The sequence below is a fragment of the Balaenoptera physalus genome (genome assembly GCF_965194825.1).
Source record: "Balaenoptera physalus genome assembly, chromosome: 3".
Taxonomy (NCBI): Eukaryota; Metazoa; Chordata; class Mammalia; order Artiodactyla; family Balaenopteridae; genus Balaenoptera; species Balaenoptera physalus.
Window position 1 is genome coordinate 61,426,852 of NC_138890.1, and position 273,398 is coordinate 61,700,249.

The window sequence follows — 273,398 nt, forward strand, 5'->3', positions numbered from 1 at the left end:
CTGGGGGAGAGTTAGTGTGACAGGTGCCAGAGTGAGGGCATGTGTGCGGAGGCGCCCATGTGCAGGCAGGGGCAGATCCTGAAGAGCCTCCAAGTCCCAGGGAAGGGAGTCAGTCTTTATCATCAGAAATGCCAAGTTGTGAAGGGTTTGGGGCTGTGCCACATTGTCTGCTGTCAGAGGACTGGAGGATGCAGGCTGGGAGCGGGAGGCAGGGGACTGCAAAAGTGCAGTGAGGAGCAGGGCCCATGGGGCAGAGAGCTGGGAGGACTGGGATGTGTTTGGAGGTGGAGCTGGCAGGACTTAGGAGTAGGTTAGGAAAGGACTACTACATCCCCCTCAGCTTTTTCTGTCCCAGGATGCTGACCCCCCTCCTCCCCTGCTTCCTCTGCCAGCTCCAACAGTCGCCAAAGCCATCAGGTGGTCCACTGTGGCCCCTGATCTTTTTCTGGGCTTCCCTCTTGCCTTCCCTGTCATCTGCGTGCCTCATCCTCCCCTGGAGTTAGGGCAGTGATTTCTTCTTTCTCCTTGCAAGCACATTTAGTACAACCAGTATGGGACATCTCTACCCACTGCCGACCCTCCATCTCTGCATAGCCTTCCTCTGACATTTGAAGTAAGTTGGTAGACTCCTGGTGGCTTGCTGTGATGGTATAGTGGTTAGTACTCTGCATTGTGAAATAAGTTGGTAACTTGTCAGGTTTCAGGTGTTTCCTTTCCTGCCTCTGGCAGCCTGGCAGGATCGGTTCCCACCATATTCTGATGGGGCTGGGTTTCTGCACTTACCAGACACAGGCCATGCATGTGACTTCCTGCCCAAACTTTCCTCAACTCCCCAGGCCCTCAGCATAATGGCCAGGGACGCCCAGGGCTCTGAGCATTCTGGGCCCCAGCCTGGCCCTCGTGCCCCATCGACCATAACAGCCTGCTGGTCTTCAAACATGAGGTGGGCCCAGGCCTATTGTCGCAACCCTCCTGTGTGTGTGGACCCTCCACCCTTGTCCCCTTGGGCAACTCCCACAAGCCCCTCAAGACTCAGGGAAATGCCAGCCTCCTCTGTCGCCCATGCCCTAACTCCTCTGAGGGAGTGGATCTGTAGTTGTGGTGATGGCGATGTGATGCTGCTGCTGGTACAGCTAACGTTTGTTGATGGCGAAGCTCACGTTGTGGGTGTGCTCTGTGTGCTGGGCACTGGCTGCATGGTCACTGTCCCACTGAGTCCTCCCAACAGTCCTGAAGGGGTTACGTCCTCTCCTCCACATGAGAGATGATGGCATTGGGTCTTAGGGAGGCAAATGCTAGCCCAAGGTCATTCCGTCATTCAGCTGTCAGTGGTGGAGCAGGAATTTGAATCCAGACTGTCTGCCTTCACACCACCCTGCTGGATGAAATGTATCATGATATTTAGGACTTATTCAGTTAATGTTTAATCTCCTGCTAGATCCTGAGTTCCTTGAGGGCAGGGACCATGTCTCCATCTTGGTTTCTCCAGCACCTGGCACATTACACAGTTGTTTTTGATGAGTGGATGGATGGAGAGATGGGTGGACATATGGATGGGCTGGAGAGCATGTGTGAAGCTATGAGTCCAGTTGGCCTTCTCTCATGAAGGGCCTTTGAGGCCCAAGGGGAAGGAGGAAGAGGGTGCAGACTCATGGGTCAGCCATGTGCCTTCGAGTCTGAAAGGCAGGGCTAACTGCTCTCTGTGTGTTCTCTCCCCTTCCCACACCCCGGCCCCTGGCCATGCGGATGGCAGATGTTTGCTGAGGAGGAGGCCGAGCTGATGCGGGAGACGTCCCCAGAGAAGCTGCAGCAGTACCGCCAGGTGCATCTCCTGCCAGGCCTTCAGGAACAGGGCTGGTGCGAGATCACTGCCCACCTCCTGGCACTGCCAGAGCACGATGCCCGCGAAAAGGTCCTACAGACGCTGGGTGCCCTCCTGGCCACCTGTCGGGACCGCTACCGTCAGGACCCGCAGCTCAATAGGACGCTGGTCACCCTCCAGGCTGAGTACCAGGCACTGGCTGCCCTGGAGCTCCAGGATGGCGAGGATGAGGGCTACTTCTGGGAACTCCTGGGCTCTATCAACAGCTTGCTGAAGGAGCTAAGATGAGGCTGCCCCTGACACTGGGACTGGACTGGGACGCTGCTCGTGAGGCTGAGGGGCACCAGCTGGGGTGGGCTCTTCAGGGGATACCAGCTAGGAGGGAGGACGTCCCCACTGGGGCCTGGGCATCATCTGGGCAGTGCTGGCCTGGCCATTAAATGGTAGCATGAAGGCCATTGTCTGTCTGTTTACTATGTGTCTGTGCAGACTGGGCACAGTGCTTTGGTGGTCTTTGGGTGATAGGGCCCTGAGGTCCCCTGGTGACGTGCTGGGTGGTCAGTCCAGGGCATCCAGTAACAGGCCCCGAGGGGAGGGTCTGGGCCCAGGAGTTGGAAAACCCCAGTTGGGACCCAGCTGTTTACCAGCCAGTGGCTCTGTGACTTTGGGAAGTCATTTAACTTCCCTGAGGCTGTTTCCTCATCTGTAAAAGGGGAATGCTATTAAATGAGAGAAAACATACATAAAGCACTACACCAGTGCCTGGCACTCGTGCTTGTCCCCTCCTCACCCAGCTATGCAGGGAGATCTGGGTAATCATCTCACTGCCCCCTTCATCCTGTGCCTACATATTAGTTTCGAGGCCACTGGCACTGGCAGAAGCCTGAGGGCATCTCCACACGCAGGGATGCTGTGTCAGCCCAGGCAGCTGATGGGCGAGGCTGGAGCTTTTGGCACTGGGGTCTGGGTGGTGGGACTGCGGTGGCTTCGTGCACTCGGGAGGCCTTTGGGTGTAGGCCTAACTCTGGGAGAGGAGTAATCTCGATAAAGCTGGTAGTGGGAGCCCAGGCCTGCCGGGCCCACCTGACGGGGCAGAGGTGCTTCTCTGTGCCCTTGCCCCTCTCCTGTGTCTGTGGTGATCTGCGCTGAGCTGGAGGAGGCGGCCTTGGAGGCAGGGGCAGCCGAGCCTGACAAGTCGCGGCTCCCACCCCAGAGAAGCTGGGAGCCTGCCGCAGGTTGCCACGGCAACCCCTGCTCTGGGCTTTCCTGATTTGGATTCTGGTGCGTTTGTTTTTCTGCCTTTCCCAATGCACCAGAGGCTCACTCCTGCTGCTCAGGCAGCCCCTCCCAGCCTCCATGTAGAAATCTCCCCATCCTGGCCTTGCGTGTAGAAATCTCAGCTTCACTGAGCTGAGGGGAAACTGAGGCCCAGAGAAACCTGGGGCAAGTTGGTGGCTTCCTTCCCTGCAGTCCCTTTGCTCGGCCTCAGACCCTCCCCTGCCCACCTCATGCCACAACACACAGGAAGCCTGGGAGTGCTGCTGGCTGCAGAGAGCTCTCCCAGGAGGGCAGGAGGAAAGCAGGAGTCTGTTGAGCCAGGGTAGGATGCCTCAGGGCTCGGCCGTGTGGGGATCAGACCCAAAGTCTATCAAGTGTTGGATACCTACTGACTCACTGCCTTTAAAACCTCTCAGTAGCCTTCGAAGTACATTTTACATATGAGGAAATCATGGCCAGAGAGGCTAAATGATCTGCCTGAGGTCACACAGGTTGTGAGTGACAGAGCTGGAGTTTGCTGGGCTGACCATGCTGTGGAAAGCTTGAATGTTTGGCTCAGAAAAGGATCATTTTAATTTGACAGGCAGTGGTGGGAGGGCCAGGAGAGATGGCAGAGCAGGGCAGAGTGCAGAAAGGAGGTGCTGGGACCTGGCTAAGGCCAAGGTCAAGAGTCACTTTAAAGAGGGTGTCAGGAAACTCTCAGGTGGGTTTGAGAAAGGGGGAAGGTGAGACATAGGGGAATGGGGCTGCCCTGGCACATGGAGAGAGGGGAGCTTGGACTTGGGAACAAGTCTGGTCTGAGTCTCGGTCCTGGCAGAGGTGAGCACTGAGGCTGTAGGAGCAGGTGCACTATTTGGACGAGGGCTGACAGAAATGTGGGGAGCTGTGGAAGGAGGGCTTGTGAGGCCCCTGTGGTAGTATCAGGCTAGGACTGAGGATCCCCAGAGCCACTGAAGCTTCTGTAACCACCAGGGTCAGATCTGGGATATGGGAAGGGGTTCCCACAGAAGGAGTGACACTAGTAGAGGCCTAATTGAGGACCCCAGTATCTCTTCTGCCCTCAGGTATGCTGCATAAAATAGCATACCTGTAAAGTGGAAAGGAGATTTTGGGCCACGAACTCTTGGGGAGAGGGGACCCTGGGGCCGAGAAAAGAGCATATGGGAAGTGAGAGAGGGGAGCCAGACCAGTGCCAGGCTGCCACAGCCGGGTGATGGGACTGTTTCTCCCTTCTTCTCCACTTCACATACACACAGACAAGGCGTCAGGGAGGGTGCAGCTTGGTCTGCAGTCTGTCTTCTCAGTGGCCTCATCTGGGTTCATCATGGGCCTCTGACTTCTTGGTCCTGGGCCCTGAAGCAGACCCTCCAGGGGACACAGGCAGCAGTGTGACCCAGGGCTCAGGCTCAGGCTGCATGGGTGTGGATTCTGGTTCTGCCACCCAGTTCATCAGTGATTGTTGTCTGCAGGTCTAGGAGGAGCCCTTTTCTGCCTTCCCTTTGGGTGCCATCCTGGGGACTGTGCCCAGGGAGTGTGACCTGGGCTTGAAATTAGGCAGAAAGTGGTAATGGGGGGGGGGGCATAGTGACCAGACTTGGGGTGATTCAGCTTCTTCCTGCCAGGGCCTGGAGGCCGTGTATTTGTTCTCCAGCCCCTGTCATGTGGTGGGGCCCCAAGGCTCTTGGCCTTCTGGCAAGGACTGGACTGAGAGCTGTGACTGGCTGACGCCCTGTAGTCCCTGGGTGATTGCTGGTTCCCTGCTCCTCAGCTGGGCTGAACCAGGCCCTCTGTGTGGGAGGCTGACAGGGGTGGGGAGTAGGGTGGGGGCCCTAAGTCCTCTCCCCATCCCTCAGCAGGCTTGGTCTTTATTAATCCGCTTGTTCATTCATTCTTTCATTCAAATTGTATTTGTTGAGCACTTACTCTGTGTTGGGCCCCCCTGGCCTGAGATTAGTAAATCACAGGCCCTGCCACCAGGGAGCTCACAGTCTGGTGGGGAAGCAGTTGAGCATGACATGTACTGTGGTGGGGGAAGCCTTGGTCAGTTGGAGCTGAGGAGACCCCTCACCTAGTTGAGGAGGTCAAGAAAGGCCTCCCAGAGCCGGTGGTAGCCAAGCTGTAGCCTGAAGGACATTTGAAGAACAAGCCAAGTGGAGTGGGGAAAGGGTTTCCAGCCTGAAGATAGAAGAAGGCCTGAGGTTGAGAGAGAGTGGTCCATTTGAGGAACCCAGAAGTTCACCATAGGTGGAGGAAGTGCCAGGGGTGAAGGGCCAGGTGGCCAAGGTGGAGCTACAGGAGTCAAGGGGACCACATTCTCCAGCACCCTACCAGCCTTGCCAGGGAGCACGCCCTCGTCCCGATACAGCAGGGAGCAAGGGGTGGGTTTTAAGCATTCTCCTGGCTGCTGCTCACCCATTCATTTATTCAGTCCTTCTTTCGCAAACAAATCTGATTTAGTACTACTAGGACCCAGGTGCTGTTCTAGGGCATGAAGTGGTAAGTGGAACAGTGGAGGTGTGTGTGGGGTAGACCCTGACAAATAAGCATGTAATATGATGTCCGGCAGTGAGTGCTAAAAGCTGTGAAGAAAAATAAAGCCTGAAATGGGGTTAAAGAGTGTCAGGGAAGGCCTCTCTGAGGAGGTGCTGTGTGAACAGAAGGAAGCGGGGCAGTGAGCCCTGTGGGGATCTGGGGAAGTGCTTTGTAGACCAAGGGAACAGCAGAGGCAGGAACATGGCTGGGTGTTGGAAGAAAAGCAAGAGTCAGTGGAAGGGAGAATAGTAAGCAACATGGGACGGGCAGATCCTGGCCGCTCTGGTAAGGACTTGAGCTTCTTCTTTGCGATGGGAGCCATTGGAAAGTTGTGAGCAGACAACTGACATTGTGACTGATATTTTAACAGGATCACTCGTGTTGCTGTGGTGAGAATAGATGACATGGGCAAGGACGAAGCAGGGGGCCCGTGCGGGGTCAGATGTAGAATCTAGGTGAGAGCTGATATGGTGTGAACCAGGGTGATGATGGAGAAGGTGGTGTGAAGTGGTCAGACTCCAGATGTGTTTTAAAGGTCAAGCTGAGAGGACTTGCTGACTGACTACATGTGGTGTGTGAGGAAAAAAGAGTCAAGGATGAAGCCCTACCCCGGGACTTGAGCAAACTGGTGTGTGGAGATGCTGTTTACAAAGTGGGAGGATAGAAGAGTAGGGGAAAAAAGATTGGGGCCTTGTGGTGGATGTTGTTTTGACATGTTTGTATTGAGATGTCGATTGGACATTCCAGTGGGGTTGCTGAATAGGCAGCTGGAGAGAGTCTGGAGCTGAGTGAAGAGGCCACCTGTGAAGAGAGAAACTCGGAAGCAGTGTGTGATGGAGCCAGCTCATAGCAGTGTGTGAGGCGTGTGGATATCAGAAACATTGTGAGCTGGTTGTGGAATACAGCCATTATTAAAAATCAAATTGGGGACTTCCCTGGCAGTCCAGTGGTTGAGACTTTGCCTTCCAGTGCAGGGGGTGTGGGTTCGATCCCTGGTTGGGGAGCTAAAATCCCACATGCCTCGCGGCCAAAAAACCAAAACATAAAACAGAGGCAATACTGTAACAAATTCAATAAAGACTTTAAAAATGGTCCACATCAAAAAAATCTTAAAAAAAAAAATCAAATTGTATATACTTAAAATTAAATATTAAAAGAACAAAGGTAATTTTTAAAAACTAGTAAAAGAGCAAATTAAACCCAAAGAAAGCAGAAGAAAATAATAAAGATAAAAGCAGAAACCAATAAAATTGAAGACAGAAAAACTAAAGAAAATCAGTGAAATGAAAAGATGGTTCTTTGAAAAAGAATCCAATCAAAAAATGGGCAGAGGACCTAGACATTTCTCCAAAGAAGACATACAGATGGCCAAGAGGCACATGAAAAGATGTTCAGCATTGCTAATTATTAGAGAAATATAAATCAAAACTACAATGAGATATCACCTCACACCTGTCTGAATGTCTATCATCAAAAAACCCACAAACAGGGACTTCCCTGGTGGTCCAGTGGTTAAGACTCCGCACTCCCAATGCAGGGGGCCCAGGTTCGATCCCCGGTAAGGGAACTAGATCCCACATGCCGCAACTAAGAGCCCGCGTGCTGCAATGAAGATCCCGCATGCCACAACTAAGACCTGGCACAGCCAAATAAATAAATATTTATTTTTTAAAAATCCACAAACTGGATTTTGCTGGAGAGGGTGTGGTGAAAGGGAACCCTCCTACACTGTTGGTGGGAATGTAAATTGATACAACCACTGTGGAGAATAGTATGGAGGTTCCTTAAGAAACTAAAAATAGAACTACCATATGATCCAGCAATCCCACTCCTGGGTGTATATCTGGAGAAAAACATGGTCCAGAAGGATACATGCACTCCAGTGTTCACTGGAGCACTGTTTACAGTAGCCAAGACATGGAAGCAACCTAAATGTCCATTGACAGAGGAATGGATGAAGAAGATGTGGTACATATATACAATGGAATATTACTCAGCCATTTAAAAAAGAATGAAATAATGCCATTTGCAGCAACATGGATGGACCGATGGACCTAGAGATTGTCATACTGAGTGACGTAAGTCAGACAGACAAAGAGGAATATTGTATGATATCGCTTATATGCAGAATCTTAAAAAAAAATGATGCAAATGGACTTACTTACAAAACCCAAACAGACTAACAGACTTAGAGAATGAACTTATGGTTACGGGGGGGAGGGGTTGGGTGGGGAGGGATAGTTGGGGAGGTTGGGATTGACTTGTACACACTGCTATATTTAAAATGGATAACCAACAAGGACCTACTGTATAGCACAGGCTACTCTGCTCAATATTATTTAACAACTTAAATGGGAAAAGAATTATAAATGATGAGGTTGGGTGGCTTGGGGAGGGGAGATCTTGGAGGCTGTGGTAAGTACTTCAGATTTTTCCGCAGTCCCTAGTAAAATCCTCAATGTGAGCTCCTCGACAGAATATTAGCAAATTGAATGTAGCAGTGTATAAAAAGATACATCATCACCAAGTGGCGTTTATCCTGGGAATGCAAGACTAGTTCGACTCAAATCACCACATAAATAGACTAAAGAAGAAAAAGCCACATGATCATCCCAATAGATGCAGAAAGAACATTTGACAAAATTCAATATCCATTCCTAATAAAAACTCTCAGCAAATCAGGAACAGAAGGGAACTTCCTTAACCTGATGAAGGGAAACCACATAAAAACCTACAGCAAACCTCAAACTTAATAGTCAAAGACTGACTTCTTTTTTTCTAAGATTAGGAACAAAGCAAGAATGCCGGCTCTCACCTCTCCTTTTCAATATTGTACAGGAAATCCTGGGCAGTGTGGTAAGGCAAGAAAATGAAATAAAAGGCATACTGAATGAAAAAGAAGAAATAAAACTGTCTCTATTCATAGGTGACACAATTGTCAATGTAAAAAAATCCCATGGAATGTACAAAAAAATCTCCTAGAAATAGCAGTACGTTTAACATGCTCATGAGGCCAACATACAAAAATCAACTGTATTTCTATATACAACTGGGAATTAAATTTAAAAAACAAACATTTACAATAGCAATGAAACAAATGAAATATGTATAAACCTAGCAAAGTAATATGCAGGGTTTTTATGCTGAAAACTACAAAACACTGATGAAAGAAAGTTAAAAAATCTAAATAGAGAGACACACTGTGTTCATGGGTTGGAAGACTCAATATTGTTAAGTCTGCCCCCTAAATTGACCTATAGATTCATTGCAGTCCCAAGTAGGAATTTCTTAGATATCAAGAGTCTGATTTGAATATATGGAAATGCAAAGGAATTGCAATCGCTAAAACAACCTTGAAAAAGAGGAATACAGGACTTCCCTGTTGGCAGAGTGGATAAGAATATGCCTGCCAATGCAGGGGACGTGGGTTCGAGCCCTGGTCTGGGAAGATCCCACATGCCGCGGAGCAGCTAAGCCCATGTGCCACAACTACTGAGCCTGCGCTCTAGAGCCTGCAAGCCACAACTACTGGGCCGACGCGCCACAACTACTGAAGCCCGCATGCCTAGAGCCTGTGCTCCACAACAAGAGAAGCCACTGCAAGGAGGAGCCCACACACCGCAACAGAGAATAGCCCCCACTCACCACGACTAGAGAAAGCCTGTGCACAGCAGTGAAGACCCAATGCAGCCAAAAATAAAATTTTAAATTCAATCTTTAAAAAAAAAAAAGAGGAATACATTCGGAGGACTCACTCATACTAGCTGGTCTTAAGACTTAACTACAAAGCTATAGTAATCAAGACAGTGTGGCATTGGTCAAAGAATAGACACATAAATCAATGAATCACAACAGAGTTCAGAAATAGACCCACACAAATATAGTTAATTGAGTTGACAGAAGTGCAGACACTTCAGTGGAGAAAGATTCGTCTTCAATAAATGGTGTAGCAACAACTGGACAGCCATGTTTTAGAAAATGAACCTTGACCTATACCTGTCATCTTATACAAAATTTAACTCAAAACCAAACATAGACCTAAATGAAAAATTATAAAACTTTTAGAAGAAAACAGGAAATAAATCTTTGTGACCTTGTGTTAGGCAGAGTTCTTAGCTACAACACCAGAAGCACAATTCATAAAGTTAAAAATTGATAAATTGAACATCAAAATTAGAAACTTGATCTGTGGAATTAAGAAAATAAAAAGACAAGCCAAAAACAGGGAGAAAATACTTGCAAATTATATATCTGACAAAGGTCTTGTATCCAGAATATATAAAGAATCCTCAAAACAAGAAAATAGTCAACCCAGTTTTAAAAAATAAAGATTTGAGAAGACATTTCACCAAAGTAGATACACAAATGACAGATAAGCAAATGAAAAGATGCTCAGTGTCATTATTTGTTAGGGAAATGCACATTAAAACCACAACGAGACATGAATAGACACCTATTAAAGTGGCTTAAAAAAAAAAAAAACCTGAACAAACACAACCTGACAATACCACATGCTGGTGAGGATGCAGAGCAACTGGGATGCTCATATGTTATGGTGGGAACACAGATGATGTGTTTCTAAAGAAGAAAAAGCCACATGATCATCCCAGTAGATGCAGAAAGAATATTTGACAAAATTCAATATCCATTCCTAATAAAAACTCTCAGCAAATTAGGAACAGAAGGGAACTTCCTTAACCTGATGAAGGGAAACCACATAAAAACCTACAACAAACCTCAAACTCAATAGTCAAAGACTGACTTCTTTTTTTTTCTAAGATTGGGAACAAAGCAAGAATGCCGGCCACTATGGAAAACAGTTTGGTAGTTTCTTATAAAGTTCAACATGTTCTTATCATTACAGCATCCCAGTCTCACTCCTAGGTATTTACCCAAGATAAATAAAAATCTTTGTTTATACAAAAACTCGTACATGAATATTTATATCAACTTTATTTGTAACAAAACAAAACGAGAAACAATTAAAATGTTCCTCATCTGGGGCTGGATGGACCAATGTGGTTATCCACGCACTGCTTCTGCTCCACAGTGGGAAGGAGTGGACTGCTGATGCCACAGCAAACGCGTGTGTCTCAGGTGCATGCTGCTGATTGAAAGAAGCCAGACTCAAAAGGCTGCAAACCTTTTGCTTTATTTATGTGACATTCTGGAAAATGCAGAACTATAGGGAAAGCATTTTGTCAGGACTTAGGGGACATTTCCACGACCTTGGGGTAGCACAGGGGAATCTTGGGGAGGGCGTTGGAACTGTTCTGTATCTTGGTTGTGGTGGTGGTTACACAACTCTACGCATGTGTCAAAACTCAGAATTGTGAACCAAAAAGAGTGAATCTTAATCCGTGTAAATTTATAGCTAAAAAATTTTAAGGTCATAAATACTCAGAACATACCCTTTCCTAACATTTGACTGTTATCTCTGCTCCTGAGATTACTTCCGTCTATTGCATCTAGTGGTGGAAACCTTCTCTTCCTGCGCTTCTGTGCTTCTCTTCCCAGTTCCACTATCAGGACACTGCGTGGGTGGCTGGAAATCTGATGTGGTGGGAGTATTTACACCATAGAAGTTGGGAAATGCTACAGACCAAGGCTTAATTTATTGTTTTGTTGATTGTCTAGACTTGAGAAAGTGATGACGAAAACGTTAATGCCAATTAAACTTAAAGTGTGTCATCTATACATAGCACAAAAAATTGAGGAAATTGTCTTACAGTATTTGACAACTATTATCTGATTCAGCAAAGAGGTCACTCACTGACAAACAAGTAAAATTCTCACACATATATTTTTGTTGTTTTACTTCCTTACTCCTTAAGGGAAACAAAAATATCAACCAATATTCATGTCAGAACTGGACTCTGTTGGTTGCACCCATAGGTTGGCTATGGATGCAAGAGTTCAGCAAAAATCAAAGAAAGCCTCAGTGGAATTTAGAGTAAAGAATATTGCATATTTTGTTATTTATGAATTGTGTGCTGTAATTCCTTTATAGGAGTAAAATGTATAACAAAATGTATGGTTATATATGCAGTCTCTCCCAACCCCACCCTGAAAAGCTGGTTGTTGCACATTATCCAGCAAACCACTGCTTAGGAATCACCGGAAACAAGGAAGAGAAGAGGATCAAGGTCAGAGGGCTGGACCAGCTCAACATTAGAGATCAAGAGAAGGAGCTGGTAAAGGATACCAGGAGCAGGGTAAGTGAAGGGTGTGGAGGTGGAAATCTAGCGAAAGTGTGACAGGGAAGGAGGGAGTGGCTGCAGGCTGCACTGCTGCTGAGAGGAGGCTGGACCGTGTGGGGATAATGGTGGCGGGCAGTGGAGATGGGGTCTGAACACTCACCTGAGGAGCTCTGTGTAAGGGGAGGGGAGACATGGACTCAGAAAAGCTTTTTGTCTTTTTTTTTAAAACTCTGGGAGCTATCAGAACATGTTTTGTGTGCTGATGAGAACGATCCAGGGGGAAGGAAAACTTGGCGAGGCAGGAAATGGAGGGGAGAATTGAGGGGTAAAATCCTTGAGTGGGCCGGGATCCAGTGACTAGTCAGGGGGTGGCTTTACCCAGGAGCCTGGAGAATTCCTGCATCCTGACAGGCAGAGTCCTGAGGACCGTGCAGGGATGGGGCAGGTGTGGTGGGAGCGTGAGGGCGTTCCCAGCTGCCGGCCTCCTCGAGTCAGCCTCCTGGGAGGAAGACTGGGGGCGCCAGCCCCTTTGCTGCCGTCTAGGGCTCCAGAGAGATGGTCAGAACCTGGGCTTTAGAGGGACTGGATCTTGCGGCTGGGAGGAGGGGCTGGGCGGCTTGTGAGCTGTGTAACTTGGGTGAGGGCTCCGTGCCTGAGTCAGTTCCCACACCTGTGAAGTTTGAGGGGCAATAATAGCAGCAACACCTCCCAGGCTGTAAACAAGCAATGTGGGGATGTGGGTAAAGGCCTGATGGGGCCCTGGGCGTCCCGAGCATGTGGCCGCTCCTCCTTTCTTCTTTCAGTGGAGTGGCGACCCTGGCCTGGGTGGAGAGCGGAAGCTGTGAGGATTAAGGCTGCAGAGGGGAGGTGGGGCCTTTGAAGTGTCCGCCTAGGCGCTGTGGGAGGCGCTGCAGGGCAGGGGGGAGGGCAGCTGGGCTCTGCCCACCCTGTGCACAGGTCGTGGCCAGAGCAGGTGTGTGGGGCGGCCAGGCCCAGAATGCCAGGCTGGCGAGGCGCCATCCGGCAGGGAGCTGGCCAGGCCTCACTGGAGGAGGTGTCACGGAGGGAGGTGACACTGAGGGTCACCGCTGCCCTGGCTGAGAAGCAAGAAGCCTCAGGATGCTGAGGGGAGACAGTTCTTTTGGCAGTAGCCAAGGGGCAGGAGCAAATCCCCCCAAGGACATGGTGAGGTGAGTCTCTCCTGAGCTCAGCCCAGGCCACGCCGCTTCTGATCATGGTCTCTGAGGAGGGCAGAGGAGGATCTCAGGACTTCTGGGCAAGGCCTCTGGTGCCTCCTCAGTGACCTGCTTTCTGCCTTCTAGTATCGTCTGATAGATTGGTTTAAAGCAATGAATCACTCGAATGGTTCAACAGCTATTTGTCAAGCACGTGCCAGGCCCTCTGCTGGGCAATGGGGTGACCAAGACCAATGCCGTTTCCCCAGGGAATGCAGGACAGTCCTGTGAGGGCTGGCGCCATGACACCACATGCCATGGCCAAGAGGGCCAAGCCAAGGCCTGATGAGCAGGGAATGGTTGTGGGCCACTGTTTCCCATTGTGATATTGATACAAGGGATGATTTTAGGTGATGCATGAATGACCAGTTACTAAAATTTTAACGTATTAGAAAAAAATGTAGCACATCAAACATGATTTCATAGATATTGCTTAGGAGGAGGCGAAGCTCAACAAAAGTCAGTCTTTTTAGGTAAATAATGGTATTAAGGTTGGGATGGCAAAGGTGATGACTGGGACATGCAAGTGATGGGCTCACAGGGAGAGCACGGGTGTGTCCCAGGAATCGCTTCCAGGGGGCAGTGTGGGTGCAGAGGGCAGGGTCACAGTGCCAGGCATTCTTGAGGCAGGCATGGGGGGCCCCAGAGGGTTGTATGCAGAGGCTCGACTCTTGAGAAGTTTTTGGAAGCTTCCTTTGCCACCAGGTGGAGAATGGATAATGGATGCTGGGGGCTGAGGGAGGTGGCTGTCCAGACGAGGGGTGGGGCTCGGCCTCTAAGAAGTAGATGGGCTGAGTGGGGAGGTAGACTGGATGGTAACCTGGCACTGGGGTGCAGGGCTGTAGGACATCAGCGGATGGGGTGAAGCAGCTGGGGACAGACGTGTATCTGAAGCCCGGCAGACAGTTTCGGAATGTGAGAAACTGATGGCAACAAAAGCCATGCAAATGTTCCAAGCGTCAGCATGGATTCTGAGTCAGCCAGGAGGAACGTCTGAGTAAAGGGAGGCCAGTGCCTGTGGGCCTGGCCCCGCGAGGGATCCCTAGGGTGGCCATTTACTGTGTCCTGAGCCTTGGAGAGTCAGTGATAACAAAATAAGGATTCCTGTCCCTGTGAAGCTTACAACAGAAACAGATGGATGCGTAAATAGTTCAAAGCTATGAACAAGGAGGGCAGGGTAAGGATTTATCAGAGGAGGTCTTTCTGATAAGGGGACTTTTGACGGGACACCTGAAGGCGATCCTGAGAAGAAATAGTGGTCTCTGGGGAAAGTGGGACCACAAGTGTAAAGGGCAAATGACAAAAATTGGTGAGAGGAAAGGCCAGAGACAACAAGAGGCCAAACCCGTCATTTAGGACTCTTTTAGAACATGGAAGCCACTGAAAGGTTTGAGCTAAGAGAATGACATGCTCTGACTTGTATATAGGGGTTACCGTGACTGCCGTGGGAGCGGGACCATCAGGGAAGCCTGGTGGAGGGTAGGCTACTGCAATGGTCCCCGTACAGACGTGGGAGCCACCTCCTGGCATGTGCCCTCCAACCGTGGACCAGGGGTGGTCTGTGTCACCAATAGAATACTGAAGGGATGACGTATTGCTTTTGAGATCAGGTTTTTATAAAACACTGTAGCTTCCATCTGGTTGCGGTTCTCTCAGATCATTCACTCTGGGGGGAGGCAGCTGCCATGGGAAGGCCCACCTGGCATGAACCGAAGCCTTCTGCTCACCTGCCCCGTGAAAGAGCCTGGAAGTGGACCCTCCAGCTCACAAGCCTCCAGAGACTGCAGCCTCATAAGAGACCCTGAGTCAGAACCTCCCACTAAGCTGCCCCTGGATTCCTGACCTTCAGCAACTGTGAGGTGATATTTGTTGTCTTAGCTGCTAAGTTTTAGGGCAGTTTGTTACACACTAATAGAAATTAATGCAGTGATGAGGGCTTAGACCAGGTGATGGCAAGCGGAACTGGTGAGAAATAGTTGGACCCAGCATATATTTCCAAGGGAAGAATCTGGACGGTCCAGTTTGAGATACTTACGAAGACATCCAAGTGGAGAGTTTAGGAAGCACGCAGTTATAAAAGTCTAGTTCTGGGAGAAGTTGGCATTTGGATGGTATTTAAAGTCAGGAGTCTGGCTAAGATCAGGAGTGAGCAGAACCAGAGAAGAGAAGAGGCCCAGGGGCTGAGCTCCTCACTGGGCAGTACCATCCAGGGAACGAGGGACAGCGGGAGGGCCCAGAGCACTGCAGATGCTGCAGGCAAATCCAGGAGATGTTTAATGTAAAACTCGACTCTACTGGAAGGCAAAGAAAAGGACTTTGGCTCCTTAGACTTGGTTTCATTTTGGACTTTATTGGGAAAAGTTAGTGTAAAAAACATTCAAATTCATAAAATTTAAATAAGAAAGTAAAATTATACCTTGTAGCTATAGTAATCGCTATAGTAATCACAAGTAAGGTAAGTCTAAATTACTGCCTAAGCAAACACTATTTATTTTGTCAGGCTTCTCTCATAAGCCCAAGGCAGGAAACACTGCAATTATTAGAAGTGAGCCCAATGATGAATTTGCATTTGAAGCTGAAGAAAGGGAAAAAAGCATGTTCTGATTACAGCATCACAACATTCTAGCCTGAAAAAAGCAACTTTATTTATTAATGTCCTGCAGCAGAGTACATTAGTTATTGTAACCATGCATTAAAATTCTCATGTCATAAAGAGAGTAATCAGTTTTCTTCATGATACATTTATGTTTGACTCAGTTTCGTGTGGTTTGTCCCTCTGAAGACCTTTCTGGGAATGTTCCTTTTTCCAGGGCCTCCTAAGATGCCCAGGTTGCTTACTCTGGGTCATCTGGACCAGTCAAACTGCCGGAACCAGTGGAAGCCCTCTCCCTGAACCAGGGTGGAGTCAGACCCCCTTCTCTCAAACCCTACAGCTGCCTGCCACCACTAGGAGGACAGGCATCTCAACTTGGTCAACAGTGTTACTAAGAAGTTAATGTGGGATTCTCTTTGGTTATGGAATTTTTACGCTTATAAAAAAATATAGCTAGATATATGCTCCTGAATTCTAAAAGTACTTTTGACTGACTTAAACACAAGTATGTCTTTGCAAAATTCACCAGCTTGGCCAGGTCTGAAATCTATTTTCCTATGGAATCTAACATCAGTGTTCTATTTAGCAAATACACGAGTGAAGAACAGTGACAGATCTTTAGGAGCCCTGAGGGCTGGGGGCAGCCTTAGATGCTGTCCATGGCTTTGAACTCGCTGAGGGCCTGCACAGGGTTCACATGCTTCTTCTGAGATGCCCTCTTAATCTTGGTCTGTGTCTCATCCTGTTTCTCTCTCTTCACCAAGGGCTTTTTCTCAGGCGCCTTCATCTTCCATGACACAGCAGGGAGGTTAAGGGAAGCCATCCCCTGAGACTTCTGGTATTTGGTGGAGGCCACGTAGGACGCCTTCACTGTCTGCACCACAGCGTTCATCAAGTTCTTGGCAGCTTGGATCAGGGACATGGCGCTGTCCACCTAAGAGGCACAGACAGGGAGGTGAGCACGGGCCTGACCTCCAACCCCACATGTACCCAGGGGCCTGCGTCTAGGTACCGGAGGGCCTGAACCCTCCGGTCCAGCTGGAGGCTGTCAGTCCCTGGCAGCGGAGTCCCCTCTCCTCCTGGACCAGGACAGGGTGGGGCAGCAGCCCTGCTCCTGACTGGCTCTCCCAATGACTGGGTGCTCTTATCCAAATACCCTGAAAATGCCTGTGTTTCAGGTCTTTTGAAGAAGGGAGGAGTGATAAAAACCTACGGTACCATTACCTTACCTGCCCCCACCCCTCAACAAGTTTTCATTCACTCACTCAAGTTGGGGGAGGATCTGCCGAAATCTTTTGCGTGATGGCAGAGCTATAACCATAAGCACCGAGAACAGCCACGGACGGCCATGGTGCAGGGGGAGGTGGCAATAAGTTAGCCTCCTAGACAGAGACCCCCCCCCCCCCAGTGCTTTCAGTAATGACCCAGGGAGTCTCCTCTCTCATTTAGAGAATATAGATAATTGCTCCCCAGAGACAGGGGCATTTATGTTGTAGCAGGTAAGCAAATGGTATGAGTATGTCCAACATACCAAGTCTTCTTTGAAAGGATATTCTGTGGGGTTTAGCAGAAGCCACAGGGCTTCGGTGGAGCGAGATGTCCTCTTTCCCCTACCCAAGGTGACAAGGGAAGAGATACTACTTGGGAACTCTGAGCATGGAGGGGGTTTGAGAAAGCCTATATGTCATCTCTGCAATTTCTGAACAGGCTCAGTTCTCTCTGGGGGAAGAAAAGCGATGAAGATAAAAATACTTTTACCTGTGGAGTGGTCAGCAAAGGGGAAGAGGCAAGCACTGTAAGAGCTCCTAGCTGTCACCAAGCATGCTAAGCAGAGCTGCAGTTCTGCAGGAAGTAGCCAATGTGCAGCCCTTGGCCTCTGAGGACCAAGAGGAAACTTCCAGTTTTCCCACAGCACACTTCCTAGCACGTTCCCACTGACCAGCTCTCTTCACAGATGGAACTTACCCCGGAGACGACCAGCTCCCCACCGAGGTTCTGCACCTCAGCCTTGACTTTGCTGCAGATGTTGAGCTGGTGGCAGTAGAGGGCGATGCGCTGCAGGTAGGCCAGCAGGTCCTGCTTGCAGGCTGAGTCTGGGCACTGACAGGAGAGCAGAATTAGCACCAAGCACTCTGAGCCCAGCCCAAACACACCCACCCCCACAGATATTTCTGAAAGGCTCAGTGTGCCACCAGCTTCTTCACTCCTTGCTGGAGCAAAGGGCAAGAGAGAGGAATTACCCAATTACCTGGGGCCATCATAGCCCTAGGCTACTCTCTGCTGCAGCCCCTGCCCCTAAAGGTGAAAAAAAAGCTTCAGCAAGCGAGAGTCTGGTTCTGGAGAAAAGTGAGAGTGCTGTGAGCTAGGTGATAACCATCCAAATAGCTCTTGTGCTCAGAGGGACTTTATCTGCTCAGTTATGATGCATTCTGTAAACACCTGATGAAAGGAGAGTCGTTTTAGGCAGACGGAGAATGGGTGAGTCAACCAAAGCAAGAAGAGCACGTGGGAGCCGTGGGGTCACGACCAGTCACAGGGAAACGCCTGTCTTGCTGCCAAAGCTCAGGGCCAGCTTCGGAGACTTCACCCAAAGAAGGAACAGAGCACCTCACTCAAGTGTTTGTTTATGCAAAAACCTCCCTCCTGTGAGGCTGGGGTGCAGACCATGCTGGAGATTTAGAATTTTATTCTAAGAAGCTACTGAAGCATGGCAGAGCCATTCCTCATTTGCATTTTAAGATGATCATATAAGACGACTGTGTTGGCAACTGTGTGGAGGCTGGAGTGCAGAGGAGAGAGCAGGAAATCAGTGAGGAGAGACCACAGTCGTGCAGGCGTGGGCCATGCATGTCAGGACTCAGCTGGGGGCTGCTAAGAGGGAAGGACCAGATAGATGGTGTTGAGATTCATGTGGCCAGTAGAAGCACGAGGGCCGAGTATCGGTTATTACATGAAAGAGGGGAGTTGAGGATGACTTCCCAATCTTTGGCTTGAGCAATGAGAAACCACTGTCACTTGTCCCGCAACCCCAATGCAGGCTGAGCGTGTGGATACTTAAGGGAAAGGAGTGGGAAGGGTTTGTAACTACAGCTGATAATATCTTGAAGCATCAAGGGGAATATGTTGTAAACTTTCCAGGAGGTAGGAACCACAGTTTTTTGGACATATCAATACAGAGAATGAAGGGATGAAGGCTGGGTGATTGAGGACATAGATGTCTGTCCCCAGTTGGGCACGTCAGCCTTCCAAAGCACTAGCCAAAAAGGCTCCTGATTCTCACATGAAATACTGCAATACTTCCACAAGAAGAGGCTCTTATACACCTGGTTTCAGTGCATTATTAGGGCTTGCAGAATTAGCTCCTGCCCAGAGCTGACATCCTGAAGAGATCTGGGAGATAATAAACAACAGTAAAGGCTGGTTTTAGCTGTCAACCAAGGGAAGATTTCAGGACATACACACCTGCTCCAGAGATGTGCTGTAATGCAAACTGGGCCTGCCTTATAAAACTTGTCAAAGAAGAAACAGGAATACAGAAATCCTTAAAACTCTATGCTGATATTAGTCAAGGGGGTTGACGAGTTAAGAATTTTTGAGATGGGAAAAGTGCTGTGTCTCATGAAAAACACTGTTATCACCGCTGGGCTGCCAGAGTCCCAGGATGAACTTCGAGGCCCATGTGGCAAGTCTGTCACTTACATGGTCTGCGATGGTACGGCCAAGCTTATCCATCCGGGATCCCGCCTCAGCAATTTTCTTGGCGGCACTGATCACATCTGATGTGTTTTTGAGCGGTCCTTTACCTCTGAAAAAAGGGAACAAGAATGATCGTAACTGAAGCCCTCGCAGGTGGAGATGAACAGAAAAGTGTGTACAGAGCAGCACGTCCTGCCTGTGTGAGGTGACCTGCAGGGAGGGGGGCAGCCCTCCGTGTAGCAGGTTGGGGCCGGGCACTGCTCACCGGGTAAAGTCCGTCATCTCCATCATGATCATGCACATCTGCTTGGCCAGCACGATGATGTCATTACCACTGTCGTCCCACTTGGACACTTCGGCATCCAGCTTGCTCTTTTCTTCCTGGAAGCTGGCCACCTGTTCCGCAATCTTTGCTTTTTGCTCCTGGGGAAGCTGAGCCATGATCGCCTAAAATCAGAAGCCCAGGAAGCTCTTACATAAAGAGAATATGAAATTCTCACAGTGCATTAGCCAAGAATATTTCCACCAAGCAATCTATGACACAGGTAGGCTAATGCTTTAATAGGTTTCATTTTGCCTGAAGAGCCATTTTGCACCGAAGTTTACAGCAGCCTGAATACCCGACCCACTTTCAAGAACAAGTTTTAGTGTGGAGAAAAACAGGGTACGAGGGGTTGAAGGCCAGTGCAGAAGCTTCATGATCACGCCTGCACAGGGACAGAATCTGCTTAACTTACTTCATTTCGGAGGATGAAACTTTTAAAGAATTAAGTCAGGCAGAGAAAGACAAATATCATATGCTATCACTCATATGTGGAATCTATTGATAATTTAAAAGAAAAGATACAAATGAACTTATTTACAAAACAGAAACAGACTTACAGATATCGAAAACAAACTTATGGTTACCAAAGGGGAAACGTGTGGGGGGCAGGGGGATAAATCAGGAGCTTGGGATGAACATACACACACTACCACATATATATCTCTTATGAGAGATAACCAACAAGGAACTACTGTATAGCACAGGGAACTCAATATTCTGTGATAACCTATATGAGAAAAGAATCTAAAAAAGAATGTATAACTGAATCACTTTGCTGATACCTGAAACTAATAGAACATTGTAATTCAACTATACTCCAATAAAATTAAAATATTAAAAAAAATAAACTTCATTTGAACCTTAAAAAAAAAAATGTTTCATCCTCTGCCTCCTGCCATGGGGAGAGGAGATGAGGGAGGGGCTCATACACGGAGTCCGTGGCAGGCCCCGTGGCTGTAATACATCTCCAACTTTTCAAGGTGACCCAGAAGTAGTTTTAGAATGTGTATTTTAAAGAAGGCAGGCAGGCAGGCAGAAGAGAACCTGCTGCAGAGTATACTTTTTAGGTACTTGAGACGGCATTTTAAACCTTATCACCGCAGCACCTGGAGGCCTGTTGCCCACCTCAAGTCACAGACTCAGGGCCTTGGGCTCCTCTCCACTCAGCTTCCCAAAATGCTTAGGACCGAGTGGGGCTTAAAGCAGGGATGTACCCGCTGTTCAAAATTTCTTCTAAGGGGTGAAAAAAGACTCCTTAGTAATATTTCTTGGCATCCTCCCAAAAACATAAATGCAGTTGATTGAAGATTTAATGACTTAAATGAATGCAATGGCTCTGATTTTCTTGAATGTACCACTGTTATTTTTTTTAACCCATGAATAATTAAATAGTTCATGCCTATGGTATCATTGAGATAGGCAAAGACAGCAATCTTTTTTGAATTTCACTGTCCTATTAACAAACATTGCATTGACTAGATCCTAGGGCTTTCCTGACTCAGGGCTCTTCACAAACCAAAGCTTCAGGGCACAGCTGAGAAGACGTTTTGGATGAACCTACAATTGACTAGCAGGTGCCACAACTTAGGTCCTATTGCCAGAGAAAACAAGAGGAAAAATGGTGTTCTTAATAATGAGAGTGTTTTCCTGGAAAAGAAAAAGCCAAGAACACAGAGGGACAGGGAGGATCTGCAGGACAAGTTAAACTTGGTCCTTACCCGGGCACTCTGGCCAGCTATCAGCTGATCGTCTTCTGTCTGGACGCTTGTCCTGCTTCTGACATCGAAGTCTTCCGTCTCAAAGTCCGAGTCATCCAGCTCCTCAGGGGTCTGCCACCGAGACAGAAATCACAAGTCAAACACAACCCTGGGCCTCCAGCTGCCCCAGGCCTCTGGGCCCACAGCCTGATGTATAGACATCCAGAATTTTCTGCAGTATTTCAAACAGTCGTGAAGAATAAAGTTAAAATCGCTCAATATTTTTCTGAGACCCTGCTTTAGCTCATGCACGTGCCAGGAGGCCCGTTCAACAAACAGCAAGCAAAGGCACCACACCAGCACTTCCCAAAGGACACAGGTCCTTTATGGGTATAAGGGTTTCAGTTTCTACCAATGAGTCGACACTCTTTGCTTGACAAAGGTTTTCACTTCTTAACGTACTTCTCCAACACCTGCATCTTAAGACAAAGGTGAGAGTTGTCCTGGGTGGAAAAGGTACCGTATTAAAAATAGCAGTTTCATACAACATTAAGCAGATTCTTATAACTTTCCTATTTTATGACAAAAAGAAAATTAAATGAATTAACTAATACTGGGACTTCTCTTAGGGTACCAAAGGCTTATTTGAGAGGTAAAAATTGGCAATGTATTTTTATGTACTTACTTTTATTAAAGAGAGACTATGGCAGATAAGGTCTGAATAAATACGAAAGGGACCGATTACTGGTCCTACCTCTTTGCTTTAATTATAAAATAAAATTCTTATTTTGTACACTCTCCAGCCTCTCATGATTAGCTGCTGACTTGAAACATAATGTCATCTTCTGGAAGTTATCAGCAACAGGGCAGCAGGCAGAACAGCTGGGGTTGGCTCTTAGCCCAGCCGGCTGGCCTGTGACAGGAGGGCAGTGAGGCGAGTCCCTCATCTGCACCAGGACCTAATCCAAGCCCAGCCCAAGGGCTTCCTGTGAGGAAGCATCCAAAACTGCCCAGAGTATGTTGGGTTTGTACAGGTGCAAAGGCCAGGCCTGCCCCTCCATGAGGAGGTGAAGACAGCCAGGGTCACTCGAGGAACCAGTGAGTCACACGGCAATGCAAGATCCTGGAGTCTTGCTGCCATTCGCCATTTTAATCCTGAGGTCACAGACACTTGAGCCTCAGTCTGTGGAGGAGCTTTGTCAAAGGGGTGCCCTCCTAACAGGATCTCCACTTCCCCACCTTCCTCGATAGCCCATCACAGACCCAAGAACTGTTCTTGCCAAGAAAACCAAATATCTCCTATTCGTTCATTCATTCACTGAATATGTGTGTGCCAAGCACTTGTTCTAGGCCCTGAAGGTACAAAATGACACAGACAAAAATCCCTGCTCTCACATATATTCTGATGGGAAAAATGACAAAAGTGAATCACATGACCTATTAGAAAGTGATCAGTGCTATAAGTGCTATAAGTAAGCAGTAGAGGAGGATTGTAATTTTATATCGGTGGTCAGGAAAGGTCTCATGAGAAGGTGATGATATTGGAGCACAGACCTGAAGGCAATGAAGGTGGGAGCACAGGAGGTACCTGGGGGAGGAGTGTTCCGGCAGGACGGAGTCACCAACAGAAAGGCCTGGGGAACTGGATGAATAGCAAGGCCACAGTAGGGGCTCAGCTCACTGCCCTTACGGCACAGTGTCAGCTGAAGCCCTGGGAGCAAAGGCGGGGGAGCAGTAGGAGATGAGGTCAGAGAGGTGACAGGTTCGGCTCCTCGAAGGCCTTGTGGGCCAGTGTAAGGACTGAGTGACATGGCAGCCTTTGGAGAGTACTAAGCAGTAGATAACGTGATCTAACTGAAGCTTAAAAGGATCACCCTGGGTGCTCGGTGGATGAGACTGCAGGCAGGGATGCAAATAGGGAGACTGGCTGGGAAGCAAGCAATTGCATGAATCCAGGTGAGAGATGCTGGTGGCCTGGACCAGGGTAGGAACAGTGTTCAGAGTTTCTATTTATTGTGAAGGTAGATCCAACAGGATTTGCTGATAAATCAGATTCAGGGTTTGAGGCAAAAAGTGGAATCAAAGGTGAATCCAAGGTTCGGGCCTGAGCAAGTGGAAGACAGATTTGCCATCAACTGATAAGAGAAAACAGGGTGGAGAGAGATGAGGAGCTCACTTTGGGGAATAATAAGCTTGAGGTGCCTATTAGACAAGTGAGAGGCAGTAGGCAAGGTGGCTAGATGAGTGTGGACCGCAGGAGAGTCAACCTCTTGCTGGTTTTCTCACGTCTTTATGCACCAGGGGAATGAGTACAGTCAGAAAAGAGAGAGGTGAAAAACTGTGTTACAAGGTGTACCAGTGGTAAGGGGCTGAGAAGATGAGGGATGAGGATAAACCAGCAAAGGAGACTGAGGAGGAGGGGGGCCAGGAGATTTTCTTATAACAGGAGAAATAATGGCATGTTTGTATGCTGGGGGGAAGGTGCTGGAGGAAGAGAGAATGGGACCCAGTGCAGGGGACGGGCTCAGCCAGGAGAAGATGTTCTAACTGCTTCAGGATCCTCAGTGCAACAGACACTGAGGCCAGACACGCAGGATGGGGAGGCAAGCAGGAAGGTATGAAATGCTCCCAGACTCTATGGCTGTGTGGGCGAGGCTGCATGGCATCAAGGGCCCCCTGACGGTCCTGGGTTCGGTGACCCCAGTCAGGGTGGCTGCACTTTTTTACACCATGCTCAGCAGGAGAAAGAATTTCACTAGGATTGTATTTTGCAAGGCAAATAAGAGGACATAAAAGGGGGCAAAGGAGATTATACTGATGGACCAGACTCAAAGCTAGAAAAGGAGTGAGGCAAGGACCTGAAGGGCTGAGTGAGGGTTGCAAGTGGGGAGGGCCAACGGGCTGAAGATCCTGATGGACTCAAAGGACTGTTGGGAGTCACAGCACCAGAGACAGTGAGCGGACGGAAGGGGGAAACTTGACACTGGGATGATGTAGATACTGGTAATGACAAGGACTGGGTAAGACTAGGCAAGTGAGGTTGAGGTTGGGGGAGGATAAGACATCAAGAAACTGAGAGGCCCGGGGGTTGGAAGGATGATTCCTGAATTAAAATCAAGACAATACGGGAGGAGTTAAACCACTGCTGCCGCAGACCTACTTTGCCCTTGCTCTGGGCCCTCCCAGCTGACCACACCCCGGGTTCTATCTCACCGAGCCTGCCAGGGCCTCTGTCATACTTACGCTCCAACACAGCAGTAAGTGCGCAAGAAACAGCTATTACATGCCAGGCCCTGAGCTGAACACGTTACCTCCATTTCATCCCATTAAAACCTTCAACACCATCATTTGAGTCTCAGAAAGATGAGGAAACTTGCTTAGAGTCACAGACGTGAAGAGGAATCCAAGCTGCCTGCCTGTTCCCAGGGTGTGGTTTCCCACAACCCGATCTGCTTCCACAGAACAGGCCCTGGAATGTGCAGGCATCCTGGAGTGTGCGCAGTACCAGCTCACGTAAAACCCTCAAACACCCAGCAACTCCTCATTATCATTAACGTTTCTTCTATTCTCTAAGTGTCTGTCAGTATGCAAAGAACTTTGGAAAAATAGGGCTGTGTTTTACCACCACCGGTACACCTGACCCAGGGATCCCTTCACACCACTGAGATCTGGCTGCTGGGTTTAACCTTGCATTCAACTGGGCCAGGCCCTGCTGAGCATGGCTTGCTCTCTAGTACAGCAGCAGGCGTGAAGAAAGCGAAAAGGTTCCCCCAGCTCTCCCCCCCCACACCCCAGCACGTCCAGGTGACCTGGGCCTGCAGGGACAGCCATCAGCCAACCAGGCCACCCTTGAATAGTTCTCTTTCCTCCTCACCCCAGAGAGAAACGCAGTCTTGCCCAAGCATTTCTACACTGCATACAGAATGGGTCCAGCCTAATGCACCTGCCTCAGAAATGGCCTCTGTTTCCAGCTGAGGGGGTAAAAAGTGGGACAGAACCCCTGCCTACCTTGGGAGGTTTGACTAGCAACCCATGAAGGTGTAACTGAAACTCCCCTGACCCGACTAGATCGTCAGCATAGCAAAGCAGCTGTCTACTCAGCAGGCAGACCCTGCATTCCAACTGCTGGCAGGGATGGCCCGAGCCTGGGGGAGGTCCAGGTGAGCCTGGGGGAGCTTGGCACAGGCTCTGCTCCCAGCTTCCAGAGCTGTTCATGCTCAGAACAGCATGGGAGGGATCAACTGCTATGGAAAGGGCAGCTGTGAGTCCCAGCGCAGCACACTGGGGATGATCACAGAGGAGTCAGTAGTTTCTCAAAACCCTTCTGTGCATGCTAATCCACAGGGGGCCCTAGACATTGTCTCAGATGGTGAGAACTGCTGCTGCCTCAGAGAGGATGGGTCACATGGGGCCCAGAGCAGGTGGCACTTCCATTCAGCTACGGTGAGAGGGCTCAACGCTTGGCCCCAAGCCCGGGAGCTGCCACAGCCCCTCATTCTCACCCTCAAAACCCTGGGGTTCTAGCATCCGGCCTGCCACCTTTGAGGCGAGGGGTGCTCCATGTAAAGAAGAGCTTCAACCTGCATTCAGGAAATACTCCCTTCTCTGAAATTAACTGATGAGCCTTTACTTTCTGTAGTTTCCCTCTAACTCAAACGGAAGCCTCCTATTTGTGGCAATTGTTTAACTTAAAGTAAATCGTCAAGGCCAACTCATACTAGCTCCCCTTCTCAGCCCAAGTTTGGGCTCTAACTTGCAACTAAGTCATTTTAGACAACGTAATTAAATATATCTCATTCTAACAGCTTTTAGATTCATGGTTTTAATATACTGCCACTCATCTGCTGAGTTCCAAAATGATGCATTGCTCAAGGTTAGCAAATGATAAGAAAGAAGCTGTTAAAACATCTGAAATGCAGTTACTCACCCTTATCATCAACACCGCTTTCCTGATGTCCCGGATGCCATCGTACACCAGGCGTGAGGCATCGATAAACTCGTTCTCATCCATGGGCTGGGCGGGGTCCGAGCTGAGGGCTTCCACGGCCGCTTCCACTTGCTCGGTAAAACGTGGCATGACTGCGGAGAAGAGAGCATGGCAGATCCTGCTGGCCCTGCAAACATCATTGCTCTACCAGCCCTCCCTAAATCCCTCAGTTAGACACAAAGAGGCAGGGTGCATGATGAAGAGCCTCTGCTTCTACCTATGTGAGAAGTATTTATGGTTGAAATAAATCAAATGCTGTATTTTACAGACTCTTTAAATCATCTTCTTTGTCTCTGGGCAGATTCTGCAACATAAGATTTACATGGTTGAGAACTGGGATTAACTTGAGGCCTTGCTAGAATGGGACCCTCCTTAATTTACTGTGTTCACTGACAGGAGATATAACTCAGACATTCATCTTACAATAACTCCCATTATTAATCGTGGGACACACATGAAGGAAATGTGTTTGTGAGGCCTTAATGTGGCTGACCAACTTCTCACAAATCTGACATACCTTCCAGAATTCTTGTCCTAAGACCAAACTGAGTCCCAGCGTCCTACTTCCTAACCACAGGGCCTGCACTAACTGGATGGCCTGGCCACCAGGCCATCTGTGTGTGGGGAGCACAGGGAAGGGAGGCAGCCCCCGCACCTGTGTTGGAGAGGAGCTTGGTGGCTTCCAGCACCTTCTCTGTGTAGACCCCTGGCTCATAGTTGTCCATCTCTGAGGTGACCACGTGAATGACCCGAGCAGCTCGGCCTCGAATTGCACCAGCTGTGCGGTCCAGCCCATCCACATCTTTCTCTTGGAGAGCAATGACGCATTTGTTCACGTCTTCCAAAATGTGATTTTCTGAGGAACAAACAAAAAAAGCTGAATGAGGGAGGAGGCCTTCCACTAGAAGGGGACAACTGTAAGTTGGCATCTATCATTCATCGACAGCTCACTCTGTGCCAGCTATGGTGCCAAAAGCTTTACACGTATCATTTCACTCAAGAGACCGGATTAACTGTCCCACAGAAACTCAACCTGCAATCACCTCCAAAAATAACAATCTTTATTCCAGGTTTAAAAGAGAGAGACAGAGATGCCCATCTTTAAGGCACAGTTGTTTTAAGCCAGGCAGAAAATTCAAGATCACAGAATCCTTAATAACTTCTCCTTCCCTTAAATAATTTCACTGGTTTTACATCTCAAACAAAGTCTAAATTAGAAGAAAAGGGTCACTATAAGGTCTTATTCTCCCAGTTCCTTGCCCCTCCCTCCAGTAGATGCCGATGGTATTCAGACAAGCTACCAAGATGCCAGGACAGCTCTGGAACAGGAAAAGGTCCTGGAAGGCAGCTTAAAGCCCCGTCTGGAGGGCACTGAGGGACCGCCCCTGAAGCCAAACATTCAGTAAACCACTCATGGGATGCAGGTGGGCCTGTTGTGATATTTGAGGAAACCCTTGACTCCTGTTAAGCTGTCTAGTCATAGAGCTGGATTTGGAGGACCCACCAAAACTATTTTTTTCCTCAAAGCAAAAAGCTTGGCAGTGGGTATTGGAAAAAACAGAGTGAGGAGTCCGCTTCAACCTCATCTATAATAGCCAAGTGTCCAAGAGCAGAGTGGGTAATAAATCATGGGCACTGTGCAGCCATTAAAATGGATGAGGTTGATATGTAGGGATCGACCCAGAATGGGAAAGGGAATGTTCTCACCACCAGGAACTGCAGAGCCACCAGCAGACAGCCCGAGTGACAGGGACGCCCACAGTCCACGGGGTGGGTGGGTGAGCAACACAAAGCCTCCAGGTCACTGCCTGGCCATTTCCTTCCAGCTTGGAAAGGAGCTTTCAAGACACGTAAGAACTCTTAGAAGCAGTGTCTGTTAAAGACATGCTCACTTCCTTAAACCAAGAAAGTACCTGGCACAATAGGTGAAAGACTAATGGTTCTGGTTTTTCTGGAAGAGACAGGACAATTAGGGCAAACAGTTTAAAAAGAACCCACCACTTATCCCATTAAATCAACATGCTGACCCATCTACATCAACTTCTTAAAAGAAATAAAACACAACTGAAGCCTCCATGTACCCTCCGTGATTCCGTGATTCCATCAGCAACTCCTGTTCTGGGAAGGCAGAGCATGGCTTTCACACCTCATTCTAACACATGATTTTACACTCTTCATATAATTTGAATCCACAGGAAATATATTATTGTATAAAACAGTAACACTGTTTACTATAATAATCTGTTTAAGAAACACATCTGGGGCTTCCCTGGTGGCGCCGTGGTTAAGAATCCGCCTGCCAATGCAGGAGACACGGGTTCGATCCCTTGTCCGGGAAGATCCCACATGCTGCAGAGCAACTAAGCCCGTGCACCACAACTACTGAGCCTGCGCTCTAGAGCCCATGAGCCACAACTACTGATCCCAAGGGCCACAACTACTGAAGCCCGCACGCCTAGAGTCCGTGCTCTGCAACAAGAGAAGCCACTGCAGTGAGAAGCCCGTGCACCGCAACAAAGAGTAGCCCCCGCTTGCCGCAACTAGAGAAAGCCCACATGCAGCAACGAAGATCCAACTCAGCCAAAAAGAAAGAAAGAAGGAAAGAAAGAAAGAAACACACTTGGTCATTTCTTTGCCATCCCTGGTTACCTTATGCTTTGACCTGTCATTATGTAGACTGGTTCCTGATTTAATTCCCTTCCAAAAGTCATTACCCTTCCCTCACAGCCTCTGCTAACATAGTCAAGTTATATATGACAATGTCTAGTGGTCACAATGCTATTTCCTCTTATCTCAAGGGGAGCCAGAGGCAAGTGATACTTAGTGGATTCAGCAAAGAATAGAGCCACCACAATGCCCTGCCTTTGGGCTTCAAGATCCCCTGCAGGCTCTGGGAACAAGGCCCTTCATTTTGTAGTTCCCTAGAGACTGCAGGCAGGGACTTGCACCCACAAAACTAAACATACTCTTACCTATGACCCAGCAATTGCACCCCTTGGTATTTATGCAGTGGAGCTAAAAACTTAAGTCCTCATAAAAACCTGCACACAGATGTTTATAGCAGCTTTATTCATAATTGCCAAAACTGGGAAGCAACCGAGGCATGCTTCAGTAGGTGAACTGAAAAACTGTGGTACATCCAGACAGTGGAATATTATTCAGCACTTTAAAAAAAAAGTGCTATTAAGCTACGAAGAGACATGCAGGAAACTTGGGGGTTGCCAGGGGTTGGAGCAGGGAGGAATGAATAGGTGGAGCACAGAGGATTTTTAAGGCAGTGAAAACACTCAATGATGGATACATTTGTCCAAACCTATGAAGTATATACCACCAAGAGTGAACAGGAATGTATATTATGGACTTTGGGTGATAATGAGGTGTCAACGTAGGTTCATCAATTGTAACAAATGTGCTACTGTCGTGGGAGATGTTGATAATGGGAGAGGCTGTGCGTGTGTGGTGGCCGGAAGTAGATGGAAAGTCTCTGTACCCTCCTCTTAATTTGGCTGTGAACCTAAAACTGCTCTAAAAGTCTTTTTAAAAAATAAAAATTCATCAATTAAAATAAATATCTTTCCAGGGAAAGCCAAAATATAGTAAAAATTTCTACTGCAGAAGGGAAAAGTGAATTACCACAAGATAGCTAAGAAGACCATAATTTAGCATGTGCTAATTCAAAAATTAGGAGACTTGCTAGAATTTACACCATTGCACTACTGAAAGAGATAACATATTAAACTTTTTACATAAACCAATTTTAGGAGGAATATGTGAACCAATTATAAGAATAAATGGATTTACAGCCCATGTTTAGATCAGAAACATCTTTTATATACAAACTCTCTACATATTAAACTAAGCAGACTGGTACTGAGCCTGCCTACCATACTAGGCCTTAGGTTAAAAACTGCTGCTTTTACTGAATCTAACATTTGGGGAAGGGGAAGGAAAATAATAAAAAGGAAAGAAAAGATGTTACTAATGAAACTATGAACCAATGTTTTCTCATATCACTGATTTTTAAGACTCATCCTGGTATTAGGATTGTTAATACCAGGGGAGGGAAAGCACATCTTAGAATCAATGAAGTATAGCATTCTTTGTCATTCATTAAACAAAGTAGCCCAAACTTCCACCAAGGATTTGTTAACCTTCATCTAGGCAAGTGTGTCTTTAAAAATCAATTTAGATTTTCTTGAATTTATACAGGTTTTCTTCCAGCTGAACCCAAACCAGGGAAGAGCTTGCCATTCTTTAGCCACCAAGGAAGGCTTCTATTTCAGGAAGCTGACTAAGGTAACATTTTCCACCTTCACTGGGAAAGCCCCAGCCAGCTGAGGCCACTATATACCCAGGACACAACAACCTGCTCTCTACACTTGAGCCCTAAGGGAGAAGTGAGTTTCCACTGGACATGTGCAAATATGGGAGGGTTGGAGGTACCCACACTAACTTAAACCATAAGTTACCTTAATTGAATTTCCAAGTAAACTCAGCATGGCTCCATTTTGAGCAGACACACCAATCTGTACCTCATTAAAAACTGATTGTTTAATACAGTCTTTACCTGTAGATGCTTCTAAAAGGAAAAAAAACCTACACACACACATACAACAGTCTATCTCCAAGGGGTCACATTATGGACGTTAACATATCTGATTTTCATTTGAAAATCTTTCTAGAACTGCCTCCACAGATCTTCCTCATCCATATTAATGGCTGTACCGTACCCTACTGAATAGATGGAGGGGCCATCATTCACTTATCTAGTCTTCTCTTAGGCATTTTGGCTGAAGTGAACATCCTTGTACAGGTATTTTGGCAAACATCTATGTACACATCCCTGGGGAAAATTTCTAGCAATGGGAATACTAAGTCAAAAGGCATATACGTATAAAGTAGATGTATGATGCCTAACTGCCCACCGGAACCAAGCCAACTGGCATTCTCCAGAAAGCCTGCATGAACTTATACTTCAGCCCACAATGTCTAACAGGGCCCGTTCTGCCCTCCCCTTGCTCTGGATATCTTTATCAGTGTAGCCTTATGCATACACAGGAGATGATAATATTACTACGTTATATAGAGAACCTACTCTAATATTATGGAAAGATTCTGAGTGCTTGACATTCAACTCACTCTACAGTAACCATTTTTTAAAAATCACTATTAATTAATGTGGAAACCAGGCACAGAAGTATTGAGTGACTTGCTCAAGCTAGGGGGCATGGGAGTCAGAAATCAAACTAACTTCACCACTTCCTTACCTTACTTTCAGTTTTGGATTTTTGCGATTAAACACAAAAACAAAAATTAGGTACAAAAACCCTTTTATTTAGACCAATCAGACCAAATAATTTGGGCACACTGACACTGAAGAAGAAAGAGTACAAATTACTACTCTTATGTGTTGCCCCAAAGTATCTAATGCATTATGTTATTTGTTTCCAAGAGCACTTGGTAAAGAAAAGTAATAAACCCAACTAGGACCACTCTAACCAACCACTTGCAACTTTAAAAAAAAGGTGTGTGTGTGGGGGGAGGATCAGAACTTCCACATGAAAGCAGAGTAAACGAATGAGAAAGTAAATTTCATTTCCATGGAAAATGTTTATCAAATACAATTCAAATGAAATTCAAACAGTCTTTATCGCTTTGATAAATTTCAAACCACTGTCCTTAAGGGATCGGTCCATATAAATATATTCACGGTTTGCTGAACGCTCTGTAGCATCCTAAACCACCTCCAATATTTACAAGGCAACCTTCTAAATAGAACAGCTTGGGGAACAAGGGTCCCGCTCCCTCTCCCCCGGAGGTGGCTTGCATGTCCCTCTCTATTTTCAAGTGCCACTGGCATATTTGATACACAGTGACTCAAGTTCCCCCTGCCCTGCAGCCTCATGAAACACTGGCATCAGGGTCTTAGTGGCTTTACCAGGTTATACACAAGATGACCATTAATTTTTGAGCCACAAATTTAGGATATAACTTGTAATAAGCACGAGGGAACTTCTGGAACCAATGGGACAGAATATCCAGGAACAATGGAGATAAAGCAGCAGAGGGTCCTTTCAGTCCTATTCCCTAAGTAACTTCCCCTTGGATGGATTCTCATGAGTGGGCAGGGCTACAGCAAACACACAGGCCCCAGGGATTCCAAGGGGGATTGATGGTGAAAAATCATTACTAGAAATATTCCTCAAAACCTATCACACTGCCATAGGGCCACAGTATCCCAGGACACAGTAAAACACCACCACTCCAAGAAGTCAAGCAGCATTCTTACTTTTCATTAGGTAAAATTTTATGAAGTCCACCAACGTTAAGCCAGACCCTGTGCTGGGCACTTGTCTAGCAGCCCCCTACTCAGAAACATGCCCACCTTGCTGACAGACTACTGAGCCTCTGGGTAATAGGAGTGGGCAGATCTCAGTTCTGGTATAAAGACTGTACACAGTGGTTGCAGATGACGCCTGCTCTCCAATCCGCGGGGTACCTCTAGAGAGGCTGTGAGTTGTACAAGGGCCAAGGACTGGGGACCAGTGGGGGCCTGCCCGGTTGAAAATGGGATTCCTCTCAACGAGAGCCAGTGTATCAGGTGAGATGGAGAGACATTTCTAGTCTGCCACATAAAAAGTGCTAAAGCTGCCATGGGTGAGGTAAGTGCATAAGGGTATAAAGGAGTCTGAATGCTAAAAATTAACTGGTCAATCCAGTAGAACTCTGCACAGGCATCTGCTTGTCTCTTCCCTTCATCCCATGCCCCGAAAAAGCACACCATAAAAATCAAAGGAATTGTGAATAACAATCTTGTCCTGTTAATTATTTAATTACTTGGCACTGCTAAGCAAGCCTGTGACAAAACATTAGAGAAACACACTAAGGTGGATCTTTAAAATTCAGATGCTCTGAAAGCACCACCACTTTCTGACTGAGAGGACTGTTCTGTGTTTTTATTTGCTAAATAGAAACTGTCTAAATTCCTTTCCATCAGGTCAACCCTTCTACTTTCCCACATTTGCATAAAAGTTGAACATACTCACCAGATGAAAGTGTATCTGTTAAAGAATCGGATTTCTCTTTACCGTTCTTCTGTTTTATGTCATATACCCTAAAGATACTGCCTGGATCCCACTAAATGCTACTGCAAAATCCCTTTTGTTCTCTGATTTGAAGAATGTTGCATGAGGGACATTTGATTCTATTACATTTTATTTTGCTATAAGAAGGACCGAAAACCCCTTGAAACCAAGCCTTACTTGGTAAGTAAGTTTAAGAATGTAGTATCTATCTCCGGAGGGGGGCTTTGCATTTAGATTTCAGAATTTGTTGTTTGCTTAAAAGTGTGCTGTGAAGGTGGAATGTTTTTCTCTAAACCTATGAAAAAGAATAATTCAGTACTTCACTGGGAAAAACAACAGAAGGCCAAGATTTCCCAAAAAAGCAATTCCTGCATTTTTGGCACCTGCAAAGATGTGCTTACAAATGGGTTTTCTGTTTTAAACTACCAGCACCTGCAATTTGGCAGTCCTGCAGCAGCATGGTTTACCCCCTTGTTTTGCAGTTTATGGATTGCCTGCTCCCCACTATCTCAAGTAGAGCCAAAGCTCCAATCCCAAGGAGAGCGAACAGACACAGAGGAACATTGGTATGCAGAACACACTGTCACCTTATATAAGTCACTGCTGGAGGACTGTGCTGTGCATGTCCTTAAGCCCCGCTTCTGTTTCAAGCCCCATGGCCACTCACATCTCCCACATTCCAAACTGTGGTTCCCTGGGGTGACAGGTAGTTTCAGCCCTACAAGTACCAGCTGTTGACTCTGCCCACAGCCACTGGCCTCAGGAAGCCTGGCACCTCCAGAGAGCAAGCAGTGCAGTCGAGGGCAGCAGAGGCCTGTTAAATGGAGAATGCATTTATACTTGCTCAACTCTAAGAAGATGGATTGAAATTTATCTGTGTGTGATAAACAGGGAATTGCAGTTGACAGACATTTTCTATATGAATGCAATTTACTATGTCATTACCAGTTTATGTTTATATAATGAAATCAACTGTTTTTGTGAGGTGAATTACCCAGATTTATTTTTTGCAAGTTCATAATTAAATGGTACTTAAATATTTCCTCTCTGTTTTCTATCTGTGCATCATGCAGACAGCGTCTTTCAAAAAGTAGGCAGTTAAACTACGATCTTTTCTGAGGGAGAGAGAAAGAGAAGCTTTCCAAGGGGAACAATTTTTACAAAAGAAACTAAAGCTAATGATGTTGGGAATCCCTCCTCCCAAGTCTCACAGGCTCATAACAAATAACCACAGCCAGGACACAGGTCAATGTTTTTTCTAAACACACCAGCAGCAAGAGGGGTGGATGGCTATGGTGTTGTACAGGTCACAGCTGCAAGATCTTACTCTATATAAACAGAAAAACCTCTGCCAGGCAGATTACTAATTCACACTTCTAAGATCGAGACCAGCCCCATAACAAGGGAAATAACTCCAACCCCACGTCCCACTGTTCAGGAGTCAGTGGTAGCTTTTTTTGTTGTTGTTGTTGTTTTTAATTAAAATAAAAACCAGCACTATATTATTGCTAGAATAATTTACCTGCCCATACTTGGGGGCGTTTTGATTGCCCATTACTGTAACTTAGGTGAAAGTAATTATGCACATCCTCACATACTTCTCTGGGGAATCAGCTCATTACCTGAGACAGCCAAGAAGTCATCAATGGAAGTAATGTCATCGACAGCATCTGTGAGAACTCGGACTTGTTTTTCCCACTGTTCTTTAAAAAGATCCATGTTCTCTTGGGCCAGTTTACTCTGTGGTTTTGCTGCTAAAGCCAATGCAGCATTGATAACCTGCAAAGACATTAAAGTTCATTGTTTACTCTTTCAGAGTCATGAAAATAAAACAAGTGAGACAATTTGGTCAGCAGAGTGGCTATGGCTTTGTCTCCGGTGCATTTCATGAGGACGCATGATACCACATGCTCCACTGTAACAGTTACAAAAATGAAGTAGAGAAGTATTAAACAACAGGCTTTATATGTGAATGGAGAAGTAATACATCTGAAATACAGTAATACACTGGAACGATGGATGATAACAAACAAAAGTATCTCTAATCTCTCCACCCTGTGATAACAACTCTTCACAGTTTTTGACATTATATTCCAGGCTTTTTTTCTCCTCACATACACACGTTATGGTGTGCCAAATCAAAAAATACATAATTAGAATTATATGCTACATAAAACTGACTATTCCTGTTTCTTCTTTTAAATACTTCTCCATATCATTAAATGTATGTTAAAAAACATTAACTGTTTATTATTCCATCTTACAGATGCACATCACTATTCTAATTATACGATACCTAGGTTTGTTCCAGTCACCCACCATTCTTAATCTTGTGATGAACATTTGGCATTTTAGGTTCTTGGTACATTCTCAAAGTACATATGTGAAAAATATTTTTTTCTGAGATATACTGTATTTGACATATAATAACTTCACAGAAAGTGTAACATTTATTAAGTTTAGAAAGTAATTTCTTCTAGAATAATAAAAAGTAACTTCTTTAGAAAAAAAAAAAAAAACAGCTTTACTGAAATATAATTTTATATACCAAACAAGTCGCCCATTTAAATTGTAAGATTCAAAAATTTTTGGTATATTCAGTTTTGTAACCATCACCACAATCATTTTAGAACATGTCCATCACTCCAAAAAGAAACCCCACACCCACTAGCAGTCACTCTCTATTTCCCTGAACCCTGTCTCCTGGCAACCACTAACTTAACTTCTGTCTTTATGGATTTACCTATTCTGGACTTTTCCTTAAAATGGAATCATATTAATATGTGCATTTTTGGAACTAGCTCCTTTCACTTAACATGTTTCCAAGGTTCATACATGCTATAGAATGTATCAGTACTTCATCCTTTTATTGACAAATAATATGTCATTATACGAATTTACCACATTTTCTTCATTCATCAGCTGACAAACATCTGAATTCTTTCTACTTTTTGGTCATTATGAATAATGCTACTATGAACATTCACATATGTGTTTTGTTTGTTATCATTATTCTTGAATATATAACTAGGAATGGAATTGCTGGATCATATGGTTAACTTTCTGAGGAACTGCCTTACTGTCTTCCAAAGCAGTTGAACCGTTTTTCATTCCTACCAGCATGTATGAGGGTTCCCATTTCCCCACATCTTCAACACCTGCTTTTCTTTTTTCCTTTTTTTAAAAAACTTTAGCCATCCTCCTAGTGGATGTGAAGTGATATCTCATTGAGGTTTTGATTTCCATTTCCCTGATGGCTCATGATGTTGCTTATCTTTTAATGTACTTGTTGACCACTAGTGTATATTCTTTGGAGAAATGCCTTTCAGATCCTTTGATGTATTCAGTGAATGAGTGAATAATGAAAGTAAGTATGAAAAGGAGCTGAGAGAATAATTAGTAAGATTTCTATGTACAAGGTGCTTATGGGTTATTGGAAATAAATGTGTTCATAATAATGCAACTCTGAGGGTAAGCAAAGACAAGAGGAAACTGGTGGTGATGGAGTGGACATCTGGAAGAGGCAGAACAATAGCTATCACAGTCATCTGGGCATGCTACCTGAGGGTTGGAGTTTGGGATTATGTTTTCTCGGTGCTATAGAAACCACATGCCTTCAGGTCATATGTATAATTCCTAATATACTGGAGAGGTATTCAAGAAAGAGGTTATCAACTTAGCCCCCCCAACCCCCCAAAGACTGTAATCAACAAACTAAAGAAGAATCAGACCCATTAGACTGGTGCAACTATTCCTCTTTCCTCCTAGATAACTGGAAGGGATAGATGATATCAAGACTATCAATTATAGATTCACAGACTTTGGGGACTAGGCTATCCCAGTTATTATTAATAGCCCACTACTTTCAAAAGTGAATGGGTTTGGACAATAAATTATTTGGAAGAAGAGGTATCCTATCTTTCCCATGTGTTATACTGTGGTCTCCCCTATTTTCATCATTTCCAGGCTTGTTCTTTGACTCTTTTCCCTCTTCCCTTCGTTTCCCACTGGGTGATTCAACATTGTGGACTACTCTTCATTAATTAACTCATTAATTCACTAATGTATCAGTGAATCAGTGTGGAGCTAGACTTTGTAAGAAAATCTGGGTGAAGAAAATGTTTCTTAAGAGAGCCAAGTAAACACAGGTCAGGGAATTAATTATGTCTTAAATATTAAGATAATTTTCCCTTACAAAGAGAAAATTGCTCTCTTTGTTCTGTAATACCTTATATATAATGCAGGAAAAGCACCTTGTCTAAGGTGAATTTTCTCATTCTGATTACAAAACTGTTTACAAAGGACATGATAAATTAAATACTAATTTCTGATGAATTAGGCATAGAAAGATACTTAACATACTACTTTAAATAATCATCCAACATGATACAGAATGGTGAAACTCTAGAATCATTTACCTTAAAAATTAAGATGTTATTGATCAGAATACCTGCTGTCACCATTAGTTAAATAATAATGGTCTTTCTAGCTAATGAAATAAAGTGGGAAATGGAAATAATAAGAAAAAGCTGTTAGAAAGGAGACAAAATTACTTTTCAATGTAGACCATCTTTATCTAGGAAACTGAAGTGAGTTAACTGAAAAAACTCTTAGAATTAATAAGAGTTCGTTAAGGTAGCTAGAGACAATATAAATATACAAAAATGAGTAACGTTTCTATATACCAGAAAACAGGACATAAAATGAGGGGAGTATTAGCTCTTCATGAAAGCAATTAATAGAAAATATGTGGGATTTAATCTGTAAAGAAACCCAGAGGACTGAAGTAACAAAAATGACTAAATTTTTCCGAGGTACATTAAAGAAATGTGAATACATAGAAACACAGTCCATGTTTAGGAGTAGGAAGACTGACTTATTTATTCACAAATTAATCTGGAACAGTAAATAGCCGAGAATAGCAAAAAGATATTAGGGATAGAGAGCAAGAGTAATGAAGAGGGACTTCCCTGGTGGTCCAGTGGCTAAGACTCCATACTCCCAACGCAGGCAGCCTAGGTTCGATCCCTGGTCAGAGAACTAGATCCCACATGCCGCAACTCAGAGCCCGCATGCTGCAACTAAAGGTCTCACATGCCGCAACCAAAAGAGATCCTGCACGCGGCAATGAAGATCCAGTGTGCCGCAACAAAAACCCAGCGCAGCCAAATAAATAAGTAAATATTTTTTTTAAAAGAGTAATGAAAAGAGTTAAAATGTAATACAAAGCTAAAGTAACTGAAAAGAATAGCCTAAAAACAGACCCTATCATAGAGCAGAATTCAGTGTATGATAAAAGTGACATCACAAATCAGTGAGGAATGGCATATTTCTACATTTGATACGGGCTATTTGGAGAAAATAAAGTTATAGCTTCACTTCATACTTATATTTATGTGCTAAATAAGATCATTTCCAGATAGATAATGAGTTAAATTAAAAATGATAAGCCTAAAAGAACGTGTTTATTTATGCATTTACTGAACAAACATTCCTCATGTCTTAGAAAATTCTCTATTTACATCTGTATTTAAGTATACATGACAGATGAAGTATATATAGTCTTAGGTAAATCAGTAAGGAGAACACTAAAATACCAGTAGAAAATGGGGTAAGACATCAACAGCCTACCTAAGGTGACCTACAAATGGCTAGGAAACAACTAGAGGGAAAAGTTTACTCTCACTTATAAATTAATGAGTCACTATTCTTGCTCATTAAATTTGCAAAGAGCCCCAAACTACGCACTACCACCATATATACCATGGCAACTTTTTATTTTTTTATTTTTTAAAATTTATTTATTTATGGCTGTGTTGGGTCTTCATTTCTGTGCGAGGGCTTTCTCTAGTTGTGGCAAGCGGGGGCCACTCTTCATCGCAGTGCGCGGGCCTCTCACTGTCGTGGCCTCTCTTGTTGCGGAGCACAGGCTCCAGATGCGCAGGCTCAGTAGTTGTGGCTCACGGGCCTAGTTGCTCCGCGGCATGTGGGATCTTCCCAGACCAGGGCTCGAACCCGTGCCCCCTGCATTGGCAGGCAGATTCTCTACCACTGCGCCACCAGGGCAGCCCCATGGCAACTTTTTAAATGCTACTGTTGGCTAAGACCTCCAGTACAACATTGAACAGGACATTCTTGTCTGGTTTCTGATCCTAGGAGGAAGTATTCAGCCTTTCATCATTAAGTACGATGTTATGAGGCTGAGGAAATTTTCTTCTATTCCTAGTTTACAAAGTGTTTTTATCAGGTCTGGATGTTAGATTCTGTCAAATACTTTTTCTGTTTCATTTCCACCATTCTGGCTACTTCTTCTGTGTCTCTTTTGCTGTCTTGTCTTCTTCCACTAATGCTGAAGTTCTTCAAGGCTTGATCCTATGCTGCCTTCTCTCCTCATTCTACACTTCTCCCACCTGTGAGCAATTTCATCATATGATTTTACATACCACCCGTCTGCCAACTACTCCCACATCTCCAACCCAGACCATTCGTTTTAGCCCCTAAGTCATTTCCTAGCTACATACCCAACAGCTCTACTCAGATGTCTCAGACATTTCAAAATAAACATGTCTAAAATAAAACTCATGATTTCCTGCTCTCAACTATGTTGAATGGATCTCCTTTAAAATCTTGATCAACTTCAAGTGGACTCATAGTGTTGGGGATAGCAAGAGAACTAGATTTCCTTAGTCTGATCAGTCTCTTCCTCAAGTCTGAACTCTAAAAGAGTAATTGTTCCATACCTTCTCCTCAAACCTGTAACACTTCTGCCAGCATCATCACTCTCAGCTTATAGTTCTGCTTCCTATTTAAATAAGAAGATGAATGCAATCAAAAGAGAATGTCTATAGAATCTTATCACCGCAGCTATCCATTTACCTGCATCCATGCCACATGCTCTATCTTACCTCTTTTTACTTATGAATGTTCCTATCTATGCTCCTACCAACCTTGCCACTTGTCCACTGGATCTCGTTTCTTCTCCTCTACTCCAGGACAATGTCCTAGCAATTCTCTCTGCTCTATTCTTTATTACCAGTTTTTCCCCTCTACTGGATTATTTCCATCAGCTAAACATAGAAAAATGCTCCCGACTAAAGATCAAAAGCAAAAAACATTCTCAACCCCATATCTACCTCATGCTATCACCCCATGTCTCCATAATCCTTACATTTAATTAGAAAGAGCTGTCAACTTGCTGTACTCAATTTGTCTCTTCTCTCTTGAACCCACTCCAGTCAAGCTTATCTCTCCTAAATTTCTACCTAAACTTCTTTGTCCAAGATCACTTGTGATCTCTATATGTTGCTCAATCCAAGGAGCAGTTCTCAGGTCACATTCTACAACCATTTTACATGAATAATCACTCTTCCTAGAAACACTTATCCCACTTGTCTTCCAAGATAGAGCCAGCTTCTGGTGCTCTTCTGGTCAATAACACTTCCTCAATCTCCTTTGCTGGATACTGCTCATCTCCTCAAACTCTAAATGTTAGGGAACCCCAGTTTTATTTCCCAGAACTTTTTACTCTGGGTTTACACATTCCATTGGTGAGCTTATTAAGTCTCATGACTTTAAGCACCATGTATGAATCTCACATTTATACATTTCGTCCAGACCTCTTTCCTGAACTTGACTTTGCTTCTTGCATGTCTAACAGGCACCACAAAATTAACATAAATGACAGCTGCATCCTTCTAGCTACTTAGGATCAAAACCTGGAATTTTTCCTGACTCTTCTCTTTCCCCTCCACTTCACAACTAATCCTTCAGTAAATTCTACCTTCAAAATATATCCAGACTCTATAACCAGTGCTCACCACTTCCACTGTACTCTTGCCTCTGTTCTGGTCTCCTATGCTGCCGTAATATATAACCACAAAACTAGCTGTGCTTAAAACAACACATATGTGTTATCTTACAGTTCTGGAGGTCAGAAGTCTAAAATGGGTCTTAGAGAGCTAAAATCAAAGTGTCAGCAGAACTGTTCATTCCAGAGGCTCTAGGGGAGAATCCAGTCCTTGTCTTTTCCAACCTCTAGAGGCTGCCCACATGCCTTGGCATGTGGCCACATCACTCCAACTCCGGCTTCCATGATCACATCTCCTTCTCTGATGCCAACACCACTGCTTCCCTCATATAAGGACCCTTGTGATTATATTGGGGACCCACCCGGATAATCTAGGATAATTTAACCATTTAAAGATCCTTAGTTTATTTACCTCTACCAAGTCCCTTCTGCTATATAAGGTAACATATTCACAGGTTTCAGGAATTAGAAAATTGGGGGTGGGGGCAGCACATTATTCTGCTAACCACAGCTTCCTAAGGGGTCCCTCTGCTTCTATCCTTCCTCAGAGAAGTCAGAGAGACCCTGTTAAAACCAAAGTTAGATCATGTCAATCCTCTACTCAAAACCCATCAATGGCTTCCCATGTGACTCAGAGTAAAAAGCCAAATGCTTTACCATGCCCCTAAAAGGCTCTATACCACTCACACTCCTGTTAGGTACTTGACCCTCCTTCTTCAAAGCCTCTATATTTGCTGTTCCCTCTTCCTGGAGTGCTCTCCCCTCAGACACCCTCTCTGGCTTGTTCCGTCATCTCCTTTCTTGTCTTTGCTTCTACATCACTTTCTCAGTGAGGTCTTTCTTGACCATCCCAACCACGCTATTTAACACACACACCAACATTACACGTTACATTAGAAGAGAAGGTCTCGAATCAATGATTTAAAAGCTTCTAACTTCAGAAACTAGAAAAAGAAGGGCAAATTAAACCCAAAGCAAGGAGAAGGAAAAAAATAATAGAGTAGCAATTAATAAAATACAAATTACCAAAGCTCACTCAAGAATAAACAGCTAAATGTTTAAATAAATGATCTGAATATCATTATACCTAATAAAGAAACTAAATTAATTGTTGAAAATCTTCACACAAAGAAAACTCCAGGGACTTCCATGGTGGTGCAGTGGTTAAGAATCCGCCTGCCAATGCAGGGGACACAGGTTCAAGCCCAGGTCCGGGAAGATCCCACATGCCGTGGAGCAACTAGGCCTGTGCACCACAACTACTGAGCCTGTGCTCTAGAGTCCACGAGCCACAACTACTGAAGCCCACACACCTAGAGCCCGTGCTCCGCAACGAGAGGCCACCGCAATGAGAAGCCTGCGCATTGCAACTAGAGAAAGCCCACATGCAGCAACGAAGACCCAATGCAGCCAAAAATAAATAAATAAATTTATTTAAAAAAAGAAAAAAAGAAAAGTCCAGGCCAGATGGCTTCATTGATAAATTCCCCCCAAACATTTAAAGAAGAATACTAGTTATATAGACTTCTCAAGAAAATGGAAGAGAGGGAAACACTTTCCAACTTTTATGATATGGAAATCAGACTTTACAAGAAAACAAAACAACAGATCAATATCAATATGCAAGGCTTACAAGGAAACCGGAGTGTCTCTGGAGGCCTGTTACCCGCAGACCTCCATGGGAGCGCGTAAGGGAGGAAAGAGGTACAGAAAATGCTGAGAGAAACTTTTAATCAGAAGCATCTCCTTTTAGCTCTTCTGTGCAATTGCTGTGTAAGAAGATTAGAGAATATCAGAAGTGGAAAAGTGAGGTGATTCAAAGGTAGATGGTCCTATGATTGTGAAATAATACATGAATGAGGACTTGCGGCCACAGGCTTCCCTGGCCCGTATGCCTTGGATGCTCATTTAAGAGCTATATATTTTCTCACGACCTATATAGACCACGCCTGTCTGGGTTTATGCTTATTTGATGCTTGTCAAGCCTGTTAGCCACAAAAATGATCAGCATTCCCATAGAACAATGGGAGAAACAGCAATATGGAAGATAAATCTAAGGAGGCAGAAGAACCAAGAATTTTATAAGTTCTTTCTCAATTTAGTTAGTGAGAAATACCAAAAAAAAAAAAAAGACAAAGAAATGTAGATAAGCAGCAGCTTCAAATACTTAATTCACCCTTGCTTAAATTTCCAAGAAAGGCCATGCATTATACCAGGCCATATGAATTATCAACTGTCAGAAACCTGCTGTTGGCAGGGTTTTTCTATTTTCTTTTGACCAGCATCAGATGAGTTGAAAAACTAAAGTCTTTTAAGCAGCTACCATGGACTAAGACTTGAGCACATCCATGAGCAAGATGATGTGGGGGACATGGGGGTAGAGAATCAGGTTCTTTCCCAAAACAGTTAGATTTTTTTCCTGATAAAAGCATGTGAGGCTGGGCTCTCTCCTCAGATGGAGAGAGGTCCCCTTTCTGATGAACAGTGCGATACTGCAGACACAAAACAGAAGGCAATGCAGGGAAAGAGCTGACCTACTTTCTTTCCTACTCATGATAACAGTAAATCACCAAAAAATGTGGATGCTTTTTTCTCCCCCAAGCAACAAAATAAATCCACTCTCAGGTTACTTTGCCTGAACTCAACTTTAACACTGCAAATATCGGAGTTAAAGTCACTTAACTGCTAAAAAGTCAGTACTTTAGAACAGAATTTCCCATTTCCAAAAATTAATTTGCTATTGGGTGAACTGAAAGATGGAGAAGAAAACTCCTCTACAGGTTCCATCTGTCACCTCTCCTCTCCAGAGAGGAACAATAAGGTCTAGGAACCAACTCCAGACTGTAGGTGGAGCCACAGAAAAGCAGCCCCCAGCAGAGGGGCCAGGGCTGCCTGAATGCAGCAGTGTGAGTGTGAGACCTGAAAAACAAACCGGAAAAACCCAATACATATTCCATACTGTGGACGGATGCTGACAGTAGCCTCAAATGAAGAAACATACACTTTAATATAATAACTTTTTGTCTACATGCTACAGCATATTAAACACCATCTTAAACTGGTGAATTAACTAACTAGCCTAGTCAAGTTGATTAACGTGCCTAGGGTTTGTTTATCAAACAAGCCAGTGACCCTGGAAGGAAACACCTCAGGACTAGGACCCCCGGTGCCTGACATCACTGCCCACATCAGGCTGAAGAATAAGGAGAGGGCTCCACTCCTCCTGAGAGGGACAGCCATCAGCTACCTTAAAGGAGGGGTCCTTTGAGCATGAAACACATGGCCAGGGTAGGTGAGATGCAGCTCCCAGAAATCTGGTTTACGCTCCTCAAAGAATTTCAAAACTTTAAATTAGTTCCCAATCCTTTAAAATTGAGAGTTGTCAAAAAAATCTGAATTGCTGACTTCTCTTTAAAAATAATGAAAGAATCTAGCAATAATGGGTTGGAGTGGAGTCACAGTTACCTCATTTAGAAATGGCACATGCTACATAGTTTGTCATTACCATGCCTGCAAATGTCTACTGTATTTGCCATCACTGAACCTGCCCAGCCTTGTTTGTGAGCAAGGGTAGGAAGGGGCCTAGGAGAGAATCTGCGTGAATAATCACACCTAGAGAAACACCTTTTTATCTAGGACATATACCCAGTTCCAAGCATGGTCTGGACACTGTCTTGAGGTCTGCTCTAGCAGGAGAAATGAAACTACAAAGGAGAGGGAAAAAAGGTGCTTTCTGAGGGCAACCTAAAACCTGGGCAACGTGTCCCAGCCAAACATGACTTATGCACACCATCACTCTCATTAGGATCTACCAGACTCTCCATGTGATTTTTTTTTCTAGGCTTTAAGATCATTTATATAAATACTCTTAGTAGGTGTGATCAGCGTATGTTAACCATCTGTTTCAGCCAATATGTGAAAGCATTGTCGCTTTTCAAGCATTTCAAAATCAAACGGAGAACCAAAGGCATTAAAAATAAAGCGCTGGCACACCATCCTCGGGCTGACCGTGGTGGACGTTTTGAGGGCAACCGATCCGCAGCCTGTGCGCCCCGCACCACCTCCTGTGGAAGCTTGAGCCGGCTGTGTAGCTTTCTTCCTTTGTCTCATAACCATGTCCACCAATGAGAATGCTAATTCACCAGCTGCCCGCCTTAACAGATTCAAGAACAAGGGGAAAGACAGTACAGAAATGAGGCGGCGCCGAACAGAAGTTAATGTGGAGCTCAGGAAAGCTAAGAAGGATGACCAGACGCTGAAAAGGAGAAATGTCAGCTCTTTTCCAGATGCTGCTGCTTCTCCACTGCAGGAAAACCGCAACAACCAGGGCACTGTAAATCGGTCTGTTGATGATACTGTCAAAGGCATAAATAGCAACAACTTGGAAAGCCAGCTCCAAGCTACTCAAGCTGCTAGGAAACTGCTTTCTAGGGAAAAATAGCCCCCCATAGACAGCATAATATGGGCTGGTTTGATTCCAATATTTGTGTCCTTCTTGAGCAGAATGGATTGTAGTCGCATTCAGTCTGAATCTGCTTGGCCCTCACTAACATTGCTTCCGGGACATCAGAACAGACCAAGGCTGTGGTAGATGGAGGTGCTATCCCAGCATTCATTTCTCTGTTGGCATCTCCCCACGCTCACATCAGTGAACAAGCTGTATGGGCTCCAGGAAACATTGCAGGTGATAGCTCGGTTTTGCGAGACTTGGTTATCAAGTATGGTGCAGTTGACCCGCTGTTGGCACTTTTGGCGGTTCCTGATGTGTCATCTTTAGCATGTGGTTACTTACATAATCTTACCTGGACACTTTCAAATCTTTGTCGCAACAAGAATCGTGCACTCCGCTTAGACTCTGTTGAGCAAATTCTTCCTACTTTAGTTCATCTCCTGCATCACGATGATCCAGAAGTTTTAGCTGATACCTGCTGGGCTATTTCCTACCTTACCAATGGTCCAAATGAACGGATTGAAATGGTTGTGAAAACTGGGGTTGTACCCCAACTTGTGAAGCTTTTAGGAGCTACTGAATTGCCAATCGTGATTCCTGTGCAAAGAGCCATAGGGCATATTGTCACTGAGACAGATGAACAGACTCAGGTTGTAATAGATGCAGGAGCACTTGCCATCTTTCCCAGCCTGCTAACGAACTCCAAAACTAATATTCAGAAGGAAGCTACGTGGACAATGTCAAACATCAGGGCTGGCCGCCAGGACCAGATACAACAAGCTGTAAATCATGGATTAGTCCCATTCCTTGTTGGCGTTCTCTCTAAGGCAGACTTTAAGACACAAAAGGAAGCTATATGGGCTGTGACCAACTATACACATGGCGGAACAGTTGAGCAGATGGTATACCTTGTTCATTGTGGCGTAACAGAACCGTTGATGAACCTCCTAACTGCGAAAGACACCAAAATTACTCTAGTTATTCTGGATGCCATTTCAAATATCTTTCACGCTGCTGAGAAACTAGGTGAAACTGAGAAACTTAGTATAATGATTGAAGAATGTGGAGGTTTGGACAAAATTGAAGCTCTACAAAACTATGAAAATGAGCCTGTGTGCAAAGCTTCATTAAACTTGATTGAGACGTATTTCTCTGTGGAGGAAGAGGAAGATCAAAATGTTGTGCCAGAAACTACCTCTGAAGGGTTTACATTCCAAGTTCAGGATGGCACTGCTGGGACCTTCAACTTTTAGACTGTACACCTGAGGCATAAAGTTGTTTGTTGTGTACTATGTTTGGTAGAAGTTTGTCTTACTGTTTCTCTACTAAGAACTCTTTTTACACGTGGTTTGTTATTGTAGCACTTTTTACAAAGAAACTATTCTTTTTTTAAATTTTTTAAAAATTTATTATGTATTTATTTATTTATGGCTGTGTTGGTCTTCGTTTCTGTGCGAGGGCTTTCTCTAGTTGCGGCAAGTGGGGGCCACTCTTCATCGCGGTGCGCGGGCCTCTCATTATCGCGGCCTCTCTTGTTGCGGAGCGCAGGCTCAGCAATTGTGGTTCACGGGCCCAGTTGCTCCACGGCATGTGGGACCTTCCCAGACCATGGCTCGAACCCGTGTCCCCTGCATTGGCAGGCAGATTCTCAACCACTGCGCCACCAGGGAAGCCCAAGAAACTATTCTTGAACAGTTCCAAACTGTACATACTGTATGAAGCTTCTCCTCTCAATGGGTTTCTTATTTCTATGTGCAATTTCGTATCTTGCAGTGTCCTGTAAATAAAGATTAAATTCCACCCTTTTCTTTAAAAAATAAAAAAATAAAAAAGTGCTGATAGGGTAAAATGGCAAGCTTGAGAAAAGAATGCCAAATCTTTAAAATCTACTCTAAATTTATTTCATACAACTTGGTCATCCATGAACTTTCTGTAGGTGATTAAATTCATCGTGCTTATTATCTGTAGCGCTACTGGCCAGTAGCAGACTTCATGACTGGATTAACGCTGGGGAAATGCTGATTAGATAATGTGGACCCACACTGGCTCATCACACTCATACTCAGATGAAGCAGCTCTCACGGGCAAACTAACCCACATGGTTGAGAATGAGAATAAATGCCCTAGCTAACCTGTGTACCAGTTAGGATCCCAGGTTAATAACCAGGCTTTACTTATTTTGGTCACCTACCTTGAGTGTCAGGAATTATACGTATGAAAGAACCAAAGTATTAGTCACGGTATATTTTAAAGTTGGTTGCAGACATAACATAGAAATTTCATTCCTGCGACCTCTATTCTATTACTCCAGTTCCCTTGCTTTATTCCCCTTTATCTGTGGTCAATGCCATCTGACAGGACATTTAGAAAGAGTTTAATGTAAATCTTCAGAGTATGCCCATGACCATTCTCTACCTGGGAAACTGGAGAGGCAACCTCTTCCACCAAAACAGCACTGACACTGCTTAGAAATCCCTGTGAGGGGCAAGGAGTGTCAGGCACACAAACAGGATCAGTTCCCCTCACAGGAGGCAGGCAACTCATCTAACATTTAACAAAGCAACCATTTTTCTGTGTGCTTCAGAGTCTTTCTAGAGCCCCAGATGCTTAACATAGCCTGATCACCAGTCTTCCAATATGCCATTATAAATGGAGAAAAGTTCTTAAGCTTTTACTTCAGTAGCTGGCTGAGTTACATTATTAATATCTGTATCATAAGGCTACTTCAGGACATAGCTGAGTAAGGCTTCTAGCTCTTGAATCTCGTTCCCTCTAACAAGATCCAAATACTGGGCATCACAATGGAGTGTGGGTGGGTAGCAGTTATTCTTTCACGCTTGTGGGTAACCATCCTGATTCCAGGACTACCACATGTTGCAGATGGCCCTCCCTTAGGGAGGGTGTAGAATGGCCACTGCCTACCCTCCATTTGCCAGCAGTGGAGGACACTATACATTTTTTTTTTGGCTTCATTGGGTCTTCACTGCTGCGTGTGGGCTTTTCTCTAGTTGCGGTGAGCGGGGGGCTACTCTTCGTTGCGGTGCACGGGTTTCTCATTGTGGTGGCTTCTCTTGTTGTGGAGCACAGGCTCTAGGCGCACGGACTTCAGTAGTTGTGGCACGCAGGCTCAGTTGTGGCTCACGGGCTCTAGAGTACAGGCTCAGTAGCTCCGCGGCATGTGGGATCTTCCTGGACCAGGGCTCGAACCCGTGTCCCCTGCATTGGCAGGCAGATTCTTAACCACTGTGCCACCAGGGAAGTCCCGACACTATACATTTTTAATGAAGGGCAAGGAGACAGTAACACATGATGCCTTAAGGAAATACCAATTAAAGTCAAACATAAGTTTCTCAAACTATATGGACTGTGGGTCAGCATTCTGTCCTCAAGACTTCTATCTAAAATCCTAAAAACGAAACTAACAAAATAAACCTCATCCCCACTCTAATAACCCAAATCCAATTTGGTGAAACCTTAAACATTGCTGGTTGTACTTTACCTGAGGACAGAGGGCTTCTAGCTGGCTTGCAGACATTCGAACAAGCTTTACACCTTCTTCATTGTTTGAGATGGAACAGGCCAAGTTGGCAACCTAGAAGAAAAGATAAAAAAGACCTTTGAAGATTTTTCTCTTTTAACTGCAAAGAAAAACAAATGTACACCTACCCCATCCCTGACCTTTACAGAACAAATGACAAAAGCACCAAAGGTGTTTTACTTCTCACAGATTGATTACCTGCTTAGGAGGACAAATTTTTTAGCTCTGTGCTAAGGAAATTAAACTCATAACACAGGTCACACTGTAAGCTAGTGGCAGAACCCTGAAAGATCCTAGGGCTTGTAACTCACCGGCTTTACATGGGCTCTAATCTGCCTGAACAGCAACTTTAGAAAGAGGGTCTCCTGGTGTGAGACGTGAGAAAAACTAAGGAACCAAGGGCACCAAAGAATCACTGGTACCCTCAAATAAAAATGTACTTTGCAGCTGTTCTTGAAGGAAGGAAATCGAAATTCTAAGCTGCTGTTCTCATTTGACAGGTGAATGGACGCTTACTTTAAGCCAAGATGAGTTTTATTTGAACGCAAGGCTATTTTTCAAATTAAAAAAACAGCATTAACACATCAAGATGGACCCAAGGCCATCCTCATCAGAAATGGAAGAAGAAACAGAGATGATATCCCATAGTTAAGAGCAAAACTGTCTTTTAACTGGTTTCTCAAAAGCACTGACAGCTGGACTGTTTCCTGAATGACGCTATTTCATTTGAACTAAAATCTTTACCTTGCCATCCAGCTGCCTCAATGACACTACTCATGTAGCCAGAAACAATCCTTCCAAGTTGTATCATACTTCTGCTGAAGCTCTGGCTGTGCTGAGAATGTTGTTCTGTAGCGGCTGCTAGGGCTGTGATCACTTACCAATGTTTCTAAATAAACAGGCTTGCCAATTCCGTTAGCAATACCGAGGACCAACTGAATACACAGTGCTGAGACATATCTTACCCCAGGTGCAAACTGAGTTATGAATGATAGAGGCATAGGCAGTTGAATATCAGAGGCACTTTCTGAGAATTTTAAATGCCAGAGTAAACAAGGGCAATGGCAATTACCTTTGATTTTCACTCCTCCACCCAAGTTAAGCACATAAAGGCACAAGAAAAATTATATACCATTACTGTTGTTCGCAGTGTTACAGTCAGGGATTATTAGCTTTCTGTAAGACTGCGAACTAGCACAATCCTGCAATGTCTAATCACAAGGAGAAACAAAAGAACTAATATGCAACTTAAACATAAAAATGTACGGAAAAAGAAAATTAAGTCAGATCTTTAATGGGTAGGGGCCTTCAAAATCACACAAAAGAAGTAAGATTTATACTCCCTGAACGTTACAATTCCACTTTCCAGTGCCAACTGGACCTGAGCAAAGAGGCACTTCTATTCATGACGACAGTCTATAGAGATGATTGTTGATTTCTATTTGTTTCCTTTAAAAGTGCTACAAAATATGACCTAAGCTAAATTCTGTAGAACATAAAACTTTTACAAACATTATCCCTCAAATGTACGTTTTATGGTGCTCTACTGAAGGAGTAAGCTTAAATTAGACGTGTTCATGAAGCCACAGCTTCTACTGCTTCACTGTCTTTCAACAAGGCATTTTGAAACCAAATATAAAATTTGAGGTTGATGACTGAATTAGCAATTTGGGACTAACAAAGATCCCTAGTCCCACCCCATGCCCACCATTTTCGGAGGCCAGTCAAATGTTAGATTCAGGAAGGTCTGTCACTGTTTCTGCCTTCCACTCTCTAGCCACTACTAGTACAATTTTATATTCTCCCAATTTTATGAATCTGTAAAACTCAGAAAAAAATAATTAAATTAAGAAGCAAAGGATTACAATAAGTATTATCTACTACAGATCAGACACACGAGATGGTGTGTGGCGAAAGGCTGAAATGGCTGACTTCTGTACACCATCTTTCCTGTTTCCTGATACAAATCCTAACAAGACTTAGGAAGACTTCTTCTTTATATTAAAAACATTACTTTAATGTTCTGTAAGAGTACACTGCCTGTTTCAGGAGGCCACCCCGCCTGCCCTGGGAGGAGGAAGCGGGCGCCTGTCACTGACAGTCTTCTCCAGATGAATGAGCTTCAATTCACCCTCCAGGGAAAGCGCCACTCACTTCTAACAATGACAAATGTGCAAATGCAACATCTCGACCACAGCTCTCTGAGAAGCTAACCTCATATACTAGTGCCAGGCTTGACTGCCGTGAAAGCTGGGAATGAGGGAAGGGGCTTCCTAAATACCTCTTTGTGGGGCTCGAGAAATCTGGGATAGCAGCTAAGTAGACTGAAGAAGTTTCTGAAGTTTGAATCAAAAATACTCAGAGCAGCTAACTTCCAGAGAACCTAGCAGAGCTGAGACTTTGAAGAGTGATGAGCAACATCTCTAATTTGCTCTGGGAATAAATTTTTATATCTTTGCTACCACAGTAATTTGTGTATTAACAATTTAAACATCTTAGATTCCCGCTAATCTAAGAGGTGGGCTAAGATTGACACTATGACTACCAGCTTTGGAATCACGAGCCCTCTTTTGCACTACTTCTGCCTATCCCATTTAACTTTGGACCCTGTAGAAGAACACAACATTTCAGAAAACTTTCAACTCCCTGATTTAAAAAAACCAAAAAACAGCCCTGGGCTTTAGCTGGTTTTAGGAGTAGCCCAGTAATAATCTGTGCTGTGCAGGAAAAAATTGTCACAGCCAGGCTGTGTCAAATCAACAAATATGACATCTGTACATGACAGGAAAGACAACTTTTCAGACATTTAGGAAAGCTCTAGAATTTCTTTACTTAAATAAAATGTATGAAACAAGGTTATAAGGGGGAAAAATATACCATTATGACAAATTTTCCTCTGTTATACATGTGTTGATGACTTTAAATAAATTTAAAATTTGTTTAAGTCAAACACTTTAAGTTGTTTCCCACTGCCCCTTACCCTGGAACCTTTGCAGGACGACAAGAAGAGATTTGTTTTTGTTCTTGGTAATAAATTAATGACCTACTCTCATAGTAGCCTATACCTGTTGTGGAGGTGAAACAAGTGACAAGAATTGTGGAACAGGGAGCTTTTAAGTCTAAGTAGTGACACCACGACCTGAGTAGCATGCTGTAAAGTTGAAGCTCAAAATCTACATCACTTGCCATGTGATCTTGGGTCAAGCTACCACCTAAGTTTTCTTCTTTACAATGGTTAAGCTCTCTGTACTCTCAAAAAATCCAAATAATAAATCAACTTTTCCAAACTTGTCATATATGAAGAGAGAAGTCCCAAATGCACATCATATAAATTTCAGAACCACTCAAGAAATTTCTAACAATTACTTCCAAACCCACAGAAGAAATGATGATGGAACAGAGGTCAAGCTTCCAACTTTCCAATTTCCAGGGACGGGTGTTGGCTATCTTATTAGGAGGAACAAGATAGCTAACCAAAAAGTGAAGCACACATGGGTGATAGAAAACTTCCAAACTGGACTGTGATGATGACTGCATAGTTCTGTAAACTTAGTAAAAACCATTGAATTGTACACTTAAAGTGGGTGAGTTTTATGGTATATAAATTATACCTCAATCATGCCGTTAAAAAAAAAAAATGTAGGGTAAGCAGGTGAGTAATTAAGGGAAATTAGCAGAGGCTAGAAATGAGAAAGCAGAAATTCAGAGAGGTAAGCAAGCACTGAAAACTGTTTATGAAGGGGAGTATGTGTGCCATTCTGTGGTCAGAACTTGGGTTTTTAATGGGTCTCATAAGGCAGATGCCTTAGATGAGAGAATCTGCACAGAGCTAGGACGGCCAAAAGGCAACATCCTAAGTGAAAGAGTGAATTAAGAGAAAAGTCAACATGAAGAGCAAAACAGTAGGATACTTGCCAGTGTAAGCCCTAATCACTCCCTCAAGGAGGAGAAAAAAAAAAAGGTCTCTCCTGTAAATTCTAACCAAAGGCTGGCCCTCCTCAGGGGTTTAAGTATAGAAATATTATTTATCTGGCCCCCAAAACTTTTAGGTTTAGGAGGTCATGTATTAGTAGTCTCTGTAAGCAACTGGCAGAAGTAAATATAAATGGAAATTTTCTCTGATGGAAGGTAATCTAAACCCAGGCCTCAAAGAATTCCCAAATACGAAATACCAGGAATGTGAACCCACAATAAAAAATACAGGAAGTACATAAGGAAATAAGGCATCTTGAGCAAAAGGAAGCAAAAGAACTGTATAATCAGATCCATGACTTGCAGATACTTAAATGATCAAAAGTGGAGTATTAAGAAATATGTTTTTTTACATTAACAGAGATAACAGAAAGTATACAAAGTATAGAAAGGGAAAAACACACTCAAAAATAACTAGGCAGATTTGAGAAGGATCAAAATAGAACTTTAAGAGAAAAGTAATAATGTCTACCATTTCTAGAAATTTAAAATAATATCGACTAGACACTGCTGAAAAGAGAATTACTAACCTGGAAAGTCAAACTGAAGAAATTATTCAGGAAAACCAAGACATTTTCATGACATGGAAACCATAAAAGGAATTAAGAGACATGAAAGATAAATTGAGGTCTATTATTCAACTATGAGGATTTCAGAAGGGAAGACAGGGGGAATGCAAAAGAGGCAATACTGAAAGAGGTAACAGCTGAAAATTTTCAGCATGGATGAAACAACTTTCAGATCTGGGAAGATAAATTCTAAGCAGAGTAAATAAAAGGAAATCTACACCCTGAAACACTGAAGTGAAGCTTTAGAACAAAGGTGATTTTAAAAACAGCCAGAAAGTAAATACAAATTATCTACAAAGAAAGCTCAGTGAGACTGACTGCTGATTTCTCAGCAGCAACAATGGAAGCCAGAGATAGGGTAACAATATTTTCAAATCCCTGAAGAGAGGAGTGGGGGGGGGAATCATCCTAGGACTATACATCCAATAAAATTATTTTTTCAAGAATTAAGCCAAAATAAAGACACTAAGACAAAACAAAGCCAAAACCAATCTCAGAGCATTTACTCCAGACAGATCTTTCCTGCCTCAACTAAAGGTGTTTAATAAAGATGCTTCAGAAAAAAGGAAGCAATCCCAGAAGGAAGGTTTAATATACAAGAAGAAATGGAAGCAATGAAAATATGGTATCAGGTAAATTTTATGTAAAAGTTGAAATAAGTGAATAAAGCAATACCAACAGTGTCTAACTCATGGGGCTAAAAATTAAGAGAACCAAAATACTGTACAACAATAATATCTAAGCTAGAGAATAACTAAAGTCAAGGCATTCTAAGATTCTCATATTGTTTCAGAAGGAGGAAAAGATACTACTTAACCTCAACCTCTGAATTAAACATGCATGCTTAAAATATCCAGAGTTGCTACAAATAAAATGGAGTGTATGATTTCCAAATGAGAAGGGGGGGTGGGGAATAGAAGGAAGTGGGAGGACTCAATCAATCCAAAAGAGGGAAGGAGAGTTAGAAATAGAGGAGGAGGAATGGAAGCAGTGGGTTAAGAAGGGGAAAGAGAGAACAAAAATGCAATGGTAAGAATGAATCCACATGTTATAATGATAATAAATGTGTGTGTACAAAACTCCCTAATTAACAGGAAAAAAAACCCTGCTAACCTGAATAACAATAACTAAACATATGCTCTTTACAGGATACATTTAAAACACAAAGAAACAGGAAGGTTGAACATTATTTTAAAAAAGAAAGAAAGCTACACTGGGATGATCAGGAGGAAGCACTGGACTCACAGACTCACAGCCCTCAGTTCTCCTAATATTGTTACTGGGAGGCTGAAGGCCACATGCGGGGTTAGCTCCTCATCACAGCTCTTTGGAACTCAACTCAGCGTCAACTGAATGTTATGACCTTGCCATTTTAGAGGGAATTTACAAGAAAAAAAAATCATGTGGACTTTGTCACTACATTTATTATTAACATGTTGAGGACCCTATGTATTAAATCATTCACTGCCCCTTATGTAAAAGTCCCAAGTAAGGAATTTTTTTAACATTTTACGATAGGCTTATTTCCCATGAAAAAATGGGCATACTTCTTCCATTCTAAAGACAATACACAACTGATTGTGTGTCTTCCTTTCCTCCATGCTACCAGGAAGTGCAGTGCCACAACCAAACTCAAGCATGGCAATTATAGCTCGTAATTGTGTATTATTTCTCTCCTACATCCTGATTTTCTACATCTACCTTATTTTATCTTACATGTTTTTGTTCAAAATAAGCCATGCCAAATCTAATTTTAGGAAGAGGCAGGATATAAGTATCTCTAGTAACAGGATTAGAAATTGTGAATTTACTAAAACATCATAAACTATTTTAAACAGCTTGGCTATTTGATATTTTTAAAAAGGCTTTCATGTGTAGATAACCACCCAGGTGATATTGTCATCACTTCCATTTACATATTATACTGATCACTTAAAAAGTTCCCTATTTCTGTCTAGTCTCCTGAATAATCTGTCAATAAAGCTAGGAAGGGTGCCTGTCTAAACACTAGTCCATCAGCTCTACTGGTGAGGCAATAGGAGGGCCTACACTCTTTTCTGAAGCAGGGCCAGAGATGGGCAGAGTGCTTCCTTAATTGTTCCTGCCAACACTCCAAGAGAAAAGAATCTCAATGCTCCTTGAGAACAAGATACATCCATCGCCTTCACCTGACCATCCCAAAATTTGACTAGGTGGTTAAGTTCAGCCAAAAAAGCTTGGTGTTAGGGTGTTAAAATAGTACAGGGAAGACACTTTGGTCTGACACAACCCCATGCATGGGAAATTACACACCCTTGAAAATGTGAGAAAACCAAGCTCAACATGCTCAGGAAATTCTTCTTGGTTCCAAGGTCAGCATTCTTCCCTAAGAATACCCAACTGCTTTCATGCAAACATCCTACAGTCCTGGAAAACTGAAGCTTCATTTGATGTGCCATTTGCAAGAACTTCAACCTATAGTATTGTACAGAGGTACTGAGAAAATATCCAAGATGTCACAGGCAGATCGTATAAGGTCAGTGTTTAATTCAAATGCCCCTTACAGAGGTTTCTTCAAGGTCACTTTACTGCATATTATAAACACAACACAGAATAAAAGTTATAATGCAGATCATTCAATTTGCAGTTAAAATACGCATTTCAAGCCAATAAAGCCACACCCTATGAAGTCCTGGATAATGGGAAATACTTGGTCCTGGGGTGGTGATGGTGGTGGGGGCATAGCAAGTAATGATAATCCAGCTCAAAATCATACCAGTTACATTTACTTTTTGGTTCTTAATTCACAAGGCAATGAACAAAATACTATCTTATTGTACAGTGTCTCGGGCTGAGGGGAAAGGGATACTAAATGATAGACAGTTTTTACAGGCAAGATTTCATGAATTGTATTTTTCCTATTTCACTTTCAATTCATGAAATTGAAAAAGGAACCACAAGACAGCAAAATTAAAAAGGGAAAACTGATTGCTCTTTAGCTATTAAGCTACTCACAGCAAAGGAGGTAGGCAAAGAATGAAGCAATTAAAAAGGACACATGGGTGTTGCATTATTGACAAAAAGGTTAATATTTCTGACAGAAAATAAATTTTTCACCTCAATACACTAAACTGACAAGCAACATAAAGAAATCATTAACTTGATATGGGAGAAAGAGTCAAGTATAAAAGGTGTTATCGTTACCTTGAAGCATGGCCATGCCCTTTCATAAACATGAAAGAAAAGCCCTCAGTGCTATATTCCAGAACAGAAGAAAATGGTGAACAGAAGGGCCACCAGCTCATCAATACTGACCCTCAGCTCCTGCTCCCCTACTCACTGGCCTTGAGACGCACAACCTCTATGTACCCTTCACATAAGAAAAGGGGATTCAATACCATGTGGGGAGGTAACAGATCCCACTGACAACTGTAGTGTGAGGCAGTCAGAGGTCATAGTCAGACCCTGAGAAAATAAGAGCAGCCACACAGCAAACACTCTGTTATTTGCTTTCCCAAGTAAAATCACAGTCATTTAATAAGGATCCAACAGGCAGCAGGCACCACACAGCCTTCCAAACACTATGCCAACACAGAGGGGCTGGAGAAATTCACTTCTGCTCATAAAACCTCACGAGTCAGTATGTGGTTTTTATTCTTCAAGCTAATCTTGTATTTCCATAATGTGGTATACAGAGAAGGTACCATAAGATTCCCATTTCTCTGCGGATGCTATCCCTAATACTACTCAGAAACTATTAATACATTTGAAGCAACTTTACATGACAACCCAAATTATAGCATAACCTTTTTACACTATTTTATTTGGCCGGGGTGGGCAGGGACAGAGATCAAGACAAAAATTAAGGAATTTGTAACTGGCTGAACGGCTAACTATATACAAAGAACTGTACAATCAACACAATGATTTCTAGTGGCAAGCTGAAAGAAAGGTTCTATCCTATGGGTTGTCTTAGTATTTTATAAACATATTAGATAAAAGGAGAAAAGACATGCTTATTTTTTAAAAAAGAAAGAAATGATACAAGTTTGGAAGGGGCTGTCAATAATATGAAGAGCAATGCCAGCAATAGTCCTGACAGGACAGAACACTAGACTGAATCTAAGAAGTTTATACTGGATGAGTGTCAAAACAGAGAGAGCCAAACAACCAACTGCACCCACACAGACCAGGATGGAGAAGATGGAATTGAGCAGCAGCACCTCTGGAAGCAAAATCCTGGAGCTGACTGACTGTGAGGTCACTGCCCAAAAGCCAATGGAAGCTTTGGCTGCTCTATCTCCATCCGCCCGCTCTTGCAGCAGGTGTTCAATAAGGACTGGCACTTAAGTGGCGAGCATTCAGAGAAGAGGCAAAATGAAGAGAGCCTCTCAAAGGCCTGAGGAAATCAGCTAGACTAGTGCTGTCCAACAGGAATACAATGTGAGCCACATTAAGAGGTGAGATTAGAAAAAATAATATTTAATCTCAAGATAATATATTTCAACATGTAATCAATAAAAAAGATAATGAAATCTTTTACATTCTTTTTCCATGCCACATCTTTGAAATCAGGTGTCTATTTTCACCTATAGCTCCTCTCAATTCATTTGTGTGCAGCAGTAAAAAGATGGACAGGGAGTGTTCCAGAGAAGGAGACTGTGGCTCCCCTTTCCTAACAACCAGAGAATCCACCAGTGGAAGGTGCTGCCTCTGGAAGGAGGGAGTTTCCCACTACAGAATGAGTCTAAGAAAGGTAAGTGTCAATACACGGATATTAAACAGAAGCGGGTTTATACACCAGAGGGAGAACCAACGATTCTATGAGAAAGAACCATTCACTTCGGAGAGAAGAGATGGACTCAATCAGAAAACTGGGCTCCTAACGGGTGACCCTCCAGGGAAAAGTAAAACCAAACAATGCAAGGAACACCAGATAAAACAAGTGGTAAATCACTGGGTAAATGGCCACAAACAGGATCTACATAAAGCTGTAGGAAACAAACCTGCCCTGTCTTACCTCTTCCATGTGGTGTTCATGGCTGGGTAGCAAGCTACCCGAAAACCATGCCCTCCACGTTCCTGCAAGATGGGGAGGTGTTGTATAATAAAAAAATGTCTGGTCTTTGCACTGGATTCCTGGGAGGAAACTTCCAAATCCTTGAGAGATTTCAGGAGTGACAGGAGTGTCTTTCTTATTCATCATTTATGCTAACGAGGTAACTCCAGGTGAGCCCCTATATATGTTAGACTAATGAGATGACTGAGGATGGGGAGGCCACCATGCCAACCATGTGATTAGAGGATGGGGGCTTTCAGGAAAAACCAAGGTCCACGGAAGGAAGGGATTCTATCAGTCATACCTACGTAATGAAATCTCAGTAAAAACTCTGGATGCTGAAACTCAGTGGAGTTTCCTGGCTGAACCATCAATGTGCCAGGAGAGTGACATACCCTGATCCACGGGGACAGGACAGGAAACTCTGTCTTTGAGACCTTCCCACACTTTACCCTATGTGTCTCTTCATTTGGATGGACCTGATTTGTATCCTTTACAATAAAATGCAGTCATAAGGATAGCACTCTCCTGAACTCTATGAGTTGTCCTGTCAAATTACTGAACCTGAAGTGGGCCACGGAAACCCTCCAAATTTGTAGCTAGTTGATCAGAAGAGCAGGTGGACTGGGGACCCTCAAACTTGCAGCTGGCATTTGAAATGAGGGCAGTCTTGTGAAGAAGGGATGAGAGGTCATGGGAACCCTTGAATTTGTAGACAGTTGGGTCAGAAGTACAGGTGGGCTGGGGCCTCCCCTAACTTGCAGCTGGCACCTACAGTGAGGGCAGTCTTACTGGAAATTATGCCCTTTACCTGTGGGGTCTGTGCTAATTCCAGGTGGTTAGTGACAGAATTGTGTTTCAATATTTTAGGAGGACAAACATATCTGGCAGAATTCTCAGTGGCTGCAGAATCTGAGCCCTTCCTTTCCTGCCAGAGGCCTATCACCACCAGCCCTTCCCATCTTTCACATAGCACCCTTACGCCCCCTAAACCCCAGGAAAAATGGCAAATGGCCTCTAAAACCGAAGTTGGCCTGCAGAAATTTACTCCACTTAAGAGGGGGAACTAATAAAAAGAAAGGAAGATGTCAGGAGATTAACAAAATAATCACAATAAAGTATTTTACCTTTGCTTAAAACAAGTCTCTCACTAATTCAGTGTTTCATTATAATACAAAAGTACTAGTGTGGGGAGGAGAAGGCTTGTCATTGAAGAATGAAGTTCTGCCTTGAATCAGGAATTTGAGGCTTCTATAACAAACACTTTAAAAATTCATTTCCTTTCCATGCACACATGCAATTATATACCCTAGGATCTCTATTACCATAAATGTAATTTAAATGTTTGCAGAATGATACTACAAGGCCTTTGGTTATGCCTCGAGCAATGAAAAGCCATGTGTCATTTAATACACATATATTATGTGTGTGGGATGATGGGGGTGGAGGGCATGGAGAGGGGAGAGAGGTGAGAAAGGAGTCAGAAGTGAGTTGTGACAGGGACTATCAAAATCTAAACATTAAGGGGCCCTTGGTTAGTTCAGAATGAAATAAAAAGTATAAGCATGGACAAAGTTCCTGGAGCAAGGTCTCCAAACCCACCAGGTCCATCTAGTGCTTCTTACTGGGCATAAGGCTATCCACTACGCCAGTAGGCTTGAGTGGCACAGCCCTCATTGTGGGAGGAATGCAAGTTACTTAACCTCTCTAAGCCTGTTTCCTTACCTGAGAATGTGGAAAGTACATTGTATTTGCATATACATGGTACACAGCAGGTGCTCAACAAGTGTCAGTTCTGTTGGATGGAGAGGCTGAGGACTGTATGGCAGGTCCTTATAAAGAGCCCTCCAGCTGTAGAACAGAAAAGGGCTGCCCTGTGAGGTTCAGCCTGCCATACTCTTTCAGATGCCCTTTCCCATGCCATTACTGCTACCTGTTACCCAAGGCCATGGGCTGGCAGTGTTCTTGCTTCCTGCCTCACAGGCACGCTTTCTAAGATGTAGGTTACTTACAGGAGGTTGGCTTCCTGAAGACAATCTTTGTGAAGACAATCTTTGTACATTTGGAGGTTACACCTCATGCAGTCATATGACTACTGTGAAAAGATTATGCTTAATGGAGACACAAAATGCAAGTCTTCTAACCAAATGCCAGAATCAGTGACTTGAATAGCAGACTGACCTACGTATTTTGCACATAATTAACTGAGATGACAGTAACGATTAATGTTCAAAGAAAACTAGATTTAAAATTAGTAACACATTTAATGTGATAACTGATGTTTTCCTTAGAATATTTTTATGGTACTAACCTGGCCTAATGTCACTATAAATCCAAATGTACAAGAAACACATTATACATAAAAGGCCCATTTTCTGTTCTTACATAATGACCAACTTACCAAATGGTCTACGGAATATCTCTTCCAAATATCAGATGTTTTACATTAGGGTTACAAAATTAAATAAGTTGGGTATATGCTTACAGTGTGTCAAATTTTTGAAATAAAGTAATAATGAAATCAATTAAACAGTAACATAATTTCAGTAATCAAAAGGTAGGAGGCAAGCCTAACTTATCTGGAAATTAAATAGCAACTCACTCTTTCTTCTTGTCGCCAAAAAAGCCAACCACTAACGTACAGATGTCTACTGTTCAAACATATCTAATTAGCAGCACATTAGGGCTCAGTTTCTTCAATTTTTTTTTTTTTGGCTGTGCCATGTGACCTGGCTTGTGGGACCTTAGTTCCCCAACCAGGGATTGAACCTGCGCCCTCGGCAGTGAAAGCGCAGAGTCTTAACCACTGGACCACCTGGGAATTCCCAATTTCTACAATTTTAAAACAAGATGATGGAGCTAAGTCTGTGTCTCAGGCAAAGGGTTAAGCACTTGACATACATCATCTCTTTGAGATCTCAAAATAATCCCTAGATAGGCATGATTAGTATCTTCATTTTACAGTAAGAAATGGGAATTCAGAGGGGTTCAGTAATTTGCCAGGATGCAAGCCCAGGCAGTATGACTCCTAAGCTCCAGCTTCTAGCCACTACTTTCTACAGTGTCTTCTGAGTTTAAGCATGTCATGATCTATCTTTATTTGCATTAACACTAAGTGGAGATGTTAAGTTTCCAGGATAAAGACTACCTATATTTAATTATGTATGTAATTAATGTAAACTGACCAAAATGGTAGTTTTGGATAGACGTTAATAATGAAAGACTTTCATCTTACACATATTGTACATTAGATGAGCCCCTAAATTTTTCTGCTGATTAAATACTGTGGTTAAAAATCACCACAGTCCACCAAGTTACACATAATTAATAAAACTGCTAATACACTTACCTCAATTAATTTGTTGGCATGTTCACGGAAAACTTGGGCATATTCTTTAACTTCTTTCTCATTTCCATTCTTTGCAGCTTCAATCAATACTAAAAGTGGAACGTTGGTTTCCAGAAATGAATCTGAAACATGGTCCATGACAGCTTTGCGGAGCTAGTAATTAAATTGTAAAAATTTGATTTTATTTCTACCAAGAAGCTAGATTGCTTTTTTCCTCTGGCACTTTTAAATCTAACGGAAGCTTATGACAGTTTGGCTGCACTTATATGAGGTCCCCGCATGTAAGCCATGCAGTTATATAATCTGCAACACAGGAAACACAATTGTGGAGGTAACAGCTTACACTACGGTTATAGCATTTCAGCAACAGAATCTCAGTTTTCAAAATAAAATCCTTTTTTTCTTGGGAATTACAAAACTAAAGCTTGTATCTTAAAGGAATAATAAAAAACTGAACAGAAAACAGCTCTAGACTGAATTGGCACATAGCCTTGAAATATATATATAATTAGCCTAATTGGCTAAATAAAACTGAGAAGGGAGAAAAAAAGCACTTTCTGGTTTATCTGAACAGGGTGAGCACACTATGAGCCTTAAAACGGAAAGGTTATCTTTATAACCATTTGTGATACTACTTTACCAAAAGGAAGATGTATAGACACATTCCATCTTTAATTCTGCTTTATATCAGACATGAACAATAAAATGTTTCTCCACTAAGTCAGGAGATTGTTTGTATTACTATTACAACTTCTTTTTAAGTCTTAATACACTGTTTTACAAATTCAATCCAACTTTTTCTTAAAGACTAAATCTCAATTTAATTCTAAAATGTTAATGGGATTATTTAACATTAAATGAAGAGAAAGACCCTCTGTACTTACTAACTCAGAAAACTGACGGCCCCAAATACCTCTATATCCACCATATTTGTACTAGAAACACATTTCCATCAAGGATCAAAATCAGAATGGGGCAAGTCAAATAAATAACTTCTATTTCTGTCTCTATTGTTTGTAAGTTAACATCACAAGATCCTTCAGGGTATTTTCACAGATCCCCAAGTCATTTTAAATTGATTTTCTTACCTAAACATCCTTTTCACACTAGAGCTAATTTATTCAGTCCATTCCAGTGGGACTGTATTATTCCAGGTCCCCAAGAAATTTTATTAGCCATTTAGAAGCTTATTAGCAAAAAACAAAGTCAGTTTTCTATGAAAATTCATCCGTTAACTCAAGAAAGAATATGTGCCCAGTATTTGTTGGGATTTTAACCAAAACAACAAAATTGAGAACTTGGGAAAGCAATCAACACTTCTTCCAGCTTACCTGCCTACGCAAGTCCCTGGTCTTCTTGGTCATTTTATCTATGGCAGAATTGAGTGCATCACTTCTTTCTTTACGTCCAGCCTGGAAAACAAGGAAAGAGATGCACATTGCAGTAATTTACAAGGAAATGTAATGATAGTCAATAACTAAGTTCAGATCAACATGGAAAAATCAATGTTTTTAGCCCCAAGTTGGGACATACAGGTGGTTGGGGAGAGCACCATGTGGCTTTGTTCATAAAAACCTAATTTTACAACTCTTAGGGGCTCCATATTATTTCATGATGGAAATTGAGGGAGTTCTGCCAAAATAAGAGAAGCCAAGAGGTGAGACTTTTGCTTAAAGTTCTGCTTGAAAAATTAAATTTATACTTTAATTCAAGGTTCAGCATACAACTGTTGGTGGGAATGTAAACTGATACAGCCACTATGGAGAACAGTATGGAGGTTCCTTAAAAAACTACAAATAGAACTACCATATGACCCAGCAACCCCACTACTGGGTATATACCCTGAGAAAACCATAATTCAAAAAGAGTCATGTACCACAATGTTCACTGCAGCTCTATTTACAATAGCCAGGACATGGAAGCAACCTAAGTGTCCATCGACAGATGAACAGATAAAGAAGATGTGGCACATATATACAATGGAATATTACTCAGCCATAAAAAGAAACGAAATTGAGTTATTTGTAGTGAGGTGGATGGACCTAGAGTCTGTCCTACAGAGTGAAGTAAGTCAGAAAGAGAAAAATACCGTATGCTAACACATATACATGGAATCTAAAGGAAAAAAAAATGGTTATGAAGAACCTATGGGCAGGACAGGAATAAAGAAGCAGATGTAGAGAATGGACTTGACACGGGGTGGGGGGAAGGGTAAGCTGGGACGAAGTGAGAGAGTGGCATGGACTAATATATATACTACCAAATGTAAAATAGATAGCTAGTGGGAAGCAGCTGCATAGCACAGGAAGACCAGCTTGGTGGCTTTGTGACCACCTAGAGGGGTGGGATAGGGAGGGTGGGAGGGAGACGCAAGAGGGAGGAGATACAGGGATATATGTGTATGTATAGCTGATTCACTTTGTTATAAAGCAGAAACTAACACACCATTGTAAAGCAATTATACTCCAATAAAGATGTTAAAAAAAAAAAAAGGTTCAGCATACAACAATTTCATTAATGAACCAGCTCTCCAAGAACTGCAAGCAAGAACAGGTTATACTTGATTTTGAAGAACTCTGAGATACGAAGAATGTCAAAATGTGAAAGATGGCACCTGGCACTAAAACAATGTGAAACAACAAGTTTTAAAACTAAGATGTACCATGATGGATAGGAGTTAATAACGTATTTTTATATAGCTCAAATAAGAATGCTTTGTCAGATTACTTCAGTTAACAGTATATATTATAATATATACTGTTAACAGTATATATATACAGTATATATTATATTATACAGGCCAAATAAGTATGCTTTGTAAGATTACTTAAAATTCTAGGCTAAGCTTAACGCAATTGTATTGCACAGAGAAGAACCTATCAGCCACTCTGAGAGAGGTATGTAAATCAGCATTTGTTCAGAGGTCAGGGGACTGAGTGGACATTTGCATTGGGGAACATTCTAAGCAGAATCAAAATGGATGGTATTTGAAAGAAAAGGGACAAAGGTAGTTATCCCAGGTAGAGGTAGCTAGCCATGTGCTTAGAAATACCTAGTAAGACATCAGCTAGGTTAAACTACGAAATACATTAAAAGTTTTTCCTTACAAAATGCCCAGTCAACAAATGTGGCTCTTTCTGTAAAACATATAGTAATTACAGAAGAGATACAAATGGGCAAAGGAATTTACCCACTGTTCCTCTACCCATGGTCGCCCTCAAGACATTCTGGTATGGATATGCCATCAGTACATAAGTCAGCATAGTAGATAAATAGCCGGGGATGGGGAGATGTGGTTACACGCTTTCTGAGTGCCTTTTAATGTACATTTGTTACTCAATCTCTCTCTTATCCCCCATTCTGTTAAATGGAGACAATGACACTTGTCCCTCTGCCTCCATCTCTGGGCTATTAGAAGAAAAGAGAAGGAATATTGATGGATACAGGTTATTTAGCAGAAGACAGAAAGGAGACAAAAAAGGACTTAAAATTAAAAGTTGAAATATAACTGACACATTGATATGGTCCCTATCAAATCTGGTCAGGGTCACATCCCTTACCTTTTCCTCCAACTGTACTGTCAATAAAGTTAAGTAATCCACTAATATTAATGGGTTTAAGGAAAAAAAAAAAAGAATCTCAACAAAAACTGAGAAAATATGAGCATTTCTACCTGTAGGAATAAACTGTGATTTATTCATGGCCATCAGTCAGAAGAGAACTTGACAAGTATAATTAGTTACTGACAATCTCAAAGATCAAAATACCAGGATCTAAGGCAAAGGTGGCTAAAACTGAATTTAAAAAAAAAAATCAAACTGACCTCATAATTAATGCTTAAATCAGGAAGGTCTCAATACATTTCTTAGATACTCAAGCACTCACTTTGAAGTAAACCTAGTAAAATTTGTCATTGTACCTAGCTACATTTTTGGGGGTGTTTCTAATAGATCATTTACTCCAGAAAACATCTGTTATCTGAAATCCAAAGGTTGGGCTCAATAACCTCATGAGAGCCTAATTCCCTGCAACATCCTCAGTTTGGGTAGAAGGATTTATAATACTTAGAAAGTTATATAAAAGCAAATCCTTAAACTCGACTTTTGAGGGAATTACATTCACACAGCAAAATTCACACAACATGAATCTGTTAATTCTTTGTCAAACTACCTTAAAAATCAATTTGTCTTTCTTGTTACTGTAGGAAATAGAGGCTTATGCCTCATTAATCAGTAGGGAGCAGTTCAGAAGCAGTTACTTACTGAAGTTTTCAGGTTATACTAGACAGATCACCTTTTAAATCAAAGCATCCCTTAAAAAAAAAGAAAAAAAAAAAAAAAAAAACCAGTCCAAATAGCAAGTTTACGGTTCCAATAATTTAAAATATAATAGGGGTGAGTACACACACTTACAAACGTAATAATGAGCTTGATGAAAGTAGAAGGCTTGCTGATCTATAAAACAAGATCTTACTTCTCTTTGATATTAAGGCTGTTATGATTTTGTATTTCTAGTTTTGGCTAGGCCAAAGTAAATTTGCCCAATGAATCTTTAAAATAAGTGACTCTCGGTTCCCACCTTATTGAAAGACTCTATTCCACTAAGCAGAGAGACCACCCAGACTCACTCAATGTTGATATGTATGCCCCTGCTACACAGCGACAAAAGGGCTTTCTAAGAAAAAGATATGGCATGTTTGGGGTTTCAACATAAAGCTTCTCCTCAACTAGTAAATATCAGCTGAATTGAGGAGAGGCAAAGGTTATTAGCTGGGACTGCCTCTAAGCAACACAGTTTTGGCTGAGACAATGAAAGGGCTTTTAAAACCAATCTTTAAGAGAAGCATGAAGAAGCCATTCCACCTTCCTCCTGCGTGGACAGACTTCTATCTATTTAGACAATCTTACTGAGCACTCTGCATCCACTGGAGTAGGCAGGATTAGCCATAATCCTTCTCTCAGAGGGTTTCTAATCTGAGATAAAATAATTCAGAGCAACCCCTAATTCAGCAAGACCCTGTATTGTGCCGGGCTTGACAGGAGTTCAGAATGACATAACAGTGGGTCAGAGCAGTAAGTAAAAGTCATACAGGAAATTACATTTAAGTTTGTAATAGATTTTTTTTTTAAAGTATTAAGAACTAGAATTTCCTGGAGGATTTTACCCATTTTGGTGGTGACCTCTGGAAGAACAAACTTTTTTTTTCCTTCCAACGAACTATCTCCTGCCTCAAAAAGAGTAAGCATTCTCCTAAAACAAATCCACAGCTCTCAACCACCGATACCTTTGCCACAAATGACACTAGGTCTCAGTTCTGTGGTTGGTGCATACGTCCACCAATTCCTTGCCCATACCCTACCACCTCTCCATTCTCTAACTCCATTCCAACTCTTCCCAGCTGGGAAGGGATGAAATATGTCTCTCGCATTGCTGGTGGCATCTCAAGACACATTTTAGTCCCTAGACATGATGTGACAAAGGTTCCTACAAAAGACTACTCAACCTGAAAAAGTAACAGCACAAAATAAACACAATGCTTCCAGGGAAAAACACAAAGTGAAAACTTCCACAATACTTCCAGGGGGAAAAGTGCTCTAATTTGAAGGTTCTACATGGTCTCTTCAGGACTCTTCTGCCAGAGGCTTCCTTCTCTTCTAATTTTACACACTCTCCCTGCTATAGCCCAGCCATTGCCATTACTTCACTGACCATGATCACTCTGCTATCTTCCATGCTATGATCCATCCACACACATTTAAATTCTTCAGACATGCCAAGCTCTCTCTCACCTACCTGGAATACTCTACCTGCCCTTCTTCTAACTCCTACCCACCCTTTAGATGAGATATCACACTTCCTTGTAGAAGTTTCCTGTGGCCACCCTCAACCCTAAGTTCCAGTTAGGTGTCCCTCTGGGGTGCTTCCACAGCACCTCATGCTTCCCCTCACAGCCATTCTCAAATCACACCCTGGGATACCTGTTGACATGAAAAAAATGAGAAACCAGTGACTAATTAGAGACGTGTTTAAAAGTCATAGGACTCAGCGTGTCATCTACGTGGCAAGTTATCAGTCTCCTGCTTTCTTGTTATTAGTGAAAATATAAGGCTTTTCAAATAATCTCAAATACTGTCTATCAAATACTTTATTTGTAATCTAGAGTAAGGCTGGAGAGAGTAGCAGAGGAGGGGTAAAATCCAATTTAAGGACTATTTATTTATTTATTTATTTTAAAAAATCTGTTGATTTTTAAAAATAAATTTATTTTTTTTAATTTATTTTTTGGCTGCATTGGGTCTTCATCGTTGCACGTGGGCTTTCTCTAGTTGCGACGAGAGGGGCTACTCTTCGTTGCGGTGTGCAGGCTTCTCACTGCAGTGGCTTCTCTTGTTGCGGAGCACGGGCTCTAGGCAGCGGGCTCCAGTAGTTGTGGCACACAGGCTTCAGTAGTTGCGGCACATGGGCTCAGTAGTTGTGACTTGTGGGCTCTAGAGCGCAGGCTCAGTAGTTGTGGCACACGGGCTTAGTTGCTCCGCGGCACGTGGGATCTTCCCGGACCAGAGCTCGAACCTGTGTCCCCTGCACTGGCAGGCGGATTCTTCATCACTGCGCCACCAGGGAAGTCCCCAAAGGATTCCCCCCACCCGCCCCCCGCCAAGAAGGATTTTTAAATGCTCAGTTAACTGGTAAAATGCGGCTAAGATTTGTGATAAACAAGGAAATGTTTTTGGTTTTTGCACTGATTTAAAAAAAATAATAATAACTTTCTGAAGGCTCTGATCCTCTTTTCCCTGCTAAAGATAATGGGTTAACAGGGAATCTCTGTTTACTAAAGATACTACAAATTTCATGTTCACCAAATGGTACTGGATCTTTAGCATAATATGGCAAGTGTGTGTTTTAATACTAAGAAAGATTCTCATCAGTTTTGCCATTCATTAAAATTAAGTATATATAGCAAAGACCATAAAACCTTTAAAAAACAAATGACTAATTGGAAGAAATCTTTGTAAAATATTTCACAAACAAAATTAATTTCTTTAATAAGCAAAAAAGCCTTACAAATCCTTAGGAAAGATTTGTAATTGGAAATGACCAATTTTAGGAGTGGGAAGTGGGAATGAACAAATGAAATACACAGTCTACAGAAAAGAACAAAAATAACAGTATACCTACACCCAAAATGATGCTAAATCTCACTCACAACACATCAAAGAGAACATTTTTCACCCATCAGATTCACAGATATTTTTAAAGTTTGCTAGCTTCTAATATGGTGTTAAGGTGGGGGGAGGAGGTTAGTGCATACTTACTGACTACTGGGGGAAGTATAAAATGGTTTAAAATTCTTTGGAAGGCAATGTGGCAATGTCTATCAATTTTAAATATAACAACTCCTATAACCCAGCAATTTACTGTTAGGAACCTACCTTTTATATAAACTTGCCTAAGGATGCAAAGATATTAAAAGAATATTCATTTTACACTGTCTGCAAAAGCCAAAAGCCTCAAAAGAAACTACATGTCCATAAATTACAGCATAGCATGCAAGGGTAAAGCTGTGAAGCCATTAGGTACATATGCATACTCACAAACACACACAGGAAAAAAACTATGAAGCCATTGAACAGACAGACCCCCACCCCCCTACCCACTCACATGCAAAAAACAGTGGAACAGAATCAGCTCCCATGGGAGCTCAAGCCTTGGCAAGCCCCTTTCCAGGAACACGGGATCAATACCTCAACAGTAGCTCTAATACTGATAGGCTGCTATAAGCCATTCCTAATAAGAAGTGATCTTGTTCTCTTTGGGCTGAATTTTTGTTATTGATTTTCTCTGCATTGATGATATCACATGTTCAAATATTTTGCTTGCCTTAAGCACATGTTGCCATCCCTCTATCCCAGAGCACACTAAGAGGGTTCTAAAGTAATGACATTTCCAAGCTTCAGCAACCAAGATTGCTAGCATCTAGCCAATATACATGCAAATTCATCCTTTTAAATCTAGCCAATTGGGTCAAAGAGACCACTAAAATTAAGAGATTCTTCAAGTAAATATAATTGGGTATCTTAACTCTTAATCCTATCCTATGCAAATGGCTTTCTATAGCCTGTGGCCATATATGTAGGCAGGAGGAAACATAGAAACTCTCTAAATAAAGAGTTACTCAAATGTAGAAAGGGAGAAACAGGAAGAACAAATCAAAACTTGGCTGTAGGGACTTCCCTGGTGGCGCAGCGGTTAAGAATCTGCCTGCCAATGCTGGGGACATGGGTTCAAGCCCTGGTCCGGGAAGATCCCACATGCCACAGAGCAACTAAGCCCGTGAGCCACAACTACTGAGCCTGCATGCTACAACTACTGAGCCTGCACACCACAACTACTGAAGCCCACGCACCTAGAGCCTGTGCTCTGCAACAAGAGAAGCCACTGCAAGGAGAAGCCCACGCACCACAACGAAGAGTAGCCCCTGCTCACCACAATTAGAGAAAGCCTGTGCGCAGCAACGAAGACCCAACACAGCCAAAAATAAATTTTAAAAACTTAAATCTTTAAAAACAAAACGAAAAAAGGCAAACTCGGCTCTACTTCAGAATAAAAAACGAAGCCTGCCATGCACAGAGGATGGGGGAAACATGAACACGATGAAGCCACTGGCAAGCAAGAATAAGAAAAGGGCTTGGCAATATAAATTTCAGTCTACGCATTTATCAAGACCTCAGGATAGTTCTGTTTGGTTTGGGTTGGTTTCATATCTACAATAGGTGAAATAAAAGATCTTTGTGGTCTAAATGTACCTCTGCCCAAACTTCTATGGAAAATCTTCCCTTACCTAAGGTGCATCACCCCAAGATTTACTGCTGAATTTTCTAGCCCTGGGCACAGAACACAATGCTAGCACAACAGAATTAGGCTGTCACATGATCCTAGTTCTGCCACCCCACCAATACCAACAATTGCCAAAAAGCACATGCCTCCAAAACCAAACTTTGTAAGTAACAGCATCAAAAGGGACACAGCTCATCATCATTGGTGTAACCATCACTCCTTCCTACTGCTTTCTCGGTCATGTTTAATAAAGATAACAAAAGAACTTAAAAATCACAATTAATGGAGGGCAAGGACGAGGTCAAAAATAGGGATTCTGTAGGCTTAACGTGGACAGTCTACTTCTTAAAGGGTTTTTGAAAGGAAAGATCCCAGCAATAGAGATACTTATTTACACTCAACAGTGGTCCCCTGTGATTTCTCCAAAACTCTAACAGCCTAGAATTTTAAATGTTCTCAGATCCTCTGGCTCTACCTGGGATAATCAACTACTCTTTAGCCCATCTCTAACATGACAGATTGGTAAGTCCATCAATCCTTACATATTCTATCTGCCTCTGTCAGATAAGTTCTGGTTCTTGGGAAGATAACAAACGGTTTAGTGCCAAACCCCAGTAGTTTTTAAAGAGCAAATCAAAAATTTAAAAGAATAGTCAGATTTCCCTGGTGGCGCAGTGGTTAAGAATCCGCCTGCCAATGCAGGGGACACGGGTTCAGGCTCTGGTCCGGGAAGATCCCACATGCCGCAGAGCAACTAAGCCCGTGTGCCACAACTACTGAGTCCACAGGCCACAACTACTGAAGCCCACGCGCCTAGAGCCTGTGCTCCGCAACAAGAGAAGCCACCGCAAGGAGAAGCCCGCGCACTGCAACGAAGAGTAGCTCCCGCTCGCCACAACTAGAGAAAGCCCGCACACAGCAATGAAGACACAACACAGCAAATAAATAAATAAATAAATAGTTTAAAAGAACAGTCAATCTTTGTCTCCAAATACACACGTTTGAAAGCAGTGAACAACTCTAGGATTTATCAGAATCTTCTACCATCCTCTTTCTTTCCCGCCTCCAAAAACAGGCTAGTAAAACCCACTCACTCTAATACAGGTATTGATACAATACAGGCCCAAGTATGTGGCTGCCAACTAAGAACCCTAAAAGGTTCTTAGGAGGGGATATACTCAGACCCACAAATCTTGGATCTCCATCCTAAAAATGTCTATCGCTTTTTGATGATCGTAAGGAGATCTCCAAGGAATGATGACCAAGACTGGAAGCAAAAAGGTTTATTTTAACATACTTCTCCAGAGCACCTCTGTGCTTCCCCACCACACCTCTGGGTGCTGGGGTATTAAAATTTTTGGAGTCGGGCATGATTAGTTAAGAAACATTTGACTCTTTAGCATAAAGCAAAATCCAGCTCCCTCTCTACCACAAATTAGAAGATTTCATGTATATACCCATACATCTGCTTCTCCAAGTGGGGAAATATTTGTCCCTAATTAGCAATATATATTCAAAGCAAACTATCAAGTAGAGTAATGCAGGTAACTACAACACCTAAGCCCTGCCACATGACTCATTTAATTTGCTTAAAACCATTTACAGAGAGGACAGGCGGGCTAGATTTTACTTGTCCTTTGCCTTGTCACGAACAACTAAAACAGTGAACATTGAAACAGATGATATGGAGAGTACCTTCCAGAGTTTGTACTGCCACTTTAAGTCAAAGGCATATGTACGCAGAATAAAGCTGTTGTGAAATGAAACCAAGAAAAAGTTTACTTCAGAAAGAACATGGGTTTCTTTTTAGTCCTTTTAGCTAAAGAAAGATAAAGATCAAAAAATGATAAAAAAATTCCATCAATAGGAACTATGGTACTTCAACCAATTTTAAGACAAACACCACATCTTCTCTGATTCCACAGTCTAAACCTTTTGAACCCAAAGAAAGGGCAAGTGGGCAAGATGGCTGGTGACCTAGACGGACTGTGCTCTCTGGGTACTGTGAGACGGCAGGCATTACTGCCCACTTCTCCAGATGCATCAAAAAATAATTACTCTTGATTGCACTGGTGCTTTTCTGCGCAATTTTCCTTGCCCACAAATCTGTTACAGCAGTATTGGGATAATGTAATTTAAGGGTTTTCCATTTGTTGGTATATAAGAAGTAGGCTAAGCAGACTACAGAGCAGAAAGGAACCAAGAGTTTAAGGGGAAGGAAATGCTCTTCCCTCTAAATTTTCACATACAACTCATTCCTAATCATGGTTGCTCTAATCCAATTGGTTCTAATGCTTTTCTCCACATGGAACTAAAGTTGTTACTTCAGGGGAGAATTTAATCCAGCTCCTCCTGCCTTGCAAAGGTTTTTTTTTAATCAGAGAGTGGCTGACTTCAATAAGAGCATTTACAGTATCCCAAGGGCTTCTTTTCCTTAAAAAAAAAAAAAAATTAACACCCTTGTCAGACTCCCCTCGTTGGAAGTTTTGGGAGCAAGTTCCTACAGAACGATCACTCTGAAACCTATGGTCACAGACCCTGTAAGAATTTGATTAAACCTTATCCACAGAAAAATGCACAAGCAACAAAATTCTATAAGCCAACTATGGACCCAGGTTAAGAACTTCTAGCCTATAAGAGAGAAAGACTATGGAAAGGATCAAGGTCAGTTGGGGGAGCGGCATCCTTTTAGTCTAAAACAGGACCTCTCCTTCCCTTCCTTAACCAGCAAGCAGGAATACAGTAGGAGTACTAGTTCCTGAGAAAAAGGGATTCCACTCATGGCTAACTTTGGCTTGGGCACGCTATCTTAGAACTGCACTGCCCACAGAGTCTTTCCTTCAGTCTTCTCCTTTCAGAGGTATCAGACATGCCCCATGGTTGTTAAGACTCTACCAGACCTAAGTGTATTCCTGCTGTCTTCTCTCTCCCTTTACACATCCCAGGCATTTTCCTCAATAAAATTCTTATACTTCTAATCCTACCTTGGGGTCTGCTTCTAGGAGGAGCCAAACTACACACCTGCAGCTGCTGCTGTCTCCACAGAGCCCTGAGGAAGGCACCCTGGAGTCTTCCAGTCCTCACTCTAGCACCACACTCCAACACAGAAACTATACCCCTTGAGACAATAACTTCTTACACATGCCCAGTGTGATAAAGCCCCTGGAAGCCAACAGACTGATGATGTTCTGGTTTCACAGACACAATGGGTAGTTTTCAGATTTCTGCCTTCAGGTCTGAGACAAGACCTACTAAGGATAAGTGCCAATGATATGGGAGAAATGGCCTGGAAGGCCAAATCAATAATGTCAGATGTATAAAAGGCCTTACCTTTGTCAGGCCTGAAAATATGACCCTGACTCACAGTAGAAATATCTTTTACATTTATACAGTAGTAAACATGGAGCTGTACAGTCATAACCAAATTCTGAAAAGTGATACTATTCGACAGGGAGAAGATGGTGTTAGGTCAAGTAAAAACAGCCAAAGCAAAAATCCTATTACAGGGTATGAGTGACCTTTCGTATTCCCTAGAGAGATTTCAACAACAGTTAGTATGAGACTCAAAGTCAGTTCTTAAGTGTGCCAGTAGGCACTACTGAGTGTGCAAATGCTCTATTGTTTGAGGGTCACAAAGCCCCAATGCCAGATCAGTAGAGGCTTTTAGCCGAAGAAGTAGGTGAAATTCTGAGGTAAATACAAGGGACCATGTCAGAATCCAGCCATGCTATACCACTTGTCCTAAATCATTTCTGTTCCACTGTTAACACTTAGGGCATGCAATATTAAATGACTGTATCAACCTACCCTTTTCTCCTACTAAGACATCCAAAGATCAAATCAGCATTATTTTTCAATTAGCACTGTGATAAAACACTATTATATAAAATAAGACAGAGGAGAATCTTTTTAATTAGCTTTCTCCTGAAATTCTCAAAGAGCAAAATAACCAAATGCTTTGTTTTCCAACCTTTTTTTTTTGCCCTTTATTCTTGGTTTATGATGTTAAACTCTTAATGACAAAGAAGCAAAGCCCGCTTAGGTAGTTTACCAACACATTTGAAGCAAATCATAGTCATACTTCTATTTTAACCAATCATGACAGCAAGGTGATTGAGTAGCTTTCCAAACTACCAGAGCAGCAGGCACTGGCAGAGGCTGCTGTTAAATCAGCACTTCATAAATCGTGCAGGCTCCTGCCCATTTAGATGATCTCTCTGTGCAGAATCGGCAGTCTAACACTGGCTCTCCCAAGCATTAAAAAATCATCACTCTGCTAACCCAACTCACTGTTCAGACGGGTCTTCTTGAATGCAGCCTTTATTACAACCTCACTGCTGCTTCCTACACTGAAGCAATACCATGTTTTTAAGTCAGGAGTTCTTCTTTCTCGCTTCATTATAATCAGGGGTCTTACAACGACCCCGATACTGTTACAAAGCACACTGCTTTATAACAGTAAAGCTTCTGGAAAACCCAAACAAAAGACACGTCACCCGGTGACGTCAGCCTATATACAGTTCTGTGTGGTCGCAGCACATAAGCAAATCCATTCTTGTGCCGTTTCTCGGAAAAGCTTTTCAGTAAATGCACTCATGCTGCTCCAGGAGCTCTTCTCTGCAACAAGCCGCCCATCTGCCATCAACAAGTTAAGACCGAGAGAACTAATGGCTGCAAAAAGGAGAGGCTGAAGCTTTGATTAACCAGCTGATGAGCAGTTAGAGGAGGACGAAATTAATAACTTATATTCAAAACTGATTTAGGGGATCAGAGTGGTTACAGAAAATGAAACCAATGCTTTCGAGAGGAATATCCTAAGGAAAAAACAACTCACCCTGGTGGATTCAATTTTACTCGGAAAGCCTGGGACACAGAAAACAGGAAACTGGTCAAAGGCTCCCGCATGTTAGAGCCTTTTACAGACTCACTGCGTTGAGTCTGACAACCGAGACTGAATGCAGCCTCCAATGTGCTCAGAAGAATGGGTAAGTCCATGTATTTATGTGCCTTGTACAGTCAGCAAGGAATCAACGCTTTTAAAATAATAAGCCACTGAATTCACATTTTTATGAGGGAGATCACTGTCACATTTTTGGATTTTGAGGTTTAGGTAAAAACATATATTGCTGATGACAGGATGTGTTTTATCTTCTTTCTTAATGGTTTAAGTTTTGTTCTAGTCATACTAACAAGGTTAGTGTTTCTGCAGCAAATGAAAAATAAGCTATATGTAGTGACATCTTTTGCCATAATGTTATGTTGTTGTTGTTGTTGTTTTAACAGCCCATACGCTCTGCTGAAAAATATCCTATCTTCTTGTCTTCCTTAAATTATATTCTGCAGGCTTACATTTCAAGTGGCCATTAGGGGCCCCTATGCTGGCAGCAATATATGCAATGAGTATGGTTTTAAAAATGCTGCCTGCCCTGGGTATGGCATGTCCACCCAAATGCCGCTGTGAGAAGCTGCTCTTCTACTGCGACTCTCAGGGCTTCCACTCAGTGCCAAACACCACAGACAAGGGCTCTCTGGGCCTGTCCCTGAGGCACAATCACATCACAGAGCTCGAAAGGGATCAATTTGCCAGCTTCAGTCAACTTACCTGGCTCCACTTAGACCATAATCAAATATCAACAGTAAAAGAAGATGCTTTTCAAGGACTATATAAACTTAAGGAATTAATCTTAAGTTCCAACAAAATATTTTATTTACCAAACACAACTTTTACCCAACTGATTAACCTGCAAAATTTGGACCTGTCTTTTAATCAGCTGTCATCTCTGCACCCAGAGCTCTTCTATGGCCTCCGGAAGCTACAGACCTTGCATTTACGGTCCAACTCCCTGCGGACTATCCCAGTACGCCTGTTCTGGGACTGTCGTAGTCTGGAGTTTCTGGATTTGAGCACAAACCGTTTGCGAAGTTTGGCTCGCAATGGATTTGCAGGATTAATCAAACTGAGAGAGCTTCACCTAGAGCACAACCAGCTGACGAAGATTAATTTTGCTCATTTCCTACGGCTAAGCAGTCTGCACACGCTCTTCTTACAATGGAACAAAATTAGCAACTTGACATGTGGGATGGAGTGGACCTGGGGCACTTTAGAAAAGCTAGACCTGACTGGAAATGAAATAAAAGCCATCGACCTGACAGTGTTTGAAACGATGCCTAATCTTAAAATACTCCTCATGGATAACAACAAGTTAAACAGCCTTGATTCCAAGATCTTAAACTCCCTGAGATCCCTCACAACCGTTGGCCTCTCTGGCAATCTGTGGGAATGCAGCCCTCGAATATGTGCTTTGGCCTCCTGGCTGGGCAGTTTCCAAGGTCGGTGGGAGCATTCCATCCTATGCCACAGCCCCGACCACACCCAAGGAGAGGATATACTAGATGCAGTCCACGGATTTCAGCTCTGCTGGAATTTATCAACCACTGTCACCGCCATGGCTACAACTTATAAAGATCCAACCACTGAATATACAAAAAGAATAAGCTCATCAAGTTACCATGTGGGAGACAAAGAAATCCCAACTACTGCGGGCATAGCAGTTACTACTGAGGAACACTTTCCCGAACCAGACAATGCCATCTTCACTCAGCGGGTAATTACAGGAACAATGGCTTTATTGTTTTCTTTCTTTTTTATTATTTTTATAGTGTTCATCTCCAGGAAGTGCTGCCCTCCCACTTTAAGAAGAATTAGGCAGTGCTCAATGATTCAGAACCACAGGCAGCTCCGATCCCAAACACGACTCCATATGTCAAACATGTCAGACCAAGGACCATATAATGAATATGAACCCACCCATGAAGGACCCTTCATCATCATTAATGGTTATGGACAGTGCAAGTGTCAGCAGCTGCCATACAAAGAATGTGAAGTATAATATCTACCCATCATCAAAAATCACATCAGATAAGTAACCTATTTTACATAGTAGGGGCTAAATACATATCTAATTTTTACCAATGGTGACATTAAGGCTAATTTTTCCAAATCAAGTGGAGACTTAGGTTTCTGACGTGTTGAAGTATTTTTAATTTTTTTTTAATGAAACCATATTTTAAGTGTTAAATGAAGCGATGCTCACATTAATGTGCACTCTTGTTGGAAAGTCTAAAAATGCTTACTTCAAAATAAGACATCTCATGTATGTAATTATACACTATCGTGGGTAAACATTTACACTAAGGTCTCCATATGCTATTTTTTTCTACTGAAAACAGTTTGGAAAGAAGCTACTGAGCAGAAAGAGATATGGATCAATACTTGTTTGCTCATTGCTCTCTACCCCAAGTACCACAACTGGCTTGCTGCTTAAAAGGAGACTTAGCAAAGTTCTCTTGTATGATAATTTGGTATTTACTCAAACCTACTATTTACTGCCAGCGTGGGGAGTAGAATTTCACATATGCTGAAGACTGGTCAATATTAAACACTCTTCTTCTAGAGTTTTTGCCTGGGTTAATAGATATTATCAAAGTCCATATCATGAAATCAGAACCCTTTATGTAATTCTAATAAGCTGAGGGACTCTTTAATATATTTAAACAATGAATCCAAGTGATTGTGAAAAGGTCTCATTACAATGAAATCAATACTAAATAATTACACTGACTTCGTTTCGTATCTCTAGTTTGACTTATAATGGACACGTTGATTTTTGTGGCATTTAGATACTTTCTTTAAACTAATGTTAAATTATCACTTTACTAATTAGTTTACTAAATCCTATATATACATTTATATGTGAAAAAAGATTTAGAAATTATTTTGGAGAGAAAAGAGATAAACTGAGTCAATTTAGCAATCCTATGACCAGCTGCTCACTCTAGTTTGAAAGCACATACACAAATACACTCTCTCTCCCAGTCTCTTTCTCCCCCTGTCCTCCACCCCCCACCTCCATCTCTCCCTCAACTGCCATGATCAAAGATGCCTTGACAAAGGGGTTTAAACCTCTTTCTTCTGCCTTTTCCTCATCTTCAAGCCTCAAAGAGCCAAATTAAAAATAACTGGTTAGCAACAGGCATAATACTGATTCTTGTTAGCATATATTTTAAAGGAACCTTGAAAAAAATCACTTTATAAATATTATATGCTAAATTTTGACCTTTTAATGGATACCGATTCTTACTGTAAGAGCAGGTCCTTCTAAGTGAAGGGAACAACACATATCTGAGGCAAACCTTCTCATGGCAGAACACAATATATGCCTATGCAGCCACACAGTGGTAACTCGAAGGAGGTGAGGGGATGAAAGAGAAAGGCAGCATTTTGAAATATGACTCTTGCTGAAACAGGTTAGCAAAGTTAAAAGGCAGCCAAGCAAATGGGCAACTATACCTGATCTGCATCAAACAGGGCAAGGCCCGGGGACCTGCAGCTGGAAAGGAGAGGGGCTGAGGTTCTCTGGTATTAATATAAATGTTCAGTAATTAAAAAATGATAATGATGACACACTTTTCGTGTAGAAAAGAGCCACAAGTACTTTGTTTCTTCCATTATGATTTCTGTGGAGAAACTATGACATATTTAGGATTTAGATGCAAGTTGCCAATTGACACAGAATTTTTCCATAAATGAGGTTCCATGTATGTAGTAGCAAAAACCATGAAATTAGACTACTGACTTGATTTTAGAAGAATGCGCATTTTTACAACTGATATTTGCTGATGAGAAAAAAGGCATAAATCCTTAGAGAAAACCACTACCATAAAAAAAGTTATCTTTTACTTAAAATGATATCCTTCATTCAAGGCATATTTCTTCCCAGGATTGAATTGAAACATGTTAAGATTACAGTTTAATCCGTGAGATTTAATACTAAGAGAGGGATGTCTACCTACATTTCAAAGAAAATGTGTCTCAGTAAAAAGCAGACAAGATCACAAATTATGGTAAGACTGTGCTCTCTACAATTTTTAAGGTGGGTAGATTAGTTTGGCAAAGTCTCAGCCCATCTCAGCTGATCCTGAGCAGTGAGCATTTCACCTCTTGTTAAACCACACACTAGGCCTGCCTGGGCAAGGACAGAAGCTGATTTTACGGCATAGAGCACGTCTCACAGCTTCCTTACAGAAGGGCTGGATCAGAAGGCCCATTACAAATGAGAGCTCCACAAGCTAAAATTTACCAACCCATTTATCAGGGTAACCATGGCCATCTGTCAGAGAACAACTTTATCACAATACAACTGTGTCCTAGACACACAAGATTCCACTAGCCCTGGAGGATAGCAGACAAGTAGTTTCCATCATTTCAACCACAACCCAAAATTAATTGAAACTGTGAGCAGAAGGGTGAGAAATAGCGGCTGGGAGTCCCCACATTAATCCTAAAGATTACAGTTAGTGAAATGGACCGTCAATTGGCAAAATCCTTAATGTATGTAGGAAAGAAAATTGGAAAAGCAAGCCATTTAGTAATTCAGGGGAACAGCATAGCCAAGGCCACCAAGGCATACTTTTCAGTTGAAAATTAACAGATTTTTTTTGGCCCTTCGTTTTTTGGGCAATGCTCTCTGAGAAAAGTGAGTAACGGTGCCAAACAGCATTTTCCTTTTCCATTTAAAGCGCAAACTTCCCTTTTCAATTGCCTATAGAAGGCAGAATTTCTTTTAATTCTGGTCTGTTTGTGTTTTGGTATCAGCACAGGTTTGAAGATGAGGCTGTTAGTCACATGTGCTCTCTTTACCAACCGGCTCGGGTGGAAGAGCATCACAGCTACACTGCAGAGCCTGGTAATATCATCTTAGGCCTTTTGTTTTTTGCTGTCGTTTTATCCTCTTCAACGCCCCCACTCCCTTTCTTCACTTTCAAGATTAGAGGAAAATAACCACTTAAAAAACAGAAAAATAATTAAATCTCTCTGGAAAAAGCAAGCTAACAAAGGCTGTGATACTGTACCCACCTAGTAACCAAGAGCTAGTTTGGAATCATTTATATTCATTTCTGTAGCCTGCCAGGGATTTCAATCACCTTTCTGAAATGAGAGTGAGCTGATAAATTTGCAAATCCATACACAACTCAGAGAATACCCACTGCCAACATCAAATAGCAAAGATACTAATTTTTTAAGCCAAAAATCTGCACTAACACATGTAATTTCTTAATGTGCCTAAGTTAATTTCTGTACCAATTCATTGAATGGAATTGATTGAACTTTCCCACTCCACTAATTATTAAAATCCATCTGCTTATTCTAATGCTAGTCACCAAGAGCTAGACTCTTTCCAATAAAAATGAACCCTATGTAGCACTAGGTCTTAATCCTAAAATTCAAAACAGGCATATTTTCTTAAGGCATACTTCCTACGCAACTATGAGGGGGGAGCTATAAATGTCCCGTTCTCTCCAAAGTGTGGATATCAGTATGAAATTTTGAAATATTATTTTTAGAACATGACTTACATGATCATTTTCCTAATAAAGCAATACAGTGACAGACTGGTCTCAAAAATCTGTTTTGGGACATGCTTTTCATATCTTATTGGTTAAGCTGCTTCAACCAGAAAAAGACAGAAGATAAAAGTGATAAGGCCATCCACAGATAATTAAATATTTCTGTTCCTAACCTAGGGCAAACTCGTAGTACTTACATAATTTAAGGCGAAAAACAAATAGTAAATGATTGTTTAAGCTTTCATACTGCTATTGCAGACATTTGGAAATGTCTGCTACTCCTTCAATTAATCTATTCTTCCTTGGTAATTTTTAAAAAGCCTGATCTATGGAATGTTTGATGAACATTCCTATCAACACTGAAACTGGAAACTGAAAGTACAGTCCAAACCTATTGTGTTCAATCACCCTAAGCCATCTGGGTGGGTGGGGTGGGGGTGGGAGGTGGTCAAGTGGGTTGGGAGGGTGGGAAGAAAATACGATTATACTGGGGCGGGGGGGTAACCAAGTGCAGTGTACAGGGAAGTTTTGTTATTAAAATTGTGTATACTGTAAACAGCCAATGTCTTTCTTTTTTTTCCAAAGCTTTTCCTTGGTAACCTATCAATTTTGACATGTGAAACTTGAAAACTCATTTATGACAGATATAGAAACCTTAAATGAACAGTTGTTTTGTACCATGTTCTCTATAATGCCAAATGTGCCAGTTGGAAAAAGGGCAGCTAATCATCACCTGTCTTCATTCGGAGACAGGCAAAACTAGGCTAGGAAGTAAGGCGGGGAGAGGAGGGCTGCCTAAAAAGCCACCATGCCAGTAAACAGCAGTCATGCAGTAAGAAGCTGCTCTGTCACAAGCCTTAGCAAGTGGGCAAACAGCTGTCTGTGGGGCTCACAGGGCCTAAGGCTGGCCGCCATCCCCCACCCTCCCCTGTGTTCCGCCACAGCCTGGGGAACTTCAAAAAGGTACTCAATTGCCTATACCCAGCAAACAGTAACTTGGCCTCTACCTCAGGGATCTATTGGGGTAGATCCTAGCAGTACCTTGCACACCACTCCTGGGACAGAGGTCCACAGGTGCTGACCATGCTGGGGTCTCTAGGATCCCTACATGACCCACTCTATCCCAGACACCAGCTCAGTAAGTATGGATAGGGGAAAGGGAGGCAAGATTTTTAACTAGTCTCCCTTGTTTGGCATAAACATCCTCAGGACAGGATGCTTTGCCTCGACAGCACTGGGGGCAGAAACTGCCCTGGCCTTGAGAATTGACTGCCACAGGTCGCTGTACTTGCCAGGATGACCTTACTACTTTTCCAGGCCAGGAGCAGTACAACAGGACCAGACAGGTAGGAATAAACACCTAGGGATGAGAGGATCAGAGAGGCTAAGGGAATTCTTACACCAGCAACCTCAGCAGAATTAGGGCAGAGGCAGGAAGCACAATACAGAATTTTACTGTCAAACTAACTCATCCAGTATGCACTAGAGGCACAGGTGACAGTAGTTTCAAGTTGCACAAAGGAATGAGTTCCTATCCTTTACAGAGTTAAAAGCAGAGCTTATTAACATAATTCTCGTACATTTTAATCTTGAAAATCCCGTGTAAAGCTACATCTGATTTCTTTATCAGTTATTTTAATTAGTTTTGCCTGTATGCCACAGCATTCTCAGGTTCCCACTCAGATTTATAATAGAATTCTTCAAGGTCTGTGTGAAGAGATTCTTTTTTTCTTTCTTTAAATATATCTAACCAGCTGGGTACTCGAGTCTCCCTTAGAGAGACAAAATGTACTACAAATTGTCTTTCACAAAGAAAGAAGGGAAAAAGAGGTGAAAATCACAGCTATTCCCACATCTCCCCTTAGCATAAGTTCCTCCTCACTAGCCAATGTTTTGGGAACACTTCTAAGGGACAGATGCTGAGCCTCCCTGAAACTCTATCTGAAGGAGACGTTAAAGAGCAAGACATCTCCAAAGGCAAGTACAATGAAACAGGCTTTCCTGCAAAGCCCACCAAGTGAATATACCCTCCCTTTAAACACGGAGGCCAAGAGCAAAGCTAGCCCATCCTCCATCTTAGGACCTCCAACATGAAGGAGCACCTGTGAACAACAATCCTGAAGGCAGGGGCCAATGGCTCTACCACCACCCAAAGAGAGAAGGCTCTTCCCTCATTTGGGAACCAGATTTTAAAACTGCAGCCCCAGAGACAATTCCCAAAGCCTTTTCACAACTTCCATGAAGAGACTTCACCAAGAACCACAGCGAAGAGATGTAAAAATGTCATAACTTTACTGAATATCCATTCACAATTGTGCTCAGTGCACAAAAACTCCATCTTTAGGCCCTGGTATTTCTACCAAGTGCGCATGCGTGCGCGCGCGCACGCACGCACACACACACACACACACACACACACACACACACACACACACACACACACACACACACAATCTCCAGGTTGCTTTTTCTGGAAAATCGTAAGATAAAAACTCTACAGCCATTTATCTGCTTCATTATCATGAGAACCAAAAAAGTTCCTCCTGTGATAAACAAAAACATTTCCTATGGCCTCACTGCCAAATACATAGAGGGTAAGTGCTCAGCACCTAAAGATCTCTGAAAACAATGTATTTATCATTTACATATAGCCTAAAAGTCAAGGAAACTTAGCAAAATACATTCAGATGTACGGAATGATTGAAATAAGGATGTAAAAAGATCAAAAGCAGGGATTCTTAATTCTAAGGGTCCAGGATATGTTTCATAGGATGCAAGAATCTCTTGAAATTATATTGCAAATACTGTGTTGAGTCTAGCAATTTCACCAGATCCTAAACCATTTTGGTTAACTCACAAAAAAGCCCTAACAGAGCAATGAAACAATTCTAGCATACACTAGTATACACTAATTGGGCCTTGATCTTCCTGGCCAAGGCAAAGAAGAAAATCAACAGCTTTCGTCTGATAAAGGAAGCACATTGGTTTATTTGGGGGGAATGACACAAATGCAAAAGTCTGTGAATTATCTTTAAAATAGAGCCAGCTTTAGGAACAATAAGGAAACATGTCAGACAATATCCCCAAGGAGCTTTTAGAGAACAGGCAGACATGTTTTTCATGTCAACCCTTGAAAAAACAATGGGAAAGGAGGCTACACAAGCATGATGCATGCTTTGTGGTATGATCTAACCTTTGTTGTGACCCAAGGCAAGAGCCTATAAAGTCAGCAAGAATGAATATGCACCTACTTGGAAGAACAGTTCATGTTTCCTCCTTATCACATCCCTGGGACCCAAACTAGAGTGTTCCATCACATAAGGGACACCCAGTAAATTCCTAATCCATTACATTATAAATCTTCTAGGCTAGGAGTACAAGTTAAAATTTAAAACTCTTCCACTACATTACGAATGAAGAGAAGCACATTTCATGCATCAGCTCTAGTTATGCTGATGATAATCATAAATGTTCTCCTTGGGTAAGAATCTATAAGATGATAACTAATTTCCAAAGAAAGAACACATTTAAAAAGATAAAGCGTTCAATGGTCTGAATAGCTGTCAGAAATTTAACAGTCCCTTTAAAATTTAAAACCCATTCTGTATGCCGTTAGCAAAACCTCCTAGGTTTCAACAGGAGCAAATAGAGACCTGTGTTCAGAGACCTGCCCCACACTTGGGCCTGTCACCCTGGACAAGTCCATCAGCCTCACTGTGCCTTAGGTCTCTCACCCTTAAGTTGGAATTAATAGCAGTAACAACCAAAAGGGAATTTAATACATGTAAAGTCCTGAGAAAGTCCTGAACACAGTAAATATTTAACAAATGTTTGCTATTTTTAATAACAATATGTGGAGAACTAGATGAGAGAGATCCATCAAGTAGAGAATATAATCACATTAAAGACATGTTAGGGCCCTGAGTTGCTCCCTGAAACTCTCTACTTTCTAGTATTACTTCTCTCACTAAGTTAATGTATAGTATCTAAAATGAAGATTGACAATTAGTGAGAGCTTTTAATAAGCCAATAGCCTGGATACACTTTTTGTATCTAATATTGATATAGAACTGACCATATTATCTCATAGTCAAGTAAGCTGCTTTATATAAATGTACTATTATATTAGTCATGACATTACTTTGGTTTGGCTTTATGAATCAAGGCTAAATTTCAAAAGATTTAGAATCCATAATTCCAAAATTCCTTCTGGGTAAGACAGTCACTTAAAAATCAAGTAATGTCTTTCCTTGTTCAATAAAATTATATAGGACAACACATACTATCCATTATCACAAACAGATTCTGTTTTTCAAAATAAATATAAAATAATCTCATTGATATCTCGGCCTCTGACAATTTTATTTTAGGACAAAATACATAACTGAGAATTAAGGATCACTATTATGTTCGGATTTTTTTCCTTAGGAAAAAATGTACTTCAAGCCTACCACATCTAATTTAGGAAGCAGCCCATCCAACTGTGGCAGATTTGGTTCCTAGGCAGATTTGTCAGAATTATTGAGGGGTCTGAGCAAGGGAAGTATGAGAATTTTAAAAGACAAAGATAACCCGTCAATCTAGGAGGATATGTTTCATGATTGTTGTACAGTGATCCTCCATATTACCAAAATCTCTATTAAATATAAAGCTTGTGCAGAATTAACCTGTCTGAATGAAGACACACATTTGGTCATATCAGAACCTACAGATCTTATGGCCCAGATTTTTCAACTCAAGAACTTCTTTCTTGACATTGTCTTCCCCAAGATCACGATCCAGTTTATCCAACAAGGCAAATTACTTTATCTGCTCCTTCACCCGCAACTTTTCTGCACTTTCCCCATCTCTTGACCCTAGGCTTGTTCTCCTTCCTCTTTTACCACCACATAAACAAGCTTTTCACATTTCTCCTTCTCTTCATGGTTTCCAAAACTCCAAGGATAAACAGCCTCATTGGGGGGAAACTGTTCAGTTGTAGTATATCCAGTGCTAAGCAGCCCCTTTTTAAGAAATAGCCATAATTTCAAAAATACGCCTCAACTCCACAAAACCAAGTGTCTGTCAGCTGCAAACTAATCCATACAACTTGGGAAATACTGTTAGAAACACAATTACGCATCTGAGTTGTCTTCTCAGTATACCCTTCCCTTTGTATAGATTCAAGTAACAAATAATGTTTATTCACTTTGCTTTTACTTTCAAAAGACAAGAAATACCAGTCATTTAAGGATAGTGCCCTTTTTGCTCTTAATAATTAGCACTAACTCCAGCTCTCTGACTAAATAAAATCCCTAACACTCTTCACATCTTTAATATTAATAGCTATTTTGCTGGTTTCATGTGGAGGGTGGGGAAAATGCCTTGCAGCATAAAGGACACAGGTACACAGGCCATGGTTGTAAAAGTTTCAGAAATATAGAATTCTCGAGATAACAGGTAGTAATCCTTACTTCCCTCATCTGTGCTCTAAAATTTCATACCAGTTTTGTCAGCATTCCAATGAACTGGCCACAAAAACACTGACCTTTCACTTGAAAGTACGTTCTGCCATAGTTTTTGCTCCAAATAGAGAAAAAGACGAGAGCATCAGGCACCCCATGCTACGACTGTCACCCATGGCACACACTAAGAATTGGGTTCAGAAGTGACCCTGACAATGCTACCTTCTCTCTGATCAACCTCCCTAACTCTCCCTTGAAATTCACAAGGGAAAATAATGGCAGTGAGAAAGAAGAGAAAAGAATCTACTACCCTCAGCACACTCCTGTAGGCGTCTTGGGACAGTGCCAGGTCACTGCATCTCCCTCATCTCCTGACAATCCCTTCAGGCCAGTGGGTGCAAAACTGCTCTCTGACACTTGCCATCAACTTCCAACAACTAGAGCCCAATTTATTATTGTGGTAAAACTGCCAGGCTAAGATTTATCTACTACTCTACATGAAAACCTAATAGCAGGTGGTCAAGAATTTTCTTCTTTTTGATGCAGCATTCCTAAAGTGTCAAAAGACATTATAGTGCATAAGCGATATCATCATCTAGACACCCAATTTGTGCTCTCTCAGAATTACACGTGAGATGAATTACAGACAGAATGTGAAGAAACGGTCAAACTGTAAAAGAGTTTATCTGAAGTCTGCTTGACCTTCCCACAAGATACATCACCATAAATTATTACAAAAATTATTAAACAAATATAATTCTGTTAAAAACACAAATCTTCTGGCTCTCCAAAATAATAATCAGTATTTTGAAGATCGTGCCTTCTAAATATTTTATGTCAATTTTCAAACACACACACACAGTCCTCAGTTTAAACTGAAGAGGGGACAGGACGGGACGGGAGGTGGGGCATTCAGGGATTAGATAAAACCTATGAAAGGCTATATTCTTTATTCTGATTTATTAATTAGCATTTAAACTAAGTGAATTCCAAGACCTAATATCAACTGGGATTCAGAACACTATGGATGGCATAGATTGGGAAGGGGAGTAGTAAGAAAGATTAAGATTCAGCTTTTCACATGTTAAAGCTGAAATTTAAGTAGAGATGACAAATCCAGGGTAAAGATCTAGGCTGGAAATATAAATTTTGAAGTCATCATCAGTGAATAGAGGTAATTTAAAGTCATAAAACTGAATGATTTCACCAAGGGATTGAGAGATGAAGAAGAGAATCATAAAACCACACTTTTCTCCTACACCAACCTGAGGAATCTATAAACAATATCTATCAAATGGCAGTCAACCAAAACAGGATGGGTACCCAGCAATCCCACTACTAGGCATATACCCTGAGAAAACCATAATTCAAAAAGAGTCATGTACCACAATGTTCATTGCAGCTCCATTTACAATAGCCAGGACATGGAAGCAACCTAAGTGTCCATCGACAGATGAATGGATAAAGAAGATGTGGCACACATATACAATGGAATATTACTCAGTCATAAAAAGAAATGAAATTGAGTTATTTGTAGTGAGGTGGATGGACTCAGAGTCTGTCATACAGAGTGAAGTTAAGTCAGAAAGAGAAAAATACCGTATGCTAACACATATATATGGAACCTAAAAAAAAATGGTTGTGAAGCACCTAAGGGCAGGACAGGAATAAAGATGCAGATGTAGAGAATGGACTTGAGGACACAGGGAGGGGGAAGGGTAAGCTGGGACGAAGTGAGAGACTGCCATGGACATATACACACTACCAAATGTAAAATAGATGGCTAGTGGGAAGCAGCTGCATGGCACAGGAAGATCAGCTCGGTGCTTTGTGTCCACCTAGAGAGGTAGGATAGGGAGGGTGGGAGGGAGACGCAAGAGGGAGGAGAAATGGGGATATATGTATGTGTATAGCTGATTCACTCTGTTATACAGCAGAAACTAACACAACATTGTAAAGCAATTATACTCCAATAAAGATGTTAAAAAAAAAAAAAAAGGAAATGGTAACTATATAGAGGTGATGGATATTAAAAAAAAAAAAAAGGATGGATATCAAGGGCAGCACCCCCTCAACATCAAAGCCACTTGAGCAAATCACATTCTATCGGAAAACTAATGGGAATAAGGTCAACTTAATTAATGAAAATTATCTGAAACATTACATATCAAAGGAATCGTTACTAGTTAAGGACCTGCATATGCACTGCTTTAGGAATTGAGAATGATTACTACCACAGTAAGTCCCCCATTCACCACACCTCTAAGTATGTTCTCCATGCCGACTAGGTGATGGAGATGGCCCTGCCCTCAATGAGGTCAGTGTACTAAACTAAAGATCCAATAAGAGAACATGGGGCAATCAAAAAAGCAGGTCTGCTGTTTTTTTTTTTTTTGGCCGCACCATGCAGCATGCAGGATCTTAGTTCCCTGACCAGGGATCAAACCCATGCCCCCTGCACTGGGAGCACGGAGTCTTAACCACTGGACTGCCAGGAAAGTCCCAGAAAAGCAGGTTTTAATGTGGGGGGAAATGTACGGCTCATGTACTTGAACTACAAGGTAGCCAAATATTTAATAAAATGATAACCATATAATGTTCTCTATCTTGATAAAGGATTGGGGTACAAAGTGTGTGCATTCATCAAAACCTATCACAGGGCTTCCCTGGTGGCGCAGTGGTTGAGAATCTGCCTGCCAATGCAGGGGACACAGGTTCGAGCCCTGGTTTGGGAGGATCCCACATGCCGCGGAGCAGCTACGCCCGTGAACCACAACTGCTGAGCCTGCGCGTCTGGAGCCTGTGCTCCGCAACAGGAGAGGCCTCGGCAGTGAGAGGCCTGCGCACCGCGATGAGGAGTGGCCCCCGCTTGCCACAGCTGGAGAAAGCCCTCGCACAGAAACGAAGACCCAACGCAGCCAAAAATAAATAAATAAATAAACAAAAACCCAAAGTTTAAAAAAAAAAAAAACCTATCACATAATACACTTAAAATTTGTACATTTCACTATATAAAATTTACGATAATAAAACTGAACTCTAGTTAAATGACATGCATACTGCAATGTTTAGAGGTGAAATACACAAGTACCTGCAACTGACTTTGAAATGCATCAAAACAATAATAAGATGGATACAGGAATGGATAAATATGTGTAAAGCAAATATATCAAAAAGTCAATCACAGAATCTAGGAAATAGGTGCGTGTATATATGGTGTTCACTGAACAGTCTTTCAGCTTCTGTGTATGTATGAAAATTCTCATAATAAAATGTTGGGGGGAAAGGAAAAAAATGTAATTACAATTATAATTTACGGTATTGGCAATCTAACATAGTATTCCTCTCAACTAGACCTACAGCATTGCATGGTGGTTAAGAGCTTGAACTCTGGAGCCAGCCTAGGTTCAAAGTGTAGTACCTCCACTTACTACCCATGAGATCTTAAACAAGTCATTTAATCTCTATGTCTTAACAGTATCAAACTTGTGCTCTGAAGATTAAATGGGAATGTGTGTGAAGTACTTAGAACAATTCCTGGCACACAGCGCTAAAGTGTGACCTGTATTACTACTACTACTACTACTACTACTACTTCTTCTTCTTCTTCACAATATTTTAAAATATGTAATTCAACAAGTACTTCAATTTCCACTATACAAGGTGCTAAGGTGATATAGGCCCTTGCCCTCAGGAGTTTATAGTTTAGTCAGAGGTAAAACTTAAAATATTCAATAAATAACTAATAAAAGAAGATAAGCCCAAAAGAGGTGAATTGGATGGTACCACCTAGATTGCTGATATTTAGAAAACAGGGAGGGCACTGAAGAATGCAGTGGAGAAAACAGCCTAAAGCTAGGTACAAAAGCGCCATCAGGATTTCAATATGGCTGGGTGCAGGAGTGGTCGGAGCCACTAATCTGACAGATATACCAGTAAGTGCAGCGAAGGCAGGGCCAAATGCCAAGGGGCCTCTGGAACCAGGAAAGGTGCTCAGATTTAACATGGTCAGCAAGAACAGCCACTCCGGATTTGTGGAGATGGCTGGGATATGATGGTCAAAGTGGTGATTTAGAAAAATGTATTTTAGCAATTTTTGTTTTGCTGAGAAACACAAAACCTATAATTTTAACTAACAGAAAAGGGCTGCTAAGGAAGATGGATAAAAGAAAAATTTATTGAAGGACAGACAAAGGGTAAGAACCAATGGTCAGTTGAAAAAAAAAACAAATGACTCTTTCTGAGAGCTTTGCTCAAGAGAAATGGGTAGTGTGAGGGGCAGAGATGTAAGAAATCATTCATTCACTAGGATGTACTAAACGGAGCCTCCAAGTTCTCATGTTAAATTTCAAGTTTTCACTATTAACCTCCAATCTGAAACTGTTTTCTGAGAAGATACATAGTTTCTCCATGCTTCCATATTTACAACTTTTTTATCAAGTATCAATAAGGACTTGCTCTCATGAATTAGACATGGAAAAGGCAGAACCAGTTTCTACTTTTTAAAGTATGGGGCAAAGCTCTGGTTTGGGTCCCATTCACTCTAGTGAAATCTACCCTTTTTCCCCATCTTATTCATGTACTCTTAAATTTTCTGGAAGCTAAAGTTTTAAACTTTTAGAACAATAATTTCTGATTCCCTTATATGGTGCCAAATTAAACAGAAATGCAGGAGCACAGTGTAGTGACAACCTGCTAATTTAAGTCTCTCACATACTACAAAAGAATCTTATTACAAGGTTTAATGTGTTACTTTCATACATAAGAGGCTGACTAATGGCTTCACTGTTAGAAACCTCAGTGTAACTGCTGTTTTTGTTAAAAACTATGTGGCATGGCTGCCAATACAATTTTAATAAAAGCCCCAAACGTTACCTAAGTCCTATCTTAATAACAGAAATTGAAGGTGAAAAATGACATCTTAAGGGTTACATTTCACAACAGCAACAAGTTTCAAAATTTCAGAATCCTTTCATTCCCTACTTGAATTTAACACTATCATGTTTTTGGTTTCCTGTCTGTAATCAAATACTTTTTCTTTCTTGAGAAAGACTCAGAAACCATCATACTTATAAGAGTTCTTCAGTGTGTCAAATAAGAAAACACATTTCTTTTCTTTTTCAGATTTTCATTACAATCAAGACTAGCTGAAAAAAAAGAAAAAAGAAAAGAAAAAAAGGGAAAATTTAAAACATATAGGGTAATTTGAGCAATCTTTTAAATACCTGTACAAAAGAAATGGGAAAACTGAGTAAGAAAGCTATGTATTTTTTAGGTTGCATGGAAGAAAGTAGAAAAAAGAATAAGTTAGGTTTTCCCTCCTTAAACAATTAACAATTATAAATATTTATGCACCCAACATAGGAGCACCTCTGCTTACACCAATGGACAGATCATTCAAACAGAAAATAGATAAGGAAACACAAGCTTTAAATGACACAAAGACCAGATAGAATTAATTGGTATTTATAGGACATTCCACCTGAAACTGTCAGAATACACTTTCTTCTCAAGTGCACATGGAACATTCTCCAGGATAGATCACATCTTGGGTCACAAATCAAGCCTCAGAAAATTTAAGAAAATTGAAATCATAACAAGCATCTCTTCGGACCACAACACTACGAGACTGGAAGTCAATTACAGGAAAAAAACTGTAAAAAACACAAATACATGGAGGCTAAACAGTGCGCTACTAAATAACCAAGAGATCACTGAAGAAATCAAATAAAAAAATACTTAGAAACAAACGACAACAAAAACACGACGACCCAAAACCTATGGATGCAGCAAAACCAGTTCTAATAGGGAAGTTTATAGCAATTCGACCTCACCTCAAGAAAACAAGAAAAATCTCAAATAAACAATCTAACCTTACACCTAAAGCAACTAGAGAAAGATGAACAAAGAAAACCCAGTCAGTAGAAGGAAAAAAATCATAAATATCAGAGCAGAAATAAATGAAACAGAAATGAAGAAAACAATAGCAAAGATCAATAAAACTAAAAGTTGGTTATTTGAGAAGATAAACAAAATTGATAAACCCTTAGCCAGACTCATCAAGAAAAAAAGGGAGAGGATGCAAATCAATAAAATTAGAAATGAAAAAGGAGAAATCACAGCTGACACCACAGAAATACAAAGGATTATAACAGACTACTACAAACAACTATATGCCAATAAAATGGACAACCACGAAGAAATGGACAAATTCTTGGAAAGGTACAATTTTCCAAGACTGAGCCAGAAAGAATTAGAAAATACAAACAGTCCTATCACAAGTAATGAAAGTGAAACTGTAATTAAAAATCTTCCAACAGGGCTTCCCTGGTAGCGCAGAGGTTCAGAATCCGCCTGCCAACGCAGGGGACACGGGTTCGAGCCCTGGTCTGGGAAGATCCCACATGCCATGGAGCAACTAAGCCCGTGTGCCACAACTACTGAGCCTGCACTCTAGAGCCCGCTCGCTGCAACTGGAGAGAGCCCGCGTGCAGCAACAAAGACCCAACGCAGCCAAAAATAAATAAAAATAAAATAAATTTAAAAAAAAATCTTCCAACAAACAAAAGTCCAGGACCAGATGGCTTCACAGGCGAATTCTACCAAACATTTAGAGAAGAGCTAACACTGATCCTTCTCAAACTCTTCCAAAAAATTGCAGAGGGAGGACTACTCCCAAATTCGTTCTATGATGCCACCATCACCCTGATACCAAAACTAGACAAAGATATCATACACACAAAAAAATTACAGACCAATATCACTGATGAACAAAGAAGCAAAAATCCTGAACAAAATACTAGCAAACAGAATCCAACAACACATTAAAAGGATCATACACTATGATCAAGTGGGATTTATCCCAGGAATGCAAGGATTCTTCAATATATGCAAATCAATCAATGTGATACATCATATTAACAAATTGAGGAATAAAAACCATATGATCATCTCAACAGATGCAGAAACAGCTTTTGACAAAATTCAACACCCATTAGTATAAAAACTCTCCAGGAAATGGGTACAGAGGGAACCTACCTCAACATAATATGACATATATGACAAACCCACACCAAACATCACGCCCAATGGTGAAAAACTGAAAGCATTTCCACTAAGATCAGGAACAAGGCAAGGATGTCCACTCTCGCCACTATTATTCAACATAGTTTTGGAAGTCCTAGCCACGGCAATCAGAGAAGAAAAGGAAGTAAAAGGAGTACAAATTGAAAAAGAAGAAATAAAACTGTCACTGTTTGCAGATAACATGATACTATACATAGAGAATCCTAAAGATGCCACCAGAAAACTACTAGAACTTATCAATGAATGTGGTAAGGTTGCAGGATACAAAATTAATGCACAGAAATCTCTGGCATTAACAGCAAAAAATCAGAAAGAGAAATTAAGGAAACAATACCATTTACCATCGCAACAAAAAGAATAAAATACCTAGGAATAAACCTACCTAAGGCGGCGAAAGACCTGTATTCAGAAAACTATGAAACAGTGATGAAAGAAATCAAAGATTACATAAACAGATGGAGAAACACACCATGTTCTTGGATTGGAAGAAACAATATTGTGAAAATGACTATACTACCCAAAGCAATCTACACATTCAATGCAATCCCTATCGAACTACCAATGGCATTCTTCACAGAATTAGAAAAAAAACTTTTACAATTTGTATGGAAACACAAAAGACCTCGAATAGCCAAAGCAATCATGAGAAAGAAAAACGGAGCTGGAGGAATCAGGCTCCCTGACTTCAAACTATACTACAAAGCTACAGTACTCAAGACAGTATGGTACTGGCACAAAAACAGAGATATAGATCAACGGTACAGGATAGAAAGCCCAGAGATAAACTCAAGCACATATGGTCACGGCACAAAAACAGAGATATAGATCAACGGTACAGGATAGAAAGCCCAGAGATAAACTCAAGCACATATGGTCACCTAATTTATGACAAAGAAGGCAAGAACATACAATGGAGAAAAGACAGCCTCTTCAATAAGGGGTTCTGGGAAAACTGGACAGCTACATGTAAAAGAATGAAATTAGAATGGTACCTAACACCATACACAAAAATAAACTCCAAATAGATTAAAGACCTAAATGTAAGACTGGACACTATAAAACCCTTAGAGGAAAACATAGGAGAAACACTCTTTGACATAAACCACAGCAAGATCTTTTTTGACCCACCTCCTACAGTAATGAAAATAAAAACAAAAACAAACAAATGGGACCTAATGAAACTTAAAAGCTTTTACACAGTAAAGGAAACCATAAACAAGATGAAAAGACAGCCCTCAGAATGGGAGAAAATATTTGCAAATGAAGCAATGGACAAAGGATTAATCTCAAAAATATACAAACAGCCCACGGAGCTCAATACCAAAAAAACACACAACCCAATTAAAAAATGGGCAGAAGACCTAAATAGACATTTCACCAAAGAAGACATGCAGATGTCCAAGAGGCACATGAAAAGATGCTCAACATCACTAATTATCAGAGAAATGCAAATCAAAACTACAATGAGGTATCACCTCACACCGGTCAAAATGGTCATCATCAAACAATATACAAACAATAAATGCTGGAGAGGGTGTGGAGAAAAGGGAACCCTCTTGCACTGTTGGTGGGAATGTAAATTGATACAGCCACTATGGAGAACAGTATGGAGGGTCCTTAAAAACTAAAAATAGAACTACCATAAGACCCAGCAATCCCACTACTGGGCATACCCTGAGAAAACCATAATTCAAAAAGAGTCATGTACCACAATGTTCACTGCCGCACTATTTACAATAGCCAGGAGATGGAAGCAACCTAAATGTCCATCGACAGATGAATGGATAAAGAAGATGTGGCACATATATACAATGGAATATTACTTAGCCATAAAAAGAAACGAAATTGAGTTATTTGTAGTGAGGTGGATGGACCCAGAGTCTGTCATACAGAGTGAAGTAAGTCAGAAAGAGAAAAACAAATACTGTATGCTAACACATATATATGTGGAATCTAAAAAAAAATGGTTGTGAAGCACCTAGGGGCAGGACAGGAATAAAGACACAGACGTAGAGAATGGACTTGAGGACACAGGGAGGGGGAAGGGTAAGCTGGGACGAAGTGAGAGAGTAGCATTGACATATATACACTACCAAATGTAAGATAGATAGCTAGTGGGAAGCAGCTGCATGGCACAGGGAGGTCAGCTCGGTGCTTTGCGACCACCTAGAGGGGTGAGAAAAGGAGGGTGGGGGGGAGATGCAAGAGGGAGGGGATATGGGGATATACGTATGCATACAGCTGATTCACTTTGTTATACAGCAGAAACTAACACAGCACTGTAAAAGCAGTTATACCCCAATAAAGATGTTAAAAAAAAAAATCTAGAAACAATAAATGCTGGAAAGGGTGTGGTGAAAAGGGAACCCTCCTGCACTGTTGGTGGGAATGTAAACTGATACAACCACTATGGAGAACAGTATGGAGGGTCCTTAAAAAACTAAAAATAGAACTACTATATGACCCAGCAATCCCACTACTGGGCATATACCCTGAGAAAACCATAATTTAAAAAGAGACATGTACCCCAATGTTCATTGCAGGACTATTTACAATAGCCAGGACATGGAACCAACCTAAATGTCCATCAACAGACGAATGGATAAAGAAGATGTGGCACATATAGCCAATGGAATATTACTCAGCCATAAGAAGAAACGAAACTGAATTATTTGTAGTGAGGTGGATGGACCTGGAGTCTGTCATACTGAGTGAAGTAAGTCAGAAAGAGAAAAACAGACACCGTATATTAACGCATGTATGTGGAATCTAGGAAAATGGTACAGATGAACCTATTTGTAGGGCAGGAATAGAGACGTAGACGTAGAGAACGGATATGTGGACACGGTGGTGGGGGGGAAGGGAAGGGTGGAACGAATTGGGAGATTAGGCTCGACATAAATACACTACCACGTATAAAATAGATAGCTAGTGGGAACCTGCTATATAACACAGGGAACTCAGCTCAGTGCTCTGTGATGACCTAGATGGGTGGGATGGGGGAGGTGGGAGGAAGGTCCAGGAGGGAGGGAATATAGGTATAGATATAGCTGATTCACTTCACTGTACAGCAGAAACTAACACAACATTGTAAAGCAATTTTACTCCCCCCCCCAAAAAAGACTAGCTGATAAATTTCTCTACTTAGGCAAACCATGAGAATTATCAGATATCTAGATTTTTCCACAGAGTTAAGAATTCTACATTAATTTTTGATTTAAGGGACTTCCCTGGCAATCCAGTGGTTAAGACTCCGCACTCCCACTGCAGGGAACACGGGTTTGATCCCCAGTCGGGGAACTAAGATCCCACATGCCTCACGGCCAAAAATATGTATATAAATAAAATATTTTTTAATTTAACCAAAGTAGGGGAAAATTAAATGGCAAGACCCAACCAGGTGTCAACTCTTGCTGCTTTTTGCAGCTCTTCTGACAAAAAAAAAAGGGGACATGCTTTCCCCTGTGCTAAGAGAGGGACAAAATGGAGACTCTGTCTCACCCACCAAACACTAGAAGCTCCCAGAACACCTCCAGGCTAGGGTCTGCAACCAGAACCACCGGTAAAATACAGTGTTCTAAGCTTTTAAAAAGAATATTAAAATTCAACAAGGTGCACATTTTCAGGAGGCAGGTAGGGAAAAATGTACCCAGTATGTATTACATTTTCTGTATTGATATTAAAGGGTTTCTAATGGTAAATCTACAATTTCCTGCATCCACAATAACATTGATATATAGAACTGGCTGGTCAGCTTGCTTGGTTAAAAGGCCAGTCATGGGTTTGGTCTCTTGAAGAGATCGGTTTTGCTCTTCACATTCTAAACTCCAATAATTTTGTCTGTGAAACTGAAAGTATCTGTCAATGGTTATAACTGGTACTCAAAACTGTGAGGAGATCAGTGAAAATGTTTTGCCAGTGCTAGGGAGAAATCACTCAGAGTGTACGTCCCACGAAATAAGAAATACCTCTACATACAAGATGACATATTATATAAGCCATCATTATCCCTTTTAATGAATAGTATCCTCATAGGATAAGGAAGAGTAAGATGATATCATAATAAATTAGTCCCCCCAAAAAAAGGGAACTGGGAAAAATGTCTCCAGAAAGGCTTAGAGGGAATTCTTTTCTAATACAGTAAGTCCCCTACATACGAACCTTCAAGTTGCCAACTTTCAAAGATGCGAAAGTGCATTTGTATATCCAGTCACGTAAGTTAGTTCATGTGTCTGGCATACATTGTCACGTGTGTGCATCCTCTACAAGTGGTTGTGCTTTTGTGTTCTTTACTGTACAGTTCTGTTGTTGTGCAACACAAGGAGCTTACTAATGAGGACCTGATGGAACTGGAGGCCCAGAGAAAGGACAAAGAGAGACAAGAGGAGGAAGTAACTGAAGAATCAAACAGATTCACGATGCAGGAAATGGCAAGGGGATTTTCTTTATCTGAGGAGGCACTGCTAGTTTTTGAGGCACAGGACCCAAAGGTAGAATGGCACACAAAAGTTGCAGTAGCCGTTCAGTATGCAATCCAGTGCTACCATGTCATCTACGATGAGAAAAAAAGAGCTACTACCCAGATAACACTGGATCATTTTTTCAAGAGGGTAGATAGAATTGAATCCAGCAAAGAACCAGAACCTGTGCCATCGACATAAGGCATGAGTGAAATTGCAGCTTGCCCTCCGTCTCCTATTGCTGACAATACTTCAGCTCTACCATCTCCCACCTCCTCTCCCTCCTCCAGTCAGTAACTCTTCTTGCCTGTTCACTCGATGCCAGCCCCTGTATGCCAGCTGTTGTACTGTACTACTGTACTTTTCAAGGTACTTTACTGTAAGATTTAAAATGTTTATTTTTTGTGTTCGTTTGTTTTTTACATACTATTTGTGTGAAAAGTATTATAAACTTATTACAGTACTGTACAGCCAATTGTGTTAGTTGCGTACCTAGGCTAACTTTGTTGGACTTATGAACAAATTGGACTTATGAACGTGCTCTTAGAACAGAACTCGTTTGTATGTAGTGGACTTACTGTAGGGGGACGTAGTAGGTCTAATGAATTCTGCCCTTAAAATCCCTTACTCTATTTTCATTGTACCACAAAATGTCTATATTTTACACTACTGCAGCCAGAGAAGTTTGTCGAACTGTTCTTTCTTCACCTCTTCTCTCACTTAAGTTTCTCTCCAGTGATGCTTGGCAGCCTACTCATTCAGCCTTTCGTTCTGTCTTTCCTTACTTGAGAGCTTTCAAGCATTTATACTTTTCACTTAAGTCTATGTAAGAGAATATTTCAATAGGCACAAGTACCTGTGTTCAGCTGAGGGAAAATGGAAGCAAAAAGACCTGGGATCAAGACAAAATAAAATAGCTTCTATTTGTCTCAATGAGAAAGCCATTATTTAGCTCATTTCCTGTCGAAGATTTCTTTTTTTTTTAAACTTTGGCACCTCCCTCTGATTTCAAGTCTTGTACCAGTCATTTTTACTTGATTAAAGAACCTCTCACTTGAATATGTGTAGTTACATTAAATGCTTGCATTCAAGAACTTGTACATCCATAAATAAACTGCAGAAATCCACACAAATTCTGCAGACGTAGGTACAAATAAAAAAAAATATTCTTGAAACTATTTATGAGTATAGAAATCCTGCAGATGCGATGTCAATGAGAATTGTGAAAAGAAAGTTTACCATAGAAGGCTCTGAAAACCTCCACTAAATCAGATCTATGACTGGGCTACTTCCCCTATCCAGCCAGGTCAAATGACTTCTGATCCTAAACATCTGAAACAGCCTGTGTGGAAAAAAAAAAAAAATTATAAAATTTATAAATTTATGAAACCGAAAAGCTCAAAGTTAGGCAATTAATTACTACCTTGTATTCAACCATGAAATTTTTGCAAAGGAATTTGTAATTGGAATATATCTATTTATATGATACTCTCATTTGAAAATTCTTTCCTAGAACCAGAGTTAAACAGTCTTTTCTCTTTGTTGGGTACTACTTCTGCATGTGTTCCATGCACACTCACAGCCATAGCTTATTTAATGAATAGTATAAACGTAAGTCACTATCCAACTAGAAGAAACATTAAGTTGGAGCACTTACCTCACACCAGGCAAATGAAAGATTGTGATGAATTTGTATTGTGTCGATTTAGCCAATCCAGAACTACACTTCCCAGAATTCTCTTCCCTGCGTAGTTCCAGGTTAGCCTGGACCACAAGAGACATCCTGGCATGAGATTTGAAAGGTGGAAATGAAGCAGCACCACCTTTTTATACTGGGAAGGTCAGTGCAGGTACAAGGTGCTACTGCAGGTCACACACATTGTTGCTTTTCTGCTGGCTCCTTTGCTTAGCATGGGGCAACAACCATGACCACAACTCCTACAGGATTTTCTCCTTCAGCTTTTCTGGCTTCTGGGCCAGGTGCATATTTAAATCTGTGATAAAGGTACTCATCTTCTCCTTCAAGAAACCTCTATCATCAGAGTTGGAGGTCTGGATGTAGTGAGAGGCTAACATGAGTTGCAGGCTGTCCTCATGCGGTCCAACTCATATTCCAGAATGATCCTCCTTCATATGTACCATGTTCTCTTACTGACTGCATGCCCTGCTAATTTCTAGCTCAGCACCAGAAACAAAAGCAACAGCCTCATATGAACTGTTTAATCTGCTCCCATAATTATTGGGTTGACCAAAAGGTTTGTTCGTTTTTTTCCGTAAGATGTCTCTAGTAGCATTCAGCTCTCTTTAACTTCATTCAAAACAATTTTGTTAGACTGTATGTGACAGCTGTCATATCAGCGTGCGTTTAAAAAAAGACTTATCAAAATTGGTGAATTTTTGTGTAGCTATTTTAATATTGAAGATGGAAGAAAAAAAGCAATATTTTCGGCATATTATGCTTTATTATTTCAAGAAAGGTAAAAACACAACCGAAACGCAAAAAAAGATTTGTGCAGTGTATGGAGAAGGTGCTGTGTCTGATCGAACGTGTCAAAAGTGGTTTGAGAAGTTTCATGCTGGAGATTTCTCGCTGGACAATGCTCCACGGTCGGGTAGACCAGGTGAAGTTGATGGCGATCAAATCGAGACATTAATTGAGAACAAGCAACGTTATAACATGTGGGAGACAGATGACATACTCAAAATATCCAAATCAAGCACTGAAAAACATTTGCACCAACTTGGTCATGTTAATTGCTTTGATGTTTGGGTTCCAGATAAGTTAAGCAAAAAAAACACTTCTTGACTGCTTTTCCACACGCGATTCTCTACTTAAACGTAATGAAAACGTTCCATTTTTAAAACATATTGTGATGGGTGATGAAAAGTGGATACTGTACAATAATGTGGAACAGAAGAGATCGTGGGACAAGCAAAATGAACCACCATCAACCACACCAAAGGCTGGTCTTCATCCAAAGAAGGTGATGTTGTGTATATGGTGGGATTGGAAGGGAGTCCTCTATTATGAGCTCCTTCAAGAAAACCAAACGATGAATTCCAACAAGTACTACTCCCACTTAGACCAACTGAAAGCAGCACTCGACAAAAAGTGTCCGGAATTAGTCAACAGAAAACACATAATCTTCTATCAGGATAACGCAAGACTGCATGTTCCTTTGATGATCAGGCAAAAACTGTTACAGCTTGGCTGGGAAGTTATGGTTCATCCGTTGTATTCACCAGACATCGTACCTTTGGATTTCCATTTATTTCGATCTTTACAAAATTCTCTTAATGGAAAAAATTTCAATTCCCTGGAAGACTGTAAAAGGCACCTGGAACAGTTCTTTGCTCAAAAAGATAAAAAAGTTTTGGGAAGATGGAATTATGAAGTTGCCTGAAAAATGGCAGAAGGTTGTGGAACAAAAGGGTGAATACGTTGTTCAATAAAGTTCTTGGTGAAAATGAAAAATGTGTCTTTTATTTTTACTTTAAAACCGAAGGCATTTTTTGGCCAACCCAATACATAAAGTCAAATCCCTATAATAAATCCCTTATATATCTTTCATAGTTGCTCTGCTTCTGTGATTAAAACCTTAGTGACACAAAGGGGTGTGTGCGTTTGTGTATGTAAGTAATCTAAAACAGGAAATCCCCTAGCCAAAAAACAAAAGATAAACATACATACATGAAAATAAAAAGAAAATCTGATATGGTGAGGAAAAAAAGCCATATGCAATGTCAAAAGATAAATGACAGATTTAGAAAAAAATATACGCAATGCAGATGGCAGATAATAGGTTAATAGCTATACTACACAAAGAGCTCCAGCAAAGAAAAAGACACACAAGTCATTAGAAAGATGGACACAGGATATAAATAGGCAATTCACAGAAGAGCAAATCCAGTGACCTACAAATATATAAAAAGATTATTTGAATTCAAAAGTGGTCAGAAAATGCAAATTAAAGTAATAATGAGTTATTACTTCCTACCCATCAGATTAGAAAAATTAAATAACACCTACTATACAGAGGAAGTGAAGACAAGGCTATTTTCTTACATTGGTGGTAGAACTGCAACTAGTTTAGCCTTTTTTAGAAAATAATCTGCCAACAGCCATTCAAATAAAAATGTGTATGTACTATTCAACCCAGCAATTCCATAAAAATAAAATATAGAATCTATCTCATAGAAATAAAGTATCAAATGCAAGGTAATGCAACATTGTTCATGATGCTTAAAAAAATTTTTAAAGCAAATGCTCATAAGAAGGGAATTGTCAAATAATTTATGGTATATCCACACTAAGAAATCTTACTCGGCAATTAAAAGAATGAATTAGAGGTAAATCAGGAGACTTGAAAGGATTTCCACTGTTGAACAATAAGACGCAGGTTTGTAAACAATGATCCTACTTTGATCACGGAAACAGATCACGGAAACACCTATGCCAAAAAATCGATATGGGGGTTGGGGGTGTGGAGAGTAGAGATATAAGCAGAGAAAAATATGGAGATATTCATACCAGACTGCTAACACTGTTTCTTTGGCCGAGGAAGATGTGGGATGAGGAGAGATCTGAGTGGAAGGAGGGGAAAGTGAAAAATAAGAGTATGGATATATAGATCTCATTTATGGAAAAGCTATGTGCATGTGTATGTGTGAGAGAGTAAGTATAAATTTTAAAAGAGAATGAATTATCTTTACCTTTATAATTTTTGTATTGTTAGTTGCACTTGTTAAAAGTGATGCCTAATTTCTTATAATTATAATATTTTAAAAGTCAATATAGAGTCTACGAAGCAACTATAATTAAACTATACTAGTCATCAGATTCACTGGATCCTGGAAAAGAAATGACAACCATGTAAAAAAAAAAAAAAAAGCAGAAAACGGAAGAAGAGAAGGAAGGCAGTGAAAAGAGAATGTACAGTGGAGAAGAGGCTGGAATCACTGTCCTGGAACACTGCCAAGAAAGAGGTGAAAGTAGCTCCTTGAACTGAGCCTGGAAGCAGGAAATGTTGATGGGGGCGGAGGGGGGATGGCGGCTATTGGCCCACAGCCTCATAGACAAGGCCCATATTCGTGGGAATACACTGAGGCATTGTTAAAGGTATTGAAATATTACACTTACACACACACACATCCTATTACTTAAAAGGTTAATGCCAGGCCTGATGGAGGCTTCTAGAATCCTGCTCCAGCACAAGAGCAATACTGATTGGGTAGCACTCACATTAACCAGTTGTACCTATAATGAATATCTCCCTTACTTAGAGGCGGAAACCATCCATCCCCACCATAGTCCACCTTTACCCACAGGCAATGTAGCATCACTTCCCAAGATGACCAGTTGCCTTAATCAACTGGAAAATCCCCTGAGGATGTGAAGCTTAGGGCCCCAGAAGCCCTGGGGTCAGAGATCAAGCACAACAGTGCCCAGCAGGATAAGAAGAGAGGCTCAGTGAGATAGGAGCCCATTAAAGGCAACATGGGTTCCCCTCTCTTGATTACCCATGATACGCTCTACACAGAATATTTTCTGGAATTATCCTAAAACTGAACTTCCCAGGCATATATCACTGGTTACATTGCATTGCATGTTTCCTAATGGCACAAGGCAAAGAGTACTTTTTGTTTGTTTATTTATTTATTAACAGTTAGTCTTTCTTCCTAGAGCACAGCACGGCAGTGTTTACCATGGCTATAGGTAATGCACAATATCCCCTAAACTGAATGTAAAAACTCCTTGTGCTTGGTTGAAGTTAAAGGTCCAATATTAGAAAGCAGAAACTACTATCAATCACAAAAAAAAAGACTTATTATACAGGGTTTCCCCCCCACCTCAGTATAATGGTAATAGGCAAAAAAGTTATAGAGGTATCATCTTTTGGGCTCTAAAACCAGAAAGCATCAATGTTTTCCAGGACAAGAGCCAGGGTCAAGAGTTAAAATTGGACTTATGGAATTGTCAGATATGCAAAACTGAAAGAGATGATAGTGAAATGATAAAACTTTGAAAGTTATTATAGTGAATGAAGACTACTATAAACCATCTGTGATGAGAGAAGGTAATAAATTATGAAGTGTAAAGAGATCTGACACTCTGAAATAAACATTTCAAAGAGGACAGTAAATGCCTATTGGCTATATAGATAATACACTAAGATGTGCTGTCATTAATAGTAATTATTTGTTAAAGAGAAGTAACCTCAATATTATAGAGAACAGTCAATAATAGAAAACTTAGCCTAGGGCTACTCAATCTGACTTAGTTGAAAAGCAATTCAGACAGGAAATACAACACAATGAGTGCATTCCAGACATGTGAGGTTTATAGACTTCATTACAATAAGGGACTATAAGCTGATGCCACAGTAGAAAGAACAGAACAGAGGCCTCTGAGATTAAATATCTAAGAAAGAGGCAGGAAAGCAAAGACAAACTGGAAACAGCTTAGTGAAAAAAGAGACCGCAGAAAGTTTTGGCCAAAAAAGGGAGCTGTGGAATGCAGTTTGGTGGGCATAAGAGCAAAGTACATAATACTTAGCATAACACTTTTAAAAGGAAAAAAATAAGCAGAAATCAAGAAATTATCAGAGTAAAGTCTCTTTTACAGTTAAGTAATATAACTCTCAATACAGGCACCTTTAATTACATGTGTGTGTACTTTACTGTATCTACATAAAACATTTCTGGAAGGAAATATAACAAAATGTAAGGAAAGAAAATGGATGGCTAGAGAACAGGAATGAAAGGGGACTCAGGAATGAAAGGGAATGAAAGTATATACTCACTATATGCTCTTTTACACCCTTTTAATTTTGAACCATGTAAATATATTACCTATTTTAAGAATTAAAAAAACAGGGACTTCCCTGGTGGCGCAGTGGTTAAGAATCCGCCTGCCAATGCAGGGGACACGGGTTCAAGCCCTGGTCTGGGAAGATCCCACATGCCGCGGAGCAACTAAGCCCATGTGCCACAACTACTGAGCCCACGTGCTGCAACTACTGAAACCCGCGAGCCTAGAGCCCGTGCTCCACAACAAGAGAAGCCACCGCAGTGAGAAGCCCACGCACCGCAACGAAGGGTAGCCCCCACTCCATAGTATGAGTGTGTTTCATGTTTGATAATTGCAATCATTGTTGCTTCTGTTGTGGTCATCCATGTACAATGCTTGGTGTCAGTCTATTTATCTCTTGTAAAAATAAAATACAGTGTGTGTGTGTGTGTGTGGGTGTGTGTGTGGAAAAAAAAAGTTCACCTAGTTCACGTTTATATCTCACTTAGATATAGCTTCCATAGCACCTACATAGTAAGTGAAATAAAATATTTCTTAAATGATAAAAAAAAAATAGTCCCCACTCACCGCAACCAGAGAAAGCCCACGCGCAGCAACGAAGACGCAAAGCAGTCAAAAAATTAATTAATTTAAAAAAAAGAGAATTAAAAAAACAACTTTTTATTAGGTATAAAGCAATAATGCAGTCACAGGATCTCAGCTCAACAAGAGAGACCTACCTTTTTCAAAACAAGCCTATGAGAGGCAGCAAATGAAGCGCTCCCCATTACTCTTAGCTTTACTATCACTTCTGAAGCAACTAACCATTAATCCAATGAGCAAGTTCACAGGTAACATCTGAAGGCAACTGTTCATATCTCCTAAGTGAAGACTGATGATTCCAGCCAGCCCACGTGCCTCACTTCTAAGTCAGCCCAGCTTAACTACAAAGATTTTTCCTAATAAGATTTTTCTCTTCAGCCATTTTAGAGCTCTAAAAAGAAATAAAGATTATAAACATCAAAGGGAAAAGAAACCTTCTAGACCTCACACTACCTGTTCCAGTGTTCCAGTGTCTTTTAAATACTGGAGCCCCCCCTATGGGGGCTTCCCTGGTGGCGCAGTGGTTGAGAATCTGCCTGCCAAAGCAGGGGACACGGGTTCGAGCCCTGGTCTGGGAAGATCCCACATGCCGCGGAGCAACTAGGCCCGTGAGCCACAACTACTGAGCCTGCGCGTCTGGAGCTTGTGCTCCGCAACAAGAGAGGCCGCGACAGTGAGAGGCCCGCGCACCGCGATGAAGAGTGGCCCCCGCTCGCCGCAACTAGAAAAAGCCCTTGCACGGAAACGAAGACCCAACACAGCCATAAATAAATAAAAATAAATACAACCTATGCAATGCCTAAACTTATTGTTTTGGGTTAATTATTTAACCAGTTCTAGGATGTGTAAATTCTCTTAAACAGTGAATTGAGATCAGAAAAGATCTTATTAATAAGATCAGAAAAAGTTTTATTCATAACACTATTTTCCTCTGGTGCTAGAAAGATGTTTTAATAAGCTAGAGAGGACAAATAAACATGACTTGTAGAAAATGAACAAGAAAAGAAAGTATATGGATATAGTATTGAAATTTTAAAAAATCGATTTCAAATGCAATCATCAAATAAATGCAAAATGGTTGGGAAAGAATAATGGAGAGATTTTAAACAGAGATGCCTATACAAAACTCAATTCAGAGAATGAACACTGACAATCAGAGCCTCGCTTCCCCATGTCAGATAACTCAGAATTAACTATAAAGAAGTATGCCAGACCCAAGCAAAATGTACGTTTTAATAGTAAACAGAACATATTAGGAATCTGGGAATAAGGCCACCAACTTCAGGCAAGACAGTTAAAACAAACAGAAAGCAATAAAATAACCTCTGTGCCACAGTCAGCAGGGACACACTTGCTAAAAATTAATACCATCTTTAGACATTATTACCAGAATGCATATAAAAAAGGGAAAATTCTCCAAATGTATTTGACCATTGCTAAAAGAGAGGAGGGAAGAAGAGGGAGGGTAGGAATTAAACTCTTTCACGCAGCAGGAGGAGAAATGCAACTACTCTAAGAAATCACTGGAAAGCAGGACGGGTAAAAATAAAAAACAGAGGAGTTAAAATTTTAAACCATTCAAAACTCTAAACTTTATTCGTAATAGTAGTGGTAATAGTAGCAGTAGTATGAACAGCAGGGGCTGTTTTACATGCTCTCAACCATGCTATGTGTGTAGGTACAATCATCATGCCCAACTCAGTGTTGAGGCGACTGAGACTGGGAGATTCTGGGTGACTCTTCCTGTTCAGTACAGCTGTCAAGAAATAGAGCAACAGCACTCCACTGAAAATCCCTTCAATAAGAAATTTATCTTAATGCCAACAACTTATACCTATTAGTAAACACAGAGTTCAAACATCTCTGGAGGGAAAACAAAGCTTCAAATTAGGTAGATTTCACCACCCCAGAAGAAGGCCACTAAATCCCAACTAATAAAAGAGAATTTTAAAGATACAGAGGAGCCACCTGATTTCTCTCCAGAAACATAGGTAACATTAAGCATCCCTGACAACTTCACAACTAATGAGAGATACACTAGTTTATACAATGTTTGTCATCTTCAGCTTCTACTTTCAGTCCCAGATAAAGAAATACCAACTTCATTAGTACCAAGCTCCAACAAGCAGCAACAGAACTGAGAGCTGCCCCAACAGTTCCTTTCTGTAATTCACTGAAAATTTACTTGGGGCAGCAAAAATATGCTCTGTCTCCCAGGACATCAATTTAGAGAGAGATTCCCTCCCCAAAATAGGATGCACAAGCACCTGCCCACACTGATCTGAGGGTGACTGTCTCTACCAAAACACATCTTTCTTACTTCCTGTCACTGTGCCTGAAATTCCACCATCAGCCTCCTCTTTGAGAATCTTCTTTAAGATAAAAAAAAGGGGGGTGGGGGGGTGCGGGTGCAAATATCCCCAAACAAAGCAACAATGAAAAGTGGGGGAAAGAGATTATATTTGACTATTTCAACTGACATTTTAACTAAGGAATTATGACAGCTAAAAATGAATGTTCACAGTTTTCCTCCTAATTTCAGAAAAAGCTTAAGTATTTTTAAAAATCCCTTCTCTCATATGAATGTTTTTGGAGCCTGTTACAGTTTGGTCTGGTAGCAAACATCAGTAGATAAAAGGTACTAACTACCTAGCAGGTTAACATAAATGGAAAACCCTGAAATGAGGTCATTATGGTTAATCTGAACCTTTGTTAGTAATTGTAGTTTTATATTATATACACAGAGTGGAGTGAGACTTATTTTATGATTGTATATTTGTTGCTGGTTTCTATGATGTAATTGAACATACTTCTGTGATAAAGCCTTAGGATCACTGAAAGCTGGAAGGAGGTTGCCAACTTTTGCCTACACTTCATAGTAGGTAAGGCCAGGCCCTTGGGTCCACCAAAGTTGATAGATTTGCAGTTTAGCTCTGCAGGGCAGCAGCAAACCCTACAGGATCAGCCATTCTATTCTGGTAGGTGCACCACAAAGACCAGAAACGGCCAGCATAACACAAACTGAAGAGCCATGCTGTTGAGCTACAAATAATAACTCATAGAGACAAAAAAAAAGCAAAAATCTATTATAGGCTAACAAAGTAATTAATGTTGCTTTAAACAAGCCACTTCACCTACAACCTCTGCTACATCTTTTTTGCAATTTCTTCAAGTTCAAGTGGGCCTAGAATATAGCTATGAGATACTAGTATATATTTATGAGCACCATTATTTCTATCAAAATCCCTCTTTGGAATCCATTATATTCCTCTGACAAAAAAAAGTTTTTAATCTAAAAAGACTATAGAATCTAGAAAAATGGTACAGATGAACCTATTTGCAAAACAGAAATAGAGACATAGACGTACAGAACAAACGTATGGACACCAAGGGGGTAAAGAGGGGCTGGGATGAATTGGGAGATTGGGACTGACATATATACACTACTATGTATAAAATAGATAACTAATGAGAACCTGCTGTATAGCACAGGGAACTCTACTCAATGCTCTGTGGTGACCTAAATGGGAAGGAAATCCAAAAAAGAGGGGATTTATGTATTACATACAGCTGATTCACTTCGATGTACAGCAGAAACTAACACAACATTGTAAAGCAACCATACCCCAATTTAAAAAAAAAAAAAAAGACTGTAATTAATATAAAAGCTGATTCCTTTTTATAGTTCTTAGAGTTCTAAGATAATCAAATTTCTAGTGATTATATGCAGAATCTTCAAATAAAAAGTCCAAAGTATTTAAAATGTGATAATTTAAGGGCTAACGACATGCATATTGTACAGATCCGCCACTTTTTCACAAAGACAAAAATAAAAAATAGTCGCTTTGAAATGATACATGTTCAATCTGATTTCTGGGTTTTTTAATTATTTTTGGTTCAACAACCCTTAACTTGACATATTCATAATTTAAATGAAACAGCCACAGAAAATTGCAGGCCATTAGTCTATTTAATACAAAGCCAGGAGATAAAAGAGGCCAACTTTTATGCACTTTTATGTAGGCTTTTTAATTTGGCCAATGTCATTCTGATGGCAAAAACTGACACAGGCCCTGTTTCAAAATGGGGAAAACATTCTTTACTTCATATAAGATAAACAAATTGCATGAATCTATATAAAATACAATTTAAAATGATCATCACATCATTAGGATACATACATGAAAAAGCATGTGAATATTTTTAAACAGCTTTATTAAGATATGTATATTTATTATGATGTATATTAAGACAATGCATACACAATTCACCCAGGTAAATTATACAATTTAATATTTTTTAAGTATATTCACAGATATATGCAACCACTACCATTAGAACATTTTCATCACCTAAAAAGAAGCTCTGTATACCCTTTAGCTATCACTCCTCCAATCCTTGGATGTGAATATTTAAGTACTAAATTTTAAATATCTGGGACATGGTGACCATACTTGGCTTTAAGTTTTAAAGCTCTAAATTTGTTGTCCTTTTCTTAAAAGTAATTTTTAGTATTCAGTCTAAATTTGCTCCTTAAACCTCCAGAATCACAAATTTATCCATTCTTTTCCAAAAGACTCTTCAGATAATTCCTGTTTGTGAAAAAGGGTACCAAGGCAATCAACTCTTAAGTACATTCCCTCACACACATGAATGCACCACTTTTTAGCACCTATAACAAACAAAAATACATAAAAACAAAGCCCACAAACACATTTTAAAATGTGTCTATCCAATACTACCTACATAACAAGTAATTATCCTTATTCTGTGGCACATGCCTTCCTTGGGTTTAGAAAAGTAGAAGTGGGCTCCAAGTCCAACCGTGCCAAACTTAACAGGGCCTTAAAGAATGTTAGACACTCTTTTCTTCCACCCACGTTAAATATACACCCCCAAAAACTGTTGATTCACCGGATTTTCGGCTGCCAAAAAAAGTAGACTAGCTTAGTGTTTGACATTTCCTTTTGGCAGTCATTAGTCCTTAATGTGTAGCTGTCTAGAGGCTAAATGGAATAGTTTCATTCCTTTCTGCTTTAGCAGATCACTTTCTTGGGCCTGAGGAAATGTATCAAAGGCTAAAACCACCCTACAAGAATGCTGTCAATTGAAGATGTTGCAATATAAAAATAATAATGATTAAAAACTCCTCTCTCCACAAGCCCCTTATCACTAGAATCTAAACAATACCTTTCTCCATAGGAGCAAATTAAAGGGGAAAAAGCAAACACTTCCCCACACCTCTGACTGTCAGTGAGCTACCCACTAACAGGGAAAAAGAGGACTGCTTCTAGCTAGTCTTGCTTGTAAAATGGTTCCTTAATGGCTCTTCAGGACTTCTCCGGTGGTCCAGTGGTTAAGACTCCACGCTTCCACTGTAGGCGGCATAGGTTCAATCCCTGGTCAGGGAAGTGCCTTGTGCCATGCTCGGTGCAGCAAAAAAAAAAAAAAAGGCTCTTCGTTCCCACCAAGCCAAGAGGTTTGCCATTCCCTGCACACTAATTAATTCCTGATTCTAAATCTATTATTGTTTCTCCCTTCGCCCACTCTTCAATGCCAATCAATGCCAACCTTGTCTGTCTTTGTATATCCTATTTAATATGTTTTATACTTGCTCCAGTGCTCTATAATAATAAATAATTTTATTTGTGCTTTTCTTTAAAAAACTTCATTGCACCAGCATTATCTCGTATAAACCAGAACTCCTCATTCTGATTTCTGCTGACAAAAAGAGCACTAAAAAAGGAAAAATAATAGAAACAGTACATAGAATGTTTATATTCAAATAAGGTTTTCTCTAGCTAGAGACAATGTATTTTCATAATCAACAGCAGAAGCAAGGAATCTGAAATCATCCTGGCCAAGAAAATACTGTTTAAGCCACCTAAAATTGTGCTGAGGCAACTTCTTAATTAATATGAAATCTACAGAAGTCATACCACCACCCTCCTGAAAAAAAGAAAGCCCTAATTACTGCCATTTATTAAATTCCATTCAATCAAAGTTTAGTGAACAACAAGGAAACATCACTACTAAATTATACGACAGTCAAGCAGGTAAGAAACAGAAAACTTCTTACTATACATGATGGAGCTTTAAAAATATGATTCAGGGGAGGGCAATAGCTCTGATAATGCTTCAGGTAGTAGACTATGGAATGCCTAGATGATTAGGCAATGACCAATTCTGACCTTCTAAAAAAGTGCTTACTAACAATTTAACCAAGAAAACTCTGCATCGTCCAATGACTATACTAGGTACACTCCTTTTTGGAGAATCAAGGAACTCAAATCAAATACAGTGTCAAAGCGTTTACTTCAAGGACACATGCACAAAAACCCAAGCACAGCTGGGCAACCGGCCTCAGGAAGGCCATACAGGAAGAATAGGATCCTCCTCTTAGCTGCTTGCACCCTTCTCCAACCTCAAATACCTGATCCAATGTTACCCTCTATGCTGCCTAACTAATTCATAGCTGCTGCCCACCCACAAATTCACTTTGCCATGACCCCTCACGACCCTGACTCTACTTAATGGCATAATTTCCTACTTCAGTTTCCATTTACTAACTGCATCGTTTTCTCATTATTTTCCCATACAAATTCCCAAGAGAATCTACTTGGCCTAAGAACTGGGGACTGAGAAGGGGGCTGGACAGAATAAAGCAAGCTGTTCGAGAGGTTGCAAGACAGACAAATGCCTTCAGAAGGGCTGTAAACATTGCAAAGACTATGCCCTTAAACATCTAATATGCTGACGTCTACTCAAATAACCATAATGATAAGAGATGTCTTTTTTTAACTTTTTATTATGGGATTTTCCAAACATTCAAAAGGATTAAGAATACTAAAATGAACTTCCTTATGCAACATCACCAAGTTTTCACAGCTATCAACTTTCTGCTTCCTTGTGTCATTTATAACACTTCTGTTAGTTTTTGGGTGGAGTATTTTAAAACAAATCTACAACATCACATCATTTCATAAGGGATTCCCTTTGAACCTATGTTCATCTCTGGATGTTCAAATCTTGTCAAATGTTGAGGGTTAAAAGAACTATCACTTGTCCAAAACCTCAAATTGCAAACATAGTTACTGACGTTTATCATCATAACCCTAAAACTTATGTGACTTTTTTTTTTTTTTTTTTTTTTTTTGCCGCACTGCTTGGCTTGCAGGATCTTAGCTCCCTGACCAGGGATCGAACCTGGGCCCCAGCAATGGAAGGGTGGAGTCCTAACCACTCAGCCAACAGAGAATTCCCAAACTAATGTAATTCTTGATTCGGAATGGTTTTAAGAAAATAGCTAATTTTGCACTAGCTGGGAAAACCCACTCAAAAAAAATAGTTTGATTCTAGCTCTAGAGCTTGCCAAAATGACAGATCTGTAGACAACAAGTAAGAGCTAGTCAATGGAGTCAGTTTTAACAAACACTGTGATTAGAATTCCACTTTTTAAATGGAATTTTTTCCTGAATGCTACAAAGTTTGATATTGCTTTGAAAAAAAAATCCAACAAACATCTTCCTAATGTTTTGAAGTCCATTTCCTGAGTTAATAAATTTTGATAGCCTAAGAAAAACCAGCTTTGAAAAGGTCAAGGGGACAGGGGGTTCCTTTATCACAAAAGAAATCACTAAATAAGGGTATATATAAACAACCAACTTTTAAAAACCAAACAATTTTCCAGTATATAATGGCTTTATCTTTTTTTCACCAACATAGAATCTTAAAAACAACATAGGGACTTCCCTGGTGGTGCAGTGGTTAAGAATCCCCTGCCAATGCAGGAACACGGGATCGATCCCTGGTCCAGGAGGATCCCACATGCCGCGGAGCAACTAAGCCCGTGCACCACAACTACTGAGCCTGCACGCCACAACTACTGAAGCCTGTGTGTCACAACTACTGAGCCCGAGCACCTAGAGCCCGTGCTCTGCAACAAGAGAAGCCCCTTCAATGAGAAGCCCACGCACTGCAACAAAGAGTAGTCCCCACTTGCTGCAACTAGAGAAAGCCCACGTGCAGCAACGAAGACCCAATGCAGCCAAAAAAAAAAAGCAACATAAACAAATAGGTCTACTTCCCAGCAACAAGTGAATTTATTGTTATGAGCTTTAAAGATTACAGTTGGGTATCACTGGTCAAATACTTACAATTTTTCTTATAAAATATTTCAGGTTATTTTACACCAGGGAATAATAAGCAATTTTCATATAGACACAAGAACAAGGCCAAGTCAAAACATAAATCTTTTTATTCCTAGAAGATGAGTTTCTTATTTGAGTCTGCAAAACCAATAATTCTCCCTCAAAGCAGGGAGAATTAATTCAGGACAAGTACGCTCCGGAGTTAAATTTAAAGGACAATTAGCAGGGAAGCCTTGAAATCAGATGCCACACTGCATTCTATACAGTAGACTATTACAAACTGCAAATTACAAAACCCAAAGTTAGAATATCTGCAACTGGAGTAAAACCAGGAGGCCAATCATTCCAACACATCTGAAAATAATCCTTGTAAGACAATTTATTGACTAGATATTATTTTAGCATAAAGCAACTCAAATGAAATGTCTTCCTTATAGTGTATCTCCAAATCATACCATTATGAAAAGGTCCTATGCCATTTTCAGAGAATGACCAAACAAAATCAGTTCTCAGCAGTCTTTGGTTCTAAATATTGAATATTCCACTTTAAAATAAGTAAGTCATTGAGTGACTGTCAAGTACTTATTTAGCAGTCATCAGATGTGAACACAGACTGAACACAAAATAAACAGAAAAAATAAGGGCATTCGCTGAGAGAAGAAAAATACCACATTCCACAGACTTTAACCCTTCTAATTTTATGACTAAGAAATATGAAAACCATAGTAATTTTCAAGAGAGCAGGCCTGAAATCACAGAACAGAAAATTTCCTGGCAGCCAGGGCTATACCTGTCTCTGGCAAGGATAGTTTGGAAACTCAAGGTGTTTTATTAACTATCTTAAGTCCTCTAAAACACCCAATTTAAAAAAAAAATTTTTTTAAGATCAATGGACAGAAAATATTAGGGTAGAAAGTTATGATTGATAAGCTTCTAATTTTACATGTTTGTCACATATGGGCATTCTAGATAAACAGGTTTATTTTATAAACAATAAAATGCCTACTTTGCTACATTTAAACAATGACACTATTTTAAAAGAATCAATTTATTATCAACATATGACAACTTTGCCAAAAGTAAAAATAAATGAGAAAGAAAGAAGTGTATTATTAATTTCCTAAAACAATACCAATTTGCATGTATTTATAGCATTTTCTAGTTTTATGTTCAAGTCAAACATGGTATCCCCTTCCCTTTCCACACTCAAATGAGGGGTGGCGGGGGAGATCCTCTGTCAGCTGTGATGAGATGCTTGAACTACAAGATCATGCAGACTTGTGGGTGGAGACTGCTGCTTTGGCTCTTTGCTATAGACAGAGCAAGGAATGGAGCTATCACACAGAACTGAGAAGAATCTGCTACAAGAGACAGGAGAGCAGCCTCGGTCACTGCCTATCCAGATCCCTGTTCACCTTGTTCTTGGCTACACATCATTTAATGCTCTTTTGTCTCAAGGCATTTTTTGCATTACCACCACCCATTATCCCATTTTCTTCATTTTGCTTGGTCTTGAGTGGTTCTCTGTGCCCTCTAACAAAGTCAGGTAGAAGGGCAGCTATTAATGACCTTGTTTCACAGCTGAGAAAGCAGCTCAGGGGGAGGCTACTTGATCAAGCTTTAACGATGCCTATTCGATGTAAGCATTACTGTCCACCACCCATGGCATCACATATGATGAGGACCATCAGAAGTAGCTCTGGACTGATAATCAGAAGGCTTAATTCTAATCTTAACTGTTCTTACCTGGGTATGATCATAGCCAAGTTACCTCTAGTTTCAGGCTGTTTTGAAAATAGGTGGTTGGTTTTAGGTCTGGTTAAGATGGGGTAAACATTTTCCACCCTGTCTATGCCACTGAATGCAACTAAAAACTCTGGAGAGAATACATAAAGTAGCAATCTAAGAACTGAAATGAAAAAGAGCCAAATCCACAATTATAGTTGGCAGACAGGGCTATAACTGTCTCAGTAACTATTAGAACAAGCAGACCCTAAATAAACAAACAAATAAATAAGCAGTCAAGGTATAGAAGTACTGAACCAATTCAATCAACCAATGCCATCAACCGTCTGGATCTAATTGACATTTATAGAACACTCCATCCAACAACAGCCAAAAAACATAGCCAAGTGCAGACAGAACATCACAAAGATAGCACCACTGGGTCATAAAACAAATCTCAATAAACAATTTAAAAAACTGAAATCATGCAAAGTATGTTCTCTGACCATATTGAATTTGAATTAAACTAGAAATCAATAACAGAAATTTAACAAGAAAATCTCCATATACTTGGAAATTAAACAACATACTGTACTTCCAAATAATCCACCGGTCAAAGAGGAAGACTCAAGGAAAATTTTTAAATATTTTGAACTAAACAAAAATGAAAATACAAAATATTGAAATTTATGGGATGGAGACAAAGCAGGGCTTATATGGAAATCTGCCCTAAATCTTTACATTTAAAAAGAGGAAAGATCTCAAGCCAATAACCTAATTTCCCACCTCAAGAAACCAGAAAAAGAAGAACAAAATAAACCTAAAGGAAACAGAAGAAACAATGAAGAACAGAAATCAGTGAAATTGAAAATAACAGAAAAATCAATGAAACCAAAAAACCTGGCTCTTTCAAAGGATCAACAGAATTGATAAACCTATAGCCAGAGTGGCAAAGAAAATAAAGGGGTCAGATACAAATTACCAACACCAGAAATGAATTAGACAATATGGCTACAGACTCCCCACAAACACTAAAAGGATAATAAGAGAATGCTACAAACAACTTTTGCATATGAAACTTGACTAACTGGATAAAATGGACCAATTCCTTAAAAGCCACAAACTTCCAAAATTTATCTAAGAAGAAATATATAACCTAAATTATCTCACATCTGTTAAGAGAAATTGAGTTTGTATTTTAAAATCTTCAAAAAATTAGTTGAAAAAAAAAATTAGTTGGCTGGACTAGATTAAGGCTTGGCAAACTTCTGTAAAGGGCCAGATATCAAATATTTGGGGCTTTGGGGGCCATTCCATCTCTGTCACAACTATTCAACTACACGACTGCAGTGGAAAAGCAGTCATAGATTGTTAAGTAAACAAATGGGCATGGCTATGTTCCAATTAAATTTACAAAAATAGATGGCAGGCAAGACTTTACCGGAGAAGTTTAATTTGTCAACCCTACACTGTGATAACTAATGTCACTTCCAAATTCTAAAATTTATAATTCTATATTTCCATGGTCAAAAATCACTGACAAGTATTTCAAGAAAAGGATAATGCAAATACTATCACACAGAGATAACTGACTCTGTTTTGACCAAGACTTTCTAGAAGTACATACTGTAGTAAACAAAAAGTCCTCCCAGACAACTCACTACTTCAAACTAGTCCTGAATGAATCATTACCTCAAAAAGACGAATCACCTTATTAACGTGAAAAATCTTCAGTGTTCCCATATTAATAGTACTTTGGAAATAAGCACAGTATATGATTATGAACAAAACCTAAAAATCCATGACACATAAAACTAAGGGTCTAAGTTTATTTCTAAACTTTGTGTCATAATGACCATAAGAAACACTGTCAAAAATGTGGGAGGAACTACAGGAGAAAATTTATATTGCCTATTATCCCACCACTCAGTGATAATTGCTAATATTCTGATATATTTAGAGGTTATTACTACCGTTTAATTTAGACACATTTTTTAGATATAAAAGCTCTTCAAGCCCGCCTGACATCTAAAAAGCATAAATTAATACCAAGGACAGTCTAACAGCAGTCTCCTGTAGGCTAAAACCTGATGCATCTGCAGCCTGACACTGGGCAGGCTTCCGGGTCTGCCCCATCATCCTGATTTCAAGAGACTGCTCTACTATTGTTCCATTAAGCCAGAGCCATTTTATCTAATATACAAACATGCATCTTTCTGCATATAAAAGGTTAGGAACTTGCCTGTTAAATACTGCAATCCATAATGCCAGAGTGGCATATATAGGAAGTACCTCAGGCCTCTAAAAAGCAACATAAAATATAACTAGGGTGAGATGTCCTCTTCAGACTTAAGAAGTTCTCTTAAACCTCTCATCTCACACCACAAGAAAATCACACAATTTTTGACAAAGAAGCTTTCCAAATTAAATAAATACTAATGTCAAGAGGACTAAGTCCTACACATGCTCGAATTCTGCATTCAATGAAACATCTATTTATACCTAAATTCTCCAAATATGCTAGGCAGCTCACCGAAAAGCTTACACTAACAAATCAATAAAATCATATAGTACAAAACTATGGACTAGCAATACAGGCAAGAGTCTACTGCAGGAAACCCAAGGGTTCACACAAAGATGAAAATCATAGCATATCATATAACAAAACTCAGGCCCTGTAGCTGCACATCACAGAGCCAACTGAAACATCTATGACACTCAAGTAACTCCAGAGAGTCTAGCTTGGGAGAATACTCTAAAAAAGCTTTCTTTTCTTCTTCAGCTCACTTCAAGCAGCTATACCAGACCTGGGTTTACCTTATTTAGTGTGAAATATTTAACTTCATTAATAAACTTCAGTAATAAATTTCATTTATAAAGCTATATAGTGAAAAAAAACCATGATTATTAAAGATGATGATGTAAAATCGTATTTGCTGACTTACAAAGATACACTATGATAAAAGTAGTAAGCATTCAGATTTTCAGGTCACAGGGATCTGAGTTCAAATCTTAGCTATATGACTGAGTATTTTTGAGCGAGTAACAATTCAATAGGATTATTATGGAAGTCAAACAGGTAATATAATGTATGTCTCTCAGCACAATGGCTAGTATATGGTAAGCAGTATAATTGTAAAGACAATCTTTATTTCTGTTGTCAAAAAAAGAAGAAACAGTAAGAAAAGAACAGATAAATGTGTACATACACACATAGACAGAATGAACTCTGGAATGCTATATACCGAAAATGGTGATATATAATGAACAGAGAACTTTATAATCAGAAAAAAATTAACCTATTCTAATTTTGAAAATAAGAAAATGCAGCCACAAAATAATGCAGTAACAAGCTCTTCGAAGGAGTCCTTCAAAGGCTTGGAAGCTTTGGCTCCGCTAAAGTGGTTCCAGGAAAGCATTTGCAAAACTGAGAAGAGATTAGCATCTAGATTAAGTGCTTCCCCTCACTGCAATAACAATATATCTTTGAGAGTGAACATTAACTGCACCTTACTCATATATTCCATATCTAACTATTATCCAAATCAGATAAAAATTTTATACCTGATATGCTAACATAATCAAACCCCTCAAATATAGGCCCAGTCCAATACAAAAAATGTCCACTTACTTCATTACTCTTTTAGGATCCTACAACCTCCACCGTTTCTGGGCAAGAACAAAAATAAAATTTAACCTTAAGCAACATCATCCTCACCTGGTCCTAAGCTGTACCAATTTTCTTCTGCCTAAAACTAGTTTAAGGTATAAAAAATACAAGCTACAATAGCTACTATGTACGTTACCATTCTGGACACTGAAGGAAGAAGTTGGGACTTCCCTGGTGGTCCAGTGGCTAAGACTCCGTGCTCCCAATGCAGGGGGCCGGGGTTCGATCCCTGGTCAGGGAACTACATCCCACATACCGCAACTAAAGATCCCACATGCGGCAATGGAGATCCTGCGTGCCACAACTAAGACCCAGCACAGCTAGCTCAATAAATTAATTAATTAATTATTTTAAAAAAAGGAAAAAGTTGATGCTTAACTCTTATCTACTCACCTTAGCTGGTTGGTTACCCAGTAGTCAGAATTATCCAAGAGAAATATAATACAAGCAAGAAACAAAAACTACATATATAATTTAAAATTTTCTAGTAGCCATAAGTAAAAAGAAACACGTAAAAATTAACAACAGATTTTATTTAACCCAATATATCCAAAATATTATCAAAGAGATATTACTGAGATATTTACAGCTTTTTCAGTGCAGTAAGTCTTGGAAATCTGGTATATAGTTTACACTCACAGCACATCTCAAATTGGACTTGTCACCTATTAAGTGCTCAATAGCCACATATGCCTACTGGCTACCACACTGGATGGAACAGAGCTAAAGCTACTCAAGCCCAAGGCATGTATTTCTTCTCACCAATTATAAATTCTAATTCTAGTCAGTCAGCATATGACCATGAACTGCTGGACAAGATTGCTCAGGTCAAAACCAAATGGAATTCATTTCAAAGACTGAGGGTCATTTATGTTTCAGACACTGTGTTAAGAGTTTTCAGATTGGGGTCAGGGGGAGGGGGGTTAGGGTGGAGAGTTTTGTTCATTTGTTTTTTGAGGGGAATGTGAGTGTGATAAAAGAGACAAATAAGTTTGGTCCCAATAAATTCTACTGCAGTACTGGGAAAAACTCAAAGCACACGCCCTAACAAAGGGAGAAAGGACCACATTAAGGATCAGCATATCCCTTAGCAGAATGAAGAGTGTGAAATAAAGAATTCGGCTGTACCAAGTACAGGCCTCTTCAGAAGGACACTTTTCACTGGCATTGAAATACTATCTTCAAAAAACATTATAACACAGAACTGGGCTCCAAAGTCAACTACACATTTAAGAAACAGAAAGTTGAACCCATTAAACCTAATTGTTTGTTTTTAAATTTTGTTTGTTATTTTTTTTTACTATGTTTATCGTATAACATTTACCATCTTAACCAATATTAAGCATATAGCTCATAGGTCTCAAGAACATTCACATTATTGTGCAACCATCAGCACATCCGTCTCCAGAACTTTTCATTTTCTCAAACTGAAATTCTGTCCCCATTAAACAGTAACTCCACATTCCCATCTCCCCCAGTGCCTGGCACCCCCATTCTTCTTTCTGTCTCTATGAATTTGACAACTCTAGGAACCTCATGGAAGTGGATCATACAGGATTTGTCCTCTGTGTCTGGCTTATTTCACTCAGCATAATGTCCTCCAGGTCCACCCATGTTGTTGCACCATTAACCTAATAGTTTGAATGTTATACGAATATTTTGTGTCTATGCGGAGAACATTAAGAGGGTTAAAACTATTTTAAAATTTAAAAACACTCTGCATACAAGAACGGGGACAAACTGGAAATACCTAAATGTTGATAGTAATGGTGGGTCAATAATTTAATGCACATGTATGATCTTCAACTACAAGAAAATAAACAAAGTGGCAATAACTTTTTTCAAATTCAATTACATTTCACTTTAATTTCAATCCATTCACTTTTTTTTTTTTTTTGGCCGCACCCCGCAACATGCAGAACTTCCCCAACCAGGGATTGAACCTGCACCCCCTGAAGTAGAAGCGTGGGGTCTTAACCACTGGACCACCAGGGAAGTCCAATCCATTCATTTTTAAACCCATCCAAGATGTTTTTCTTTCTCTAGAATCCTCATAGGCAGAGTAACCTTAGGCTGATAGAGCAAGAACAAATTAAACATAACCACAATAACTACATTTCATTTCAAGGAAACCTGGAAGTCATTTGTGAAACAAAGATCCACTGAACGGTCAAAAACCCTCTGCTGTAAGGCATCTGAAGCATTTCCATAATGTTTAAGTAAGTAGGGGTCAAATGCATTACCCTTAACATCAGTATCTCTTAGAGCATCATACAGGTAAGTTAGTGATAGATCTAAGACTATCTATCTCTAACTCTTCAAACTACAGTGCAAGTAGAAGCATTAAGGCTGCTGGCCTCCTGGCCCTTGGAGCCTTTAAAAGGGAGTTTGGTCCTCACCCTATGATCTAACATATCACTTCCACTCATTGCTTATTTCAGAGTATTAATTTTTTCAAAAAATGTCATCTGTATACCAAAAGAGCTACAGGAAGTAAGGGTAAATCACCCATGGCCTCCTCCCCCATAACCCTCTAGAATGTAAGGTCAATAAGGGCAAGGATCTTTGTTTTTTCCACTAATATATCCCTAGTACCATGAATAAATATCCCAAACTGTTCACTTTATCCATTCTCCCAAGTCAGCGTGAGTTCATTAAGCAAGCACCTATTGAGTATCTCTACTACCATTATACTAGACCCTGAAAGAATATTTTTTTAAATAGTTCCCATCTTTCAAAAGCTTAAAACCTAGTTGCAGAAATTACATGGATATAGGAAATACAATTGACCAACAATTCAAGGAAGTAAACAATTGAGTGCAAAACTTCAAGCTACAAAGAAATAATGTAGAATGGTGTAGTCTGAAATGGCCTTCAGCAAAGAGATGGGGGGGAAATGGGGGCCTTGAAGGAAGGGCAGGTTAGGTTTAAACAAGTAGGAAAGGAATTTCAATAACACAATGAACAATGTCCTACTGAAGGCATGAGCTCAGACTGGCCTGAGCAGGCAGAACAAACTGGAAGTGGAGAAAGTGAATACAGCCTGGAATAAGACAACAGCAGTGGAGACAGAAAAGGACAAATGCAATAAACCATCATAGCACTTTCTCCACCTTAACTGCACATTGGAATCTCCTGTGGAACTTTTAAAAATACTGATGCCTGGAACTCAATTTGGTAATTCTGACTTAATTTGGGTACAACCTAGACATCAGGATTTCTAAAAGTTTCTTTTTCAGAAAAAGCTTTTTTTTTGGCTGCGTTGGGTCTTCGTTGCTGCACGTGGGCTTTCTCTAGTTGTGGTGAGCAGGCTTTTCATTGCAGTGTGTGGGCTTCTCATTGCAGTGGCTTCTCTTGTTGCGGAGCACTGACTCTAGGCGCGCGGGCTTTGGTAGCTGCAGCACGCGGGCTCTAGAGCACAGGCTCAGTAGTTGGGGCGCACGGGCTTAGTTGCTCCGCGGCATGTGGGATCTTCCCGGACCAGGGCTTGAACCCATGTGCCCTGCATTGGCAGGCGGATTCTTAACCACTGTGCCACCAGGGAAGCCCCCCCAGGGATTCTAATGTGCATCCAAAGTTAAGTAAGAATCATTGCCTTATCCCACCAACTGTACATTCTGGAAAATAAAACTTTATTAAATTAAAAAAAAAAAGAATCATTGCCTTAGAGGAAACACCAATGTAACTTGATAAGTGGCAACACAGGATGAAGAAAGAAGGCTCAAGAAATTACAACAAGATTTTTTTTTAAGTATGTATCTATACAAATCATGACATGACTGAGAGAATCCAGGAAATGAAAAAAAGTAAAAATACGTGAACCTTTCTGGATTTTACCACTCTGTCAACAAAGTTCTAAGTACTGAACCAGTTTTAATTAATCCAGACTGTCTCAATTCTCCACATACCATAATTATTTATCTAATATTTTTCAAAAGAAATAATCAAAACTTAAACTGAATCATTTTTTTAAAATCAAGGTAAAGCTCAATGCAAAGATTATAAAATAAATACTCCACAAATCGCCTCAGGTTTTCCAGCTAGAAATAATCTCATCCTCCTTGCAATCCCCATGGTATTTTAGTAGTACCTATGACGGCACTCCTGATAAATGTTCTGTAGAGATGCTGTATGTTTCAGCAGGGAGGGATCAGTGCTTCATTCCTCCTCTTACACAGTGCCCAGCACACTACTCTGCGGACGACCCATACTCAACATGAACTGAGGGGCAGGAAGACGCTGCCAGTTAAGTTCTGACTGTCCCTGGAGGTTCTAAATGTTCTTGAATGCTTCATAAATAAGCAAAATCTATCCCTAGTTGATTCTGCTTCTTGCAGACCCTTTTACCATTCTAAGTTTTCTTCACATGTGCTTCACTGCCCTCCCCCTTTATCCTCACTCCATCACTTTGTGACAGGACACAGCCTGATCACTGTTATGTGAGTCAATTCAAGGAAACTAAATATTTTTATCTTTAGGAGAAATGTGTTCAGAAATCATCTTCTAAAATATATTTCTGAATATTGAGAGAATTTCTTTCAAAACCCCTACCATAATCCTTAAATTTCAGCCTGACATCAATCACTGTTCTTGTTTTCACTTACATAATAAAACGTTACGTAAGAGTGCTGTTATGGTCTCCATATCTTCCGTATAAGTGAGTATCTCCCACCATTACTTACATCCATGGCACAAAATAGAAAGTACTATTTGTCTGGCATTCTGGGGAGAATCCAGGAGGTACCTCATGATCAGAGATGACTAGTCCAAGATCTGACCAACCCCAAGACTCAAGGAATAGCTTTTAGACTGGTTAGGAAACTCTAGTATGGAGGAACGAGAACAGATTTATCACATACTCTTCCCCACAAAGGCTGTTTTTAAAGTGGTTTCCCAATCATAACTGCATTGGACACTTTCGTACCACTTCAGCACACGATAGTAGATAACTGATTCACATACGTGCCATGAGTCTTTGTTTCCCTGAGCCAGTCTTCAAATTATTCATTTTTTTATATTTTCTGATTTTCAGGCTTATATATGGGTTTTTAAATGTGTCCCACATTTTCACTGTGACTTATCAACCGCTTTTTCCATTTGATTTAACTAAGCCTCTAATCTCATTTTTCTGAGGTAGACTGCATACGATCAAAACATGGCAATGGCTTAAAAAAATTCAATATGCTTCACTAATTTCACAATATGGTAGAAACAAGATAAACACAGGAAAGCATTCATCTTCACCCTAGGAATTCCATCATGACTCACCATTATATGTCCACTTATATAAGAATACAAGTGAACAAACAAGATGTATGGCAAATGAACAAATGAGAAAGTACCAAAGATCTTTTCGTGAAAACTATTAAATAGGGAAAAATCACTAGTGAGGACTAATTTGCACTGTCCTTCTTCCCTTTAAAATGATTTTATATAATTTTTATTTAATTTATTCCTTCTTTGCCACAGTAAAATACTGGGTACAAGGTCTAAACTACACTAACCCTAAAGCAGCATTAAATAACTGGAATGAAAGAAGTATTAGGGAAGGAAAAAAGAAGACATTAACAATACAGAAAATAAATCAACAGATACAGTATTTTCTACGGCAAAAAAGTTGTCAGGTATCCAATTTCACAGTACTGGTTTTTAAACATAAACCTTAAAAATTCAAAAACTCTACTCAGTTCACCTAATACAGCTCTACTTGGCAATTACTTACTCTTATAGCACTGCACATGGCTCATTCAAATAACTTCATCAACTATGAATATTTTCAGCATTCCCTTTTACCCAAAATTAGATGGCCACCTACATGTGATAATGGAATTTTAGGGGTATTGAAGGTTACTATCCCTAGTAGACACATGCTGAAATATTTAGAGGCGAAGCAATACAATGTCTGCAACTTACTTTCAAATGTTTCATAAAAATAAAAAAGGTTGTATATGTGTATATATACATATACACGCATATATTTCTACACACAAACATGCACATGTATTTACATGTTAATTGGTGAATCTAGATAAAGGGTAGATGGGTGTTCATTATATGATTTCTATAAGTTTAAAATTTTTCACACCAACAAGTTGGGCAGAAAGGGGGCACTACAGAAAGCCATTTATCCATTCCTTAAAAAATTTTACTCCACCCAAGAGTCAAGAAGCTAAAAACATATTTGACATATGTAGTTAAAACATATTTGACATGTATAGTTAAAACATGTATAGTTAAAACACCTCTTCACATGTATAGTTAAGACGCAACAATTATGGAAAACTCCTGTTACTTCAAAGAAAAGTTCTGAAAAACACCTCAGATCCAACATCTGCTATAGAAAATTCCTCTTACTCACGTTGCCCATGTACTCCGAGAGCAGGTCCTGCAAGGCCTGGCGGACAGCATTACACTCTGCCACGATTCTCTCACGCCGGTCATCACGTGTGCACGATGAATCAGCCATCAGGGCAGCCCCACTAATGATGCTTTCCAGGCGCTCCTCCAGGGAAGGTCTAAAGCGCTCCTCGCTGAAGCTCAAGGGGTCCACAATGATTTGTTTCTACAAAGGAAGCATTATTGAATGCTAGTGTAATCTCTATTCCCTCCAATATTCAAGAAGGTGAGGAAAGTGGTGATTAGGAACACCAATATATAACATAAAAATTTCAATGCCTGAAACAAAGTTATACTTCTTGGCAGTTGAGGGGCATCCCACACAAGTTGGTTTATGGTGGATTACTTCTCAAAGAAGACACTGGAAGCAATACTATCCAGCGGAATGGGGCCTGAATAAGGTATGATAACCACAAATGCAAACAGAAATATGTTGGCATAAAAATCATGTTCACATTACTTAATCTGAACATCTAAAGGTCAGCCTATGCAGTAATAGTAAGTTACCAAATGAGAATTACAAGGAAAATAAACATTAGCACTCTTGTTCTTTTCTATGTACAGAGAATAAAACTGCTACACGACATTAGCAGAACTGTTTGACCACAAAAAATAAATAAAAACAAAACATTGACTTCTGTCTTCAAAGTTTCAGAAAGGAATGAGTTTATAATCAATTTCAATTTTCTTCATCTTATACATTTCATTAAAGCTTATAAAAATTCAGTCTCAAATTTATCCTGTTAATTCCAAACTAGAGACTTTCTTTGCTGAAAGGCCTCCAGGTATTCTGTAAGAGATGACAGCAATCTGTCCCAACAAAGCCACTCTCTGAGATACGATTGCCCGCAAAAGAATAAATCCTTCCTCTGTTTTCCCTTCACTCCCCTGACTCCACTTAAATCCAGCTTTACCACTGATGAGCGAGGTCAGGTCACAAGTAAGCTACAGGTACTAGGTCAAACATCAACACCCCCAGGACAAGATCTACTGGCCTTCCTCAAACTTCTCCACTTGATACAATTTATCCTTACACCAATAAATGCCTGTACAAATATTTTGCCTTTAATTTTTCTTTATACGAACTATGTTCTTATTGATCTCAGTTTAAATGCCAAGTTTTTTCTCTAGAAAAAGCTTGCCCTTTTCCAATAAGTACACGTCTTCTTTCCCTTCCAAAGAACTGTCAGTTTCAAAACTAAACATACAGTTCCTTCAGTTTATTATTAACCTACATTTTAGCTGATTATTTTTTTTACCAGATTAAGTTACTGCAGTATTTCTCTGGTCAAAACTGAATACACAACATCTTCTTCACAATGACCAACAGGTATGAAGAATGAATGGTCATAGAATTTTAACACAGAGTCACAGAACTTCAACAGACCTGTAAGCATTTAGTCCAACCCTGTCATTTTATGAATGAAGTTTCACTGTAGCCTTAAGAGGTTAAGGGACCTCTGATAGATATTACTCAACTTAGGGCAAAATGTAATCTGTACTGCCTTGAATGAGGCCAGTACCTAATACCGCCAAATTTGAAGGGGAAAAACAATAGTGCCAGTTAATTGTAAGATATATCTTAAGAGTTTGCCATAAAGTCATTTAATGTTTAAGGCTCCAGGGTAAAAATTCAGTTCTAACATCATGGTCTTTAGGCTTAACACTGTCTTTACCCAAGACAAAGTAAAGGGGTGAGACAAAGGAAAGAAAAGTAAAGACCAGAAAAAACTGTTAAAATGCACTCCATTATATTGATTCTATACCTCAAAGCACTCCTGCTAATGAAAGGATGCTGGTCACCTGGAAGGCAATTTTCCCTTATGTTAATTAAAAAAAATAAATAACATAACAATTGGTTTAAAACAACAACAACAACAAAAAAAAAAACCACTTAAAAAAATCTTAAACTGCTGCCATCTACTGGAAGCCATGAGGCATTGTGGGTAGGAATTTAAAACCATAAAACACACCCCAAAAAATTAAGATTAAAGTTGATACATAGGATAGTGTGTACACAGAATATATACACAGAACAGATCTGGGGCATCACCTATAAAAGGTAATTATATGGCATTATGCTAAGGAAGTATTTTAATCCTAAATTTGCTTCCACTTGATTAAATTTTGTCTATTATTTAGTCATTGAGAAGAGAAGTGTTATCTAGTCAGACAAGTCAGATTAAGATGACAGCACTTCTGCTGTAGTCACTTATGATGTGTCTGTATCTCTCACTGACTGTGAGCCCCTGGAGGGCAGAGCCTAAGCGCACTTTGCCTCTGTATCTCCCATAGCTTCATATCTACCAGAAGGTTAAAGTCTTGATTGAAATGAACCAAATTCATATCTTCACTAAAGAATGACCTCATAGGAAACACAAGTTGCATAAAAGAATTCAGAAGCTTAAAACTAAAAAAGAAAAGAGAAGGGAAGGGGAAGGGGAAGGGGAAGAGGAAGAGGAAGGGAGGAGGGAAGGGGACAGGGAAGAAAAGATAAATGTTTTAGGCCAAGTCAAGATCAAGTAGACTGATGGTTTATAAAATTTCTTTCAACTTAGACTACAAATCTAAGTAGAAATTGAGCTTTCATGAGAAACCTTGATCACATTTCCCCAGAAATCTGTTAACTTTGAGGGATGGTCAAGAGCCTGTAGTCTCCTCCCAAGTATAACTTACATCAAAGTTATTGAGGGCGTATGCCAGCTCTCCTCCTCCTCCACCTTGGTGCTGTGAGGCATCATCTGATGCAGTAGCCTGGGCTGCATTAGAAATGCCTGTGACCGCCTGCTGCAGCTGCTTATATATCAGGTCTCTGTTGGCCTTATAGGCTGCGACATCAGGGTGCTGTAGGCATGCCTGGGATGCAGTATAGAGGATTGGAATGTTTTTCTGCAGGATTCCTCTGGCTGCAGCCATCTGATCACGATGGCCCATATCTTTCAGTTCCTACAAGAGTAAAACAAGAATATGGGTTCTACTCAAAAATTTGTCAGTGAATTCTGAAAAGTTAGAATTTCTACTAATTAGACAATATTTTCATTAACAGTCTGGCTTGAAAGTTCATCACAAAGGAGGCAGTATGGCTTAGTAGGTAAGAGTTCAAACTTTTCCAAAACACAGACATGAATTTGAATCTCCAGCTCTAATTTTTACTATTATGATCCTATTTAAACTCTCCACGCTCAGTTTCACCTTCTGTAAAATAGGAGCAATAATATTACCTCTCTTACAATTGAGGATTAAATGGAACAATGCATGTAAAGCATCTAGAACGGCACTATATAAAAAACAAAACATAAAACTGACTAGCATCTTGATTACAACTTTATAAAGATAGATGTACCTATTCCAACCAAAACAGAAAAATCAGAGACACATTTAAACACACTAAAACTTATTAAGAGGATTTCTTTTTTATTAATTTATAAAAGTTCACTGAAAGATTTTTGTGAAATTTGGGATGGGATACCACAAGTGTACACAAACTACGCAAACCAGCCAGGTGAGGATGTGGCAGGCTGTTCTCCCAAGTACAGAACATCTCCCCTCCACCATCCCAAAGACCACCTTAGGACCTGGATTATTAAGGCATAAAGCTGAGGCTCATGGACTCCATGACTTTAATCCAAAAGGTTTGTATTTCACTGTAATACTCTATAGACATGTAGTCTTAGGTGAAACTGTCCTTTTTCAATTTCCTCTACCCCATAATTATAATTCAGAGTTAAAAGGATTTGAGGTTCCTAACATGGTTTCAACTACCAGCATCTACTTGCTAAACTGGGTGAATATGCTAAGTGACAATTAAGTGATACCAATAATAAGCAAGATGGAAAGGGGGTATTTCTGGTTCCCCTATGTTACTGCAATTACTCAGAGAAAACTAAGTCTTCGGTAAATGTGGATTGCCACCACAGAAGAGAAATATAAGTGATAACCATAACTGACCACCAACTGTTCCAACTCTATTTTACGTGTGATCCTAGAATTTCAATGTTAATGTCACCAACTGAATCCTAGAGTACAAATTTAAATGTTTTTAAAATGAGTATTACATGTGCAAACAGTAAGAGAAAACTGACTTAGAAAGGCCAAAGTCAATTACTCAACTTAAAGTCTGACAGCTGTTTAATGGCTCATCTTTCTAAATGAGTTCCTAATTAAGCATTAGAACACCAAACCTCCTCCCTTTTCCTGAAACTTCATCTCACTATATGTTTTAGGTTTGCATCTTTATTCAAACCTTGTATAATATGACAGCTTACTTTTCCTCCTAGAATTCTTTTCTCATTTGGAATCTGAATTTGCAAGCAATAGCGCACAGCACTCCAAATGCCCTGTAGCACCGTACATTAGGCTAAATATTCATAAACAGGACCCTGTGGATTTTGAGAATCAGTGATCATTTCAAGACTCAAGCTATGACACGGGGTTGAGGCTCACCATTATGCTTAAACAGCTGGTGCACGTGTTCTGTATGGCATTTTCTAAATGTCTTGCCCTCACCACAACCTCAGGGACTTTTAAGTTTTCTAAGGAGGCATTTGCCTTTAAGCATTTAATAATGTCCTTTGTTTTTTTTTTGTTTTGTTTTGTTTTTTTAATAAATTTATTTATTTATTTTTGGCTGTGTTGGGTCTTCGTTTCTGTGCGAGGGCTTTCTCCAGTTGCGGCGAGCGGGGGCCACTCTTCATCGCGGTGCGCAGGCCTCTCACTATCGTGGCCTCTCTTGTTGCGGAGCACAGGCTCCAGACGCGCAGGCTCAGTAGTTGCGGCGCACGGGCTTAGTTGCTCTGCGGCATGTGGGATCCTCCCAGGCCAGGGCTCGAACCCGTGTCCCCTGCATTGGCAGGCGGATTCCCAACCACTGCGCCACCAGGGAAGCCCTGTTTTTTTTTTTTTAATTTTATTTATTTATTTATTATTTATGGCTGTGTTGGGTCTTCGTTTCTGTGCGAGGGCTTTCTCTAGTTGTGGCAAGCGGGGGCCACTCTTCATCGCGGTGCGCAGGCCTCTCACTATCGCGGCCTCTCTTGTTGCGGAGCACAGGCTCCAGACACGCAGTCTCAGTAGTTGTGGCTCACGGGCCTAGTTGCTCCGCGGCATCTGGGATCTTCCCAGACCAGGGCTCGAACCCGTGTCCCCTGCATTAGCAGGCAGATTCTCAACCACTGCGCCACCAGGGAAGCCCTGTCCTTTGTTTTATAAAATGTTTTGCAGTCAACTTTGGCATTCTTCCTAAGTATCTATAACCTAGATATCAGTACAGCCTCTTGTAAAGGTTAGCAAAGACACTTGTGGTCACCTAAAGTTATAATAGGTGTCAAAATTACTATTCAACATCTGAGTTTCCTAAAGCCACTGCCTGGCCTGGTATGATAAACTCCTACTTTTCCAAAGACTACATCAGGTTCAATACTCAGAAATAGGACCCCATGGATTTAGAGAGTCGATGATCATTTCAAGACTCAAACTATGACAAAGGTCTAGGGCTCACCATTATGCGTAAGCAGCTAGTATACATGTTCTGTGTGGCATTTTCTAAATGTCTTGCCCTCATCACAATGTATCTTTGATAGACTTCTTTTTACAAGTATGGGGGATATATTTTAATCTATGATGAAAATGACAGCCACCATAGTTTGTCCTAACTGCTAAGGTGTTCTATTTTCTCTCTTTAGAATTGCATTTGCCATAGGACAAAGAAACTAGGTTTTGTTAAGATAGGAAAATAGACACTATCACAAGGCAGCACTACTTACTATAATAATGATCAATCATAAGAATTCTTTTCAAGATATACAGTCCTGATAAGTAACCCAGATTAGTGAAAAAAAGTGAGCTATTAAGCAGTGTAATAAATTACTTAAAAAATTATAGAGTTCCTTGGTCTACTTTAGCCTTCATGATTCACCAATTTGACCAATCCAGTTATATTTCAAACAGACTCAGGAACAAACAGAAAACATAAAGTGGAAATGACCCCTTTCAACATAATCTGAACCAACTATCACATGCAGTGACCAAGAAACAGAAGCTAAATTCTAAGCAATCCATAACACTTTCTAACTAAGACCTGGAAATTCAAGTGAAAGTTTCCTCTCATGTCCCTCTTAACAACATAAAACTGTAGCCATAGATACTTTTTTTTTTTGGCCACACCGCACAGGATACAGAACCTTAGTTCCCCAACCAGGGATCGAACTCCGTGACACCCCCAGAGTCTTAACCACTGGACTGCTAGGGAAGCCCCCATAGATACTTTTGATCAGATGTCTTCTCTTGTGTTCAAATGACTATACTTAAAGAAATGGTCCATGGTCAAACCCATCCAGTATAGGTGATTTACACATAAAACAGTGGCAGTACTATCCATTACCAATTTGTCTGTTCAGGCTTTCAGAAAAATAATCATGAAAGACTTCACAGACTAGGGAAGAAGCACGACATTTTTACCAAACCTATTTCAACAAGCTCATGTACCTGGGTGGGTAGAATGTAAACATCAAAGTACTCCATCCTTAGCATATTAGGGAGGCAGAGTTGACAATGTAAGACAGAGGTAGTCCTCTTCACAGGAACCAGGGTGGATGCTGGCAGATCATTACCTCTGCCATCTATTTCACCCTTACAGTCAAATAAGAGCCTGCAGCCTAATAGAAATTCAAAACTTCTAGTCAGCAAATAATATTCTAGCCCAAGAAAGTAACAGATTATGGCCACACACAGAATCCCATTCCAGGATGGATCTGCAGTACAGCAAAATGGGTTATTCTCTCTTTAGTTAAACAAATATTTATTGAACACTACTGTATCTAGGCCATGTTCTAGGCATTAGGGATTACAGTAGCAGTTTAAACAAAATCCCTGTCCTCTGGAGCCAGACAAGCCTAGGTTCAAAACCTGGCTCCACCACTTACTAGATGAATGTCCATGCCAAATTACTTAACCTCTCTATGCTACATACAGTTCCTTCACCTATAAAAACTAATATCTGATCAATTATAGGATCTAACTTATACTGTTTTTGTAAAAATTAAACAAATTCGTGTTTATCAAGGAACTGTAACAGTGTTTAACACATAGTAAACACCTTTTTAAAGTTATTCATTATTATTTTCAGCAACATCCTCACCCCCACGCCACGTTCCAGAAAAACCTTAGAGACAAATAGGTAAATCCCAGAGTGCCTGTAGATCTCATAAGGTTCAACATTTCCTCACTGGGTGGCTGCTGCTTAAATGGTACAAGGGAGGCTAAAGCATCCAAGTACACACATCACATCCAAATACTGCTCTTGAGGAAACACCCTTTTTCTGGACCAGGGCTGCCTGCAAATATAAAAGGCTTGATGAGGAGGTAAATTATTACATACTACACCTGGGAAGAGAAGGAAAGGTCAAAGGTGAAAACAGTCCAGGATACTAAGCATACAGCAGTAGAGGAATTCTGCCAGAAAACACATGTGGAAAATTGTGACCAGTAACTGAAGGAGGCCAATGGGCAGTATCTAAAAGGGAGAATGAAGTTTCCACCAGGCTGGTACTTTAGGATAAAATGAGTTGAGTTTAATTCCCAAAAAAAGCACTAGTTTATAGAAATATACACCAAGGCCCAGGCCCTATAAAAAGTCATTTTACGATCAGAAGGCACACAGGCACCCACATCCAGCCTATTCAACAAATTCTACTGTAGGAGGCTAAGGCTAAAGGCTAAAGAATTAGGTCCAAGGAAAACTATAAATGACCATGACACACAACAAACCCAAGACAAACTTTAAAATGTATCATTCAAGATAGCAGAGGGACTTCCCTGGTGGTCCAATGGTTAAGAATCCACCTTCCAGTGCAGGGGACACGGGTTCAATCCCTGGTCTGGGAACGAAGATCCCACATGTCGCGGGGCAACTAAGCCTATGCACCACAACTAGAGAGCCCGAGTGCCGCAACGAAGACCCAACACAGGCAAACAAACAAATAAATAAATTAAAAAAATTTTTTTTAAAAAAAGGATACCAGCAGAAAACAGATGGTAAAATCAAACAAACTAGGCAATTCAAAGATGGTTTAGGGACTATGCTACGAAAGGTATGGGCAAAGTACAGGAAAACCACAGGCTATTAGGGTGCTTAGGCCCAAAGAGACAAAACGAGGCAGCAGTTACCAGAACCCAGGAAGTGAGGTGTGGGGAGAATACCACCCAAGAGAGGCTATGACTTTTAGGAACCCAGGGCAACCAGCAGGGAGGGGTAAAACGCTATCCTCCCTGTCCTCTGATCTCCTAATGGCGCTCCCAGTGGCCAACCCAACCAGAAGCCAGAGGGCAAAGAAGCCCCTGGATGAGTCCAGACAGGTCAGGTCCCTGAGGCAGAGAGCAGTGTGACCAAGGGCAGAAAACAGACATGGAGGTGCTAACAGAAGATCATCTGACATGTTAACTAATAATTTCAAGATTTTTATGACATCTTATTTTGGAAATGTTTGAAATTCACTACTTTTTTTTTTTTTTTTAATACATCAGGGATTATGAAGGAACTCTTCATGGATTCATGGCACACAGAATTAAAACTGAGGCAGCATTACTTTCCAGTAAGTTTCTCCAGTAGCATACAAAATTCTGGACTATTATTGTGTTTATCTCAAGAACATCATCAATTTACTTATTCCACCATTTTGCAAAGATATGCAATAGTGTCAGTCTAAATGTTCTCACTTTCCTCAAATAATAGTAAGTCTTCATAAGTCAAAATCAGACTAGGTTTTAAGACAGTAAGACTGTTCACCAAACTTTAATTTTTAAATATAACTAACATTCATTTCACATATCCAAAAGAGAACTTATATCAAGAATGTTAAGTAAAATAAATTGTGAACATAATTAGGCCAGCTTGCCATATTTATAAAATTACCATACTATCATACAACAAGTTCTTCTTAGGATCAATCAGCCCCAGCAAAAAGAAAAAAACTCTCTTGCACTATTGGTGGGAATGTAAATTGATACAGCCACTATGGAGAACAGTATGGACGTTCCTTAAAAAACTAAAAACAGAATTACCATATGACCCAGCAATCCCACTACTGGGCATATACCCAGAGAAAACCATAATTCAAAAAGACACATGCACCCGAATGTTCATTGCAGCACTATTTACAATAGCCAGGTCATGGAAGCAACCTAAATGCCCATCGACAAACGAATGAATAAAGAAGATGTGGTACATATATACAATGGACTATTACTCAGCCATAAAAAGGAACGAAATTGAGTCATTTGTTGAGACGTGGATGGATCTAGAGACTGTCATACAGAGTGAAGTAAGTCAGAAAGTGAAAAACAAATATCGTATATTAACGCATGTATGTGGAACCTAGAAAAATGGTACAGATGAGCCAGTTTGCAGGGCAGAGGTTGAGACACAGATGTAGAGAACGGACATATGAACACCAGGGGGGAAAACTGCGGTGGGGTGGGGATGGTGGTGTGCTGAATTGGGCGATTGGGATTGACATGTATACACTGATGTGTATAAAATTGATGCCTAATAAGAACCTGCAGTATAAAAAAACAAACAAACAAAACAATACTAAACTTTCATTGGGTTATTTGTATGGAAATATGTTAATATAAATGTTTCAGACATTACATGAAATTTCTAAAAATCTTATATGTTCTGGTATAATGTTGTAAGTCATAATCCTAGTTATTACCTTAAAATGTATATCTCAGAAATATCTAATTTTCTTGTCAACTGCATTATTATGAACTTTCATCAAATTTTTAACTGTGGTCATTTTTAAGTTTTTTGTCATTTACAGACAGTTCTGTGTGTACTCTGATGCTTTTGCAAATATGTTCCTATAAAAGGGTTTCATCTTTAAGAAATTCATGGAAAAGACTCTGACAAGTACAGGTTTCTGGTAACTGACTGTACTGCTGAACTGAATGAATAAGCATTTTCAGAACTCTAATGGAAAACTGATGAACTCATAAAAGTGCTAACAAAAGATCAGGATGAAAAAAAAAAATTTAATTACATGGGACTGAGTGAACTGATGAGGATGAGTATAATTTTTGTGACTTTCTGTCTGAATTTAAAAAAAAAAAAAAATCCAACAAGGACTCAGAGGCAAAGAATATACAAATCAATTTTCACTGCAAAGTAAAGGAGCTGTTACAGTGGAGGATTACTGGACTGAATGTCAATATTATGACATAGTATGAGTGTGTTTCATGTTTGGTAATTGCAATCATTGTTGCTTTTGTTGTGGTCATCCATGTACAATGCTTGGTGTCAGTCTATTTATCTCTTGTAAAAATAAAATACAGTGTGTGTGTGTGGAAAAAAAAAAAAGAAGATGTAGTACATATATACAATGGACTATTACTCAGCCGTAAAAAGGAATGAAATTGGGTCGTTTGTAGAGACGTGGGTGGATCTAGAGACTGTCATACAGAGTGAAGTAAGTCAGAAAGAGAAAAACAAATATCATATATTAACGCATGTATGTGGAACCTAGAAAAATGGTACAGATGAACCAGTTTGCAGGGCAGAAATAGAGACACAGATGTAGAGATCAAACGTGTGGACACCAAGGGGGAGAAGTGGCGGGGCGGGGGGTGGTGTGATGAATTGGGAGATTGGGATTGACATATATACACTAATATGTATAAAATGGATACCTAATAAGAACCTGCTGTATAAAAAAATAAATAAAATTCAAAAATTCAAAAAGAAAAAACTACTTGTGATTTATGTGATGGAACATAAGCCAACACAAGGACAAATGATAAAAGCACACTAAGCCTACACTAACTAAATTACTCAGGAAATACAACAAATCTAGCTATATTATCATGTGTAATATTAAGTACTGGAAATGTAAAACCAGGATCTCATATGTACAGATTCAGTCTGATCACATCTTACAGCTTAAAATATGAGCAATAACTACTATTCACCAACTGCCCACCGCTGAGGGCCTATTGAGTGTCTGGCACTATATTAAGTACTTCACACACATTCTTTAATTTAATTCTCTCAACCCTGTGGGGTAGAATTTTATACTAATGTAAATGTAACCAAATGAAAGCTGAAGTCTCCAAAGCTGAGGCCGTCATATATTGGACATTTACAGTATTGACCCCATGTTCCTCATGCCTGTCAGAGTTCTTGCTGCATGTTCCTATTCTCAGGAAGGCTACCCCTGTCACAGACAAGAAGGCAGATCTTCATTACTCTGAGTCAGAGTTAACTGCTTTCCCCTTACCAATGATTAGTAAGGAATGGGTATGTCATACAATCCATATTCAGGGCAAATCTGTTAGAGGCTTCTAGATCATTTGCTTATAACAAGAGACATATGGAAGAAACAGTCCTTTTTTTTCCTCACTGGACATACTGATGCGTGCAAATGTCATACCTAGAGCTTCTACAGCCATCCAGTGCCAGGCACACTGAAGATGACAGTGCTGGAAAACGTCAAGAAACTGAATCCTTGATGATACTGCAAAGCCTTTAAATTTAACAACCCTGAAGTCACTTAACCTAACTTGGGGCTTCTAATTAGTGAGAATATAAACCCCTCAATGTTCAAGCAGTTTTGGAGCTGGGTTTTCTGTAAACTGCAGCATAAAATATTTTAACCAATACAGGTATTGGCTAACAATAATAAGAATTCGGGACTTCCCTGGTGGCGCAGTGGTTAAGAATCCTCCTGCCAATGCAGGGGACATGGGTTCGAGCCCTGGTCCAGGAAGATCCTACATGCTGCGGAGCAACTAAGCCCGTGAGCCACAACTACTGAGCCTGCGCGGCACAACTACTGAAGCCCGTGCGCCTAGAGCCCGTGCTCCGCAACAAAAGAAGCCCGTGCACCACAACGAAGAGTAGCCCCTGCTCACCGCAACTAGAGAAAGCCCACGCACAGCAACGAAGACCCAACGCAGCCAAAAATTAATTAATTAATTTAAAAAAAAAATTCATCTTCTCAGCACTCTTTAAAAATAAGAATAGCACAAGCTTGACCAGGACTATGGAAATTATAAGAGCTGGATGGTGACGCATGCATCCCCCCTAAGGAACACACATCTAACACACAGCATCCAGGGACGGCACAGGGAAGACTTCAAGTACCCCAACAGCAAAATGCCAAAGGGCTAGCAAAGGCTGGAAAAATAAGAACACTGATCCACATACCACACAACACAAATTCCTAACACTATGAAAACTACTAATAATGAATGGTAAGAAACACTTTAAAAGTTACAAAATATGGAGGGGGAGGTACTTTCTGGTATAGAAGTAATTCCAATGTTTTGACTGGTTTAAGGTTTTTAAAAGTTTGAATTCAACTCCACCACCAACTCAAGTTCATCCTTAAACACACAGAACAAAAGCCTATCACTTCTCCAGACACTATCACAAACTGCTAAGCTACCTAAAGTAAAATTTTCACAGGAATCAAAATAGGAGCAAAACATGAATACAACTTAATTCTAACTTTATTAACAATACTGAAAGGACACATCATAAACTTAATATTTTAATGGAACTATATTAGCAGAGGAAGATAATGGTACCTTTTGAAAACTTAAGTAAAATCGATTTTTCCCACTAGGTAATAATACAAACAACTTAAATGTATCCCCAAATCATGGTTGTACCTGTTGTCTTTTGGCTGCCATAATGTTCAGCTTATCCACTTCAGGTTTCAGGGCCTTATATTGTATTCCCAAGTCCTGTTCAGTGCCAGCATTCCTCAGTTTCAAGATACCGTCTTCTACCTATAAAACACACCCCCCCAAAAGAAAAATTCTCAACAATACAAGTCTGTACATAAAGAAGATCTAGAATTTTTTATTCCTTTCGACAGCTACTCACATAGCAATCCAAACTTCCTCTTCAATTTATGTGGCCCTAAAACATTTGAGCAGCTACTACATGGGAGTTTTATGGGAGGTGGGGAAGGACAGCATTATTGTGACTTCCATCTAAAAGGCTACAATTTAACATATCTTGATTTCTCAACTCTGGAACTCTACTGGTACAAGGAAATGTTTAATCACTACCACAAAAAGGGAAGGAGTCAAAACAAAACCTTTTCTGCATATTCTTTATTAGAACAAAGACAACACAGGTTCACAGCAGAGCCAGTATGATGTTCACTTGGAACAGAGGAGTGAGTGGAAATTAAAAACATTCCTGGTCCATTTAGGTAAACCAAGTTCAAAACCAAACCAAACCCTAAGAAATGTTGAACAAAGCATGGCCAGCAGCAGCCTCGCTGTGACAGAACAAATTACAGACGTAGGCCTATACTTACAACTTTCAGCTGAACAAGTAATTTGTAGACATCTGCCATGTCAGCCAAAATAAGCAGCCGGGTAACAGCAGAGAGCAAAGCTCGAGCTGCCCGAACCATGTTGCCACGCTTCACAGAAGAGCAGGGATCATCTGCAAACTCTCCAGCAGCACTCTTCATCAAATCACCTGTTTTACAGAATAGAAAAACAAACTCAGCAGAATGAACCAAATAACTGGTCTACATTTTAAAAAAATGAAAGTAATTCAAACTTTGTATATTTCATGTGCAGAATTTAGTTTAAGGATTTTTATTTTTGTTGTTTTTTCTTTTTTTTGTTTTCTAGCTGTCCCTAAGAAAAGCACCTTCATACATTCCTGGTAAAAGCACAATATCTAGAAAGTGATTTAGCACTATGTATCAAGAGCCTTAAAAATACTTCTTTCCATTGATCTAATAATACTCCTTTCCAAGAAGGACCATTATATGTATCCTAATGGAAAAAAAAAAATTCAAGATTTGAATGGGAGAAAAAAGTGGATCTAATGCAATCTACCCTCACATCCACAGAATGATACAGAAACACAGCAACCATTATGTAGGACCATCATACTTCATTAACCATCACAACTACCTAATGCATACAGCTCAAACAGAAACTCACTGGTATGTTCAGTCACTGACTCATTCATTTTCCTCATAGCAAAACACTTCCAACAGCTCAAATGTTCAACCAAGCATCTAGTTAAGTAAATTATGGTAAAGCCTACAATTGACTATTATGCAAATATTAACACATACATGGAAAAAAATGTTAAAGCTTATGATGAAACCTTAAGCAGAAAAAAAAAGATGAAATGATAAATGTATGTAATCTGTGTTTAAAAAAACACAGAAAAGACTGGAGTCAAAAGACAAATCGGGACTTCCCTGGTGGTCCAGGGGTAAAGACTCTGCCTTCCAATGCAGGGGACGTGGGTTTGATCCCTGGTCGGGGAACTGAGATCCCACATGCCGTGGGGCAACTGAGCCCATGCGCCACAACTATTGAGCTCAAGCGCCTCAACAAGAGAGCCCAAGTGCCACAAACCACAGAGCCCAAGTGCCCTGGAGCCCACACGCCACAACTAGAGAGAGAAAACCCGCACACCACAACTTGAGAGAAGCCCATGGGCCACAACGAAAGATCCGCATGCCTCAACGAAGAACCAGCGTGCAGCAACTAAGACCCGATGCAGCCAAAAAATAAATAAATAAATAAATAAAATAAATAATTTTTTTTAAAAAGACAAATAATAGTTATACTAGGTTACAATCTGACTCTTTACATTATTCTGTACTTATGAAAACATTTTCTATAACAGGTATTATATCCATAATTTTTAAAATTAGGCTAAAAACATACATTTTACTATAGTTATTAGGAATATCCAATTTATACAATCCCAGCTTCAACAATGCTAAGAAGTTACTTATAACATTTCCTAGAAACTTGTAAAATAACTTATACTTTTTTGTTATGTGTTTCTAATAATAATCATTTAAGGTGCCTATCGTTTCTCTTTTCTTATAGCTGAAAGCAACTGTAGGGCCAGGGCTATGTCTGTTCCACCAGTTATACTGACAGTGCCTCTATGGTGACTATCTTTGGATTCCTGGAAAATTACTCCCTCCCTTGGCTGAACATGTCCACTTCATATTAAAGCCTAAAAGCTATTCACTCTCTCATCTCTTCCACAAATGTAAAAAAAGTGCACTATCAAGAAGCCTAGCTACTTCTTTTTTTTTTTAATTTGTTTATTTTGGGCTACGTTGGATCTTCGTTGCTGTGTGCAGGCTTTCTTTAGTTGTGGCAAGCAGGGGGCTACTCTTCATTGCGGTGCGCGGGCTTCTCACTGCAGTGGCTTCTCTTGTTGCAGAGCACTGGTTCTAGGCACACAGGCTTCAGTAGTTGTGGTTCGCGGGCTCTAGAGTGCAGCCTCAGTAGTTGTGGTGCACAGGCTTAGTTGCTCCACGGCATGTGGGATCTTCCCGGACCAGGGATCGAACCCGTGTCCCCTGCATTGGCAGGCAGATTCTTAACCACTGTGCCACCAGGGAAGTCCCAGAAGCCTAGCTACTTCTGAAGAGACCTACCAAATTTCTCCTAGCTATCAAATTTAGCTGCAGAATATGAGATTAGGGGGAAAAAGTTAAATTCACCCTCAGATTCATATATTAATTAGGCTAAGAAGCACAATATAGTACTAACAGCAAAGACAAGCTCTGCGTATTTGTCAGGTCAGAAGTAACTCACAATGAAGAATTTCATAGTTAAAAGTTTTCCTGGATCTAAGATACAGACATATGACAACTATGTGGATACTTAACAAAAATGTTATTTTATGGTACTTAAAAAGACAGAGCTCAGCCATTCATTTATTTATTCAACAAATATTTGAGCACCCACTATACATTAAAGGCCAGCGATATAGTGCTCAAGAAACAGCCCATGTCCTCATGGAGCTCTATGGAGGTGGGAAGACAGACAAGCAAACAATTAAAAGCTGATTAAGACAAGGCGCCTGTACTCAAAGGGCCCACAAATTAGGGAATATTACAATGCAGTCAAAATTACAATAGCACTGTGGACAAGGTGCTATGGGACTATATCAGGAAAAGTTATTTGCTCATGTAAGAAGTTGTCTCTAAAGCCTTGCAAAAAAAGATATTTGCTTAATATTAATTTTAAGCAAGGGATATTAAATAAGAAATATGGGCCTCATACAATAAAAAGAATTCCACCTATTCACTGAGAGCTTATTACACACTAAAACAAATAAATCCAGTGCCAGGGATATGAAGCTGAGCAAGACCTACCTCTGCTTTCAAATGGTTTATAAACCAGAAAAGAAGAAAGTGATCATACAGAAATTATGTGGCATTTTTAACATACGAGCTTTAAGAAAGGCACAAAGTAGCATAGGGTCAAAAAAGGAAGCGCTCACAACCAGTTTGGGGTATAAGTGAAATGCCAGCAACAGTTTTATTGAAGGCATGGTGCTCTGAAATGGACTCTACCCTCAAAGGACAGGAAGAACTTGGGGCAGTAGAGTTAAGGGAGCTGGCACCTCAAGCAAAAGGAACAGCAACATAGTAATATCTAACATTTATTAAATGCCCACTCCATGGCACTACGCATATTTTATTTAATCCTATGAACCAACTAGAAAGTAGGTGGTATTAGCCCTTCTTTACAAAAGAGATAACTAAAGCTTAGACAAGTTAACTAACTTAACAGTAACTAACTTAACTTGATTAAGTTAGTTACTATTTCACCTAATAGTAAATGAGAGAGACAGGATTTGTAATGCTTTTTTTTTTTAAATAGTTTGCCTACTTTTTTTTTTTTTTAAAGGAATGTAGTTTATTTATTTATTTATTTGTTTATTTATGGTTGTGTTGGGTCTTCGTTTCTGTGTGAGGGCTCTCTCCAGCTGTAGCAAGCGGGGGCCACTCCTCATTGCAGTGCGCGGGCCTGTCACCATCGCGGCCTCTCTTGTTGCGGAGCACAGGCTCCAGACGCGCAGGCTCAGTAATTGTGGCTCACGGGCCTAATTGCTCCACGGCATGTGGGATCCTCCCAGACCAGGGCTCGAACCCGTGTGCCCTGCATTGGCAGGCAGATTCTCAACCACTGCGCCACCAGGGAAGCCCGTGGGTTTGTAATGCTTAATGCCTATGTTCTTAGAACCACTTAACAGGCTGGGTATACAATAAAAAGGCGTGTTTGAGGGCTGAGTTCTCTAGTCTAACTTGGAAGTAAAGGATGTAGAAGCATCAGATGATAGGGGGGTGGATATGATGATGGGTAGAAAGGCCATGGACAAACAGAGTACAAAGAAGAATCCCTGAGCCAAAGAGGGAAATCAAGGTCAACCTAACAAAAGCATATATAATAAACCAGGCCAATGATATGGGTCAGAAAGCCACAGTAAGAGCCCAGGAAAGAACAGTAGTAAATTATAAATGCAGGGGTCAAATGATATGATAACCTTTGATTATTAAGAGGGAGGGAGGGAATTCCCTGGCAGTCCAGTGGTTAAGGACTCCACGCTTTCACTGCCAAGGGCCCGGGTTCAATCCCTGGTTGGGGAACTAAGATCCCAAAAGCTGGGTGGCACGGCTAAAAAAATAATAATAATAAGGGAAAAGAAAGCATGGTGGAAGATTACTTAAAGGATTCAAGGTACAGCTGTCCTGAGATGGAGAGGAGGGCCAGAGCATACTATATGTGTGCACGTGAACTGGGGAAGATTTCAAAAAAAAAAAAAAAAAAAAAAGCTGCAGCCCTTGAGACTGGGGCTTTAGGAGTAAGGGAAAGAAGACTCTGTGACAAGAGAAACAAAGAGACCCAAGTTGACAAACTGTCTAAAACAAAAAGATAAGCATTTGCAAAGGAAAGTGGTCATCAAAATCAAATATATACATATAAATCACTGGAATAGAATTGAGAATCCAGAAATACAGTGAATTAATTTTCAAAAAGGCTGCCAAGACCATTCAATAGGGGGAAAACAGTGTTTTTAACAAATAGTGCTGGGACAACTGAATATCCACACAAAAAACAATGAAGTTGGACCACTACCTCATGCCATATACTTTCAAAATAGATCAAAACCAAATGTAAGAGCTACAATTATAAAACACTTAGAAGAAAACATTGATAAAGTCTTCAAGAACTCTGATTAGGCAATGGTTTCTTAGCTATGACACCTAAAGTGTCATATATAAAGAAAAAGAGATAAAAACTGGACATCATCAAAATTTTAAATTTTTGTGCTTCTAAGGACACTATCAAGAAAATGAAAAGACCCACAGAATAGGAGAAAATTTTTGAAAACCATACATCTGATAAGGATCGAATATCCACATTATATAAAGAAGTCTTAAAACCAACAATAAAAAGACAAATAATCCAATTTAAGATAGGCAAAGGAATTATACCACACCTCTCCAAAGAAGATATATAAGCACATGAAAAGATGCTCAACCTCCTTTGCTGTAAGGGCAATGCATATCAAAATCACTAAATATAATCATTTAAGAATGAAGGCAAGGAGATTGGTTCAAGATGGAGGAATAGAAGGACGTGCACTCACTCCCTCTTGTGAGAACACCAGAATCACAACTAACTGCTGAAAAATCAATGACAGGAAGACACTGGAACTCACTAAAAAAGATACCCCACATTCAAAGACAAAGGAGAAGCCACAATGAGACGGTAGGAGGGGCACAATCACAATAAAATCAAATCCCGTAACTGCTGGGTGGGTGACTCACACACTGGAGAACACTTATACCACAGAAGTCCATCCACTGGAGTGAAGGTTCTGAGCCCCATGTCAGGCTTCCCAACCTGGGAGTCCAGCCGCGGGAGGAGGAATTCCTAGAGAATCAGACTTTGAAGGCTACCAGGATTTGATTGCAGGACTTCAACAGGGCTGTGGAAAACAGAGACTGCACTCTTGGAGGGCACACACAAAGTAATGTGCGCATCAGGACCCAGGGGAAGGAGCAGTGACCCCAGGGGAGACTGAACCAGACCTACCTGCTAGTGTGGGACATTCTCCTGCAGAGGTGGGGGGGTGGCTACATCTCACTGTGAGGACAAGGACACTGGCAGCAGAACTTCTGTGGACTACGCCTTGGCATGATCCCTCCCAGAGTCCACCATTAGCCCCAAGAAAGAGCCCAGGTAGGCTCCAGTGTTGGGTTGCCTCAGGCCAAACAACCAACACCAGGGAATCCAGCCCCACCCATCAGCAGTCAAATGGATTAAAGTTTTACTGAGCTCTGCCTGCCAGAGCAACACCCAGCTCTACCCACCACCAGTCCCTCCCATCAGGAAACTTGCACAAGCCTCTTAGATAGCCTCATCCACCAGAGGTCAGAGAGCAGAAGCAAGAAGAACTACAATCTTGCAGCATGTGGAACAAAAACCAAATTCACAGAAAGACAGACAAGATGAAAAGGCAGAGGGCTATGTACCAGATGAAGGAACAAGATAAAACTCCCAAAAATCAACTAAATGAAGTGGAGATAGGCAACCTTCCAGAAAAAGAATTCAGAATAATGATAGTGAAGATGATCCAGGACCTCGGAATAAGAATGGAGGCAAAGATTGAGAAGATGCAAGAAATGTTTAAGAAAGACCTACAAGAATTAAAGAAAAAACAGAGATGAACAATACAATAACTGAAATGAAAACTACACTAGAAGGAATCAATAGTAGAATAACTGAGGCAGAAGTATGGATAACTGACCTGGAAGACAAAATGGTGGAATTCACTGCTGCGGAACAGAAGAAAGAAGAATGAAAAGAAATGAAGACAGCCTAAGAGAACTCTGGGACAACATTAAACACAACAACATTCACATGATAAGGGTCCCAGAAGGAAAAGAGAGAGAGAAAGGACCTGAGAAAATATTTGAAGAGATTATAGTCGAAAACTTCCCTAACACGAGAAAGGAAATAGCCACCAAAGTCCAGGAACCGCAGAGAGTCCCATACAGGATAAACCCAAGGAGAAACACGCCGAGACACACAGTAATCAAATTGGCAAAAATTAAAGACAAAGAAAAATTACAGAAAGCAGCAAGGGAAAAACGACAAATAATTTACAAGGGAACTCCCATAAGGTTAACAGCAGAAACTCTACAAGCCAGAAGGGAGTGGCACGATATACTTAAAGTGATGAAAGGGAAGAACCTACAACAAAGATTACTCTACCCGGCAAGGATCTCATTCAGATTCGATGGAGAAATCAAAAGCTTTACAGACAAGCAAAAGCTAAGAGAACTCAGCACCACCAAACCAGCTCTACAACAAATGCTAAAGGAACTTCTCTAAGTGGGAAACACAAGAGAGGAAAAGGACCTACAAAAACAAACCCAAGGGCTTCCCTGGTGGCGCAGTGGTTGAGAATCTGCCTGCCAATGCAGGGGACACGGGTTCGAGCCCTGGTCTGGGAAGATCCCACATGCCACGGAGCAACTGGGCCCGTGAGCCACAATTACTGAGCCTGCGTGTCTGGAGCCTGCGCTCTGCAACAAGAGAGGCCACGACCGTGAGAGGCCCGCGCACTGCGACGAAGAGTGGTCCCCACTTGCCGCAACTGGGGAAAGCCCTCGCACAGAAACGAAGACTCAACACAGTCATTCATAAATAAATAAATAAATAAATAAATAAATAAATAAATAAACAAATAAATAAATAAATAATAAAGAAAGAAAGAAAGAAAGAAAGAAAGAAAGAAAGAACGTGAATTTCTTTTAAAAAAAAAAAACCCAAAACAATTAAGAAAATGGTCATAGGAATATACATATCTATAATTACCTTAAACGTGAATGGATTAAATGCTCCAACCAAAAGACACAGGCTTGCTGAATAGATACAAAAACAAGACCCATATATATGCTGTCTACAAGAGACCCACTTCAGACCTAGGGACATATACAGAATGAAAGTGAGGGGATGGAAAAAGATATTCCATGCAAATGGAAATCAAAAGAAAGCTGGAGTAACAATACTCGTATCAGATAAAATAGACTTTAAAATAAAGAATGGTACAAGAGACAAGGAAGGACACTACATAATGATCAAGGGACCAATCCAAGAAGAAGATATAACAATTATAAACATATGCACCCAACACAGGAGCACCTCAGTACATAAGGCAACTGCTAACAGCTATAAAAGAGGAAATCGACAGTAACACAATAATAGTGGGGGACTTTAACACCTCACTTACACCAATGGACAGATCATCCAAACAGAAAATTAATAAGGAAGCACAAGCTTTAAACGACACAATAGACCAGATAGATTTAACTGATATTTATAGGACATTCCATCCAAAAACAGCAGATTACACTTTCTTCTCAAGTGCACACAGAACATTCTCCAGGATAGATCACATCTTGGGTCACAAATCAAGCCTCAGTAAATTTAAGAAAACTGAAATCATATCAAGCATCTTTTCTGACCACAACGCTGTCATACTAGAAATCAATTATAGGGAAAAAAACGTTAAAAACACAAACACATGGAGGCTAAACAATACGTTACTAAATAGCCAAGAGATCACTGAAGAAATCAAAGAGGAAATAAAAAAAACCTAGAGACAAATTACAACAAAAACACGATGATCCAAAACCTATTCGATGCAGCAAAAGCAGTTCTAAGAGGGAAGTTTATAGCTATACAAGCCTACCTCAAGAAACATCAAACATCTCAAATAAACAATCTAACCCTACACCTAAAGGAACTAGAGAAAGAAGAACAAACAAAACCCAAGGTTATTAGAAGGAAAGAAATCCTAAAGATCAGAGCAGAAATAAATGAAATAGAAACAAAGAAAACAATAGCAAAGATCAATAAAACCAAAAGCTGGTTCTTTGAGAAGATAAACAAAATTGATAAACCATTAGCCAGACTCATCAAGAAAAACAGGGAGAGGACTCAAATCAGTAAAATCAGAAATGAAAAAGGAGAAGTTACAACAGACACCACAGAAATACAAAGCATCCTAAGAGACTACTACAAGCAACTATATGCCAATAAAATGGACAACCTGGAAGAAATGGACAAATTCTTAGAAAGGTATAACCTTCCAAGACTGAACCAGGAAGAAACAGAAAATATGAACAGACCAATCACAAGTAATGAAATTGAAACTGTGGTTAAAAATCTTCCAACAAACAAAAGTCCAGGACCAGATGGCTTCACAGGTGAATTCTATCAAACATTTAGAGAAGAGCTAACACCCATCCTTCTCAAACTCTTCCAAAAAATTGCAGAGGAAGGAACACTCCCAAACTCATTCTATGAGGCCACCATCACCCTGATACCAAAACCAGGCAAAGATACTACAAAAAAAGAAAATTACAGACCAGTATCACTGATGAATATAGACGCAAAAAACCTCAACAAAATACTAGCAAAACAGAATCCAACAATATATTAAAAGGATCATACACCATGATCAAGTGGGATTTATCCCAGGGATGCAAGGCTTCTTCAATATATGCAAATCAATCAATGAGATACACCATATTAACAAACTGAAGAATAATAATCATATGATCTTCTCAATAGCTGCAGAAAACGCTTTTGACAAAATTCAACACCCATTTATGATAAAAACTCTCCAGAAAGTGGGCATAAGAGGGAACCTACTTCAACATAATAAAGGCCATATATGACAAACCCACAGCAAACATCATTCTCAATGGTGAAAAACTGAAACCATTTCCTCTAAGATCAGGAACAAGACAAGGATGCCCACTCTCGCGACTATTATTCAATACAGTTTTGGAAGTCCTAGCCATGGCAATCAGAGAAGAAAAAGAAATAAAAGGAATACAAATTGGAAAAGAAGAAGTAAAACTGTCACTGTTTGCAGATGACATGATACTATACATAGAGAATCCTAAAGATGCCACCAGAAAACTACTAGAGCTTATCAATGAATTTGGTAAAGTTGCAGGGTACAAAATTAATGCACAGAAATCTCTTGCATTCCTATATACTAATGATGAAAAATCTGAAAGAGAAATTAAGGAAACACTCCCATCTACCATTGCAACAAAAAGAATAAAATACCTAGGAATAAACCTACCTAGGGAGACAAAAGACCTGTATGCAGAAAACTATAAGACACTGATGAAAGAAATTGAAGATGATACAAACAGATGGAGACATATACCATGTTCTTGGATTGGAAGAATCAATATTGTGAAAATGACTATACTACCCAAAGCAATCTACAGATTCAATGCAATCCCTATCAAATTACCAATGGCATTTTTTACGGGAACTAGAACAAAAAATCTTAAAATTTGTATGTAGACACAAAAGACCCCGAACACCCAAAGCAGTCTTGAGGGAAAAAAGCGGAGCTGGAGGAATCAGACTCCCTGACTTCAGACTATACTACAAAGCTACAGTAATCAAGACAATATGGCACTGGCACAAAAACAGAAACACAGATCAATGGAACAAGATAGAAAGCCCAGAGATAAACCCACGCACCTATGGCCAACTAATCTATGACAAAGGAGGCAAGGTTATACAATGGAGAAAAGACAGTCTCTTCAATAAGTGGTGCCGGGAAAACTGGACAGCTACATGTAAAAGGATGAAATTAGAACGCTCCCTAACACCATACACAAAAATAAACTCAAAATGGATTAGAGACCTAAATGTAAGACCAGACACTATAAAACTCTTAGAGGAAAACACAGGAAGAACACTCTTTGACATAAATCACAGCAAGATCTTTTTTGATCCACCTCCTAGAGTAATGGAAATAAAAACAAAAATAAACAAATGGGACCTAATGAAACTTAAAAGCTTTTGCACAGCAAAGGAAACCATAAACAAGACGAAAAGACACCCCTCAGAATGGGAAAAATATTTGCAAACAAATCAACAAAGGATTAATCTCCAAAATATATAAACAGCTCATGCAGCTCAATATTAAAAAAAAAACAACCCAATCCAAAAATGGGCAGAAGACCTAAATAGACATTTCTCTAAAGAAGACATACAGATGGCCAAGAAGCACATGAAAAGCTGGTCAACATCACTAATTATTAGAGAATGAAAATCAAAACTACAATGAGGTATCACCTCACACCAGTTAGAATGGGCATTATCAGAAAATCTACAAACAACAAATGCTGGAGAGGGTGCGGAGAAAAGGGAACCCTCTTGCACTGTTGCTGGGAATGTAAATTGATATAGTCACTATGGAGAACAGTATGCAGGTTCCTTAAAAAACTAAAAATAGAATTACCATATGAGCCAGCAATCCCACTACTGGGCATATACCCAGAGAAAACCATAATTCAAAAAGACACATGCACCCCAATGTTCATTGCAACACTATTTACAATAGCCAGGACATGGAACCAACCTAAATGCCCATCGACAGATGAATGGATAAAGAAGATGTGGTACATATATACAATGGAATATTACTCAGCCATAAAAAGGAACAAAACTGGGTCATTTGTAGAGATGCAGATGGATCTAGAGACTGTCATACAGAGTGAAGTAAGTCAGAAAGAGAAAAACAAATATCGTTTATTAATGCATGTATGTGGAACCTAGAAAAATGGTACAGATGAACCAGTTTGCAGGGCAGAAATTGAGACACAGACGTAGAGAACAAACGTATGGACACCAAGAGGGGAAAGTGGTGGGGGGTGTGGGTGGTGGTGTGATGATTTGGGAGATTGGGATTGACATGTATACACTGATGTGTATAAAATGGATGACTAATAAGAATAAAAAAAAATGAAGGCAATAAAAAGAAAATCACTAAATATTACTTCATACCTAGGATATGTTATAATAAAACTATCCTTATACTAGGATAGTTATAATAAAAAAACAAATAATAACAAATGTTGGTGAGGATATGGGGAAACTGGAACTCTCATAGCCAATTGGTGGGATTATCAAATGGTACAGCCACTTTGGAAAACAGCCTAGCAGTTCCTCAAAAGATTAAATGTAGAGTTACCATATGACCCATCAGTTCTACTCCTAGGTGTATACCCAAGAGAACTGAAAAGAAGTGTCTACACAAAAACGTATACATGAATGTTCACGGAAGCACTATTCATAATAGTTGAAATATGGAAACAATCCAAACATCCATCAATTAATGAATGGATAAATAAAATGTGGTATATCCATACAATGAAATATTTAGCCATAAAAAGGAATAAAGCACATGCTACAACATGGATGAACCCTCAAAGCATTATGCTAAGTGAAAGCGGCCAGCCACAAAAAGCCATATACTGTATTACTCCACTTATATGAAATGTTCACAATAGGTAAATCCAGAGATAGAAACTAGATCAGCAGTTGCCAGGGGCTGGGGCAGAAGGGAAGAGTGAGGACTACTAACTGCTAATAGGTATGAGGTTTCTTTCTAGGGTAATGAAAATGTTCTGGAATTACACAGTGGTGATGGCTGTACAACCTTGTAAATATACTAAAAACCACTGAATTGTATGCCTTAAAAGGGTAAATATTATGGTATGTGAATTATTATGACTCAGAAAATAAAAAGATAAACAAGAGTATCAAATGCAGTGACCTGAAAATGCACACACCTTGGAGTTGGAGGTAAGCTTGAGTTTTGACTTTGCCACTTACTAACTATGTGACTGGACTCCATAGCCTGTTTCCTCTTCTGTAATATGTAGAGAATAACTTGCTGTGAGGGTCAACTAATAAGACATATAAAAGGCCTACTTTATTACCTTGCATTAGGAGACAATACGGGGTTGGTAGAAATTATTACTATCAGGTAAAACAAGATGAGAAGACAGAGAAAAGATCTTCATTGCGTTTCCTGAGTATTCAAATCTGTTCACCAATGACCCTCAAGGGCATCCATGCCTTCTTTCAGCAAGTGTTTACTGAGTGCCTGCAATGAGCCAGGCGCTATTCTAAACACTTGGGATAGAAATTAACCAGACAAAAATTCCTGGCTCCAGGGAGCTTATATTTTAATGAGAGGGAAAGATAATAAACATAATAAATAAATCAATTATGGAGGGGTAGTGACAGAAAGAAGGACAGGGAGAGTGGGGATATAAGATACAATTTAAAATAGGGGGATCAAGGCAGGCCTCATTGAAAAGGTACCACTTGAGGAAAGTCTTGAAAAAGGCAGCACAGGAGCAATGTGGCTAACTCAAGGCAACATTCCAAGCAGAGGGAACACCAAGTCAAAGACCCTAGGGCAGATGCACACTAAAATGATCTTGGAAGACCAAGAAAGCCAGTGTGGCTGGCATGGAGGTAATGAGGAAGAGCGAGTCTGTGATAGGTGCAAAACCAGATTTCAAGGATAACAGAACAAGTTAGAAATAAAACTGCTCTTTCAAGAATTTGGCCTGCTACCAGGAAGAAAAGTCTTTTCTTCTTTTGTTTTTTGTTTTTATTTTTTGTAGGATTAGCAGTATAATGGAAGAGAGTATGATCATGAACTTACAATCAGACAGAAACTGTAGCTTCACCACTACACAGGTCAGTTTCCACAGCTGTACAACAAATAATACAGGTAATCCTTACTTTGCACAGTAGTGCTGGTCTGTAAAAATGATCACACAAACTGAAACAATGCAATGTGATCTTAATCATCAATGGGAAAAATTACAATTGTCTTGTGACCTTTAAAATTTTTTGTGAACAGGTTAAAAGCTCCTTACTATTGATTATAAATATACAGGGAAATTAAATAAAAATAGTACAACTAATATTTAATACATAACTTAAAACATTATGATAACACTGAGAATGAAAATGTTTTATTTCCTTGTAAGAAAACTACTCAAAAGTAGTTTCTGAACAATGCTTACCTCTTTCAACATGATACAGAGTAAGTACCTTTTTTATCCCTTCACAATTATCCTATTTCTTTCTAAGTTTGGATCAGTTTCCAACATTTCCTTTGCACTTTCAATGTTATGAACTATCTCCAAGAGTTTCTTTAATGTGAAGGTTTTGATGACATCACTTTCTCTTGGACATCATTCTCCTTTCCATCACAACTACTTTTCTCATTTATGTCAATAAGTTTGCCTCCACTAAGTTCCTCTGACTGCATATCTAAAGTCTCTTAAACAGCAGCAGTGTCAACATTTCCAGTCAGCTAATTCTTCTGTAACTTGGATTTATCACTTTTTCTTTCTCTGCTGTACTTTCATCTTTGTTAGCAAATTCCCTCTTTCAATGATCTCTTCTTATAAAATGGCTCACGTGGGTTTATCACTGAGAGACAAGGAGGCAACACAACTACACACTTTGCATGAACTGAATAGTTGCAGTGACCAATCAATCACTAACAGACCTTGAAAGAAGAGACATGATTGGTCAGTGATCGTGATGCAGACCTGTTATTTATGTAGTGATTTGTACACTTCAGAGCTAGCAGCAAAGTCTGTACTGTATACAATCACTCAGTTAATATACTAAAATTCGAACCATGTTGTTGGGGAACTGGTATTATGAAACTGTGGTAACAAATTTGTGCATACTGGAACAGTGCAAAGTGAGGACTGCCTCTATGTACCTCCCAGGCTTACTGTGGATATGAAACCCAATGTTTAGGAGAGAGGTTAGAATAGTGCCTGCACTCCCATACTATCTTTTATCACTATGGGAATTAGTTACAGACAGATTGAGGGGGTAAAGGAGGCAAAAAGACACATAACTAAAATGAAGATTCTAGATCACAGACAAGAACACACATAATCAGGACCACAGGAGGAAGTGAGAGCCATGGAGTTCTTATACCCTCAGATGAGAAGTGAAAGCAGAGGTAGCAAGAGGCTTCCAGGCAGTATGAAGTTTAGCGTAGCTAGAGAATCTATTTTCTCAGAGGCAGTAAATGAAGCTCTCCTAAAAACTGAACAGGATGGTAATGGAAATGAAGGTTTGAGGGTGCAAGAAACTCTGAAACAGCTGCTACAGGAAGTGGAAAAGTGAATTAACCTGAGGTAAATGAAAGAACTGTGGGAAGAACTAAAGGCCCAGAGTAAGCCAAACAGGATGAACTTACAGTACATTCTTAAAGCTATAGCCCATCTAAATGAATCAAAACTCAATAATTAGCTTACATTCAAATGGACAAGCATAAAGTCTTATAATTTTAAATTTAATTACTTAACCTCACTGTAATAATCCCCCAATTTATCCCCAACTCTAATCTCTCTTTATACCATAACCCCCTCCTTCCAAATTCTCACTCCCTCCCAAGTTCCTCTTAAACAGTTTCATGCCTCTACGGCTAGCATGATATCATTCCAAATTAGTATCAGGTCAAACGATAAGTGGAACTGGAAGGAAGAAGCACAGTAAATTAAATATATTTACATCCACCCTCATCTCTTTTAGCTCACAACCATAATGGCAAACCCTTAACTTCATGGCTAACATAAAGTATTAGTAATGAAAAATACATCAGAAAACATACTGTGTGATGGAGTAAAACATACAATTTTTTGCACTCAACTATGAATAGTAAATAAGCCATTAGCTTTTTTTTAAATAAATTTATTTATTTTATTTTATTTATTTTATTTTTGGCTGTGTTGGATCTTCGTTGCTGCACACGGGCTTTTCTCTGGCTGCAGCGAGCGGGGGCTACTCTTCATTGTGGTGCGCAGGCTTCTCATTGTGGTGGCTTCTCTTGTTGGGAGCACAGGCTCTAGGCGCGCGGGCTTCAGTAGTTGTGGCACACAGGCTCAGTAGTTGTGGCTTGCGGGCTCTAGAGTGCAGGCTCAGTAGTTGTGGCGCACGGGCTTAGTTGCTCCACAGCATGTGCGATCTTCCCGGACCAGGGCTCAAACCCGTGTCTCCTGCACTGGCAGGCGGATTCTTAACCATTGCACCACCAGGGAAGCCCCAATCCATTAACTTTAAAATAAAAGGGGGGGGTGGACCTCAAATTTCTGCTAAAAGGTCATCTCTATAAAAGGAACATGATATTATAAGATTGACTTGAGATGTTTAATAAGGTAATCAATCAACCTTTAAAAACGATAAATGTAACTGTCAATTAGTTTACAGTGCATACTTGTAAGAGTTATCAAAAGTACTCTTTCTGTACACAAAAAAGGCAAACTAGGAAAACTGAGGCAGACAGGCAGTCTGTCCAAGGTCACATGATCAGCAGTAAAGGTTGAGAATATAACTGGGTCTTCTGGCCTTGTCCTAATTGTCTAGAGTCTACTACATGACATCTCATATTAACTAAGATATAATGGAGATGGAACCTAAGAGAACCCACTACTACTGTTCCATCACCCATGAAATCAGATCTGTCAACATGCTCATCCCCTGGCATTTTCCCCTAACTAAGCTGGGGATAAAAGTTAAGCTCCTCTGGAGTTCAAAACAAGGACAAACGGCAACTGTAAGTAAAGTAAACCAAAAAAACACCGTTCTACATTAGAACAGGACAAGATAAAGGCCTTTCTGAAGCATCAAATACCTTGAGTAAATTCCCTTCAAAGCAATCCAACTTTTTATAAAGTTATGGGTAAAGGACAGGTTTGAAAAGTGTGTGTGGGTGTGTGTGTATGAGAGACACACACACACAAAGTAAAAAAAAGAGAGAGGATTGTTTTTTCTTTTTTAACTTGAGCCTAGGAAACATGAGATATTCTATCATGCCACTCCTTTAAAACAAAGGATGTTGCTAAGTAATATTAATGAATATATACTCTTCTCCCAGAACAATGTCTGGAGTAGATCAAACAAGGTATTAGAACTGGGTCTGAATCCCAATTTTGCTATTTGGTGGCTGCGTGACTTTGGGATGCTTCAGCTCTAAGTCTGTTTTCTCTTCTGTAAAATGAGAATACCATCTCCCACCCCACTGGGCTGTTTTGAAAATTAAATGAGGTAATAAATACGAAGCTCACAAATACTTCTGAGCCCCTTCCACTTTCTCATCTACTTTCTCCAATTCTTAAACCTATTCAGAACATTGTCATTGCTCACACACCAATCATTTCTTATATTTTCAGAAATAAGGTCATGCTAGCAAGTTTCTCAAAGGATGAAGGAAAAATTGGCTTTTAATTTGTAGTGATGAAGTAGTAAAGGAGGCACCTCCTTCACTCCCATCTCCATAGTGCAGTAAGTGGTAAAAACCAGTCCTTTTGTGATAATAGCTACAAACAAAGCTTGACTTAGTTCCCCTTGCTGGGCTTTAGTTTTTCCAGTTGGTTTTTAAAATTAAAAGAGAGAGAGACAGAAATTAAGCCAATCTGAGGTTCCTTCAAGTTTTTAAAAACTGGTCATCTCCCTCGTATATCCTATTTACAACTTCCCATCCCAAAAAGCCCATGCCATACTATAAAAATGGCTCCTAATCACAATGCCATAGCAGAGGGCGCCAAGTCCTCAGAAATTCAGCTATGGAAACATCTCTATAAACCTTCAAAAGTCCTCCAAGGGGACTCAAAATACAGAGCAAAGTTATATTTTCCCTAAAAACAATACTAAGGATACTTCTAATATGCTCCTTGGCCAGAACTTTTTCTATCTCTAGGTCCAGAAAAAGACAAGAACTCTGCCAGCACAGCAGAGGAACATGGTTTATCTTCTGTAAGTTATATAATCTACCAGCTCCAGGTGTCTTTATTAATGAAATAAAAACCTTTTTTTTAATTTCCACCTTAAATAGCAGATATACAATAATCTGTACTGCACAATGAGAATGGAAATCACAAAGTATTTATGTCATGGGGGAGACTACACCAACATATACGAAAATATTAACAGAGGTGGTATAGCATAAGGTTGTATAGCCCGATGGGTGATTATTTTCTGCTCTTTGTGTGGGTTTTCTTTTTTAACTTTCTATAATGAATATCTTTTTAAAGAAAAAAGTCTTCAAATAATTTTAAAATGTAAAATATCCTTAATTCATGTCTGTGATACATAAAACTGAGGTTTTCCTAGAAACGAATAACTTAAAGCACTCCAAAAAAGTCTATATGCAAATTTTCTTTTTTCAAAGGTATAAAAAATCCCATGGCTACTAGTGTCACTGCAAAAAGGAAAAAGGAAAATTAGCATACATTATGAAATAAAAGCTTTGTAAAATCAGCTATCTTGAGAAGCTTATCCAAAATATGGGAAAGCCAACTGGTAAAATAAGGGGCCCATCTGCAGACCCAATCTTATTGTCATTATTTTTTTGTTTAGTTGCTGCAGCAGAAGCTCAACTATTATACAGACCTTAACTAGACATTTCTTAAATAGAACATTTTATAAGACCATATTGTTTGTTATCAACTGCCAGATGCAAAAGAAAAGATATTTTAAGACATCCACCTGAATATGCTTTTGAGGACCAGCAAACACAGCCCTGTGTTAAAATGACACAAGCTTCCAGGAGAAGAGTTAAAAGCCATTCATCATCTTAAACATGTTCCAATTATTTATTCATTTCATGATCAATTTCATGGCCATATGTGTAATTCTGATTCCCCCTCTCCCACTAATTTCCTGGATGACCTTGGTCAAGTCACTTTGATCTCTTTATCTCAAAATGACTTTAACTGTCTAAAATTTTTCATTCACTCAGACATCTCATACTATCCTTGTTAACAATGGCAGGCTTCAGTCTTTAAAATAAAAACTGTCCTATTTACCACACTCCTTTTAAGTTTTTGAAAAGTGAATAAAACTCTGGTCATAAATATACTAAAGAGAAGTCTTTAGTTTTCTGGTTCAAAATAACCTTCTTAAATCATATTACTCTACAGAGGATATTAATTCAGCCATTAAAAATTATGTTGTAGGAAAGTACTTAATGATACTGAAAGATGTTCAGGACCTATTAAGTGAAAAAAATAAATGAGCAAAACATAATTCTACCCATGTGAGTATATCCATAAAAAACCAACTGGAGGGGTCAAGACCAAAATGTTAACCATTGATTTCATCTCTGGGTAACGAAATTATAGCTGATTTTTAGTTCTCTTTTGCTCTTACTATCAAAAACATGTTCACTGCAGAAAATTAACTTTTGTTGAAGGAATGTTTTCAGTTCTACCCAGAGTAGCCAGACGAAGAAGAGGAAAAAAAAAAAAAAGAGCAAGCAACCAACATCACAGGTAAGTCTGTTATAAACCTCCCTGTACTTAACAGCTGGGCATCTTTTTACAGAGTAGAAAGCCAAAAAAAATAAAATCCAGCCCTGAATTTGAATACAGGATTCCTAATTCTTGAAAGTTACTTTTTTATTGCTTTAGCTCCACTGATAAACCTACTTTATACCAAATTCTCTTAAACATACCTGATTAAAAGATCTCACCAAAAAGTGATATACCTGTTCTTACTTCTTTGTTATCATTCCACCAACTTTCTTTTTACAAAATAATATATTGACAGGACCAAGTCTTCACAAAATTATTTGCCAACTTCAAGATAATCAAGGATTAACATGCATTTCCCAACCTGTCCCAATCCCTTCCCTCCAACACCCAAAAATTTTTAATTCATTTTCCATGATCTAGTAACAAAATAAGACATCTTCCACACTTGTCGATGAAGACAAACTGGCAATATAGTTGCAAAGAATAACAGATTTTATAGCATAGTCCTTATGGGAAGGAACCAAATGGTGGAATATATCTGGTATAACTCACCCACCCTGTGACATACAGATGAACGTGAACAAAACACTTAATGCTCTCCACCTTCACCTTTCCATTCATCAATGGGTGATATTTGGCAAAAACCACAGACCCCTAGATGACACCTCCATAACCATAGAAAAACTGACAATGATTCAAAGAATTCCTGACAGATGCTTTAAGAGAACTTTCCTGGGGTGCCATTTTTAATCCACAAAACTGTTTATTTTTTGAAAATCAACCCAAAAAAAAAAAAACATTTAATAGGTTATTCAAATACTGTCAGCCCATCTGAATCAGTTCAGGGAGCACCTAGAAAAACTCTCAATCTACACCCTTCCCCATCCACTCTGGGTAAGAAAAGGAGTTTTGAAATTTCTACTTTTTCTAGTAGACAGAATGGATCTTTTTAAAAAATTAAAATAGAGTACCACACATATTCATGTTCTCATCTTCCTTACTAATTCAAGTGTGCCCTGCTGCTATTCAAAAACACTCCAAAGAGAGGCACTTACTTCCTGATTACACATTCAAATAAATGCATAACATGCATTTCAACTTGGAATCACTTTCTTAAGAAATTAACTAGTAGCAACCACGTTTCTACATCATGGTTGAAGTCATGCCAAAGTCAAAAATTCAATACCTAAGATAACTTCCTTAGCTACACTGTACAAATATATTAAGGCAGCAATATTACCCACTGTATCTTAAAAGTATTATTATCCTGGTCAGTGATATTATTTTTGTGAGTTTAACAAGATAGACTTTTAAAAAAAAAGGAAGCAATTTCAAAATGACAGGAAACATTAGAATTTAATAACTTCATTCTCCTTTCCTCACTTCCAAGCTGGCTACACCAGAACCCAAGTATTTGCAAAGTAGCATATGCTCACACACGGGTAGTGATCCAGAAGCAGACAGCACCCCTGACACATCCCAAGTCAAAGAAAATGTAGCCTCCAGCCTAGAGACTTACAGTTTAAGTCAGACAGGCAACTTCAAGACATAAAACACCCAGATGACAGCCAGTTAATGACTTTTCGGAATTTATATTTTGCTTTTCCTGCTCAAGTTAAATGAAGAACAACAGAAAACGGATTAAATAGTGAGAGTGGAGGAAGAGGAGTCAATAATGAACAAGTTTTAAATTAATCACAGTCCTCAGGAACATATGAAGGGTAGGAATTGGAGTGGGAGCACTTCTAACAACAGATACAGCCATCACGGGATCACACGAAAAGAGACATCCACAAAAATAAGCAGCGAAAACAGGATGAAAAATCTACCAAAATAGCAAGGGGAAAAGGCAGGATAACAAATGAGAAGCCAGAACTTAAAGCAAGAGTATGAGAAAAATCAGCTGATTTCTTGTTAGATTTAATGAAGAAAGTGATTACACTAATCTGAAAACCTAATTAACTTAAACTTAATCGTTTTCAAAACGTTAAATGTTTCTCTGCTATTGCTCTTCCATAGCATAATTAACACTTTTTGAAACCCATACTCAATATTCCAGGGTAGGAATACTTGTCATTTTTTTTCCTGTGAAAAATTAAAGAGCCCATATATAAGATCAAGCTCATGATTCCAACATGAATAAAATCACACTAACAAGACCAGACAAATTAAAATGCAGTCTCACACACCCACACAAAGCTCCTCAAAGCTATGTTTCAAGCCTTCACATCATGAACTTAGCAAACCCAGACTTCGCTGTCTCCTGTCTACCTCTCAAATCCTACTCGAAACACTCACTGACAGCTGCTTTGTCCTGATCACATCTGTCTTCTAACATCTATCTTGCAGGCTCACTATATTAGATGTGGGTATACCAGTCTGAAGCTGTCAACATCTGCACTGGACAGGAGACCAATTTTCACCTCCTTCAATCTGACTCTAGTTAGTTGCCACGGAGAAAATTATGCCTCAAGAGCCTGATAGCTTGTGCTCAATATTCTTTTGTCAGGGATAAAATACATCATTATTTTCCTTAAAACTGCCTTGCCAAGATTTACAATGGAAAAAAAAAATATATATATATATATATATACACACACACATACATACACACATATATACACACCACAAAAACATGTACACACACACACATATATATGCATGCACACACATCTCTCCATATGTATATACTATTTTCTCCCTGTATACAAATCATTCAAACTATAACAAGGAAGAAGGCCTCTACGTCCTCAATTTCACTGCACAATTACTGAGATAAATAAAAGACTGTCTCTTAATAGCAATTTAAAACCCTCACTGCCTATTCCTTCTTTATAACAATGTCCTTAAAAGACCATCAGTTTTATCTGACTATGTAATTCTGTACTTTCAAGATTTAAAAAAAGCTGAGAAGGGCTTCCCTGGTGGCGCAGTGGTTGGGAGTCTGCCTGCCGATGCAGGGGACACGGGTTCGAGCCCTGGTCTGGGAGGATCCCACATGCCGCGGAGCAACTGGGCCCGTGAGCCACAATTACTGAGCTTGTGCGTCTGGAGCCTGTGCTCCGCAAGAAGAGAGGCCGCGATGATGAGAGGCCCGCGCACCGCGATGAAGAGTGGTCCCCACTTGCCGCAACTAGAGAAAGCCCTCGCACAGAAACGAAGACCCAACACAGCCAAAAATAAATAAATAAATAATTCCCATTTTTAAAAAAAAAAAAAAAAAAGCTGAGAAGGTATTTGTGCAACAAGTCCATTAATGAGTATGCTCACCAACGAACTGTAACTGCTAAGATCAGAGAGATCTCAGCAAACTCAATAGTTTTAACTCTATTGTTTTAGAACACCAATATATACTGCTTTCTTGCTCTAAAAGTTACAAGACACTTTCTACAGAAAAGATGGTTCTTATAACAACTGAAACTTAGTACTGAACAACATTGATTGCTCTCAATAAGCTGAAGTCCTACTTCTACTCAAGAACAATGGGCTTGCATTATAATCAAAGTTTACCTGAAATGGATACTGTAATGATCCCAAAGCCAGAACTTGAAAAGAAAAGCCTCCAAAGAAATCTTAAGACAAATACTGCCTGACATAAACAGACATGAAAGGTGGGAAACTATAAGCCAAACATTAAAATGCCTGCTTTCTATTTACTTGTCAAGGATACTTAGTAGAAGGATTTACTCTATTTTTACCTTCTATCCATTTGGGGAGATGGGGTATGTAGGTATTACTATTAACTGTTTTTCCAATATTGGAGAGGAGGCCACAGTGAATTATCCAGATGTTTTCATGTTGTCCACCATGTGAATAACAGCACATACATGAGAGATGACTGGGTGCGGTTAGTAGTATGGCAGTCATGGAACAAAAATCAAACCACATGGTCTGGGAGGCAGTAAAAGTCACTGGATTTAGCTGCAATCTTTGCTCTTTTCAACTGAACTCAACCACCTTTTCCAGGACTACCATAAATCAGGTCCCACCATTAAAATCATTACAGACACACACAATCACGTCTTGATTCTCCAACTCCAAGTTAATACTACCTCTGCATACCAACAGATTAGTGATGAGAAACCTAAAAGATTAGCACCTCTGGTCCAATAAGCCAGGTCACAATTTTTGAAAACCTGACATAATTCCAATCAATAAGAAAAATAACAGGGATTCAACAAATCAACAAAGGAGCACTAATGTTTATAGATACTTATCACTGCCCTAGGGGCTCTCACAAGCACCAACATGTTTCAGATACAGTCATAAACAAACATGAAAAAATGGTCAACATCAATTACTCCAAATAATGCAAATTTTTAAAAAAGAAAGTAGCATTTTACACCTCTAAAGATAGTAAAAAATTTTAATGGACTATCCCATTACTTGTCAAGAAGGATAATTTCCTTCCATTAAACATCATATTATTATATCCCTTGTTCCCTAGGAGAACTCTCCACCATTCTTTGTATCCTGGGGTGAATATGTGATCCACACTGGCTAATCAATCTCTGGAGATAGAAACTGGTTTAGAGCCGAGTGTGACCAAAGCAAAGCTAATCAGTCCCCTCTATGACTAAGATATAAACACTAAGAAAGAAAAGTTTTATCTGCTGGGATGACAAAACTAGGATGACCACCTCAAACTAGAGGTGGGCATCTTGTCCAATATGTATATATGAAAACAGAGGTAAACAAATACATGGAGGCAAGTGATGAAGGAAGCTTCACATCCTTTCAGTCAAGTCACACTGGCCATGCCTGAACTCAGGATCTACTCCTGGAATTCCCAATTACTAAGACCCATTAACTCCCTTTTTGCTTAAACAAGTTTGAGTTGAATTTTTGTAACTTGTAATAGGTGAGGTTATATGAACACTAAGCAAACTAGATAGACAGACAGATAGATAGATAGATAGATAGATATAACCCTACTGGAGAACTATTTAGGACTACATTTTTAAAGTCCTAAAATCTATGTCCCTGAGGAAACTTTCTGAATGGTAGTTACATGAGTATACATATATGTAAAACTTCTTCAATCTGTACACCAATTTGTGTACTTTGCAGTATATAATATAAATTATACTCTAATTTTTTAAAAAAAGATCTGTGCCCCTATATTCCTACTCCAGGAAATATATCTTAAAGATATAATTTTTTTAAAAGGGAAAACATTATATATACATGGTATTCACTCACTACAGCATTATTTATATCAAAAACGTAAAAATAACCTCTAAGTCTAATAATAGGGAAATGATGCAATAGAAAGTACATAGTTTAGTTTTTCTTAAATATATTTATTTATTTATTTTTGGCTGCATTGGGTCTTTGTTGCTGCGCCTGGGCTTTCTCTAGTTGTGGTGAGCAGGGGCTACTCTTTGTTGCAGTGCACAGGCTTCTCATTACGGTGGCTTCTCTTATTGCGGAGCATGGGCTCTAGGTGTGCGGGCTTCAGTAGTTATGGCATGCGGGCTCAGCAGTAGTGGCTCACGGGCTTAGCTGCTCCACAGCATGGGGGATCTTCCTGGGCCAGGGATCAAACCCATGTCCCCTTCATTGGCAGGCAGATTCTTAACCACTGCGCCACCAGGAAGTCCCAGAAAGTACGTAGTTTTAAAGATAATAAATTCCAAGGTTATACTAAATCATAAAAAAATGCCTGTAATTAGTGTTAAATTTTTTTAAAGAAAATAGTAAAATGATATCAAAGCTAGGAATAAAACTAGGGTAAAATGCATATATGTGTAGCCAAGGACTTGAAAAGAAACACAAAACTAAATAAATATAAAATACTATTTATAATAATTCAAAAAATAAAATAATGTAAACTAATAAAACATATAGAGGATATATATATTATATATATATACATGGTGCTAAGCACTAATGAAAGAAATAAAAAAAGATCTAAATTGATGGAAACATATTTTGTTCATAGAAGACTCAATATAGTAAAAATATCAACTCTCCCCAAACTGATTACAAGTTTAATGTAATTCCTACCAAAATCGCAGCTTTTTTGTAGACATAGACAAGATTATCTAAAATTTATATGGAAAAGCAATAAAAACTAGAATAGCTAAAACAATTTAGAAAAAGAATAAAGGGGGAGGAATCACTCTACCCAATTCTAAGACTCATAGCTACAGCAATAAAGACTGTGTGAACATTGGTAGAGGGACAGACACATAGATAATACAACAGAACAGAGAACCCAGAAATAATCCCACACAAGTACAGGTGACTGATTTTTAACAGGGTGCAAAAGCAATTCAATGAAGGAAAGACAGTCTTTTCAACAAACGATACAGGAACAACTGGATGTTCACAAGGGAAAAAAGAACTCAACCTAAACCTCACATTTTATACAAAAACTAACCCAAAATGAGTCTGAGAGTTAAACGTAAAACATACAACTTCATGAGCTAACATAAAGCTTGTTAAAGAATTCTTAGACATGACACCAAAAGCACGATCCAAGGGCTTCCCTGGTGGCGCAGTGGTAAAGAATCCGCCTGCCAATGCAGGGGACACGGGTTCGAGCCCTGGCCCAGGAAGATCCCACATGCCGTGGAGCAACTAAGCCTGTGCGCCACAACTACTGAGCCCACGTGCCACAACTACTGAAGCCCACGCGCCTAGAGCCTGTGCTCCACAACAAGAGAAGCCACCGCAACGTGAAGCCCAAGCACTGCAACAAAGAGTAGCCCCCGCCCACCACAACTACAGAAAGCCCACGTGCAGCAACAAAGACCCAACTCAGCCAAAAATACATTAAAAAAAAAAAAGCACAATCCATAAATGGGGGTGGATATCAATAAATTGGACTTCATCAAAATTAAAAACTTACTATGCAAAAGACCTGTTAAGAGGATGAAAAGACAAGCTACATCCACACCATGGAGTACTCACAGACAAACTACTGATAGACACACCTACTTGGATGGCTCTCAAGGGCAACATGTTGAGTGGAAAAAAAAAAAAAAAAAGCCAATTTCAAAAGGTCATATACTCATATACAGTATATTATACTGTATGATTCCACTTATACAATATTCTGGGAATGACAGAATTAGAGATGGAGACAGATTAGTTGCCAAGGGCTAGGGATGGTGGGGAATATAAGCAACATGGGTATGACTATAAGGGGTAGCATGAGAGAGAGCTTTGTGGTGATGGAATAGTTCTGTATCTTGATTGCAGAGATGGTTACACAAATCTTCACAGGTGATAAAACCAGAGAATTACTGTGCCAGTGTCAGTTTCCTGGAGTTGATACTGTACTATAGTTCCATAAAATGTAACCATTGGGGGAAACTGGGTAAAGGTATACTGCACTGCTCTGTACTATCTTTGCAAATACCTGTGAATCAAAATAAAAAGTTAAAAAAAAAATAATCTGTTAGTTGACTTTTTAGTAGTGTAAATAAACACTGAAGCAAATAATGTAATGGAATTTTTTTCAACTTGATGGAAAACTGCACACCAGAATCTTAGAATGGCTCTAAACTGAGGAGAGTATGCTAATTTTAGGTAATTCACCTGGAGTTTTTAGTAGCACACACTGCCTCAATATATACCCTAAGTGATTCAAGTCTGAGGAAAATATTGTAATTTTTCACATACCAGGTCCCTTAGTTTTATCTATAAAGAAAATTAGCCATTTACCAGAGGCCAAGCTGGCAGTAAACCTGCTTGACAACTGGCCAACTCTCCCTTTCCACGGTCTCTTGCAGCAGTCCTGTCCTTAATAGCACCATCTCACCGCCCACCACCTTGATGGTTTCCTGACTGTTGGTCTGGCCTCCAGGCTCTCCCCCAACCACTTTAAAGCTTCCTGCACACACCTGAGAAACTAATCTCCCCCAAACACCACTTTTTTTCCTATTCTGTGTTGCCCAGATGGCAGAAATTCTTAAAACAGGAACAAAGTTAAGGAGACATATTTCAGTTTAATTTAAGAAGAAAAAAGCTTTAAAAATAAACACAAGGCTGGAAAAAGCTGCTTCCAGAGGTAGCAAGTCCTGAGTCACTACATATATTTAAATATATGGGAACCTGAACCTGGGAGACCTGTTCCAGCCACAGAACCCTCTAATCCTGTATCATTTCCCGGACAGTGCTCCCTTCTTCACCTGGCATTCCAAGCCACCCTCTAAAATCTAGCTTCCAAGCTTTCTTATCCAACCTCTCCTCCCAGCACTCCTCTCCAGTCAGAACCCTCACTGTTCCTCACCCACATCTTGCTCTGTCTGCTGGTTTTCTTACCTGAATGACTTTTTCCCCTCCCTTCTTTCACCTTTCAAGATCCACTACTGCACCTTCAGGAAGCTTTTCTAATCCCATGCTTACCTCCTAGTCCACTCCATTCTTTGCATGACACTCATGCTATTATTAATTTACATTTCCATATGTCCTGATTATAAGCTCCAAGATGAAACAGGAAAAACAGCCTCCTGTCTGTCTGCCTTTTTTTTTTTGGCCGCGCCGCTCTGCATGCAGGATCTTAGTTCCCTGACCAGGGATTGAAACTAGGCCCCCTACAGCAGCGGTCCCCAAACCCCAGGCCACGGACTGGTGCGGCGGACTGTTAGGAACCGGGCCGCACAGCAGGAGGTGCAAAGGAGGTGCGGGCAAGGGAGCGAAGCTTCATCTGCCTGCTCCCCATCGCTCGCATTACCACCTGAACCATCCCCGCCCCCATCTGTGGAAAAACTGTCCTCCACAAAATGGGCCCGTGGTGCCAAAAAGGTTGGGGACCGCTGCAGTGGAAGCACTGAGTCCTAACCACTGGACTGCCAGGGAATTCCTGAAGACAGTATCTCTGCATCAGAGACCACACATGGTCACCCAGCCCCTTCCCCACTCTGGTCTCTCTAAACACAAGCTTCTTCCCAGGAAATCCACTGTTGCGCAGTACACCAATCATTGGCCCCTTTACCAAACAGAGTATCATTAGAAGCCGTGCGGGAATACATAAAGGTGCACCTCAGATTCTGGGGCCTTCTCCTCCCTCCTCCACCCAGAAATGCCCAAGAGCTATAGGGAAGAAGTCACTGATGCAGCAGCAAGTCTCTGTTCTTGGTCTTTGAGATCTAACTGTGAATTGTAACTAATGGATTAAAACACCCTGTTCTAGTAGAAACTATTCCTCATCAGTCAACTTCCAATTTACCATCACTGATCCTCCTTTTTTCATGTCTCCCCCTTTTCAAACAAGTTGCATTTAGGCTTTCCCATCTCTGTCCCTTGGATGTCTCCTAATCAGTTAAGGGCCCTCTTTTGCTCATCAGAGCCCTATTCAAGGACTCATGAATACTCTTTTCCAGGTATCATTAAAATACATCAATATATGGGCTTCCCTGGTGGCGTAGTGGTTAAGAATCCGCCTGCCAATGCAGGGGACATGGGTTCGAGCCCTGGTCCAGGAAGATCCCACATGCCGCAGAGCAACTAAGCCCGCGAGCCACAACTACTGAGCCCACATACCACAACTACTGGAACCCGCGCGCCTAGAGCCCATGCTCTGCAACAACAGAAGCCACTGAAATGAGAAGCACACACACCGCAACGAAGAGTAGCCCCCGCTCACCACAACTAGAGAAAGCCGCATGCAGCAACGAAGACCCAACGTGACCAAAAATAAATAAATTAAGTAAATTTTTAAAAAAAATCAGTATATGTATAAGGAATGAATGCTAATGGGTATGAGATTTCTTTTGGGGGCAATGAAAATGTTCTGGAATTAAATAATGGTGACAGCTGCACAATTCTGTGAATATACTAAAAACCACTGAATCATATACATTTTAAAAGGGTGAATTTTATGTTAAGTGAATTATATCTCAATTTCTTTTTTTTTAAGGTAAGATTCTCCACCAGTATCCCTGCATTTACACTTGGCAGTGGGGAGGAAACTCACCTTAATTTTTGGAAAGAGCCATTGCTCACATAATTCTTGGAGAACATAGTCAATTACCTTCCTCAAACATTTAAGTGCCTATCACAGAACAGGCACCATGATAGCTGCCCAGAGAACAGTCACCAGACCAGCACAGAACCTACCCTACTGGAGCCTAGAGAGGGGAAGACAACCAATTATTTAATTATCATTATGCTAAGAGCTAGGAAGAAAAAGTATAAAGTAAGAATGACCTAATCAGGGAGGGGAACATGGGGGGTGGGCAGGGTCCCAAAAAAGCACATCTCTATGAGGCACATGTATGCCTCAGCCCATATAAGGTAGTTAACAACTAGTTTGGGCTGACTAGCAGTACAATGAAATCCCTAGATCACAGGGGTTTGGAGGCCATGCAATTGATAATTGGCTCCCATCCACGACAGGAGACTCACCTGGTCTTGAGGTAAAGTGACCCTGCATTTACGTATGTGAATGTTTTACCAACTGACAGTGTTATGATAACGTTTTAGTGTACTCACAAATGTTTGTGTTTATTAGTCATGTAATCAGGGGCAAATACAAAAAGAAAATTAAGTTATGCTGAAAAACTGCATGCATTCAAGTCTCTGGTTATTAATTATGACTGCACAGAAAGCACAGGGCTTGTACAAACTCAAAGATATAGAAGGTCCAATTTTTGGCTCAAAAGCATTATAAGTACCTAAATCAATTATTTATTTGAAAACAGTAAGCTCATATCTTTAACCCTAGATCAGAGGTCAGCTAACTACAGCCTGTGGGTCAAATCTGGCCAACTCCCTGTTTTTATAAACAAGTTTTCCTTGGAATACAACCATGCCCATTTGTTTATGTACTGAATAGCTGCTTTCCCAACACAACTGCAGAACTCAATAGTGTCAAGAAAGACCTTATCGCCAATAAGGTCTAAAATACTTACTACTTGAACTTTACCCAAAAAAAAAAAAAAAAAGGCAACTTGTACTAGGCAAAAGTAGCCCACATTAATTTGGAACAAAATAATCTTTTTATACATCCTTTAGGGACTTCCCTGGTGGTGCAGTGGTTAGGAATCCGCCTGCCAGTGCAGGGGACACGGGTTCGAGCCCTGGTCCGGGAGGATCCCACATGCCGCAGATCAACTAAGCCTGTGCGCCGCAACTACTGAGTCTGTGCTCTAGAGCCCGCGTGCCACAACTAATGAAGTGCACGCACCTAGAGCCCACACTCTGCAACAAGAGAAGTCACTGCAATGAGAAGCCCGAGCGCCACAATGAAGAGTAGCCCTGCTCGCCGCAATGAAGAGGAGCCCTGCTCGCTGCAACTAGAGAAAGCCCATGCCCAGCAACAAAGACCCAACGCAGCCAAAAATAAATAAATAAAAATAAATAAATATACATCCTTTATAAGTGTTTCAGTGGGTAAGCAACAGACTTGAAATGCAAAGGATTCTAACTCTGCTTCATTAGTCCATCTGCTATGGAGTGCTAGATAAATCATAATTACTCTACATTTTATATGCCAGTAAAATTCAGAGCAGTTAGGTCAGAGTTTTGCATAAGTGCTCAGGACCACTGAAAGCGGGCCTGGGAAAGGTTTTTGCATTAATTATCTTTCCCTACCCAATAAATTACCCCAAAATTTGGTTGCTTGACGTAAATATTTATTATCTCCCCAAGTTTTCTGTGGGTCAGGAATTCAGGGTTGGTTGGGGCTGCCATCACCTGAAACTTGACTGTAGCTGGGGGATGTGCTTCCAAGGCAGCTTACTTACATGCTTGGCAAATTGGTACAGGAGACATCAGTTCCTCTCCACAAGACCTCCTGAGTGTCCTTGTGTAACATAGCAGCCAGCTTCCCCCAGAGTGAATAACCCATGAGAAAGAGATAAGAGGATACAACACTCTTTTTATGACTTTGCTTCGAAAGTAAATAGTGTAACTTCCTCATCACATTCTATTCTTTATAGAACCAAGAGTCTCTAAGTACAACACACATTCAAGAGAATCAAAGTTAGACGCCACTTTCTAAACAGAGAGGTGTCAAAGAATCTGCAGATATATTAACATCACTTCAGGGTTTCAAATGATGAGTAAACAGCTTCAACAACATAACCAACAAGGTTTGGTTGACTAAAGAATCTGTGCTTAACCATTTTCATACCACGTATTTTCTACTTATGATAGGAGAGAGGCTGCATCACCATTTGTTAACAATCACCAGAGAAAAAAGTAAGCCGACAGAAAAAAGGCAAGGCACTTCAGCTTTTCACATCTGATACAGTAACGATCATGACAGGCAGTTATATATTTGCTTTAGTTTTACTTTTGTTTTGTTTTGTCTTCCTGCAAGGAGAAGGAAAATTATGGTGACTAAATCATGAATAGATCAAAAATAATTGCAAAGCTGGACTGGGACGAACAAGTATTTATGATTCAGAGCCACATAAAAGATTTTCAGATATAAACAAAAAAAACAAAGAAACAGAAATTTAGATATGCATTCATAATGGGGGGGGGGGTGCTTGGGGAGAGTGTATTATACCATGATTGCTACAGATTTGTATCAGAGTAACTTCTGAAATAAGGAACATATACAGTGGAAAAAAAAGTTTCTTGCAATAATTAAGCTTTATTTTGAAAATAAATGTCTTAGTCACTAGACAATGAACACTTGACCAAATTCACCTGTTAAGACTGTGAGTTTCATTAGAGGAGGCAAGAAGGCCTAGGAAACAAAACTTTCTGAGGTCTATGAAGTAACAGCGTCCTGATTTCCTCAACAGGAAGCTCAAAAATTGTCCTGAATTGGAAAATTAAACCACTTTAAAATAAATTCATTAAAAACCCATTCTACCAAGTTGATAGTGTCCCGCCAAAATTCAGGTCCACCCAGAACCTGTGAATGTGGCCTTATTTAGATATAGGGTCTTTGCAGATATAACCAAATTAAGATGAGGTCATACTGGGTGGACCCTAAATCAGTCACTAATGTCCTTATAAGAGGTAACTTTGCAACACAGAGATACATGGGAGAATAAATACCATGTGACAAAAAGAGCCAGATATTGGAGTGATGCGTCTATAAGCCAAGGAATGCCAAGGATTGCCAGCAACAAACAGAAGCCAGGAAAGAACATGGAACAGATTCTTCATCTGAGGCCCCGAGAAAAAATCAACCCTGCTGACGCCTTGATTTCAGATATCGGGCCTCCAGAACTTCAAAAAAAAATTTCTGTTGTTCTAAGCTACCAAGTTTGTAGTAATTTATTATGGCAGCCAGAGAAAACTAACACATTCACCTAGCTAGTATTATGGAACTTAAGTAATCTCATCATTTGCAGTATTAGAAATATTTATTCGCAAACTCAGAACAATGGGAGATAGCATCTCCATTTAATGCACTGCTCTTTTTGGGTACTGTCACAGGGATGAATTTGACTTAAGATTCCAAGGGACTATGTACATTGCTGTCAGCCATCAGAGAGCCACTGAGGTTCTCCCAAAAGCCAGTAAAGCACATGCACAGAGCAGGAGGTCAGTTCACCTTAGATGATATCCAACAGCCGTAAAAAAACCTATGTCTTTGTTGAAGTCCTCCTGCTGGACCAGAAGTTTAACACAAAACTGCAGGTTTCAAGAAGTTAATCGTCCAGATTTAAAGTCCTCTTATCTAGATAACCAATACATGTATATGTATAACTGAATCACTTTACTGTACACCTGAAACTAATACAACATTGTTAATCAACTATATTCCAATATAAAATAAAAAAATTTTTTAAATAAAGTCCTCTTATATCGTGCTTATTACATCATAGTGATGACAGTTTTTCTAATAGTAACTACTGATAAGCTGTGGGTTACAATTTCACTTTTTACTACTTCTGAGTTTCCCAAAAAAATGTTTCCCTTAAGCTCACATTTAAATTATTTTAAACTCAAGCCAGTGCAAATATGTATGGCTGATTTAACATACCAGTCTGACAGAATGAAGCAGTTTCTAGTGTATTTTCAGAATGGCTGGACATTTTTCCATTTTATCACCCTTACATCTTCAGCACAAACTAAGAGCTATTACATAGGATAAAAGATAAACTTCTGCCCCGTTTATTTCCTATCAAATTGTGCTATAACATTTCTAAGACTCAGCTATTATTTGGAACACCCAAGAGAACTGGATTCAGATTCTCCAAAAAAGACGTTCCTTTGTTAATCTCTCCTGATTAAAGCTTAAGCCAGTACAACTTAATACATCTCCACTAAGTGAACATTCATAGTTACTTGAGCAACTGGCAAGCATGTAAGAATGAAAATACTGACCACAAAAAGTCACCTTCAAGGATTATTTTTCTAGAAAGGCCTGCCCCTCTCTATATAAAAAGCAATATTGGCCTACCTTGTTTTCGAACATCTTCTACAGCAGCCACAAGCTCCTCCTTGAGAAACTGACTCTCCTTTGCAATTTTATCCCCCTTCTCCAAGAAATTCTCAGTTGCCTGTTCAACAGATGCAGCCAAAACATGGGCCTTCTTAGAACGACCTCTCTTCTTATTAGAGGGCCCCTTGCTATTGGTGTTTACCAGGGTTGTAACCTAAAAGTTTCATTTTTGAAAATTAAATTGTAGTCAGTTAAAATTAAAAAAAAAAAAAACACAAAGACTAACATCTTTAAAGGTAGCAAGAATAAATTATTCATAATAAAATGAAACATCACACTTATGAGATTCCATTAAGCATTAACAAATAACATACAACTCTCTCCATATTTAAGATATTCAGGAATGATACTCTATTTAGTTTCCAAAATAATTTAGCTATCTCAATGTGTAAGCTAAGAAATATAATGAATATTTTAATTCCTCAAACATGATCATTAGGTTTTTAAGCTTCATTTTACAAATTAAAAACTGGTAACAAACAAGTTACATGTCTCTACTGCATGTCATCAAGAAGGTTAGAAAGAGGTTAACAATGAATTTATTAGATCTGCCTGGAGGTCACATTTTTCCATGTTTTCAACCTGTGCAAAATGTTTTAAGATAACTTGCTTCTGAAATCTTTTCAGTTTATTCACATAAATCGCAATTAATTAGGAAAGGCCCTTAATAAAGAAAGGAACAATTGCCCAAAGCTGCCTACTGTGATGGTGTTTTAAGCCCCAGACATTAACCATCATTAACGCATATAATAATGACGATCTGTATAGGTTGAAGATGACTAAACATTTATTAGTGTAACGCGGTCCACAGAAGACCTAACTGAGAGCTGCAGTAGACGGGCTCCAAGAAGGTAAATATTCTCAAGTATTACCACACACTCTACTTACTTACTTACTTATTTATAATACTAGTTTATATTTATGAGCTAGAATGGAGTTTTTTAAAAAGACAGCACATGCCATTACATCTCAATTTCGTGCTCGCACGGTATCTGTCTGTCTGTCTGTCTCTCTCTCTCTCACACACACACACCCAGGAGTAAAATGTGCCAAAACACTAAAAGTGCATAGCTAGTTGCTAACAGTTAATGAAATGTCATCACACTGTGATATCCGTACTTGTAACAAAACATACCAAACCTACACCCTCAAGTTAAATGACCTGTTAATCAATCCTAGACAACAAAAGGTGTGTTAAGCAGGGTGAAGAGGCTTAACAGTCAAGGATACGAACCCTATCTTTTTTGGAAATACTTTTAAGTATTAGTCACACTACATACCACTAGCCCCTATTACTGCCAATAAGACTGAAAAAATGGCAGCAAATGTGTTTCTAAAGGGCTAAATGAAGCCACACATCAATATTTAACTATTAGTGGAGCCAAACTGTCTCATTACTATCAGTCTAAACTCAACCACTGAAATTAAGGCTTTGAACTAAATAACCTTGCCTTGTGTTTATTACCCGGGCCTATTGCTATGGAACCATGTTACAACAACTATGTATTTGTTTGCAGATTCTTACCTGGGTAACAAGAGGCTCCAACAGTCTTTCAACTGCCAGAGTCCTGATCTCTAGACTTTTGGGGTCCCATTTGAAGTTTATGTTGCCTGCGTGGACAGCAGTCATTTCTGAAAGAGAAAAAGACAAAGTCAGGCAAGTATCAAACACAAACATGAAACATATAACAAATCTTCTCCTACTTAAGGACTTTTATACCAGGAAAGCTACAATCACCACAAGATGAAAAAAATTCTTACCAGCCTGCACGTGAGGGCCCATAATTCTTACAACCTCTTACACTTAAGATTTCGAGTTTACAAACATTAGGGCTACTGTAAGAGGGCATTCCCAAACACACAGAGCTTTTCCCTTTCGGCTTCTCTGGCACCAAAACACTTCTACCTCCAGTTTTTCCACACTGACTTAGAATTAGGATGAAAAGCTAAAGTGACAGAAGACTAATAGAGAAGATTCTGGTTTTTCTTATTCCAAAATATTTATAATACACTATTATCTAAAAGGTAAACCTCACTTCAATGTTTGATGGATTCTTAGAGAATATCTTGTCTTACTGTATTAAAACATAATGCTTAAGCCTACTGCCCTCTGCACCTACAGCTATTATCACTTGTAGCCAGAAGAAATTTCAAGTCACACTTAGTCAAATATCACTGTATCAGTGTCAAGGTAAACCTCCATTAGACAGAGGCTTTAAGACTAAGGGAAAAGACTTCAGCCAAAATACCAAGCAGTTGGTGTTTGTTTCTAAAAGTAGTGCCTCAAAGATTAAAGAAAAACCAGAAAACCAGGTGAGACATGTAGTTGAGGTAAACACTAAAACTTTCCAGACAACAAACTGTTCACAGAACTATAAAACCTTAAAAGGCTGCATTTTTGTGAACAAGAAATTCTACCCCTCAATTTTTATTCTAAAGCAAAAATTAAGGTACATGTAAAAACTTGGATACAATGATGTTCACATCAGCACTGTATACAATCATTAAAAACTGGAAGCTACCTAAATTTCAAACAACAGATCACTGAATAAATCACACAACCAACCACACAAGGGGATACTGTGTTACTCTTAAAAAACTATACTGACAAAATTTAGAAAAAAACAAAAATTAGTGTTCTCACTGCCCAGGTCTTTATTTCTATTAAATATTATTTCCTTTAAAAAAAAAAAAGGTTTATTACAGGTCTGATATATCCTATTGTGCAGAAAGCAAGGAAAGACACAAAGACTAACAAGATCATATCAAAAAGATACAAGAACCAAGGGCTCCATTGGCTAAATTCACAAGTTGAGTATCAAGAAGAATAAATGATGACTGTAACTGCCTATTAGATAGCTATCCTATGACCACAGGGATCCTCAAAAGAAAGGGGGTGGGAAGAGAATTTCTGTACCGTAAATGTAGAATAGAATTAGAAAATGACCATTTTGCAAACCCCAGTGTGATAACTGATTCAAACACGGATTATCAATGAATGTTAACACCATTAGGTGATAGGCTATTGGGGAATAGGGTATTTGTAAGGTGCCAAAGTATCACCTGAACAGGTTACTTACTAATTACAAAGGGGGCAAGATATACCTTTACAATGTTGAGATCTAATAATCATCCCCTTAAATAACTAAACTTAGTATTGCTAATAATGCAACTCTGATAGTATATGCCTAACATAATGAAATATGAAGTGCCCTACGTTTCCTAAAAAGTATTCTTAATGAAAAATAAGTTTTAAATGTTTTTCAAGAGCCTCTGTATTACTATAAACTGAGCAAAGTTAGCTGTGCAACAGCAAAATTAAAACTAAATGTTTAACCTGAGTCTAATGAAGCCTCTGCACAGGGATTCTAAACCTTTTTCAATGTATGGATCCCTTTAGCAGTCTAGTAAAGCCTATAGACTAATGTTGTCCAATAGAAATATGATACAAGTCACCTATGTAATTTAAATTTTTCTAGTAGCCGTGTTAATAAAGTAAAAAGAAACAGATGAAATTAATTTCAATAATATATTTTATTTAAAACAGTATATCTAAAATATTATCGTTTAGTTATGTAATCAGTTTTTTTTAATTAGAGATGTTTACATAAGTACTAAGTGTTGGAAATCTGGGATGTGTTTTACACTTAAGGCACATTTAAATTCAGACAAGCCACACTTCAAGGGCTCAATAGCCATATGTGGCTAGTGGCTTCAGTACTGCACAGGGTAGCTATAGACCCTTTCTCAGAACTTTTTTTAAATGCATGAAATACAATTCAAAGGATTACCAAGGAAACACATATATTGAAATTTAGCTATAAAAATACTTCACAAATGTGTGATGCAGTAATATATATGCTCTTAATTAACATATTAAATAAGATGTCAAGGGACTTCCCTGGCGGTGCAGTGGTTAAGAATCTGCCTGCCAATGCAGGGGACACGGGTTCGAGCCCTGGTCCAGGAAGATCCCACATGCCATGGAGCAACTAAGCCCGTGCACCACAACTACTGAGCCCGCACTCTAGAACCTGCAAGCCACAACTACTGAGCCCGTGTGCCACAACTACTGAAGCCCGCGCGCCTAGAGCCCCTGCTCCGCAACAAGAGAAGCCACCGCAATGAGAAGCCCGTACACTGCAACAAAGAGTAGCCCCCGCTCGCCGCAACTAGAGAAAGCCGGCGCACACCAAGGAAGACCCAACGCAGCTAAAAAAATAAATAATTTTTTTAAAAAAATGTCAAGAAGTCTGATAACTACTTCAAAGTAATAATGAACATGCACTTTTTCAAAATACATTACAATTGCTGCATATATGAAAAGCACTGAGATTCCTACTAGTGGGACAAAGTTAGAGGTTCAGCTGAAAACTGGAGATGGTTTTCTATTGTTAATAATAGAAGGAAATGCTAAATTCCTATTAATAATAACAACAAAGACAAAATTTTTCCAATTCAAATTCAGTGCAGGTTAAGAAACCCTAACCTAGACTGTATTGCAAGTTTGTATGAAGTATAGAAATTTATAGGGGATACAGATGCATGTTAAACAACACCATGAGGTAACAGACAAATCCAGAATGTAAGGCATCCTACAAGACAACAGGACCTTAACTCGTCAAAAAGTCAATATGGGGGGTGTGGGGAGTATTTTAGACTAAAAGGCTCAGGAGACATAATCTAATGCAATACATGTATATTGTTTGGATCCCAGTTTGAAACAAAAAGCTATTAAGAAGACATTTGCAGGAAAATTGGTAAATTTTTAATATTAAATGTTAGATTATATTATGGCATTAATGCTCAATTTCATAGATGTGATAATGAATTGTGGCTATACAGAAAAAGTACTATTTTTAGGAGATGCATGTTGAAATATCTAGGGGTGAAATGTCAAGATGACTGCAACTTTCAAATTCAGCGAAAGTAAAAATACATACACAGAGAGACCAAGGAATTATGAAAAAATATTCATAAACGTTAAATTAGATGGAAGACATGTAGTGTGTGGCTGGGTGTGTATACCTGAAATTTCTCATTTTAAAAATGGGGAAAATGTAGAGGTTTATGAGAAAATGTTCAAAATACATACTACTGAAGACGGAAAGGGGATTTTGAAAACAATATGAAGTATAACTGCAGGGGGATATATAAACCAAAATATTAACAATGATGTTACCTCTAAGATTTGGGGATTATGAGTGGTTTTAACATTCTTTTTTATAATTGTATTTTCTGATTTTATAAAATTACAGGTATTTAGAAAGTTGTTTTTGTAATGAAAAAAAGCAGAATCTTTATTTTACAAATTGTAAGGACAATATAATCAAAAGGCAGGCTTGATCATCACTTAATCACTTTGAACTTGTTTCCTCATTTATAAAATAAAACTATCATTTACTTTTTAGAAAAAGACTATCAGGGACTTCCCTGGTGGTCCAGTGGTAAAGAATCCACCTTCTTTACCTGTATGCAGGGCACACAGGTTCGACCCCTGTCGGGGAACTAAGATCCCACATGCCACGGGGCAACTAAGCCTGCGCGCCACAACTACTGAGCTCTCGCATCTCAACTAGAGAGCCTGAGTGCCACAAACTACAGAGCCCACACCCTCTGGAGCCCGTGCACCACAGCTAGAGAGAAGCCTGCAAGGCACAACGAAAGATCCCGCATGCCTCAACAAAGATCCAGTGTGCTGCAACTAAGACCCGACGCAGCCAAAAAAATAAAGAAAAATAATAATAATACCCGATGCAGCCAAAAAAATAAAGAAAAGAAAAATGATAGTAATAATAAAGAAAAAAAAGACTATCATTATCTTTAGATGGCTTTGTGTGAACATTAAATTAAATAAAACAGACTGTGATCCACTGAATGAGTTCACGATAATATGAACAAAAGAGAAGAAAAGTTCCTCCGTAATAGGAAATTAACGAATATAGATGGAATAACACATTTACAAAAATCACCATTTAGGAAACATCACAATAATATTCAGGCAAGAATTATCAAAGAATGCTAAAGCAAACAGATGAAAATTTACTAAGAAACTGAGTACTTACATAGTCTCATAGTAACTCCCAACAGATTACTGATTACCTAGAGGGGAAATATAACACTGCAGTGAAGAAACCTGGCAAACACCACCTTAGCCAAGTGACAAAAATTAACATCCCTAATAATGGGACAAATGGACATCATGTACCCCCTGGTACAATGCACTGAGAAGGATACAGCATCACCTTCTGTGGTATTTCCTACCAATATTACATAACCTCAATCTTGTCATGAGGAAACATCAGACAAACTCAAAGTGATGGATATTCTACAGAATAACTAGCTATACAGTCTTCAAAAATGTCAAGGTAGGAAAAAACAAAGATAGGCTGAGAAATTCTTCCAAATTAAAAGAGGCTAAAAAAGACATGAAAACTAAATGCAGTCATTCTGGACTGAAAATTGTATTAGGAGGAAAAAAAAATTGAGACAACTGATAAAATTTGATCAGGGACTCTGAAATAGATAATAAATAGTAATGTATCAATGTTAAATTTTCAAATTCCCATCATTATATTGTAGCTATGTCCTTGTGACATGTAATGGGAATGATGTCTGCAACTTACTCTCATATGGTTTAGAAAAAAAACTAATGTATTAAATATATGCATATATACAGAGAAGAATGGAAAATAGGAGGGAGAGTGGGAAGGAGAAGAAAAGGAGGGAGAGAGGAGAAAGATAAGAAACAGAGGGAAATTGAAGGGAAAAATGAGAGATAGGATGGAGAGAGGGAGGGGTAGCAGGAGAGAAGAGAAGGGAGGAGGAGCAGAGGGGAAGGAGAAGGTAGGAGGAGAGGGAGAGGACAGGGAGAGAACAAGGAGGGGGGAGGGGAGAGGAGAGGAGAGGGAGAGAGACGTCTTGAAATGTGGCTAGTGTAGCTGAGAATTGACTATCTTTATTTTATTTCATTTTAATGTTAAATAGCCACCAGTGACTACCTTATCGGACAGCACAGTTCTAAACCCTCTACAGAAAGCAACATCAGACATCTAAATCCTATATTTGAATAATGACCAGGACAAGGTAGAACTGCACGTGTCTGTGACCAGTACACTCCTAACAACTTTAGTATAAAAAATATCTGTTTGCATCCTCTCCCATAAATGCATGCTTGAGGCACAAATAGGTAGACTCCTTTAAATATAGCTGAAAATATTACTGGAGGCATCATCTAAAAATTCTAGAATCGCTGAAGATGGAATGCCAAAAGGAATGTGGATTTGCTTAATCTGGTAACACAGAATGCCCATTTCCAGGGAATTTGTTTCATTTCAAGTGGGCAAATTTGCTCTCTACACTCATATTATGTCAAGCCTATACTTTGGTTTTTAAAGGTTATTTGCCCACTAAACATCAGCCCAAGTCAGTAAACCCTAGGAGATGGGAGTCCTTTAGATTGCTACAGGACTGACAACAGCTCAAGCAAATGTCATCAAATGTCAAAGATAAGACATTTCAGAAGGAATGATTTTTCCCCATGGATCCCACATTTCTGTATCCTAGCATTCCAGCCACTGTATCAACACAAAACAGAAAATCTTTCAAAGGTTGCAAAGGGAAGGAGTCAAAAGACAACTTAAGCGAAGCTAGCTGCAAGAAGACATGTAGTCACATTTGGATTTTAATTATTAAACAAGTACAACATACAACAATTCACTTTCCCAAAGAAATACACCCTTTCATTTTTTTCTTGAAATAAAAAGCCTTCTTGAAAGGAGCCCAGGGAAAAGCACTTAGCCTAACCCCTGCCTGAGGAAAGGTACCTGGCCTGAGGACGTGATTACTTTTGAAAACCAGCAAATCAAGGTCCAAACACCATACACGTGCATTCTTACGGTTTTAGAATCCATTGCTCCGGCCCAATGAGCAAAACTGGAGACCAGGATGAGAGTCCTGAGCTGAGAGAGAGACAAGGTCTCAGGCCACAGGGAAGCTGCCAAGGAGAAGGAAAGCTGTTTGGAGGTAACTCAAAGAGGGAGCAAGCTGCCCAAGGTGAGCCTGGGAAGACTGGATCAGTCCAGTAACAGGGAAAAAGGCTTCAGACACTTGGAGAAAAATTAGGACTGCCTTAGAGAAAGAACAAGAGTCCCCTGATGATCTGTACACATGTTGATAATAAAAATTTCTAAATTCTCAAAAAAAGTCTTTTTGGTCTTTTGTTTTCCCAATTACAAAATAATTTCACTTTCTTATTAACTGGAAAAAAAGGCAGAGTGTAAGCACAATAATGAACTGCAAACGACCCTGACCTCTCTGGGTCTGGGGAGACCCACTAGGGAGTGGTAAATGGGAAAAGCATGTGCCCAGCTTCCCATGAGCTCCAGGCAATCTTTATCATGCACACCTTTAGTTAGCAGATCATTCAATTTTTTAAGACATCCAAACTTGCAGATTTTTACATTAAATCTCCCAACTTTAATGTTAGAAACTTGTTCCAAAAGATTTTACCACTGTATGGGACAAACACTCATATCTGAGTACTATGTTTGCCCTGTTGGTCAACACTTTGCAATCACTAAACAAGATTCTCCCCTGAAGTCCTTTCTGATTCCACATCCCAGAACTCCACATCCTCTTAAGTACTGTCTCTGAGGAGGTAGGTGTTAAGGCAAAGGACTCAATCACTCACTTCCATTGAGAAACTTGAAATATACTGACACTTGAAAACTGAGAACCCATTCAGTGTGTTTTCAAGTCTTTCAATAACCATGATGGAAGCAGACTGCCTTGTGAGGAGGCATCTTTAATCAAAGGCCCCTCCAAGAGTGACACCAAATGTTATTAAACTATACTACAGAATCAAGTTATGCTTTTGGTGACCCCAACCCTAAAAGGATTTCAAAAAGCGGAGGTAGAACATTTAAAAATCTAATGAAGGGCTTCCCTCGTGGCGCAGTGGTTAAGAATCCGCCTGCCAATGCAGGGGACACGGGTTCGAGCCCTGGTCCGGGAAGATCCCACATGGCTGTGGAGCAAATAAGCCCGTGCACCACAACTACTGAGCCTGTGCTCTAGAGCCCAAGAGCCACAAATGTTGAAGCCCATGTGCCTGGAGCCCATGATCTGCAACAAGAGAAGCCACTGCAATGAGAAGCCTGCGCACCGCAACGAAGAGTAGCCCCCGCTCACCACAACTAGAGAAAGCCCACGTGCAGCAACGAAGACCCAACGCAGCCAAAAATAAATAAATTAAATAAATAAATTTAAAAAAAAGAATACTGACCTTTTCAAAGTTTAAAAAAAAATAAAAATAAAAAAAATAAAAAATAAAATCTAATGAAAATACGTTCTCTGGAAAGAACATGGCTCCTGGAACCAGCTTTGTCACTTATTTATTCTCTGACCTTGGACAAGTGACCTCACCTTTCTGGATCCTCAGTTTTCTCATCTATAAAATGAAAGGGGTTGAATTCTAAGCTCCATGTCCTTCCAGCTCTGAAATTCTAGTATTCCTTTCATTTAAATGGTCTCTCAGTAGTCTCTAAACTGTTTCATTAAACGTAATTGATTTTTCCAGGTTTAGCCTGTGGTATTCCTACCTGTATTTTAAAGTTTTAACGTGATAACTATGCTTATGCTTCTTTATATGCCTTAAGTTGCTGGCAAGGTACTTTATGCAAAGATGCTTTATGCAGAGCAGACACAGTATTAGCTGAATTAAATTTATGCAATCTGATTTTAAAATATTTACAAGCCTACCAAGACAAAGCTCCTGCCTCAATCTTAGTCATAGCTTCTGCTTCTCTACAATTAATGGCATTGTTTAGAGTAACTAAACAAATAACTTTTAAAATCTTGGCAACTTCTAGTTTTCCAATTAACTTACAGAGCACTCCTTCACAAGATCTATTACAAAACCTACTAGAGCTAGCTAACCTTAATGAATTACAGCAACCTTAGGTTTTTCCAGAAGGGATCATGCTTAGTGGAACGAAATAAAAAAAACTGTAGTTACTCAGTCTTCATTACCTTATAAATAGCAATCCTGGCTATAACGCAAAAGTTCACTATAAATTCAGAAAGGGGCAGAGATGGTAGGCATTTGACTAGCAATCTTCATGACAGAAAGAGAAATGGAGAAGCAACAAGCAGAAAATAAAAGCATAGTTCCATCAGAACCAAGGAGGCTGATTGTTGGCAAACTGCCTCATTCGTGCAAAGAGCTATATACCTTCTCCAGAAATATTAAATGTTCATTTACAACAGAATGGCCACATTATTCTTAAAATGTGTCTGCTCCAAAGCTTTAGAATATCCACACCTAGCTACTAAATGCCAATTTTTTTTTAAACAGCAAGGTTAAGTTAATGCAATGTTAGAATGGTTCATTTAAATGCAAATCAGGAAATTTAGAAATTAAAGTACCCACAGTAACGTTAACTGTCACAGTGCACAAGATATGGGGCTGTGGATTACTCAGGGCAGTCGTAGGGATGCCAGGTTGCATCTGCATTAAACAGAGTTAACACAGCTGTTGGAATCTCAACTCTCAAATCTCCCGGTTACTGTCAAAAAAAAAAAAGGTAACCTTTAAAATTAAGACTCACTCCAGGGACTTCCCTGGTAGCACAGTGGTTAAGAATCTGCCTGCCAATGCAGGGGACACGGGTTTGAGCCCTGGTCCAGGAAGATCCCACATACTGTAGAGCAACTAAGCCCATGCGCCACAACTACCGAGCCTGCACTCTAGAGCGCACAAGCCACAACTGAGCCCGCGTGCTGCAATTACTGAAGCCCTCGCGCCTAGAGCCGGTGTTCCGCAATAAGAGAAGCCACCGCAATGAGAAGCCTGCACACCGCAAGGAAGAGTAGCCCCCGCTCGCTGCAACTAGAGAAAGCCTGTGCGCAGCAACGAAGACCCAATGCAGCCAAAAAGTTAAAATAATAATAGACTCACTCCAACACCTATTTTACAAAATCCACCCCCAAGCTTGTCACTTTCTCCTAAACTGTAAACGAGTTGGGAATTGGGGGAAGAGGGCCAAGGAGAGATAAGAAAATAAGAAGTATAAAAGCACAGGTTCAGACTTCCCTGGTGGCGCAGTGGTTAAGAATCCGCCTGCCAATGCAGGGGACACGGGTTCGAGCCCTGGTGCGGGAAGATCCCATATGCCGCAGAGCAACTAAGCCCGCGAGCCACAACTACTGAGCCCACGTGCCACAACTACACAAGCCCACGTGCCTAGAGCCCGTGCTCTGCAATAAGAGAAGCCACTGCAATGAGAAGCCTGTGCAGCGCAACAAAGAGTAGCCCCCGCTCACCACAACTAGAGAAAGCCCGCGCGCAGCAACGAAGACCCAATGCAGCCAAAAATAAAATAAATAAATTTATATAGTAAAAAAAGCACAGGTTCATGTAAACAAAAAGAAAACCTGTTCCCCTCCCTCAACCACAAAAAAAAGCCGTCTCTTTCTAATCACAAGTACAATATCATTGTCCAAAAACAAAATGCTTAGCCTTGGTCAAACCTGAGAGCCAAAACATAATCAGAGTAAAAAGTTTCCATATACGGCAGAATACTGGATTACATAAACCAGTGATCAACTCATATACAAATACATTTTATATCAGGCACTTATATGGCACATAGTACAAGCTGTCACTCCTCTTCCAGGTATATACAGATCTATAAGAAAAAAGACTCGGCTAGATCTTTATTATTTTTTTAAGATTATAATTATTATGATTACTTTTATTATTAGAATTTTTTTAATTATAATTATTTTTAATCATAATAAAACATACCATCACTCTCATTTTGTTTCTTACCTTTTCTAGAGTACCAAAGGCAATGTGGAGGGACTTCCCTGGCAGTCCAGTGGTTAAGAATCTGCCTTCCAATGCAGGGGACTCGGGTTCCATCCCTGGTCGGGGAACTAAGATCCCACATACCGCGGGACAACTAAGCCCGCGAGCTCCAGAGCCCGTGTGCCACAACTAGAGAGAAGCCCGCGCGCCCCAACGAAAGATCCCACAAGCTGCAACTAAGACCCAACGCAGCCAAATAAATAAGTATTTAAAAAAAAAAAAAAGGCAATGGGGAAACACAGGGAACAACTGAATGAAAGAACTTCCATGCCACAAGCATTAGGAGACACAATGATTACCAAGAGCACTAAGCAAAGGACAAAAGGTAAACCTAAAAAAACAATGTTCAGTCCACCATTTAGCCATTCAATCAGCAAATATTTTAGTGCCTTCTCTGTATAGACACTATTTGCGACCAAAAATTCTGCCTTCGTGAAACTACGCTGTAGTAACAGTATAAATAAGTAAACAAATAAGACAATATCTGTGCTAGAAAGAAAATTAAGCAGGGTAATGGTAATGAAATTAGGTAGGGTCCTTCCAGGGCCTTTCTGTCTGGGTAACACTTGAGCTGAAATCTTAAAGTCAAGGAAGAGCCAATCAAGTGAATTATTTGGGGGAAGAGCGCTGCAGGCAGAGGTAACAGAGACAAGGCAGCATTTCCCAGGGCTTAGAGAAAGAGGTGGCCAATGTGGCTGGAGCACAGAGCAAGAAGAGGTGAGAGAGATCAAGTGAAGGAAAAAACAAAAACAAGCTCCAGAGCTGCTGAAGTAACAGCAGTGTGGTCTGGATATCTATGTTCGTTTACTTAGCTTCCCCTCGACATGGCTGAGACCATCAACAAAGGAAGTGTTTAAGAGAAAACTGCACTAAGCCCTCTAACAGGCAACTGATTATGGATACACAGGAAGTCCCTGTTTCCATAAGAAACTGGATGACTCTGGTCTGAAAAACAAAGATGAAACCAGCATGTGGACTGGAAGCACAAGAGAAAAGAGACAAAGGAGAAAAGAGGGTTTTGTTTTACAACAATGGGACTAAAAGGCAGAGAAACTTCTCACACAGCTGAGAAGTACGCAGGAAGAAGACAACTGTACTTTCCTTGGAGAGCCAGGAGAAAAGATGCCCGAACTTAACTAGAGTCTAGGAAGTTACCCAGACTGAGTGAGAAAGCAATTAAGAACTGTCTCTAAAACTTGTAGTATATACCTTTGATGACCTAGTTTGTCATTCACTTGTCAATGACTGACCAATTACCACATCCTGGGGATCCTGCTAGGTGCCAGGAACACAAAGACTAATTAGAAATCCCTACCAGATCATCACAGCAATTAATTATTAAGTACAAGAGGAAAAAGCTGCCTTTAAATGGAACAATCTGGCAGATGCCACTTAATCACAAGTGTTTAAACTTAGCATCACCACCAGTAGAACAATCTGACAATCATTTCAATGCCCTGAGAAAGGTACATCATCACACATGTACTGTTCCTGCCAAAAGTGGCAACAATAAGACAAATCCAAACTGTGGACATTCTATAAAACTGGCTTAAACTCTTCAAAAGTGTCAATGTCATGGGGGAAAAAAAGACTGAAAATCAAAACTAAAGAGATACAGGGGGCTTCCCTGGTGGTCCAATGGTTAAGACTTCACGCTCCCAATGCAGGGGGCCCGGGTTCGATCCCTGGTCAGGGAACTAGATCCCGTATGCCACAACTAAAAAGACCCCGCATGCCACAACTAAAAATACCCTGCGTGCTGCAACAAAGATCCCGCATGCCGCAACTAAGACCCTGCGCAGCCAAATAAATAAATATATTTAAAAAAAGAATATAATTTGAAAAAAAAAAAACTGAAGAAATGCAACCACTAAATGAGGTATGGGATCTTTTACTGATTCCTGGATTAAAAAAAAAAACTATGAAGGACATCACTGAGACAAGTGGTGGAATTTAATATGAATATGGACTGTACATGAGATCAATACTTCTGGGAATCTTGTTAAAATGCAAATTCTGAATCAGTAGGTCTAGGGTAGTACGTAAGAGTCTGAATTTCTCACAAGTTCCTAGGGAGAGCAGACACTGGTTCTTGGACCACTCTTTAAAAGAAATCATGTTACTATATCAATGTAAAATTTCTTATATAGTGTAGTTAAGTAAGGCAATGTCCTTACTCTTAGGAGTTACATGCCAAAAAACCTAAGGGTGAAATACTTGGTGTCTGCAGTCTACTTTCAAATTCCTCAGAAAAAAAGTTTATGTAGAGTAATGGAGCAAATTTGAAAAACGTTAACAATTGATGAAACTAGGTGAACTGAAGAATCAAGTGCTCGTTGTATTACGCTTTCAACTTTTCTGTACGTTTGAAGAATTTCAAAAACAGTTGGGGGAAATGCTCACAGTCTAGAACAGAAAATAGTTACAATAAAACAGAAAGTACAGAGTTGTACAGTGAACCACCAGTGCAAAGAGGAGCACCCAGGAGGGAATCCCCAGTGGCCAGAGAGTCCTCACTGAGGATCTGATGTACTGGGAGGGAGGGAGGGTGGTTGTTTCAGTTTGTGCAAAGGGACCAGAGAACTTTGGCACCTTCCAAGAACCACAAGTGTGAATGAAAAATATAAGACAGATAGTGAAATGGCAGAAGATAAGGCTAAAAGACAAGCAAAGAAATTAAGAAGGCACTGGAGGTTATCTTTCTTAACTTGAAAATACCATTCTATAATACTTGAGAGATCCTGAAATGCACCCCCCGCCCCAGAAAAAACCCTCAAAGACAAAAGAGAAAACCCCACCTCTTACAGTAACCATAGTAAAGACCAAAAGCCAACAGCAAGCGCCTTCCTGGCCAGAGCAGCACTTTCCCAATCTAAAGGACTTCACGCACATGACCACAGAGCTCAGTTCCTTAAACCCCACAAGGCCCGAGCCAAGCATTTTCCTCCCCATCTATTCCCCCTTGGCCTTCCTCATCTCCACCTACCAAAGCTCCACCAAACCAGGTCCCCTAGAAGGAGACTCTAGGCCCCTTTCCTCCTCTTCCCTCCCCTCCTCTGCACCTTAGTAAATATCTCACTCTAACCCTTCCCATTCTCAGGAGTCTTCTCATTTCCAATTACCCTCCAGACAGCCCCAGTTATCACTGTCATGGAATCAACTCTCCTCTGAAAAGAACTTGGCATTGCTTCCCCACCACAGGCAGGATGAAGTGGAAACTCCTACAAACAAACCTTACTCACAATGGCCTGCCAACCTCATCACCTGCCTCCACTCCAAACTCTTCTCCAGATAGTATATGTCTCCAGACCTTTATATAACCCCTATCCGCTGCCCAGAGCACCCCTCCAGACTCTTCCATCTTCCTTCAAGGCTCACACAAATGTCCTCTGCTTTCATAGAAAGAGCTGTTCCCTCTTTTCTGGGTTCCCCCATCACTTTACAAGCATCTCTATTTCAGCACTTGCCACATAGCACGATATCAGTGTGTCCATCTCCCATAAAGCTGAGAGCTCCTTTGAGTAGAGAGATCATGCCTTTTTTGAGCATGGTAACTTTCATCTAACAACATTCTATAAATGATTAACTGAACTGGCTCGACTGTTTTTAGATTTCATCTAGCAACACCGATGTGTGTGCAAAGGACTAAGAAATCTCTCTCCCGTTATAGATTAGCAAAAAAAAAAAAAAAAAAAAGGCAGGCTTAATAAATGCATTGTATTTAACTGAACCCTTCCCCCTGCAACTGAGATACAGCAAACTAAACACTACCTTAGACCCTAACTCAGTAAAGATACCTAGAAAACATTACCTCTTTCACAGGTCTTAATGACACCAAAGAAGCTTAAATTTCTCTCAAGGGTTGCCATCTTCCATTTCCTTGAGTTTTTTCCCCTCCTCCCAAGGGATCAAGCTCAATTTCACTTATCCACTTCTGTGCAAAACGACAGGTTTCTAAAGATACACTTCAAAGTCAGTCCAGAGCTTTTCTGAGAACATGATGACCCAGGTCCAAGGAAGCAAGAAAATGATAACAGATGATTATAAGAAACCTTTGCCAATTTAGAGATCCCCAGGAACAGAAAACACCCAAGAACACTGACTCGTCAGTAATAATAACCTACCCTTTCAGCTCTGCTTTATTCAGTGCACTATCATTTTTCACAAACCATGATTAAGACTCTAGATTAATACTGAAATATTTAACATAATGAAATATTCAGCATACCATGAGAGAACAGTAACAATGTTTCTTTGCTTGGAAACAAAGCATGTATCAGATTTGCACAGGGCAAATGGACTATTAGCAAAGGCTCCTATCCTTCATGTAACTTGAAATGGGCCACAGTGAATGCGTTTCCTGAGTTATGATAGCACTTTCAGTTTCAAGAACAGTCTGCAGTCTAACCTAATAAACCAGCACATGTAATCTGATAATTAACCAGGCTTTCAACACACTCTTCAAATCATAATGTCTAATACTAACAAAATAAAATAAAACATAGCAATAAAACATTTTCAAAATACAACTGATGAGCCACTTACTTATGACAGTATTTAATAATGAAATCTCAGAACAAGAAAAAGAAGGAAATCCACAGCTCAATATAATGAAATGGAATAGCCAAAATGAAGTAATCCAGAAAAGAACTACCCTTTAAATTAGCAATTAAGGAATTACATCAGTTATCTAACACTAAGATTAAACTGAATTAAATTACTTCATCACAAAAATTAAATGCAAATGATAAATTTTTTCTTCTGTAAAGCCCTCAAAGTCTTTTTTTAAAAAAATTCTTACAGATGATGGTGGGAATGTAAGTTGGTATAGCCACTATGGAAAACAGTATGGAGGTTCCTCAGAAAACTAAAATAAAATTACCATATGATCCAGCAATCCCACTCCTGGGAATATACCCAGATAAAACTATAATTCATAAAGATAGGGACTTCCCTGGCGGTTCAGTGGTTAAGACTCCGCGCTGCCAATGCAGGTGGCGCAGGTTCCATCCCTGGTCCAGGAACTAAGATCCCACATGCCACGTGGAGTGGCCAAAAAGATTTTAAAAAATTAAAAAAAAAAAAAAAAAAGATACATGCATCCCTATGTTCATAGCAGCACTGTTTACAATAGCCAAAACATGGCAACAACCTAAATGTCCATCAACAGATGAATGGATAAAGATGTGGTACATACTCAGCCATAAAAAGAAACGAAACTGAGTTATCTGTAGTGAGATGGATGGACCTAGAGTCTGTCATACAGAGTGAAGTAAGTCAGAAAGAGAAAAACAAACACCATATGCTAACACATACATATGGAATCTAATTAAAAAAAAAAAAAAGTTCATGAAGAACCTAGGGGCAAGATGGGAATAAAGACACAGACCTACTAGAGAATGGACTTGAGGACATGGGGAGGGGGAGGGGTGAGATGTGACAGGGTGAGAGAGTGGCATGGACATATATACACTACCAAATGTAAAATAGATAGCTAGTGGGAAGCAACCGAATAGCACAGGGAGATCAGCTCGGTGCTTTGTGACCACCTAGAGGGGTAGGATAGGGAGGGTGGGAGGGAGGGAGACGCAAGAGGGAGGGGATATGGGGATATATGTATATGTATAACTGATTCACTTTGTTATAAAGCAGAAACTAACACACCACTGTAAAGCAATTATACTCCAATGACAATGTTAAAAAAAAAAAAAAAAAAAACTACCTCTGAATGGAAGCATTGGGTTTAATCAGTTCTGAACTTGAACAATCTCTTTGTTTCTCTGTACCACTAGAAAGAGTGGTGTGTTTAGCAAATACTGTTAATGTGCCTGAAAGTCTACCTTCAAAGTCTCTACACAGGTTTAACTGTATATAAGCCAAGGGTCACCCTTAGGGTTCTGGTTTTAGTCCATCTTAAAAAACTAAGACTGTAGTTTTCCTTTCCTTTCCTAAGACTGTATTCCTTTAGCGTCATCTAAATAAAGTTCTAACTAATATTCCCAAATGTTATGTTATCTTACAGGTGAAGGGCAACCACAGGTTTAAATGAAGACAAACTGTAACCATGCAGGCCGTTCTTGTGTTGGAAATGTGACTGTTAAAATTCTCTCAGTAAAGTTTCGCAGTTTTGTCCCCCAAAAAAAATGTGGTACACATATACAATGGCATACTACTCAGCCATAAAAAAGAATGAAATAATGCCATTTGCAGCAACATGGATGCAACCAGAGATTATCATTCTAAGTGAAGTAAGTCAGAAAGAGAAAGACAAATACCATATGATATCACTTATATGGGGAATCTAAAATATGGCACAAATGAACCTACCTACAAAAGAGAAACAGAATCACAGACATAGAGAACAAACTTGTGGTTGCCCAGGGGAAGGTGAGGAGGGAGAGGGATGGACTGGGAGTTTGGGGTTCGTAGATGCAAACTATTACATTTAGAATGGATAAACAACAAGGTCCTAAGGTATAGCACAGGGAAATACATTCAATATCCTGTGATAAACCATATTGGAAAACAATATTTTAAAAATGCAGGGCTTCCCTGGTGGCGCTGTGGTTGAGAATCTGCCTGCCAATGCAGGGGACACGGGTTCGAGCCCTGGTCTGGGAAGATCCCACATGCCGCGGAGCAACTGGGCCCGTGAGCCACAATTACTGAGCCTGCGCATCTGGAGCCTGTGCTCCGCAACAAGAGAGGCCACGACAGCGAGAGGCCCGCGCACCGCGATGAAGAGTGGCCCCCGCTTGCCACAACTAGAGAAAGCCCTTGCACAGAAACAAAGACCCAACACAGCCATAAATAAAATAAATAAATAAAATTAAAGAAAAAAGAAAATGCTCCCTATTTAAAAAAAAAAAAATGCAAAAAAAAATTCTTACAGATGAAAATTACAACTACCACAATAAAATTCCCTCTCTTCTTTTACTACAATGGGACCATTGAACAGATGACAAGAAATTTTTAAAATCTAATCACACTACTCATACAATACTTGTTCCAAATGATCAAATCTTTGTTACAAATATTTAGAATAACACTCAAAGTTGCCTTTCAAATTGTATTTACCTTATATGCATTGCTCCAAACTTGCAGCCAGTGAAAAAGCACAAATTAAATCCCAATCAAAAGGGGGTTTGACAGATGACAGCCCATCAACAAGTAAATAGAAATGCATGGTAATTTCAAGCTCCATTAGAAATAGAGTTGGCGATATGCTTGCATACAGAGTAAGTTTGATAGTTATAAAAAAAAAACTAAAGGGGAAAATAATGAACATTTAGAGGCTCCAACAGAGAAAGGGCAATGCTGAAGTTTTACTTTGAAGCACAGTTATTTCTGCACACTCTGAACTTTCAATAATGGATAAATCTAGTATAGTGCTCTTGCAAGTGAACAAAACAGCACGAGACAGGGCAAGTAAAGCCAGACTGTTCACCTCCCTACACGGTTCGGCTCATTCAGCCCAGGCCCACAACACGGGGGGCTGAGCCAACCACTACACTGCACAAGCAACAAATACCACCCTCAATGTCTGGAAGCAAGCACAGTGGCACCTAGGCAAATTTTAGGAACTGTTGCTCTGTGAGACTCTCTGCAATGCCTGATGTGTTTAACTTTTTTTCTTAAGAGAAAACAGAAGGTACTAATAAGACAAATCATCCAACACATAAGGTATAACCAAAATTCCTTTAAGACTTCTAAGTGTGTGGCTTCACAGTCACTCAAGAGGAAAAAATGATTTGGGCTGGGAAAGCAGAAAGGATAATTGATTTCATGTTTTTCACTATTTGTTTATCTCTATATAGAAGGTCAAACTTGCAAAATACATATTTTTTGAATGAATTTATTTTTACCTGTTTATTTTTTCACTTTTTATATGCAGTAAAATTCACTCTAGTATACTATTCTACGACTTTTGACAAACTCAGTTGTATAATCACCTCCATAATAAAGAGATAGAACAGTTTAAAGAATTTATTTTATTTTCACAACAGCACAAACATACAACTAAACCATAGACCCTAATTGTACAAAAGATTATTCACTTCAAGAGCAAATTTGGCATCAAATTACTGCAAAGCTACAATAATCAAAAAACTGTGGAACTGGCATAAAGACAGACACAGAGATCAATAGAACAAAACAGAGAACCCAGAAACAAACCCTCTCATAGTCAAATGATTTTCGACAAGGTGTCAAAACTATTCAATGAGGAAAGGACAGTCTTTTCAATAAGTGGGGCTGAGAAAACTAGATAGCCACATGTAAAACAATGAACATGGACTCTTACCTAATATCATATATAGTAATTAACTCAAAATGGATCAAACATCTAAATGTAAGAGCTAAAACTATAAAACTCTTAGAAAAAACAAATCACAGGGGGACTTCCCTGGTGGCACAGTGGTTAAGAATCCACCTGCTAATGCAGGGGACAGGGTTTGATCCCTGGTCCAGGGAGATCCCACATGCTGTGGAGCAACTAAACCCGTGTGCCACAACTACTGAGCCTGCGCTCTAGAGCCCGCAAGCCACAACTACTGAGCCCGTGTGTCACAACTACTGAAGCCCACGCGCCTAGAGCCAGTGCTCCGTGACAAGAGAAGCCACCGCAATGAGAAGCCCATGCATCACAACGAAGAGTAGTCCCCACTCGCCACAACTAGAGAAAGCCCACGTGCAGCAACGAAGACCCAACGCAGCCAAATAAATAAATAAATTTTTAAAAAATCACAGGGCAAAAGTTTCATGACATTGGACTTAGTAATGACTTCTTGGATATGACACCAAAGGCACAGGTAACAAAAGAAAAAAATAGATAAACTTCACCAAAATAAAAACCTGTGTGTACCAAAGGACATTATGAACAGAGTGAAAAGGCAATCCAGACAACAGAAGAAAATAACTGCAAAACATATATGTGAAAAGAGATTAGTATCCAGAATATATAGAAAACTAAAACTCAACAACCAAAAAAAATAACAAACAACTCAATGATGTGCAAAACACTTGAATAGACATTTCTCCAGAGATATACAAATGGCCAATAAACCCATGAAAAGATACTCAATATCACTAATCATCTGGGGAATGCACATCAAAACTATAATGAGATACCATCTCACATTCATTAAGATGGCTACTATCAAAAAGAAAAAGAAAAAGAAAATAACAAGTGTTGGTAAGGATGTGGAGAAATCAGAACCCTTGTGCCCTGCTGGTTGGAATGCAAAATGGTACAGCCACTGTGCAAAACAGTATGGCAGTTTCTCAAAAAGTTAAAAATAAACTTACCATATAATCCAGCAATTCCACTTCTGGGTATATATCCAAAAGAACTGAAAACAGTGTCTCGAAGAGATATTTGTATACCCATGTTCATAGCAGTACTATTCACAGCAGAACTATCCAAATGCTTATTAGCAAATGAAAGGATAAGCAAACTGGGATATATATAAAATATTATTCAGCCTTAAAAAGGGAAGGAAATTCTGATATATGCTACAACAAGGATGGACCCTGAGAACATTATGCTAAGTAACATAAGCTAGTCACAAAAAGATTAAGATTCCACTTATATAAGTTACCTAGAGTAGTCAAAGAGACAGAAAGAAAGGTGGTTGCCAGGAGCTGGGGTAAGGGGGTAATGGGGACTTGAAGTTTAATAGGTATAGTTTTAATTTTACAACATTAAAAGACTTCTGGAGATAAATGGTGGTGATGACTGCACAATATGAATGTACTTAATACCACTGAACTATACATTTAGAAATGGTTATGTTGGTAAATTTTATGTTATGTGTATTTTACAATTTTTTAATTAAAAAAAAAAAGGAAGGGAAGAAAATTCTGACACATGCTACAACATAGATGAACCTCAAAGGTTAAGTGAAATAAGCCAGACACAATAGGACAAATATATGATTCCACTTATATGAGGTACCTAGAATAGGCAAATTCATAAAGAAAGAAAGTAGATAAGAGGTTACCAGGGGCTGGGGAGACGGCAGGATGGGGAGTTACTGTTAAATGAGTAGAGTTCCTGTTTAGAATGATGGAAAAGTTCTAAAATGGATGGTGATGATGGTTGCACAACATTGTAAATGCACTTAATGCTTAAAAATAGTGAAAATGGTAAATTTTATGTTATGTATATTTAACCCCAATTTAAAAACATTATTTTAAGAGTAGCAAATCTTTTCCCCCAGGAATTCCACTTCTAAGAAGTTTCCCTTAAGAAGTAAGGATAGGGCTTCCCTGGTGGCGCAGTGGTTAAGAATCCGCCTGCTAATGCAGGGGACACGGGTTCGAGCCCTGCTCTGGGAAGATCCCACATGCCGCGGAGCAACTAAGCCCGTGCGCCACAACTACTGAGCCTGAGCTGTAGAGCCCGCGAGCCACAACTACTGAGCCCACGTGCCACAACTACTGAAGCCCACGCGCCTAGAGCCCGTGCTCCACAACAAGAGAGGCCACCGCAATGAGAAGCCCGCGCACCACAACGAAGAGTAGCCCCCGCTCGCCGCAACTAGAGAAAGCCAGCGCGCAGCAACAAAAGACCCAACTCAGCCAAAAATAAATAAATAAATAGATAGATAAATAAAATTTAAAAAAAAAAAAAAAAGAAGTAAGGACAGGCAGGGCTTCCCTGGTGGCGCAGTGGTTGAGAATCTGCCTGCCAATGCAGGGGACACGGGTTCGAGCCCTGGTCTGGGAAGATCCCACGTGCCGCGGAGCAACTAGGCCCGTGAGCCACAATTACTGAGCCTGCGCTTCTGGAGCCTGTGTTTCGCAACAAGAGAGGCCGCGATAGTAAGAGGCCCGCACACCGTGATAAAGAGTGGCCCCCACTTGCCGCAACTAGAGAACGCCCTCGCACAGAAACGAAGACCCAACATAGCCATAAATAAATCAAAAAAAAAAAAAAAAAATTAAATAAACTAGATGTAAAGCCATGCTGCCTCCACCCCCATATCAATCAGGCACAATCCTATATATAGCATAAGTATATCTACTCATATTAGATATGAGTCAGGTATCACAAAAGACTAAAAGATACAAAAGAATGTAATTGCCTTGAAGGAGCTCAGCATGTAACAAAAGAATTTATGGTCCACAAGAGTCTTTAGGAAGGTAAATCAGCAACTCAGTGCTACGTAAATAACTGAACTAGTGCACTGGTTTTACTGATAAGACAACTTAATATGAACCAAAACATGTCCTATCCAGCAGTCCATAACTAAAAGAATAAATTAGCATTCTATCATGTTAGACATTAAAATTAATATCCTTTATAAGTCACCTTAGTCATTACATAGATGACAGTTCAAACTCTCCAACTGAGACTCAAAAGATTAAAAACCCCTAAAAGCAGGTTAACATAAATCAACAGATAATGACACATAATCAATGACAAATTAGCAATAGCAGGAAACCCCCTACCATACAATTATTGTTTTGCTATGACATTTTAAAAACTACATTTAAAAAAAATTCTTTCCAGAAGTTGGCTACAGGGCTTCCCTGGTGGGGCAGTGGTTAAGAATCCGCCTGCCAATGCAGGGGACATGGGTTCGATCCCTGGTCCGGGAAGATCCCACATGCCGTGGAGCAACTAAGCCCGTGCGCCACAACTACTGAGCCTGCGCTCTAGAGCCCGCGAGCCACAACTACTGAAGCCCACATGCCTACAGCCCGTGCTCTGCAACAAGAGAAGCCACCACAATGAGAAGCCCGTGCACCGCAACGAAGAGCAGCCCCAGCTTGCCTCAACTAGAGAAAGCCCGCGTGCAGCAACAAAGACCCAACACACCCAAAAATAAATAAATTTATTTTTTAAAAAAAGAAGTTGGCTACAATAAAAACTTTAGTTCCTGCCCTCAAAGTAGACATAGCTCAGCTGGGGGGGGGGGGGGCGGGGGGATGGGGAGAGACACATAGGGAAAAGCTCTATGACACTGGATTTGGCAATGACTTCTTAGAAGATACCAAAAGCATGAGCAACAAAAGAAAAAACAAATAAACGGGACTTGATCAAAATTTAAAGTTTTTTAACATCAAAGGACATATCAACAGGGTAAAACTGAGAGAAAATATTGCAAGTCCTCTATCTAGTAAGTGATTAACAGCCAGAATATACAAAGAACTCCTATAACTCAACAACAAAAAACCCCAAACAATTAAAATGGCCAAAGGACGTGAATAAAGATTTCTTCAAAGAAAATATACAAATGGCCAATAATCACATGAAAAATGCTCAACAACACTAAACATTACAAAAATGCAAATCAAAACCACAATGAAACATCAACTCACATCCATTAGGATGACTATTATTAAAAAGTAAATAAATTTTTTTTTAAATTAAAAAACAGAAAATAACAAGAGTTGGTGAAAATGTGAAGAACATGGAACACTTACACATTGCTGTTAGGAATGTAAAGTAACATAGCTACTGTGGAAAACAGTATGGCAGTTCCTCAAAAATTTAAGCATAGAATTACCATACCAAATGACCTAGAAATTCCACTTCTGGGTATATACCCAAAAGAGCTGAAAGCAGCGACACAAACACATAGTTGCACACCGATGTTCACAGCAGCATTATCCACAATGGCCAAAATATGGAGGCAACCCAAGTGTTCATCAATAGATGAATGGATAATGGAATGTTACTCAACCTTAAAAAGGAAGGAAATTCTGACACATGCTACAACATGGCTGAACCCTGAAGGCATTATGCTAAGTAAAATAAGCCAGGTACTTAACATAGTGAAATTCAAAGTGACAGAAAGTACAATGGTGGTTGCCCTCGGGCTGGGGGGAGAGGAAATGGAGAGTTATTGTTTAATGGATACGGAGTTTCAGTTTAGGACAATGAAAAATTTTTCTGGATATGGATAGCACGGTAGTGGTTACACAACAATGTGAATGTACTTAATGCCACTGAAGTGTACACATAAAGATAATTTAAATGGTAAGTTTTGTTATGTATATTTTATTTTAAAAACTAGTGAGAATGTCATAATCAGGTGCAAATTTTAGAATTTCAGATAAGTTAAAGATCACTTTCAGCAACGATGATCAATGTCTCAATAGAAAAAGCATATCAATCAGCCTTCAGATGGACAGCATTTGTGTCAGAGAAGGATGGAGTATTCCAGAACAAATGCCTGGCAGATGCAGAGACATGTAGCAACAATTCACAATAGAAAATAAGGCTGAAAAATAAGTTAGGGCCAGGACTTAGAAGGTGCTGAATGCCTATCTAAGATTCTGGCTAGTGCAACAGCAAGATAGCAGTACATTTCCCAAAAGAAGAATGAGTACTGCTTATGTGTAAAAGACTGAATGGTGGAGGAGAAGATAGTAAGAAATTCAACTAACTTCAGCAAACACTTACAGAGCAACAACAGTGTTCCAAATTCTCAGATTATAAAAACTGAAGGGAGAGGAGGGGTGGGTAGTGACTGCAAAGAGATTTCTAGAGTACTGGTAATTTTCTGTTTCTTGATCTGGATGGTGTCTATGGGTGGTGTTCACTCAAATAATTCATTAGACAGGTACTGCTATAATTTGAATACTTTTCTACATGTATGTTATACTTTAATTTTTTAAAGTTTTATTAAAAATAAAGGCTAGGGGCTTCACTGGTGGCACAGTGGTTAAGAATCCGCCTGCCAATGCAGGAGACATGGGTTCGAGCCCTGGTCCTGGAAGATCCCACATACCGCGGAGCAACTAAGCCCGTGTGCCACAACTACTGAGCCTGCGCTCTAGAGCCCAGGAGCCACAGCTACTGAAGCCCGCGCACCTACAGCCCATGCTCCGCAACAAGAGAAGCCACCGCAATGAGAAACCCACGCGCCGCAACTAGAGAAAGCCCGCGAGCAGCAACAAAGACCCAACGCAGCCAAAAACAAACAAATAAATAAATAAATTTTAAAAAATAAAGGCTAAGACACAACTTCTAAGAAACCCCCAGCTGAGAGGAAGTAATCCATAAAAATATTTACCAAATGACATGAAAGATGCAACCACAGAGTATGTACAAGGTACCCAAGAAGCACTGAGATCCAACAGAAAACCCAGAGGCACTAACGTCTAAGGTGAGTTTTAAAGAATAAACAAGTTTGTCAGATGGATGAGAAAAACAATGCTTCAGGCAAAGGAAAAAATATGAAAAAGGCACCAAAGCAAACAATAGACCAATTTATCCAGAGAACTACAAGTAGTTTTGATAGTTCAAAGATAAGAAGATAATCTAAAGTAGAGTGAAAGCAGAGAGAAGGGAAAACAGGAATTTATGTAAGAGGAAGACCAGATGTAAAGGATTTCATCTGATTAGATCTGGGTGGAAAGGAATAAGAATGGAATGAGGATGGTTCTCAATTTGTCCATAACAGCAACTTGGTCATCAAGGCCCTCCATAACCTGACTGTTGCCTCATCTGTCATAGTTCCAACCACAAGCCAGACTCCAGACAGAAAAGACTCCTTCCTCCGTCATTCAACGTGCATCTAATTTTTTCTTTAATCTCCAGGCTAGGTACCATGCCGAAGGCTAAGGCTCACTTTCTAGCGGGAAAGGCAAACAGGGATATCAATAACAAGGTACAGTACAGTGGAGTATACCAGCTAGTGGGAAGAAGTTTGCTACCAGAAAGGAAAGTGCTAGCTTGAGTCTTGTGATAGGACTAAGAGCTCATTATAAAAGTGATGGAATACAAGTTGGGGGAGTGGGGGAGAACAAGGTGCGTCACTGAGCAAACAACAAAACAACAGTAACAGATAATCCTAGGCTCCTACATCCAATTTATATGTAAGGCTTATCTCATTTCTCCAAAATACAGCTCCCTTTATCCCACCACCTTCACTCCCACCATCTTCCTAGCTCAACTCCCTACTTCCACTTGTACACATATACAAGCCTTGCAAGCACTAGCAGGAGCAATCTTCTTAAAAAGGAAATCAGATCATGAAACTTCCTACAATGGCTTCTTACAGCTCTTAGAAGAAAATCCAAACATGTGACCTGGAGTTTCCTGGCAATCTCATGTTAAGGCCTTCTCCCCATCCTAAAAGTATTCAAGCTACACAAGTCCTCTCTTAGGTCTCTAAACACATGGAGTTCTCTCCTGTCTCAGGACCCTTATTTACACAAGCAGAATATCCTGTTCCCTCTGTCTAGATCTTCATCAGCACACAAACCACTACCCCCAACAACCAGGTCTGTCTGTCACGTCTCACGCTACTGCTACTTTCTCAAAGAAATCCCAGGACTCTGCCAGTTACTGCCTATCTCTACATCTGGTTTAGGTCTAAAGAAGAAAAAGGTGTCTCATTTTGGTCCTCTTGAGTTTTTTTGGTTTTGTTTTTGTTTTCTTTTTGTCTGTGTTGGGTCTTCCTTGCTGCATGTGGGCTTTCTCTAGTTGCGGCTCATTGCGGTGTGCTGGCTTCTCATTGCGGTGGCTTCTCTTGCTGCGGAGCACGGGCTCTAGGTGCACAGGCTTCAGTAGTTGTGGCACGTGGGCTCAGTAGTTGTGGCGCACGGGCTTAGCAGCTCCACAGTATGTGGGATCTTCCCAGACCAGAGCTCGAAACCCGTGTCCCCTGCACTGGTAGGTGGATTCTTAACCACTGCCCCACCAGGGAAGCCCGGTCCTCTTGAGTTTGAGAGGCCTCTGGGGACACCCAAGCAGCTCTCCAGTGCACAGGTGACCATGTGGATGAGATGAAACATCTGCACTCAAAACAGAAGCTTCCACTTTAGCACAAGTATCGGACTTTAGCGTAAGTTTGATGGCAGGGAGACTGCACAGAGAACTGATTCTCAACTTGGAGGGAGAGGGCACCCCTGATCTCTTAACTCACCATAGGAATGAGATGTTACTGATGGAAGGAGGGTGATACCACATTAACGGTGTGAAAGACTGAGATATGCTGGACAGAATCCTGGATATGAGTGTACTGAACAACAACAACAAAAAGACTGAGAAACAAGAGCCAAAACTATAAGGAAAACCAGGAGAGATTTACATCACAATTCCACAAACTCCTTCGCCCTTTTACGCTTCCTCCCAACCAAACCCTACTCCTGTTTCATCCAGTTCAAATGCCGTCCCCTCCTGGAAGCATTGGCCCCCACTCCACATCTCCACCAGTTTTTATCACTATTACTATGTAAGACTGATCCATGCACAAGTTTCTCAACAGTAGTGTTATGGTACTAAACGCCATCAGCCTTGTACTACACCTGGGGTGTGTGTGTCTCCTCCTTATTACAACTGTGAGCTCTTGGGGGCAGAGACCATTTCTTAATCAACTGTGGTCCCTTAAGAGAGTGGATAAGAAATTATTTTTTAACTTGGTATAAGTCAAAAAGGGTAAATAATTGCGCAGAGGCTATGGATTATTTCTCAACCCCTCCCTCTTGTAAAATAAAATAACACATTTTAATTTGATTTATAAATTCATACTTTCCCAAAGTAACATACACCTGTACAGTCTTTAAGAATCACTGCTTAACAAAATATCTTCTCATCGAAATGCCTATCCTGTTGCAACAATACAGTGATGTAATCATTTCCTTCATCATAAACATGAAATGCCCGTAATTTAGTTGGAGACTTAACATATCTTACTCTTTTCTAAATTATTCTAAGTTTTGTACAAAACAAACACACCAAAAAAATGTTACAAAGACGCGGGAGTACATGAGAGGTTGTCAGTCCTGGATCTGAGCCAACTGCCGCCTGCATTATTGGGAAGCCATTCCTGCCAAGCCAAGGTTAGGCATTCAGTCAACATTTTTTCCAACAAGTGCTTCGCACACGCACACTCCTTTAAAAGTCAACAACAACAAAAAGGTTCCAAGGACATTCGTGAAAACTAGTATTAATCAGTGTTAAGTGCGTCCAATTAACCAGCACAAGAAGTCTGAGTAATTTCACAACAAAGGTTAACACGGTGCACGCCAGAAGTCCACACGGGCGTGGCTGCCCTTCCCAGCCAGACTGTGTCAGAGAAAAGGGCCACTCAAACTTTCACATACGCTTGGGCCGGGAAAGCGGGGCTGCGGGCCCAGCAAACGTCCTGTCCACCTGACCAGGAAGTTTCGGTGGCGGGGGCGGGGGTGCGACCAAAGAAACCACAAACCACACGTACTTCAATGGAAAACTCAACTCCCGGACCCGCCTGCACCTGGAACAACGCGCCGACTCTTCCCCACAAGGAAGGCAGCCGAGGGGGCCCAGCGCGGGCCTGGCGCGCGCACCAAGCCCACTTGAACAAAGTTTAGAAACCGGGAGAAACTTTCAAGCGAGGAAGCGCCGCGGCGGCGCGGGGCCGGCGGCTCGCTCTGCTCCAGCCGCCGCGGCCCCTCAACTTCCCGAGCGTCAGGAAACGCCGGCCCCGCCCGGCCAGGGCCCAGGCCCGGGGCACCGCCGGGGAAGCGGGCCGGAGGCCGCACCAGCGCCCGCCCGGAGCCCGATTCCGGGCGGGGTCGTGGGGAGGACCGCGCCCGGCCCGCCCACCCGAGGAGCCCCTCGGCCCGGCTGGGAGCCCGCACCCGCACTAAGACAATTACCTGCGACGAGCTCGGCGAGTGCAGGAAGATTCCCGAAGCCCGAAGCCGACTGCTGCCGCTTTGTCTCCGCCTGTCCGGCTCCGAGGAGGAAATGGGCCGCCCGGCGCCCCCGCCCCCTGCCCGCGGCCGCCCCGCGGCCCCGGCCCCGCCCGCCCTTCCCAGCACCTCCCTCCGGCGCGCTCTTCCCGGCGCCTCCCGCTGCAGCCCAGCTTTCCCGGTCCTTGATTTGGGGAGAGCCCTCGACCAAAGAGCCTGGCGGTACCAGGCCTGGACCCCCCAACAGGACCTCTTGCTCTCCGCCCCTCACCCCTGAGTTACTTAATCCCAGGCCCCTAGTGATCTAGGGATGGGAGTCACCACCCCCCCTCCCCGAGAGGAAGGAGGAGCGCTGACTCCTGGAACAGCCCTTGAGCGGGGGAGGGCAGGTGAGTCACCGCTCCGCGCACAGGTGAGTCTCCGGGCGCGGCCTGCTCAAGCCCCACCCCCCGCTGGTGCCCCAGGGACCGAGTGAGGCGACGCAGAGTCCTGGGCACTCTCCTCTGAGGAGTGCCACAAGTGTTCAGAGTGACAGGCTTCCGGAAAAGTGCTCTAGGTTTTACAGAAGGAGAAACTGAGGCCTCACAGCTTGAGGCGAAGTGGAAGTAGAATCCGACTCTAGGGACCTCATAATGTGCGATGGAAGCCCTTCTAGAAGTCACCTAACTCATCTGTCACTTGACAGATGGGGAAACCGAGAGCTCTCCTGATGGAGGACAAGAGGCTTCTCACATCAGTGTCCCCTCCTGAGATTGACCCCCCACCCCGCCACACACACACACATACATACACACAAATTTGAAGGACCTGGCGTCTATTCCTATCCTTCTGGCCATTTACGGAATTTTATTCCCACTCTTCCTGGTGAATGTTACCCCAAAAAACTACAAAACAAAAAATAAACCAAATACATATTCACTATCATCCTGGTATAGAAAACCCTAACGACGTTTTATCTTCATCATGGGATGATGAACGAGGTTGATTTCAGTATTGGTCTATAAATCCAAAACAATGCAAGACAGTATCCACTGCTTGTTTGGTGCTGAGCACTGAACAGGGTGCTAGGGAGACTTGCCTTCAACATGTTTACCCTTTACTACTTATATCTCCCTTTCCCAGGAAATGCAAACTGCTGCAAGACGGGAGCTATATCCCCTACAGCACCCAGCACAAGGCTCATCCCCTAGGCAGTGCCCAGTTAATGTCTGTGGGTGAATGTGCCCACTGTAATTCAGAGCACTATGGATTTGTGCTAGTTAAGAGTTGCTGACAAAAGGAAATAGGACCATGAAGGGAGAGAACAACCTTCAAGAGACATACCTTAATGAGGCCATTCTCTTCCAGCCACACCCCATTCTGTTTCTAGCTTCATAGCCTTTGCTCCTATGGTCTCCCCTGCCTGTAGTGGCTATGGCTTCCCCCCACTACACTTAGCTACCTTGGAACATAATATTCAGTCAATAAATATTTGAACTAACAAGAGACAGAGTTAAAGGATTATGCTCCATAACTTAGTATATTCATCACTTCACTCAAGTACCATTTACTTAGTTTGCAAGGCCCCGTGTTCAAAAATTACTAACAATTTCAAGACAGCAACATTGGAGCATTAAACCAAGCATGGGACCTTTCTAAGCATGGGGCCCTGCTATAGACTGAATGTTTGTGTCCCCCCAAATTTATATGTTGAAAACCTAATGCCCTAGGTGATGGTATTAGGAGATGGGGCCTTTGGGAGGTGATTAGGTCATGAGGGCAGAGCCCCCATGAATGGGATTTGTGCCCTTAAAGAGGAGGCCCCAGAGGTATCCCTTGCCCCTTCTGCCATGTGAGGACAGAGCAAGAAGGCTCTATGAACCAGGAAGAGAGCTCTCACTAGAACATGATGATGCTGGTGCCTTGATCTTGGACTTTCCAGCCTCTAGAACTGTGAGAAATAAATTTCTGACATTTATAAGCTACTCATTCTGTGGTATTTTGTTATAGCAGCCCAAACAGACTGAGGCCCTAAAGATGAAAGAGTGGATTTGTTTGAGGAAAAGAAGGATCAGGTGACAGAAAAAGAATATGATGAGAGACTTGCAGTGTGCCCTGTAAGTTATGGGGAGTCAGTTCCTGACCCCTGAGAAAGCATGAAAAACTTACTAGGGGCAACTTGAGCACTCACTATGTCCTAAGTACTTGCTATGTGCTGGAGAAGCAGTAGTGAATAAAACTGACTTTAAAACTGAGATAATAAAACTGAGATCCCTGTTCTCACAAAATTTAAAATATAATGGAAGAGACAGGTAAACTATAAAAAAAGAAGGTCAAATGTGAAGATAGGGAAGAGATACAAGTAGATTTAGGGGGAAATTAACCTAGTCTGGGGTTCAGTGACCTAAGTAAGTCACCTTTATGCTGTGACCCACTCCTGCCAGAGTTTCACACTCACCTCTCCACCAAAACTGCTTTTATCAAGGTCCCTAATGACCTCCATGATGCCAAATCCAGTGATCAGTCTCTGCCCACAGTTGACTTGTACCATCAGCAGTGTTTGATCACTCTCCCCCTTAAAATACTGTCTTCATTGGATCTCCAGGGCACCAGGCTCTTCTGATTTTCCTTCAGCCTCCCTGGATGCAACTTCTTAGTCTTCTTTAATGATTCCTTCTAAATCTTCCCAACCTCTAAATAGTTCTCAAAGTTCTCAAAGTGCAATCTGAGGACTCCTGAGACCTTTCCAAGGGATTGTAAGATAAAGACTATTTTCATAATAATACTAAAATATCATTTGCCTTTTTCACTCCCAATCTCTCACGGTGTACAATAGAGTGTTTTACAGGTTACATGATATATAATATGGCATCACACAGAATGCAGAAGCAGATACAAGAATACAGCTACCTTGTATTAAGCCAGACATTAAAGAAATTTGCAAAAATGCAAAACAAGGACACTTCTCCCCCTGAATTTTCTTTTGTTTCAGAAAACATTGTTATTTTTCTTTTAAAAAAATGCTATTTTATACTTCAAACCAACGCCTATAAAAGCAAGTCTACCAAAATAAACTTTGACTTTCTATGTTTTAAAAAAAAAGCTATTTATGATAATGTAATAGTACAGTCAATATTGGTAGATAAAATTCACCTAAACAAAAGCTCTTCAAGATCCTCAAAAAATTTTAATAGTGTAAAAGGATCTTGAGATTAAAAAGTTTAAGAACTACTGTTAGAGTGTCCCAGGACTCCATCCTTGGACCTCTTTTTCTGTCTACCAACAACTTATCGGTGATCTCATCCAGTCTTTTGCCTTTAACTATGCTGTCAGCTGTAGGTTTATATCTCAACCTGAACCTTTCCCTCTGAATTCTAAACTCCCACTTTCAGCTCCCTACTTGATACCTCGGTATGGATATCCAGTAGGCATCTAGGCATCTCACACTTTATGTCTATATGTCCAAAATTGATTTCCTGATACCTTTGTCCAAACCTATTAATCCCACAGTTTTCTTCATTTCATAAATGGCAATTCCATTCTTGTAGTTGTTTAGGCCAAACTTTGGAGTCATCCTTGACTATTTTATTTCTCTCACACATTTCATACCTGATTCCTCGGCAAATCCTGTGCCTCTCTCTTCAATGTATATTCAGAATCCACTAACTTTTTACCATGTCCATTGTTACCATCCTATGTCAAGCTATTATCATCACTTAGCTTGAATTTAACAGGAGCCTCCTAACTGGTCTTCCTACTTCTGCCCTTGCCTCCCTCAGTCTAGTCTCAATTCAGCCGCTGGAGTGATCCTGTTAAAATTTTTAATAAGTCCAAACATGTCACTCCTACTTTGCCCAAAACCCTCCAGTGGCTCCTATCTCACTCAGAATAAAAGGCAAGGTCCATATAAGAGCCTCCAGAGCTCACCTGCCCCACAACAAACCTGACACACTGGCCTCTACAATTTCTGGAACACTTAGAGACAGGCTCTCGGCTTAGGGCCTTTGCTTTCTGCCTGGAATGTTCTCCTCCAAATAGCTGCCTGACTCACTCCCTCACCTCCCCCAGGTCTTTTGCTCAGCTGTCACTTGCTTGGTGAGGCTTCCTCTTGGCCACCCTATCTAAAATTGCATTCCCTTCCCTCAGCATCCCATCCCTCCTTCTTTGCTTTATTTTTCTCCTTAGGGTGGATCGCCATCTGACATATAAAGTCATACAGTATATATCTACACATATGTTTTTTAAATTATTGTTTTCTCCTGTCTTCCTCTCACTAGAATTTAAGCCCCATGAGGGCTAGAATTTTTGTCTGTTTTTTTCAGTGCTATGTCCTTGGTACCTAGAATATATTTCTAGAAGAGGACCTGAGAGACATAGATCCCTCAATAAATATTTGTTAAATGAATGAAAGAAAGAATACATGGAATCTATAGAAAAGCCATTGACAAGGTGGATAGGGAGGGAAGGAAAGAGTATTTCTAGACAAGGGGACAAGCAAGTTTGAAAGCCCCAAGTCCCACTACAGGAAAAGAAGTCCCGTGATTTGAGAGCTGTAAAGTAGGGAGAGGCCAGACTGGAGAAGGCTTTGTAAGGCTTCAGACTTGACTGTGAGGGAATGGGCACCACAAAGGATTTCAGACATAAAGAGATAAAGATGATACTATTTCGGGTTTTTTTAAATTCACTTTGGGGGACTTCCCTGGCAGTCCAGTGGTTAAGACTTCGCCTTCCAATTCAGGGGGTGCGGGTTCGATCCCTGGTTGGGGAGCTAATATCCCACATGTCTCGGAGCCAAAAAACTAAAACATGAAACAGAAACAATATTGTAACAAATTCAATAAAGACTTTAAAAAAATTAAAAAATAAATAAAATTCACTTTGGAAAAAAGCAGATTGTAAAGCAATGCATATAATATCCCATTTATGTTTTAACAATGAATACATATTCGTTTTAAAGCTCTTTTCTCATAGCATCTGAGCCATTTAAAACCTATCATCTGTTCAAAACCCTCCAGTTCTTCCCATCTTACTCTAAATAAAAGAGTGGTAGTCTTGCCCAGCAACCTCAGACCCATCTTTGGCTTTTCCCCTCCTTCCTTACACTCCAACTCACACTGGAGTCCTAGACATTCCCATAACACAAGGAAGCACTTTCCTTCCTCAGAGCCTTTGCGTTTCCAGTTTCCTCTACTTGGAATGGTCTTCTTCCCCATACTCCTTAGCTCACTCCATGGCTTCGTTCAGATCTCTGCTCAAATATCACCTTATCCAAGAGTCTTTCCCTAATTACCCTTTGTAAAATAACACTAGCACCCACTTCCCTTCCCGCCCCTCTCCATTTTATTTCTTTACCCTGCTGTACTTCTTAGCACTTGTCACCACCTAACACATTTGGTGTTTCATCATCACCTGGTCAGAGAGACCCTTCCTGACCACATCTCCCACACCCCAGTCACTCTCCACCCACGTTACTGCATTTCTCTTCTTTATAGCACTCATGCCTCTCTAGAATTGTCTTGTCTAATGGTTTATTTTCTGTCTCCTCTATTAGACTATATACTCCATGAGGACAGGAATTGTGTCTGACTTTTTTACTTCTCTGCTCCGATAATGTAGCACAGTGCTGAACTTCCCTGGTGGCGCAGTGGTTAAGAATCTGCCTGCCAAAGCAGGAGACATGGGTTCGAGCCCTAGCCCGGGAAGATCCCACATGCTGCGGAGCAACTAAGCCCGTGCGCCACAACTACTGAGCCTGCGTTCTAGAGCCCACGAGCCACAACTACTGAGCCTGCGTGCCACAACTACTGAAGCCCACGTGCCTAGAGCCCGTGCTCTGCAACAAGAGAAGCCATTGCAATGAGAAGCCCACGCACCGCAACCAAGAGTAGCCCCTACTCGCCACAACTAGAGAAAGCCCGCGTGCAGCAACGAAAACCCAACACAGCCAAATATAAAGAAAAAAAAAATTTAGCACAGTGCCTGGAAGATAAAATGCACTTTAAGGGACTTCCCTGATGGTCCAGTGGTTAAGACTCCATGCTCCCAACGCAGGGGGTACAGGTTCGATCCGTGGTCGGGGAACTAAGATCCCAAATGACGCATGGCTCGGCCAAAAAAAAAAAAAAAAAAAGCACTTAAAAATATTTGGAGAAAGAATGAGTGGCCATAGATATAGGAGGAAATCCAAGTGTCACTGAAGCCAAGGACTTGGTCACTAATGTCAATTGATGATATTTGGATTGAAACTTCAGGTTTCAACTTCAGGTTGCTGAACATAGTGTACATAATCATGAGGATTAAGGTGCATCAAGAATGTTAAGGAAAAAACAGTCCAAAAATTCAATCAGCAAGACTTCCCGGAGTATTCTGAAAAGTAACATAAAATAATGTCAAAATGTCAATAAAGATGAACCATCAGAGATCATTTTAGAGATTCTCTACATTATGAGGACTTCATTATTATTTATCTTCATGTGCTGGTAAATAGCTTTACAGTTTACAAAGCACGTTCCTGTATATTATCTCATTTGAGGAAAGAAGAACCAAAATGAGTAAAGATCCGAAAATAATGAAGATGAGAACAGACTTGGCAGCTTTGAAATGAAAGTTCGGAAAACCTTTACCTTTTGTTGCCATGAAATGATGAGCCACCCTCCCCCAATAAGACCCATAGAAGAGACCAAAGGGACTCTTGGATTAGCTTGGGAAAGCCAACGAAGGGGATCAGATTGGGACAGGAGTCAGAAAAAACTAAAGGTAAAACCTAGGTGTGGCGGGCTTCCCTGGTGGTGCAGTGAGTTAAGAATCCGCCTGCCAATGCAGGGGACACGGGTTGGGGAAGATCCCACATGCCGCAGAGCAACTAAGCCTGTGCACCACAACTACTGAGCCTGCGCTCTAGAGCCCATGAGCCACAACTACTGAGCACACATGCTGCAACTACTGAAGCCTGCGCGCCTAGAGCAAGGAAGAGAAGCCCACGCACTGCAACAAAGAGTAGCCCCCACTCGCCACGACTAGAGAAAGCCCGTGCACAGCAACGAAGACCCAATGCAGCCAAAAATAAATAAATAAAACCCTAAGTGTGGGACCACATCACAGTCAAAGGCAATTGGATGCCTAGTGGCACTGGTTTGCCTTTCCGTTCCCTTTCAGACGGCTGGGGGAAAGCAGTAAAGCCCTGCCATCCTGGCAGTTTTGTCTGTCAGCTTAACTAACACCAGGGTATTTTCCTCATTTCTGTGTAGCACAGTAATTCACAACTCTGTCTGCACCTTAGAATCACCTGAAGAGCTTTTTAAAAATATGATACCCAGGCACCACCCCAGGGGCTCAGATTCAGTTGTTCTTAGGCAGTGACTAAGCATTTTAAAAAATCTCCCTGGGTGATTCTACTGTGCAGCCAGAGTTGAGAATCACTGATAACTTGTCTAAGGCTGGACAGAAAACAAAGTGAAGTCAAGTATACTTAAAACTCATTCATTAGTTCATTTGTTCACACAATAATACTCAGTGACCGAAAATAATAATAGCTTGTATTTACTAAGTCTGTAGTACATGCCAATTTCCGTGGTAAGAGCTTCACATATCATCCAAACCGCTCCATAATCCTAAGGAAGTTACTATTGTATTCCTCATTCTATAAATGAGAAACAGAAGCTTGGGTCACACTGGGAATATGGCAGTGCTGGGACCCAGATCTACCAGAATCCAGAACCAGGCTCTTAACCTTGCCCCACTTAGCCTCTGAAATGTCAATGGCTTTTTTTTCTTTTTAACTTTTTTTTTGATATATTTATTTATTTATTTATTTATCTTGGCTGCATTGGGTCTTCGTTGCTGCGTGCGGGCCTTCTCTGGTTGTGGCGAGTGGGGGCTACTCTTTGTTGTACGTTGCGGAGCATGGGCTAAGGAGCACAGGCTCAGTAGTTGTGGCCTGCGGCCTCTAGAGCACAGGCTCAGTAGTTGTGGCTTACGGGCTTAGTTGCTCCACGCCATGTGGGATCTTCCCGGACCTAGGGCTTGAACCCGTGTCTCCTGCATTGGCAAGTGGATTCTTAACCACTGCGCCACCAGGGAAGTCCCATGTCAATGGCTTTTAAAAATTCTTTGTTGACAAGCCACAGTCAGAATAGTTTTCATTTTACGGCTTATGATGGAGGTAATTTAAATCCCTGGTTGTTATACTGTTACATTTTGTCTTTTCACACAGCTTCCAACAGTGTGATAAGTGAGGCTAGTTGGGAGCTTTTTTGGGGGGTGGGGGGTACCAGGACAGGGGCTCACTTGTATCCCTTCCAGGCCTCTTCTAATATAGGATGCTGTTGGCTTTATTTGGTAAGTTAAGTTTTAAATAAAAGAACCAAACTTAGGCCCTTGACGCCTAAGAAACCTGTGTAAGGTTCTCTTTATTCATGTTATTCATCTTCCCTGCAGAAACTGAAATCAAGATTTAGTTTTTAAAATCAGTCAGCAGTGGGTGTTCACGATTCTTTCCTCTCTGATATGATCAAAGATGAGAACACAAAAACACTCCCCCCCTTTCATGCTCGTATTTTTGTTGATAACAATGGAGAAAGAGAACCTGAAAAGAAAAAAGTTAAAGACTGTGACAACCAAGCACAATCATATCTAAAAAGAAGTCCCTTAAAAAGGGAGGGAGGGACTTCCCTAGTGGTGCAGTGGTTAAGAATCCGCCTGCCAATGCAGGGAACATGGGTTCGAGCCCTGGTCCACGAGGATCCCATATGCCACGGAGCAACTAGGCCCCGTGCACCACAACTACTGAGCCTGTGCTCTAGAGCCTGTGAGCCACAGTTACTGAGCCCACATGCCACAACTACTGAAGCCCACGCACCTAGAGCCCGTGCTCTGCAACAAGAGAAGCCACCGCAATGAGAAGCCCGCACACCGCAACAAAGGGTAGCCCCCGCTCACTGCAACTAGGGAAAGCCCGCGCTCAGCAACAGAGACCCAACGCAGCCTAAATAAATATTTTTTTTTAAAAAGAAAGAAAAAAAGGGAGGGAGATAGAAGAGGGTGGTTTGTGCTTTATTTTTCTCTTTAAAGTATCAGTAGGCTTTATTATGGAAACCAGGTTCTTTGTATTCACCATTCTAAAAATTCTTTTTATGTCTGGCATTTTTAGATTTTTATAAAAGTATGAAAAGTGCTATCAAAATAAGAATTGTTGCATTGTAAGGTAAGCTCAATTAAATTAATACACTTTAGATTTCAGATGTAATAGTGAATGAGTCATTTGTCTCCATTCATTGCTTTCGTTGCTTAACAATTTTTCTAAATTCCAAGAAACTTTGAGAAAAAGAAAACCTGTTTGAACAGAGCAGAGAGATACATCTGCCAAGAATCTTTACATGCCCCCGTGTATCCCCATATGGGCATTCTGAATACAGGAAAACTTAAAGTGGAAGCCGGGGCAGCCTTTGTCTCTGGTTTGCCCAGAGTGAATTTGATTCTGAGTTGACTAGAGTCAGGCAGTCTAGTAGGCCCTGGGATTCCCAGACTCTATGAGTTCACAGTGGAGTCTGGCAAACATACATTCCATCCTGTCTGTCTCCCTCCATCAGTTCTTACTAGTCCAGCTTCTTTATTTCTTTAGTCACAGTAACTCACTCTTCTACCTGCCTGTAAGTTTGGCAGGTCCTGCCCCTCCATCACAGAAGGCTATTACCATATTCATTCATTCATCCATTTTTTTGCTCAATCAACAAATATTTTGGAGCACCTACTATGTGACATGCATTGTACTAGACCCTGGAGATACCGTAGTGGGCAGCCTTCATGAAATTTACATTCTAGAGAGGGAGAAAGACAATAAGTAGGTAACAGTTAAATGAACAATGTGATTTCAGGTAGGGGTAAGTGCTAAGAGTGACCGGGAGGAGGCGTGCTTATTTGGATAGAAAGGTCAGGAGAGGCCTCACTGCAAAGGTGAGCTTTGAGCTGAGACCTGAATGACCAAAATGAGCCCTGTGATGGGCACAATATCCCACAGGAGGAAATAGCAAGTGTAAAGGCCTGAGGGTGGGAATAAGCCTGGCATATTCAAGGAACACAAGAAAGACAAGTGTGTGAGGGGTAGTAAATGAGGAAAAGATAGTACTAACTAAGGTCAGAGGAGTAGGCAGGGGCCAAATCATGTAGGACCTTGTAGGTGATGGTAAGGACTTTGGGTTGTCCTTTAAGAGCAATGCAAAACCCCTAGTAATATTAAGAAATGAAGTGACCGTGATCTGATTTGCATTTTTAAAAGGTCACTTGACTTCTATATTAAGAATGAAGTGTGGTTGCACAGCAAAGGAAACCATAAGCAAAACAAAAAGACAACCCTCAGAATGGAGAAAATATTTGCAAACGAAGCAACTGACAAGGGATTAATCTCCAAAATATACCAACAGCTCATGCAGCTCAATATCACAAAAACCAAATAATCCAATGAAAAAATGGGCAGAAGGCCCAAGTAGACATTTCTCCAAAGAAGACATAGAGATGGACAACAAACACATGAAAAGATGCTCAGCATCACTAATTATCAGAGAAATGCAAATCAAAACTACAGTGAGGTATCACCTCATATGGGTCAGAATGGCCACCATCAAAAAATCTACAAACAGTAAATGCTGGAGAAGGTGTGGAGAAAAGGGAACCCTCCTACACTGTTGGTGGGAATGTATATTGGTACAGCCACTAAGGAGAACAGTATGGAGGTTCCTTAAAAAACTAAAAATAAAGCTACCATATGACCCAGCAATCCCACTCCTAGGCATATATCTGGAGAAAACCATAGTTCAGAAGGATGCATGCACCACGATGTTCACTGCAGCACTATTTACAATAGCCAGGACATGGAAGCAACCAAAATGTCCATCAACAGAGGAATGGATAAAGAAGATGTGGTACATATATACAATGGAATATTACTCAGCCATAAAAAAGCATGAAATAGTGCCATTTGCAGAGACATGGATGGACCTAGCAATTGTCATACAGAATGAAGTCAGAAAGAGAAAAACAAATATCATGTAATATCGCTTATATGTGGAATCTAGAAAAATGGTACAGATTAACTTATTGGCAAAGCAGAAATAGAGTCACAGATGTAGAGAACAAGCTATGGTTACCAAGGGGGGAAGGGGAGGGTGGGACAAGCTGGGAGATTGGGATTGACATACATACACTACTATGTATAAAATAGATAACTAATGAGAACCTACTGTTTAGCACAGGGAACCCTACTCATTAATCTGTGGTGACCTAAATGGGAAGGAAATCTAAAAAAAAAGAGTGGATAGGGCTTCCCTGGTGACACAGTGGTTAAGAATTTGCCTGCCAGTGCAGGGGACACGGGTTTGAGCCCTGGTCCGGGAAGATCCCACATGCCATGGTGCAACTAAGCCCATGTGCCACAATTACTGAGCCTGCACTCTATAGCCCGTGAGCCACAACTACTGAAGCCCGTGCGCCTAGAGCCCATGCTCCACAACAAAGAGAAGCCCTTGCACCACGACGAAGAGTAGCCCCTGCTCGCCGCAACTAGAGAAAGCCCACGCACAGCAACAAAGACCCAACGCAGCCTAAATAAATAAATTTTATTTTAAAAAAGGAGTGGATATACGTATACGTATAACTGATTCACTTTGTAGTACAGCAGAAACTAACACAACATTGTAAAGCAACTATACTCCAATAAAAATTAATAATAAAAAAAAAGTAACATTATGAAGAAAAACCAAAACAAAACAAAAAGAATGAAGTGTGGGACTTCCCTGGTGGTCCAGTGATTAGGACTCTGGTGGGTGAACTAAGATCCTGCGTGCCATGCTGTGTGGTGCGGCCCAAAAAAAAAAAAAAAATGAATGAAGGGTGAGAGAACGTGAGTGAATGCTTGTCATCATACATTAATTTATTCACCTATTCAAAAATACTTTTTGAGTGGCTAATTGCCAGACAGTATGCCAAGCACTGGGAAATCATGGTGAGCCAAACATCATTCCTCCCCTCAAGGAGTTTACAGGATAGCTGGAGGGACAGAGAAGTACATAGGCTCTTATAATGAGCTAAGTCCTGTGCTGGGAGTAATCTCCATTTGTTAAGGGTACCATTCATTCATTCATTTAGTAAGTATTTACGTGCCAAGCTCTTGGAATACAGTGATGAACTAAACAGACAACATACATACCCCCATGGTGTTTACAGATTAGCAGAGGAGGCAGACATTAATTAAACACTCTCACGGACATGTCATTACCCGTTGTGATACGAACTATGAAAGAAAAATAATGTGAGAATGTATAAGAGGGAAGCTTGGATCAGTCTGGGAGGACTCAGGAGGCCAGAAGGATGAGCTGCAAGTAAAGAGGTAGGTAGGTAAAAAAGGAAGGGAAGATTGTCAATTATGTCTCAATAAAACTGGGAAGAAAAAAAAAAAAGGAGGGGAAGAGTGCTGTGGCCCACTGAACTCTAACCCCAGCTCTGCAGGGCAGGAAAGACTTTCTGACATCTAAACTGAGTCCTGAAAGATAAGTAGGAGTTAGCCCGGTGAAGCGTTGTTGGAGGTGAAGGGAAGGCATTCAAGAGCAAGGGAACAGCCTGTGCAGAGGCACAGAGGCAACGGAATATAATGGATTCTGAGGGAAAGCAAGATGTTCGATATGACTGGGCTGGGGGACTTCCCTGGTGGTCCAGTGGTTAAGAATCCACCTTCCAATGCAGGGGACGCGGGTTCGATCTCTGGTCGGGGAATTAAGATCCCACATGCCACAGGGCAACTAAGCCCGCGTGCCGCAACTACAGAGCCCATGCGCTCTGGAGCCCATGTGCCACAACTAGAGAGAGGTCCAAGTGCTGCAACAAAGACCCGACACAGCCAAAAATACATAAATAAATAAATTTTTTTTTAAATGACTGGGCACAGCAAGGTCAGAGAGAATAGAGAAGCGAGCAGGTTAGAATCATGCCATGCTAATAAATTCTTTTGACTGGTAAAGGATTTTAAGCAGGGGAATGACCATGCCAGATGGAGTATTAGAAACGTCTCTGGACACAGAAAGGAGACTGGGCTGAGCCCCACACAACATGCCGCACTTTATCTAGAGCAGCAGTTCCTACTGAAAGTGGGCATTATGCCCTCAGTGAAACCCTTCTTGGGGTTTTCTGGGCTGAGCGAGGTCCAGTTTAGCAAATGAAATTGGCTACCCCATTACTGCTTTTCCCACCCTCCACAGCCCAGCCCAGGACCAGCAGGAGTCATGAATTCGGAAGACATCCGCCTGCTGTGCTGAGCAACAACACATCGGTGCCTCCAATACTGGGCACACCAGTTTCCTCTGCCTCCTGGGCCGTAATGCAGTGCACAGAGCAAGGTCCCCTTAGATCGCAATGCCTTATTCCTTTCATTAATTTGCTTAAGGTGAGGTTGTGACCCCCTGACTGCTATCATTTGCCCTCAGCATTTTGCTCTCACCTTGAGCTTTCAGCCAAACATCTGGCTCTCTGGACCAAAGCCCTTTTTACCTGGTGGTGAGCAATGTCTTCTGACTGCCCTGCCCATCAAAGGGTATTCAGGTTTAGGGGGTAGGGAGAAGGTGTCCTGTGTCTTCACTGAGGCTGAGGCCCAGGAGACTAGGGTGAGATTTCCAAAATGTGGCCTAGGCAGGTGCTGCCTGCCTCAGGTGGCTTACCATTGTTACAGGACAAAACCTAAACAATTTAGCCTGCCTACAGGGCCTTTGGGGATCTGCTCCTTTCTACAAGCTGTCCCCCTGCCAGGTGGGCTCTTCTCCCAAATCTCCCTATGGCAGTGCCTTCTTATTGTTCAGGTCTCAACTCAAATGTCACCGCCTCAATTCAGCCTCCCTGATCACCCACTCTAAGGTAGCTGGATAGTCACTCTCTATCCCATCATCCCATTGTATTTTCTTCATAGCACATGTCACCATCCAAAATTATTCATTTGTTTGTCTACTTACTTATTATTGGTCTTCTCCCTCTAGGATGTAGCCTGACATCTTGGACCTTGTCTGTCTTGTTCACTATTTTATTCCCAGTACCTAGAACAATGTCTGGCACATAGTAGGTGCTGAATGGATGAATGGTGCTGGTCTATCTTTCCAACCTCATCCCACTCAATTCCTGTATTCATTCCCTGAGCTTTGGAAGGATGGGGGTTTATAAATGTCTTTAGACCTGCTTCACTAATCAAAACCTCTAATTCCTTCAGCTTGGAACAACTTTCCTCCTCTCCTCACCACCCACCTTCCTACCCCCACAGTTATTCTCTCTTTTCTTCCACATTCTGAAATCCTCCCAGATATTCAAGCCTGGTACACACATCTGTCAAGGCTTATCTCACTGTATTGCAATGACACATTTACCTGTCATCTATCCCACTAGCCCATATCAGTGAGCTGCTCAAGGAAGGCATCCATTCACCTCCTTACCCCTAGCACACAACACAATAACCAGCACACAATAGGTACTTCACTAATGTGTGTTGACTGGCTAGATACAAAAATGTGGTTCAGAGAAATATGGATTAGGAAATGGTCATTTTTATGGCAGTAGTAGGAGGGGTTGTCATAAATCTAGACCTAAAGCAGAGAGGCAGCCCCTTCCCATGGGCCAAACCAGGAAAATAACACCATATTAAATTCTGATAACTAAGAGCAAAAGGCAGAGGGTGTGGCCACAAAGATCTTACTTCTCATCATCCATGTACTCCCAAGTGGGCAAGAGCAGTGAATTCACAGGTGAGAAGTACAGGAGCATTCTCACTATCAACTCTGGCAGGATCAATCAAAGAGGCCCGGGAGAAGTGCTAGTTAAGTTTGCACAGAGCCTCCCACTCCTCCAAGCATGTCCTCAAACCTTATCTCACTACGGTCTAGGGGGAAGGAAAGTACATTTTATCCTATCAAAAAGGCTCAAAGAAGTTCACAGCCTGCCCAAGGAGACATCACCAAGAGTAAGTTACTCTATAGCTGTGCCTTTATCCTGCTATTTGGGAGCCCTTAACATGCTCATCAAAGCATTAGTAGCTAAGCTCCTAGAAGTCTGTATAATTATTGTCTAAAATACAGAACAGCAGAAGAATGTGTAATTAGATGCTTTTAATAAAGGCCTTTTGGATGCTGCTGCTGCTGCTGCTGCTGAAGATGATGGCAATTTTGATAATGATGATGATGAAGATGCTATACTTGAGGACAAGGGCCAAGATGGAACACTTATCTTGGAATGGAGCAAGAGCCAGTGTCACAGGCAAAGGGCTGATCAGGATACAGCATTACCTAGTAATTGTCTGGACTCTTGAGCTGGGCCACCAGTGACCTCCTCAGGGCTTCACTTCTAATTGGCTGTGTAGCCTCACCAAGCCTCAGTTTCCCCATCTCTAAATGGAGAGATCATACCTCTTAAGTTGTTGGGAGGCTCTTTTGAAGTAATCAAATAAGCTCATTATCACGGAGCCTATATCACAGTAAATGCTTCATGATGATATTAGCAAATTCTTACAAACAGCATACTTTACGACTGGCAATGTTCTAAGCACTTTACCTATATTAGCTCATTTATGTAATACCCTATAAGGTAGGAACTAACATCATTACCCCTTTTTTATAGATAAATAAACTAAGGCACACATAGGGAAGTTGAATAATTTCCCCACAGTCACAGAGCCAGAAAATGCCAGAGCTGGGTGTTGAACCCAGGCAGTCAAAGTCCAGAGGCATTACACAGCTATGGTGACTATGGTGGCCATGGTGATGTGCTGCTCAGATTTCCCTTTGAGAAAACTGCTGTAGTGAGTAGAGTTGACTGACCTCAAGATCTATCACAGCATCCACACCAGGGCCATGCACCCTCTGGGCCGCTCTCAGCCTATGAGACTGAACCTAGCAGGGGTACTAGAGTTGGGCCTTTCCTGCCCAACATGGGACTGCTCTGATGGACAGCTTTTTTGTGTGTGTGGTAAAATATACATAACATAAAGTTCATCATTTTAACCATTTTTAAGTATACAGTTCAGTGGCACTAAGTTCATTCACATTATTGTGCAACCATTACCACCATTCATCTTCAGAACTTTTTCATCTTCCCAGACTGAAATTCCATACTGATTAAACATTAACTCCCCACTCCCGTGCCCCCCAACTGCAGCTCCTGGCAACCACCATTCTACTTTCTATCTGTATGAATTTGACTACTCTAGGTACCTCATATAAGTGGAATCCTACACTGTTTGTCCTTTTGTGACTAGCTTATTTTGCTTAGCATAATGCCTTCAGGGTTCACGCATGTTATCATGTGTCAGAATTCCTTTCCTTTAAGATTGAATAACGGACTTCCCCGGTGGTGCAGTGTTTAAGAATCTGCCTGCCAATGCAGGGGACATGGGTTCAATCCCTGGTCCGGGAAGATCCCACATGGCGCGGAGCAGCTGAGCCCGTGTGCCACAACTACTGAACCCTGGGTGCCCTAGAGCCCACACGCCGCAACTACTGAGCCCACATGCTGCAACTACTGAAGCTTGCGCACCTAGAGCCCATGCTCCACAACAAGAGAAGCAACCACAATGAGAAGGCCGTGCACCACAACGAAGAGTAGCCCCCACTCACCACGACTAGAGAAAGCAGCAACGAAGACCAAATGCAGCCAAAAATAAATTAAAAAAAAAAGAAGATTGAATAATATTCCGTGTTTTGTATATATGACATTTTGTTTATTCTTTGATCTGATGGCCAACATTTGCTCAGGACTCTCAGCGATCCTGGCTGAGACTTTTTCAGAACTGCACTTCAGTCTGAAGCTCTTCCTACCCAATCCTCCCTCATTGCCCATCTCCTTTTCCAGATTGTCAAATCTGCATTGTAGTCAAAAGACTCTCACCATCTTCCCCAGCTCCCTCTCCCTTTATCCTTCACAGATGCTCCCCCATTAATCTCTTGCGTGCCTGATCTCATCCTGGTGTCTATTTCTCAGAGGACCATACTGACACAACAGCTTCTTAATAAACATTATTTATCATTATCATTATTTCTTGGGAAGGGGAAGATGCATTTAAAGCAAATTTATAAAAGGAATTTAGGACAGTTATATAGCATAATTGTGCATGGTAACTTCTTTTGGTATATATATCTCATTGTAGAAAAGTTAGAAAACACACACAAGTAAAAAGAAAATTCAATTCACCTATTATTGTACTATCCCATATTGTTTTCAACTATTACTGTCATTACTGTTTCATTTTGGGGTAGATCTCTCTAAATGTTTATCTCAACATATGCAATATCAGTTTCTTTTTAAGAAAACTGGTTTCTTCCACAGGATGAATTGAGTGAAATGACCATGGAGCTTGGATTCTATAAAATGACTCAGTTTAGGAATGCATTCATTTATTCACTCATTCACTCACTCATTTAATACATATTTATTGAACAGCTACAAAATATCAGGCCCTGCTCTAGGCACAAGGGATGTAAGACAGACACAGCTTTTGTCTGCAGAAAGCATACAGTCTAGTGAAACCAAAGACACATCTCCAGGCAATTACAATATACTGCTATATAGACACAGAGCAGGGACACCCAGCCCAACCTGGTTTCTTGGAGAAGGTGGTGTCTCAGTCAAGACCTGAGGGATGGCAAGGAGTTAAGCGCCAAAAGAGAGGAAATTTTAAGAGGCATTGTAGGTCTAGAACCTAGGCAAAGGGGGTTATGTATAGTAGATTTGGTTGCTTAAGGAGCAGCTGACTCTGCCCACAACTGACTCTGTGTGTGTGTGTGTGTGTGTGTGTGTGTGTGCTTAGCAGCCACTCAGACTGAGCAAAGGATAAGGCCTTAACCAGTCAAGGAATCTTGGGCAGAGGTTCTCAGTGGAGATGGCAGAGACCCAGGAACCCACTGGAGGAGAGTAGCTAACTGATCCCCAACCTTAGACTGGAAATATTGGCCAATCATTAAGCTCTCCAAGGCCAGGGATGGCAGCTACTCCACCTCTGTGGAGTCTTTAGGCCCAAGACAAAGTCAAGTACAAAGAGTACAAAGAGTATCCTTGGTTGTAACTGGTGCCCATGGATCGTTGTTTCTCAGCCTAAAGAGGTCTCAGGCTACAGAATGACACTCTGGGCAATTCTGGCATCGACATGAAGTATGGAGTCCAGGGTCTTGGAAGTAATGCAGAAAAAATACGAAAGCCTAGCCTTTCTCTGAGAAGATCTGAATTATTTATCAACAGCAGTAGCAACACTACCCATCACAGAATTTCCAAGAGAGGTTAAAGATCAGCAGAACGTGAATATTGTTTCAAGAATTGTTTTGATATAAACTTTTTTTTGATAGGCAGCAGTTGATGTCTTATCTTCTGCATCCTATATTATTGTTGGCCAAGTTCTATTTTAGCATATGGGTATAAATAAAATTATTCAATGAGATAATATAAAAAGGTCTTGAAGTGTACTGACAGGCACCATCATCTCATTAAATGTGAATATAACTTGGGTTTTTGAAGAAAAAAGTGGTAGACAACCATGGTGTGGTATTTTTAGGTACGTAGGTGAGGCAGGCGCCCACACATGCCACCATATCCCTCTGAACAGTAAAGACAGCTCTTCAGTTCTCTTGGGCTGGGAGGGGATGGGCTGAGGTGACCTGGCAGTTCTTCCTCAGTGTCACCTTCCTTGAGTGTCAGCAAGCCCCCCCGACTCCACCTCCCAATTTGATGCTTAGCAAAGCAGCTGCCAGCAGGTAGCCTAGGGAGTCAAGGCCCATCTCTGTGGTCAGTGAGGCCTTGGCACTGAGATGGACAGGAACACACCCAGTCCTGGCAGCTGGACCCCCTAAACAGGCAACCACAAAGACCAGTACTGACCAGGGGTCTGATGTCTTTCCCATGCGAGAAATGTCACCACCTCCCTCAGGGACAGGACTGGGTGGGGGCTGTCACTGGGTGGGTGAACACCCACTGGTCTCAGACAATTTGTCAGTCAGGGTAAAAATAACACCAGCCGCATCATTTTCCAAAATTAAGGGCAATGCTATAGCAAATGTATGCAGATGTATACAGACACAGATGGGAACAAGTGTATTTAATTGTAAATGAGTCAGAACGGAGCAAATGAGATTTCCCTTATATTTGGGTTCCAAAAATTACAGAGAAAATGTGCCTGAGGCAGAAACAAACCAAAAAAACCACCACACACACACACACACACACACACACACACACACACACACACAAAATCAGGGGTAGGTTATTGATGCAGAAGCCACATAGGAGGGAACTTTTGGCATCCAGAAGGCTGGGGTGGCTTTGGTCTTCTCTGGGGGTTATGAAAGCGTCCTGGCTCCCAGAGGCCCTAAAGTGACCAAAGTGCTAATGGAATGGACACAGGCATAGACGGCAGGACTCACGGTGCCCCAGTCTCATCTGGTCTGTAGGTGCCAGAGAAAGTGGGGAAAGGAAGGGAGGGCTGCAATGGGCTGTCCTCAAGGAGGGAGCCAAAGGCCAGCTTTTGTCACTTCAGAGAACCGGCTGAGGCAGAGAAAAGAGAGAGGGAGAAAAAACATCTCTGCCTAGCTCCACGTGGCCAAAGAAAGAGGAATGACAACAGAATACTTCTTGTTCGGAAAGCACCATTTCACTTCAACAGCTTTAAGGAAGCCACCTAGTAGAGTGCCTGGCGCTTGGTAGATGTTCAGTAAATACTAGAAGAAGGAAAAGAAAGAGAAAGCATGGAAGGAAGGAAGAATATATCCTGCAAGTCCGTCCCATTCCGTGGACTAAAGTGGTGCTGGAGTGAAGAATGAGGAAGCAAGAAGGCAGATTGCCCAAGTAAAAGGGACAGGCTTCAACAGGCATGAGTGTGCCCTCTCTTGGGGTTCAGGGGAATGTGAGGGACAGGCGGGAAAGTGAGGCACACTGATCCTGCCAGGCCTCCTCCCTCTGAAAGCTCATCCTCTCTACAGGCAGCAGTCTGGAATTCACATCTACCCCTTGTGCCTGAACTATTATAATTTGCTCCTCAGAGAACAGAAAAGATTGGTTTCACCACAGCAGGAGAGCTATCCTTAAGGGTAGCAACGTGACACGTAAGTCAGGAAGTTTTGTGTATCTGGGCCGCGTCTGAGCTCAGCACCTCTGGTAATAAATGCCTGCAAGTAGATGAATGTATGAATGGAAGCATGCATGAATGAATGAACACAACAAAGATTCTTTCCCCACCCCAAAACGGTGTCATTCCGTGGCTTAAGCCCTTTACCTCTCCCTCCCCAGGGTTGTTTCCTCTGTGTCTTGATGATTCTCTGCCTCTCAACCTCGAGAAACAACAAACCCAGCCTTTTTACTTGGGTCCAGGCCCCTGCCAGCAGAATTCCAGGAAGGCGTGAAGCACAAAGTCTCCTCTTGGGGAAAGGGCAAAGGGAGCTTTCATCCCCAGCCACCCTGCATTCTTTGTCAGTTTTGCAGTCCTTGCATTCTCTCCCCAGAAAACCCAGAGGGCTAGGTTGGCCTTCTTGACATTTGACCTAAATTCCCCCCAACCCTGGCCCGCCCCACTGCCCTAGCCCCACTCTTGCCTCTGCTCCACCCCCAGAATATTAGCCTTGAAGAAAGCCAATACTGTGTGTCTAGGGATCTGCAGTCAGCTCCAGGGAGGGTTCTGAGGACCACACCCCAGAAGAGCATATTCCTCAGCTCTGCAGGTCCTCTGAGCCACCCCTGCTAGTTGCCAGCAGATACAAAAGCAAAAGAGGAAACTGAAGAAATGCCGCACAGCATCACACAGCACAGCTGTGAGCAACCCAGCATCTTCACTGCAGCTCCAGTCTGCCACATGCCCGCCTGGTGGAAGGGTTACTTAAAATGAAGTCAAGGAGAGCTGAAGAACCAGCTTCAAGCGAAGGCCTGTGTCTGCTATTCACAGGCTGTTTCAACACTGGCTTCCTACAAAAGTTCAGTGCCCAACTTCTGGCTACTTTCTGTAACATGCCTCCCATCACCCTGCCGTTGCCTTTTGTGCCTGACTCTGCATTACTTGTTCTACGTTATAGACCTTCCATCTTCCTTCCTCTGTTTGTCTTCTCCTTCCCCCTCCTTCTCCTTCTCCCCCTCTTCCTCACTTGTTCCATTTGCTTAACAGTACAGTTTATGAAGCTCTTTCAGACATGATGAGCTCAGTGGCATATGTGACAGAACAGGGACTGTGGCATACACCAAACTAGGGAGTTAGAAGGCAGGTTTCGAGAAGATGGAGAAAGAGACATTGTTGGAGAAAAGAGATATTATTGTTAGCATAATAACTACCAGAGCTATACCATAAGAGGGAAAAGCATCTTGTAGACACTTCACCCTGACTCTGGGCTTTGGAAAAGCAGCCCTTGTCTCGCATCTCCTCCAAGCAAGACCTAAATATCTATGCTTGAATTTTGTGAGACATCTTGTTTTGGGTTCCCACAAAACAAACACTGAAAGAGGGATTCAGGTGCACATAGTTTATTTGGGAGCTTCCTCACTCTCCCTCCTTTCTCTTGTCCCTGTGGACTTAAAAGATCCCTCTTATCCACCTCAAAATGTCTTTGAATCTCCACCCATGTTTTTTCCTTTGCTTTGGGCTTTAATATTTTCCTTCCACCTGAGTTTCTGTATGCATGCACATATGTGCCCATGCACATGTGCATACTGACACACAGACACACACATGCACACACACACCCCTCTTGCTTCTTTCAAGACTTTGTTCTGTTATCAGTTACGCCCCTTGACTGAGGAGCAGGAATCCTGAAGAGAGAGTATTCCAGGCAGCAGAAGCCATAAGAGACTGCTCATAAACTAGGTCTAAGGGTGCCCTCCCAGTGGCTTCACATCACCCAGGATACAAAATTCCTGAGCCTGGAATTCAATGCTTTAATCCAACTTACCATTCTTTACCTAACCTACTTCTGTCTTTTCCTATGCATCTCATTATTCAACAAACATCAAGGGCTTTACTATGTAACAAGCATGGGCCGGGCACCAGGGAAAAGCAGTGAATAAGACAGACACAGTTACACAGTCTCGGTCCTCATAGAGTTTACAGCCCATTAGGGGTGCAGAAGAGAAAGATGGAGTGGATATCATAGGAAGATTGCCCTTCTTTGATCCAAAAAGCATTCACTTTCTTCTCAAGTGCACATGGAACATCCTCCAGGATAGATCACAACTTGGGTCACAAATCAAGCCTCAGAAAATTTAAGAAAATTGCAATCATATCAAGCATCTTTTCTGACCACAACGCTATGAGATTGGAAATCAATTACAGGAAAAAAACTAAAAAACACAAATACATGGAGGCTAAACAGTGTGCTACTAAATAACCAAGAGGTCACTGAAGAAATCAAAAAAGAAATAAAAATATACATAGAAACAAATGACAATGAAAACATGATGACCCAAAACCTATGGGACACAGCAAAAGCAGTTCTAAGAGGGAAGTTTATAGCAATTCAATCTTACCTCAAGAAACAAGAAAGATCTCAAATAAACAATCTAACCCTACACCTAAAGCAACTAGAGAAAGAAGAACAAAGAAAACCCAAAGTCAGTAGAAGGAAAGAAATCATAAAGATCAGAGCAGAAATAAATGAAATAGAAATGAAGAAAACAATAGCATAGGTCAATAAAACTAAAAGTTGGTCCTTTGAGAAGATAAACAAAATTGATAAGCCATTACCCAGACTCATCAAGAAAAAGAGGGAGAGGACTCAAATCAATAAAATTAGAAATGAAAAAGGAGAAGTTACAACAGACACCGAAGAAATACAAAGCATCCTAAGAGACTACTACAAGCAACTCTATGCCAATAAAATGGACAACCTGGAAGAAATGGACAAATTCTTAGAAACGTATAACCTCCCAAGACTGAACCAGGAAGAAACAGAATATATGAACAGACCAATCACAAGCACTGAAATTGAAACTGTGATTAAAAATCTTCCAACAAACAAAAGTCCAGGACCAGATGCCTTCACAGGTGAATTCTATCAAACATTTAGAGATGCACTAACTTCAACCTTTCTCAGACTCTTCCAAAAAATTGCAGAGGGAGGAACACTCCCCAATTCGTTCTATGAAGCCACCATCACCCTGATATCAAAATCAGACAAAGATATCACAAAAAAAGAAAATTTCAGACCAGGATCACTGATGAACATAGATGCAAAAATCCTGAACAAAATACTAGCAAACAGAATCCAACAACACATTAAAAGGATCATACACCATGATCAAGTGTGATTATCCCAGGAATGCAAGGATTCTTCAATATACTCAAATCAATCAATGTGATACACCATATTAACAAATTAAGGAATAAAAACCATATGATCATATCAATAGAGGCAGAAAAAGCTTTTGACAACATTCAACACCATTTATGATAAAAACTCTCCAGGAAACGGCCATAGAGGGAAGCTACCTCAACATAATAAAGGCCATATATGACAAACCCACAGCAAACATCATACTCAATGGTGAAAAACTGAAAGCATTTCCACTAAGATCAGGAGCAAGACAAGGATGTCCATTCTCACCACTATTATTCAACATAGTTTTGGAAGTCCTAGCCACGGAAATCAGAGAAGAAAAAGAAATAAAAGGAATAGAAATTGGAAAAGAAGAAGTAAAACTGTCACTGTTTGCAGATGACATGACATGATTTTCTACTCTACATAGAAAATCCTAAAGATGCCACCAGAAAACTACTAGAACTAATCAATGAATTTAGTAAGGTTTCAGGGTACAGAATTAATGCACAGAAATCTCTGGCATTCCTGTACACTAACAACAAAAAATCAGAAAGAGAAATTAAGGACATAATCCCATTTACCATCACAATAAAAAGAATAAAATATCTTGGAATAAACCTACCTAAGGAGGCGAAAGACCTGTACTCAGAAAACTATAAAACACTGATGAAAGAAATCAAAGATAACATAAACAGATAGAGAAATATACCATGTTCTTGAACTGGAAGAATCAATATTGTGAAAATGACTATACTACCCAAAGCAATCTACAGATTCAATGCAGTCCCTATCAAACTACCAATGGCATTTTTCACAGAACTAGAACAAAAAATTTTACAATTTGTATGGAAACACAAAAGACCCTGAATAGCCAAAGCAATCTTGAAAAAGAAAAACGGAGCTAGAGGAATCAGGCTCCCTGACTTCAAACTACACTACAAAGCTACAGTACTCAAGACAGTATGGTACTGGCACAAAAACAGAAATATAGATCAATGGTACAGGATAGAAAGCCCAGAGATAAACCCACACACATATGGTCACCTAATTTATGACAAAGGAGGCAAGAACATACAAGGGAGAAAAGACAGCCTCTTCAATAAGTGGTGCTAAGAAAACTGGACAGCTACATGTAGAAGAATGAAATTAGAACACTACCTAACACCATACACAAAAATAAACTCCAAATGGACTAAAGACCTAAATGTAAGACCAGACACTATAAAACTCTTAGAGGAAAACATAGAAAAAACACTCTTTGACGTAAACCACAACAAGATGTTTTTTGACCCACCTCCTAGAGTAATGAAAATAAAAACAAAAATAAACAAATGGGACCTAATGAAACTTAAAAGCTTTTGCACAGCAAAGGAAACCATAGACAAGATGAAAAGACAACACTCAGAATCAGAGAAAATATTTGCAAATGAAGCAACGGACAAAGGATTAATCTCCAAAATACACAAATAGCTCATGGAGCTCTATATCAAAAAAACAAACAACCCAATTAAAAAATGGGTGGAGGGCTTCCCTGGTGGCGCAGTCGTTGAGAATCTGCCTGCCAATGCAGGGGACACGGGTTCGAGCCCTGGTCTGGGAAGATCCCATGTGCCGCGGAGCAGCTGGGCCCGTGAGCCACAATTACTGAGCCTGCGCGTCTGGAGCCTGTGCTCCGCAACAAGAGAGGCCGCGATAGTGAGAGGCCCGCGCACCGCGATGAAGAGTGGCTCCCGCTTGCCACAACTGGGGAAAGCCCTCACACAGAAACGAAGACCCAAAACAGCCATAAATAAATAAATAAACAAATACTTAAAAAAAAAAAAAGGGGTGGAAAACCTAAACAGACATTTCACCAAGGAAGACATACAGATGGCCAATAGGCACATGAAAAGATGCTGAAAATCACTAATTATTAGAGAAATGCAAATCAAAACTACAATGAGGTATCACCTCACACTGGTCAGAATGGCCATTAGTAAAAAATCTAGAAACAGTAAATGCTGGAGAGGGTGTGGTGAAAAGGGGACCCTCCTGCACTGTTCGTGGGAATGTAAATTGATACAACCACTATGGAGAACAGTATGGAGGTTCCTTCAAAAACTAAAAATAGAACTACCATACGACCCAGCAATCCCACTACTGGGCATATACCCTGAGAAAACCATAATTCAAAAAGAGACATGCACCACAATGTTCACTGCCGCACTATTTACAATAGCCAGGACATGGAAGCAACCTAAATGTCCATCGACAGATGAATGGATAAAGAAGATGTGGCACATATATACAATGGAATATTACTCAGCCATAAAAAGAAATGAAATTGAGTTATTTGTAGTGAGGCGGATGGACCTAGACACTGTCACACAGAGTGAAGTAATAAGTCAGGAAGAGAAAAACAAATACCGTATGCTAACGCATATATATGGAATCTAAAAAAATTGGTACTGATGAACCTAGTGGCAGGGCAGGAATAAAGACACAGACATGGAGAATGGACTTGAGGACATGGAGCCGGGGAGGGGGAAGCTGGGGTGAAGTGAGAGTAGCATTGACACATATACACTACCAAATTAAAATAGATAGCTAGTGGGATAGCACAGGGAGATCAGCTCGGTGCTTTGCGACAACCTAGGGGGGTGGGATATGGAGCGGGGGAGGGAGGCTCAAGAGGGAGGGGATTTGGGGATATATGTATGCATATGGCTGATTCACTTTGTTGCACAATAGAAACTACCACAGCATTGTGAAGCAATTATACTCCAATAAAGATGTATTTTTTTAAAAAAAAAAGCATTCTGGAAGGAGCCCAGATCCAACTGCCTTCCTTGTCTCTGTGCCTCTCCCATCTGTATCCAGCCTCCAATTATTCCTGTCTTCTGGTATTCACACCTGGTGTGGCTCTTCCCACACTGTGCCAGAGTCAGTCTATGTGACCAACAGAATATGGCAGGGACTTCCCTGGTGGTGCAGTGGTTAAGAATCCACCTGCCAATGCAAAGGACACGGGTTCGAGCCATGGTCCAGGAAGATCCCACATGCTGCGGAGCAACTAAGCCCCTTGCACCACAACTACTGAGCCCACGAGCCACAACTACTGAGCCCATGCACCGCAACTACTGAAGCCCACATGCCTAGAGCCCATGCTCTGCAACAAGAGAAGCCACTGCAATGAGAAACCTGCAAATCGCAATGAAGAGTATCCCTGTGTGCAGCAATGAAGACCCAATGCAGCAAAAAAAAAAAAAAAGAATATGGCAGAAGTAAATGTATATCACTAATGAGATTAGGTTATAAAAGACACTGCAGCTTTTATCTTGGGCTCATTTTTTTCCTCTCTCTCTCACATCATTTGCTTTGAGATTCTGCTGCCATATCATAAGCATCTCTGTGGAGAAAATGAGACTTCCAGAAAACAGCCATATCAGTGACATCTTAGAAATAGATCCTCCAGCCTCAGTCAAGCCTTCAGGTGACTCCAGTCCTAGGCGATGAAACCTCCTGAGAGACCCTGAGCCAGAACCACCTTGCTAAGCTGTTCCCTGATTTCCATCCCTCAGAAACTATGGGAGATAATAAATGTTTAAAGCTGCTACAGGGCTTCCCTGGTGGCGCAGTGGTTGAGAATCTGCCTGCCAATGCAGGGGACACGGGTTCGAGCCCTGGTCTGGGAAGATCCTACGTGCCGCGGAGCAACTAGGCCCGTGAGCCACAATTACTGAGCCTGCGCGTCTGGAGCCTGTGCTCCACAACAAGAGAGGCCACGGTAATGAGAGGCCCGCGCACCGTGATGAAGAGTGGCCCCCACTTGCCGCAACTAGAGAAAGCCCTCACACAGAAACGAAGACCCAACATGGCCATAAATAAATAAATAAATAAATAAAAATTAAAAAAAAAAAAAGCTGCTACATTTGAGGGGTAATTTGTTACACAGCAATAGAATAATATACTGCCTTAATATACCACCTTCCCCTTGATATCCAGGGCCTTTCTGCTTGTCCCATATGGTTCTCATTGTCCACCTGCTCACCAGCATCTCTTGGTGGGCCTGGTGGAAGGCATCCCAACATGATTCCCAAGGTGCTTTCAAAGCTTCAAAGTTGGCTAAAACCCTACACACTTTTCTTTCCCTTACCAGTTTTTTTCTCTTAATCTATGTTCCCTTATATACAATTCAAGGGAAAAAAGAAGCCATAAGTTCCTGATTCATTTATACTCACTTCCTCCCCATGGCCTTATGAATGGGCTTTTGGTGTGAGAGAGGTCTCTCTTTGAGCGCCTTAAAACTTCTACTCTTTCTGTGAACAAAAGAAGTGAGCTTGCCAAGAGTAAACAAAACTTGGACCTCAAAACGTTGGAGTTGGATTTTGAATCTGGAATTTGTGTTCTCTGAGTGGACTCCAAACCTGGCAGTTTCCTTGCCCTCCTCTGATTCAGTCCCTCTGCCTCATTGGACAGGTCTTTCAGTCAGAGATATGCAAACACTCCCAGGGTGATTTCCTCACAGAGCATGGAGGAAATACACAGTCAAATACAGACTTATCTTAAAGCTATAGTGCAGAATTTGGACATGCTTAGAATTGAATTGCAGGGCTGGATTTCCTATCAGCAGAGGAGTCAAGCTCTGAACTTGGTTTTCCCCTTTTGGTTTTATAATTGTTCTTTTTTTCCCCCCCCTAAATTTATTTTTTTATTTTTGGCTGCGTTGGGTCTTTGTTGCTGCACACGGGCTTTCCTCTAGTTGCTGCGAGAGGGGGCTACTCTTTGTTGCAGTATGCGGGCTTCTCATTGTGGTGGCTTCTCTTGTTGCAGAGCATGGCCTCTAGGCGCGCGGGGTCAGTAGTTGTGGCACAAGGGCTTAGTTGCTCCGCGGCACGTGGGATCTTCCTGGACAAGGGCTCGAACCCACGTCCCCTGCATTGGCAGGCGGATTCTTAACCACTGCACCACTAGGGAAGTCCATCTCCTTTTGGTTGTTTTTTGGGTTTTTTTGGTTTTAATTTTCTATCCTGAGAAGTAGCTCTGAAAATTCCCAAGGGACATTAAATCACCTACCTGCCCCAGGTCACCACCCTAAGAGTCAGCATTGAGGGACCATTTCTCTAGGTTTTGTGATATTCCAGAGATGGACATAAACCAGAAAAAAAGAGAAGCAGTTTTGGTTATTTTGGCAATTTTGGTGGTGTTCTTCTCCTCTGGAGTGAGTGCAAATTGTTCTGAAAGGCCTAAAGGAGATAAAGAGAATACAGAATACTATTTATTGAGCCCCTACTATGCACAAGATTGTTATTTCATTCCTCACAGGAACCGAGTGAGGGAGGAACTGATGGCAGTTTGAAAGCAAGACTTCAAATTCTTAATCCTCCTCTCAGCAAGAGGTGATATCTATTCTATGTTCTCTCCCCTTGAATCTGGGCAGGCTGGTGACTTCTATGACTGTGCAGTATGGTAAAAATGATGCTATGTGAATCCCATGGCTAGATCATAAAAGGCCATGAATTTCCTGCCTTGTTGGCTGGGACACTCATTCTTGGAACATGGAATCATCATGTAAGAAGTCCCAGAGGCCACCATGCTATGAGGAAGCCCAAGCCACGTGGAGAGGCCATGGTCAACAGTCCCAACTGAGCCCAGTTTCAAATCATCCCAGCTGAAGCCCCAGACATCATGAAGCAGAAACAACCCATCTCCACTGTGCCTTGTCCAAATTACTAACTTACAGAATCTGTGAGCATGACAGATTGGTTGTTTTTTAATGCCACTAAGTTTGGGGTTGTTTGTTACACCGTAATAGATAACCATAATGGTATTATTATTCCTGCTGTACAGATGTGAAAACTGAGACTTGGAGAAATTAAGTTTTAAGTCTAGTTAAGTGGCAGAAGGATGATTTGAACTCAGGTCTCTGACTATAAGCCCCACTGTTTTTCCAGTAGGGACCCAATCAGGGATGAGATATCAGGACAGCTGGGTTGTAGGGTCAGGGAGAATCATATGATTGTACTTTTCCTCAATTGAACCACACCCCAAATCCTGCATTTACCTTTCCATCTCAGGGCAGACATGCCCACATACTTCAACCCCTGGGGACATTTGGCAAAGATGAATCCAGCTTCTCTGACTGGCTATTGTCTGATGCTGAGCATGAAAAGCTGGAGCGGGGTTCCTCGGTCTGGAGGACTCATCTGCATACAGGTCAGAGCTGTATGCTGGCGCCTGACTGACCCATTTTTCAGGTATATCCTGACCTCCAGGAGATGTTGTGAGCTAGGACCTCTTTGAGGACCAATCAAAAGCTCTTTGAAGACTGGCCTAAAAAAATCTGGATCTACCGGTAAGGTGGAGGTGAGGCAGGTTTGGTCCTTTGTCTGCTACGGTGAGGGGGTATGGAATCTAGTTTTTCAACTCTCTTTCCTGTTTACAATGGTGCTGAGGGTTTCATTTCATTAGTTTTATAAAGTCTCTGGAGGGTGTCAGGTGCCAGGTGTTGTAATAAGTGTGAAATATAGCTTTTTTATCAAGATAAAAAAAATCCAGCCTCAGAGATTCAAGTACTAGGAATCTGGTTGTAAAAGGCAGGAACCCTATTGTCGACTTTAAATAAATTGCAACTGAAGCATGATTGAGCACCGAATTATCACTGCAAGTCCTCTCAGGAATTCTCTAGCAAAGGATAGGCAATAAGACCTCAGTCTGGTCCAGAAAGGGGGCCAGATGGAAGCCATAGTCCTGCTACCTCTCATGACTGGGGGCTCCCATGGCCTATCTTTTTTTCCTAGAATGTACCATTCTCCCTGTACAGGTTCACCAACCCACTCCACAGACCTTCCTCAACACCCTCCCCACATCCTCTCAAGCTCACTTTCCTTCATAGCAATTTCTGGTGAGTGCTGTAGGCTGAGTTTTCCAAAGGTAGAGCCCTGGCCATTAACCTTTAAAGAGCAAAATGCCAATAGTGCTGCATCATAGGGAGCACACCTTCTATTTACAGCTGCTTTTTCAGATCACAAGGTATGAGGCAAACAGAGAATTTTTTTTTTAAATAAGAAGTGCTTAGCATTAATGCAGGGGAGAAAAAGCTGTGATGTGATCTGAGCAAGCCATGGAGAACCTAGGTCAAACAGGAGACGCTGGGCAGCACACCACAAGAAGGTTCTGGGGCTGAAGCTACAATGAGCAACTCCGGGCAATTCTATAGGAAGGGGAAATTAGCATTTACTGAACTCTTACTATTTGTCAGGTGCCATGCAAGATATTGTACATACATTATTTATTCCTCATTTCAGACCTGGGTGGTCCTGTTTTATGAATGAGTAAACTGAGGCTCAGAAAAAAGTAATTAATTAACTGAGGTTAATTGCCCCAAATCACACAGCTAGTGTGGGAGGGACCTGGGATTCAAACCCAGATTTGTTTACTCTGCATTCTTTATTTTACCTACTGCGTGTGAGAGGTATATCCTTGCCTTGGCACAGATATCCCAGCGTGTGACTCCCACCCTCCTCAAAATGTAATACGGAAAGATTAAAGGTTATTCCTAACATGTTTATAGAATGACTTGAATGAAAGGATCTTTTACACCCCTTGAGAAGTTTACAGAAGGCACTGAAAGTTGACTGTTGGACTTAGAATCTAGAGTCTATGGGGTAGAAGCACCCACCATTCCTAACTCCACCTCCTAATACCCCCAATCTCCCTCACAGCCATCCACCATGCCTCAGCCCATCCACAATGCTTCTCATGTACCTACACTTCTTTCTCTACTTTAAATGCATGTAAAGATGACTCCAAATACCCATCTCTTGAGACTGGCAGAACACTGATATCCAGACATTTTGCCCACCTTCGTGAAGCTCAGTGTCTCAGGCAGGATCGGGGAGATTCTTCCACATGTCAGCCATCCAGGCCACCACTGACACATCCATCATCCCAGCCCACTGGTCCCTTCGGATCAGGAAGCTCTGCTGCTTTGGGCCCAGACTTGGGACAGAGTGTTCCTTGGGGGCCGGCTTCTCTAGTGCACTCGCTCAGAGGTTCTGCAAGGAGTAGGGTTTAGGTTTACACAATTTGAAATATTCCTGACTTTAGATTTCTTCCCAACCTGGCTGCATTCCAGGGCACCTTCCTCTCTTCCACGCACTCTAGGACCCTGGAACAACCTCATCAGTGAGCTTAGGTTTGGGGGAAAAAACAAAACGACACAAAATGGAAACCTTCTGTTCATTCCCAATTATTGCCCATGGCAGGAAATGAAACCACTGTTCATTCAGTTGCAAGCCAAAAACTTAAGAATCATTTTCAATTCCTTTCTTTCTCTTATACTCTATAATATTTAATCCATCAGCCTGTTGCCTCTACCTTCAAAATATATCCAGAATAAAAATATAACCACTTCTTTATCACCTCCAATGCTACCACCTCAGTCCAAGTGACCATCACCTCTTATTTGGACTATTGCACTCCTATCAGTCCTCCTGCTTCAATTCTCACTCCCTTTTAGTCTATTTTATGCTCAACATCTAGAACTGCACTAATATACTAGCCACTAGCCACATGTGGCTATTCAAATATAAATTCAAATTAATTCAAATTAAATAAATTAAAATTTTACTTCCTCAGTCATACTTACCACATTTCAAATGCTCAATAGCCACATATGGCCAATGGCTACCACACTGGGCAGAGTAGACAGAACATTTTCATCATTGAAGTTCTTTTGGACAGCACTGATCTAGAGTGGTCTTTTAACACTTCAGTCAGATGTCTCTCATCTGCTCAAAACACTCCAATGACTTCCTATCACACTTACCAAAAAAAAAAAATCCATAGACCTGACCATAACCTACGGACATTATGTGACCAGGTTCCTGCTATGCCTCTCATCTAGTTTCCTATTGCTCTCTCCATCTCTCAATCCTTCCGGCCCTCAGCCTCTTTGATATCCCTCGAATGTACCAAGCATGATTCTTCCTCAGAGCCTTTGCACTTGCTGTTCCCTCTGTCTTGAGCACTTTTCCCTTAAATAATCATATGGCCCACTCCCTCACTTCATTTAGATCTCTGCTCAAATCTCCCCTTTCCCACCACTATTTCATCGATTTTAAAGGAGTCATGTCCTCTCCCTCCACCCCTAGTCACTCCCTAACCACTTATTCTGCTCTATATTTCTTTACAGCACTTCTCACTTCCTGACACTCTATTATATATTTATTTGTTTTTTGTCTGCCTCTCCCACTAGAACCCTTACTCCATGAAAACAAAGACTGTGTGGGTTGTTCACTGCTCTATCCCCTTGTGTGTAGAACCCTGCCTGGTGCATAGGAGAGACTCATGAATGTTTATTTATTGATTGAATGACTGCATATTTTCTGTTCTGCAAATGTCACAGAGGCAAAGAATTACAAAGAACTTGGCCACCTTCTTGGAATGGAGAAGAGGAAAAAAAATGTAGAGAAAACAAATGAATTAGTTTCTTAATAAATTATCTGGTTACAAACCGATATTATGGAATTTGGTGTATGTATAGAGAGTCTTATGTTTCTATAAGGCTTGTTTTGAAAACATCAATTTGTTCCAAACTGATTGATATATTAGGAAACAATTTGGACAAAAATGAAAATTTCACATTTGCTTCTGTACAACTTCATCCACAAGAAACACTAGGTGAGTGCAGAAAAATACACCCACCTGAATCAACCCATGTAGAAATACACAAAACACAACACACACAAACACCACACATGTGTGATGATCCATACCCATCCACATCTGGTGTTACAACTTTCCATCAAATTTCAGATAACCCGGGCTTCCCTGGTGGCGCAGTGGTTAAGAATCCGCCTGCCAATGCAGGAGACGTGGGTTCAGGCCCTGGTCTGGGAAGATCCCACATGCGGCGGAGCAACTAAGCCCGTGTGCCACCACTACTGAGCCTGTGCTCTAGAGCCCGCGAGCCACAACTGCTGAAGCCCACGCGCCTAGAGCCCGTGCTCTGCAAAAAGAGAAGCCACTGCAATGAGAAGCCTGCGCACCACAACGAAGAGTAGCCCCCGGTCGCAGCAACTAGAGAAAAGCCCGTGCGCAGCAACAAAGACCCAACGCAGCCAAAAATAAATAAGTAAATAAATAAATAAATAAATTTATTCAAACAAACAAACAAAATTTCAGATAACCCTCCTTCCTCCACTTCACAATAACTCATGAGCTGTGACTTTGCCGACACCCACTTCCACAAGCAAACTGCAGGTTTTTTCCAAATCAGAGTACTACATTTACTATAGTATTTATGTTTTGCTTAACCATTTAACATTTGTAAAGTTATGCTACCATTTTTATCAGGTTTCTGTCTTTTTTAAATGTGTCACTGGTGAAGTTTTCACTGTTGTGAAATCCCATGTTTTCTTATAAGCCCTGAGGGATTTTGCAAAGCTCGGTGATATTTAGGAGCATATATGTCACTGTTGGGGCCCAGGTTAGGCCATTCCAAAATGTGCCTCAGTGGCATATTGCTTATTTTGAATTAAAGTTACTTTAAAAATGGCCAACACAAGAGGGACACTGTGACTCTCCTTTCTGTCTCCTGAAAGCAGGAAATCAGTCTCTCACGTGACAGATGCTCTCCCTGCATCTGGAAGTAAAAGGACACCCTTTATCGCCCAAGATAGGGAATTCAGGCCAAGAAGTGTATATAAAACCATGTTACTTCTTTAAAACGCTGTTTAGATTCTTCACTAATTGGGCGCCCCAAACCTAAGTTTCTTTGTCCTGTCAATTCCTCACAAATTTATTGTCTCCTTGTCTAAAAAGTATAAAAGCTGCCTGCTTTGGCCACTTCTTAGGTCCCATTTCTATAAGACCTCCATGCGCATGAATTAAAAATTTTTTCTTTTTCTCCTGTTATTCTGTTTTATGTCATATTTATCCAGCCACAAGAACTCCAGAGAAGTAGAGGGGGACATTTCCCCCTCCTCAACATCATCTTCTAACAGAACTGACCCTATTAGGTTACATCTACCCTCCCACCCCAACCCACCCCCAACTATACAGAAAGCACCTGAAGGGCACGAAGAGATTTTTATTCCTTTTCTAATCCCCGAAGCTCCCCCTCCCTGCAAGACAGCACACTGTAATGTAAGGAAATGTGCATTGCTCAGTTTATTCCACCCTAGCCTCCTTTCAAATTGGCCTTGGAATGGGGGTGGCCAGAAGGAACTCCAAAGAAACTGCCCAGGGAAGGTCTTTGTTGGCAACATTTCCCTCCCAGAGCTTCCGGGAATCCCACTTCAGGGAATCATTAACTTTCATCTGAGCAGGCGGAAGCCAACCCACCCCCTACCAACATCCCCAGGCAGTGGAGAAAGAGTACACACGGGGCCCGGGAGGTCATGCCAGCAGGCAGCCCCCTGAGCAGGCCCTGCAGCACCCAGCAGATGCAGCAACTCGTGCGGTGAGGAGATCCTGTAAGATATATTAACATCACAAAAGTTAATGGACCAGAAAGGGAAAAAAATTAACATAAATTACCTTAGCCTGAAATCCTGCCTTCCTTGGCAGCTAGAGAAAAAGTTCAACGTGGTGCCAGAGGAAAATCAGGCCGGGGGAAGCGGAGGCTTTAATGGGCTAAAATATCACCTCCAACCCTCCCTCAAAAACAATAACTCCCTGATCATCTGGGCCTAGTAACAAATTATGTAAGGCAAATGGCACCAAGAAGCTAGTTTTACTCTGCTGCTCTCTGGCTAGTCCTTTGTGCAGTGGGTGCTTTATGTAGCTTTTGCTGGGTGTGCAATGCATTCCTTGGGAAGATGGTAACTTCTCTCCATCCAGGGAACCTTGGGGGTGTCCCTGGCCCCTGCTGGGCCTCCTTGAGTCCTGGTAGTGAGAGCTCTCTTTAATAGGAAACCAGCTTCAAGGCCTCTCTGGATGCAAAAGCTATTCTCCCTGCCTCTCCCCATGCTCCCCTGCCCCCCTCATGCACGGCTTAGATGGCTACTGTGAGGCTTAACGAGAACAGAATTCCACTGTGAATTTTGAGTTTCCAGGATGAGAGGCTGGTGAAAGGCGAGAGGAGATGTGAGAAAGTGTTGATGGAAACTGGAAGTGTACAGAGCAAGGCAGCAAGCTGGCGTTAGAGAAGAAAAGTTGGATGGTAACTGAGAGATGCCTGGTGGCAAGAATGATCAGGGGACTTTGAAGAACAACGATGCTCAAGATACAATTTTAAGTTGTTGGCTGAGCTGTGTGGCATGTTTCCCTCAAGCTTTTAGCAAAAGTCTGCCACACATCGCTTTGAATTAGGGATGCTTTGGAGAGTGAAGAGTTTTGGCAGCATGAGAGGAGAAAGGGATGAGGGGCACAGTAGGTCAAGAATTCAGCTGAAACAGGTAATAAGAGCAAATTTTTTTTGTTTTATTTTATTTATTTACTTTTGGCTGCGTTGGGTCTTTGTTGCTGCACGCTGGCTTTTCTCTAGTTGCGGCGAGCGAGGGCTACTCTTCGTTGTGGTGCGCGGGCTTCTCATTGCGGTGGCTTCTCTTGTTATGGAGCACGGACTCTAGGCACGCGAGGTTCAGTAGTTGTGGCACGCAGGCTCTAGAGCGCAACCTCAGTAGTTGTGGCACACAGGCTTAGTTGCTCTGCAGCATGAGGGATCTTCCCAGACCGGGGCTCGAACCCGTGTCCTCTGCATTGGCAGGCAGATTCTTAGCCACTGCGCCATCAGGGAAGCCCCAAGAGCAAATATTTTTATAGCCCTTATGGAGTGGTAGATACAGTTCTACGTACTGTGTATTCATATATTACTGGTAACTCATTTAATGCTATGAAGGAGGAGCTTTGACTATTCCCGTTTTATATACAAGGAAACTGAGGCACAGAGAAGTTAAATAACTTTTCCAAGGTCATACCACCAATAAGTGGCAGAGATAGGATGTGAACCCAGGCTCCAAAGCCATGCTCTCAAACACCGCACAAGAATTCCCAAAGACAAAGAGTTCAGGACATGGGGTTTCCTATTGTAGTTGAGGGTGGGGAGCAGCATAAGGTGATTCCTCCTAGCTGAACATGAGGGGAAACATGACCCCAGGAGTCTGGGAGACTTGGATAAACCCAAGAAGCTGATAGTTGGATTACATTTAAATTAGGAAGGGAGGGCCAAGTGATGCCCAAAGTTCTTTCCTACATTAAGGATCTGTGAGACCAAGACAGGGGTCCTGCCCTGGAAGAGGTTGTGGTGTCATTGTGGAGGGGCCACATATCTGGGACAAGTAAAATAGCTTACTGTGGAATAAACAGAGAGCCTACAAGCTAACAAGGATCCAGTGAGAGGTCTTTGGGTCAAAATGATGTATTTTGGATGAAATGCTTTAGGGAAAGAAGAAACCAGGGAGACTTAATGAAGTAGGTAGCCTCCTGCAGAACAGTAGCTACAATCACAAGGCTCTGGAGTCTCATTTCAAGCATTTCCCAGCCCTAGCCCCCTTCCTTCAAGTCCCTTCTTCACTCTCTTTCCTTCCATATCCCAGAATTCCTCTTGGAATTGTCAAAGCCTGGGTTGGTCAGTCAGTAGGAAAATTATCTACAGAGGCTCTGGTTCCCAAAAACGGTCTGCAGACCGAATCTAAGGGGAAATTTGGATTTCTCATCCCAAATCATCGTTGGTTAACTTTTATTTTTTAATTGAGATATGATTCACAGAGCTTAATACTCACTATTTTAAAACATACAACTCAGTGGTTTTTAATATATTCACAAAGTTGTGCAACCATCACCACAATCTGAATATTTTCATCATCCCAGAAAGAAACCCTGTGTCCATTAGCAGTCACTCCTCATTTCCCACTCACCCCAACCTGGCCACCACAAATTTACTTTCTGTCTCTGTGGATTTGCCTATTCTGGATACTCATATCAAGGGAATCATATAATGTATGGTTTTTCGTGACTGGCTTCTTTCACTTAGCATAGTATTTTCAAGGTTCATCTATACTGTAGCATGTATCAGTACTTCAGTGCTATTGGTTCCTGGCTCCAGCAGCTTCTTCTTTAGGTAAAGTGGTCTGCATTCTCCGCATTCACCTATCTCTCTAGCTTTTAGGGTGGTCATTTGTCCTGTGACCTCAGTTTCTGATGAATCTAAGAAAAGTTGTTGCTTTTCAGTTTGTTTAGCTTTTTTCTTGTTGTAAGGCAGCTGGGATTTTAATAGGAATTGAATTGAATGTGTAAATTAATTTAGGGAGTAATGCCACCTTAACAATATTGAGTCTTCCATGAACATGAAACTGAAGGCAGTCATCAGTTAGATCCCTTAAACTATAACTTGCTTAATAAATAATATCCTGTAACCTGCCTTTACTAACTAAACTTGCTTTAATTGTTTTTGCAAATTGCATACCCTCTAAGCTTCACATAGCTTAGACAACATATCACAAGACTCCTTTACCCACCCCTCTACAGATAACACCTCTGATGTACATTCTGCTATAGCAACTGTTGTTTAAATTGCTTTTCAGAAACATGGAGCTAGCCTTGCCCAGTTCAAACCAGTCAAGACCACCAACCATTCAACTAGGTCTGCTTGAGTGTCTGAAGGACAGCATTGGATATCAGCGAGCCAAAAACTCCACCCTCATGCTAATGCAGCCATTTTCTGAACATGTATCCCATGAAGGAGCCTGTAACTCAGATATGCCTACGCAGAACACCAATTACTTTACCTTTTTCTTGCCTCCAATTATCTTTCCCCACATCTCAGACCACCCTGCTTCTTTATCCCATAAATATCCCAAGCCCCTCACCTTCAGGAAGGTGGATTTGAGACTTGTCCTCATATCTCTCGCTTGTCTGCCTTGTAAATAAACCCTTTCTCTGCTGCAGACCTCGGTGTCTCAGCGTTTTGCTTGCTGTGTGTCAGGCAAATGAACCTGGTTTGGTAACAAACATGGGATATATTTTCATTTATTTAGGTTTTCTTTAATTTCTTTCAATAATATTTGTATTTTTCAGCGTACCTTTGCTTAACTTTTGTCCTTCTCTGGCTCAGCTGCTGCAGAGTTGAAGGGTTAAGATGAGGGAAGAGGTAGAGGGGATTGTCACTAGTTCTCAGCCAGGAGCAAGACCAGGACTCTCTTGGGAGGACCCATGCTGGGTGTTGGGCAGTTACCAAAGGGCCTTCACACTGAAGTGTTGGGCACAGCTGTTGGTCAGCATGCACTTGGCACTGTCCCACTCTGGGCCACTCACTGACTCTCAGTTCTTGAAATGCTGAGATGGGAAATCTTTCAGGATCATTATTCCAGGAAAGCATCTTCTTCTTGGGCCAGCCTTGGAGCAGCAGCCCCAGTGACCCTGAAGTCTGGTCCCCAGCTCCTATCTGCCCTTGGAATTTCTCCTGCCAGGAAGGACAAGATGCCTTCTCCAGGAATGTCATTGGCAGAGAGGACAAGGACCATGCAAATTACATTTCCAAGCCTTTCCCTAATCGTATCAAAGTCCTTTGCAAGGAATCTTCTAGCTTAACTGGAGTTTGATAATTATAAATTATTTCTAGCAGAAATGCTGACTGTGGGAAAGCAGGTTAGAGCAAATATGATTCATATTAAAGCCATGGTCAGATCATCATGAACCTACAGGATATTTATTTTTCCATCAGCTCCTCCCTGGTTCCCCCACCTCCCTTTTTGGCCTGGCTGAGCTGGAGACTCGCCTAATACAAATAACAGCATTAAAATAATCATGCGAAAGCTCAGGGGAACACGCCTGAGTAATGGAGAGGATAATAAGCTTGGACAACCACCACAGCCCTCTCCTCTTACTCCCTTAAGGCAGACGAAAGTTCACGACTGATTTGGGATCCCTTCTAACAGTAAACAGGAGGGAAACTAGAGCTTAAGTGATTTAAGAAGAAATTGTAATAATGTACCAGATCGCTTTCACTCCGCTGATACTCAGTCCCTGCATCTCTGAAGTAATTTCCACTTTCTAAGTTATGATGGGGCAGCTGTGTGTTGAACAGAACAAAAAGACAAAGCCATGAGAAATAAACCAACACAGAGGTGGCTTTGTTTGTTCATTCATTCATTCATCAAACATCTAAGAGCTGACTATTCCAGGCACTGTGCGGGCTGCAGGAGATGCAGAGGTGAAGGAGGTGGCAACACCGTCCCTGCCCCTCGTTGTTCTTAAGGCGGGAGGTAGATGTGTAGCCAAATAAGCCACAATACCAGCAAATTTCTTGCTTCCAAGAATCTGCAGCTTAAGACTCTTCCTCTCAGCTTGGGTTGGTGGGGCAGGGAAGGTGGGGAGTGGTCATCTCACCTTTGCCTCTGGGGGCTGGAAATTAGAACTGCTAATTCATCTTTGAAAAAGAGAAAAAAAAGACAGGAGGGAAGGAGAGAGGAGAGAGGAGGGTTGTCACTGATCTCATAGAGGAGGGTTTTTCCACTGATTTTGTAGCTTTGGAATGGACAACTCTGTTGGTCTCAGAGATCTGATCCTTTGGACATAGGGTCTGGCTTGAGGCGTGAGGGAGGTGATCAAAAGACTATGAAGCAAAACCAAGAAGAGTGTCTGAACCTAAAAGGTAACATTTGGCAGAAGCTGCTACCCATAACATGGAGCTCCTCCCAGCCTGCCTTCCCAAGAGATGATAAGAATAAGGAAGAGGATGGCTAAGAAGGGTCTTGAGGTATGTGGAGAAGTGTCAGGCTCACAGCTCTCATGCCAGCAGCAGCAGCAGCAGCAGCATTCCACTGTGGGGCAAATTACTTGGAGTCATCTAGGGGCTGCTTTACCTTATTACCGCAAAAATGCTATGGTTTTTATTATTGGGTACAGTGGCCATGTTTTTGGCTCCTCCAGGGCCTGGGTGTTTGGTGAGTCATCCCTCAAATCTTCTCTCAGTGTGAAATGGATTGCTGCATTTCCAGGGCTTAATTGTCCGCACCAGCTAAAAGCACTCTGCCAGTAATGAAAATACATCCACTCTTTTTATCAAGAAAAAAGGATAATAACTCAGCCAGCTTTAGCTCACATTTTATTGAACATCAGCCCAGCTTGTTTCTAAGGACATCTCTGAGGCGAAGCACAGAAGACTGTCGGGGGAGGGGGGAATGGGGGACATTGAGGAAAGGTCTGGGGGAATGAAGGGCAAAAGGGAGCCCAAGGCCACCCTCCTTACCCCCTCAGAGTACTTTCCAAAATGACAGCCGTCCCTTCCCAAGGAGCTGGAGGAGGTGACTACTCAAAATTTAAAACTGCTTTGTCTCTAGAGAACAGACTTGTGGTTGCCAAGGGGAAGGGTGATGGGGGAGGGATGGATTGGGAGTTTGGGGTTAGCAGATGGCAAACTATTATACATAGAATGGATAAACAACAAGGTCCTACTGTATAGCACAGGGAACTATATTCAATATCCTGTGATAAACCATAATGGAAAAGAATATGAAAAAGAATGTTTATATATGTATAACTGAATCACTTTGCTGTACAGTAGAAATTTACACAACATTGTAAATCAACTACATTTCAATAAAATAAATTTTTTAAAAAAACCTTTGTCTCTCATTGAAGATAAATGACAGTAACAGCAATAATAATAACTATGGCACTTTATAGTATTCAAAGAACATGCAGAAACTCTTTGATTTGATCCTTACAACTTTCCTGAAGAGCTAGTTGGACAAATGTTATTGTGTCATTGCTGTAGATAATGAAACTAAGGCTTAAGGAAGGGAAGGGACTTACCCAGTGTCATCAGCTAGTGTTAGACTCAGTGTCTAATACTTGAGTTGGGCAGCCTTTCTAGAACTCCACACCCAGAGGTGAGGTGGCTCCTTGGGGGAGTGACAGGAAGAGGGACAGCACTGGAGAGAGTAACTAGTGCAAAATGGGGTAAGGCCTTAGGGACTTACATGGATCTGAAAGATTACATTTGAAGAACCTAAAACAAGCTCTGCATTCCCTCATTCCATCTCCATAACCTTCTCTTATACCAGTACTCCAGCCACACTGTCCTCCTGCGGCAATATTCTTTTTTTTGTTTTTTTTTTTAATTTATTTTATTTACTTATTTTTGGCTGTGTTGGGTCTTCGTTGTGGTACACGGGCTTCTCATTGCGGTGGCTTCTCTTGTTGCAGAGCACAGGCTCTAGGTGAGTAGGCTTCAGTAGTTGTGGCACGCAGGCTCAGTAGTTGTGGCTCGTGGGCTCTAGAGCACAGGCTCAGTAGTTGTGGCACACGGGCTTAGCTGCTCTGCGGCATGTGGGATCTTCCCGGACTAGGGCTCAAACCCGTGTCCCCTGCATTGGTAGGCGGATTCCCAACCCCTGGGCCACCAGGGAAGTCCGCTGCGGCAATATTCTTGAGCACCAAATTACAGTCAGCCATTCCCCACTTCTTCCTTGCTCACAGAAGCCTAATTTTACTCTCAGAAGCCTGGTTTTTGTCAGAAATTGGTAGCACTGGTTCTTCCATGAAGTTCAGTAGAAGCTAGACTGCTCCTCTGCCCAACTCTACACCAATCTGAGTCATTCATTCTCCTTTCTAATGACCAGTTTAGGAATGCATATGTGATGAAATTTTTGTTATGTTCTGAGATATGAAGGGAAATCTGCACAGTGTCCAGGGAAGAGTTTCCGTGTTTTGAAAAGGGAAGGGTTTGCCCTCTTCCTCTCTTCCTGGACATTGTTCCACTACAAGGGAGTTGTATGAAGTTGGAGCTTTGGCAGCCATCTTGGCATCCAGAAGGACCTCAGCACAAAAGGGTGACTGTGCAGAAAGAAGGGAATAGTCTGGCCCTGGATGATGTTGACCAGCCTTACAACCCTACCCCCTCTGCCCTCAGGCTTCTTTATATGAGGTAGTACAATTCCTTTCCTTTTTTTTTTTTTTGCACTACTTTGAATTGAGGCAACTTCTTCTTTCCACCGAAAGCATTCAAAATGCTACACCTCCTTTCTGTTCCTCGAACCTTTCAAGCTCCTTCTCATTTCAGGGCTGTTCCCGCTGTCTGGGACACTTTTCCACCAGATGTTCACCTGGTTGTCTCCTTCCAATCATTCAGGCCTCAGCTCAAATTTCACTTTTCCAGAGAGACTGTCTATGAACTACCCAATCTAAACCAGTTTTCCAATAACTATATTTTCATTTTAGCACTTATTAGTATCAGAAATCATGCTTGTATTTATGTGTTTACTTGTTTATTGTCTATTTTCCTCAGGAGAGTATAAGCTCTATGTGAGTAAGAACTGTGCCTGGCTTCCTCACCACTGTATTCCTAGCACCTGCACAGAGCCTAACACATAGTAGGTGCTCAGTAAACATTTGCTGAATGAATAAATGAATCCCAAAGACAATCTCACCATGCTGCTTCCCCGTCTCCCTCTCCCCAGTAGCTGTTTGGGTAATGTGTCTATACCTTTGGCCTTTCATCAATTCCTTTTACAAAAATCTAAATCGCAGGACCAGTAAGAAATAAAGAAGGCAGCAGAGAAGAACATCATAAAAGCAAAATTATTTTAGGCTTAAATGTAAAAGGAGAGCAGGCTGATTGCATAACATATGTAGATCTATGCAAATTACCATGCAAGTTAAATAGCAGAGAAGTTTGAAGTGGTGAAGTCCAGAGTCCCATGTTGGGTGTGTTTTCCTTCGCATCAGGAAGTAGTATCAACTCCTTAGACGCAGAAAGTGGGGATGCTGACATACAGTGAGAGAAAAATCAACTGAGAGTTACACAAGTAAAAAAGAATTTAATTTAGTTGTTGGGTTTTTCTAAAAGATAAAAATAAAAAACATTTCACGTATCTACTTTAAAGAGTAGAAATAGGAAGCATAAAACTCTGTCCAGTTTTACATGATGGCCAACTAAGATTACAGAGGAAGGAGAAAGGAAATAAAGAAAATAAGGGGAAAAGAGAGAATGAGAAATAACTCTGAAGTTACCCAAATCCTCCAGCAGCAAGAACCTAATCTATATAATAATCCATAATTTTTTATGTTCACAGAAAACAAACAAACCAACAGAAAACAAAGTCACCACCATCACCAGACACAAACATCCCTCTGGTTTAAAAAAAAAAAAAAAAGTATATATATATATACATATATATATATGTATACACACACACACACACACACACACACACACACATATATATATATATACAATTTCAAAGTTTGTTATTAAGACACTGTTTAAATCCCTATCTAAAGTATGGGGGAAGGGTACTCATGCATTCATTTTTTCAACAACTATTTTTGGAGTACGCATGTCCTGGATCTAGAAGTAGCTGCTGGGGAAAATCTGAAAACAGGATGTGGACAAAGCACCTGCCCTCATGGGGCTTGCACTCTCTCAGTTCTCTAATTTTCAATGGAGGAAATAGCTTTACTTGCCTTCTCTAGAAAGAAAAGATTATTCATCTCATTTTACAGAGGAAAAGGTCCATTTCTTGGAGCACCACACTGTGGGTGGTCCCTGTGCTGCCATTAAGGATTTGAGGTCCCTGTCCCAGGACCACCAATGGAATTGCCTTTTGTCAAAGATGTCAAGGAGGTGCTGACCTTACATGCTGAACTTTCTAAGATATTACTGATTTTAAACTTTTTGAGCCAATTTCCCACATCACCTGCTCTTCAGCCATCACTCTGGCCACCACCATATCTCACTTAGTAACCACAGTAAGTCTCTTGTCTCCCTGCTCCCAACCTTGCCCTCTTTCTGCCTATGTTCCACACAGCAGCCACAACCATCCTACTAAAATCTAAGGGAGAGCTTGTCTCTTCTCTGCTCCATCCCTGTTCTTACTTCCTGTTCTCTCAGAGGATGATCTGAAGTTCCTATTATGGCCTATGATCCCTCTCTTCTGACCTCCTCTCCTCCTCTTCTTCCTCCTGCTCACTCTGTTCCGGCCGCACAACACCTACAACCACATATCAGCCTTTGCATTCGGCACTCCTCTGCCCGAGTGCCCCCCCTACCCCGCACTTCCCATATCCTCATGGCTCAGTCCCTCACCTTTTCAGGTCTTGACTCAGTTGTCACCTTCTCATGGAGGCCTTCCAAGCTGCCCTATTTAAAAATCACAAATCCCTCTGCCCTCCACACTTCCTATCCTCTTTCTCGGCTTTATTTTTCTCCACAGCTCTTATCACTCTCTAACTTATTGCATATTTCACTAATTTGTCTTATTTATTGTCTGTCTCTTCCACATAGAATAAAAGCTCCTAGAGAACAGGGATTTTTGTCTGTTTTGTTCATTGGTGAATCCTCAGTCCCTTGAAGAGTGGCTGACAAATTTAAAACTGTTTGTTAACAGTCCTCTAGTTTGAATTGACTTAGTTTTATGGAAAACATGACTTCCTACTTCTCATTTTTGTGATTTTACAGAGGACCAGTGAAAACTTCATCAAAGGCTCAGCCTGGTCCTCACACTCATGCTTGGGAAGCCCTGGCCCAGAAGCTGTAAGTCCCTGGAGACAAACCCTGGCCCTGAACCCCCAGAGCCAGTCCCAGAAAGGGTGGGTCCTCATTGATACTCGGCTCATAACGGCTAGGTGTCTGAACAGCAAATGTCAGAGCCTCCTCCTAAATGCAGGCAGATTTACTTTGCAGACGGTGAGGATGCATTTTAATTTGTTGATGTGAAATCTTAATTGAACTAAACTGCTAGAGGTAGTCTCTGTTCTCTGTCATAGTCTTAATTTAGTTGGCAAAACAAGATATCATCAGAGGAAAATCACAGGCGAAGATGCCGGGCCCAAACGCAAACACCATTCTGCGTTTGGAGGTGGGCTGGTGCGTGATTGGCACAAGCGTGAATCCCATCCACACAATGCAGGATGTCAACTTGGCTTTCCAGGGATACTCAGGGGGCATGACATGGGCTTAGACACATGGGCCCTCCCAAAGCAGCCAGGTTAAACATGGCTCCCGTCCTGGTTTCAATGTTCTCTTTTTGAATTTTCAATGTTTTATTTTCTATTGTTAGAGTAGGGATGAGATGGGGGGGTTCTCACCTGAAGGTACGGAAGTATGAGAGGTGCCAGCTCTTTCACTCATGGCTGGGGACCTTGAGCAGGTAACTTCCCCTACCTGGCCTTGGATTCTCCATCTGTGCAACAAGGAGGTTGGAATCCACATCCCTAAAGGCTTCCATCACAACATGCCATGTATGACACTCCGAGGACCCTCAGGCCTGTGTCAACGTCTAAACTGAGACTCCTGACTCTTGCCCACCAAATCTCTGCTGAGTCTCTGCCATGGCAGATGCTCACACCAATGGCCTCACTGTCTCCTACAGGGGCTCAGGCTATAGACGTTTCACTAACATAGCCTCATCCCTGACTGACAGAATCTCAGGTTGCAATTCCGGCAAGGAGGAGGCCTTAGGAATCATTCTCTTGATGAGAGATGCTCACTCCATCCCTTTCCCAGACCTCCATCCCCAGGAACCTTCTATGCATGCTATTTGTCCCACCGCAGCAGCTTCTATTTGCTTGGCCTCTCCATATCTGAAGAAGCTCCTGCTGGAATGTTGCTTTAAGCTCACCCTTGCTGCGGTGCCCTGAACAGGCAGAGGCAACTCATCAGTGGAGGCTGGTGGGAATTGGCCCCCTGGGCAGTCCAGCTCAGATTTTTGCATTATCTTATTTCAAGGACAGTCTCTCCGAAAGGGAGTTTCCAGGGAAGTGACTCAGGCCTTGGTATCTCTCTTTGAAGCACAGCTGTAGAAGGGCTGGGGGCAGCTTCCTTGAGGGTTAAGTTCCTGAGGTGGCAGATCCCCACTCTGGTGACTCATTGGCTGGAATTGAGGGTTGCAGGTCCCAGTACCTACATTTAGTCACAGGTTCGTCTCATGCTGGGAATCAGGTGCCAGAAGGTTTAGCAAAGAGGCAATGCCACACAGAAGGAAGACCACAGCTTTGCAGTAGAAACCATCTGGCAAGTCCCTTCTGCTCACTGAGTCTGTTTCTTCATCTGTTAGGTGGGGATGATAATACCTACCTCAGAGAACTGTTGTGAGAACTAGATGCTATAATGGTTCTAGAGTGCCTAGCCCTGTGCCTGGTCCAGATTACACTCCCCAAAAGGCAGCAATTGCTGCTTTATTATTATTAAAGTCCTAGCACAGTGCCTGGCATCACCAGAGGACACGCAGAGTTACAGACCTCCTTTCAATTTTGGGGGGATGATGGCAAACTACAGATCACACAGACATCTCCCTGAAGTCCCTCTCTCCTTGAATTCTTCTGTCTTGCTCTGCTTCCCCCTCAGTCTGTGAGGAGGCCAGAGTCAGGGAAACTATGATAGCTGGTTGGTGGCATGATGGCATTTGAGAGATAAACTGTGACCTCTGCCTCCCTCTACCCTTGGTGGAAGCTGGATATGACCTTTTCTCATCACAGGACGGAAAGTTTGAGGATGCTAAGCGAAAGCCAGCAGGCTTCTTGCACTGGAAGAGCATGGACTTTTGATCAGTCTTCCTTGGGGTGTGGTCCTTTGTCGAGACAGGGCTTATTAGCCTTTGATTAGGCAGGACTCTTTCTACTGGAAGTGTCAGAAACCTCCCTCAAATTCTTAAGTAAAAATTGAGTGCTTTGACTCCCAGACTTGAGGAGGATTCTAATCAAAGGATCGAAGGAAATCCGGGACCAAGGGACTGGAACCAGGGACTTGGCATGAAAGGACTTGCTCTCCCATGAAGAAAATCAAACCTGGTGGTGTGGTAGAGTCTGGGCCCACTCTTTATTGGGAGGTCAGGAAAGGTGGATTATGGACAGATCTGTGGATAGGGCAGCTCCAGGTAGAAGTAGTATTATAGCTGGTATAAAAGCCCAAAGTCAGGAATAAGTTTGTGCAAGGAACAGAAGGAAGCCAGTGTGAGTGGAGAGCAGTGAGCAGGAAGAGAACTTAAGAAATGACAACAAAGAAGGAGGCAGGGGCCAGAGCATGAAGGATCTTGTAGGTCAAGATATGGAATTTTTATTGCATTAAAAGGATTGTGGGAAGACTTTGGAGGGTTTTAAACAACAGAGGCAGTTAATCTAACTTATGTTCTTATTTTATTTTTTTAAAAAGTATTTATTTATTTATTTATTTATTTATTTGGCTGTGCCAGGGCTTAGTTGCAGCACGTGGGATCTTTGTTGTAGCATGCATGTGGGATCTAGTTCCCTGACCAGGGATCGAACCCAGGCCCCCTGCATTGGGAGCAGAGTCTTAACCACTGGACCACCAGGGAAGTCCCTCAACATATCTTTCTGGGAGACACAATTCAATCCATAGCAGACATCAAGCAGGCTGATAGGTATAGTAGGCTGAAATTCAAAGGTGAGGTCTATTTTGAAGATACTAGTTTGCCAGTCATAAAAAAACAGCCATGGGACTAGATGTAGATAGAGAACAGAAGAGGTGTTAGGCTGAGCTCTGGGACTGTCTAATACTTAGTGGTTTGTGGAAGAGAATGAGCCAGCATAGGAGACTGAGAAGACGTCAGTGAGGTAGAAAACCAGGAGAGTATGGTGTCCTAGAAGTGAAGGGGATATCATGCTTCTTTCTTTATTTATTTTTTTAACCTTAGTGGGGTTTTTTTCATTTTTTATTTATTTTATTTTTTATTTTTAATTAATTTTTATTGGAGTATCGTTGCTTTACAATGTTGTTAATTTCTGCTGCGCAGCAAAGTGAATCAGTTATACATATGCATATATCCACTCTTTTTTAGATTTCCTTCCCATATAGGTCACCACAGAGCATTGAGTAGAGTTCCCTGTAGGTTCTCATTAGTTATCTATTTTATATATAGTAGTGTACATATGTGGGAGATCATGTTTCAAGTTGGAAGTGAAGTCAACCACGTTGAGAAGTAGCTCTCAGACCTGAGAATGCTGACTCATTGAGAAGTAGCTCTCTTGTGGCAGAGGGCAGAGGATACTGTGATGGCTCTGATCACTTCTATTCTCAATTGATTGGCTAAAGCAAGCTCTCAACCACATTGAGAAGTAGCTCTCAGACCTGGCAGCATGCTGACCATTGATAACCCTAACATTTTTTTTTTTTTTTTAATAGTGATCTTTTATTTATTTATTATATTTATTTTTGGCTGTGTTGGGTCTTCGTTTCTGTGCGAGGGCTTCCTCTAGTTGCGGCAAGCGGGGGCCACTCTTCATTGCGGTGCGTGGGCCTCTTCACTATCGCGGCCTCTCTTGTTGTGGAGCACAGGCTCCAGACGCGCAGGCTCAGTAGTTGTGGCTCACGGGCCTAGTTGCTCCGTGGCATGTGGGATCTTCCCAGACCAGGGCTCGAACCCGTGTCCCCTGCATTAGCAGGCAGATTCTCAACCACTGCGCCACCAGGGAAGGCCGATAACCCTAACATTTTAATTTCAGTGGAATGGTGGGGATGGAAGCCCACCTGGAGGGGCTGAAGAGAGAATGTGAGGGAGAAAGTGGAGATAGGAACTATATACAACTCTTTCCAGAGGTTTTGCCATGAAGCACAGTAGAAAAATTGGGTGGTGATACAGGAGAACATGGGGTAATGGGAAGGTTGTTTATTTATGTTTTAAATCTGGAATACATTAGAGAATATGTGATACTGAAAATGTTCTTGTATAGCAGTTGGCCGTTGATGGAAGCAGGGACACTCAAGCCACTGTATGAAGAGGGAAGGTAGATCATGTGAGGACACATACAGGTAGGTAAGTAGAATTGCTGCTAGGAAAATGAGGGAGCACTTCTCTAACTGCTTCTATTTTCTCCATGAGCCATGAGGTGAGGTCATCAGCTGAAAGTGAGTGGTGAAGAGATTGAAAAATGTTCAAAGACAGGAGAAGTTATGAAGCAGAAGTTTTAAAGAGTGAGAAAGTGAATATATTAGAGGAGTATAGGAGGATTACAGAACAGTTAAGTGGCCTCTTTAGAGTTCCCATTCAGAGTTGGGACTCTTTCTAGACATCCTTCTTCTGGGTCTATACCTCCGTTGGCCCTATTTAGGTCTTATGCTTATCTCTGGTCCAGTCACTGTGCCCAGAGGATGAGATACTGTAATCAAGCAGACCTGGGTCACATACTTAGCCTTGTGACTAGTGGGGCTGGTGTTATGACTGGCAGCCCCACCAGAACCACATGCAGTGGGAGAGGGGTGATTCTGCAAAGAAATCAGAGATGTTAGACAGACAGAAAGCAACAGATGTCCACTCTCCCTTACTGCTCTCACAGGGTTGTCTTGAGGTCCAGTGAGACAGTGTCTGTGAAACTACATTGTGGGTTGCATAGCACTACACAAGGTGAGGGATTATTAGAGTAGCACTTAGTAAATGATAGATTTTTTAACTTGTTCACTCAGTGAACAGTTACTGAGCCTCTAAAAAAGGCTTTGTGCTAGGTTTATGAATGAGAAGAAACAAATCATGAATCAGATATGATCCTCCCCATAAATATGCTTGTACTTTAGTAAAGATGTATTAGTCAGCTTTTTCCAGGTTATGATGTGATAACAAACAACCCCCCAAACTTTGTGGTTTATAACAGCAAAGGTTTATTTCTTGCTCATCAGCTTCAGGTTAGCTTTGGCTCTGCTTCAAGAGTCTAGTACATGTCATTCTTGTGGCAGAGGGCAGAGGATACTGTGATGGCTCTGATCACTTCTATTCTCAATTGATTGGCCAAAGCCAAGTCTCATGACCAAACCTATGACAATGGGGTAAGGAAATATCCTCACTCTACAGGGAGGTACTGAAAGTCACATGCCGATATCTGGCAATTTATATTACTTTTACAGAGAGGAGAAGTGAATAATTGGGAAAAATAATATAATCATCATAAAGGGATAGAAGTACATGAATACTCATTATACAATAGAAAATGATCAGAGCCCTATGATCCAGGGCATTAGGAACTCAAAATGAAGAGCAATACTCTCCAGCTGGGGAGACCAGAGAAGAATTCTTGAAGGAAATGGCTTTTGGGCTGGGTTTTGAACAATACCAGAGGATCTAGGTGGGTATAGAAGAAGGCAGGGCATTCCAGTAGAGGAAGAACAGCATGAGAAAGCTATAGAAAATAGAAAGTAAGATACTTAGACAGGGAATAGTGAATGGTTTAGTTAGCCTAAAGCAGAGAAATTGGGAGGAAATAATGGAAAGATAGCAAAATGAGTATGTCTGCTGGCCTCCAAGAGCATACATAGGGTCTCATCCCCACCCCATCCAACTGCCCAGCCAAGGGTTCCTGGACCAGGAGAGTGCCTGCAGTTGCTGGTAAATGAGTCCAGAGTAGATGGGCCTTTGACTAGACTCTTCTGCCCTTGTTGGCTAGTCCAGGTCCTAGCCCAGAGTCAGCTTCTCCCTCTCTCAACAATCTCTTTCTTTTTTTTTTTTTTTTAATTAATTAATTTATTTATTTATTTATTTATTTTTGGCTGCGTTGGGTCTTCGTTTCTGTGCGAGGGCTTTCTCTAGTTGCGGCAAGCGGGGGCCACTCTTCATCGCGGTGCGCAGGTCTCTCACTATCGTGGCCTCTCTTGATGCGGAGCACAGGCTCCAGACGCGCAGGCTCAGCAATTGTGGCTCACGGGCCTAGTCGCTCCGCGGCATGTGGGATCTTCCCAGACCAGGGCTCGAACCCGTGTCCCCTGCATTGGCAGGCAGATTCTCAACCGCTGCACCACCAGGGAAGCCCTCAACAATCTCTTTCAAAGTTTTGTTAGAAATTGGATTCCTAATGTTCTTATAAACATTTCTATGGGTTTTCTGTTGGCTTCCTCTGCCTGTGTCAGCCAGCCTGCCATCCAGAGGATAATCCCAAACTGGGAGACATTAAAAAGAGGTCTCTCCAGAAGCAGTAAGATGGAAAAGATGACCTGGTGGAGCACCCAACCTGGCAAAGAAAGCCTCAGGCTTCATCCTGCTGGCTTCTCTTTTCTACTGCAGCAGTGAAATGGGTTTTTGTTTTGTTTTGTTTTGTTTTGTTTAGAATAAGAACCCATAATTTATTTTGTTCATAATGTCATAAAAGAAAAGTATAATGGCTCTTTATAATTGCATGCATTACAGTATGAATTTCATTGTTTTTGGATTCAGCTTATTATTACAGCAATGATTTGGGTTAAATGTTATATAACGAAACTTTCTGCTTCTTATTGTGTGATAAGAACGTGATGCTCAGTAAAATTAATTTTATAACAATCTTGTTTGTTTTCTTTGTAGTTATCAAATGCAGTACACAGATGGAAAAGCTTTGTGAGAGTGGGTCCTGGCTTATTAGAATTAATGAGCTGCCCACATGGTGGGCGTGTGGTCTAACTGATACTGGCCCTGGACAAGTTTGCACTTTTAATCATTAATGCCCTGAAGCCTGCTAGAAGCATGGAAAGAAACAGACTGACTAGAACATGCCATTAGACAGAGGCAGGGCCACAGGGAGGCCTCCCACAGCCCAGGAGGGGCCTGCCTGGAGACATAAGTGGAGCTCAGGGCCCTATTACTAGGTACAAACCTTGGTGGTCCTGCCTCAAGAGAGGCAGGGAGATCTCTCCCTTGGGTAGCCTCCAATGTCAAACATCTCAGTAGGTGCCAGAGCACATTTCAGGCCTAAGGAGAGGCTTGCATACCACTCATTCCATCATTCATTCACTAAAAAATATGTATTAAGCACCAACTCTGTGCCAAGAACTGGATACAGTAATAAACAAAAGAGACAAGCTCTCTGCTCTTTCAGGATTTCATTTTAGAGAGGGAAGCAGACAATAAACAAGTTAAGGAATAGATCAGTAAGATAAGGTTAGTTAGTAATAAGTTCTGTGAAGACAATAAAAGGGCCAGGTGATAAGAGTGCTTGGGTATGGGGTAGGTTTACTCTAGACTTCTAGCTGGGGAAGGCTGCTCTGCAAAGCTGACGTATCTGCTGAGACCAGAGGCATGGGAAGGAACCTGCTTTGCAACTTGCTGGCAGAAAGCATTCTAAGCATTGAGGACAACAGGAGCAAAGGTCCCAAGGCAGGAAAAGACTGCAATTATTTGAGGAACAGAAAGGAGACAAGTGTGACGGAAGCATAGCGAGCAAGAGGGAGAATGATTGGAGTTGATGTTGGAGAGTTAAATAAAGGTCAGGTTACACGAAGTTTTGTAAAGATAAGTGTGTTAGTCAGTAGACAATCAGGAGAAATCAGAAATCACTCTAGGGGACTTCCCTGGTGGTGCACTGGTTAAGAATCTGCCTGCCAATGCAGGGGACACAGGTTCGACACAGGTTCCCTGGTCTGGGAAGATCCACATGCCACAGAGCAACTAAGCCTGTGCGCCGCAGCTACTGAGCCTGCAGTCTAGAGCCCGCGAGCCACAACTACTGAGCCTGTGTGCTGCAACTACTGAAGCCCGCACGCCTAGAGCCTGTGCTCTGCAACAAAAGAAGCCACCACAATGAGAAGCCCGCGCACAGCAACAGAGTAGTCCCCGCTCGCCACAACTAGAGAAAGCCCATGTGCAGCAACAAAGACCCAACGCAGGGGCTTCCGTGGTGGCGCAGTGGTTGAGAATCTGCCTGCCGATGCAGGGGACACGGGTTCGAGCCCTGGCCTGGGAAGATCCCACATGCCGCACAGCAACTAAGCCCATGTGCCACAACTGCCTGAGAAGGAACACAAGAGCAAGCAATGTGGCCATTGCTAGAGGTGCCATCAAGATGCGGAAAAGAACATGGCTTCTCCCTTACTCCTGCCTTCTAGTCACCAGCCAGTGATTTCAACTGGAAGAACAAAACAGGAAGCCAGCTGTCAAAGGAGTATAGGAAATGTGGGTTGCAGGCTCCTAGGTCTTGGGGGACAGCATAGAGGGCAAATGTGGAGCTAGACAACGACACTCACCATCACACCAGGGTAAGGGTATGGATATTATTCTATAGGCCCTCCTTCATGAGCTCTGCATCTGATATGCAGAACAGGCTGCATGGGCAATTTGATCACCTCACTTCACATCTGTAAAATGGGAATGACAATAGTCTTGGGTTTGTTATGAGGATTCAGGGATATAATGTATATAAAATACTTCGCACAGTGCCTGGCACTTAGTAAGGTCTCAATGAATGTTAGCTATGTATGAAGCTATACTGCAAGTACAACCATATCACTTGGGAGACACTCAGCCTTTTAGATGAGATAAAGGTCTTTTTTAGTACTTGGGAAGGTTGGGAACCAACGGTCTTAGGAGAGCTCAGTCTAGACAGATTGATAGGATCAGAGAATCTCCATTTCCAGTTTGCTCCTACAGGGCTCACACAAAAGACCTTTGCTGTGCTCTGCTTCTGCAGTCTCTACTTGGGCCTCAGTGGGAAATACGGAGTATAAGGAGTCTGATGGAGGAGTTGGCTACCAGAAAGGATAATAAGTATTGTTCCAGTTATCTACTGCTGTGTAGCAAAATACTTGAAAGCCTAAGAGCTAAAAACAATCGTTTTTTTATGCTCATGAGCCTGTAGATCAAGAATTTGGATGGCTACAGTGGGGGATAGATTGTCTCTGTTCCACAATGTCTGGAGCCTCAGCTGGTATGATTAGAAGGATGTAGGTCCCTCAACAGCTGGGGTCTGGAATCACCAAATGGTCATTCCGTCATGTCTGGTGCCTTAACTGGAGGCCAGAGTGTCTGTATATGGCCTTTCTAGGTGGTATGGCTTCCTTGCAACATGGTGCCTGCAGGCTAGTCAGACTTCCTATATGGTGACTTTGGGCTCTGAATCATGAGTTTTTCAGCTAATAAGGTGGAAGCTGCATTTCCTTTATGACCAAGCCTCAGAAATTTTTCAGCACCACTTCTGCTGCAACCTGTTGGTCTATAATCTGTAAGGAATATAAACCCCGGACTCAAGGGGAGGGGAACTATATTCTACCTCTTGATGGGGGAATGACAAGTTCTAGAAGAGCTTATGGGATGGGAAATATTACTGTGGCCATTTTTTGAAAATATAATCTGCCACAGGCCTGCAGGTTAGAACTCACACTTCCCATGGGCCTGGGACATTGTCAGTCATTCTAGGAAAATAAGGTCTGAGCTCCTGAGGAAGATGGGGTCAAAGGCACATGCCCGTGTCTGTGCCCTGCCTTAATCTTCAGAGGAAGCCTCCCAAAACCCCCAAAAGGAGGTGATGTGGCCCAAAACAATTCCTCAGAAGTCCTCAGAGAGTCCACTGGTAAAACTCAGGGGACACAGGTCATATTAGAGAGCAAGAGAGTTGGAAACTATGCTAGGGCATCTCATCTGAGACTGGATAATGATGATGATAGTGACGATAAGATATTTAATGAGTGCCTATTTAGGACCAGGCACTTACATATGTCTTTTTTATTTAAGCCTCCAAAAGGAAATATAGAGCCTTAAATGTGCATCTTAGAAAAGAAAAAAGATTGAAAATTAATGAGCTAAGGATCTTTCTTAATAAGTTATAAAAAACAGAGCAAAATAAACTCAAAGAATGTCAAAAGAAAGAAATAACAAGATGAGGAATAGAAATTGAAGAAATAGAAACCAAATATGCAGCAGAGAGTATAAGCCAAGCCAAAAGCCAATTCTGTGAAAACTGAAAAATCTCTGATGATACTGATCAAGGAAAAGTTGAAAGAAGACAAAAATAAACAATGTCAGGAATGAAAAGAGGGATATTGCTATAGATGCTTCAGGCATTAAAAAGAAAATGAAAGGATATTATGAATAATTTTGTACCAATAAAACTGAAGATAGGGACTTTCCTGGTGGCACAGTGGTTAAGAATCCGCCTGCTAATGCAGGGGACACAGGTTCAAGCCCTGGTCCAGGAAGATCCCACATGCCGCAGAGCAACTAAGCCCGTGCGCCACAACTACTGAGCCTGCGCTCTAGAGCCTGCGAGCCACAACTACTGAGCCCGTGTGCCACAACTACTGAAGCCCGCGCGTCTAGAGCCCGTGCTCTGCAACAAGAGAAGCCACCACAATGAGAAGCCCTCGCACGGCAACAAAGAGTAGCCCCCTCTCTCCACAAGTAGAGAAAGCCTGCGCACAGCAACGAAGACCCAGCGCAGCCAAAAATTAATTAATTAATTATTTAAAAACTGAGGATATATGTGAAACAGACAAATTTCTCAAAATATATAACTTACTAATACCAACTCAACTTGAAATAGGAAATCTGAAAAATCCTATAACCATTAAAGAAATTGAATCAGAAGTTAAAAATCTTCCCATAAAGAAAACCTACACTTCACCGGCAAGTTCTAATTCTTTAAATACCCCATGGAAGAATTAGTATTCCCTTCTTCAGATAAGGAAACTGGAATTCTGAGAGTTCAAGCAACTTGCTTAAAGGCCAGAGCTAGTAAATGTCAAAGCCAAGATTTGAACCCTGGTTGGCCTGGCTCCAAAGCCAGGAAGTTTAGCCATTAAACTCCCCAGCCTACTCTTCAAATGCTATAACTAACAGCATATATATGTGAACGTGAAGACAAAGCCCTGATGCAAAAATGTGAAAGAGATTCTAGATTAACAGAGATGGAATGTAAAGCTCTTTCTTTACGGGGAAGCCCTAGAAACAAGAATCTAGTTATGTCCACACGGAGAAGGAACCTGAGGATTATTCCCAGGACAGCACCCCACCATCTTTCAAGATCTATTCAAATGCTACCACTGCTGTCCTGCAAGGCACCATAAGCCCTGCCCTAAGCCCCATAGCTGCCCCTGCCTCCAGCACCCTTTGATGCCCACTGCACTGTATCTGGGCCTCTTCTATACATTGTCTGCTGTGTACCACTCTCACTAATGTTTTCCTACCTTGAAAACACGTCTTCCTAAGAATACAGACTCTAATTTGAGAAGCCTGCATATAAAGTTAAATATTGGCACTCTAGGTGATCACTGGGGCTTTGAAAATTGTAAGGCAGCTATCATAGTCATCTAGACCATCCAGAGTATGTTCTTGTTAAAAGGTATTTTTAAATTTTTCACTAAAATAAAAACTAAAAATTTAAATATTCACATAGCAAACATTGTAGTCTCTGAAGATAGATTTTTACCTCTGTAATAGGCATGAACTGTTCCATGATACATTGTTAAGATTTCATTCTCTCTCTAAATTCAAATTAAATTCAGTTTAAATTCTGTGGAACACTAGATAACATCTCTTTGCTTCCTCCTAGGTAATAGGATTATAAATCCACATTCTTTGCCAGGTAACTTTGCAGATTCGTCCTGTGGGTGGAGTGTATTTCTCCATCCCTTGACTCTGGGCTTGGCCATATGATTCATATGACTTGTTTTGACCAGTGGCATTTTATGAGACTTGACACAAGCAGAGGCTTAAAATGGGCTATGCATTGGGGCTGTTACTCTTGTATTCCTTTGTCTCCATGAGATGAACATTCCCTGACTAGCCTGCTGGTCCTGGAAGGAGGATGAGAGACAAATGGAGCAGAGCCAAACCACCCTAGCCAAAACCAGCCCACAACTGATCTCCAAACACAAGTTAAATAAATGCTTACTGTTGTGTGCGCTGAAATTTGGTGGTTGTTATACAGCATTACTGTGGTCATAGTTGACTGATATAAGCCCCTTCTTACCAAGACTACCAGGTCCTCAGATCATGCCAGTTGCTGTACCCCCTGCCTGGGCTGTGAAGTACATCTGAAAGTGAGAGTTCTCAGGCAGCTCCATGCCCTCTGTGACAAGTTCAGCCACAGCAACCTTGCCAAGGCTCCCCAAACTGTGGCCCTTTGTGCTCAGACCTCATAGGCATTCATGGCCCTCAGTGACTGCCTGGGTTTGATTCTCAGATCCATAACCTTGAGCAATTCATTTAATCTTTCTTTACCTCATCTGTAAAATGGAAACCATAATATTGCTTACTTCATAGAGGTCCTGTGAGAAATAAGTGAATGCATATAAAGTGCTTAACACAGTGCCTGGCATACATTAAGTGTGCAATAAATGCCAGCTGTTACTGTTATCATGTATTTGTTCACCTAAATATTCTTCTTCCTAGGTCCTCCTATCTCAGAGGACTTGCATTCACATGAGCTCAAGTTTCTGCTCTGATGGAACCAATACCTTCATCCCCTTCATTCCATCCAACCCTCCTGAATTGGGACCAGCCCTCTTCAATGTAGGAAGCATTAAGCCTCCAGTCCTAAGCTCTGTTAGGAAAGGCTTTATGGAAGTTGTCTTCCATGTAGCCTGATTCTTGCAGCTTCTCCTTTCTACCCAGAAACACACAAATCTTCATGGGGGTCAAAAAAGTCCAAACCTCAAAGACACAAAGGTTGGCTCTCCTCCCAGAATGGGTGAAATGCTTTTCATTCCTTTGAGGTGAGCCTGCAGCTGAGAAAAACTAAACAGGGTTATTTTCCTAATGGGTCATTCTGCTACATCTAATTCTCAATAAATCTTCAGTTCTAGACTGTGATTTCCTTGTCTATGTTTTATTTACTGTGTACCTCCAGAGCTTAGCACAGAACCCACACTTAGTAGGTGCTTGATAAATGTTGGGTAAATGAATGAATGAAGAATATGTGTTATAGGACCAAGAAAATTTCCAAACTAGGGATGGAGAAATAAACATCAGCACCCACTGTGTGCTCAGCCTCATGTCCAACGCTGAGGCCCATAAGGTGAAAGTACTTGAGCCTCAACTCAAGTCCTCAAAGATTTAAGTCTACAAAGGAAACAAAGCTCAACCAAACAAATCATTTTCTCTGTTCCACATCAAAGAGAGCCCACAGAGGTGCTTGGTTTGGAAGCTGCTGTGGGCTTGATAGTGCACAGGAGGCTTAGGGAAGGAAGAGGTAGGATGTGGCCCACGGTTTGAAGGTCTGAGAGGGGTTCAGGCAGTCAGCAGAGGGCCACCAGCTTGTCAGATGTCCAAGAACATCACGAGCAAAGACACAGCACAGGAATGAGTGGAAAATAACAAGGAGACCAGGCTGACCTGGCTGTAGGACTTGTGACAGCGAGTCATGGGAAATAAGCTTGGCTATTTCAGGCTGTGACCTGAGTGTGTAGACATGCAAGTCAGGTTGGGAGTGGGTCCTGATGAGTCAGGCAACAAAGAACCTGTTCCTGAGATGAGGTGTGACAAGCATCCATTAGCAGCAGGAGCTCTCTTCCCTCTCATTCCAGGACTAAATGAGATCTGAATTCAAGCCAGAGATTGCAAATATGAGCCCACTAGAGGGGCAGAGCCCACAGCTCCTCTGAGAAAGAGGAATTTGTATTGGTGAAAATGTCTGGTTGCAAGCAACAGGAAAACTCTAGGTAACTTAAGCAAACAATGATGATATTAGAAAGAAATAGGGGTGGCTTATATAATCAAAGAAAATACTGAAGAGGCTATCCCAGGAAGATGAAGAACCAGAACACTGAAATCAAGGGAGATGGGACTAAGTAATAATCTCTTCATGTTGCTGTCTTGGCGATAAATGAATTCCATTTTCATGTCTTTCCACTCAAGACTGAAGGGAGGGGGACTTCCCTAGAGGTCCAGTGGTTAAGACTCCATGCTTCCAATGCAGGGGGCGTGGGTTCAATCCCTGGTCGGGGACCTAAGATCCCACATGCCGCGTGGCGCGGCTCAAAAAAAAAAAAAGACTGAAGGGAGAAAAACCATCTGATTGGCCTAGCTAGAGTCATATGCCAACTCCTTGTCCAAGCAAAGGAGGGAATCTTCATTAAACAGTACACAAGATTATAACTGCTATAGCAGTGCCCCAAGTCAAATCCCCAAAGCTGGTGCCAGGGGAAATGGATACTGGATAGGCCAAAACAGTAGTTTTCTACTACAAGACGTGTGCACTGGGAAAACCTAGGGCCCAGTTGGTCTTGGAGGTTGTGGAGAGAGGAAGGATGGCGCAGTTACCTAAACTGGTAGGTACATGTAATGGTTAATATTTTGCGTCAACTTGACTGGGACACAGGAGTCCAGATATTTGGTTAAACATTATTCCCGGGTATGTCTGTGAGGGTGTTTCCGGAGGAGATTAGCACTTGAATTGGAAGACTGAGTGAGCAGAATGCCCTCCCCAGTGTGGGCAGGTAATAATGCTTAACCAGAAATCTGGGCATCCTATATCCCAGTCAAGATGACACATAAAATTAACCAGCCTGCTAAAGGCCCAAATAGAACAAAAAGCTGGAGGAAGGTTGAATCCTCTCTCTGCCTGACTGCATGAGCTTGGACATCAGTCTTCTCCTCTCCTCAGCACTCCTAGTTCTCAGGCCTTCAGAACCAGACAAAAATCTACACCATCAGCTCTCAAGCTCTCAGACCTTCAAAGTAGACCACGGACTTCCCTGGGTCTCCGGTTTACAGATGGCAGATCATGGGACTTTTCAGCCTCCATAACTGTGTGAGCCAATTCCCTATAATAAGTCTCACTTCCCATTTTATATCTACATCTATACCTGTATCTATAGCTCCTATTGGTTCTGTTTCTCTGAAGAACCCTGAATAATGCAGTGTATATTTATGACTGGACCCCTAGGCTTCAGAGCTTAGAGTCCACCTCAAGTTCCTCTCTTAGGGGCCTTCAGAGTGACCAGGGTGAGAAATGAGCTAGTGGGAAGAAGGGACTAATTAAGGTTCAAGGTGATAACCCAGGTCAGTATTGAGAAATGAACCCATGGAATTTAATAATTTAATAGTTCTAAGGGGGAGGAGAGAGGGACTTGTCATTTCCAGGATAAGCCAAGCAGGAGCAGGCCCTTTCTCAGTCTCTGAGATGCTAAGAGGGTCAGGGTGCTCTCCCAGCTTCCCCAAATCAAAATGGAATTTTGGAGGATAAAGGGCAGTGGTCAGTACCCACGCAGGGGAAGGCAGGGAGAAACTTCCTGCTTCATCTAGTTGAAAGAGAGTCAAATGGAGGCAAGGGTTTGATAGGAAAGTATGATTACCCAGCCTCCCTGTTCCTAAAGCCTGATGCAAGGAGAATGAGGCCATCTGAGAATCCTGATGTTGAATAGCCAGGGAGGAGGCAGTCTCAGGGCAACTGAAATCTAACCCACATGGTTGGAGCCTCCCCTGAGCCTGGCCCCGACCTGGTCCACCTCAGCCTGAGAGACGGAATGAGTTCTGAGCATAGATGGCACAGGGACTTATAAGCTTTTCAGGAACTAGGGAGGGACGAGGTAGGCTTACAGGTGGGTGACATCAGGATGAAGAGATAAGAAGGGTCTCGATTCACTCTCCATTCTTCTCTGCTCTGCTCAGTGGCCCAGGAAGCTGGCCTCTATGGATAGTATCACCCTGGCTCCTTGCTCTCAGCTCCTTGTTGGGTTTGGCCGATGGGAGGCACTGACAGGAGACAAGCCAATGGGAGGAGAGAGAGGTAGGGGTATTTATTCTCCACCCTCATCCCCACTGCTGGGCTTTGGTGTTGGCAGCAGCTGTGTCCTTTACAGAAGGCTACTGCTCCTGGGGCAAGGGCTTTCCCACATACAGCTCTCACCAGGCTCTGGCAACACCACTCCCTCCTTTACCCCTTCCCCTTCCAGACTAGAATTGGTAACAACTTTCTTCTGTGGTTAGGCCTTGGGTGCCTCTAGGTCCTATGTTGTTTACTATAACCCCACCCAGGAAATATTCCCTTCACTGCCCCTCTTCAACTTACTCTCTGAGTGTGCCATCTCTTTTCTGTAGGGCCCCTGCTAAGTACAGCCTCTCACTGTGGCACAGCAGCGTGGAAACCTCCAGTCACCTTGGCCCCTTGATGGGCATCCCTGCCTGGGGCTGCCCCAGACCAACCCACAAAAATCAAGGAATCTCAATCAAGTGTTCTCTGATATTTGGCAGGACCCTTAAGAGATTATTCTGTCACCTCCCTGCCTCCACACATGGAGATCAGTAACAAGGCAGAGACTGGCCAGCCCAGGAAAGGCCGTCAAGCAAGCAGAGGTCCTCTGGCCTCAGTTGCCCACAAGAATGGGTTCTCTCCTCTTCAGGCCTGACTCAGATCCTCCTGCCACTATCTCATCCTGTTCCTTGACCCTTCCATGGACTCTTTCCAGCAGGGAAACCGGGTCCCGCCTTTATAATCTACTCTTAAACATCAGCTGTTTTCCACTTGCCTCCTCCTTTGCCTAGAGATAATCCTTTTTTCTGTCCCCCCATGCCCTTCACAGCACGTGGGGAGCACGGAGGAAGATTGGGACCCTTCTCTGAGCCTTACACTCCCACCCCAGACCTTGGTTTCCCCAGGAAGCAGCAGGCAGGGGGAGGCCTGTCTCAGACTGAAGACAAGACAGCTGCTCATTAGGGAAGCTGAGAACCGAGGGAGGTGACTAATGGTGTCAGGAGCGGAGCCCAACATGAGCAGAGAAGTGAGCAACGACATAAGAATTGACTGTGGGAGAAAAAAGAGAGGGTAGGAGAGTCAGTGCACAGAACAAGCAGATTCTAGAGGATTCTCAGGATAAAACAAAATCAGTCTGACCTCTCCCTCCTGGGAGCTGTCATCTTAGGAAAGAGGACTACTCTGTCACCTTGTGAGGGGTGAGGGGTTGTTGGAACATGGATACAGACAGGGATGTTTATTCATTTATTTCACAAACATTTATTGAGTGCCTACTTCACACTGGGGGCCAGCAGTGAACCAGATAAACATCTGGAGCTTGCTTCCTGATGCATTTAAAATGCAAACTCCCAGACTTCCCTGGTGGCGCACTGGTTAAGAATCCACTTGCCAATGCAGGGGACACAGGTTCGAGCCCTGGTCCGGGAAGATCCCACATGCCACGGAGCAACTAAGCCCGTGTGCCACAACTACTGAGCCTGCGCTCTAGAGCCCGTGAGCCACAACTATGAAGCCCGCGTGCATAGAGCTCGTGCGCCACAACGAGAGAAGCCCACGCACCGCAACAAAGAGTAGCCCCGCTCGCCACAACTAGGGACAGCCCCCGCGCAGCAACAAAGACCTAATGCAGTCAAAAATAAATTAATTAAAAATAAATAAAAATAAAATGCAAACGCCCTACTGTGGTCCACAAGGCTGCACTTGGTCTGGTCTCTATCCTCCTCTCCAACTGCATTTTATGCCCCTCTTCCCTGTCTCACTCTCTCCAGCCACAAAGGCCCTCATGCTGTAGCCTGAGCATGCCAAGAGTTCTTGCATTGGCTGTTCCTTCTGCCTGGAACATTCTTCTCCCAGATCTTCCTTCCCAATAAAAACAAAAATAAACAAATGGGACCTAATCAAACTTACAAGCACAGCAAAGGAAAACATAAACAAAATGAAAAAAGCTACAGAATGGGAGAAAATATTTGTAAACGATGCGACCAGCAAGGGCTTAATTTCCAAAATATACAAACAGCTCATACAACTCAACAACAAAAAAACCAAACAACTCAATCAAAAAATGGGCATTTGACCTAACTAGACATTTCTCCAAAGAAGACATACAGATGGCCAAATAGGCACATGAAAAGATGCTTAACATCGTTAATTATTAGAGAAATGCAAATCAAAAGTACAATGAGGTACCACTTCACACCAGTCAGAATGTCCAGCATCAAAAAGTCTACAAATAACAAATCCTGGAGAGGATGTGTGGAGAAAAGGAAACCTTCCTACACTGTTGGCGGGAATGTAAGTTGGTGCAGCCACTGTGGAAAACAGTATGGAGGGTCCTCAGAAAACTAAAAATAGAATTACCATATGATCCAGCAATCCCACTCCTGGGCATATATCCAGACAAAACTATAATTCAAAAAGATACATGCACCCCTCTGTTCATAGCAGCACTATTCACAATAGCCATGATGTGGAAACAACCTAAGTGTCCATCAACAGATGAATGGATAAAGAAGATGTGGTACATATATACAATGGAATACTACTCAGCCATAAAAAAGAACAAAATAATGCCATTTGCAGCAACATGGATGCAACTAGAGATTATCATACTAAATGCAGTAAGTCAGAAAGTGAAAGACAAATACTATATGATATCACTTATTTGTGGAATCTAAAATATGACACAAATGAACCTATCTATGAAACAGAAACAGAATCATGGACATAGAGGACAGACTGGTGGTTGCCAAGAGGGAGGAGGTTGGGGGAGGGATTGAGTGGGAGGTTGGGGTTAGCAGATGTAAGCTATTATGTATAGAATGGATAAGCAAGGTCCTACTGTATAGCACAGAGAACTATATTCAATATCCTATGTAAACCATAATGGAAAAGAATATATATATATATATATATATATGTGTGTGTGTGTGTGTGTATGACAATCACTTTGCTGTACAGCAGAAATTAACACAACATTGTAAATCCACTATACTTTCATTTTTAAAAATTTGATAAAAAAATAAATAAAATTTTTAAAAAAGATCTTCCTTTCCATGACTGCCTCCTTCCAGTCATTCAGGTCTCAGCCAAGGGACTTTCCTAGCAGAGAGAAAAGCACTCCAGGTAGCGGAGAAAGCTTGTTTGACAATCCTAAGATGGGAAAGATTTGAAGAGCTGAAAGAAAACCAGTGTAGCTGGGGCAGAGAGGGCAAAGGGAAAGGGGAAATGGTTTAGTCTGAGTTCCCCTGAAAGCCAACCCGAAGGCTGTAATCCAGGGAGCAGGGATGAGGATCAGAGGAGGGAGACCAAGGAGAGCCCATATGAGAATTGTATGTATTGAGTTGGTCACAGCTTCAAGCAATCGGGGAGCATTCTGAAAAGACTTATGGAAGGGTCTCAGAAACATAACCTGGGGCAAGTAAGAGGGAAACATTTATCCAGTGCTTCTCACCCTCCTTGTCAAGAGTTGCCTCCATGGTATTATCTACCCTGCCCTTGGCTTTCAGGAAAGCCAAACAGTTCCCTGGCCACAAAGAAGCCCTAGGGCAGAAAGCCAGAGGGAAAGGTCAGGGGCCTGAGGGGAAGGTGCTGTCAGGTTACACCCATGAACTGGTTGAAGCCAGGGTGAAGCTGTTTGTCACAGCAATGGCTGGAATAAAAGGTGAGGCTGAGAGAATTTGAAGTGGGGCACAAGAGGTGTCCCAATAGAGTAAGAGAGACACAATGTGAGGCTGATGGGGGAGGCTGAAGATATGAGGGATGAGCTATTCATGTCAGAAGAGGGGAGTGGAGGTTGCTCTGGGCAGGCAAATGCTCCTGACACGGGTGGAAGGGTGAACCATGGTGGTCTGAGGCCCCAGAGAGGACCTCCTCTTTGTAGGCTGCCTAACCAGGACACTGTCTGCCCTTTGTGTGCTGAGGAGGCCATTTCTCACTTTTGGGGAATTTATTAAGTATATTGCAGCATCCTCCCATGGAAAGGGTGAAAAGGCAGGGCATTTATGTGCTCCTCAAGGTACCCACATGTGACCTGTGTTGGTTGAAAGACTGGGAAGGATTCCCACAGTGTTTATCACAAGACTGTGGTCTGGTGTCTACGTATGCACATTCATTCAGGAATCACTATCTGTGTACTGAGCATCTCCTATGTGCCAGACACTGTCCCAGGCACAGGGGATGCAGAGGTGATCAAGAGTGCCAAGGCCCCTGCCCTCACCGAGCTCACGTCCCAGTGGGGGATATGCAGACTTGGTACATGCTCCGTGCACATTTCAATGTGTATGTGGTACAGGTGTGTGCTGCCTGGTGGGGGCCTACGATGCTACTCTGCTTCCTCCATAATCTCCCTCTGTCCCCACACCTACCTCCTGCTTCCCCCAGCCTCACAATGAAGGCCCCAGGCAGGCAAATGATTCCAACCCCCTTAAGCTAGGGGCCAGCTCATTCTCATTTCTCAAGAAGTTTAATTTTGCCAACAGCCAGAGGCAATGAGAGCAGCTCTGGAAATCTGGCTGCTGGTACTCTGGGCTGGGATAGGCAGCCCAGAAATAATTGCCTCTTTGAGTGTTTTATTGGAATGTGCACGTGCTTCCTGCTTCTTGTGGGGACCATTCCCTCCCAGGGACGCTTCTTAATGTAAGGAATGAATTAGGCCTGTGGGCTGCTTCAAGGTGAGGGTGGAGGGTAGGTCGGCCTCAGGGCTGTACCTTGTCTATCCTCTCCCTTCCTCCAAGGCCACGTAATTCGTAATTCGAGCTGGAGTCTGGAGAACACCTGCAATCCTGTCACATGCACCAAAGCCTCAACACCTTGTGGTCAGACAATTTCCTCCAAGGTCTGCCCCAACTCCCACAGTGCCTTGGAAGCCCCTCGCTGTGCTGCTGAGGGTGGTGGCCCTGAGACTTGGTCTGAGCTCTGAAGACTGCTTTGCTGTAAGAGCCTCCCCCTTGCTGCTGTCCTTAGCTCAAGATGCCTGCTTCTCCTTGCTCTGAGTAGGGAAACAGAATGTTAATGATGATGAGTCCAGATTTTCCTGGGTGCGGAACCAGCCAATGGATCCTAATGTCACATCCTGGCTCAGTCCACCAGATCTGTGATTGTACCAAGATGGCTGCCTCCTCTGCGGCTGTTGCTGGGTATGAGGGGAGTGAACTGGCAGAGAGAGAGTGGAGGGGAAATGACCATAACGAAGGAAGAGGTTTCATTTATCTGCCCCAAATCTGGTGGGGTCCTCTCAAGGTCATTGAGACTGTCTCCCCGACTTCAACCTAGTCAGTGCCTCCCAGCCTCCCCGGGGATCCCATCCCACACCCCTGACTTGCCGGGCCCATGGCTAGGTCAATGAACAATCGGGGGAGGGGCTCCACTTCCATGCAATAATTTCAGCTCTGTGCCTCAGCTGAAATCCTCTGGAGTTATAGGTTTGTTGACTATTTTTTCTCTAAAATAATCACGCTTCATCTAGGTTATGATATGATCTTGAGTGACATACGGAATAGCTGTCAGGGTGGGTGCAGGGAACCAGGGCCCTGTTGAGCATTTCCCGATGTGAAACACAAGGACTTCCAGGCCCGGGGGTCCTGATGCTGCTTGCGGCTCCAGTCCTCCAGGAGGCCCACAGAAGTGCTATGCCATTTCATCCCTTCCCCATCTTGGCTCCTGGAAAACTCCTACTCATTCTTCAAAATCCTGATCAAAGATCACCTTTTCTCTGAAGCCTTCCCTGATCCCTTTTCAGGCAGAGCCCATCACTCTCTTTTGACTCAATAGTTCACTCCGCCAACAGACTGATCTTGAGCAAGTAACTAATTATTATGGAACCTCTATAAAATGAGGGTAATGTAGCCTTTGCAGGGTTAGGGGGGAATCAGAGATACTGTATTCTCAGAACTTAGAATTGTGCCTGGCGCATGGTCAGGGCTCAGAGAATGACGGTTCTTGGAGTGATGATGGCAGTGATCACACTTTTTCAGTGGTCTGTTTACACATCTGTCACCCCTAATAGATTGTGGACTCCCTAAGGACAGAGGCACAGTTGAGTCATTGCTGTACCCATAGCACCCTGGCTGGCTCAGAGTGAGCACCCAATAAAGGGTAATAAATAGCAGCATTTTCATTAGCATACTTAAACTAATACTAACCTTTAGTGAGTGTTTGCCATGTGCCAGGCACTGTTCCAAGCAATTTAGCAGGATCATCTCACTTAATCTTCGCAACAATCCTATAAGTGTTGTCATCCCCATTTCACAGGTGAGTAAAGTGAAACTTATCGAGGGTAGACAATTTGCCTGAGGCCACACTGTCAGGAGTGAGGGATGGAGGCAGTTTTTGAACCAGGTCAGCCTGACTCCAGGGTTTTTGAACAACTCCATACTTGACTGCTGGGCATGCTCTACACTATATCACAATCCTCAGTCCACCTGACAACAGGGCCTGGGTCTGGCTTAGTTATGCAGCCCCCGATCCCTGCACAGATCTTGGCATAAAGTAGCTTCCCCAGTTAATGTTTCTTGGATAAGTAGATGAGAAAAGGAGAGGAAGAAAGGAGAAGGTCAAGGACAGATGAGGCCAGAAGAGGGCCAGGGAGAGGGCTGTGTCTTGGCCTTAAGGTTTGCACACCTTTTCTGGGGCCTGTGCCATTCCCACCAACCCAACTTCCAACTGTGTTTGAAAGGGTGTCCCCTTTGGGAACAAACTGAAGCTCAGAAGAAGGCGAGCGGAGGACTCAGGTACTCCCTTCTTCCTAGGCAGCCCCTTCCCATGTCCAGGACCACTGGCCTGAGTTGTAGGGGACAGAGAGAGGTGTGTGGTACATGAGTGAGCTACCATTTGCAAGAAGAGGAAATAAAAGCAGGCTGCAGCATCTCTGTGCCTCAGAAGACTAGAATGTGGGGACTAGGGAGTCACCCCCGCATACCACCCACTCTCTGCCACCTCTGAACTCAACATTCAAGGCCTGATCTCACTCAGCAGGGTCGTATTCAGCCTTGATGGAGGTGAATCTTCCTTTGGTGGGGAGAGGACTGCCTCTTCTCATTGCCCCCAAAACACTGTAGGAGAGAGCCAGTCAGGAGCCATGCGACCTAGGGCAGCTCCTATCTACTCCCTGACCTTCAACTTCCTTATATTTAAAAGAGAGGTTGCCCTGATTACGCCTAGAGCCACCTTGCAGTGCATGTGTCCAGAAGTGAGTGGGTGGAAGGTCTCTGTTCCTGTTGTCCTGTCAGTACCCTGGGGTGGGGGCGGGGCCTACCTGCCCATCTGACCTCAGGGCCAAGGTCGTGGGGACTTTGCCCAGCTGTATCCTAGCCCAGACCTGCTTCTTCAAGTCCAGTTGGTGCTAGGGAGGGAGAGGGAATTTTTAATTTACATTTCTCCCCTTGATTCAGAGTCTGGGCAGCTATTTTGACTGCTTCACTGGAATATTCTTTAATTCTGAGTTTCTTTTTCTCATTACGGCTGGAAAATTAAAATCTCTCTGCCTTGGGCAAGTGAAGGCTGAGTGAGGGATGGCTGTTGCCCCCGCACATTTCTTATTTAAGTCAATTTGGAAACACCGACTGTTTTCTCTCAGGGCAGGTGACAGAGAGAAGAGGACAGGGCAGACTTTAGCCTCCCTCCTTCCCACAGCATTGGCATTAATCCTCTCATTTTTCCTGTAGCCCTCACTGACCTGGCCTAATCACAAACTTAATAACACCCTGGCTTGTAAAGCTCTTCCCCATGCATTCTTTCCAGCTGATTCTCACAACAGCCCTGCAAGGAAAGCAGGTGTTCTTGTCCTTGTTTTTATTAATGAGGGAACTGAGGGTCCAGGGCATTTGAAAGACAAGCCTCTGAAATCCTTGGGAAGGGGGCAACAGGGTGGGGGTAGTTGAAGTTGTGACCCTTTACCTTCAGGTCCCCTTGTTTCTGAAAAGACAGCTGGGGCAGCGCTGCCTCCTCTCATTGCCCCCAGAACACTGAAGGGGAGACCCACTCAGGAGCCATGTGACCTAGGGCAGTTCCTGGCTCCTCCCTGACCTTCAACTTCCTTATATTTAAAAAAGAGTTTGCCCTAAATTATGCCTAGAGCCACCTTGCAGCGCGTGTGCCCAGACTCCAGGGAAAAGGACAGTTGTTCTCTGCTGCTTTGCTCCATCTCTGTCCTTGGGTGGTGACTGCTCCTTCCTATGTGAGAACACCCAGCTGTCTTTGCCTTGCTCTGTTCTCTCTGCAGATCTCTCAATGATTTGCCCACAGACTCTCAGAGGGATATTTGATCCACATGCGTCTCCCATTAGAGCCCCAGAACATTCCCTCTGAGAGGGGCCTGGAGAAAGTCTGGTGGGAGGTGGCTCCATGATTGCCTCAAAGCCCTAGCAGCACACTGTTTTTACTGAGCATACTGGGAGGTGTCTGGGGTCTTCCAAGGTCTGGAAGAGGTTCCTTTCACTGGGGAACACAGGGTCTAGGAATGCAGGCTGGGCTACATCTCAAGCAGCCTTAGAAGTTGTGACTGCCCCGTCGGCAAATGGCAGCACCAGCCTTCTAGGGGCACATGCTCTGGTGGGAAAAGAAGTTTCTTGTTCCTCCTTTGCCCCATTCGCAGCTCCCTCAAGGACCTGGTAGTTTCCACAGTCTTCTATTCCCTTCTGTGGAACTCCAGGGAACCAAGAGCCCCAGGTACCATGTGACCCTAAACCTCTTCAACAACCTCATGTTTTTGCTCCTGGTGTGAAATGACAGCCACTCTCACCTGCCTCTCTTCCTCCCTGGGGAGTGGGAGCTTAGGGCAGACTGCTCTCTTCATCACCACCTCAACCCCAGGACCACAGAGGGAACTCCAAACCTAACCTGAGCCAGCAAGAGGGACAGTCTGGGCAACCAGGGGCTTCCTGGGGCTGGTGCAGGAGGGAGAGCTGAGGGAGGGAGGAGGGAATGAGAACTTTCTGGAGATGAAGTCTTTGAATAGCAACTCAAAACCTTTGGATTGGGCTTCCCTGGTGGCACAGTGGTTAAGAATCCACCTGCCAATGCAGGCAACACAGGTTCAAGCCCTGGTCCAGGAAGATCCCACATGCCGCGGAGCAACTAAGCCCGTGCGCCACAACTATTGAGCCTGCACTCTAGAACCTGCGAGCCACAACTACTGAGCCCGTGTGCCACAGCTACTGAAGCCCACACACCCTAGAGCCTGCACTCTGCAACAAGAGAAGCCACCGCAGTGAGAAGCCAGTGCACCATAACAAAGAGTAGCCCCCGCTCACCACAACTAGAGAAAGCCTGTGCACAGCAACGAAGACCCAACTCAGCCAAAAATAAATAAATAAATTTAAAAAAACAAAACAAACTAACAAAAAAACCTTTGGATTGTTGAGGCAGAAAAAATCAGACAGATCTGGGATCAAATTTCAGTTCTACCTCAAGCTGTGAAATCTTAGACAACCTCTGGAAACCTGTTTCCTCCTTCACTTTCCACAATGGTGATTATTCCATATTGTTGCAGGATTGAATGAAATAATGTAGATAAGACACTTACCAAGGCCTCCAGCATATATTAGGCAGTCAGTAAATGGTTGCTATTATTAAGTATTAGTATCAGTATTATGATGGAGATTTAGGAAGTGGGGATTGGAGACAGACTTTCTTGTTTGCAGGACACTCGGCCGCAGTGAGTTAGGGGGGGAGGAAATCTCCAGACAAAGGGTCTCCACCAGAAGTTCTGTGTGATCTTGTGAAAGCCCAGCCTCACCTCTCCAGTGCTGTCTTGTTGACCCAGACATAGACCCAAAAAGCCTATTCTCTTTCCTTGCGGCAGCTAACTTTACACCAGGAAAAAACAGCACCTTGGGAAATTAGAGTCACAGAGACTCGGCAGTCAAGTTCCTCTCAACGTCAGATAAAGGGGCTCCTGTTCTGATTCCCATCAGTGGTGAGGGATGATGCTCAGGCTGCCACTGAGCACAAGGGCCTGGCCAGCTGGAACAATGGTTGGGCAGGTGCCAAGGCCTTGATAAAAAACTGAGGTCCCAAGAGAGAAACCAGAGCTGCCCCAGTGGGCACTGCCTTCTCTTTATGCCTCTCACTCTTTGCTCCTCCTCACTGCCCTGTTTCTAGCCCCACCCAACCCCATTTCTGACAAGGAGAGTGGGACCAAAGTGGGACCTCGCAGGGTAAAAATTGGGGCTCCTCTCCCGGGGAGGGAGTTTAGAGCACTGGGCTTTGCCCTACACCACTAGCTCCGGAGACCCTAATATGATTCAAGATCCAGGAAAATGGGGTAGCAATCCTAAGATCCTGAGAAGGGAGAGTCCACAGAAGTCAGCATCACCTCACCCCATCTCTCTTCCCCAATCCCGGGTCTTTGTTTCTTCTTTCTCTTTTGACTCTCTCCTTTCCATTCTCTTCTCTCTGCCTCTTCCTCTTTCTCCTCTCCTTATCCACAAGCTGGCTTTGCAAGTTTTCAACTTCTGTTCCTAGACCCCCTAAACATGCAGCAGTGTCTCTCTTTTTGTTTCTCTTGTTCCCTCTCTTCTCTCCGATTGCCTCACCCAGAAGCAGGAATTCCCGCGTTCTCTGATAGAGGCATGGGAGAGCTAAGCCCCAGGATTGAGCCTCAGACTCCTCAGGGGCACGTGGGTGGAGGTGCTGGCGCTGGGCTGTGTGGAAGAGGAAAGCATGAATTGGCTCATGAGAGCGTAAGGAAGGCATAGACAAATGGAATGCAGTATTGATTGGGCTCTGGGTGACTCACCACCTCAGAGGAGGGATCTAGGAGGGTGATGTCATTGCTGGAGCTGATGGTGACACTGCCAGCTGCACCTCATTCCTGCCCTGAGACGTTTTCTTCCCTTTCTACCTTCTTTTTGCCTCCCCATTACAGGGCAAGGCTGGGGAAGCAGACCTCACCTTTGGTGTCATTTAGAACCACAATGTGGTTTTCTTAGACTGAGACCTTCCTTCCCACATCCTCACCTCCAATTCATCTGCCTGTCTTATTAGATGTACTAATGTGCACATGGGCATTCACTGTCTCACACATGTGTGCACACTTTTGACATGTGTGTACAGCTTACCTGCAAGAGCATGTGCACGCGCACACACACACCACACACAACACACACTCAAATATACTCCCACCTGCCATCTGTTTCCATCAGTGAGGGGAATAAACTGGGCATCAAACAATGCTAGGGGACTCCAGGGGGCGATTCTCCCTGGGAGTGATCTGAGGAAGAGCT

At 41.6% G+C, this 273,398-nt stretch overlaps 3 protein-coding genes, 1 long non-coding RNA gene and 1 pseudogene across 12 annotated transcripts in view; 3 read left to right on the top strand and 2 right to left on the bottom strand.

Annotated features, from left to right (window-relative positions):
- The window catches only part of SIL1 (SIL1 nucleotide exchange factor), a 302,793-nt gene extending 300,218 nt beyond the window's left edge, over positions 1 to 2,575 (top strand). For all 8 annotated transcript variants that reach the window (XM_082454625.1, XM_082454629.1, XM_082454627.1 and 5 more), the window contains one exon: positions 1,754 to 2,575. In XM_082454625.1, the coding sequence (XP_082310751.1) occupies positions 1,754 to 2,110 (357 nt within the window). In that variant the 3' untranslated portion in view covers positions 2,111 to 2,575. The remainder of the gene's footprint in view (positions 1 to 1,753) is intronic.
- A 12,822-nt stretch (positions 2,576 to 15,397) lies between these two features.
- CTNNA1 (catenin alpha 1) lies at positions 15,398 to 201,719 on the bottom strand. Its single transcript, XM_082454580.1, has 18 exons — positions 201,563 to 201,719; positions 173,618 to 173,724; positions 172,051 to 172,246; positions 139,065 to 139,231; positions 138,406 to 138,525; positions 128,416 to 128,685; positions 125,702 to 125,905; positions 63,505 to 63,585; positions 62,174 to 62,326; positions 49,207 to 49,299; positions 35,073 to 35,229; positions 27,021 to 27,221; positions 26,306 to 26,457; positions 21,400 to 21,510; positions 19,622 to 19,803; positions 19,360 to 19,465; positions 17,626 to 17,760; positions 15,398 to 16,594 (listed from the first exon to the last, which is right to left on the bottom strand). Exons 2-18 carry the CDS (start codon positions 173,720 to 173,722, stop codon positions 16,307 to 16,309), a joined length of 2,721 nt encoding a protein of 906 aa, XP_082310706.1. The 5' UTR covers positions 173,723 to 173,724; positions 201,563 to 201,719; the 3' UTR covers positions 15,398 to 16,306.
- On the top strand, positions 40,191 to 49,200 carry LOC309657331 (importin subunit alpha-1 pseudogene; annotated as a pseudogene). The gene has a single exon. The product of its transcript is annotated as an importin subunit alpha-1 pseudogene (transcript).
- On the top strand, positions 63,595 to 81,827 carry LRRTM2 (leucine rich repeat transmembrane neuronal 2). The gene is made up of 2 exons (XM_082454618.1): positions 63,595 to 75,993; positions 76,352 to 81,827. The coding sequence occupies exons 1-2, from the start codon at positions 75,990 to 75,992 to the stop codon at positions 77,896 to 77,898; spliced, it is 1,551 nt and encodes a 516-aa protein (XP_082310744.1). The 5' UTR covers positions 63,595 to 75,989; the 3' UTR covers positions 77,899 to 81,827.
- A 47,233-nt stretch (positions 201,720 to 248,952) lies between the features above and the next one.
- Positions 248,953 to 249,928, bottom strand: LOC309657373. Its single transcript, XR_014261777.1, has 2 exons — positions 249,887 to 249,928; positions 248,953 to 249,750 (listed from the first exon to the last, which is right to left on the bottom strand). It is a non-coding gene; the product is annotated as an uncharacterized lncRNA (long non-coding RNA).
- Positions 249,929 to 273,398: the final 23,470 nt, after the last annotated feature.

Bases quoted from the DNA above. Each gene is read 5' to 3' on its own strand.
- CTNNA1 (XM_082454580.1), bottom strand. From the start codon at position 173,722: ATGACTGCTGTCCACGCAGGCAACATAAACTTCAAATGGGACCCCAAA. The intron at 35,230-49,206 runs GTAAAGTACAAC...ATGTCTTTGCAG, and splicing joins TAGAAGCCCTCTGTCCTCAG to GTTATCAATGCTGCATTGGC. The intron at 17,761-19,359 runs GTAAGTGACAGA...CTCTCCTGTCAG, and splicing joins GCCGTACCATCGCAGACCAT to TGCCCAGACTCAGCCTGCAA.